The 288,358-nt window shown below is 43.1% G+C and overlaps 1 protein-coding gene across 1 annotated transcript; it reads right to left on the bottom strand.

Moving 5' to 3' along the window:
* Positions 1-14,681: 14,681 nt before the first annotated feature.
* Positions 14,682-155,286, bottom strand: LAMA4 (laminin subunit alpha 4). Its single transcript, XM_040428892.1, has 40 exons — positions 154,657-155,286; positions 113,165-113,266; positions 103,264-103,391; positions 100,119-100,199; positions 92,032-92,246; positions 89,717-89,817; positions 87,019-87,199; positions 84,287-84,379; positions 82,838-82,989; positions 82,024-82,134; positions 78,289-78,400; positions 62,601-62,768; positions 62,203-62,399; positions 59,930-60,046; positions 57,261-57,409; positions 54,904-55,045; positions 54,195-54,291; positions 53,840-53,944; positions 52,326-52,511; positions 49,177-49,316; positions 46,898-47,053; positions 44,646-44,791; positions 43,954-44,116; positions 41,977-42,110; positions 40,028-40,199; positions 39,809-39,940; positions 39,396-39,535; positions 38,413-38,548; positions 37,000-37,137; positions 32,652-32,785; positions 29,541-29,699; positions 28,853-29,006; positions 27,797-27,990; positions 26,836-27,025; positions 23,661-23,816; positions 22,438-22,597; positions 21,002-21,132; positions 20,824-20,917; positions 18,294-18,413; positions 14,682-14,861 (listed from the first exon to the last, which is right to left on the bottom strand). The coding sequence occupies exons 1-40, from the start codon at positions 154,858-154,860 to the stop codon at positions 14,716-14,718; spliced, it is 5,736 nt and encodes a 1,911-aa protein (XP_040284826.1). The 5' UTR covers positions 154,861-155,286; the 3' UTR covers positions 14,682-14,715.
* Between the last annotated feature and the right edge of the window lie 133,072 nt (positions 155,287-288,358).

Consider the following 288,358-nt stretch of genomic DNA (forward strand, 5'->3'; position numbering starts at 1 on the left):
CACCAAAATTGGACTGTTGAAGACTGGAAAAATGTTGCCTGGTCTGATGAGTCTCGATTTCTGTTGAGACATTCAAATGGTAAAATCCGAATTTGGCGTAAACAGAATGAGAACATGTATCCATCCTCTGATGGCTACTTCCAGCAGGATAATGCACCATGTCACAAAGCTCGAATCATTTCAAATTGGTTTCTTGAACATGACAATGAGTTCACTGTACTAAAATGGCCCCCACAGTCACCAGATCTCAACCCAATAGAGCATCTTTGGGATGTGGTGGAACGGGAGCTTCGTGCCCTGGATGTGCATGCCTCAAATCTCCATCAACTGCAAGATGCTATCCTATCAATATGGGCCAACATTTCTAAAGAATGCTATCAGCACCTTGTTGAATCAATGCCACGTAGAATTAAGGCAGTTCTGAAGGCAAAAGGGGGTCCAACACCGTATTAGTATGGTGTTCCTAATAATTCTTTAGGTGAGTGTATGTTCTAAAGACCTTTTTGGTATGTATTAGTGGCAAAAAATATATATATTATTTGCCGTTCAGCGGTGCAGTTATATGTTCTAAAGCCTTTTGTGGTGTGTAGAAGTGTAAAAAGTAAGGGCCTATTTGCCGTTCAGCGGTGCAGTTATATGCTCTAAAGCTCTCTTTGGCGTATATTAGTGGCACATAAAAAAGTATTTGCCGTTGTGTGGTAAAGTGAGAAAATTACAGCCCTTTTTGGCGTGTATTAGTTGCAAAAAATATATATTTGCCATTCAGCGGTGCAGTTATATGTTCTAAAGCCCTTTTTGGCGTGTATTAGTGGCACAAAAAAAATATTTGCCGTTGTGTGGTGAAGTGAGAAAATTTCTGCCCTTTTTGACGTGTATTAGTGGCAAAAAATATATATTATTTGCCGTTCTGCGGTGCAGTAATATGTTCTAAAGCCTTTTGTGGCGTGTACAAGTGGAAAAAAGTAAGAGCCTATTTGCCGTTCAGCTGTGCAGTTATATGTTCTAAAGCCTTTTGTGGCGTGTATAAGTGGAACAAAAAAAATATATTATTTGCTGTTCTGTGGTGCAGTTATATGTTCTAAAGCCTTTTGTGGCGTGTATAAGTGGAAAAAAGTAAGGGCCTATTTGCCATTCAGCGGTGCAGTTATATGTTCTAAAGCCTTCTTTGCATGTATTAGTGAAAAAAAAGGCTTATTAGCCATTGTGTGGTGAAGTGAGAAAATTACAGACTTTTTGGGGGTGTTTTAATTTCCTTTTTATTTATTTATTTAATCTAACAGTATGTCAGACAGAGAAGTGCCAGGCCCTGCACAGGGAAGTGGCAGAGGCCTAAATGTTTCTGGAGCAGGCACAGGTCACAGCAGAGTAAGGGGAGTGGCAGAAGGAGTCGCAGCGAGAGGCCTGAGATCCCGGTGTCATCTAGCGTTCGTGTCTTGACCAGCAACTCAGCGGTTCTTGAATGGTTCGGTCATCCACTTAGTCCGAAGTGACATCAGACACCCCCAGCCAAGAGTCGGTGGGTTCGTCAGACACAACCCATAGTTGGCCCGGGAGCAAGCCCTGTGTCCTCAACCTGCCTCTGTCCTTTTCTGTTCCCTCAGCCAAAGAAGTATTATATGCTGTGGGCTCAGCTCCACTATACAGCGAGGATGAGCTACTAGAGGACAGTCAGCAGCTACTGGCCAGCCAAGAAGTAAAGGAGACATCAGCCGCTTCCTTCGGTAGGCGAGCAAGTAGTGAAAGTGGAGAGTGGCGTGGGAGCTGGTGTTGCGAGCGATCAGGCTCCTGACCCAGAGACCGTTGAGGAGGACATCAGTGACGTGCAGACAGTACTCGATGATGATGATGTAGCTGATCGCACTTGGGAGCTGGGTGAATTAGGGGCTTCATCATCATCAGGAGGAGGCCACAGTCAGTGCAGAGTGTTGGGGGTAAAATCACCAATTTCCACTCTGGTCTCCTGATGCTGCTGCCACCTCCACACTATGTCACCTTGCCACTCTATGGTTTCCTGATGCTGCTGCCATCTCTACATTATGTTACCTTGCCACTCTGTGGTCTCCTGATGCTGCTACTACCTCAACACTATGTCACCTTGCCACTCTGTGGTCTCCTCAGTCTGCTTCTACCACCTCCACACTGTCATTGTGCCACCCTGATGCTGCTGCTACTTCAACACTATGTCACCTTGCTACTCTGTGGTCTCCTGCTGCTGCCATCTTTACACTGTCATTGTGCCACCCTGTGGCCTCCTTCTCTTGCTGCTGTCATTGTACCACTCTGTCATAGGGCCACTCTGTGGACTTCTCATGCTGTTCATGACTGGTCCACTATTTTGCCTTTCGGCCTGGCTGATATCATTTATTTGACCTTTCTTCTGATCTGTCAGAAGAAAGGAAAAATGAGACGCACAATGGATCCTGTCTATGTAACAGCTGTAAGGCCTGCATGACACGGTCCCTATTTTGCATCAGAATTGGCTTATGATTTGGCAGCCAAAAGCAGGAGTGGGTACAAAACACAGAAAACATGCAAATATTCCATTCACGTGTCATCTCTGGTTTGGATCCACTACTGTTTTTTGGGCTTTAGCAATATTGATGGATTACTGACCAAATGCTGACTGAGTGAAGGCCGATGCCCCACAGACAGGATCCATTTTTTGGGGGTTAATGTTCTGACAGGTCAGAGGAAGGGCAAAATAATCAGTGACGTCAACACAAACTTACTGCTGACACCCACTTCGTCTCTGTCAGGGGGCTCTTGCATATGTCATCAATACAATACTAAACCACATACTGCATCTATAACAACAGCATGGCTTCACAGAAAGTCTAGGTGCTGAACAGGCCTGCCTGCAGTCCATCCCTTTCACCAATGGAAAAAATTTTGTGCATCATAAAATGAAAAATGCAGCAAGTAAGGACAACTTTCCTCTCCCAAAACTCCAGCATATGGTCTCCTCACTTCCCAGACATTTACAGACTGTTGATGGCCCTCAAGTTCGAAATTCTAAATTCAAGTTCTAATGTTTTTCAGGAAATAGTGAAATGTCTCACCTTCTGATATGTGTTCTATGATCTATTATGAATAAAATATGGGTCTATGAGATTTGCAAATCATTGCATTCTGGTATTATTTACATTTTAGGGTACTTTCACACTAGCGGCAGGACGGATCCGACAGGCTGTTCACCCTGTCGGATCCGTCCTGCCACTATTTCGCCGTGCCACCGGACTGCCGCTCTGTCCCCATTGACTATAATGGGGACGGGGGCGGAGCTCCAGCGCAGAACAGCAGTGCGCGGTGAGAGGCCGCCGGACTAAAAAGTCGGACATTCAGTACTTTTAGTCCGGCGACCTCTTGCCGTGCACTGCCGTGCTGTGCCGGAGCTCCGGGTGAACAGCCTGTCGGATCCGTCCTGCCGCTAGTGTGAAAGTAGCCTTACACAGTGTCCCAACTTTTTTGGAATTGGGGTTGTAGGAATAATCTTAAAGAGGACTTGTCACCTCTTTTGACATGCCTATTTTAGTAATTACTGGCATTCCCCATTTAATAACAGTTCTGGAGCATCTATGCTTATGACTATATTTTGCCATTTCTTTATTATTCCTACTATAAGTTATGAATGAATTGCTAGCAGGTCTAGATTGGTGTTACCAGCTGGGGGTGTGCCACACGTTGTGACACTATCCAATCAGTGCTTCCAGTTTTAGACTTTTTCAGGGACACCCTCCAACAAGTAACACCCAGCTGGACCTGCTAATAATTTATTCATAACCTCTAGAAGGAACAATAAAGGAATGGCACCTCATAGAGTCATTTAAATAGATTCCCCAGCAAGTTGTTGCTAAAACAACATGTCATGAGAGGTTACTGGTCCTCTTTAACATGTCTAAAATTTACAGTTAATTATACCAACTTTGGAAGATGCTTGCTTTGGACAGTCTCTAGACAATAAGCAGGTAAAGTAACCCCCTTCTGAGACCCCGAGCAATTAGCTGTTATCTGTGGGAAGGCCTGGCAATAAGACTCATTTTACATGGCCAGATCGGTCTTCTCAAACTTTTTGTAACATCTTTGACCAAGAGGTGAGGATCTTCCTAAATCAGCGCAGGACTTTCTCAGACCGACCAAGGTCGTGTGAATCAGTCATTTTAAAAGACAACCTCTTCAAAATATTTTTAAAGTGATAATTTTAAAACTTTGATTCTTAAAGTAAGATTGATTATTAAATTGCAATTTCTGAGAATGTCTTGTTTCTTTAATTTTAGAATTCTAAGAAGATGCCCAGGCTGGCACTGCTTGACTGTCATTCGAGTCCCTTTTGCTCATTGTGCCATGATGAATCGACATACCCAGATGAGTGCTCCAAATCATGCATCCTAGAAGCTTAAAGTATAGATGAAGCTAGAGCAACACTAGAGGAAGCTAGATGGATGCTCGCTGCCTAATACAATAATAAATAAGTGCAGATCGTAAATTATTGTTAGTTACTTGACAGCTATCCGAGAAGGAAGTGTTTTAGCTTTTTGAATAGTAACATAGTTTATAAGGCCGAAAAGATAATTGGTTTTTCCTCTAGCCCCACAGCGGCACGATTGACAGGAGGATTATCCCGCCTCCCCCAGGAACAGGAAACAACGTGGAGATCTTTAAATAGTCCCCTCCCCTTACCTGTTCCAGTAAATAACCGAGAAACTCTGAAATGGATGCAACATATTATTTATCTCTAACGAAACAACAAATTACACTCAGAGAGACAACAAAAAATGTCTTCACAATCAACATAATGTGGGGGGAATTTCCCCGTGCCGCTGTGGGGGCTAGAGGAAAAAACAATTACCGGTAAGTAATTGAAATCTTTCCAAACCCCCCCACAGCGGCACGATTGCCAGGAGGAATACCAGAGAAATTAAAGTCTAGGGAGGGACAACCGCAGATGACACTCTGCGAGAGAAGGACAGGTCCTTATTTTTTAGCACGTCTAACTGATAATGTCTGAAGAAAGTTGAAGGCGAAGACCACGTGGCTACCTGGCAAATCTTTTCCAGAGGGACATCAGCTGACTCAGCCCATTAAGCAGCGACTGATCGCGTTGAATGAGCTTTTAACCCTTCTGGGGGAGAAATCTTTTTCAGATCATAACAAAACAGTATTATCGTTCTGATCCATCTGCTTATGGTAGTTTTGCTTGCTGCTTTTCCTCTGTTCGGCCCTGAAAACTGGACAAAGAGTCTGTCTGTCTTCCTAAACTCTTCTGTTGTCTTAAGATAGGTCAACACGATCTCCGAACGTCCAAATTGTGAAACCGCCTTTGCTCCTGACCGCCTGTTGGTGATCCAAAGGAAGGCAGAGATACTTCCTGCAAACAGTGGAATTTTGACACAACCTTTGGTAAAAAGGAGGGAGAGTGTTTTAGCACTATTCTATCGTCTCTAATCGTTAAATATGGTGGTCTGCATGAAAAGGCCTGTATCTCCCCTATCCTTCTAGCTGTAGTAATTGCAACTAAAAAGACTGTTTTTAATGTTAGCATTTTTAAAGAAATCTCTGGCAGAGGCTCAAATGGGGATTCAATTAAAGTGGATAACACTAAAGTTAAATCCCAGGGAGGGACAGTGGCTCTACCCATAGGTTCCTTTCTACGGGCCCCTTTAATAAACCTTTTAATGAGATCTATTTCTGCAAGTCTAGTATCTAAATACGCACTGAGGGCCGAGACCTGGACCTTAATGGTGCTAACTCTTAAACCTTTATCCAAACCGCTCTGTAGGAAATCTAAGATATTAGGGATCATAAAGGGAACCCCAGTGTTACCTTCTGTAAAGTTTCTGAAAGGCCCTCCAGATTCTATTATAAATTTTTGACGTGATAGTCTTTCGGCTGTGAAGTATAGTAGAGATTACTGCTTCAGAGAGTCCCTTCTTCTTCAGTAATTCCCATTCAGATTCCAGGCCGTCAGACGAAGACCTGATGACCTTGGATGTACCACTGGACCCTGATGTAGAAGGTCTGGAATATTCGGTAGAATCCAAAAATCCTCTGCCGACATCCTCAGAAGTAGCAGAAACCAAGACGTCCTTGGCCAATAAGGCGCGATTAGGAGTAGCCTGTAACTCTCCTGTAGTACTCTTTGGAATCAATGCAAACGGGGGAAAGGCATACAGATTTTCCTTTGGCCAAGGCTGGGAGAGCGCATCTACAAAAATTGGACGTTCCCTGTAGGATAGAGCACAAAATCTTTCAGTTTTTTTGTTCTGACGAGTTGCAAACAGGTCTAGGTCTGGAAAAAAACATCTTTGTGTTATCTGAAAAAAGATTTGTTGTTTTAGACTCCACTCTCCTTCTTTCAGGGTATCTCTGCTTAAGAAGTCAGCGATTTTGTTCTCTTTTCCACTTATGTGTACTGCTGTGATAGAAAGTATATTTCTCTCTGCCCATTGGAATATCTTTTCTGATACCCTTGACAGGGATGGGCTTCTTGTACCTCCCTGCTTGTTCAAGTAAGTGACTGTCGTGATGTTGTCTGATACAATTTTTATCTCTTTTCCTTCTATTTCTGGTTGAGGTGCTTTTAGGGCTTCCCAAACCGCTGACAATTCTCTCAGGTTGGAAGAGGCTAGAGTTTTTCTGCCATGTTCCCTGTATCACTGATCGGTCTGAATGAGCCCCCCAGCCGCTTCTGCTGGCGTCTGTCGTTATTGTTATCATATTTGTCTGTCGCCAAGGTACCCCTCTGCAAAGATTTTTCCTGTTTTGCCACCAATCTAGGGAATTTCTTACATACTGGGGCAATTTTACCTTCTTTTTTAAGGAGGATATGCGTTTGTCCCAATTTATTAGCATGAACGCTTGAAAAGTCAGAGAATGTGCCTGTGCCCACTTTACCGCTGGAATTGAGGAAGACATGAGACCCAATATCTTCATTATTATTCGAATGGATACTTTTTTCCTGCTGCGGAATAGGGAAATCTCCTGGATGATTTTTAACCGCTTATCTACTGTCAGGAAGGTCTTCATAAGCTCTGAATCCAATAACATTCCTAAAAATATCTTCTTTTTTTCGGGATGAAGATCCGATTTTTCAGGATTTATCATCCATCCTAATTTTTCGAGATCCTGCCGCACAATAATCAGTTGTTCCTCCAGGATCTGCTTTGACTCGGCAGCAATAAGAAAATCGTCCAAGTAGGGGGACGACCAAAATCCCTTTTTGATGTAAATCTGCTACTGCTTCTGACATTACTTTTGAAAAGACTCTTGGTGCGGAAGTTAGGCCGAACGGAAGGACCTGAAACTGAAAATTTAGTATTCCTTCTTCCCCCTGAATTGCAAATCTTAGATACTTTTGGTGAGCGCTGCAAAATGGAATGTGATAGTACGCGTCGGTTAAATCCAGGGTTGCCATGAAAGAGTCTCTGCTTAATAGATTTATGGTGGATTTAATTGTTTCCATTTTGAAACGTTTGTAATGGAGAAAACGATTTAGGCCCTTTAGGTTTATTATTGCTCTGAATGAGCCGTTTGGTTTCTGTACTAGAAATACTGGAGAATAAAATCATGTTGTCTATTCTGCTGGGGGAACTAGAACTATTTTTTTTTTATGTAGAAGAATCCTTATTTGGTCTCTGATCAAAGACTGAACTGTTTTTGGTTCCTTGGTGACCTGGAATACATCCAGAGGTAAGGAGGAAAACTCCAGTTTTAGACCTGTTGATATCACGTCTAAAACCCAGGGGGACCTGGAAATGTTTTTCCAAGCTGGAAAGAATCTATTTAGTCTTCCTCCCACGCTGCTTCTGGCATCATTGATTTGAAGACTTTTGGGAAGAATTTGTTGGGTTAACCGCCTCCGGACCGCCTAACACAGGATCGCGTTCCGGAGGCGGCAGCGCTGCGCAGAGTCACGCATATACGCGTCATCTCGCGAGACGCGAGATTTCGCGGGCCGGCAAAAGTTAAAGAACAATTTCGTCACCAGCCTGCCAGCAACGATCATTGGCTGGCAGGCTGGCGATTTAAAAAAAAACGAATCACAAGCCATATAACAGATCATATTAGTAAATATGATCTGTTATATGGCTTGTCTGCTCCTCTGCTGGTCCTTTTCGTCGGTTGGATCCAGCAGAGGAGCAGACTTCACAGTGAGTAGCACCAACACCACACTTTAGCCCCAGATCACCCCCTGCACCCCAATTAACCCTTTGATCACCCCTTTGATCGCCCCTGTCAATCACTTAGTGAAAGACAAAAAGTGATCAGTGTAAACTGTCACTTTTTTTTTTCACTAGTATTGGCTGTTAGGTTTTAGGATAGTTTAGGCCCCTTGGTTAGGTAGTTAGCGATCGGTTAGCGCCCAGCCCACCGCACCGCAGTCACTGATTCGCTGATTAGCGTATTGCTAATCAGCATTTGTACTTTTATAGTATCTGTAAGTGATCAAAACTGATCACGGTCAGATCTATAATAGTATTAGTGTCACTTTAGTTCGCCCTCCACCCAAAACGCAGTGTTTGCCCGATCAGGCCTGATCGGTCGCCCACACGTGCGTTCACCCACGCCCGCCCCACCGCAGTGACAAAAAATATATATTTTTTGATCACTGCACATTCACTTTACAAGCACTGCGGCGATAAAAAAACCAGTTTTGATATTTTTTATCAACCGCAGCGGCCTCCGGTACTTCGCTAGCCTCCCCTTTGTAAGACAGGCTTGCTTTTTTTCTTGGGTAGTCTCAGGGAATACCCCTAAATTTAGTAGTCCAAAATGTCAAACAGGGGGTATTCTTCTGAAGAGGCCTACAGGATTCTGACCCAGTCGGATGAGGAATGGGAACCCTCATCTGACGAATCTAGCGGGTCAGAATATGAACCTGTAGAAAGCAGTGGCTCTCTGACCCAAAGTTCGGACGAGGAGGTGGAGGTCCCTGATAGCACCAGGCGTACCAGGCCCCGTGTCGCTAGACCACAGGTTATGCAGGATCCGCTTCAAGAGCAGCAGAGTGGGGCTGGCGCTGCCGGATCACGTGGTGAGGCATACACCAGCAGCGCAGCCCTCCCTGGACCTAGTACCAGCACTGCCGTACAACATGGTGACGTGGCGAGCACCAGAAGGGCAGTTAAAGCTGGTATGGTGGCACGTGCAATAGTTACCCCGTCGCAGCCAAAGACAGGCCCGTAGAGCCCCTAGAATCCCTGAGGTGCTGGCAAACCCTGATTGGCAGTCACCAACTTCAGCCGCACCATTAGTTCCCCCTTTCACCGCCCAGTCTGGAGTTCGGGTTGAGACGGCTCATATCGGTTCGGCCCTGGGATTTTTTGAGCTGTTCTTGACTGCGGAGCTCTTGGACTTAGTCGTGGCAGAGACAAACCGGTATGCCACACAATTTATATCCGCCAACCCGGGAAGCTATTATGCCCAGCCTTTCCGGTGGAAACCAGTCCAAGTTTCCGAAATTAAAATTTTTCTGGGCCTTCTCCTCAACATGGGTCTAACTAAAAAGCATGAATTGCGGTCATATTGGTCCACGAACCCGATTCATCACATGCCCATGTTCTCTGCTGCTATGTCCAGGGCACGATTTGAGGCCATCCTCCGTTTCCTGCATTTTAGCGACAACACCACCTCCCGTCCCAGAGGCCACCCAGCTTTTGACCGGCTCCACAAAATTCGGCCCCTCATAGACCACTTCAACCAGAAATTTGCAGATTTGTATACCCCCGAGCAAAACATCTGCGTAGACGAGTCCCTTAATACATTTTACCGGGCGCCTTGGCTTCAAACAATACATCCCAAGCAAGCGTGCCCGGTAGGGTCAAATTGTATAAGCTCTGTGAAAGGGCCACAGGCTATACCCACAAATTTCGGATCTATGAGGGAAAAGATCAGACCCTGGAGCCGGTCGGTTGCCCTGACTACCTGGGGAGCAGTGGGAAGACAGTCTGGGACTTGGTGTCACCCTTATTTGGCAAGGGGTACCATCTTTATGTGGACAATTTCTACACAAGTGTGGCCCTCTTTAGGCATTTGTTTCTAGAACGGATTTGCGCCTGTGGCACCGTGCGAACTAGTCGCGTGGGCTTCCCCCAACGACTCGTTACCACCCGTCTTGCAAGGGGGGAGAGGGCTGCCTTGTGTAACGAAGAACTGCTCGCGGTGAAATGGAGAGACAAGCGTGACGTTTACATGCTCTCCTCCATTCACGCAGACACGACAATACAAATTGAGCAAGCAACCCGTGTCATTGAAAAGCCCCTCTCAGTCCACGACTATAATTTGCTCATGGGAGGGGTGGACTTCAATGACCAGATGTTGTCTCCGTATTTAGTTTCCCGACGCACCAGACGCTGGTATAAGAAGGTGTCTGTATATTTAATTCAATTGGCTCTGTACAATAGTTTTGTTCTCTACAGTAAGGCTGGGAGAACAGGATCCTTCCTCAAATTCCAGGAAGAGATCATTGAGAACCTCCTGTATCCAGAAGGTTCCGTGGCCCCATCCACCAGTGTAGTTAGCCGTCTACACGAGCGACATTTCCCCAGTGTCGTTCCTGGTACCTCAACCCAACCGTCACCCCGAAAAAGATGTCGTGTCTGTAGCAGGAGTGGAATAAGGCGTGACACCCGCTATTTCTGTCCTGACTGTCCTGACCACCCTGCCCTATGCTTTGGAGAGTGTTTCCGGAAGTACCACACACAGGTACACCTAGCATAGGGATTGCATCTCACAGGACAGGCACACAGGGCTATTAGGGCCCTTTTACTCACAGCTGCTGCAAACCTCTCCTTTCACCTGGGATAAAGTGCATAACGTACTTCGCCACATCTTTGGGCGATTTGCGCTTTGCACATTGTCCCATGGGGAAGGAGAGGTTTGTTCTATAAAGGTAAAAAAAACTAAACAAAAAAAAAAATACCGGTAAGTAAAAAAGTTAACGTTTAGTTAAAAAAGTTAAAAAAAAGTTTATATGTTCTGTTCAAAAGTTAATAAATTTATTGCGTTGCGGCCTGGATTTTTTATTTTTTTTTACCTTCCAGGTGGACCAACCGATCGACTAGCTGCAGCACTGATGTGCATTCTGACAGAAGCATTGCGCTGCTGTCAGATTACACGCAAGTCGGTGTATGCGGCGCTGCAAGACGAGATTTCTCCTCTGCAGTAAAAGATACGTTTGCCGAGGCATATGAGCTGAGGAGGTGGCGGTGTTCATATACTTTGGCAAACACTTTGTATATATAAAAAAAAAATCCCGGCAAGGATTTATTCATCCACATTGATTGATGTGAATGGAGAAATCTGGTTTGCCAGGGCATACGAGCTAAGTGGGTATGGATGTTGGTTGGAGCTCCTATGTCCTGGCAGACGCCTTTCCCCTCCTTTTTCTTTTTTTGGAAGAGATTTTTTCATCCACATTGATCGATGCGAATGAAGAAATCTGTGCCGTTCATTTTTTTCTTTCAGCCCAGAGGCTGAACGAAAAAAAAAAATCTCATTACCCGTATGCTCAATATAAGGAGAATAGCAGAAAATGCTGGGCATACATGTAATGATTGCGGAGACCCTCAAATGCCAGGGCAGTACAAACACCCCACAAATAACACCATTTTGGAAAGAAGACACCCCAAGGTATTCGCTGAGGGGCATATTGAGTCCATGAAAGATCTAAATTTTTGTCCCAAGTTAGCGGAAAGGGAGACTTTGTGAGAAAAAAAATAAAAAATCAATTTCCGCTAACTTGTGCCAAAAATTTTTTTTTATGAACTCGCCATGCCCCTCATTGAATACCTTGGGGTGTCTTCTTTCCAAAATGGGGTCACATGTGGGGTATTTATACTGCCCTGGCATTTTAGGGGCCCCAAAGCGTGAGAAGAAGTCTGGTATCCAAATGTCTAAAAATGCCCTCCTAAAAGGAATTTGGGCCCCTTTGCCCACCTAGGCTGCAAAAAAGTGTCACACATGTGGTATCTCCGTATTCAGGAGAAGTTGGGGAATGTGTTTTGGGGTGTCATTTTACATATACCCATGCTGGGTGAGAGAAATATCTTGGCAAAAGACAACTTTTCCCATTTTTTTTATACAAAGTTGTCTTTTGCCAAGATATTTCTCTCACCCAGCATGGGTATATGTAAAATGACACCCCAAAACACATTCCCCAACTTCTCCTGAATACGGAGATACCACATGTGTGACACTTTTTTGCAGCCTAGGTGGGCAAAGGGGCCCACATTCCAAAGAGCACCTTTCGGATTTCACCGGCCATTTTTTACAGAATTTGATTTCAAACTCCTTACCACACATTTGGGCCCCTAGAATGCCAGGGCAGTATAAATACCCCACAAGTGACCCCATTTTGGAAAGAAGACACCCCAAGGTATTCGCTGATGGGCATAGTGAGTTCATGGAAGTTTTTATTTTTTGTCACAAGTTAGTGGAATATGAGACTTTGTAAGAAAAAAAAAAAAATCATCATTTTCCACTAACTTGTGACAAAAAATAAAAAGTTCTATGAACTCACTATGCCCATCAGCGAATACCTTAGGGTGTCTACTTTCCGAAATGGGGTCATTTGTGGGGTGTTTGTACTGTCTGGCCATTGTAGAACCTCAGGAAACATGACAGGTGCTCAGAAAGTCAGAGCTGCTTCATAAAGCGGAAATTCACATTTTTGTACCATAGTTTGTAAACGCTATAACTTTTACCCAAACCATATTTTTTTACCCAAACATTTTTTTTTTTATCAAAGACATGTAGAACAATAAATTTAGAGCAAAATTTATGCCTAAGAACAGGAAGGACCGCACCGCGCGCCCTGCGACCCCGCTCTCTGCCCGAACTTCATCAGGCGCAGAAAAAAAATAACAAAAAATCCTGCTGGCAGGAGGATCTCCACGCAATCCCAGAGGGACAGGAAACAACTGGAGCAGGTAAGGGGAGGGGACTATTTAAAGATCTCCACATTGTTTCCTGTCCCTGGGGGAGGCGGGATAATCCTCCTGTCAATCGTGCCGCTGTGGGAGTGTTTGGAAAAAGACATTTGTCCATCCAGTTCGGCCTGTTGTCCTGCAAGTTGATCCAGAGAAAGGCAAATAAAAAACTGTGAGGTAGAAGCCAATTTTCCTCACTTAAGGGGAAAAAAATTCCTTCCCGACTCCAATCAGGCAATCAGGTAACTCCCTGTATCAACGACCCCTCTCTAGTAGCTATAGCCTGTAATATTATTATGCTCCAGAAATACATCCAGGCCCCTCTTGAACTCTTTTAGTGAACTCACCATCACCACCTCCTCAGGCAGAGAGTTCCATAGTCTCACTGCTCTTACCGTAAAGAATCCTCTTCTATGTTTGTGTACAAACCTTTTTTCCTCTAGACTCGGAGGATGTCCCCTTGTTACAGTCACAGTCCTAGGGATAAATAGATGATGGGAGAGATCTCTTTACTGACCCCTGATTTATTTATAAATAGTAATTAGATTTCCCCTCAGTCGTCTTTTTTCTAAAGCAAATATCCCTAATGTTGATAATCTTTCAGTGTACTGTAGTCCCCCCATTCCAGTTATTACTTTAGTTGCCCTCCTCTGTACCCTCTCCAGCTCTGCTATGTCTGCCTTGTTCACAGGAGCCCAGAGCTGTACACAGTACTCCATGTGTGGTCTGACCAGTGATTTGTAAAGTGGTAGGACTATGTTCTCATAACGGGCATCTATGCCCCTTTTGATGCAACCCATAATCTTATTGGCCTTGGCAGCAGCTGCCTGACACTGGTTTGTACAGCTTAGTTTGCTGTTCACTAAAATTCCTAAATCCTTTTCAGTGTTGCCCAGTGTTTTACCATTTAGTATGTACGGGTGACTTGCATTATTCCTTCCCATGTGCATAACCTTACATTTGTCAGTGTTAAACCTCATCTGCCACTTACAATATTATTTTACATTGTGCATTGTGACAGAGAGAAAGCTAGACAGCTCAGTGGATGGATGGATAGATAATAGATAGATGATTCAGGAGGGCACCTGTGGATGCTGGCCAGGTACATAACTACATAATGCTCCTAGCATTAATTAATGCTGAAACCATCAGACCATTAAATACCTGTCCGGTGGCTTTGAGCAGGGCTCAGGTGCCCCCGTGGGAAATTTCCTGGTAGGGTCTATGGCCAATCCACCCTTGACTGCTAAATTCCATGCCAGTAACAGAATTAATGTGATGCCTTGGTTTCCATGCTAGTAGGATTGAGGTGTTATCCTTTGCTTTACATACTATAAGAATTGAGATGTTATACTTAGGTTTCCGTACTAGTTGAATTGAGATGTTATTTTCTGGTCTCCATACTAGTAGGATTGAAGTGTTGTATTTTGGTTTCCATACTAGTAGGTTTAAAGTGTTATACTTTGCTTTCTATACTAATAGGTTCAAAGTATTTTATTTTGGTTTTCATTCTAGTAGTATTGAGGTGTTATATTTTGGTTTCTATACTAGTAGAGTTTGCTGTTGAATTTTGGTTTCCATACTAGTAGGATTTTGGTGTTATACTTTGGTGTCCATACTAGTAGGATTTTGGTGTTATACTTTGGTTTCCATAGAAATACGATTGAGGTATTATACTTTGTAGCTTTGGTGTTTTATTAGCTGTTTTGGCCCTTTTTAACAATGAGTTTTTGTAGTAAAACAAATAATCTTAAGTAAACATATACAAACTTTTATTGTACATAGTGACTTAGAATAAAGGACAAGTATTGATGCTGACTGCCCCATTGACAAAAGATGCTTTACTGAAGCTCACTAGACGCTTGTCTATCACGAAGTTGCGGATGCAGCCCGTGAATGAATTTCTTGTAGTCAAACTTGGTGCAAGCAAAGGATCTAAGAATGGGGAAAAAATAAAATATATCAGGAAATATTCAGTCAACAACATAAAGTGAGACTTAGTTAAAGTGTACCTAAACTTATAAATAATGTTTATTAAAACCTATTATAAATACCGTAAAATATTTTTTTTCCAATATACTTTTTTATTTTCCATGCAATATAGGCACCTAAAGTTCAAGTGCCTATAGAGTAGTGATGAGCAGCATAGGCAATATTCGTTTTCGCGATACTTAGCAAATTGTATGGCCTAATATTCGCCATAAATTAGCAAATTCTAGAATTCGTGATCTCCAGTCATTATTTTATTTATTGCGGCAATTGGCAATGTAATATGCGCGTGCAATACCGGCATGGCTCACTTTTGCTACATTTTTCAAGCTGCTAGAAGTTTGCAGAGTACAGTAATTCCTATCACACTACCTAACACCCTACACTGGAACCTATCAGCTACACTATATCACTATCTAATATACACTGACTATCTGTATTATCAGTGGCCGATTACAATAGGGACGTTCGGGTCGGCAGACCCGGGCCCAGCACCGCTGGGGGGCCCAACGCCGACCCGAACGCCCACATACTGCGGCGGGGCACGGAAGCGCATAGCTCCCTGTCCCTTCGCCGATCACCGCCATAGGCTTCAGGCCTAGTAGGCCTGAGGCCTATGTGGCAGTGAAATCCCGGCGCAGGCGTGCGTGATGATGTCATCGCGCGCCTGTGCCAGGACGCAGCACTGTGACGTGTGCACGCCTGCCTCATCCCGCCTTCCTCTGCGAGCAAGCACCTGACCCTGGACATAGGTGAATATTTAGCTTTTCATTTTTTTTCATTTTTTTATTTCATGTGCCTACTTTGGGGGACATGTGGGACACACACACAGGAGGACATATTAGGGAAGAGACATCGAGTACATGGGGGGGAATGTGGGGGCTGTGTGTGGGCAAATTATTATGGGAGGGACTACTATGTGGGGGCAAATTACTATATGGGGCAGTGTGGGGGCAAATTACTATGTGGGGGCTGTGTGGGGGAAACTATTGTGTGGGGGCAGTGTGGGGGAAATTGCTATGTGGGGACAGTGTGAGGTAATTGCTATGTGGGAACAGTGTGAGGTAATTTCTATGTGGGGACAGTGTGGGGAAATTGCTATGTGGGGACAAATTACTATGTGGGGCAGTGTGGGGGCAAATTACTATGTGGGGGCAAAATACTATGTGGGGGCAGTGTGGGGGAAACTATTGTGTGGGGGAAATTGCTATGTGGGGACAGTGTGGGGAAATTGCTCTATGGGGACAAATTACTATGTGGGGGCAGTGTGGGGGAAACTATTGTGTGGGAGCAGTTTGGGGGAAATTTCTATGTGGGGACAGTGTGGGGTAATTTCTATGTGGGGACAGTGTGGGGTAATTTCTATGTGGGGACAGTGTGGGGAAATTGCTATGTAGGGACAGTGTGGGGAAATTGCTATGTTGGGGCAAATACTATGTGGGGCAGTGTGGGGGAAACGATTGTGTGGGGAAAACTATTGTGTGGGGGCAGTGTGGGGAAATTGCTATGTTGGGACAGAGTGGGGAAATTGCTATGTGGGGCCAGTGTGGGGAAATTGCTATGTGGGGGCAAATTACTATGTGGGGCAGTGTGGGGGAAATTACTATGTGGGGGCAGTGTGGTGGAAATTACTATGTAGGGGCAGTGTGGGGCAAATTACTATGTAGGGGAAATTACTGTGTGGGGGCAAACTACTATATGGGGGTGTTGCTATTGGGGAGGCACTGTAGGGGCAATTCTATTATTTTTGGGGACACTATACAAGGATTATTGCCTGGAGCACAATAGAGGGTGGTATTATTACTCGGGGAACTCTAGGGGACATTATAGCTGCTGTGGACACTATAGGAACATTTGGGGTAATTTATTAAACTGATGTAAAGCAGAACTGGCTTAGTTGCCCATAGCAACCAATCAGATTCCACCTTTCATATTTGACAGATCTTTTGGAAATCCAGTTCTACTTTACACCAGTTTGATAAATGGCTCCAATTATGTCTATTAGGGTCACTATTTTTTCAGCAGTATAGTACCTGGGGCATTGGGGAGCAAAACGGGCACAGTATTGGGGGTGGCAGCAGGATGACACTGTGAGGACACCAGGATGAGGAGGTTGATGGAAAAATTGAGAAATCTAACGTGTCTGTGTTACAAACTGTAGAGATGAGATGTGGCTGAAAGAATTTGCCATGGTGGTCTGGGTCAAATGGAGGAGAAGAGGAAAGAAAAGGTCTACATGACAGGAGATGTCACTGGATGTAAGAGGTATGTGGTGCTGTATTCTCCTCCATGTCTTTTTTATTATAAGAATATGTATTTTAAATTTGGCAACCAAATTTTTCAGTTTAGGACCCAATTTGGGGTATTTTTTTTAGTCTGAAGATGTCATATGGCCTATGAAGAGACTGTGGCGCTCATGAAGCACCGCAGCCTCTTCATACAAAAAATAAACTAAACTAAAATAGAGGGAGGGAGGGGCCCAAGTTGGGTAGACAGCCTCGGGCCTATCATGCACTTAATCCGCCCCTGTGTATTATACTGTATATATATGAGCTAACTAACTAACTATCTAATGTAATTGATCTAGATGAAAGCACAGAGCACAGCAATGACACTGCTCTCTCTCTCAGAACTGCAAAAAAACTGTAGAAAATGGCTGCTGGGAAGGTTCTTATATAGTCAGGGGTAGGCAACTTTCCTATTGGTTGCTAGGGATGTTGCTAAGCTCAGAAAAGATATTGCTGCCTTCTCATTGGCCCACAAGCAAGAAGTGAGGGTACTGATGAAAAAAATATCTAGAATATTCGCAATTACGAAGATATAGCTCTATATTCTACATCTTTGCGAATTCTTGAAGTGCCGATATTTGCGATAAAAAAATCGCGATCAACACTACTATAGAGCTTTGCAATCCATACTCTCGTACATCACTGCTCCTGTGTACCTGTGCTGCTATCCTAAAGCCTGGCATAGATGTGCAATGCCAGGCTTTCACAGAGCGGGCACAGGCAGAGGAGCGAAGTGCTATGCTGAGCTCCTGCTCTATGCCTGCTTGTTCCGTTCTGCTAAAGCGTGCAGGGTCTAGCACGGCAGGGCCTCAGTATAGCCAGTAGCTCATGTATGCTTTAGGAGAGCAGTGCTGGTACAGACAGGAGCAGTGATGTGCTATGGAGCTCCTGTAGGTACAGCGCTCAGTGTGACTGCAGGGAAATCCATACTCCCATACACAGCAGTGTACGCAAGTGCTATATGCACCTGAACTTAAAAAAATACGTATATTAGAAAAATCTTTTTAAAGCATTTGCAGTAGCTTTTAATATACTTTATATATAAGTGTATGTACACTTTAAGAGAACATTATCATATAAATGTATATACCTGGCACACCACCAACAAACACAGGCTCTTTAAGGTTGACTAGCTTTCTGTTTAGAGGTCCAACAACATGGTTTATCTCAGAATCCACATCCAGTTGCACCACATTTGCATCCCTTATAACTGTAAGAATACATAAGGAGATTAGTATCTATTGTAAACAATTATATCTACAGTATATATCATTATTATTATGACATACATTATTTTACTTGCAGAAAATCAAAATGAAGACATATTAGATAATAAGTATCCATCATGTATGGGATTGAAGATGCTGCTACACATACCTTCCGCTCAAGTGTGTATATTCCATAGAGGCAGCCTTTAGGCACTTTGGCTCAGGTTGGTGCTATAAATACCCACCGTCCCTATGGACAATCTGTCCCTCTATCCACAGGAACTACAGTGTTAGCCAACGTGGCAGAAGCAAACTAGTTTTATGCTCATACTGCTGTAGGGTATAAGGGGAACAAGCACTAGATCAGGCCGTCTCATCCTATAATTTGGGTAGGTGTATGAAATAGCATCAAGAATGGGTTTTATAAAATAAATCAAGACAAATCTCAGGCTCTTCCTCTTAATATCAATCCGACACCTTTGCATAATCTCAAACAAAAATTCAAACTCGACTGGCAGAAATCAGAAATTACCTACCTGGGCATACAGGTGTCACATCCCTCCTCAAAACTGTTTGAGAATAATTACCCCAAACTAGCCTCGGACATGAGCAAAGACATGGCTGACTTCTCAAAGAATACGATTTCCTGGCTAGGCAGAATAGCAGCATACAAAATGTTGCTTCTGCCGAGGCTTCTGTACCTCTTCAGGTCGCTGCCAATTGAAATTCCTGACTCGTTTTTCGCATCACTGAATTCCAGACTGAGGTTATTTATATGGGATCACAAAAAATCTAGAGTGGCCTTTAAGACCATTATCAGACATCAGAAGAAGGGTGGACTGGGGGTTCCTCATTTAAAGTATTATTATTTCTCAGCCATATTGGACCAACTATCCCATTGGTGGTCGAATAATCCGGAGAAATTATGGGTCCAGATTGAGAAACATATCTGTGGTCTCAACACATTGAAAACCAGACTTTTGACACCCATTTTAGGTCTCCCTCCCCCCCCTTCTTATATTAATGTAGTTAAGGTCTCTGACGAAATATGGAAATCTTTCCTTAAATTGAGGAAAGGGAAACTCCATTCGCCTCTATCTGATTGCACGTTGGAATTCCTACAAGATCAAGTAGCCATGATCCCTGTCCAAGAATGGAACACATTGGGAGTCAAGTCCCTTCAGGACTTTTTTATAGATGGGAAGCTCTCTTCTTTTTCACAACTTAAAGCCAAATTTGGTCTTGGAAGAGACGACTTTTATAGATTCCTCAACATCAGAGACTTTATCAATAAACGCTTGATAAAGGAAAAGGTACAACTTCCCCACATGGTCACAATTGCTAATTTATTTAAAAAGAAGAGAGGTATCTCTACATTTTACACACAATTAACAGATCCCCTTAACTCCTCTACTAACAGTCACATACTCAAATGGGAACAAGATCTACATATTAAAATAGAGCTGTCAGATTGGCATGCTTCCTTTGCTAATATCCATATATTTTTCCATAGCACCAACCATAAAGAAGTGATTTATAAAACATATCTTAGGTGGTACCACACTCTAAGTAAACTTCATTTGATTTTTCCCGACACCACTGATAGATGCTGGAGACAGTGTGGAAATAAAGGGACGCTCCTGCATACACTATGGGAATGTGACGCTATAAAACCCTTATGGAAGGCTACGGAAACTCTCATATACACTGTATTGAAACTACATGTTACCCTAACTCCCCAGCTGGCTCTGTTGTTGTTGGGACTCGATGATCTGCCAAACAATTTCAGGTCAATAGTCGCACATATTGTTATGGCGGCAAAACTAGTCATAACGAGACATTGGAAATCGGTGGACACTCCCCATATAAAAGAAGTCTGGCAGGCTGTGAATAACACTTGTTCATGCGAACAAACTATTGCAAGGGTCCAGGACAAACTTCATACATACCACTATAGATGGGATGAGTGGTTGAACAGTACCTACTATTGCTCTCAGTCTTGAGGGCTGTTTCTGCATTGTTTTGATGTGTTATTTGTCTTTATATTATTGTTAGACTTTTCTATGTTACTATTCAACTCACTTATCATTTTTGTTAACTTCGGCGATATAAGTTTATTATGCGACTGTAATCAAGTCTGAACTCCTATATTTGATATTTTCTCTGTATCATGGAAAAGTATTTTTTGTTTTATTTGTTTTAAAAAACTTTAATAAAAAGAATTTTACAAGAATGGGTTTTATAATGATTTCTTCTATGGGATTTTTATTGTGTATGCTCCTGACCATAGTCATGATGGCATTTACGTGGATCTGCCCTAGTTCATTTAGGAGAATAGAAAGAGGTATTTTTACAGTGATTTTGACAACTTGTAGTAAAATTCCGAGTAAAGATAAGCTATTTTTTACAAACCTGCAATTCTATGCCATTGTCCATCACAGAGACTCTGCTTCGGAACGACATGTGTAGAGAACTCTTTACTGGCAAACTTCACTTTCACTACAACCTATATTAAATATTAAAATAATTAATTGGACTGTAATATAATAACAATACAAATACAACCTATTCTTACAAAAAATATCATTACCTGCCCATCCTTCATGTGCAGATTTATATATTCTTCATAAGTATTTTGAATGTGGAATAAAATGCCAGAGTTGCTCCTTGGACGAACTTCTACTACAAACTCAAATTTTACCCCGGTATCGAAGGATTCCGCTATGAAGAAAAAAACACAGCAGAGTCAGCTAAAATATATAGGTGGCAATTCATTCTGTAACCATCAACATTTTGTGTCTCAAAAAGATGCATTTATAAATGTATATGTGTAAAGAAATTTGATTTATCAAAACTGTGCAAAAGAAAAACTCTCTGTTGCCCATCGTAGCCAATCATAGTGCAGGTTTCATTTTTCAAGGACATATTAAAAAGAAATGAGAGCTGCACTGTGATCAGTGGTGGATCTGGCCCCAGGGATCAGGGGGAGACCCCCTGCTGTCCCCTGGTTGCCAGGGCACCTATTTCACCTGCATCCACATTCTTAGGACACAAATACAGTTGAATACAAGGGTGAATCAGGGGGTCGGCTCTCTGCACCCCCATTTAACCTGTGACTGGCAGGCATAATGAAGTGACGTCCTTGCACCTGCTGTCTAGTTGTCAGGCAGACCGAACCAGATCTGCAGCGAGAGATCTGTTTCATTCGTGGGAAAGTGACTAGGTACAGTAAGTATTCATTTTGGAGACACAAAAGGGGTATTGCATTATGTAAGAAGGCACCATAATGTGTTGGGGGGCATATAATGGGACATTTTTCTGTGTTCGGGGCACTATATTGAATTGTGGGGCATATAAGGAGCATCATTTTGTGTTGAAGATCATTATACTGTATTGCAAGCACATAGGGAGGCATCATACTGTGTGAGGGTCACATAAGATGGTATTGTACTAGGGCCCTCAAACTTAACTTTTCATGGGACTCCAGAAATGTCAATCCGCCCCACTATGGTAGCTACGTATGTGCCCCTCACACAGTGTTCTGTGGGAGGTGTGATAAGGTGGAGATTACCCGTGCTCCATGACGAGGCTTACTGGTGCTACAAGGCAGTGCTTAGCAGTGTGACAGAGGCCTAAGTTTGCTTGGGGCCCCAGAAATGCCAAGTATGCCTCAGTGATTAGTTGCTATGGACAACAAAGAGAGTTTTCCTTTTAATCAGTTTCATAAATGTGCCCAATGTCTTTTCCTTTGATTCTTCAAAATGTGATATATGGCATAAAGATAATCCATGTTTTTTAGGGCAGCGCTACTTCTGTTTTGTCTACACATGAACTAGTACTGTTCACTTAATGCACTACCAGTGTTCATGCTTCAATGGTCTTGGTGGTATCAGATGTTATGACAGTCAGGTATGTGCCATGCCATATTGACTCACATGTTCTTGTTAAAGAAATGCGTTTGTTTAGGCAGACCAGACAGGGCCTAACTGCTGTATAACACAGTGTCTCAATTCATTAGGTCGTTACCTAGAATGACATATCCTCCTTCTGAAGAAATATAGGTTCCGGATTCCATGGGGCCTTCAAAACAGGGTGTCACACTGAATGTCTGGGATGGAGTAGTAACAGAGCGCCCATTGAGCTGCAGGTCTCCAAGGCAGCCATTGAAACTGTACACTGAATTGATCTAAGGGAAAATGAAACGTAATTATATGAAACTTTACAAGTATTAATGCATAATTGCATACATTGCTTTAGCTTGACATCATGTTTAGCAAATATGTTCTCAAAAATCTCTTTCATTTTGTTTAAATACATATATACTTTATTTTACTTTTTAATCAGTTTTACTGTATTTTTTCCGATCATCTTAAGAAAAACTATTATCAGTTTAAAATCATGGACGCAAATTTTTGTAGGAAAAACAGAACATTCTTCCACTACCTCCTAATTATGACACTCTATAGACCCCTTTACACAGGGCGACACAGCAGGCAATCATCAGGAACGATATGTTCCTTCCTGACAATTACCTTCTCCTTATATGAGGTGAGAGCTGCAGTTAAATGCAGCAATCATATTCTCTGTATGGGGATGAGCAATCTCTAGAGTGATCACTCACACACATTTTTTTTGGGCAGCAGATTGCTGTTTGGACTGTATGATCTTCTGCCCAGAGACCATAATTAGGGTGACTGCATCAGATATGTTTTCAGTCAATGAACAAGCGCCCACTCATTCATCGGCTGATCGGCAGCACCTTTACACAGGGCAGTTATTGTGAACGAGCATTCCTAGGAATGCCTTTTCTCAAAAATTACCCTGATCATTGGCTCATGTAATGGGGCCTTTAGTGTGTGCATTATGCTATGTACTAGTATGCTAGTTATAATCAGATGATATATCGTAGGGAACATTACAGTCCTTTGACATGGGTAGATAAGTGGACAAATAAGTGTTCATAACAAGTACTCATAAGAACTCTTATTCCTGATTAGTGGCACAAGTAAACATGGCACCGATCTGCTGGCATACAAACAAATCCTGCAAAAATAATTATGAATTGCCTGCGCATCTCTACAATGTGTTTCAGACCATGTAAAAGACACTTGAAACAAGTGCCAATAAACTTGTTGTATTGTTGATCGTCTCAATCCAGGCTCAAATAGGTCCTTGTAAATGCACATCTAGTTTGATACAATCAAAATAAAGCAAGCCAGGAGAACCCAAAGGTCTCTGTTGGAGTGTACCTGTACATTCTTCATAGCTTTCTCAGGAGCTACACCGCCTATGTAAAGAGGTGCTGTAACATTCCAAACATCATCACTAGCAGGAAGTCTTTCTTCAAGCACTCGTAGACCATCGATTATTAGCTTACCCTTGTTCATATCACGGACACATATTACCTAGCAATAAACATGGCACAAGAGAGCTTATTAGTAAGATGAGTAACATACATTATGATTAGATTAAAAGATTATTCCTGTTTCATGAAACTAATGATCTGTTCTCAGGATAGGTCATCAATTTCAGATTGGTGGAGGTCATACTCTTGGCAGCCCCATCGATCAGCTGTTTGAAGGATCTGCAGTTCTAGTGCAAGAGCTGTGCACTCTTCAATATTTACCTGCACTCTTTTTACATTGTAGTGGGGGTGCAGTGTTGTTACAACAGTTTATCCCATTCAAGTGATCCAGACTCACACTGATATGATATTGATGACCTAGCCACATGTACAGGAGTTTAGCTCCTAGATGGGAAAAACCCAGGCACTCAGCATATACCAAGATATAATACAAAAAATATATATACATCTCGAAAATATATCTTTATTGAAATAGATACATAAATTGGCAAAGACACTAGCCGGATCTGTATTGTGTATATGTTGTGAATCATGGTTTTGTATCTAGGTGGGGGAGCCACATGGTTTGATTTTGTATTTATTTATACTTGTTTTTCCATCCCACCTCTACAACTACTTGTAATGTTATAACTTGATGTCCTGATGTGTTGTGTGCATTCTCCACGTGGTTGTGTTTGTCTTTGCCAATTTATGTATCTATTTGTTTTATCGACTTCAATAAAGATATATTTTCGTATATATATATATATATTTTTTGTATTATATCTTGGTATATGCTGAGTGCCTGGGTTTGTCCCATCTAGGAGCTATTCATTTTTCACACGTGTGTTTTACTTGTGCTGTATAACCGTTTTCTGGTTTTGTATTTTATTGCTCATTGGTATCCCATGCACAGGAGTTTGCGGATGTGCCACAGACAGAAATGGTTATTGCCCCATCCATAGTGGAAGTGATGTCCTGACCATAGTCCAGGCTGGAAACCTGGTAAAGGACATTTAGTGCTAGGACATCAATGCTAGATTTTCAGAAGTGGAGTGTCACATGACTAGGTTCCTGAGCATTTGATCCATGCAACTTCACAATGACCTGCACTGTGGCTAGGCCATGTGATCGATGGTCATGACGTCACTGGCTTAGGGTAAGCAGCAAGAAGGCCTTTGTGCTAACAGTAACACCAGGGTATTCTCAAACAGCTGATAGATGGGGATCCCGAGTGTCGGACCCCCATTTCGCTAACATACAACACGTTCAATAACATGGGTATAATAATGGGGTTACTGCAGTAAAATGTGTTTGCTGTAACACTGAATGGTATCTTGCAGTCATATACAACACTTTTAATAACACAGATATAATAGTGGTATTATTGCAGTAAAATGCTTTCGCTATAACAATGAATGGTATCCTACAGTAATATACAATGCGTTCAATAACACGGGTATAATGCACTGCAATCATCTGTTGAAATGCCCATTTACAAATGGTAAATTGAAACTTTTTTTAATTAAAGGGGGCAATTCCTCAGTGTTTTCAGCAAATACATACTATTAATTTTTATTTTTTATTGTTTACAAAAAACACTGGCTGGCTGGTTTTCTAATGCAGAACCTGCCAGCAAGCTGTGTGAAACTTATTCTCTATGCTAAGCTTTCCCTGATAAAACACTAAAATCTACACAATTATATCTCCCTATAGTGCCCATATAATTTTTCTAATAACTGGCTTGTGTCTACAATTGTATTTTGTCAGACACTGCCGCAACACATCCTATCACAAGCCTAGCTAGCAATAGAATGGAATTTCTTCCATCTGAGCAGAAGGACCTGCCTGCATAATGCCCTCTGATTGGTTGATCCGGCTGTGACTCAGCCTTTGAGCCATCAGTGCAAGCCCTTCCCCCCCACTTCCTCCCAGTGTCATGTGATCCTTCATTTTCTTTCCCCTCCTGTTTCACTCACCAATTCTTACAGTAAGGCTACTTTCACACTGGCGTTTCTGGGTCCGCCTGTGAGATCCGTTTCAAGGCTCTCACAAGCGGCCCAAAACGGATCAGTTTAGCCCCAATGCATTCTGAATGGATAAGGATCCGTTCAGAATGCATCAGTTTGCCTCCGTTCAGCCTCCATTCCGCTCTGGAGGCGGACACCAAAACGCTGCTTGCAGCATTTTGATGTCCGTCTGATGAAACTGAGCCAAACGGATCCGTCCTGACTTACAATGTAACTTTTACTGACACAATATGGTGCAATTGAAAACGGATCCGCCTCCCATTGACTTTCAATGTAAGTCAAAACGGATCCGTTTGCATTATCATGAACAAAAAAAAAAATGTATTTAAAAAAATATATATTTGGTTCATGGTAATGCAAACGGATCCGTTCTGAAGGGATCCAAGCGTTTGCATTATAGGTGCGGATCCGTCTGTGCAGATACCAGACTGATCCGCACCTAAACGCAGGTGTGAAAGTAGCCTCAAATGGTGGCGTGCGCCGTTTTTACTCGATTCATCTAAAATGAATCAAAATGCTTCAGATTTTTTGGCAGACAATTTTGTGTGAAATTCATAACAAATCTAATTAGTTTAGAATAGATTCCGCTCATCTGTAAAGCAATGTAATTGTCATATCTGTGATGTTCATGCACCAAGAACTAAAACCTATGTTGGCTAGGGACTAGTAGTTATAATTTTTTCTGATGTAAGTTATATTATATTTGTTGGGTTGCGGTGAACCTGACCCCTTTATTAAGTCCTGCCTACTTTTTTAAAAATAGTTGAGAGTGGCATAAAACATAAATAGTTGTAAAGGTTTTGTGCAAAATATCACTTGCACCAAATTTTGTGACTTTTTAAAGCCAATAACTTGGCATAAAGCCTTTGTAAATTACCTCTATTCATTTTCAGTTGTTTAAATTTTTGAGTTGTCTGTTTTTGCAACAGATGCAAATAAAGATGCCTGTTGTTCTAGTTCATGTTTTTCTCTTACCCTTTTAGTTTATAACTAATGTAATACTGCTGGACTAGTTAAAATCAATTGGCTTTTCAAGTGATTAGAACATACCGTGTGCCATATGCCATCGTTATACTTCTCTTGGCTCTTAATTGTCAGCTTTTGTTCACCAACATTGAACTTAAAATGTAGTTGGCCAGAAGCAAGGAAAAGAGTTATAAAGTTGTTTTCATCTTCATCTGACAAATAGAAGATCATTCCATGTGATGAATGTGTCCGAAAGCGGAAAGTTAATTCAGACCTGCCAGATATATAAATAAGCATTATCACATCAAAATTTGTAACTAGTATATAGATGTAAATCAACATAATGTGAGATTTATGGCGCGCTATGACCAGCATAAAAAAAACAAAAAACAATAAGATGATTTTGTGATATTGTGTCATGATATGTCTATCATATATAAATCTATATGCAGCCACCAACTTGTGTTGTAAATTGCAGTCTGTCAAGAATTTTGCTATTATGTTGAATTTATTTAATAGGAAATTGGAGTCCTTAAAAGGGTTCTCCAGGAGCTATTTAAAATGGAAGTTAGCAACCCATCCAAGAATATAAATAGGATGGGTTGGGTCCAGTTGTGCGCAATATGCCATCATCACCAAACAGCCTGACAGGAACAGAGATCCTGCACTCCGTTTCTGTGAGAATGCTCAGCCATGATAGCATGTCACACAAAGAATTGCATCATTATTATCTATGGTACAGCAGAGTTCCTGCTCTACAGTAAATATTAATGAAGCCAACCTGTGTGTGAGATGCCATCTGGCTGAGTAGCCTGACAGTATCACTCACCACTGTATTTCAGGCATTGGAGCGCAGTGTAATGAAGTGAGGCACTGCCCCTGCCAACACACATATTTGGAAAGCTGGACACAATCCATCTTATTCACACTCTAGGATGGGCTGTTTTACACTACTCATGGGCAGTCCCTTATCTGATGTAATCGATAAGCCAGTCTTCTTGCCTGACACAAGTGTGGTCTCCATGGTAAAAGGTCAACAACTTACTTTTCATTGAATTGTTTAGGAATGTGTTTGAATTCATGCCGGCTGTTAGCAGTTCCACCATACAAATAAGCATTTCTGACTGCTCTTGGTCTGCTTGGTGATGAACATTGAGAGACAACATCTGGTTCCTCCTCTTTCTTTATGTTCTTACTACCAATAATGCTGTGTGAAGGATCTGCTTTATGTTTTCCAATCTGGGTTCATATAAACAAAAATAGTAGAAAGTTAATATATGTGTAAAAATGAGTAACTAATTTAGAACCATTTATAACATTACTGGCATTACTCATTTATAGAACACTGGCATTTCTAAGGCTATAAAGACTAGGGGATATCCTTATCTTCTTTACAGTGGTGACTTGAAGGAGGTACACCCCCAAGCAAGTTGATCCTGGATTGCATTTTTGCAAGATCTGTATTACAAGATATCTGGGCCGATATCAAGGTCATCATGTATTGTGATACAGGCATTGTATATAAAAAGATTTTCCATCTTCAGTAGTTTTCTCCTAGTCTGGTAAGGAGTATTACTGTTGCCTAGCGTTGGACATTTCTTCTGCACCATAATGATAACTTTTACTTTGGTATAATAGTCCAAGATCAATTATATACAATAGTTTTCTTGCTTATCCTTTCCTGCTTTCCCGCTGGCCATTTATTATTTTGATGGCTCGAAAGCAAGCAAATCATGGTAATAACTGGGCCTTTAGTAAGACATGTGTTATCCTTAGTTCTCTTCTGCCTATAGATCTGTGGTCCTGCATGATGTGCATTCACAATGTGGCACTGGCCACAGAAAAATATACTATCTATCATTTCAGCTCTATATACAAAGACCTGTGAAGGACTGCAAAACTGTTGGTGCAGGAGGGTGGGGGATTTAAATGATTAGTAAATGATTGTTTGCTATTTTCCTTTCATTTTAAAACCTGCAAAACCATCTTAATCTATGAAATACCGTTATATGACATTTTTTGTTTTCTTACAAACACACTCCGTGAGGTGATTGCTATACTGTATATTGCAAATTCACGTATAGCAGTTTGTATTACTTACTCTATGCTTTTGTTTTCCTTTTGGTTTTGAAGAGTTTTTGCCACGTTTATGGGTCAGAGCAATTGGGGGTGCCTCAACAGGACACCCGTACAAAGACACTTGAACCTTTTCTGTATATTTCTGAAAATCTTCAACTTCCACATCTCTGTCAATTCTATGGCACAGCAGAGACAAATACATTTTGTGACCACATGCATGACACTACTGATTGAGTTAAATTTAATTATATAACATAGTATAACATATACACCATTCCGCCATACTGCACACAGAACTAATGGCACAATACAGTTTCTCGGTACAAATAAAGACTGCTGCCATACTGTATAAATAGATAATGCTGCTATACTGTGCACAAATATTATGCAGACATAATGATAGCACTATCAGAATACCCCCATAACTTGTGGTCTTTGATAATACATTCCTGGTTGTCTAGAGTGGCATAGAGATTATTCTAAGCAAGATTAAAATGATAAAATTCTAGTGGCTTTTACAGCCACCACTCGAGGGAGCTCACTGCATATGAATCTTTAAAGCTTCCAGGAGGAGCTGTATATATATATATATATATATATATATATATTCAGTGCCCTATAGTGATGGCTGTCAGCTATTGTCTATTGCAAATGTTGTCAGAGACATTTATGTATGAATGCTAACCATTTTTAAGCAGTAAATAACATACCTGGAGAAATATGCATTGCTAATGCATCCTGAAAAATTAGCTTGTGACACACCATTTGGAGAGCCACCGAAGTAGAACTTTCTTGCAACTGGGAGGTTTATGTCCTTTTTGTCCTGGTCCTGGGAACTGATGTCTGTCTCATCTACTAGCAGATGATAACTACAGGAACAAATACATTTTGTTAATTGGAATTGGAGATAAGTGGCAGGGGTCATATTCGGATTCGTGATATTTCGCAAATATTTTGTAGAATATTCGTCGTATATTCGCAAATTCGAATATTCGTTTTATTATACACTTTTTTTTTTCTCGATAATCGGCAAGGTAAAGATCGCATAATATGCGAATATTACGCAATCAATACAGGTGTGGGTTAAAAACGAATATATAGCACAATAGAATATAGTGCTATATATTCGTTTTTAAAGTATTCGTAATTTTTTTCCATCTGAGTTGCTTGTGGGCCAATGACTGTTCACTTCAGATGGAAAAAAATGACGAATATTCTAAAAAACGAATATATAGCACTATTGCTATATATTCGTCTTTTTAGAATATTCTTCAATGACGAATATTCTAAAAAACGAATATATAGCAATAGTGCTATATATTGTTTTTTTTTCACTATTCGTCATTTTTTTCCATCTGAAGTCATGATTCCTCCCTGATTAAATTGCTTGTGGGCCAATGACTCATTGGGCCACAAGCAAGAAGCAGGGAGGAATCATGACGAATATTCTAAAAAATAATATATAGCACTATATTCGAAATATTCACGAGTTCTCGAAGTGGCGATATTCGAGATAAAAAATTGCTTTTCAAATATTCGTGCTCAACACTAACCAACATTACAAATATCAAAATAAAATTTAACCCTAATAAATTGTAGTTACTGTATTTTTCTATCCACAGCTCACTGTAAAAATAGTGTAAAAATATTTTTTTTGCTTTGTAAGTATTAAAGTAGCAACAGTATGCAGATTTAGACCAGATAAATGATGAAAGAAACTCCAAAGCTAACTGTGGAGCATATTTAGTAAAAAACTGTAATGCAGAATCTGTTTGTGTAGGCTAGTATTACCATGCTTTAGTGATAGTCTTGGATCTGATTTCCACAGGATCCTGATGAAGGACTTATAATGGTTGAAAAGGTTCCTGCACTGTGTACCTTCTAGGTGTTAGAGTGGTACTATGTCCTTTTGATATTTCTGAAACAAAAGCCTACCTGTTTCAAAGATTGCTGTTCCTACTAACCAAGATTATTCAGTATTTTTTTACATGTCATGTCAGGAGGAGAAAAGGTGGCAGACCTGGGTTAGAAGATGTGAGGGAGAGTCAAAGGCTGTGGACACCCCTGGATCCTTTTTTTTTTAAATTATTTATTTAGATGTATTTTAGGCTAAATATTTTTCTAATAAATACCTCAGAGAGCTCATTTGACATCCCCTACTCCAGTCCCTCTGTAACCAGAAATGTCTAAGCTGAATATACTCAAATTAAAACCTTACTAAAAACCTATTGCAAAAATGTCTTTTTTTGACCAAAATATATATAAATCAAGAATAATAAAAAAAATGGTTCCGGAGGTCTACATTGCAAAAGTTTTTTCAAAGTACAGTGACATTTGAGTCACTGTCCTTGACTGCCGTAGGACATTTATGGCCCACATAAAATGATTATTTCTGACTGCAGCTGTTTCCTGTGATTGGCTGAATTAGTCATGTGCCATATGGCATATTACAGCTTCAGTCAATGGAAACACAGACTGGCAAGAGAACCATGGACTGCTGGTATTGGAGAGACAGGAGATTAAAGGGATAGGTCATCAATATCTGATGGCACCCCCACCAATCAGCTATTTGAAGAGGAAGCAGAGCTCCATGCGAGCGCTGCTTCCTGTTCATGGTTCCTTGCAAAGCTGGGGTTCGAAACTGAACAAGGACAATATCTGAATGGAGTTTATATGTTCTCCCTGTGTTTGTGTGGGTTTCCACCGGGTACTCCGGTTTCCTCCCACACTCCAAAGACTTACTGATAGGGAACTTAGATTGTGAGCCCCATAGGGGACAGCGTGATGCTAAAGTCTGTAAAGCGCTGCGGAATATGTTATCGCTATATGAGGGCATAAAATAAAGAAATAATTACACTATACCACTGCTCCAGAAGAGATGATGTGTAGTGTAATGAACAGGAAGCACAACCCCTTTAAGGGTACTTTCACACTAGCGGCAGGACGGATCCGACAAGCTGTTCACCCTGTCGGATCCGTCCTGCCGCTATTTTGCCGTGCCGCCGGACTGCCGCTCCGTCCCCACTATAATGGGGACGAGGGCAGAGCTCCGGCGCAGCACGGCAGTGCGCGGCGAGAGGCCGCCGGACTAAAAAGTCAGACATGCAGTACTTTTAGTCCGGCGGCTTCTCGCTGTGCACTGCCGTAGCTCCGCCCCCATCCCCATTATAGTGAGTGGGATGGAGCGGCAGTCCGGCGGCAAGGCGAAATAGCGGCAGGACGGATCCGACAGGGTGAACCGCCTGTCGGATCCGTCCTGCCGCTAGTGTGAAAGTAGCCTTAGCATGGCTTATTTTATATTGTGTTAAGCAGCTCAAAGGTTTTATTTTGAAAACCCCAAAAAAAATCTTTATTAGTAAAAAGGTGAATCTCGTCACAGACAACCCCTTTAATATGCAAACCTTTTTTCTAAATCATTCGAGATCTAACAAACTAATATATTGTATCTAACAAAATAGTTCTTTTGAAATTTAACAATGTTCAGAGCTACTGTTTTGCATGCAATTAGACCTCAAAGCCATTTGGTTTCTCAGATCTATGTGTTGCTGAGGGAATGGATAACAATGACAAACCAGCAGTAAAATGCATTGACAGGACTCCTCTTTGAGTCCTCTCCATTATGTGCAAGAGCGTGGGAGTCCTCTCAGTACATTTTACTGCTGGTTTGTTGGAGCACAGCATCGAAATGAAAGTGAGTATGAAGATAAAAATGTCATAACCGGATTCAGCGTCGCTTACACGGCTTACTCTAGTTTGGGGTGTTTCGGAGCGGACAGATTCCTTTTAAGAAACGCAAAATTACAGATGAGCAAGTACTGTACCTTGTCGGTGAGACTGAAGCAACAATAAAGTGATTGTGCCCATCATTATATAGTTTTTTCTTCGACTGCACCTTTATATCTTTTACATTTAAGACTACAGCACCTTTATCCATTGAAACTGAAAAAACATCAGCCTAAAAGTAAAACAGATAAAAAGCAATATGTCACCATACTCAACTAAAACATCATCAACATCGTTGGGAGATAATTTACAGGTTGGTGAAACATACAGTACAGGATGTCCTTTCAGTTACATTATAAAAAACACGAGGAAATCATCCCTGAAACGCAAAGATATTGTTATAAATGCATATATGAAAAGAGCCTTATCTAGCAGTAAATATATTTACATTATCTGGTGCCATTATTATGTACAGCATGTGGTGGCATTTTATATATGTACAGTATTTTATTTATACATGGACAGGCATACCATCTGTGCAGTTGGCCTGGAGGAAAGGGATGCCCAGCATTAAAAAGCTTCAATAATCATTTCTGATACAATTATTGCAGCCAGCAGGTGGCCGCATCACTACTTTAAAATGGTATTTGTGAGGACTCTCTAGCTGGGCCACAGGACTGTTTAGTAATGAGGAAGGTTAGTGCAGTCTGAAGGAGAGAGATGGAGGAGGAGCGGCATTATCAGGAGATACTGCTCTGCTGAGAGGTTCCCCCACAGTTCTCAGGTTGCTGCTGTGTTGTGCATTGAACCGTGGGGGTATTTATTCTAGAATGTGGATACTTCTACAGGGTGATCATGGGAATGCAGGGAATAAGTGTTCTATGCTCCCTGTCTGGCATCCTCTGTTATCTGCACTCCTATATTCCATTTGTGTCTCCACTGATCTCTTTGGTTGTGGTCCCTGTCTGCTTGCTGTGCTTCCCTCTTATTGTCTCTCTATGTTGTACTCCCCCTATATTGTCTGTGTGTTCCAGCAATGTTGCACTCCCCCCTATGTTGTCTCTGTGTTCCAGTAGTGATGAGCGGCAGGTGCCATATTCGATTTCGACAAAATTCGCGAATATTCGATAGAATATTCGTTTCATATTCGTCGAAATCGAATATTCGTCATTATTCTAGTTATCGCGATTAATATGCGACTTAAATAATCGCGTATTGCGATTTTAACTTAAGGCTACTTTCCTATTGGTTTGATATCTAGAATTAGCGAAGATGATGAATATGACAAATGTATTCGTCATATTCCTCAAAACGAAGATAACAAAGTATTCTCCATCTTCGTTTTTAGCTACCTATTCGCCAACTTCGGTAATTCTAGCAATCAAATAGGAAAGTTGACTATAGAGACAGCTGTGTTTAATTCGCTATGCGATTATATTACTTTGCTTTTTTTAAAATAATTGAATAGTTAAATACTTGATTCTATTTATAAAAAAACAAATCTAAGTAATATAATCGCATATACAAAGATATGTAACAGGGTTGATGTTCCTGGAGGGAAACGCCAAATGGAAAAGGATTTAGGAAAACTAGAAGAATGGTCAGAACTCTGGAAACTGAAATTTAATGTGGATAAGTGCAAGATAATGCACCTGGGGCGTAAAAACCCAAGGGCAGAATATAGAATATTTGACACAGTCCTGACCTCAGTATCTGAGGAAAGGGATTTAGGAGTAATTATTTCAGAAGACTTAAAGGTGGGAAGACAATGTAATAGAGCAGCACGAAATGCCAGCAGAATGCTTGGATGTATAGGGAGAGGTATAAGCAGTAGAAAGAGTGAAGTGCTTATGCCGCTGTACAGAACACTGGTGAGACCTCACTTGGAGTATTGTGCGCAGTACTGGAGGCCATATCTCCAGAAGGATATAGATACTCTAGAGAGAGTTCAGAGAAGAGCTACTAAACTAGTACATGGATTGCAGGATAAAACTTACCAGGAAAGGTTAAAGGACCTTAATATGTATAGCTTGGAAGAAAGAAGAGACAGAGGGGATATGATAGAAACTTTTAAATACATAAAGGGAATCAACTCGGTAAAGGAAGAGAGCATATTTAAAAGAAGAAAAACTACCACAAGAGGACACAGTTTTAAATTAGAGGGGCAAAGGTTTAAAAGTAATATAAGGAAGTATTACTTTACTGAGAGAGTAGTGGATGCATGGAATAGCCTTCCTGCAGAAGTGGTAGCTGCAAATACAGTGAAGGGGTTTAAGCATGCATGGGATAGGCATAAGGCCATCCTTCATATAAGATAGGGCCGGGGGCTATCCATAGTACTCAGTATATTGGGCAGACTAGATGGGCCAAATGGTTCTTATCTGCCGACACATTCTATGTTTCTATGTTTCTATAGCGAATTAAACACAGCTGTCTCTATAGTCAACTTTCCTATTTGATTACTAGAATTAGCGAAGTTGACGAATATGGATCTAAAAACGAAGATGGAGAATACTTTGTTATCTTCGTTTTGAGGAATATGACGAATACATTCGTCATATTCGCGAATTCGTCATATTCCTCAAAACGAAGATAACGAAGTATTCTCCATCTTCGTTTTTAGCTCCATATTCGTCAACTTCGCTAATTCTAGCAATCAAATAGGAAGGTTGACTATAGAGACAGCTGTGTTTAATTCGCTATGCGATTATATTACTTTGCTTTTTTTTTTTTATAAATAGAATCATTATAATAATCAAGTATTTAACGATTCAATTTAAAAAAAAAAAGCAAAGTAATATAATCGCATAGCGAATTAAACTTAGCTGTCTCTATAGTCAACTTTCCTATTTGATTGCAAGAATTAGCGAAGTTGACGAATAGGTAGCTAAAACGAAGATGGAGAATACTTAACGAATATTCGAAATATCGAATTTATAGCACTATATTCGAAATATTCGCGAATTAGCGAAGTGCCGATATTCGCAAAAACAATTCGATATTCGAATATTCTCGCTCAACACTATGTTCCAGCAATGTTGCACCCCCCCATATTGTCTCTGTGTTCCAGCAATGTTACACTCCCACCCTATATTGTCTCTGTGCTCCAGCAGTGTTGTACTCCCCCCTATATTGTGTCTGTGCTCCAGCATTATTGTACTCCCCCTATATTGTGTCTGTGCTCCAGCATTGTTGTACTCTCCCTATATTGTCTCTGTGCTCCAGCAGTGTTGCACTCCCCCCTATATTGTTTCTGTGCTCCAGCAGTGTTGCACTCCACCCTGTGTTGTCTCTCTGTGCTTCCCTTTCTGCTGTGTCTGTGCTTCTCCACTTTCTCTGTAACTGCTACAAATTCTAAAAGACGATAGGGCTGGTGAGAGTTGAAGATTTAAAAATAGCGTGTTCGACCACTAAAGTGAGGTGGACAAGAAATAAGGAAAAGAACAAACAGCAGGTGGTGCTATACAGATACATTTTATTGAATAGCTCAGAAGTTATACTAAGGGCTCATTTAAACGGCTGTATGTGTTTTGCGGTCCGCAAATTGCAAATCCACAAAACACGGATACCGGCAATTTGCGGACCACACATGGGCGTCACTTTCATAGAAAATGCCTATTCCTGTCCGCAATTGCGGGTAAGAATAGGACAAGCTCTATATTTTTTGTGGGGCAGCGGAACTGAACAATGGATGCGGACAGCACAGGGTGTGCTGTCCGCATTTTTTGCGGCCCCATTGAAATGATGCGAAACAGGTGCGGAACAAAACATACGGTCATATGAATGAGCCCTAAGGGGTCATTTACGATCAAATATACTCCACTATTTGGCGTATTTTTAGCGCAGCTTTTGTCGTAAAAGTGATTTGCGGCAAAATCTGCAACTTCTTCCCCTTCCACACCAGGTATTGGAGTTCTAAAAAAGGGGGCCTGGGATGGCGAAGAAGAGGGCGAACTGGCAGGTCTGTCTCATTTATTATTTTCTTTGCCAGGTTTTGTCGTAGAAAATACTCTAAATCTACACCAGCAAGGAAGCTGGCGTAGATTTAAAACTGTTGTACGACGGTGGTGGATGCGCCTAAGTTATGTAGAGGCCAGCACATCTATATAACTTAGGCGCATCAAGTGCCATTGCAGGGTTATTAAGACCAGCATCTAAAATGCCGGTCTTAATAAATTACCCCATAAATTTTTTATTACATACAATTACAAAAGCATTCAGATCCAGATCCTGGTTTGAAAAATGCTGAATATTTTCCATGGCACAACCCCTTTAATACATATTTAGCAGGGCTGCTACGAGTATTGTTAAAACTACAGCACGGATACACTGAACTATGAAACATTTAATAATGAGAACAATGATAACACAAAGTTTGATCTCAAGAGTCCCGTATACTGGATATGAGAAACATAATTACTATCACTATGTTACATTTCTACTCACCCCATCAGAATGATAAAGCAACAGTCCACTAGGCTGTAGTGTTTTAAAGCTAAAACCTCCTTCAAATGCATCAAATGGTGACAGTGTTTGACTAGATGCCAAAAAGCTTTGCCCACTAAAATACGCACTGCGGGATATCTAGGATTAAATGAAGGTAAAACATGATTCTACGTGCAGAAATATGGATATACATATATTTACTATAGAAGCCCCTACCCTAAGTCATTTTTAATCGCATAAATGACCTATATAATTCCAGTGGGAAGATAGGAGCGGGGAAAAACTGTGAAGAGCTGCAGTGCTAATTAAGCCCCTTCATGTTGAGGATCAGTGAAGGTCCAGGCAGGTGGACCTTCACCATACAGGAAATGACGGCAAATCTGCATGATAGGTCAGCACTTTTTATGTCGCCACTTTGCTGTTTGACTCATCCACCCTTCCTTATCGTTCCTCCATTGTTTCTTTTCTTTGTTAACATGGCCTACCATTGACTATGTATGATGGTGTCCTTATTTTCTCTCCAAAGGCAGATGTTGGGGTAAAGAAGGGTCATGTTGAATTTGAAATATGGTAATTAAACCCAAGAGGTGGCATTGCTTATGCAACATGTTTGCAAATAGCGAGTCTCACAATCTCAAGTGAACGTCCATATAAAAGTGCATGGAAGCAGTCTTTTTGTGTAGTAATTCTTCACTTTATATAAATATATTGCACTTCGAACCCAAAATAGCAGTATGAAAAAGTCCATAAGCGGTGTCCATGCCAGACTGTTAGAAATCCATGTGACGGTAACTGAGGTAGCGTGACCACACGTCCAGTGATGTTTTGGGGACACCACCACTTTCTCAAGATTGACCGCTATGTTGGTGATGAAGTGCAATCTATTTATATAAAGTAAATAACTATTAAGGAAAAAAATACTGCTTCTGTGTAGTTTTTATACTCCTATTGCATTTTAACATGACCAATTCTTTGTTCTCAATCAAGATAAGCTGCCACCAGATAAAGCTGGCCATACATATTACAGTACATTAATGTCGGCCAAAGCTGCTGATCTTGTCAGACTGGATAACTATGTTGGAATATGTATATTGGCCTCCTGAATCTCCCCCTATGGCCAGTTTTTGGCTGACAGCTATCTAAAGTGTATGGCCACTGACTGCTGATTGCTCAATGATCACAACTACCTAAATGCATTCTTCTCTGTTATCCTCTCATTTCCGCCTCAAATTCTAAGACCTAAATAGACATTTTGCCAATCCTTGCTTTAGTCATTAAACCCCAAGCTAAGATAGCCGATCTTCAGACAAGCATTTTGGGTAAAATAACTTTCACAGAACCACCTAGGCTGAAGCTATTTACATTGTACACTATAGGATATATAATACTGCAATGCATTATCTTGTAACTTACCAGTGACTCTTCAGGACACCCATAACTGATACCAATAGTGTCTTGCTCCTCTAACAGATTGAAATCTTTCTTCTGGAACTGGAAACCTTTCATGCATCCTCGGAAGGCTATGTCTGCAGCCAGGTGTGTCCGCATACTGCAGAGTAGAGAGAGGGAAATATCATAGCCACCTTATGTTTTGTCACTAATGTATATAACCAGCGAATCTTCATCCAAAACACAATATTTTCGATATGTTTGGTAAAACTCATTCTGTATCGTTATTTTTTACCTTGCCTACTAATAAAATAAGTTAATAATAAACTGGAGAACTTTGGCATCAAAGGGGTCATCCCATGTTTAATGTAAGAAATGGAAATCTGACCTAATATAGTACATAAAAAAAAAAAAAATCTCTTTCTAACAAAGCTAGAACTAGCCCTGTACCTCATGCAGAAATCTTCCCATTTATTGCTCCAATTGCTCTGGTAGATTTATATCAAGCTGGCAGCTCAAGGGGAGTGTCCTTTCTGTAGAATCTCAGGGGACATGTCCTTTCTGCTGCTGCTCTCTCCCTATCACAGCTCAAGAGTCAGTTACAGAATGAAACTGGGCATGTGTGGCCACCTCAGTGAGCCGGACAAAGAAATAAGAAAAAAACAAAACAAAAAAACAACACCAGGTGGCGCTATACAGATGCATTTTATTGAATAATTACATACAATTACAAAAGTATTCAGATCCAGTTGCTGGTTTAAAGACTGTAGAATATTTTTCATGGGACAACCCCTTTAATAAAAATCCTAAATACTATACCTACTGTAAATTGGGGCAAATGGGTTGCATTTAAAATGTATTTTGTAGCTAAATGTGTGCAGTATAAGTATATTTCTTCCAGGAGGATTTAATATTAATCTAGAGATATTTTACCTCTGTAATGTTGGTAGCTTTGATTTGCGATGGCTGTCTATGGTATTGTACTATTGAGAATGAAATGAACGTACCTCTGCAGAACGTGTGAAGGCGCTCCTCCTATAAATATGTCAGTAAACGGAATTGAGGTTTTATCATTGTCAACACTCTTTACATGTTTTCTGTCAACCACCAAGATCATCTTCTTGGAATTGTGATAAATTACAGAAATCTAGAAAACGAAATTGGTCATTTGTATTCTGGTCTATTTAACAGAATTCTCATGCTCACATTTTAGTGTAAAGCAGTTGTCCAAGATTGGAAAACAAGGCTTGCTCCCCCTTTCCCAAAAGCAGTGCCTCATTCACGTCTATAGGGCTATATTTCAGTATCAGACACTGACCGTGGACAGACGTGGCAGTTTATGGAAAAAAAAAGGCTTTGTCTTTTTTAATCCTGGGCAGCTGCTTTAGGAGCTGCTGCGCTACGACATATCATACTATACCTCATGATATCTTGCATCATTGATCTGTGCTTTTTTCATCGAGTCATCTAGAAGAACTGGACCCTTACTGAATCCAAAGTCATACAACAGCCTCAGGTAGCCATCTTGGATTTCCAGACTAAAGAACTTCGTCTAGGAGAGGATAGTAAGCAAACATTCAGTATACAGGTACAGTCTCGTGTGACATATTGAATAGTAGGAAACAAGGTGTACACTTACTCCATTAACCATCAAGAAAATAAGAGCATTATCTACAGGTGTTCGAACTTCAACATCAAAACGAGTAACTTGGGTAAAACGTCCTCTCTTTTCAATATTACGTATGACGGCATAACCAGAACCATCAAAGAAGTAACTGGCCGCACGACTTTGGGTGAAAGCCAACCTATTTCTATATAGAAAAACAAGCACATTGTTAATTATTATTATTATTATAATATTATTTTATACTCATATTATAAATATGTATAAAGATTACATGATACACAGGATAATCTGGATGTCTACATCTTGCTTTAGAGGAGTTTTCCAGGATTTTTATATTGATAATCTGTCCTCAGGATAGGTCATCAATATCTGGTTGGTGAGGGTCTGACTTCCAGCACCCCCAGCATCTACTGGTTGAAGAGACTTTAGCGCTCCAGTGAGTGCATGACCTTATACTAGGAAAGTAACATCACGTTCTTGGGTCACATGGCCTAGTTGCAGTTTAGTCCCATTCATGTCTACATGTTGTTCTTGGATTCCTATATTGATGACCTGTCCTCAGGATCGGTCTTCAATATCTGATCCGTGGGGGTCTGACTCCCAGCACCCTCAGCAGTCGGATGGTTGAAGAAGCCACGGCTCTCCAGTGAGTGCCACGGCCTTATGCTAGGACAGTAACATCACGTTCATAGGTCACATGGCCTAGTTGTAGTTCAGTCCCATTTATGTCTACATGTTGCTTTAAAGGAGTTTTCTGGGATTCCTATTTTGATCACCGGTCCTCAGAGTAGGTCATTAATATCTGATCTGTGAGGGTATGACTTCCAGCATCCCCAGCGATCTACTCTTTGAAGAGGTCACAGCGCCCCAGTGAGTGCCATGGCTTCATACTAGGAAAGTAACATCACGTTCATGGGTCACACGGCCTAGTTGCAGTTCAGTCCTATTCATGTGAATGAGCTGAGGCTCAAATACCAAGCACAGCCGCTATGCAATGTATGATGCTGTACTTGGTTATCTGTAAGGAGGCCACAGAACTTACAGGAGCACTACAGGCTCTTCATACAGCTGATTGAGAGGGGTTTGGTACTGGGTGTCTGACCCATACCGATCAGATATTGATGGGTCATCAATATAGAGGACCCAGAAAATCCCTTTACGCCTATGTAGATAATAATTTTAAGAACTAATTAAACTACCAGTCTAGTATATGTGAACCATAACGGTACGCCCACACGTGATAGATACTCTGCAGATATTCTAGTGCAAAATTGTAGGTCGAAAATCATCAGCATTTTACAGTAGCAACAAATTGGACAATATTTGAACCAATCTTATCAACGTGTTGTGTAAGAAATCTGCATAGAATCCAAAGTGAATTTATGCTGCAGATTTCTGCCACAAATTTCACATTTTGCAAAGCAAAGGGTTACAAACCAAAACAGAATCGGTGTCACAATATGCAAATAAGTCATGCCGATTTTTTGAGAATTTTTGCACCAAAATGCATCCCATGTGCACTAGCTAAGAGAAAGGTGGAGGAGAGGTCAACAGCAAACAATTACATACAGCCTCAGTTACTGAAAGAATTATTTCCTTCAAGGGATATTTCTATCTCTAATCTTATAACATATTGCTAGGATATGCCATATTAACATCATAATTGGTGAGGATCTAACCTCCCCTTTGCTGATCCTAAAAATAAATCTCTGGCCCTCTCTTTTGCACAGAAGCATCCCCTGCTACTGCTCCTTAACTACATTCAAGTGAAATCTATGTAGGGTTCACAGGGCTTAACAAACACTATTTTACCTTCAATTCTTAAGGGGTCCCAGCATTTTGACCTCAACCAGTTTGGAAGTAGTGGCATATCCAAATAAAATATTAATGCAATTGAATATTTTAATGTATGTACACAAAATAGGGGCATAGAGTAGTCCAAATGCCAAGCGTCGTCTTACCTCCTACAAGGTGGTGATGTGACTGTATTTATGTTATATTTGTCCCGGAAATTGTATAAACTGACAACGTCATCATTCACAGATGCAAGCTCCAGACAACCCACAAAACTGGGTAGGTTCAAACTGTCTGGGAGCTGAAAGAAACAGCAAGGAGATGTAATTTACATGCTAATATTAGTTACTTATAAATCTGTGCATTGGTTAAAGGTAACCTGTACAAAAATACGTAAATACCTGTGAGATACTTATTAAGAGAGCATGGGTTTTTCATTATTAACTTATAACAAATCTATTCATTTGAAATTGTTATTCAGCTTCAGATATTTTAATGACACCTATAATCAGCTCCCTACCCATAGGCTAGTTAATGAGAGATTTTCCAACAAGCTGTATGCAAAATGTCTATTGGTCCTTGGTACAGAACTGTAGAGACAATATGGTGCCACCATAGGGTCCATTCACATTACATAAATTTTTTTCTCTACTATATAGTATATTTATTATTATGTCATGACCATACCAACACAGTATATGTGTGGGGTTTGCCCGATGCCCACTGGCATAGAGATAGGTATTAAACAGAGTAGGTTCCTGTCTGGACAAAGGTCACCTTACTGTGGTGGGTGGTCACAGATATTTGTTGATCAAAATATATTAAAGAACCTCATATTTATTTATCAAACATGGTATTAGTTAACATATAGATTTTGTATTTAGTGCCTTGAGAGTGCTGTTATGTTCTGTGTATATTGATAGGATATGTCATAAATATCACAAGGATGTGGGTGTCACCCCTGGGACATGCTCCTATGGGGCCTCCATCATGAACAGAAAGCGTGCCATACATGTGCAGCACCCCCTCCTTTTGCTTCTATGGGCCTTCCAAAAAACATGCTTATTTATTTTCGGAAGTCCCATTGCAGTAAATGGAGAGCAAGTAGCGCATGTGTGGCCACCCCTCTATTCACCTCTATGGGACTCCCGAAAATAGCCAAGTCTGCACTCTACTGTTTTCAGAAGTCTCATGGCAGTGAACGGATGGGTGGTTGCCCATGCGCTTCCTGCTCTCCATTCACGGTGGGACATCGTTCCTGAAATAGGAGCACGTCCCAAAGGTGGGCCCAACAACTACTAGACACTTATGGCATATCATATTCATATGTCCAGACAAGAATACCTCTTTAATTAAAGGGGTTCTGCAGTTTTTTTTAAAAACTGATGATCTATCCTCTGGATAGATCATCAGCATCTGATCGGCAGGGGTCCGACACCCGAGACCCCTGCCGATCAGCTGTTTGAGAAGGCAGCGGTGCTGGCAGTAGCGCCTCGGCCTTCTCGCTGTTTACCGCAGGCCCAGTGACGTCACGACTAGTTTCACTGGCCTGGGCTAAGCTCTGTTCACTTGAATGGAGCTTAGCCCCGCCCAGGCCAGTGATACTAGTCGTGACGTCACTGGGCCTGCGGTAAACAGCGAGAAGGCTGTGGCACTACTGCCAGCACCGCTGCCTTCTCAAACAGCTGATCGGCAGGGGTCCTGGGTGTCAGATCCCCGCCGATCAGATGCTGATTATCTATCCAGAGTATCATCAGTTTAAACAAAGTGCAGAACCCCTTTAAGGCACACTTCTCAGAATATAACAGGTCATCCTGGCTGTTATAATCACTTTAGCATATATATTCAATAAATCTACTGTACAGGGTGTGTGTGGTTATGTGGCATATTTTATTGCAGTCCATTCACTCTTCAATGAAAAGAGTCATCTCTGCTTTAACTTTTGAAAACCATAATAGCATACAATGTATTACATGGATTCTCTGTTCAAAGTACGGTATAAAAATTTACAACAATTTTCCTAAGAAAAGCCTGAGCAATACATCGTTTTAGCAGTTATAATTATTGTCTGTTTTTGTAGAGCTGTTTTTTGGCATGATAACATCATTACTTATAGAGATTTAGTTTTCATACACAATTCATACCTTAAATCCATCCGGCACACCGCCTACGTAGAAGACTGTGTTTTGCGGTTCTAGATCAAGCAAAGAATCAGTTCCAGAAGCCTCGCCCTTCTTAATGAACTTCTCCTCTGCTGTACTGCTCTCACTGGGTATAGTTAAAAGCACTTTGCCATGTCTTCCCAGTCTATGACATGATTAGATATTAATACCATATGACAATATAAATAGTATTTTTACATTTACCTCAATGTAACTGTAAAGTAGACCTTATTACATCAAATACAATATTTATCTTCTCAATGTATTACCCCTTAAAGGAGTTGTCCAACTTTTATGTTGATGGACTATCCTCAGAATAGGCCATCAATATCTGATTGGCCAGTGTTCAACAGCCCTCATCCTGCCAATCATCTGAAGTAGGCACCAGAATTACACAGCTTTGTCCATTCCCTTTCTCTAACCACTTAGAGGCTGCAGTCATCACTGACTAAGGCATTTGAGAGGTCTAAACTACCATGATTGGAGTTAACGCTGATTCTAGCAATGAGAGCAAGGTGCCAGCTGTATAATACAGCTGGCACCTGCAAGTGATGGCACGAGCACAGCCCTTATTATTGGCTGAGAGGCTGAGGCCCAAACATTATGTACTTTTAGAACAACTGGTTTATATGTGAAACATGTGTTGTGCTAATCTGTAGGTTGATGCATGTTACCTTTCTATTTTCACAAGACTGAAGTATGATGGCCATGTATTGACAGGTTTGGAGTCCAATGGAATCTCTACATCTCCTTTTCCAAGGTTGTACACATATACAAGGCTATTACGCTTAATTGCAAGACCCATGTAGTCTGATTTGGCCTAGAAAAATGTGAATGGATCAGTAAAGGTAATACAAAGTCTTAATATTTCACATATTCATCCTTATAATTCAGTTTTTTAAGTCAATTTTTCAATATGCAATGCATTTAGAAAGTCTTCAAAACTTTTCACTTTTATTAACATTTTGTTATGTTGTGGCCTTGGGCTAAAATTTTCTGCATCATTCTTCACTCCATACTCTATAATAACAGTGAAAACAGAATATTCAAAAATGTTGCTAATTTATTGAAAAGGAAAAACAGTGATGTTTGACCTTCTGGTAGTTTCTCCCATTTCAACACAGGATCTTTGGAGCTCAGCCACAGTGACCATTGGGTTCTTGGTCACCACTCTTATCAAAGCCCTTCGCCCCCAATTACGTAGTTTGGTGGGGCAGCCAGCTCTAGAAAGAGTCCTGGTTGTTCCAAACTTCTTCCATTTACGGCCAATGTGCTCTTGGGAATTTTCAGTGTAGCAGAAAAGTTTGTACCCTTCTTTAGATGTACCTCCACACAATACTATCTCTTAGCTCTACAGGAAGCTCTTTTCCTTCCTTGACTTGGTTTTTGCATTGTCAGCTGTGAGACATTATATAGACAGATGTGTGTCTTTCCAAATCATGTCCAATCAACTGAATTTGCCATAGATTCACTTCAATCAAAGCAAATAAATATCTCAAACATGATCAATAGAAATGGGAAGTCCCCAGAGATAAGTTTCAAGTGTCATAATAAAGGGCATGACTTATGTCCATGCAAAATATTTTGAGAAATTTGCAAATATTTCTAAAATCTTGTTTTCACTTGATCAATATGGAGTATTGAGTGCAGATTTTTGTGTGAAAACTTGATATTTTTATTTTATTTTATCACAAGGATGCAACATAACAAAATGTGAAAAAAGTTAAATGGTTGTACTGTCTTATCAAAACAGACTGGGCCTTTATTATAAAACAGAATTCATTTTGTATTTAGTGGTAAATTACTGTGCTGAGTTCCTAGGGGGTTGTCTTCTCAGAGAAGATGGCCAGCATACATAGTATGTGGTGGAACTAAAAATCTGTTATAAACTGTTCTGGATAGGGGGGTAGTCTTCTTAAAGGGGTTGTGCAGCCTATCCTGAGGATAGGTCAACAATATCTGATCGGCAGGGATTCGCCACCCCCACCCCCTACCGATCAGATGTTTGAAGAGTAGACGGCGCTCCATGTGAGTGCTACTTCCTCTTTATTACACTGTCCGTTGTCTCGGGAGAGAGTATTTGTAATTACACTATGCCGCCGATGAACAGGAGACGACAGACAGTGTAGAGAAGAGAAATCAGTGCTCACATGGAGCCCCGCCTCCTCTTCAAACAGCTGATCGGCGGGGAATACTGGGTGTCGGACCCCTCCCGATCAGATATTAATGACCTATCCTGCAAATACAAAACCCCTGCTCAACCCGTTTAAATTAGACTATGCTCTTTTGGAGAGGTTTCAGTGTATGCAGTTTGGCAGACTGGCTGACAGAGGTGGCAGTGCCTGTGTCCTTATGATAATTCTGTCCTTGCTTGCTTACATGTCAGTGTTGTAATAAGGACATCTGCTGGAGCCAAATCTCCTTCCACATCAATGTCCACATCTGATGCTATACAAGATTAAGGTGCTGTCTTATGAAACAGAACTCAAACTCTATAGCTAATATGCCAGCACATGAATATATTGTTATATGTGCCATATTTTTTAGAACATGAATCTCCCCAGGTATGGTGTTGGCATAATGAGTTATATTTGTACAATTGCAGATGCTACGAAATCTCTATGAGATGACTATCCAAACTTGCAAAATAGTCAAATGGTCCTCAAGATGAGTGGTCCTCTCAAGGAAGAAAGGTAATATATACTGAAAGTATGGGAATTCAAAATCCATCATAGATAAATTTGATATAGATCAGTCATGGTCTTCTCAATGCTTACACTGTATGTTTATGCCAGCTCTTATGCTATACGGCGTGTCTGGTCACATGCCATGGCAGCATATTGATAAAGCATTTTTTTATCTGTTTTGTAACTTATTGAATGCAACCAAGAAAAAACTAATAGTTGCTTTAACAACGATTACTTACATTTTTGTTTCCTAGATACATAATAAATCTGTCTTGTTGGCGGGCCTCTGGATTAATGTACATAATGATAGAGGAATAAGCCTTCAGGTCGGCTACGTTTGTCTTCAAGTTCACATTAACTGCTGATTTGCCTTCAAACTTCATTGATACTTGAACCTTAAATGAAAAATATAGAATGCACAGGGACAATAAGGGGCTGTGACAAGATCTTGCCATACATCTTAAGTTGATCATAGATCTTAAAGCGATATTCTAGGAGTAGAATATTAAAGTCCTATCCTCAGGATTGACCATCAGTATCTGATTGGTGGATGTCAGACTCCTGGCATCTCCATCAATCAGCTGTTTTAAGAGGTCGCACCCTCCGATAAGTCCTAGGGCCTCTTCCTAGGCCAGTGATGTCACGTTCATCAGTCACATGGCATAGGCGCAGTTCAGTCCCATTCAAGTGAATGGGCATGGACTGCAATACAAAACTGAGCCGCTATATAATGTACAGTGGTGTGCTTAGCATGCTTTGATGAGGTTGACGCGCTCACTGGAGTGCCGCCGCCTCTTCAAACATCTGATCGGTGGCAGTGCTCAGAGTCGGACACCCACCGATCATATGTTGAATACCTATCCTAAAGATAGTTAAAATGTATACTGTGGGATACCAGCTCACTATATCTACGGTAGGAATGTATCCGCGTGCTCGGTGTCCTGGTTTTTCAACCTCCTTGTTCAGGTACATAGAAAATGAGTAAAATTAGACTCCAGCACTCACTTTTTTTCGAAGTATCAAGTTCTCCATTTATTCAAGTTACACACGGACAGTACAGGGCTCAAGATCTCTCTTGGTACAGGCTGTTTTTAAAAACAGCCTGTACCAAGAGAGATCTTGAGCCCTGTACTGTCCGTGTGTAACTTGAATAAATGGAGAACTTGATACTTCGAAAAAAAGTGTGTAACTTGAATAAATGGAGAACTTGATACTTCGAAAAAAAGTGAGTGCTGGAGTCTAATTTTACTCATATCCTAAAGATAGGTCATCAATATTTTATTCCCGGAAAACCCCTTTAAGTTGGTGAAGAAAACAAAGCAATGTGTAAACATTTTGCAGCCTTCCAAAATATTCATTATTAGGCCTCCTGCACACGACCGTATGGCTTTTTCAGTGTGTTGCGGTCCGTTTTTCACGGATCCGTTGTTCCGTTTTTTGTTTCCGTTGTGTTTACGTTTCTATTCCGTTTTTCCGGTCCGTTTTTCCGTATGGCATATACAGTATACAGTAATTACATAGATAAAATTGGGCTGGGCATAACATTTTCAATAGATGGTTCCGCAAAAAACGGAACGGAAACGGAAGACATACGGATGCATTTCCGTATGTGTTCCGTTTTTTTTGCGGACCCATTGACTTGAATAGAGCCACGGAACGTGATTTGCGGGCAATAATAGGACATGTTCTATGTTAGAACGGAACGGAAAAACGGAAATACGGAAACGGAATGCATACGGAGTACATTCAGTTTTTTTTGCGGAACCATTGAAATGAATGGTTCCGTATACTGACCGTATACGGAACGCAAAAAACGGCCAGTAAACGGGGAAAAAAAACTGTCGTGTGCAGGAGGCCTAAGGGACAACCCTTTTAAGTATCAAGTTAACCTTTTCTAGATCTGTATATGACGTTATTTTAGCAGCGATATTCTCAAATCACACTGTGCAGGACATAATGATACATGAAGTAGAATTTTTCTGACTAGCACAGGTGTCTGCAACCCGCGGCTCTTTTGAACCTTTGCCGCGGCTCATGTTAAGAGGGGGGTCTGGTATTACTGGCACATGATTGGGGGGGTCTGGTATTACTGGCACATGATTGGGGGGGGTCTGGTAAAGGTAAATTAAATATTTTAATTAGCTATTAATTTGCAAAAATATATTTTACATTGTTAAGTGAAAAAGTCCTTTTTTTCTTCAGATTGACAGCTGACTGCACGATCCTGTATATAGCATTAAGGTAAGAAACAATATATGCAGTGTTATATTTGTTTTAAATGTCGCAATGGTTTTGCGGCTCCCAGGTTTTTTTTTTCCTTCGGAAACGGTTCCAAGTGGCTCTTTATGTCTTAAAGGTTGCAGACCCCTGGACTAGCAGTATAATATAGCTGCTGTACATGTCACTCCAAAGACTCCAATTCCATAGAGATGAAGAGATTATGAAGTGTTTGTGACATGATCAGTTGGCGCATCAGTACCATGTTAGCAAGTATGGTAAAGGCTCATGACCATCCTACCTTACTGGCTATGCTTCTTGTCTGTGCGATCAGCTCACGGATGCGGTTAATACTAGATGAGATATTGTTTGCAGGGAATTTGTGCTCTACAGTGCGTAGCTTATTTAGGAGCAATGGCATCACTTCTGTCAAATTCTTAACTGAAATAAAATACAAAGACATTGACACAAGGTACAAAAACTCCATGTGAAAAGCAGCATATACGAAACTTTGTGTAATCTATCTACAATGGGGCTGATTTCTTTAAGGGGTTGTCTCATTTCAGCAACTGGCCTTTATCATGTAGAGAAAGTTAATACAAGACACTTACTAATGTGTTGTGATTGTCCATATTGCTTCCTTTGCTGGCGTGATCCATTTTTCCATCACATTATACACTACTCTTTTCCAGGAATTATGACCATCCTGTAATCCATCAGTGGTGGTTGTGCTTGCACACTATAGGAAAAGGTGCTAGCTTCTCTGGTGGTCGGGACTGTGGGAGTGCGCATAGGCTGGCGCTTTTTCTATGGAAATGAGCAGTGTATAATGCAATGGAAAAATTAATCTAGCCAGCAAAGGAGGCAATATGGACAATCACAATACATTAGTAAGTGCCTGGATTTGGGAAATACAACATCTCCTTATGGAGAGCACCTTAAACAGCGTGAGGAGTCTTATAGGCCTTGGAGGCTCCTCTGGAAAGAAGGTATGCAGATGAGCTCTTAATAAGCTCTGCCAATAATGCTACCAGATGTAAGTTGGGTATCTTATAAGTCAATGTTTGACCTTTTGAAAGGCCTTCAGACATGACTTGGATAATAAGCCAGCATCTCATCTGCAGACAGCTGTTTAAGGGTGATTGCCCCTCATCAGTGAAGAGCAGAGAGTACTGGCTTAAGTGGGTGAAAGGCCTATGTCAGAATTCGGGGACTACAACATCTCCTTATGAGAGCGGCTTAAACGGCGTGAGGAGACTTATAGTCCCCGCCCCCGCACAGACCAGAGGTGTGGAGAGTCGGCAGGGGGGAGGGATGATGAAGCAGGGAGCCGATGCCGGCTGTCTGCTTCATCATAATACAGGCAACTGTCTCTGCTTCCTATGGATGCATAGACAGCTGCTAGAAAGCAGGACATACCTCCTCCGTACTGGGACAATGGGATAGCCACTGAAATCCAGGACTGTCCCACCAGATCCGGGACGGTTGGGAGGTATGTCTTTAATCTCAGCATGGTAAATATACCAGGCAGGAAGATATGTCCCATTCATCACAGTTAGAGATGAGCGAATGAAATCCCATGAAGTGGAATTCGATCCGAATTTCAGAATAAATTCGATTTGCCTATAAGCCGAAATTCCTCGTGCTTCGTGTCAGTGAATCAATTTAACCTGAAATTGTCTAAGGCTACTTTCAAACTTGTGTTTTGGGCGGATCCTTCATGGATCTGCAAAAACGCTTCCGTTACAATAATACAACCGCATGCATCTGCCATGAATGGATCCGTTTGTATTATCTGTAACATACCCAAGACGGATCCGTCATGAACTCCATTGAAAGTCAATGGGAGTCGGATCTGTTTTCCATTTTGTCAGATTGTGTCAGTGAAAACGGATCTGTCCCCATTGACTTACATTGTGTGCCAGGACGGGTCAGTTTGGCTCATTTTCGTGAAGCGGACAGCGGACAGGCATTAGTCAGTGTACATTTTGATCAAAAGGCATAAGCCCACTCACCGCCTCAAGGTTGCCTCTTTGAGTGGGACCTACTCTAAACTTGGCGTAGCACTGCGAGGGGACCTCCAAATCTGGCGCGGCACTGCACGGCGACCACCAGCACCACAGCACAGCACCAGCAGACGGCGGGACACAGCAGCCAAACAGCACCCCGGCACTGGGCCCCACCTACTCACCAGTACAGCACTACATGTCCATTTGACATACGTATATATAGAATGGTATCAGCACTCCTCCCATTCTGCACAGGTGATTTTAATTAGCAGGAGTAAAATATGAGTGTGAATGGACCTGCCAGCTCTCAGTTGGAGTTCCTGATAGTTTAGGACATGTTGTGTTAGACAACTGTTCAGATGACGCAGTTCGGCGTGGTGGCCTCTTTTCACATGGTGCGGTGCTGCGTGGCGGCTATTGTTGCTGTGGTGCTGTGCTGGTGGGTAGGTGGGGTCCAGTGCCGAGGTGGCATTGCCAGGCATCAGGGGTGCTGTTTGGCTGCTGGATCCCACCGCCTGATGGTGCGGTGCTGTGTTGCTGGTGGTCGCCGCGCAGTGCTGCGCCAAGTTCAGAGTAGGTCCCACTCAAAGAGGCAACCTTGAGACGGTGAGTGGGCTTATGCCTTTTGATCAAAATGTAGACTAATGCCTCTTGTACAGCATGCAGTATAGGGGGTTGTACACTTAATATTGCGCTGAGAAGCGAGGTTAATTAGATCAAAGCATAGCACTGTGGATGTGCGATCCAGTTCTGTTTTTCTCCATTTGCTTGCGACGGGTCGCCAGCCTCCATCTTGCTTGAAGATCTCGGCCGAAATCCCGTTGCGAGCAAATGGAGGCGGTAAGTTTGATGTAATTGTTTTTACATTGTTAAAAACAGTGTGAAATTACACTCAGATGCCGCCATCATGTATGAACGCGGCATCTGAGGGGTACAATGACGGGGGTGGCGCTATCGCAGCTCCCTGTCATTGCAGCCGCTACTTACAAAAAATGGGCTTCGTGACGAAGTAATTCGTCACAAAGCAAATTATATTGTGAAATTCGGCGAATCAGCCGAATCGAATTTCTAGGAAATTCGCTCATCTCTAATCACAGTGGCTCAAGCTGTTTGTTAAATTTGGTGCATCCTGCTAGACTTGTTAGACACTTTTCCTTTTCATATGCCACTTCTTGGTTGGCTTACTGGCTATGGCAATATATTGCGGCATTAAGCTATGCCCCTTCTATGTGCTTCCGGGCCCATGTGGCCGCACCATGAAAGCTAGGACATGTCCTATCTTTGGCTGCATCTTGGGGATCCATTGAACTCAATGGCTCTGCACAGTGAGGCGGGGTGCACCTGGCTGGTGTCTGTGTTTTGTGGATCGTGTGAATGGGGCCTCAGCAAGTACATACCATTCGTCTAATGTATATAAAAAGTGCAGAGGACAATTTCTTACCTGTTTCTCCGGCTGAGTTAACAACAGAATTGTAATCGGAGGCATCAAAATTCGAATTACTTAGGTTTTCTGCCCACATGTTTACATTTTTTTCCATTGGGTCAGTCACCTCAGATACCACAGCAGTGGCGTTTAGAGCCTTGTCCACCAAGAGCTTGGACTTCTCTAGCTGTTTTCTGGTATCATCTGTTATAAGGACGTGGAAAAAATGAAATTTTTTGCTGATGCATTCATATAATAAAACATGGAGCCATGCACTTTACATAGACAATAAGTGGTAAAAGGGTGAAGAAGTCTATTGTAATGAATGTAATATTAGAGTGTTCATATAAACTATATGCATCATAAACTGTAATAGGGACAGAGGTGCAAAGGGATTTTACTCTATAGGCCCCCGGTTCCATATGGAGGTTTATCTGTCAAATTCCATATGAATATGATAAAAAAAAAAATTGTGCCATATTGCATCTGATGCTGCATGCACAGAGTTTATAGCCACATGGGACAGAAATGCTGTGAATTTGCCTGCGGTAAATCTACATCATTTAAAGGAAATGTGTCACCTAGAATTTTTTTCTGACAGTGAAAACCAGATAGTAACAAATCTCCCTTTTTTTCTAATCTGTTTTTATTTTCTGATTACAAATTGTTTTATTCTATTTCCCGAACATGACTATGGTGGCGGCCATATTGTCTGAGCTGTTCTTAACTGCATTTAGAAAACATCAGGAAAATTGCTTTACAGCAGCCACCATGGGCCATGGGCACAATGGTCAGGAGGGGACCTCATTGTCTTCTATGGGACAGTTTTCTAGGCATGCTCTGGGTCCTGTGCAGAAGTCGTTATGCAAGGAAATAATAGATAAGCTCTGACAAACACCTATTGTGAATGGAGGATCCTGCCTTATCTATACGCAGAGGTGATATCATTACAGGCAGGATTAGAATGACAGATAAGCAGATAACTGCAGTAAAGTGATCTGTACAGACCAAGAAGTGACACCAATTATTATTCTTAGTGGCCAGTGGGGAAACCGCAGGATGCTATGGGTTTTGTTTGAATATAGATATTGACATGAAAAATGTAAAATATCAAAAACTTTTTAAAAATATGTTAAACATAAAAATGTGATTTAAGCAATAGGTCATTTTCTGAGATTTTAAGAAATCCACAGTGTAAATTGACCTGCAATGTGTTGTTTTTTTTTAAAATCTGTGATGCGCCAATTTATGCTGCGGACTTCCACTGTGTATTTCGCCCCTTTGCAATAAAGAGGATGAAATCAGCAGCAAATCCACAGCAAAATCTGTGGTGGACATTCAGTTTCAGAAAATCTAGCCCATGTGGCTGTGTCTCTGTACCCTGTGGATAGGGGATAAGTTGTCTCTTAAATAAGTATAGCGGAACAAAAACGAATATAACTACTATAAACGTAAGCTCACAATTCTTAAAGTATTTTGCCGTTTTATCATAAAATTGCATTTTGTGATGGCTAGAGGAGAAAACTGCTTACCGTCCCCAGTGGCTTGAATCTGAGCAAGAACATTTTCCAGTCTATGATTCAAGGCCGCCCTTCTTAATGCAGCAGCATTGACCCGCTGTTTTGTCTCTGACAAACCTAAAACATGGAGTAAATGTAGAAAAATACAACTCATGACTATAGACTACAAGGTGCTAATTATTATATGATATCTTTATAATATCAATTAGCCAGAAAACATGGGTAGAGCTGGGAGACTTCCCAATGGGCAGAAGACACGTTCAGGTATTTCTATGTCTCATTTTTACAATGTAATATACAGTATATGGTTGTATAATCAGTCAATAATCAATATGATCCCCATTGATAGTTCGTAATCCATATTTACCTAAATCAGAGGGTTCCCGCAATTCTATAGCTTCAATCAGGAGTCGGTCTCCTTCCACTTTTTGATATTCGATCTGGTTATTAATCACATCTACAGCCTGATAAAATGTTAATCAGAAGAAGATTATGGGCAAAAAGTTCCATGTATTGTAGAGAAAAAACAACGACATTTTATTGCCTGTAAGAGCATTTCAAATACCCTTGTACTGTCATTTGTGTTAAATTGCAGCAAAATGGTAAAAACAGCAAGTGTGCACAGAGTTCGTTTTTCAGATTAAGTAAAGAATAGCTGACATATTAATTAAGGTATGACTACTGTTAAAACTATGAATAAGGATGCCAGCAATACCTCCAACAGTGGCATAACTGGAAATGACCTGGCCCCACAGCAGATTTTTTAATGGGCCCTCACCCCAGCTAATTCTTGGCAACCCCCACTCCTGTGGCTAGTCAAGATTGCTCTCTCAGATGAGGCCCGGCAGCCGTTCCATCTGTTTCCTACAGTGTCTCATTTTATAATACTGTTGAGGGAGTCCTGACAACAAAATCTTTTAGTCCTCCTCCTGGGTGGACCCCTTCTGCGTTGGGGCCCTCTAGCAGCCGCTTCCCCTATAGCTACGTCTGTGTCTCCACGGATCCACGCTCTCATGATCATGTAACAGAACAGGTGTTAACAGCAACGGGGTACGGCTATAATGTAGGCTACTTACATCTAGGACTCTTTCTGCAGTGTTCAGTGCCATAATAGACGTCTCGTTGGCATCCTCAACCAAAGATAGAATGTTCTCATAAACGTTGGAGGCATTGATTGCTTTCTGGACCAGTCCATTTGTATCAACACTTTTTAAATTGCTGCAGTTGTGGAAATGTACAGTGAAAGGATATAACAGACTGATGTACAGTATGTAATACACATTGTCATCTACATATCTATCTATCTATCTATCTATCTATCTATCTATCTATCTATCTATTATCTATCTTTCTATCTATCTATCTATCTATCTATCTATTATCTATCTATTTATCTATCTATCTATCTATCTATCTATCTATTATCATCTATCTATCTATCTATCTATCTATCTATCTATCTATCTATCTATCTATCTATTATCTATCTGTCTATATCTCTTATCTATCTATATCTATCTCAGATCTATCTATCTATCTATCTATCAGATCTACTATCTATTATCTATCTATCTATCTATCTATCTATCTATCTATCTATTATATATCTATCTATCTATCTATCTATCTATCTATCTATCTATCTATCTATCTATCTATCTATATCTCTTATCTATCTATATCTATCTCAGATCTATCTATCTATTATCTATCTATCTATCTATCTATCTATCTATCTATCTATCTATCTATCTATCTATCTATCAGATCTACTATCTATTATCTATCTATCTATCTATCTATCTATCTATCTATCTATCTATCTATCTATCTATCTATCTATCAATCTATCAGATCTACTATCTATTATCTATCTATCTATCTATCTCTCTATCTACTATCTATCTACTTAATATCTATATCTCTGAAAAATAAAACTGAATAGTGATTAAAAAGTCATATGCATCCCAAAATGGTGCCACTAAAAAACATAGCTTCCCCGCAACAAAAAAAAATCAAGGCCTCACACAGTTCTGAAGATGGAAAACTAAAACATTTCTGGATGTCAGAATATGGTGACACAAATAAATTTTTTCAAAAGTTTTGCAATTTTTTTAAGTATGAATGTGAACCTGTCACCAAGAAAACGCAAGCTACAGGCAGGATGTTATAGAGCAGGAGATACAGAGCAGATTGATATATCGTTTTGTTGGAAAAGATTCAGACGATCGTATCCATTTTTGTGGTCCTCAAATTGCGGATCCAGAAAACACAGACACTGGCGGTGTGCAATCCGCATTTTGTGGAACAGAATGGCTGGCCCTATGATAGAAAATGCCTATTCTTGTCCGCTATCAGTGACTAACAGCCTTCCCTCTATGACTGTGTATACAGAGAGAGCTGTCAATCACCGACAGGACCGCCTCCTTGATGTCAAAGCCCAGAATGAGCAGAAATATAAACTGATCTTTTACCTCATTTACTGAATCTTTTCCCATAAAACTATGTATCAATCTGCTCAACTCCACCATCTACAGGTGAAACTCGAAAAATTAGAATATCGTGCAAAGTTCATTTATTTCAGTAATGCAACTTAAAAGGTGAAACTAACATATTTGATAGACTCATTACATGCAAAGCGAGATATTTCAAGCCTTTATTTGGTACAATTTGGATGATTTTGGCTTACAGCTTATGAAACCCCAAAGTCACAATCTCAGGTACCCTTTGCTCAGGGGGTATGGATTAATTAGCTGACTAGAGGGTGACACTTTGAGCCTAGAATATTGAACCTTTTCACAAAATTCTAATTTTAAGCTGCATTAATGCAATTCCTTTTACTTTGCATTACTGAAATAAATGGACTTTTGCACGATATTCAAATTTTTCGAGTTTCACCTGTATATAACATTCTCCCTGCTTCTCAAACACCATGTTCAACGTGACAGGTTCCCTTTAAAGAAAAACTGAAAATTTGGCATTGTTGTAATTGTAATGACAGCACAATAAAGGCCATTTTTAGAGCACAATGAACACCATCAAAACATAGACCGAAATAACTATGCGGATTTCAGTTTTTTTTTTTTTTTTATTACACAACACAAATAATTATTTTCCATTTTTCAATATATGATATAGTAAATGACATAGTAACTTCAGTAAATACAACTTCTCCCACACTTTTTCGTCACATGAAAAAGTAAGAAAGTTAGGCTTGTTACACACATAAGGCCTGTTTCACACTGTCGTCAGGCTGTTCCAGCCTGCTGGATCCGGCATTGCAGTCCGGCCCCACTGACTATAATGCCTAGATATGGCCGGACAAATACCGCTGCGCGAAGCAGTTTTGGTCCAGCTGATTCCTGACATTATGCCAGAACAGCCTGACGACAGTGTGAAACAGGCCTTATGACTTTTTTGGAAGATCACTTACTTGGCCAGGTCATAAGCTTGTCTTTGGAGTTGTAGGGTGTGGTTTACAGCTCTCTGTACTTGATCTTCAGCATCACCAGTCAAGTTATCTATTCGTTCTTGAAGACCATTATGAGCGCCATCTATTTCAGCATGATGACCAGACAGATTCTATGTGGAAAAATGATATAGTGTCACCAAGTCACTAGTCTCTAGTGAGCGGCACCGTCGGTACTGCTGTAGATTAGATCAGCCTCCCATCCTCCAACTGGATTGTTGGTATTGGCTGCTTTATCGCTATTCACGAGAAGCTATACTCAGTCGCTACACCTTATATACACCGGGGGTCCTTCACAAAGGTTGTGCAACAGTTTGCAAAAATATTGTGACTTTTTGCTTTCTCTGTTTCTTTCGCCACTTTTTAAGCGGAGGGTGAGGCCACCGCGTCCTGACACATTTACTGTTATTTATACCATTAAACTGGTGTCGATTATAACTGAAATCTACCGCAATTCCTAGCTGGTGTAAATTTCAATTTCAGGAGCACAGATATCAGAGATTCAACACTTGTTTTTAAGAGGCGGTACCTCTTAATAACTTGATAATTTTCTATGCCAGAAGGCTTTTTATTAAGACTGGCATGTGAAATGCCAGTCTTTAGTAAATGAGCTCCACTGTTTCATAGGAGTCTGAAAGTCTCCCATTTCCCTTATCCCCCTTGCTTTACACTACAGCTCACTCTGTCTATTCAGGCCGACTGTTTGTGTAAGCTTCATATTATCAGACTTTCAAAGTACAGAGTGCTTATTACCATTACAACTAAAATGGAATGATTATGAACTACTACTAAACTAACAGTTAGGATATATATATATATATATATATATATATATATATTTATATATATATATATACAGTGCTGCCCATAATTATTCAAACCCCTGGCAAATTTTGACTTAAAGTTACTTTTATTCAACCAGCAAGTAATTTGACGGGAAATGACATAGGTGTCTCCCAAAAGATAATAAGACGATGTACAAGAGGCAATATTGTGGGGAAAAAAACATTTCTCAGTTTTTATTTACATTTGAGCAAAAAATACAAGATGTTCCGCACTGTGGAAAATCTCAGAGGACGTGGTCGGAAGCCAAAATTAACACCTGTGCTGGCCAGGAGGATAGTTAGAGAGGTTAGAGAATCCAAGGATCACCACCAAGGCCATCCTGGTGAATCTGGGCTCTGCTGGTGGCAATGTCTCAAGGCAGACAATCCAACGGGCACTGCACACTGCTGGGTTCCACGGATGCAGACCAAGGAGGATGCCACTTCTCCAGATAAGGTACACAAAAGCTCGCTTGGCCTTTGCAAAAGCTCATCTGGACAAAGAAGAAGACTTCTGGTCTTCTGTGTTATGGTCAGATGAAACAAAAATTGAATTGTTTGGTCACAATGATGTTTCCTTCATTTGGCGTAAAAAAGGAGAAGCCTTAAACCCAAAGAACACCATCCCCATTGTCAAACATGGTGGTGGGAACCTAATGCTTTGGCAGTGTTTTTCAGCCAATGGACCAGGGAACCTAATCACTGTAAACGGCACCCTGAAAAAAGAGCAATACATGAGTAGTGTTGAGCGAACTTGTGTTTTAAGTTCGGCATCTAAAGTTCGGGTTATCGAAGTATCCCGTTATGGATTCCGCTACCACGGACCATAACGGAATTTAGAATCCATAACGGGATACTTTGATAACCTGAACTCGAACTTTAGACGCCGAACTTAAAACACAAGTTCGCTCAACACTATACATGAGGATTCTTAACGACAACATCAGGCAGTCTGCAGAGAAACTTGGCCTTGGGCACCAGTGGACATTTCAGCATGACAATGACCCAAAACACACAGCAAAAGTGGTGAAGAAATGCTTAGCAGACAACAACATTAACGTTTTGGAGTGGCCCAGCCAGAGTCCAGACTTGAATATGTGGAGGGAGCTAAAGATCAGGGTGATGGCAAGAAGACCCTCCAACCTGAAAGATTTGGAGCTCATTGCTAAAGATGAATGGGCAAAAATACCTGTGGAGACATGCAAAAAGCTGGTCTGCAATTATAGGAAGCGTTTGATTGCTGTAATAGCCAATAAAGGCTTTTCTATTGATTTATTGAGAAGGGTATGAATAATTTTGGACTGGACACTTTTTGCTCAAATGTAAATAAAAGCTGAGAAATGTTTTTTTTTCCACAATAATGCCTCTTGTACATCGTCTTATTATCTTTTGGGAGACACCTATGTCATTTCCCGTCAAAAAATTACTTGCTGGTTGAATAAAAGTAACTTTAATTCAAAATTTGCCAGGGGTATGAATAATTATGGGCAGCGCTGTATATATATATATATATATATATATATATATATATATATAAAATGAACACAAAGGTCAGAATACCATACAATATGGAGTATTTTTGTATGAAAAATGCAAGGAAAAGCATAAAATAGATTAGTGCAGGGAAGATAATTGCAAAAAAGGGTTGGATCTCATTACAGAACTCCTGCATTTTCACACTTAATATCATGGCATTAAAATAGCATTATCATCATTTGCATTTCCCAGAACAGGTAGAGCTTTCTAGTTCTAGCACAATTACTGACATTATGCATGGCATTTTCATTTGAGTCAGTGAAATTGCTATACCTTGATCAAATCAGTAATGCCTGCGACGATCTCGTGAGTGTCATTCAATGTCTTTCTGGCCTCAGTTATTGTGTTACTGGCAGATGCTGCGGCTTTGTTCACCTTCGCTGTCTGGGACTAATAAAAAGGAAACTGTCAGTAAAAGTATAGAAGATATTATAACACCCACTGCTGCTGATTTCTTTCCAACATATGTGAAAACGGCAAGGATTGGCAGGGTCCAGCTTGTAAATGCAAAGTACGAGTGAGGCAATCAGAATCATGTCAATCCCGTTACTGAAATAATTTCAATGATTTAATAAAGAAAACATAGTCTAACATCTGAGTTCCAGTTTCTATATTAAACATATATGAAGTTGAAACCCTCCAATATAGTATGGTAAGCTTTTTTTTTTTTTTTTAAATAGGTCTCTACTCATTTATTTTATCTCTGCATGTATTTTGTTACCACCTGCTCCAACTATTCACTGTACAGTACTAAAAGTGTAACTGTCATTCTTTTTTCTTGTAATGTGTAGGGGCAGTGATACTGACCATTTATGTAATATACCTTAATTACTGAAATCGTACATTTATAGTAGAAAAATAGCACTAAAGTGGCCCATTTTGTGCCTACGCAACACTCCTCTGTCTTCTGTTTACTGAACTGTGAGGACACGCTCCACACTGACTGCTGCTGCCCTGACTGCCTTTTTCCACACACATATATATATATATATATATATATATATATATATATATATATATATATAAAAAAAATACATTATCTATCTATCTGTCTCATATCTATCTATCTATCTATCTATCTATCTATCTATCTGTCTGTCTGTCTGTCTGTCTGTCTGTCTATCTATCTATCTATCTATCTATCTATCTATCTATCTATCTATCTATCTATCTATCTATCTATCTATCGAGGGCCTCATGCACATGACGCACAGAATTCCACATGGCTCTGTACGGTGGAGTGGTGTGTATCTTCCATGTTCTGCTATATAATGTGCTGTTGATTCTTGTAGGGCAGAAAAAGTCTCTTCTTACAGCATCCAATGGAATTGGAATGAGAGAAAAACACCTAATCATTGTTTGTGGCAGCCGATCATGCCTTCTAGACAGCCCCCAGCTGCACAGAAACAATGAATCTATATAGGGATGAGCTATGGCACTAGCGAGCACTTGTCACCATACAGTGAAGGGGATCGCTGCATGAAAATGCAGCCTTCACCTCCACTGACGAGCAGATAGTTGTCAGGAAGGACTGTTTCCTTCCCAACAATCGCCTGCTTCATCAGGCCATGTAAACTAGTCTTCAAGTGGCAAGCCTTTTAAATGATTGCTCGTATTGAAATATTACCATACGGTATGCTGGCTTAGCATATTATATGGTAATGTTTGCTTTTCTTTGAAAGAAAAGGTTGTTTTTACTGCTCAGGGGTTTTGCCATAAAAATATTCTATATTTTTCAAACCAGCACAATGATCTGAATACTTTTGTAATTGCATGTAATTAATAATTTAGTATAGCCAGTGAGCTATTCAATACAATGTATTTGTTTATTTCCACCTGCTGTTTGTTCTTTTTCTTATTTCTCTGTAAACGCTGAGTTGGATGCAAATGCTCAGGTCTATACTTCATCTGCCACCAGCAGTGTGACAGTTACATGGAGAGAGCTGCAGCAGAAAGGACATGCCCCCTGAGCTTTGATAGAGAGAGAGCTGCAGCAGAAAGGACATGCCCCCTGAACTGCGATAGGGAGAGAGCTGCAGCAGAAAGGACATGCCCCCTGAGCTTTGATAGGGAGAGAGCTGCAGCAGAAAGGACATGCCCCCTGAGCTGCTATAGGGAGAGAGCTGCAGCAGAAACAAACCCCCTGGGCTGCATTTGGAGCAATGAATGGGGAGATCTCTGGATCCATGTGAGGTACAGGGCTGGTTCTAGCTTTGTTAGAAAGAGATTGTCATGTACTATATGATGTCTGATTTAAATTTTTTACATTGGTCAGGGGATAACCCCTTTAACTTCACATAATTTTTTTTTGTAGCAGATTCTGTAAAAAATGCCAGGATGCAGTCCATTTCTATATATTTTTTTGGCACAGTGATAGACACCATGAAAGAAACACAATGGACCACTTTATAGTGAATGGGTTCTGTCATGTAGCAAATCCATCACTGCCGTCAATTGTTCTGCTGATGTTATCAACTGTATTTTCATCTTTTTTTTCCACCATGATAGCAGTTTTTATTTCATAAAGGAAACAGAAGTACTCTTACATCATGCATGTGTAGTCTGCCGCTGTTTTCCTCGTTTTTATCTGCGGTGTTCATTATGTCCTTGCGAGCTTCCTTTAAGGCGTCTTGAAGGTCGGCGAGCTTCTTATTGTGTTCAGTGAGAGGCTCCAGCACATAAGGGAACAGAGATAGAGTCTTGTTTTGCGTCTGCAGCCAGTCCTCCTGGACCTCTGTTAACACTGTAACGACAAGAGTCTGTCATTCACTCACAATCTCTCATTCTTTAGAAAGCAAGGAATGTGCTGCTCTGGAAACACTAGCATGTATGGGACGTATGGCCCGGGGTAAAATGACAAGATGGATGTTTAAGCATATTGCTCTTTAAGTTCTGAATAGCAGCAGGGACTATAAATTAACATTACATCCATGAAATAACTCACAGTAATATGCATTTTGTGTCTCGTCCAGAGCTTGCTTCCTTTGTAAATCAAAGTTTAGTAGTGAAAGGTCCTTGAGCATTTGTTCGGCTTCCTTCATGGTCTTAACACGATCAGATGGACTGACCTCTCCTAGTAAGGATTCATAATGCTGGAATTTTGCTATTGTTTCTGTGGAAAAAAATGTAGCTCATTAATAATGTTAAAGTGACTGTGCGTCTCCATGGTTACAGACTACAAGCACACTTTGTGTAGTCTGATCCTGACATCAGGTAATGTTAGAGCCCCAACACTTTCATAGTATGAGGCAGTATAACGTCTGTTCTGTCTTCATACACGTTGACACAGTGTGCAGTCCGACATTCAGTATAAACCATTCCTGTCTTCCAAATAAGAGGACTGTTCTTTGTAGTCTAACTTGTTTATTGGTCAACAGGTTGTACTCTCTGCGCGGTGCGTGTGAGTGAGAGATTGTACATTTGATTTATTGTATGCGATTGGTTGGTAAAACAGATATGCCTCACAAGGATGGTGGAGTTTGAAAAGGAGACATGCATACTCTGTCTCCTGTCTCACATGCATACTCTGTCTCCTGTCTCCTGTCTCACATGCATGCTCTGTCTCCTGTCTCACATGCATACTCTGTCTCCTGTCTCACATGCATACTCTGTCTCCTGTCTCCTGTCTCACATGCATGCTCTGTCTCCTGTCTCACATGCATGCTCTGATGATGTGTCCTGGAGATTGGAAACTGGAGACTTCTCTTTCCCAGGATGCCTTGCACTCCCACAATGCAGTGCACCACCCACAATGCAGTAGTCTTTGTAACAAGCAAACAAAGTGTAATGTACAATTTAATACCGCTAAATGGTGCTATAACCACACTAAACACTTCAGAATTACCCTGACCCTGGCAGAATGAATTTGAATCATTTTCTAACCCTGCTGGGCAGAACAACATCTAATTGCACCCCTGTTTTCTTAGAGTTGTCTCTCCTACCTATTCTTTCCTTGTCTTGGCTGTGCTATAGGCCATCTTTTAACAAAAGCAAATTATGGGCCCATTTTTTGCTTCCTTTTACAGCTGACTGTCCTGGCTGGGCCGTGGCACTACTGACCTGGACTCAAGGCATCCCTGTGATGCTGTGAATTTGGGGCAGCCAAATGTACAAAAAGTAATTTGCTGTTGTGAACTTGGCCTTAGATTATACAACAGGGAGGCATTTGAAGCTCCTGGGCTCCAATGCAAAGTTTGTAATAGGTCCCAACTATTTGTCCTTTATAATGCTGGTGCCTTTGGACCTCCTTAAAGGCTATGTACACCTTTGGAGGCAAATTTTGTTTATGATTAGATTTTACGCATATTTGGCTTAAATATTTTTCAATATCAGGTCAACAAGGTCATAAACACTTATTTAAGCCACTTTCTTATCAGTAAGATAAGACCTGAACTATAATGAGTGTTTATAATTTAAGAGAACAGAGATAAGGAGCGCCTGTCAGCTCCCCAACTGACGGAAAAGACAAAAAATACTTAGGCAGCTGGTACGGCATCTCAGTGTCACGAGGGTATCAAGAGCCACGTCTGACTCCGTTATACCCGGGGTCAGGAAGTCGCAGCGGGTGGCTGCGCGCTCTATATCTAAAGATCACGTTGTTTCTTAGTGATTGTTTTCTGTGTTTGCCTTGCTATAGATTCTGCTCCTCTGTCTCAGAGAAACCTCACCCACATTGTTCATAATTTACACCTTCGGGTAGGGGACCACCATAATGAGTGTCTTTCATGTTACGTTCTGGAGGGCCTTCCCTCTCCGGTGGTATTGGGTCTTCCCTGGTTGGTAGCGCACAATCCAGTGGTGGATTGGCAGGCCAGGGAGATATTGGAGTGGAGTGAGCATTGCAGAGAGAATTGCTTAAATAACAATTGCTTAATCGCCTCCATAGCTTCCCTACCTACATTTATTTCGGACTTTGAGGACGTTTTTTCTGAAAAGGGTTGTCAGAAACTACCACCTCATCGTCCTTATGATTGCCCGGTTAACCTGATTCCCGGGGCAAAATTACCCAAGTCCAGGTTGTATAATCTTTCGGGTCCCGAGAGACAAGCCATGAAAGATTATATCTCCGAGAGTCTGGCTAAGGGACACATCAGACCCTCTTCTTCACCCATGGCTGCAGGGTTTTTCTTTGTTAAAAAGAAAGATGGGGGCCTGCGTCCTTGCTTAGATTTCCGTGAGTTAAACCAGATAACCATCCGTGACCCATACCCTCTTCCTCTCATTCCTGACCTTTTTAATCAGATTGCGGGTGCTAAGTGGTTCTCCAAACTTGACCTTAGGGGGGCCTACAATCTGATTCGTATCAAGGAAGGGGATGAGTGGAAGACAGCTTTTAACACCCCTGAGGGGCATTATGAAAATCTTGTTATGCCTTTCGGTCTGACCAATGCCCCTGCTGTCTTCCAACATTTCGTTAATGATATTTTTAGTCATCTCATCGGCAGGTTTGTAGTCATATACCTAGATGATATCTTAATTTATTCGGCTGATCTGAAAACACATGAGGTGCATGTCAGGCAAGTACTGCAGGTCCTACGGACGAATAAATTATATGCGAAAATTGAAAAATGTGTCTTCGCCGTTCAGGAATTACAGTTCCTGGGATATCTATTATCTGCTTCAGGTTTCCGCATGGATCCTGGGAAGGTCCAGGCAATTTTAGATTGGGATCTTCCTGAGAACCTTAAAGCCCTACAACGGTTTTTGGGTTTCGCTAATTTCTATAGAAAGTTCATTAAAAATTATTCAGTGATCGTTAAACCCCTTACCGACATGACTAGGAAGGGGACGGATTTTTCCAAATGGTCTGACGCCGCTAAAGATGCATTTTCCTCTCTAAAGGAGAGGTTTACCTCGGCACCTGTTCTAATTCAACCTGATGTCTCCCAGCCTTTTATTGTCGAGGTAGATGCGTCAGAGGTGGGAGTGGGAGCTGTATTGTCTCAGGGTCCGTCTCCTGGCAAATGGCGTCCTTGCGCTTTCTTTTCCAAAAAATTATCTTCTGCGGAGAAGAATTATGATATTGGAAATAGGGAACTGTTGGCGATTAAACTGGCGCTTGAAGAGTGGCGTCACTTCTTAGAGGGAGCAATCCACCCCGTCACGGTGATTACGGATCACAAGAACCTTCTGTACCTAGAATCGGCTAAGCGTCTCACCCCTAGACAAGCTAGGTGGTCGCTATTCTTTACCAGATTTAACTTTGTAATCACCTATCGTCCTGGGGCAAAAAATACCACCAAGGCAGACGCATTATCTCGTAGTTTCCCTGGAGGGGGTAATGTTTGTGATCCGGTACCTATTTTACAAAGAGGAGTGGTTGTCTCTGCTGTACACTCTGTTCTAGAGGGAAAGGTGTTAGAGGCTCAGGGGGACGCCCCGGCCTCTTGCCCCTCAGAGAAATTGTTTGTACCGTTAAACCTGCGTCTTGAATTATTAAAAGAACATCATAATTCGGCACTTGCTGGACACCCGGGTAGTAAAGCAACCTTGGAGCTTTTATCTCGTCGTTTTTGGTGGCCAAGGTTGCGTCAGGATGTAATGGATTTCGTGTCTACTTGTTCTACTTGTGCACGCGCGAAAGTCTCTCATACACGTCCAGCAGGGTCTTTATTGCCACTTTTCATCCCCAATAGGCCATGGACACATCTGTCAATGGATTTCATCACTGACTTACCGTTGTCGGCGGGTAAAACAGTTATCTTGGTAGTAGTAGACAGCTTTAGCAAAATGGTACACTTTATTGCGCTACCCGCACTTCCTAATGCTAAAACTCTCGCTCAGGTGTTTATCAGTGAAATCGTGAAGCTTCACGGGGTCCCTTCCGATGTGGTTTCGGATCGGGGAACCCAGTTTATTTCTAAGTTTTGGAAAGCTTTTTGTTCCCGTTTGGGGGTTCACTTGTCCTTTTCCTCAGCTTTCCATCCTCAGTCGAATGGACAGACTGAGCGTACCAACCAAAACCTAGAAACATATTTAAGGTGTTTTGTGTCTGAAAACCAAGAGTTGTGGTCATCATATTTACCGTTAGCTGAGTTTGCCATAAATAATCGTTATCAGGAGTCCACTGGCAAGTCACCATTCCTTGGTGCATACGGTTTTCATCCCCAATTTTGTACTTTCAAAGAGGGGGGGTCTTCTGGGGTTCCCGAAGAGGAAAGGTTTTCTTCATCTCTTTCATCGGTATGGCAGAAGGTGCAAGTTAACTTGAAAAAGATGAGTGGTAAATATAAATGCATGGCCGATAAGAAACGGTCGCCAGGTCCGGACCTAGGAGTGAATGACTATGTGTGGTTGTCTACTAGGAATATTAAGTTGAAGGTTCCTTCTTGGAAACTGGGTCCTAGGTTCATTGGTCCCTATAAAATAGTAGCCGTCATTAACCCTGTGGCTTTTCGCCTGGAGCTACCTCAGACTTTTAAGATCCATAACGTCTTCCATAAATCGTTACTCAAGAAGTATGTTCCACCTCTAGAACTATCGCCGCTGCCACCTCCTCCTGTCATTGTGGCTGGTAATCTGGAGTTTCAAATAGCCAGAATTGTTGATTCTCATCGGGTCCGCCGCTCTCTTCAGTATCTGGTGCATTGGAGGGGTTACGGTCCCGAGGAAAGAATGTGGGTTCCAGCGTCAGAGGTAAACGCCAACAGGTTAATTCAGACTTTCCATGCCTCTCATCCGGAGAGACCTGGTCCTGAGTGTCCGGAGGCCCCTCGTGAAAGGGGGGGTACTGTCACGAGGGTATCAAGAGCCACGTCTGACTCCGTTATACCCGGGGTCAGGAAGTCGCAGCGGGTGGCTGCGCGCTCTATATCTAAAGATCACGTTGTTTCTTAGTGATTGTTTTCTGTGTTTGCCTTGCTATTCTTTTTGTCTCACTCAGGGATCCGTAGCTTCTCCTCCTCAGCTGTTTCTTGTCTGCCACTCCCTACCTCCTTATATTCTCCCCTCACACTTCTCTAGTTGCCAGTTATAGAGCTTCCTGCCTGGACATCTATACTGACCCACTGGAGTTGTGAATCCTGGTTGTCGTTCCAGAGTGCTACCCTCCGGATCCCTGTTGGGCTTATTGTTGTCTCCTGTTGTCGCCCACCTGGGATTATATGTTGAGTCTGTGTTGTCTGTCCTCCCCTTGGTGTTTTCCCTTAGAGCTAGTGGTGCGGACTAGTGTTCCCATCTCCCTGTTCCCTATCTAGGGCTCAGCTCAGGGAAAGCCAGGGCTTTAGGCACGTGATCGGCGTACGGGTGAGGAACCCGTCTAGGGACGTCAGGGCAGCCAGGTGCCAGCCGCCAGGTGAGTCAGGGGTCACCATCTTCCCTCTCACTTGGGCAGGGCCTTCCTCGTTCCCACCCTCTGTGTCACGTATGTGATAGCCACGCCGACCGTGATACTCAGCTATGCACAGAAAAAAGATTCCAGATTTTTTATAAAGACCAATTGAAAAAATTATTTTTAGCTCAAAATAAGTACAATGCAATAATAAAAAAATGCCCCCAAGGGTGTTCATAGCCTTTAAGCACCAGGGCCTAGGTACAACAGCTACCTCTGCACCCTCTATTGCTGTGCTAGATATGGTAAATTATGTGATTTATTTACAAAGTTACTTGAAGACTATGGGAGAGATTTATCAAAACTGACGTAAAGTAGAACTGGCTTAGTTGTCCATAGCAACCAATCAGATTCCACCTTTCATTTTTCAGAGCTCTTTCGGAAAGCCAGTTTTTACATACACCACTTTTTATAAATCTCCCTCTATGTCTATATAACCATTTACAGGTGAACTTAGGTTTTAAAAACTTATGTGTGATTTTCTGCTTAGAAGCACAGAGATTTGCATCATGTACATTAGTATGCAACACGTCTACTGAGTTCCTCAGAAGGCACTTCTGACAGCAGTTAAGACATACAAAGAAGCTTTCAACCTTAATCACCAAATCAACAGCTGGTCTCTATAAATTTGCAGCACTGGATAATGAACAGCGAAGCGGAAAGTGTTTGACTATTGTGCCAGTGACGTTATCTACATTATTTATCGGCAGGACCGTAAAAATGCATGAATGTGATTATCGCTTTTTTCTTTTTTAAATGGAAAATCAGCGTTTCCTGATCAGATTAAATGCAGTATAAATGACATCCTGGTGGAGATAACAGACGCTGTCATTTATGGGACACATTGTGACTCAGAGGACAGCGGAGTTAAGAATCAACGGCATGGACACGACCAATTCCAAGTCCATTTCCTATTAAGGCATATGGGACATTTAGTGGGCCTTGCCTTAGGTTTTAAAGGGGTCGTTCAGCCAGTTAAAATTATTTGAAAACTTCTTAGAACCTGGGAAGCATTGGCACGGGATATGCGATGATAAGGATTTGTGGTTATTGTCCCTTGAAACGTCAATTTCCATTATTTTGTATTGAGTACTTTCATAAATGTATATGATGTTTTGCCAATGGCCTTTTCATTTAAAGGGGTGTACCATTTTCATCAAAAAGATGGTACTTTTATATAATGAAAACTTTCCTAAATTTTCCATTATATAATCTGTATCAATTTTCAAGATGTACAGGTACAGTACAGTTATCAGAGATTTTTATGTAACAAGTAGTGATGATCGAGCTTGCTTGGCCGAACACTAGTTCGGCTCCAGCATCTCGATGCTCGTCACATGGCGGTATTCGGCCAAATATTGCATGTGCTCGAGCACAATGCTTGAGTCTCCGCCCCCAACATTTCTTGGCTGCTATGCAGCCAATAAACGTGCAGGTAAGTACTGCCCTCATTGTAATGCCGTAGCCTTGTTGGCTGCTGGCATTAAAGTGATTGGCTGGCCGGAACACGTCATCGGGTGCTATATAGCACCTGATGACACATGTTTGGCTCCTTAGTCAGGGAGAGCTGTGCTGAGGAAGGGACAGACTGTGTAGAGAGTGAGTTAAGAATATTTTTACCAACAAAACTTTTCACAGACCCAAAAGTCCTTTTAAAGGCTATTGTGTGTGGCAGCAGCAATCTATATTTTTAGTGCAACCTGCGCTAAATTGCTAAAACTTTACAGACCCAAAAGTCCTTTTAAGGACTATTGTGTGTGGTAGCAATATCTATTTTTAGCGCATCCCGCGCTAAATAGCGTACAATAGTTAGGTCGCTGCAGACAGTGACATTAGCTGCGCCACATCTCCTTTGTAAAGTGTGCGCATCCAAAAAATATCTGTGACATACAGTGTACTTTTTCAATAGATAGTGTCTGCTTCTGAAAGTGACATAACCAGTGCCCCATCTGCAGTGTAACATGTGCGCTGAAAAATTTATCTGTGACATACAGTGTCCTTTTTCCGTAGACGGTGTCCGCTGCGGACAGTGACATTAGCTGCGCCACATCTGCAGTGTAAAGTGTGCGCATCCAAAAAATATCTGTGACATAAAGTGTACTTTGTCAATAGACGGTGTCCGCTTTTGACAGTGACATAACCAGTGCCACATCTGCAGTGTATCGTGTGCACTGAAAAAATTTACAGCGTACTTTTGTGCGTACATGCTGCGGACAGAGACATTACCGGTGGTACCTCTCCTGTATAACGTTTCCTCATCCCAAATACCTGTGACATTCCCTGTAATTTTTCATTAGCCGCTGGTGATAGCATTGACATTACCTGCTGGATATCTCCTGTGTGATGTTTCCACATCCCAAATACATTTTTACATTTTTTACGCATACACTTCCAAATCCTACACTACTGTACGTGTGACAGACTTTCAATCATATATAACATTTAATATGAAGAAGGCGAGCAGTAAGGGACGTGGCAGTGGCCGTGATGTTGATTGATGGTGCACGCAGAGGCCATGTCCCTGGGCGTTGTGAAACTGTGTCTGCTGCCAGAGCACAAGAAAAAAAATAATCTACGATACCTAGCTTCATGTCCCAGTTTGCAGGACGGCGCAGGACACCACTCTTGAAGTCAGACCAGTGCAACCAGGTGGTCGGTTTATTGCAGCAGATAATGCTTCCAGTCAGTTAAGCACCACCCTGTCTTCCACCAAGTCCAGTCTCAGTAGCCAAGAGTCTGCTCAACAAAATCCTCACCCTGATCCTCTTTCCTCCCACCATGAAGAGTCTGGGCAAACAAGTAATCCCACACTCGGATATTCCGAAGAGCTCTTTTCTGCGCCATTCCTTGTTTTGGCCCTCTCGCCAAGCATGCTTGAAGAGGGACAGATCTTGTGCCCTGATTCTCAAACTCTTGAGCATTCACAATCACAAGAAGATGACGGGGGGAACGGCAATTACTGTTTATTGAGGTGGATTATGATGAGACACAGTTGCCAATAACTCAACGGCAATTACTGTCTCAAGAGATTGATGAAGAGGATGAGACACAGTTGTCAATCACTGAGGTAGTGGTTAGGTCAACAAGTCAGGAGGATGAGCAGAGTGAGGACGTGGAAAAGGAGATGGTGGACGATGAAGTCACTGACCCAACCTGGGAAGGTGGAAAGCCGAGCGAGGACAGCAGTACAGAGGGGGAGGGATCTGCTACACGGCAACAGGCCAGAAGAGGCAGTGGGGTGGCAAAAGGGAGAAGGCAGGCCACACCAAACAGGACCACAACTGTTCCATGGAGCACCCCCTTGCGGAAATCTCCCTTGCCAAGGGGTAGGAGTTCCGCAGTATGGCGCTTTTTTGAGGAAAGTGCGGACGACAAAAGAATAGTAGTTTGCAACCTGTGCCATACGAAAATAAACCGGGGCGTGAACACTAGCAACCTCACCACCACCAGCATAATCCGCCACATGGCATCCAAGCACCGTAATAAGTGGGACGAACACCTGGGTCCACAATCTGTGTCTGTGGGTCACACCACTGCCTCCTCTTCCCCTGTGTTACGTGCTTTCCCTGTCGAAGGCGGCAGGCCCGGATGCCTCCCTCCCTGCACCTGCGACCACATCCTCTTCCGTGTCCTAGCGCAGCGTCCAAATGTCCTTACCCCAGGCATTTGAACACAAGCGCAAATACCCAGCCACCCACCCACAGGCCATAGCACTAAATGCACACTGAGGCCTTCCACAGACTGATGTCGGCGGCCTTCCCGCGTTACGGAGTCCCCAGCCGCCACTATTTTTAAAGGTGTGCCGTGCCCGCCTTACACCAACATGTGTCCCGTAACATCACATGTGCCCTGACCAACGCAGTTACTGGGAAGGTCCACTTAACCACGGACACATGGACAAGTGCATTCAGCCAGGGACGCTAGATTTCTCTGACAGCACACTGGGTGAATGTTGTGGAGGCCGGGAGTGAGTCATACCCTGGGATGGCACAGGTACTACCGACGCCAAAGATTGCGGGCCCTAATTCCATCAGGGTTTCCGCCAGTACCTACGTTAGTGGCTCCAACCCTTGCTTATCCTCTTCCGCCTCCTCCTCCAGTTCCACCTCCGAATTATCTGTGTGCAGCACCAGTCAGTCATAAGTCGGTAGCTGGAAGCAGTGTAGCACTGCAGTGGGGAAGCGGCAACAGGTAGTGCTGAAGCTGATATGCTTAGGGGACAAACAGCACACCGCTGCAGAGCTGTGGCAGGGGATAAGAGACCAGACTGAGCTGTGGCTCTCGCAACTCAGCCTACGACCTGTGCAGAGTAGTTGCAGCTCGAAAAAAGTCTTGAAGACAGCAGTGAGAGGTGCGAATTATGGAGGTTATTAATCTTAGGTCGGAGAGCACGAGTAGAGTGGTAGATGGAGATGAGGGAGGAGATATATATAAAGGTGCAGCACTGTGGAGAGCTTTGTGGGTGAGGGTGAGAAGTTTGAACTGTATTCTGTGGTGGATGGTCAACCAGTGAAGTGACTGACACAGACTAGTAGCATCAGTGTAGTGGTTGGATGGATAGATGAGCCTGGCTGCAGCATTTAGAACAGACTGAAGGGGGGAGAGTTTAGTGAGAGGGAGACCAATTAGTAATGCGTTGCAGTAGTCAAGACGAGAATGAATCAAGGCAACAACAAGAGTTTTTGCAGTTTCCATGTAAGAAAAGTGCAGATTCTGGCGATACTCTTGATGTGCAGAAGACAAGAGCGTGTAAGTGATTGAATATGGGGAGCAAAGGAAAGATCAGAGTCAAATGTGGCCCCAAGACAGCGGGCATGTTGCACAGGAGTTATGATAGTGCTGCAGACCGAAATTAAAATATTAAGTTTAGGTGGGTTAGTAGATGGGGGAAAGACAAGAAGTTCAGTTTTTGAGAGGTTCAGTTTTAGATACAGAGAGGACATGATGTTAGAGACAGCTGCCAGACAATTACAGTACTTGTGTTTTGGAATAAAGCAGGGGTGATGTCAGGGGATGAAGTGTATAGTTGGGTGTTGTCAGCATAGAGATGGTATAGAAAGCCAAATTTACTGATAGTCTGTCCGATGGGGGCTGTATAGAGGGAGAAGAGTAGAGGACCTAGTATAGAGCCCTGAGGAACGCCAACATTAAGAGGAAGAGGAGAAGAAGAAGTTCCAGCGAATGATACACTAAAGGAGCGGCCAGAGAGATAGGAAGAGAACCAAGAGAGATCAGTGTCCTTAAGGCCAATTGAGTGAAGCATGGTGAGGAGGAGTTTATGGTCTATGGCAGGCATGCTCAACCTGCGGCCCTCCAGCTGTTACAAAACTACAACTCCCAGCATGCCTGAACAGCCTACAGCTGTCAGCCTTTAGCAGGGTGTAGACGGTGTCCGCTGCGGACAGTGACATTAGCTGCGCCACATCTGCAGTGTAAAGTGTGCGCATCCAAAAAATATCTGTGACATAAAGTGTACTTTGTCAATAGACGGTGTCCGCTTTTGACAGTGACATAACCAGTGCCACATCTGCAGTGTAGCGTGTGCACTGAAAAAATTTACAGCGTACTTTTGTGCGTACATGCTGCGGACAGAGACATTACCGGTGGTACCTCTCCTGTATAACGTTTCCTCATCCCAAATACCTGTGACATTCCCTGTAATTTTTCATTAGCCGCTGGTGATAGCATTGACATTACCTGCTGGATATCTCCTGTGTGATGTTTCCACATCCCAAATACATTTTTACATTTTTTACGCATACACTTCCAAATCCTACACTACTGTAGGTGTGACAGACTTTCAATCATATATAACATTTAATATGAAGAAGGCGAGCAGTAAGGGACGTGGCAGTGGCCGTGATGTTGATTGATGGTGCACGCAGAGGCCATGTCCCTGGGCGTTGTGAAACTGTGTCTGCTGCCAGAGCACAAGAAAAAAAATCATCTACGATACCTAGCTTCATGTCCCAGTTTGCAGGACGGCGCAGGACACCACTCTTGAAGTCAGACCAGTGCAACCAGGTGGTCGGTTTATTGCAGCAGATAATGCTTCCAGTCAGTTAAGCACCACCCTGTCTTCCACCAAGTCCAGTCTCAGTAGCCAAGAGTCTGCTCAACAAAATCCTCACCCTGATCCTCTTTCCTCCCACCATGAAGAGTCTGGGCAAACAAGTAATCCCACACTCGGATATTCCGAAGAGCTCTTTTCTGCGCCATTCCTTGTTTTGGCCCTCTCGCCAAGCATGCTTGAAGAGGGACAGATCTTGTGCCCTGATTCTCAAACTCTTGAGCATTCACAATCACAAGAAGATGACGGGGGGAACGGCAATTACTGTTTATTGAGGTGGATTATGATGAGACACAGTTGCCAATAACTCAACGGCAATTACTGTCTCAAGAGATTGATGAAGAGGATGAGACACAGTTGTCAATCACTGAGGTAGTGGTTAGGTCAACAAGTCAGGAGGATGAGCAGAGTGAGGACGTGGAAAAGGAGATGGTGGACGATGAAGTCACTGACCCAACCTGGGAAGGTGGAAAGCCGAGCGAGGACAGCAGTACAGAGGGGGAGGGATCTGCTACACGGCAACAGGCCAGAAGAGGCAGTGGGGTGGCAAAAGGGAGAAGGCAGGCCACACCAAACAGGACCACAACTGTTCCATGGAGCACCCCCTTGCGGAAATCTCCCTTGCCAAGGGGTAGGAGTTCCGCAGTATGGCGCTTTTTTGAGGAAAGTGCGGACGACAAAAGAATAGTAGTTTGCAACCTGTGCCATATGAAAATAAACCGGGGCGTGAACACTAGCAACCTCACCACCACCAGCATAATCCGCCACATGGCATCCAAGCACCGTAATAAGTGGGACGAACACCTGGGTCCACAATCTGTGTCTGTGGGTCACACCACTGCCTCCTCTTCCCCTGTGTTACGTGCTTTCCCTGTCGAAGGCGGCAGGCCCGGATGCCTCCCTCCCTGCACCTGCGACCACATCCTCTTCCGTGTCCTAGCGCAGCGTCCAAATGTCCTTACCCCAGGCATTTGAACACAAGCGCAAATACCCAGCCACCCACCCACAGGCCATAGCACTAAATGCACACTGAGGCCTTCCACAGACTGATGTCGGCGGCCTTCCCGCGTTACGGAGTCCCCAGCCGCCACTATTTTTAAAGGTGTGCCGTGCCCGCCTTACACCAACATGTGTCCCGTAACATCACATGTGCCCTGACCAACGCAGTTACTGGGAAGGTCCACTTAACCACGGACACATGGACAAGTGCATTCAGCCAGGGACGCTAGATTTCTCTGACAGCACACTGGGTGAATGTTGTGGAGGCCGGGAGTGAGTCATACCCTGGGATGGCACAGGTACTACCGACGCCAAAGATTGCGGGCCCTAATTCCATCAGGGTTTCCGCCAGTACCTACGTTAGTGGCTCCAACCCTTGCTTATCCTCTTCCGCCTCCTCCTCCAGTTCCACCTCCGAATTATCTGTGTGCAGCACCAGTCAGTCATAAGTCGGTAGCTGGAAGCAGTGTAGCACTGCAGTGGGGAAGCGGCAACAGGTAGTGCTGAAGCTGATATGCTTAGGGGACAAACAGCACACCGCTGCAGAGCTGTGGCAGGGGATAAGAGACCAGACTGAGCTGTGGCTCTCGCAACTCAGCCTACGACCTGTGCAGAGTAGTTGCAGCTCGAAAAAAGTCTTGAAGACAGCAGTGAGAGGTGCGAATTATGGAGGTTATTAATCTTAGGTCGGAGAGCACGAGTAGAGTGGTAGATGGAGATGAGGGAGGAGATATATATAAAGGTGCAGCACTGTGGAGAGCTTTGTGGGTGAGGGTGAGAAGTTTGAACTGTATTCTGTGGTGGATGGTCAACCAGTGAAGTGACTGACACAGACTAGTAGCATCAGTGTAGTGGTTGGATGGATAGATGAGCCTGGCTGCAGCATTTAGAACAGACTGAAGGGGGGAGAGTTTAGTGAGAGGGAGACCAATTAGTAATGCGTTGCAGTAGTCAAGACGAGAATGAATCAAGGCAACAACAAGAGTTTTTGCAGTTTCCATGTAAGAAAAGTGCAGATTCTGGCGATACTCTTGATGTGCAGAAGACAAGAGTGTGTAAGTGATTGAATATGGGGAGCAAAGGAAAGATCAGAGTCAAATGTGGCCCCAAGACAGCGGGCATGTTGCACAGGAGTTATGATAGTGCTGCAGACCGAAATTAAAATATTACGTTTAGGTGGGTTAGTAGATGGGGGAAAGACAAGAAGTTCAGTTTTTGAGAGGTTCAGTTTTAGATACAGAGAGGACATGATGTTAGAGACAGCTGCCAGACAATTACAGTACTTGTGTTTTGGAATAAAGCAGGGGTGATGTCAGGGGATGAAGTGTATAGTTGGGTGTTGTCAGCATAGAGATGGTATAGAAAGCCAAATTTACTGATAGTCTGTCCGATGGGGGCTGTATAGAGGGAGAAGAGTAGAGGACCTAGTATAGAGCCCTGAGGAACGCCAACATTAAGAGGAAGAGGAGAAGAAGAAGTTCCAGCGAATGATACACTAAAGGAGCGGCCAGAGAGATAGGAAGAGAACCAAGAGAGATCAGTGTCCTTAAGGCCAATTGAGTGAAGCATGGTGAGGAGGAGTTTATGGTCTATGGCAGGCATGCTCAACCTGCGGCCCTCCAGCTGTTACAAAACTACAACTCCCAGCATGCCTGAACAGCCTACAGCTGTCAGCCTTTAGCAGGGCATGGTGGGAGTTGTAGTTTTACAACAGCTGGTGGGCCGCAGGTTGAGCATCCCTGGTCTATGGTATCAAACGATGCAGAGAGATCCAGCAGAATCAGTAGAGAATAGTCACCATTTCTTTTTGCTGTTAGGAGATCATTAGACACCTTATTAAGGGCAGTTTCTGTAGAGTGAAGAGGGCGAAAGGCAGATTGTAATGGGTCAAGAAGCGAGTTTGCAGAGAGATAGATTATTAAGCGAGAGTAGACAAGACATCCAAGGAGTTTAGAGATGAAGGGGAGGCTAGAAACATGTAGGTAGTTAGCAGCACAGGTCGGGTCAAGAGATGGTTTCTTTAGTAGTGGGGTTATAATAGAGTGTTTGAAAGAGGAGGGAAAGATACTAGAAGAGAGAGAGAGAGGTTAAAAATTGTTGTTAGGTGAGTGATGACAGCCGTGGATAGGGACTGGAGGAGGTGTGATGGAATAGGATCCCTGCTATAGGTCGTGGGTCGAGAAGAAGAGAGAAGCCTGGAGACTTCTTCCTCTGTTATAGGGTCAAAAGAGGAGAGAGAGCATGTGGAGGAATTGGAGGGATGAGGATTAAAATTATTTGGGGACTGGGAGATTATTTCCTGCAGGATAATGCCAATCTTGTCTCTGAAGTAAGTGGCCATGCCATCAGCGCAGAGGTCAGTGACAGATTCTGGAACTTTAGGGCTTAGAAGGGAGTCGTTTTGGGTTATTTGAGAGTGAGGAGATGAGAGAGGTGAAGTACTTTTGTTTGGCAATGTTGAGAGCCGAATTGTATGTTTTGAGCATAAATTTATAATGGAGGAAGTCTGCTGATAGTTGCGAATTTCTCCATAAGCGTTCTGCACATCTGGAGCAGCGCTGGAGAAAACATGTTTCAGGTGTGTGCCAGGGTTGCCGTGTTCTGTGTCGAGAGGGTCGGACTGATATTAGAGCAACTTCATCTAGGGTGGTTTTGAGGGTCTGGTTGTAATAGTTGGCAGCCAAGTCTGGACAGGGAAGTGATTGGGGTAAGAGCTAGTTGTAGGATGTTAATAAGTTGATAGCAGTTAATGGTGTGTAGGTTTCTGTGAGTGTGAAAAGTAGCATTGCCATGAGAAAAGTGAGAGGTCTTTATGGTAAATGAAAGAAGATTGTGGTCAGAAAGTGGGAAGGATAAGTTGCTAAAGTTTGAGACTGAGCAGTGACGGAAGAAGACTAGATCAAGTATATTGCCCTGTTCATGCGTGGCAGAGGAAGTAAGTTGTGATAGGCCAAGAGAGGAGGTTAAAGAAAGAAAGTGAACGGCTGATGGGGAGATAGGATCATCAATGGAGATATTGAAATCACCCATAATAAGAGTTGGTGTATCTTAGAAACCTGTTTTCTCATTGACTTCTACTGGAGAATGAAATGCTGCAATTCCTAACTGCATCATGACTGCATCACAACCGCGCAATGTGGCCGTACCCTAAAAGTTTTATTATACAAGTAAGATTTTCTAAAAAGAAATATAAAAGGAAAAACTGTAACTGATCAAAAATCATTTGTACTTTACCTTGGACGCCATCTTCTATATCACTGACATGCTCTGCAGTCTTCTTTGCACGGTCCAGTGTTTCCATGGTTTTCTTGTGTATCCCCTGGCCTTTTATCTCGGCTAGATTTGCCTACAAAATCGCCAATGTAAATAAAGGCTCACACTGTTATATTAAGTATGGATGTAAACTACTTCACATTCTGTTTTCTGTACAGCACATTCCACGTACAGCTGTGTGCATACTGCTCATACATGATATCAAGGAAAGCGGTTAAAATACGTATATTCAATCCAAAACAGCAGAAAAATCTGTTTATATGATTATATTTCATGAATGCTAATGATGGTAACGGGACTCTGGTCAGATAACAACAATGACAAAGATTTGTAATAGACTTTTCTCACAGGGACTCAATGCTCGGGGATAGTTGTGTGTTTTGGGCAGCTCCCTGGGCAAGTCAATGTATGTCATATAGGCGCTCGATCCCAACACACACTAGGGTCAATGTTGTAGGAAGCCAATTTCCCTATTTTTGGAGTGTGGGAGGTAACTGGAGTACCCAGAGGAAACCCACGCAGATGTTGTCCCCTTTCAGATTTGAACCCAGGGTCCCAGCACACCAGTTATAACCACTGAGCTACCGTGCTACAAGATACAGTGCCTTGAAAGAGTATTCACCCCCATTGACTTTTTTTGTATTTTGGTACATTACAGTCTTAAGTTCAATGTTTTGTTAATCTGAATTATATGTGATGGATCAGAACACAATAGTCTAAGTTGGTGAAGTGAAATAAGAAAAATATATAAATAAAACTATTGTTTAGAAATAGAAAACAGAAAATTGGCATGTGCGTATGTATTCACCCCCTTTATTAGGAAGCCCATAAAAAGCTCTGGTGCAACCAATTACCTTCAGAAGTCACATAATTAGTGAAATGATGTCCACCTGTGTGCAATCTAAGTGTCACATGATTTGTCATTACATATACACACCTTTTTTTAAAGGCCCCAGAGGTTGCAACACCTAAGCAAGAGGCATCATTAACCAAACACTGCCATGAACACCAAGGAACTCTCCAAACAAGTAAGGGACAATGTTGTTGAGAAGTACAGGTCATGGTTAGGTTATAAAAAAATATCCAAATCTTTGATGATCCCCAGGAGCACCATCAAATCTATCATAATCAAATGGAAAGAACATGGCACAACAGCAAACCTGCCAAGAGACAGCCGCCCACCATAACTCACGGAACGGGCAAGGGGGGCATTAATCCGAGAGGCAGCACAAAGACCTAAGGTAACCCTGGAGGATCTGCAGAGTTCCACAGCAGAGACTGGAGTATCTGTACATAGGACGACAATAAGCCGTACGCTCCATAGAGTTGGGCTCTATGGCAGAGTGAACAGAAGAAAGCCATTACTTTCAGCTAAAAACAAAGGCACGTTGTGAGTTTGCAAAAAGGCATGTGGGAGACTCCCAAAATGTATGGAGGAAGGTGTTCTGGTCGGATGAGAATAAAATTGAACTTTTCAGCCATCAAAGAAAACACTATGGCGCAAACCCAACACATCACATCACCCAAAGAACACCATCCCCACAGTGAAACACGGTGGTGGCAGCATCATGCTGTGGGGATGTTTTTTTAGCAGCTGGGACTGGGAAATTGGTCATAGTTGAGGGAAAAATGGATAGTGCTAAATACAGGGATATTCTTGAGCAAAATCTGTACCACTCTGTGTGTGATTTGGGGCTAGGACAGAGGTTTACCTTCCAGCAGGACAATGACCACAAACACACTGCTAAAGCTACACTTGACTGGTTTAAGTGGAAACATGTAATTGTGTTTGAATGGCCTAGTCAAAGCCCAGATCTCAACCCAATAGAAAATCTGTGGTCAGACTTAAAGATTGATATTCACAAGTTCAAACCATCCAACTTAAAGGAGCTGGAGAAGTTTTGCAAGGAGTAATGGGCAAAAATCCCAGTGGTAAGATGTGGCAAGCTCATAGAGACTTATACAAAGCGACTTGGAGCTGTGATTGCCGCAAAAGGTGGCTCTACAAAGTATTGACTCTAGGGGGGTGAATAGTTATGCACATTAAATTTTGCAAATCCTCAAACAATCCATGTTAATTCCAGGTTGCGAGGCATCAAAATGCGAAAAAAGTCAAGGGGGGTGTATACTTTTGCAAGGCACTGTATATGGAAACCAGACAGGAAAGATAATCCATCAACAACAAGCCTAAAAAGTTGTATGTTCAAACTAGCTTTGTTCTAGCCAGATTAAGGATATGTTCACACGCAGAACTATCACATGGATTTCAGTGTGAATTCTTTGGGAGATCCGTGTGAAATCCATGTGAAGTTTGTGCCCCATTGGAAATCTGCATTGCCATACAAACGCCTGCAAAAATGTTTCCATGTGGATTTGAAATCCACATGAAGTGACCATAAAAAATGCAATGGACTGGCTGAACGCAGATATCCCCCACTTAGTGGAGGTAATCTGCGTGCACAATCCACAGCAGGCGTCTAAGGTTCTGGCTCAGATTTCTGCTGTAGATGATTGATGGAGAAATTTGCCATGTGTAGATACTCTAAGTGCTGAATTGGCTGTTGCGCATATGATGTTATAGGCATATGATTACTAACAATTCGGCAAAATAAAATTTATCACAAGTGATTTTCTGTTGTAGTATAAGATGTAACTGGCCATGAAAGTTTATTGCTGTCCATACTCATTTAGACCCTGATACAATGAACAAATAAGATGAGTCCAGTATGGTCAAAAGGATATTAATCCAGGAAAGTCATACAGGAATCAGCAAATCTTCAATCAACCTAAAGATCAAGTTGTACTTTCACCAGGTTGCAAGTTACTATAGGTAACATCACAGATATGAGAACCACAGCCTCCAAAAACCTAACAGTTCTGAAGTTAAAAGGCATCTCAAAATGTAAACGTCAGTGAGACATGAAGAGTCCTGGTTAGCATGGCCAGACTTGAGTGATGTTTCCCATAGGAGCCTTCAACCTGGTGGAAGTTCAACTTGATCTTTAGGTTGATTGAAGATTTGCTGATCCTCATAGTATTTACCTGGGTTAACATCCTGTTGCACAAGACTGTGCTCATTTGTTACTTTGTTGGGGAGTTCTATGGTGGTGATGCATTAGCGCAAATATCTTTACCTGATCCTCAGGTGGTTTTCTGATGTTTGATAATTGAACATTTGCAATGGCAAGCTACATGGTAGCTTATCTATTTGATCTCCAACCAGATTATGACTTTTTTAAAGAGTTGTCCCATTACAACAACATATCCCATATCCACAGGTTAGGGGATATATCTGACCATTGGGTCGAACACTTAGCCCCTAATCTATTAATAGGGAATAAGTTGTTGTAATGGGGCAACCTCATTATGATATCATAACACCCTTATGGAGCTAATGCTCCAACTTTACTTCCATGTCCAACAATGACACTGTAAGTGAGGGTGTCGATATTGGCTGGAAAGGAAAATCTGTACTTACAGAAAAATTGCCCCATTTCGGCTTACAGCATGTGTGCCATATACCAATCACCACTTCTAGCTCAGATGAGAAAGAATATGATAGAAAGTGTCTATGGCATAAAAACATCCTTTTCAATCAGCTGCCCTAGCCTAACATCATAATAAATGTTCTCACAATACTAAAATTTCATCCACTACAAACACACAAACAATAAACCTATGTGAACTTTCACTAACCTTCTCTGCAAGCTTTTTGACTTCTCCCTGAAGAATGTCTCCTTCGGTTTCAACATTATCAATCTGAAGATCTTCATACAATGAATGATTTTTCTTCTCTATTAGTTTTTCCTTTACATAATAAAACAACATAATAACTATAATAACAGTTTAAGAACCCCACAATATCACACTGTAGTTATGGGGTTGTCATTTTGGACAATCTCTTTTAGTTAGAAAGGTCCCCCCCAACAATAAACTGATTACAGGATGTCCTGCTGCTGGGTCCCACAGTGATCATCATGGAATCTGGAGGAGAACCTGGCAACAAGTGTGAAAATGAATGCATAGTACAGTGAGCTATAATTTCCATAACTTGTGCAGAAGCAGCTTAGGTTCATGTGCTATGCTGTTCCCATCACCCATTCACTTGTAGAGGAGCTACAGAAGCATACCACAGCCTGTGCAGCTGTTTCCCTAGTTCCAACCAGCTCTGACAGTGGCACCCAAGCAGGCCAGGGTCAGTGGTATGGGAGTGTTATAGACATAGGTACTGGTCCTAGAGGTGGGACCTGCTTCTACTATTTATGGAGTATCCTGTTTGAGATGCAAATTCTCCTTTAAATTGCTTCACTGTAGTGATGTGGGTGGAACATTCACATATCCTGACATTTGTTCCTGGTTAGATGTCCCTTTCCTTGTTTGAGAAGTTCTAAGAAATATCCAGTTGGCCCCCACTGCATTCACAAATAATAACTTAAAACACAATTTAATATGGAGCTTTGACCTGTTATACTAGTAGATTTTTGATTTAACAAGAAAAAAAAATCTATACCTTGTAAAGAAGGACAGAAGAATTAAGGTTGTCAAGAAGTCTATTAACTGCCACTCCAGTAGATATACTCAGTATAGTTGACCTAGTCTCATTAACAAGCAAGGAGCTGAGCCGGAGGTCATCAATCAGGTCCCAGATACATTTATCACAATCTAGAAAAGCAGGAGAATGGTTTCCAATATATAATGCATCTGGCAACATTATAACATTTCACATTTTCCACTTTCATGCAAATGTCATATTTCTTTCTGTCTGCTTCTTGTACATTTTGCTTGTTTGAAAAGACTGTCCCAACTGGACAACCTCGGATCTCTTTTGGCATAAGGACTTCAAAGAGGGAGTTCTCCCTTTGAGGACTCCCCTCTGTTGGCCAAAGCAGAGAACTGCTGCAAGGACAGTCTCACTATTTGGCAGGCTATGTAACCGTGTATTAGATTTGAGTATATATTGTAACATGTGTGTATTAAATGAGATAAAGCCGTTGTCATCGGGAAGACCTTTTTTGTGGACTAGTAAAACTTCTCGCAACTGAAAATGGCTACTTACAAGGAACAGTAGATTCAACTGAGAAAATGGAGATAAGACATTATCTGTTTAGCATGTAATTTAAGTAACACAGGATGATGTAATGAGGGCAAACTATGGTCGTCTCGGCAAACATTGGATAAACAAGCTTTTGATCAGCCGCATGTTTACAACGGCTCGTGTAAAAGGGTCCTAAATCTGTATCCCTTTAAATTAGGGAATCAAGAGAACACTGATCCTAAGAATTATTATACCTCATATGTCTATATATCTATATATTATATATATATATATATATATATATATATATAGCGCCACCTGCTGTTTATTCTTTTCCTTATCTCTTGTCCACCTCAGTGATCGCACAAGCTGAGTTGAAACCTTCAACTGCCACCAGCCATATCTTGTTTTAGAAAGGGAAAGAACTGTAGCAGAAAGGGCATGTCCCCTGAAAAAAGACAGCCCCCTCCCTCCGAGCTGCCAGTCTGCAATAAATTTAGCAGAATAATTGGAGCAGAGAATGTGGAGTTCTCTGGATCCATGTGAGGTACAGGTCTGGTTCTAGCTTTGTTAGAGATTGTTATGTACTATATGATGTCTGATTTTCATATTTTTTTTACATCAATCATGGCATAGTCCCTTTAACTTGCTTTTATTCAGTATGCTCCATATCAGCAATACATGAAGGCTTGGAATTTGGCTTTTACAGTTTCCATTGGGAGGTATATAACTGCATTCTTGTGCCTTCTTCATAGATAAATCAGACTGTTGACCGCTCTTCTCATTATGTGGTCTAAATAATTATGCCCATGGGTAAAACCAATTCTTTAGCTCTGTCACAGTGCTGATGCCTCATTTATTTATTTATTTTTGCTAAAAGGATAAAAAAGACTACTTCTTATTGGTATTCTGTTTAAAACTTACTGAATGAACAATCAGATCCACTTGGGGAATCAGGGTCTTCTAACAGACACTCGCCGGTTCTGTTGTCGCACGGACCACCGCCGCAGTTGCATTCTATGACCAGGAAAAAAGTGTTAGCTGTACACATAATAAGCGAGTGATTATTTTACAGGACAGAGTACACATGTTGTGCATTATGTATAATCCTAAGCATGTGTGTAGGACAGAAACATTTCACAAGCTGAAGTAGTAAGCGGTAAATCAGCAACAGATATTGGCTGTCACAAGAAAATAAAAGCACATTTCCCCCCTAAACATTATTATAAAAGTTGATGTTTTTTTTCAAAATTCGTGACTCAAACTTTTTCCACAAAACTTTTTTTTTTAACATATGGAAGCATCTTACGTAAGTCCGGTAATTTATCCAGACTTAAATAGATGATTTTCTTTTGTGCTACTTATACAGGGTGGGCCATTTATATGGATACACCTTAATAAAATGGGAATGGTTGGTGATATTAACTTCCTGTTTGTGGCACATTAGTATATGTGAGGGGGGAAACTTTTCAAGATGGGTGGTGACCATGGCGGCCATTTTGAAGTCACCATTTTGAATCCAACTTTTGTTTTTTCAATAGGAAGAGGGTCATGTCACACATCAAACTTATTGGGAATTTCACACGAAAAACAATGGTGCTTGGTTTTAACGTAACTTTATTCTTTCATGAGTTATTTAAAAGTTTCTCTTTGTTTACAGCCATTGACATGTCGCCGAGGTTAACACGTGAGGAGCGGATAGAAATTGTGTTGATGTCTGGTGAATGCAGTAACCGGGTCATTGCAGCAGATTTCAATGCAAGACACCCTACGAGACCACCCATCTCCCATGCTACAGTTAGCAAACTGCTTGCTAAGTTTTCGTGAAACTGGTTCAGTGTTGGATTTGCCAAAATGTGGACGCATGAAATCTGTCTCTAATGAAGAAACATCAGTGGCTGTCCTAGCTTCATTCAGCAAGAGCCCACAGCGTAGCACTCGCCGCATGTCACTGGAGAGTGGCATTAGTCGAACATCCCTTCGGCGGATATTAGCTACTCACAAATGGCACCCTTACAAACTCCAGCTACTGCAGCATCTCAACGAGGATGACCCAGATCGGCGCACTGAATTTGCAGAATGGGCAAAACAAAAATTGGAACAGGACCTTCAGTTTATGCAGAAGATTTTGTTCAGTGATGAGGCAAACTTTTATGTGAATGGTGAAGTTAACAAACAAAACCACCGCTATTGGTCTGACACTAATCCACATTGGATAGATCCCTCCAAGACTGTTGGAAAAAAAAAAATGATGGTATGGTTTTGTATATGGGGTACAAAGATAGTGGGGCCATTCTTCATCAATGGAAACCTCAAGGCCACTGGATATGCGAAATTGCTACATGATGATGTGTTTCCCTCTTTATGCACTGAAGCTGGCACGTTCCCTGAGTTTTTCCAGCAAGATGGTGCACCACCACATTATGGGTGTCAGGTCCGAGCATTCCTAGATGAACAGTTTCCTGGAAAGTGGATTGGTCATCGTGGGCCAGTTGAATGGCCCCCAAGGTCTCCCGATCTGACCCCCTTGGACTTTTATCTTTGGGGTCATCTGAAGGCAATTGTCTATGCTGTGAAGATACGAGATGTGCAGCACCTGAAACTACGGATACTGGAAGCCTGTGCTAGCATTTCTCCTGCGGTGTTGCTATCAGTGTGTGAAGAGTGGGAGAAGAGGGTTGCATTGACAATCCAACACAATGGGCAGCACATTGAACACATTTTATAAGTGGTCAGAAACTTGTAACTCATGAAAGAATAAAGTTCCATTAAAACCAAGCACACCATTGTTTTTCTTGTGAAATTCCCAATAAGTTTGATGTGTCATATGACCCTCTTCCTATTAAAAAAACAAAAGTTGGATTCAAAATGGCCAACTTCAAAATGGCCGCCATGGTCACCACCCATCTTGAAAAGTTTCCCCCCTCACATACACTAATGTGCCACAAACAGGAAGTTAATATCACCAACCATTCCCATTTTATTAAGGTGTATCCATATAAATGGCCCACCCTGTAGAATAACTTAACATTATTGTCATTATTGTTTGGACAACCCCAAGAGGTGTAATCTGATACTCCAGCAAAATCTGTAAGGGGGTCTCCCATCATATCCCATTTATATTACTACTCAGGAAACTAGGGCCCAAATGTGACTGCACCCACAACACCCCTATACTTCCACTCCTGAAAGCTCCTTCTTAAATTGTGGGTCTGCAAGCTTTCTGCAAAAAATTCCAGGGTTCCACTGTTTGTGGTGGCTGATTGGCAGGGGCCCTCACTGATCAACAGAACAGAGGCGTTTGCAGGGCGTAGCTACCAAGGAAGCAGGGTAGGCAGCTGCTAAGGGGCCCACACTCAGAAAGTGGTCCAGGAGGAGAACAAATGGATTTATTTTCAGGGCCCAGGGAGTGATGAGTATGGTGCTTGTAGTTCTAGCACTGGTATTACTCCCTGGTCTTCTTCTCCGGGTACCTGTACTGCACTAAGGACGGAACATAGTGGGCATAGGAGCAGTACGATGTCAGGACACATTGTAATGCGTGCCTAGTGTATGGATACCATTCCTTTAATATTTGGTGTTGATTTATAATAACATTTCTCATTTCTGTTAGACAGGACAGGACTATATTCACACAGTATTCTTAAATCACTTACTCTGACAGCCAGATGGCCTGTAATTCCAATATCCAGCCTTGCATCTATCACATTTCGGACCTCCTGTGCCAGGTCTACATCTGCACTGTTGAGTTATGGGGTCACAGTTGTTATCCAAGGAGGCGGCACTGCACTCACACTTCTGACAGCCCAAACAACTGTCATAGCCATAGTACCCAATCTATGGAATAACAGAACAGAGAAACACGAGTAGATGCTATGACCCCGTTTCACACAGTGCAGATTAAGTGTATAAAACAGCTGCTAAGATGCATGCCATTATTCTTATGAAACGAAGTACATAGTAAAAATTCACCAAGAACAAGTGAAACATTATTTTAAAGGGCTATTGTGGTTTCTGCAAATGTTATTCTTTGCATAATTGTATCCGTATGCAATCAAATGATGGATCCTACCGAGTGGTGCTGTTGTCAGGGAAGGAAACTCATATTCTTACAGGGAGTGCAGAATTATTAGGCAAGTTGTATTTTTGAGGATTAATTTTATTATTGAACAACAACCATGTTCTCAATGAACCCAAAAAACTCATTAATATCAAAGCTGAATATTTTTGGAAGTAGTTTTTAGTTTGTTTTTAGTTTTAGCTATTTTAGGGGGATATCTGTGTGTGCAGGTGACTATTACTGTGCATAATTATTAGGCAACGTAACAAAAAACAAATATATACCCATTTCAATTATTTATTTTTACCAGTGAAACCAATATAACATCTCAACATTCACAAATATACATTTCTGACATTCAAAAACAAAACAAAAACAAATCAGTGACCAATATAGCCACCTTTCTTTGCAAGGACACTCAAAAGCCTGCCATCCATGGATTCTGTCAGTGTTTTGATCTGTTCACCATCAACATTGCGTGCAGCAGCAACCACAGCCTCCCAGACACTGTTCAGAGAGGTGTACTGTTTTCCCTCCTTGTAAATCTCACATTTGATGATGCACCACAGGTTCTCAATGGGGTTCAGATCAGGTGAACAAGGAGGCCATGTCATTAAATTTTCTTCTTTTATACCCTTTCTTGCCAGCCACGCTGTGGAGTACTTGGACGCGTGTGATGGAGCATTGTCCTGCATGAAAATCATGTTTTTCTTGAAGGATGCAGACTTCTTCCTGTACCACTGCTTGAAGAAGGTGTCTTCCAGAAACTGACAGTAGGACTGGGAGTTGAGCTTGACTCCATCCTCAACCCGAAAAGGCCCCACAAGCTCATCTTTGATGATACCAGCCCAAACCAGTACTCCACCTCCACCTTGCTGGCGTCTGAGTCGGACTGGAGCTCTCTGCCCTTTACCAATCCAGCCACGGGCCCATCCATCTGGCCCATCAAGACTCACTCTCATTTCATCAGTGCATAAAACCTTAGAAAAATCAGTCTTGAGATATTTCTTGGCCCAGTCTTGACGTTTCAGCTTGTGTGTCTTGTTCAGTGGTGGTCGTCTTTCAGCCTTTCTTACCTTGGCCATGTCTCTGAGTATGGCACACCTTGTGCTTTTGGGCACTCCAGTGATGTTGCAGCTCTGAAATATGGCCAAACTGGTGGCAAGTGGCATCTTGGCAGCTGCACGCTTGACTTTTCTCAGTTCATGGACAGTTATTTTGCGCCTTGGTTTTTCCACACGCTTCTTGCGACCCTGTTGACTATTTTGAATGAAACGCTTGATTGTTCGATGATCACGCTTCAGAAGCTTTGCAATTTTAAGAGTGCTGCATCCCTCTGCAAGATATCTCACTATTTTTGACTTTTCTGAGCCTGTCAAGTCCTTCTTTTGACCCATTTTGCCAAAGGAAAGGAAGTTGCCTAATAATTATGCACACCTAATATAGGGTGTTGATGTCATTAGACCACACCCCTTCTCATTACAGAGATGCACATCACCTAATATGCTTAATTGGTAGTAGGCTTTCGAGCCTATACAGCTTGGAGTAAGACAACATGCATAAAGAGGATGATGTGGTCAAAATACTCATTTGCCTAATAATTCTGCACGCAGTGTAGAGCATAGATGTATTTATTGGTTGCTAAAAACTCTGGGGGAGATTTATCAAACTGGTGTAAAGGAAAACTGGTTTAGTTGCCCATAGCAACCAATTTAGTCTTCCACCTTTCATTTTCCAAAGGAGCTCTGAAAAAAGAAAGGTGGAATCTGGTTGCTGTGGGCAACTAAGCCAGTTCTACTTTATATCAGTTTTGATAAATCTAGCCCTATGTGTTTCTGATCTCTTCCTCAGTTCTGAATATCCTTGTGACATCCATTAAGTTGATCTCACCTGAGGAAGGTGATCCAGAAACGCATAGTTTTCATCAATCAACATATCTATGCTCTAAGGGGGGCTGATGAGAGGCATGGGGGCTGATGATAAGAGGCATGGGGGATGATCTGAGGTCTGAGGACAAAAGTCACCTCAGCCACCTGATGCATCTCTAATAAGCCGGGTACTTTCCTAAATAATCTACCAAGTTTTTTTCTTATTTATTTTGGAGTTCTTATCTGAGGTCTGATTAGGGGTCATTCACATTGAGCTGAGGTCTGATCTGAGGTCTTTTTAACATTGGGGGTCTGATTGGTGGTCTGACCTGAGGTCTAATGAAAAATATTAGAATATAGAATATATCTAAATATAAATAAATGTTATATTTTCTCATTCCAGGGAAGATGTAAATTGCTACTCACTTGACAATGATCGCAGGCAGTCCCAGTGACACCTGGTTTGCAGTGACATTTCCCAGTGATGTCATTGCAGAATTCGGTACCACACTTAGAACACTTGCATTCTGAAATGGGAACATGGTTTTAAGAACATATCAGTACAGCACAATCATATACACAAAGGTGAACCCAGGCTACATGTATTACTATTATAAAGGGACCAATTATTTATGTCCAGTGTCAGACTGGGGTGCCTAGGACCTACCAGGAAAATGTATTTTAGGTGACTGTACCTGCTCACACAGCAGCAATAGGCTACAAGATGATTCATTATGGGGGTCCCTGCTGTGACTTCGAGAAGGTGGGTCGCTGAGAAAAGAAGATACTGGCTGTAGCTAAAAGTCACCTCAGCCACCTGATGCATCTCTAATAAGCCGGGTACTTTCCTAAATAATCTACCAAGTTTTTTTTACATGAACATAGACTGATTGAGATGCAGGGGCTGGAAGACTAGGGGTCCACATTGCTCAGGGCTCACTGGGGATTCACATGTATGTCTGTGAGCCAGCCTGAACTACCTTTATCAATCTTCTGCCATGCCATTGTCCCTTGATTTTAATAATCAGAATCAGAATTCTTGTGTAAATCTGGTAGAGGTTTTACAACTGTCCAACTTTACAAAGTCCCATGCAATAGAAAATAAATGTATCTAATATTAAGTGATTCATATTCTTAGACATAGTGTGCAACTATTAGTAAATGTGCTCCAATGTTCTCGGTAGACATATCTCCAGTATGTTACATACTGAGACATGGCAGCAGGGGCATAGCTATACGGGTTGCAGAGGTAGCAGTCGCTACTGGTCCCAGGAGCCTGAGGGGCCTAAAGACCCTTGTGCCGTATAAGAAGACACCAGTATTATAGAAAGGGAGGGCTCTGTCATAGATTTTGCAATGAGGTTCAGAATCTTCAAGTTACACCTCTGGCTGGAGGGAAGGGGTAGGTCAAGAATTTGGCATGGGGGGAGGGGGGGGGGGCTGCCGGTTCAATTTTTGCCTCAGGCGGCATGAAGGCTATGCCCCTTGCCACAAAGCACTGAGGGATGGGGGCCAAGCTGAACTCTTGCACCAGGGCTCATGCACCTTTAGCTACGCCCCTGCATGGCAACATATATTTTAGTGAAGTCATAGAAAGCTTTCCAGTTGAGGCCTCATTTATGTAGCCTTCCTTTCAAAATCAAAGCCTCAGGCCCTATTGCCATGACTCTCAATGATTTATTTGACTTATACTGACCTACAAAATTATTACTATGGAGAAAACATCTGTTAACATTTTCTTGCAAACAACAAATATTAAAGTGGTTGTCAGAGTTATTTAAAAACTCTAATAACCCCTGTAAACTGCCTAAATTAACAAATGTAGACTTATCAAATGTGGACGTTTTCTCCTCTGCTACTTTCTGTGCTGCACTCCAGTTCTCACTGCTGCTCTTTGTTTTTCTGGCTGCAGCGGTGATTTTATGTGCACACAGGTAACCGCTGCAACCAGTCACTGGCCTTAGAAGAGATGTCCCGTGCCATTGCAGAGGCCAGCGATTGGCTGCAGAGGGAAACTGTGCACGAGATGTCACCTCTGCAGCCAAGAAGATGATGTCAGCATCGGGAAGACCAGAGCACAGCGCTCAAAAACAGGGAAGAAACCAGGGAAAAATATTCATTCATTTGTTATTTTAAAGGCTATGTACTTGTTTGTGATTGTATTTTACTCATATTTGGCTAAAAATCATATTTTAATTGGTCTTTATTAAAAATATTGAGGCGTTCTGTCACAAAGGGTTCTGTGTTTGTCTAGATGTGTGACTGGTACTTTCACTTTCACTTTGTGCCGTTCATCTAATAACCCTTATCTCTAAACTACTAAGAGGTCATGCACACTTATTTAAGCCAATTCTTTCCAGTAAAATAAGAACTGAGCTATAATGGGGGTTTATAATTTCAGAGAGCGAGAGAAGGAGCCCGTCAGCTCCCCAACTGTCGGAAAAGAGAAAATCCAGAAGCTGCTACTAGAGCATCTCAGCTCTGTACAGAAAAAAGGACTACATATTTTTAATAAAGTCCAATTGAAAAAATGATTTTTAGCTTAAAATGAGTATAATGCAATAATAAAAAAAAAAGCCCTCAAAGGTTACATAGCCTTTAAGCCATTTACAATGGTTGCCTGAGATTTTATATACTGTAACAAAGTCAACACCTTTAACATAATGATGTGCCAACCCATAGCCCTTAATAAGTATTCTTAAAATGGTAAAGGGAAAGACCCCGCAGCGTCTAATCAATACCTGTGCAGTTCTTGGCTACTTTGGCATCTCCATAATAGCTTGGTGCACAACGCTCACAATGAAATCCAGTGGAGTTGTGAAAACAACTGTTGCATTGTCCTGTTACTTCATTACAGTCTTCAAAAATCAAGTTCGGATCAGAATTTCCACTGCAGTCACATTTTTTACATGTGCCGCCTCTCAGCAGTGGGTTGCCATAATAGCCTGGAGCACACCTTAAATAAAAATCAAGTAACCATAACAAGCTGTACTCTTCAGATGAAGGCACCTTGTAAATCACATTGTAAAATGGAACGCAGGGAATGATTTCACATTTCAGTGAGACATTTCAAAAGGTCTTGTTAACAGAGCTTAAAATAGACTGTTCAGTTACTTGCTACTTTTAGGTTAACACCATTTAAAAAAAAAAGAAAGAAAAATTTTGTAAATCAATGGCCCTTCTTTTATGGTGATTTCACACCCAGCCCTTTTTCTGCAAGAAGAAGTACAAGTGCTTCCTTTTCTATATATCTCATTCCTTTTCAATACACTTTGGTCTCAACTTAAAGAAAATGCATAAAAACTGCCCAAAAAATGCTGGAAGAAAGACTGTATGTGAAACCACCCTTACTGTCACAAATAAAAATGGTCATTCATATCAGCAAAAGTGTCTAGAGGTCTTCATACATATAGCAATGGAAACAAACAACAAATTAATACAATTATGTTATTGCATTAGACATTTCTCCCAAAATATGCTGCTTATTAAAGGGCTTATCCAATATCATAAACCGCCCCCCATGTGCCGGGCCGCTCACAGGGAATATATTTACCTGGGTCCCCGCCCCGTGCGCCGCTCCTGATCCCCGCACTGCCGCTGCTGCTTCTCCCTGTGCGCTGATGAAAACATCTGGTGTCGGGGGGAGCAGCCAATGGCAGGCGGGGACAGGGACGAGCCTCCCTAGTGTCACCCGTGATGCTAGAGAGGCTTGTCCCGGTCCCCGTCTGCCATTGGCTGCTTTCCCCCCGAAACCGGATGTTTTCATCAGCGCACGGGGAGAAGCAGCGGCGGTGCGGGGACCAAGAGAGGCACAGGGAGTGGGAACCCAAGTAAGTATATTCCCTGTGAGGGGCCTGGCATATGGGGGGGGGGGGGGGGCAGTTTATGATATTGGATAACCCCTTTAAGTCTAATGCATTGGAGATATCATACATTTCTAGTTTTTGACAGCAGTGGAAAAGAGAAAAGCTTTAGAAATCTCTGTACTGCCTGATCTCTGTTTTTAAAGCCAAAACCAGGATTGAATTAATAAAAAATAAAAAAAATAGGAGAATTGTATCTGTCTTAAACATTTTCTTTTATGACACCTGAACATATGGTTGTACACTCAGAAACTTCATACTGGTATAGAATTGCCTGAACGAAGGGCCGACATGATCGTTTTCTGCTTAGGATTGTTCTTGTGGTTGTTCCTTTGCATTATTATTAGCAGCACATCCTGCCATGTAAACATTCATATGATTCACAGTTCGTGTGAATCTGAGAAACAATCCAAAGGTCAGGGCTGGTGGCACAGGATCAGGACAGTGAACAGGGACTGGTCAGGTAAGGAGGCAGAGGATCAGCATACAGACAGCAGTTGGTACTCTGGCAGACAAATGGATTATACTGTAGATCTTTACAAGTTCTAGCAAGCTGGAGAGATCTAGCAAGATCTGTAGAGACCAACTTTCCTAGGCTAGGAAGTGAGATCAGCAGCACACAAAGGTAGCAGGTGCCCATAGGCACAGGACAGCAGTGGCAATGAATTGCCATTGTAACACTACAAATGTTCATTCCGCAGAGCATTGGTCTGTAAAACAGGGGTGTCACTAGGCCAAAACATTTGGGCCTAAAGCCTTGGTGTTTTGCCCAGGACCCTGAACATAGTGACCACCAGAACTGTCAATTGTATAGTCATCCTTGGGGTGGCGATAAAGTTAAATATTGTGGCAGGGCACAAGAGCCAATGCTCCCTTCCACACCTTGAATCACTCATATATGCCACAGAACATTAGGCCTGAAGCCTATTAAAGGATCCATCATTGGCACAGGCTGCACAATGATATCATCGTGATTGCCTACTGTGGGATGTAGGCAAATCAGACTGCAGGTCAGAAAAGAACTGTGGCCTTCATCGCAGACAATGGCGGGGAGCGGTAGTGAGATGACTATTTGATTTTTTTTATTTATTTGTCACATAACGATGAGAACTATAGGGAACTCTGGCATTACAACTGTTGGGGCACTATTGGGAGGATAGGCATTATAAGTACTGGGGCACATCTGGGGGCATGGGCATTGTAACTACTGGGGCACTAATGGAGGCACTGGCATCATAACTACTGAGGCAAGGTCATTACAGTACTTGTGATCAGGGGTACCCAAACTTTTGCATACTACTTTTGAGACCCTAGCAACTCCTCTGAATGTAAAAATCCCTCTAAAAATATTATTTTTGTCACTATTTATTATTGTTACATAGAATTGTATAACTGTATGTATATATATATACAGGGAGTGCAGAATTATTAGGCAAGTTGTATTTTTGAGGATTAATTTTATTATTGAACAACAACCATGTTCTCAATGAACCCAAAAAACTCATTAATATCAAAGCTGAATATTTTTGGAAGTAGTTTTTAGTTTGTTTTTAGTTTTAGCTATTTTAGGGGGGTATCTGTGTGTGCAGGTGACTATTACTGTGCATAATTATTAGGCAACTTAACAAAAAACAAATATATACCCATTTCAATTATTTATTTTTACCAGTGAAACCAATATAACATCTCAACATTCACAAATATACATTTCTGACATTCAAAAACAAAACAAAAACAAATCACTGACCAATATAGCCACCTTTCTTTGCAAGGACACTCAAAAGCCTGCCATCCATGGATTCTGTCAGTGTTTTGATCTGTTCACCATCAACATTGCGTGCAGCAGCAACCACAGCCTCCCAGACACTGTTCAGAGAGGTGTACTGTTTTCCCTCCTTGTAAATCTCACATTTGATGATGGACCACAGGTTCTCAATAGGGTTCAGATCAGGTGAACAAGGAGGCCATGTCATTAGATTTTCTTCTTTTATACCCTTTCTTGCCAGCCACGCTGTGGAGTACTTGGACGCGTGTGATGGAGCATTGTCCTGCATGAAAATCATGTTTTTCTTGAAGGATGCAGACTTCTTCCTGTACCATTGCTTGAAGAAGGTGTCTTCCAGAAACTGACAGTAGGACTGAGAGTTGAGCTTGACTCCATCCTCAACCCGAAAAGGCCCCACAAGCTCATCTTTGATGATACCAGCCCAAACCAGTACTCCACCTCCACCTTGCTGGCGTCTGAGTCGGACTGGAGCTCTCTGCCCTTTACCAATCCAGCCACGGGCCCATCCATCTGGCCCATCAAGACTCACTCTCATTTCATCAGTCCATAAAACCTTAGAAAATTCAGTCTTGAGATATTTCTTGGCCCAGTCTTGACGTTTCAGCTTGTGTGTCTTGTTCAGTGATGGTCGTCTTTCAGTCTTTCTTACCTTGGCCATGTCTCTGAGTATTGCACACCTTGTACTTTTGGGCACTCCAGTGATGTTGCAGCTCTGAAATATGGCCAAACTGGTGGCAAGTGGCATCTTGGCAGCTGCACGCTTGACTTTTCTCAGTTCATGGGCAGTTATTTTGCGCCTTGGTTTTTCCACACGCTTCTTGCGACCCCGTTGACTATTTTGAATGAAACGCTTGATTGTTCGATGATCACGCTTCAGAAGCTTTGCAATTTTAAGAGTGCTGCATCCCTCTGCAAGATATCTCACTATTTTTGACTTTTATGAGCCTGTCAAGTCCTTCTTTTGACCCATTTTGCCAAAGGAAAGGAAGTTGCCTAATAATTATGCACACCTAATATAGGGTGTTGATGTCATTAGACCACACCCCTTCTCATTACAGAGATGCACATCACCTAATATGCTTAATTGGTAGTAGGCTTTCGAGCCTATACAGCTTGGAGTAAGACAACATGCATAAAGAGGATGATGTGGTCAAAATACTCATTTGCCTAATAATTCTGCACGCAGTGTATATATATATATATATATATATATATATAAAAAAAGAAAAAAGATGGCAGCACCGTCACAGAAAAAAAGGGAATGAAGGGTGCAAAAAAGCCCAATGTGGATACAAGCCAATCCAATGATGCAGACGTAGAAAAAGGGCAGCACTCCAATAGATAAAATATCAAAAAACTTTATTTACCCATAAGGCTGTAGCGACGTTTCAGCTCTAACACAGGAGCCTTCCTCAAGCCAAGGGCTTGAGGAAGGCTCCTGTGTTAGAGCCGAAACGTCGCTACAGCCTTATGGGTAAATAAAGTTTTTTGATATTTTATCTATTGGAGTGCTGCCCTTTTTCTACGTCTGCATCATTGGATTGGCTTGTATCCACATTGGGCTTTTTTGCACCCTTCATTCCCTTTTTTTCTGTGACGGTGCTGCCATCTTTTTTCTTTTTTTTTATATATATATATATATATATTTCCATTCAAAGCTATATAAAAATGCAATCGCTATGATTTTTGCTGTGGTCAAAATGGAAGATTAATATGTATTATAGAAAAATAATAGAAATTTACCAAATTAAATAACTAGTTACTTGCCTGGTCAAGTGAAGCTGGCCATACACAAAAAGGGAACCCTGTAGATAATTGCTAATGAGCGTTCATTAAAATGCTCGTTGGTCATTATGTGGCGGTGTAAATGTACCACCGATTACCGGGTAAATGGCCGTTCATCGGGTAATAGATCATTTGAGCGGTAAAAAAAATGATGTTTTGCCTGCGGCAGATTGTACTGTGTAAACAGCATCTGCTGCCAGCAAACAACCAGTCAGTATGGGGCCGAGTGATGGTATTAGCGATCGTTCCTCCCCATAGTGTGGAGGAGATCGCTGCATGTAAATGCAGAGGTCTCCTCCACTAGCAAACAGGCGATTGTCGTGAAGGAGCACTTCCTTCCCGACAATCTGCTGCCGTATTGTCCCTTGTACAGGGACCAGCAGGGAGGGCTGTATGGGAGGTCTAGGGAGGACTAGGAATGTTACCTGTCTACTGAATGAGTGTGGGACCAACAGTTATCTCATGTGCATGGTTAGCTTTAGGGAAACAGGTTAAAATCTAAACTGTCTGACATTTCTTTCCCCCAGTTCGAGATTATAATTGATAAATTGCAGCTATGAGTGCACCTATGAATCAGAGGCTTTCATAAAGTGGCATGACAATCCCTTTCAAAGAAAGCTAGAACCAGCCCTGTACCTCACATGGATCCAGAGATCTCCCCATTCATTGCTCCAATTGTTCTGCTACATTTATTTCAAACTGGCAGCTCAAGGGGTGTGTCCTTTCTCGGAGTGGGTGTATCTTTTCTGCTGCAGCTCTCTCCCTGCAACTGTCAGTAGATATGGCTGGTGGCAGTGGAAGGATGCAACTGAACATGTGCATCTACCTCAGCAAGATGGACAGAGAAATAAGGAAAAGAACAACCAGCAGGTGGCACTATACAGATACGTATTATTGAATAACTCAGTGGCTATACTAATTACATGCAGTTGTAAAAGTATTCGGATCCTGGTGCTGCTTTTAGAAATGTAGAATATTTTTTGTGGGACAGCCCCTTTAGGGATAAAGAGAAATTGTGTTGCATTAATAATAGGCTGAGATGGAAATATGTTAGGAGGGAGACGTGGCTCAGGTTACACTTCTTGGCTTAGGAGTACAGTCTTGCGCATTACGCGCTTGTAATTAAAGGATCACACCAATGTTTCAGCTTTATCTTCAATACTTTTAGAGAAGTGAAATGGACCATATGCTGTGTCTTAATAAAGTGGGATCAGTATGTGAATGGGCAGATAGAGGCCTGTGCTTCACATGACACCATACAGCTGTCCCTCTACAGATACAAATAACAATACATGTGTGATACATCTGTCTAGCATAGTGTTCTTCTTAATAGGACGTATCATACTTGGTCCTTGTCATTACTTCCATCTCAGTTATTTTAGCATAATGGGCATATCCTAATGGCTAATAAGCCAAAAACAGCTCTGATGTATAATACGGTTCTGAATGCTGAGTTGGCCATAGGGCCATAAAAAGAATGGTTTACATTGCAGTTCCTACATGGCTTTGGGTCAAGGACCTTGTGAGTTGTGGTACTCAAGAAGAATCCTATAGCCACTTTTCCATTCATGAAACTATATTCGAAAAAAAAAGTGGGAAGTCAAATGGCCTTAGGGACCTATATTGGTGAGATATATGACTGTCTGAAGTCTTTTCAAACTTTTGCTATGATGCTTTGTCATTTCTAGTTACTACCTTCAGCTTTACCAGGTGTTCAGCTAATACCCATGGGCCCAGCAGCAATGGTCTTTGGTGTTTAGCCCTATCTTTCTAGACTCTAGGGCTGTGTCAAGGGACATACTGGCTTAGTTGTTCTTAACAACTAACTCGATTCCATCTTTCATTTTTCAGAGATCCTTTGGAAAATAAAAGGTGGAATCTGATTGGCTGCTATGGCAACTAAGCCAGTATTCCTTTACACCAGTTTTGTAGTTTCTCCCCAATAAACTACATTAGTAAAGACTAGTCATTCTCTGATTCCTAGATTTTTTTCATTCCCAATCTGGAAGCAGGAATATAATTGTCAGGCATTAAGCCACTCCAGCTTCATCTACTCAGAAAGATATATTTTTGCAATATGATTGTTTGAAATACCCTTAACATGCAATGTTTTCCGCCATGGAAACAGCTTGAAAGTAGTCTCGATGGAATTTCCATCAACCCTCGATTTATGTGTGATTACAGACATCTGGATTCTAGCATTTTCATTGAGTTTCATAAAGTAAGGGACTTTCCGTTAATTTGGTCCAAGTCAAACAGATTTTTGTTCAGTTGAATTACATTATTATTTTTCTGTCACTCTCCCCAATGTGATTAACAGTATGTAAGTTCTATATATATATTTGCTTCGTACAGCTGGTGCTAGATCTTCTAGGCAAATATCTCACCCAACTGTGGTTAAACTGCAGAAGGAATTTATGAATTCAAGATCCGAACCCTATGGAAGTGCAACATAGTCAATTAGCTTTACTAGTTCATGAAAGATAAATTTAAAGTGATTCTCCGTCTTTCATCATTACCGGTATATGTTTTTAAATCCAAATATTGTTCTGAATACTGTATTTTCCCCATATAAATTTAGAGTAGACGGAGCTTTTTTTTTCTAATACACATCTCTAAATCTGCTTCATATATCTAGATTTGAAAGATGCCATTGAGACTGTCTGCACCTATCATTAAAGAAGCATACTATCTACTGTCTTATTAATGACATGAATGTCAGATATGTGCGGTTCCCACCTCTGAGACCCGCTCATATTTACAGACCGGGGTCCCCGTGATGTGCTCTCTATTCACTGCTATGGGAGTTCCAAAAATAGCTGAGCAAATGTGCTTGGCTATTTTCAGAAGTCCTATAGCAGTGAATGGAGAGCACATCACACATGCACGGCCAACTCTCCATTCATTGCTATGGGACTGCTGAAAATAGCTGAACCAGTGCTTGACTATTTTAGGAACTCCCGTAGCGGTGTATGGAGGGTGGCCACGTTTATGCGGTGCGCGCTCCTTTGAGGAATGGCATAACACAGTGTTACAACAAATGATGGTCTAGAATTTTTATTTTGGGCTGGGGGGACGACAATATAATTATTTACATGTCCGGAACAGTGACAGGTTTTCTTTAAAATTCTGCAGAAACGGAATTTGAAGGTTTGTTTGAATTAATATATTAACTCTATGTAAAAAGAACATTTATTCCAGTATTCTGCATCTTTATGAGGACAGGAGCGTGTGTTACCCTGATGAACCAATTCAAAAGACTGTACTAAGTGATCCTTTCTTTCAGTTATTTTCTTACTATAGATATAGAACACCAGACTTTCCTGTATTTCCAGATCTCAATGACAATTTTAGCTTACAGAGACCATCATGTATAAAATATATTAGTACTTGCCTTTCACATTTGGGTCCAGCAAAATTCTCCTTACAAATGCAACGTACTGAACCTCTCTTCAATGAACAAGTAAGAGCAAAGCTGTATAGCGACATAGGAAGAAAGCACAATTAAAGTGTTACATTGTAGTTTAGATGCTTTTTATTCTGTATCTCTAAATAATTGTGATAAAACAGGATAAAGTAGACATTTATGATGTCGCATACTGAATCATTTATGAACTAGGAAGGATCCCACACAATTTAATATAACCTGGATATCCTCCTATTTTCTTCTTTTTATTGTTGCACTGTTTATATTTCCTGCCATTTTAATATCTACACCTAAGACAATTCTTCCTTTTGCTGCATTGTGAGCTCATTTGTCTGACACAAGGGAATTATCCTCATGCGAAGATGAGTAAGAGCTGGGGCTACTTTAAATGTTCACTGTTTTACTCTACTCATCTACTTTGATAAATGTTTCAGAGTTGAACCGTGCAGAGATGGGACATCTGGTGTAATGAATGGAGATTGTTACATCTGTTTCATCCTAGTACAAGCTGAGAAGAATCCAGTTCATGGGAACTATACAGGAAAGTTACTGTTCCCATCAGAGCTATTATGAGATCATGCATTTTGTCACTCCGCTTCTGCCCCTAGAGGAAAAAGAACCACTCAAGTCCCTGACGGTGGAAACATCTGAACATTTTTTGAGCATGCTCGATAATTATAATGGAAATGTTATAATGGAAAGACTAACAAAGATTTCATTAAAGATAAATCACAAAGTACCGGTATGTTCACATTGTTAGTTTTCCTGTGAGGACAGGATATTTGTTCTGAAGGTATTTTTTTTATTTTTTTTTGGAGTGACTGCAACCTACTAGAGAGAGCATTGGACCTTATGGAAATGTACCAAGGCATCAAATATAAAGATAAGATACACAGCATGCTGCATTCTTTGCTAAGATACCATTGGTGCAGGAAGAAAAATTGATATGTAAAAGCACAGCAGTCCAACCTCAGAATGCCTGCAAGTACATGCCTCTAGTTAAGAGCAGTAATACAAATATAATAAATGGAGTGAATATACAGCAGAACATCATAAAATTCACCTTTGACCATGATGTGTGTGCACATCTGTCCTAAAGTGGACACAAGTAATTGATGGTGGATCTATTCCTGACTTCAAGAAATAAATAAACCCATTAAAACACTACATACATATTCATATATGATGGCTGTATGCTTGTACAACTGTTAGGCCGTATTCCTCGTCAACATCTAAAAGAACATGTTCCTACCAGCAAGTATAATATGGCCATAACTGTGGCTCATGGTACCAAAATCTGTCTAAAAAAGTTGTGCAATTTTGCGCATCTAGGGTTTGTATACTTTTTTCCGGTTTGCTTGAAATAGGCTTAGTGGAAGAGGGTTAGCTTTGTGGGAAAGGGGCAGGCTTAAGATGTACCATTTTGCATAGCTCTGGTGTAAAAATCGGTGTCAAATAAGTCAAACAATAGTTCGTATAGACTCATAAAACAGGAACAAAAAAATAATAATTTAGATGCCCTGGCGGTCTAAATGAGGGGGTAAAAAGCATGTTGCTTTGGTAAAATTAATTTAAATAAACTTAGAATAAAAAATAATAAAAAAGATTTCCAGCATGAAGGAGATAAAATCTTGCATGTTCTTTATTGAATATTCCAAACGTACACACGGTGCAGTGAAAGAGGTCCCTCCATGTCCCTGGTCAGACCGCCATGTTCCGATCCAGTCGGCTCTTAGTCATGATTAATGTTGCTTTGGTAGTCTAGCGCAGTAAATAATTTTCCTATTTATTGGTGTCTTGTGACTAATGCATAATTCACTGGTGGACTAGAGCTGGGGAGAGGTTAAAATCTGCTTCTTGGTGGTCTAGAGTAGTGTTGGGTTTAATGGCAACTGCCCTGGTTGTCTAAGTTAGTAGAGGGATTAATGCATGCTCTCCTGATGGTCTAGCTTAGTGAAGCGGTTATCATACACTCACCCAGGGATCTAGGGTGGAGAAGAGGTTAATATCTGGTATCCAGTGGTATACCCGAATCCGCAGGCTCTAGCAATGTCTCCAGTCTGACATAAAGCTGAACATGATCACACGCAAGCTCTCCTTCCTGTTCTGCACTGATCATTCAAATCAGCGTCAGGCTGTACAGAGATAGCTGTGCCTTTGTTACTAGTCAGCCAATATGTCAGAACAATTTTCTGCCATATGGTGCAAATTTAATTTAGATCACTCTGTTTACACAAATAAATCTAGATTGAGGTTGGGTTGCTTGGATAGAAATTGGACAGAAATATGTAAATCTGTACATGTAGATTAACCCTGAGAAAGAGGTCAGAAAAGTGTGGTCGGGTGTGGGGGGTCTGGAGACTCTCGAGGAACTTGACTAGAAGATGCACACAATTTTTATGAAGATTTGTAACTTACTAAAGGGTACTTTCACACTAGCGGCAGGACGGATCCGACAGCCTGTTCACCCTGTCGGATCTGTCCTGCCACTATTTTGCCGTGCCGCCGGACCGCCGCTCTGTCCCCATTGACTATAATGGGGACAGGGGTGGAGCTCCGGCGCAGCAAGGTTACTAGATTAACTTTTAGTCTGGTGGCCTCTCGCAATGCACTGGGGATGGAGCGGCGGTCCGGCGGCACGGCGAAATAGCGACAGGATGGATCCGTCCTGTCGCTAGTGTGAAAGTAGCCTTAACAGTGCATTTTTACAGTTTAAAAATATGGTATTTAATTATGGTATCCATGTCTCAGCTGTGATAAGTATTAGTTCAGTAGAGGTTTCTAAATGTAGACAAAAATAGCCCTGCTCTCTGAAAGCAAAGATATTGAGAATGGAGGGGAAATGAAGCATAAAGTATGTAAGAAAGTTGCTGAACTTTCCATGATACCATAATTGAGCTTCATTGACAAAAAGCAGGGAAACTTTTATGAGGCTTACAGAGATCTGTTGAGTTAAGTTGAGGTGGACATTGATCTGTTAAGTTGAGGTGGACATTTCTTGGCAATTTTTTATCCTGAATTTTTTTAGTACAGAGAGACACGGTTTACTGTAAATGTAATAAATTATGGCATTTTGATATTTTTTGAAAATTCAATTAAGGAAGTCACCTACTTGTTGGAGCTAAAATGCAGTGGACAGGGGCACTGAAGACAAGACCTTAAAACGCCTTCAACCACATCAGCCATGTATCCCATTGGGCATCTTTCACAATGCTTCCCGGTTGTATTTCGTTGACAGTCCTGTATAAAAATATATAAAGCAACAATGTAAGGATCAACAGCAAGAGCTTCTCCTCGCAGGAAGTCTTCATTTTGAGGTATGCTAATCGGTTACTAGATTAATACAAGTTACATCTATAGAAATCTGCATATGTTTAAAGTTTGTATGGCTTATATTTTCTGTTCCTGATTGTCATTCATTCCATTTCCAAAGGTCACATCCACAGTAGGATGGTTAAATTAATTGAACTCATGTGAACAGACAGATGTATTGGATACAAATGAAACCCCATTTTGATAAATTAAGCCTACCATTAGAAGCTTTTGCCTAATGCAACATGGAAAAAATTTCAATGTTGTGGTTTGTGTCCCATGATATTTTTTTCATATCTAAATAAAGAAGCTATGGCTTCTAGTATGATCATCTTTGCAACTTTTTTCTAAATGGTCCACTGCATCTACAATAAAGAAATGAAGCACAAAACTGAAAATATCTTAAACTGCCACTATACTTTGAGTAAACTTTTCATATGGTATAGCGACATATCAAAAATTTAGATGGTTGGGGGTCTGAGCGCTGAGACCCCAACGATCTATCTCTAAATGAGGGGAGAGAAGCGCATGCTAAGGCTACTTTCCGTTCCGTTTTGTCCTCATTGACAATGAATGGGGACAAAATGGAAGCGTTTTTTTCCAGTATTGAGACCCTATGATGGATCTCAATATCGGAAAATATTAACGCTAGTGTGAAAGTAGCCTTAGTGTATTCTCTCTCCATAAGGCAGGACATGAAGTGAGACAAACTGAATAGAAAGTCTATGGGCCGTCCCCTGCAGTAAGGAGAGAGAGAGAGCGCACTAAGCACATACTTCTCTTACCCCGTTCTAGGGATCGGTGGGGGTCTCAGCATTCATATCTAAACTTTTGATGTCCCTACAACATATCAAAAGTTTAATGAAAGTACAGTGCCAGTTTACTGTTTTGTGTCTACAGCTCTACGCAGATCTTTGCGATTCCATAGTAGCAGACTCCAAACAAACCTGGTGCGTAGTCTGATCCTGTAGTCTTGTATACATTTGACCGTATGTACCTTCTCACTAATAATGGTAGACATGTATATTATGGTGTAGGACTGTATGTGTGAAAGTTCATTAAAGAGGTTTTCCAGGCTCCTGATATTGATGACCTATTCTCAGGATAAGTCATTAATATTCGATCAGTGAGAGTCCGACACCCCACACCCCCACCGATCAGCTGTTTACTGCAGCCTCTGGCACTGTAATGGAACAGGAAGCACAAAATGTAGTGGCCGCACAGGGTTGCTGCAGCTTAGCTGTCATTCAGTGGAGGTCCTATCGGATATGAATGACCTATCTTGAGGATAGGTCATCAATATCAGGAGCCTGGATTTAAAGAAGAATTGGAAATTATGTTTTGGGATCTCGCTTTTTTATAAATTCTACTGTTACCATTTACAGTGTGTCTCATTTCATGGTCCTTCAGGTAACACAAAAACACCAAAACAAAAAACAAAGTATTTTCTAATGTGGCTTGAAAACTATGTGTATAACCGCAGAAAGTCAACAGAGTCGCATATACTTAGGCCATTGTGTTGAAAGTTATTTTTCTAGGTCAAGGAAACCTACATAGGGGTCTGACGTTCACAGCAGTAACTACTTTTATACAATATATACAATAACAAAGACCATCTGCAATTTACAAACCATAACAGGATTTGTGTTGGCTTTAGTCCAGCGGCCATTATATAGTGAATATGCACAGAACTGATAATGGAAACCGCTACATGAGCCCATTTTCTGCAGCAATTTAATGCTTTTCAACTGCTGGTTTGAAAGTGATAATTGAACAGGGAAGTTCCAGTTTATATAACACAAATGTAACACACAGATTATTTTCTCACATGGGCCATACAAGGGGTTGTTTCAGCATAGGAATTACTGGCATATTTAATTGGTTAAAGGGCTTGTGCAGTGCCTATCCTGAGAACAGGTCATCAATACGAAATTGACTGGGGCCCGACACCCAGCACCCTTGCGGATCAGCTGTTTGAAGAGGTAGAGGCGCCTGTCTGAGCGCTGCTTCTGCTTCTAAATCATCTGCATGCATCTTAATTGCAAGGGCTGCACAGTGTAATTACAACTGCTCGTCCCACTCACTTGAATGGGACGAGCAGTTGTAGTTACATTGTGCCGTGTCTACAGAGGAGACAACGTGCAGGTAATTTTGAAGTGGAAGCAGTGCTTGGCATAAGCGCCGCTACCCTTTCCAGTTTATTGGGGTGGGGTGGGGGGGTGCCAGGAGTTGGACCCTCATCGATCTGATATTGATGACCTATCTGAAGGTAGCCCTCAATATCTTTGCCCTGCACGACTCATTTAAGGACTGTCTGCTTGAGGTTTAGTCAAGGTCTCTGAAGTCTATGCCATAGTATATTTGTGGTGTGGGTAAATCATAAATATATGCCCATGTGGGTAAATATGCCCAAATGTTGGGTGACTCACTGCTGGGAACCCTGGAGAGAAGACAGGATCAGTACAATTTCTGTCTTCTCTGTTCTCATCTACACAATGGAGTGCAACAGAATTTGCCAGAAAAGTGGCGTATATCTGGTCATAAATGAACCCCTATATCTTTCTTTTATAAAAGTATCTGAAGATTTATTAGTTTACATCTTTTTAATTATTTTTAAATAAAAAAACTTAGAGTTTATTTTTTAATTTCTGGTTTTGCTTTTTGAAATCAGACTTTTCTGGTGACATATCAAAGATTATCCTTTTTATCGACTCTTTTTCTGCACAGAACAGTTTTTTTTTGACTTTCTGCCAAAAATGATTTAATAGAGAATACATGGCAAGTTAATATTGAGAGGAAGTACAGTCATGGTAAACACTTGTCTTAACTATTCCACATGTGATAGAGGTCCATGGCGAGTCTGAGAGCGGAAAATCCAGACAAAAAAGACATGGTGACAACGTGATCTCATTTATGAGGCAAAAAAGTGTTTAAAGCTATACCTCTTAAACATGTACTAAAGAAAGCCAGTAAACAGGGCCCTTTATGTCTACTGGACAGGGCAAGAAGTTAAAGGGGTTGTCTCACTTCTGTATATGGTATTTATTATGTAGAGAAAGTTAATACAAGGCACTTACTAATGTGATTGTCCATATTGCCTCCTGCTGGCTTGATTTAGTTTTCCATCACATTATACACTGCTTGTCCACAGGTCCCCACTTTTTATGCATTGCTTAAGGTCCATAAGGGCTTCCCACCTCTTAGAGGTCGACCTATAGTATCAGGTATTGACTCCGGCCGTTTGTTGTCTCCCTTCCGTCATACCTTAGAGACACTACTGATCTGATGTTGAAAATTGATAATATCTCGATCGACGACAATGTGTATTTGGCCTCCATTGATGTGGAAGCTCTATATACAATCATACCACATGACAGTGGTCTCTGTGCGATTGCACATTTCCTGAAGTCAAGAGGCAATCAGTTTCAGGCACACAACTCATTTGTTGTGGAAGCCCTACAATTTATATTGTGGATGTCTGATTAATAACAAACATACATATCTAAATGGCGGGGGGGGGGGGGGGGGGGGGGGGGCGCACTTGGGCAGCTCAGCCTCTGTTGGTGGTGTACCTTGTCCCAGGCTTGGTTCCACCACATGTCGGCGATTCCCTGGTGCGCTCCTATGGCGCCAGAGTGACGTGTTTCCGCCCAGACCGGCCTGTATCATTAAGCATATGTGATTAGAACCACCAGCAGCATCGATTTCCATATGAATCTAAGTATGTATGATTTTTTATAGTGAATTATAATTATACTATAGATCATTGTGTTTTTCTGTCTGATCACATGACCGGAAGTGACGTCAGAGGCGCGGCTTTTAAAGAGATATTCTCATACACTGGTGCGGTCCTTTTCATCTTTGTGCCCTTATCACACGTGTCTGATTTGCAGCTACTTTGTATCAACAATACGCTGTCCCCTGATGAACCATTTGGATATCTCCACTTGGGGAAACGCGTCGAGAAGACTTTTTATTCAGCAGGGATATCCAGGGCGTCTGAGGGTTTAGCCACCGAGAAGTGGGGTCGCCCCTTTTGGGGCGGGTGCTCTGCTTTTAGGCAGGGATAGCCGGCAGGGACAACTTAGGGAAAGAAGATCTTCCCCACCCCATGTTCCTGGCTGCAGACCCACAGACCACCTGGTGATGTGTAACCATGAGTCTCCAAAAATCATGAAATCATCTTTATGCAAGTAACCGTGAGACTGCTGGTTATTTTGTATATACCTATAGGGTTTATCAGATATGCAGATGTAAGGCTGGTTACCCTTTCCCTTGCTCTGATTGTATTATTTTACTGTACTGATACTGTATCCTCAGTACAGACATCAGATATAGGTCATCATACCTACCTTTATTAGATATAAGCTTGGGGTTCATTATTTTTATCTGCATATTAATAAAAGTAATATTTTAGTTTTTTTTTTGTTCAGTGATAGCAGCCAGCAAATGAAGCAATATGGACAATCACAATACATTAGTAAATGCCTTGTAGTAACTTTCTCTACATGATAAATGCCATTTACTGAAGTGAGACAGCTCCTTTTAATCTGTATATACAGAAATTTTAAGTGATGATTCCCATGTGGTTCACATATGTTTTCTTTCATGTACACATATGAATCATATGGTAAAATGTGATGTTTTCCAAGAGAAGGTTATTAAATTTCAAACAAATGAACGTGGGAAATGCATATTCGCAGATTAGCTTGCGGATAATTTTCTTTAATATACAGAAATTGTGCAATTTAAAACTGTTAGCTTCAAGTATGAAACCCATAATGACCAGGATAAAATATAGTATCGATTTAGAAATGACTGAACGTCTTTTCTGTAGAATAATGGTGGTCAAGGTTAGTCAAATTTAAAGCTCAAAAACCTCAATATTATTGTATTAAAAGGGTCTTCCAGGACTAGAATATTGATATCCTATCCTCAGGATAGGTCATCAATATCTGATCAGCAAGGGTCCGACTTGAGACATCCCCATCGATAAGCTTCAGGAAGATGGCCTAGGTACAGCTTGGTCCCATGCAAGTGAATGAGCCTTGGCTACAATATGAAGTACAACCACTCTATAAGGCTACTTTCACACTAGCGTTCGGGGCTCCGCTTGTGAGTTCCGTTTGAAGGCTCTCACAAGCGGCCCCGAACGGATCCGTACTGCCCCAATGCATTCTGAGTGGATGCGGATCCGCTCAGAATGCATCAGTTTGGCACCGTTTGGCCTCCGCTCAGCAGGCGGACACCCGAACGCAGCTTGCAGCGTTTTCGTGTCCGCCTGGCCGTGCAGAGCCAAACGGATCCGTCCAGACTTACAATGCAAGTCAATGGGGACTGATCCGTTTGACGTTGACACAATATGGTGCAATTTCAAACGGATCCGTCCCCCATTGACTTTCAATGTAAAGTCAGGAGTCCCTATTAATATACCATCAGATCGGAGTTTTCTCCAATCCGATGGTATATTTTAACTTGAAGCGTCCCCATCACCATGGGAACGCCTCTATGTTAGAATATACCATCGGATTTGAGTTACATCGTGAAACTCAGATCCGACAGTATATTCTAAACACAGAAGCGTTCCCATGGTGATGGGGACGCTTCAAGTTAGAATATACTGAGAACTGTGTACATGACTGCCCCCTGCTGCCTGGCAAATGCTGCCAGGCAGCAGGGGGCAGACCCCTCCCCCTCCTGTATTTAACTTATTGGTGGCCAGTGCGGGCCCCCCCTCCCTCCCCAGTATTAATTGTAACCAGTGCGGCCCCCCTCCCTCTATATTCATCGGTGGCCAGTGCGGATTCCCAGTATTAAATATGACCAGTGCGGCCTCCCCCTCCCTCCCTCCCCAGTATTAAATATGACCAGTGCGGCCTCCCCCTCCCTCCCTCCACAGTATTAAATATGACCAGTGCGGCCTCCCCCTCCCTCTATATTCATTGGTGGCCCGGCCAGTGCGGATTCCAAGTATTGTGACCAGTGCGGCCTCCCCTCTCCCCCCCCCTAATTAAAATGACCCCCCCCCCATCATTGATGGCAGCGGAGAGTACCGATCGGAGTCCCAGTTTAAATCGCTGGGGCTCCGATCGGTTACCATGGCAGCCAAGACGCTATTGCAGTCTTGGCTGCCATGGTTACTTAGCAACAAATAGAAGCATTATACTTACCTGAAGAGCTGCGATGTCTGTGTCCGGCCGGGAGCTCCTCCTACTGGTAAGTGAAAGGTCGCAATGCGCCGCACAGACCTTTCACTTACCAGTAGGAGGAGCTCCCGGCCGGACACAGACATCGCAGCTCTTCAGGTAAGTACGTATAATGCTTCTATTTGTTGCTAAGTAACCATGGCAGCCAAGACTGCAAAAGCGTCTTGGCTGCCATGGTAACCGATCGGAGCCCCAGCGATTTAAACTGGGACTCCGATCGGTACTCTCCGCTGCCACCAATGATGAGGGGGGGGGGGGGGTGATTTTAATTAGGGGGGGGGAAGAGGGGAGGCCGCACTGGTCACAATACTTGGAATCCGCACTGGCCGGGCCACCAATGAATATAGAGGGAGGGGGAGGCCGCACTGGTCATATTTAATACTGGGGAGGGGGAGGCCGCACTGGTCATATTTAATACTGGGGAGGGAGGGAGGGGGAGGCCGCACTGGTCATATTTAATACTCGGAATCCGCACTGGCCACCGATGAATATAGAGGGAGGGGGGCCGCACTGGTTACAATTAATACTGGGGAGGGAGGGGGTGCCCGCACTGGCCACCAATAAGTTAAATACAGGAGGGGGAGGGGTCTGCCCCCTGCTGCCTGGCAGCATCTGCCAGGCAGCAGGGGGCAGTCATGTACACAGTTCTCAGTATATTCTAACTTGAAGCGTCCCCATCACCATGGGAACGCTTCTGTGTTTAGAATATACTGTCGGATCTGAGTTTCACGATGTAACTCAAATCCGATGGTATATTCTAACATAGAGGCGTTCCCATGGTGATGGGGGCTCTTCAAGTTAAAATATATCATCGGATTGGAGAAAACTCCGATCTGATGGTATATTAATAGGGACTCCTGACTTTTCCGAAGTGAAAAATCAGATTTGAAATAAACAGTTATGCAAACGGATCCGTTCTGAACGGATGCAAGCGTTTGCTTTATAGGAGCGGATCCGTCTGTGCAGACACCAGACGGATCCGCTCCTAACGCAAGTGTGAAAGTAGCCTAATAAAGATGAAAAATTACTTGTATCTGCATGTATCAAAGACCTTTATTATCTGTGATAAATACTATCAAATCACAAAATCTTTTCTATTATATCTTCTTGTAATGACACTGTCATACTTCACATACAGTATATATGAGATACCCATAAGGCATTTAAAGAGCAGGTGAGCAGAACACTCACTGTACAGTCTCCTTAACTAGAGCTGTACTCCTTCTGAAAAGGACATGGATGAGGCTTTTCAATTGTATAAACTATGTGAACGGAGTATGCTGCCATATAGAGCGGCGCCCGGGGATCTCACTGCACTTACTATTATCCCCGGGCGCCGCTCCATTCTCCCGTTATAGGCTCCGGTACCTTTGCTCCTTAAGTTATAGTAGGCGGGTCTTCCCTTGTCCTGTGGGCGTCTCCTTCTCCTAGGCTGCAACGCTGGCCAATCGCAGCGCACAGCTCACATCTTGGGAGGTTTTTTTCTCCCAGCCTGTGAGCTGTGCGCTGCGATTGGCCAGCGCTGCAGCCTAGGAGAAGGAGACGCCCACAGAACAAGGGAAGACACTGCCTACTATAACTTACAGAGCACCGGAGGGCATAACGGGAGAACGGAGCGGCGCCCGGGGATAATAGTAAGTGCAGTGAGATCCCCGGGCGCCGCTCTATATGGCAGCATACTCCGTTCACATAGTTTATACAAGTGAAAGGTCCTCTTTAAAAGCTACATACACCTTTGGTGCCATTTTTTTAAATTATTGCATTGTACTCATTTAGAGCTAAAAATAATTTCTTCAATTGATCTTTATTAAAAATATTGAGCCATTTTCCCAGCACAGCTTTGAGTTTATCTAGTAACTGGTTCTGTATTTTCTTCTCCCTCAGACAGTGAGCTGATGGGCTCCTTATCTCTGATCTCTGACTCATTATAGCTTAACTGTTATCTTACTGATAAGAATGTGGCTTAAATAAGTGTTTATGACCTTTTAGTAATTTAGAGATAGTTTATTAAATGGTCAGCACAAAATGAAAGTACCATTCACACAGCTAGAAAAACAGTTAACCCTTTGTGATAGAACGTCTCAATATTTTTAATAAAGACCAATTGAAAAAATGATTTTCAGCCCAAAATAAGTAAAATGCAATCACAAAAAAAAATTATACCCAAAGGTGTACATAGCCTTTCAAGAGAACCAGTCACCTCTTCTTATAACTCTATATTGTTTGTTTACTCTGTTATTCCTCCTACAATGTATGAATAAATTGTCAACTGGGTGTTACCATTCTCCTTGCCAAAGGGGTGTGTATCTAACTAGTTTTAAACTTTTATCAGTGATCGGACAGGAACCCCTAACTCTAAACTTGAAATGTATCCATTCATTTCTTGTAGGAATAACACAGAAACTATGCAATATAGAGTTCTAAGAAAGGAGGGTCCAGAATTTTCCAGAATACTAGTATTTCCTAACATTGTAATGACTGGAGAGCTGAAAGGGAAGCCATGTCATTCATCAACTATCCTTCCATTGATGTTGCTGCAAGAGAACTCTGCAACAATGGTGTGAAGAGAGAAGTGTATTGTGCATGAGGCCAAAGACCGTACCAATTGTAAGAATAATCTCAATATTGTTTGACCATGTAGTGTCCTATCACTTAATAGACAATTAATCACAGACAGGCCACTTAATATGAGAATGGATTCAGTTATCAGCATTTTGTCTCCAAAGACTATTTTGCCAGGAAAAATGTGGCCAGCTATATATTTGCTTGAAGTGCCTGCTTCAGGGTGGCATGTAGTATTACATAATGGCTGTTTAGATGAATGGCCTTTCATGTAAAATAAATTCTTATTAGTGGTTCTCAACTCTGGGTCATAGATGTATCATAGATTGAGGGTTCCAAGGAATGGTTTAAAATAGCTGCCAGCAACCTGTCCTAAAATGTGAGCAGGACTGCTTACCTCCACTTGCAGAGCTGTCTAAGCGGGGTGAGGGGGCAGGGTCTCACTACACACAATGCTCCAGCACTTGCATATACTACATATTGATCAGTGTTCCTGTCAGGCCGCTCAGCCATGATGGCAGATTATAGGCTGGATCGCATCATTACTATTATGTAGAGTAGTGTGACGAGCCCCTCCCCAGGCAGCTCTGTAAGTGGTGGCAACCAGTCCTCCTCATATTCTTGGACAAAAAAGAACCCCTTTAAGCCATAAAATAATATATATATATATATACACACACACACACACACACACACACACACACAGAGGTCGTCCTTGTCCATGTTTGGTTTACCAATAATTAAGTAGGTTTTATATAAAGATTGTGAGAAAACCAACCAAGGAAGGGGAACATGAGAGAATTCTACATAATGGAAAGTCTGGTCACCATATGTATAGACATCCGATGCCTAGTGGGCAGCATGCACTGTGAATTTCAATCTTTAAATTCATAAACACAGATGTTTACTACACTCTACTGAAAATGATCTTACCAAACAAGATCCCGAGCCGTCCAGGCATTTATCTGAATTTCCATTGCATGTACATGGCAAACATTCTCCGGACACTGAGTAGTAAAATCCTAGTTGACATCTCTATAAAAAGCAAGAAATAATATATTAATTAATGTATGTCTTGATTAAAGTAGATAGGAAGATTGTAATAATGAAATTAAAAAAAATTGTAAAATTCTTCAACTCTTTTTATTGACTGGTGTACAATACAACATTTAGAAGAGAGATGTAAAATGGAATATAACAAATGAGATGGACACAACTGATGACATATTTGTACATTTTGTGCACCGGTCTGGTGTCATCACTAGAATGAATGCTACATGCTAATTTATTTTGTCTGGTATTAAAGACAAGTAGACATCAGCATTAAAACTGATGTGCCAGATGCCTAAAATGGTCAGTTAGAATAGTGTTCCTCAACTTCAGTTCTCAGGGCCCACCTGCCAGTCATGTTTTCAGGATTTTCTAAGTATTGAGCAGGTGATATAATTAGTGTCAGTGCATCAGGACTTACTGGCTGGTAGGTGGGCCCTGAGGACTGGACTGTGATAGAAAACTCTGGCCTTTCCATAACATATCAGAGGGAAGCTACTCCAGATGTCTGGATATATGGGAACCCAGCCTTACAGATACATGGTAAGGTGCTCAGTCAGCCTTGCGTTAACTACTGCACATGTGTGGTGTGGAGGTAATGACGGTGGAAGGAAATGTGGATTATGTATTAAAAATAGATACTAAGGATTGATGGGGAAGAGGGGGCAATAGGTGTTTGCTCCCATCAGATTTTTCCGCATTAAATGGAGTGGAAGACATGATAGGACTGTACAACAGCACTGCAACCATGTCCCTGGGACTTTCCTCTGATCTCCATTTATTCGGAAAATCATGTTTAATCCTGGCGTTTCAGACCAGTTAGCGCTGACATCAGAGAAGGGCAATGAAGGTGACACACTTACAGAGCTGGCTTCATAACTCTGCAAGGATCCTCCACCACAAATATTACTCCACATATTGCCTTTGCATGCACCACATTGTTAACCCAGCGGCCTGTGCCAGAGCCGCTGGCCCTATCAGCAGGCACGGGCGCCGGGCTCCCTCTTTTCCCTCCTGCCGCCCAGCTGACAAACACGGGCAGCAACTAACTTAACTCTGCTACATATGTTCCATGCCAGAGTTTCCTTCCTGCTGGAGACTTGCATTAGTGTTGAAGCTTGCATGGGTGTGTCTCTCTTCACCTAAGAGGCAACACACACATGCCCCCTGTCTCAGCAGCCTATGCCTGGATTGCAGCAGGTATTTAAAGGCACTTCCTACTACAGGAAGTTGCCTGAGCAACCTCAGTGTCTACCCTGTCTAGTCCCTGTGCAATGGTGTTTATTTTGTCTGCCTTCCTGTGTACCGAATCCTGCTATTGTACTCCTGGACTTTGCTTTCTGCCACCTGCCTCTGATCTCGGACTTCGTTCATAGACTTTGCCTGTTTGCCGCCTGCCCCTGACCTCAGATCTTGTTTGCTGACTTTGCTTGATTGCCGCCTGTCCTGACCCGTACCTCCAGGCCTCGTACGTCCCCTCGGTGCTTGCACCGAGCACTTTGACCCCCTGGTCAGCTGCCACTGACTTGGGGACTACTCTGGAGTGGCACCTGGCAGCTACCCTATGGCCCAAGCCTATCCCCACCATCAGGGGCTCTAGTGAATACCAGGTAGCTGCTAAGTTACGCCCCTCTGGAGTATACCCAGTAAGTGGCACAGTGGGTCCACACCCGCTTACATAACACACATGCTGGGATTAATCTTATCTTTCTGAACAGAGGAAAGTTGCACTGCTGTTAAACAGCCCTATGTTTCCATCCATTCTGTTAAATACCCAAAAAATATCTAATTATTCATTGTCCAAACAACAGCTATCATGCTGAACTAAAGGGTTCAAAGATGTGGGAGATATTCTGAAACGCCTGCCTTGGCCACAAAGAGCTTTTCTAGGTCAACATCAAATAATAACACATTACAGTTAAATTGGGCTAAGAGAGAATAAAGACATATTCATGCAGTAATCTTCAGTCAACTATAAGATGGGTTTAGATACTGGTAGATAACATCATTTCTTTTGTCAGTTAGGTGCAGCTTTTGGACCTGATGTCTTCTAGTTTCCTGAAGGCTCTTCCGGGCAAGCTATTAGTAGTTTTAGATTTACAAAAAGACTAAAAATACACACAAGTGGTTTTCCATGTGCCCAGACAGGAGAAATGACATACCAAATATTACAGTATGCTTTTCTGTAAATTAGACCTATATTAGTCCTTTATTAATACATTTTACAGAAACTATACATGTCTATGCACTAGATTTTTAATCTTGCCTAATGTATTTGTTGGCAAGAGTTAATAAACTATGACATAGTCAACAGTTTAGGTATGGCTGGTTTTCTAAAACCATTAAAATATGTACACCACAAAAATTCTTATATTTGCAAATACTGTTGTTGGAGATTGATTGGCTGAGATATCCCTTTAAAGGAAATCTGTCACCTAGAAAATGCATATTAAACCGCCAGCAGTATCTTATTGAAGCCAGTAGCATGATTATAAAAGTGTCTGTGTCTTTTCTGTACAATGCGCCAAAAGTCGGAAAAATACTTTTATTGAACTGGGTGCGCTATGTAAACGATCGTCTTGAAGTCAAGGGGGCAGCAGCTTTCTCGCCTGAAGTAAAGCGCGCCCCGCCTCACTTGCCCGCCCCTTAGTATTTGATCGATAGGATATACAGTACAATTGTCACGGCCATGGCTATGACCGTGACTCCTGAACCGCATGCGGTGGTCAGCGGTTTTCTTTGGTGTTCAATCACAGGTGAGGGCTGTGGTATTTGCCTCACCTGTGGTTGCCGCTGGCAACAGTGTGTATGTGGCAGCGTAGCAGGCTGAGCTGTGCCATTGCAGCTCGCTACGTTGTGCATGCGGTTTTGAGTTGTGTGTATGTGTGCACTTCCTTTTTATGTTATTGTGTGCACGTCTCCTTTAAGTGGTGTTTTCCCTTCCCTGGTGTTGGAAGGGTTAATCTCCTTCCTAGTGTGTGTGTGCACTGGGTGTGTCCGACTGTGGGGTGTGGCTTCTTGGCCTATAAAGCCTCACTGCTTTTGCAGGCCTGCAGGTTGCTTCAGCCATGCTTAGCTGAGAGCAGCCTCATGTCTTTATTACCTGCCAGTAAGAGCCACCCCTGTGGTCATAACCATAATGTCGCTTTAAGTTATTTCTAGTTATGTGTGATGTCCGTGTGATGTTTTATATGTGATTTTGTGCAGCTATGGATCTGGGTCCCTGTGTGGGGATGCGTTTGTGATCTGCACCCTGCTAACACAGGGATCCAGTCAGCAAGGCTGTGGCAGGTAGGTGGAACTCTTTGTTCACCTGCCATATCCATAGAGCTGTTTATGTCTCCCCTTTTCCTGCAGCTTGGCCGTTGAGACTCCTGCTCCTCCGTGTCTAGGAGGAGTGGGCTTGTCTTACTCAGCTCCTAGGTGAGGGTCATCTTGAGGGCTAGCAGGGACTTTTAGGTTCCGGAGCATGGGCCCTCCTACCATCAAGGTTGGCTCATGTAGCTAGGAGCCAGGGTCAGGTTAGGGATGCGTTTAGGAGGTGACCTGCTCCCTAATCCTGTCTTCATGGCCAAGCAGCCGTAACATCACCGGGCTCCACACGGCTGAGGATTTCCCCCATCCTCAGCCGTGACAACAATTCCTTCACTGCCGGGCACTTAATCTTAGTCTCACGCATGCGCAGGCTCTCATGTGTGAGTGCCTGATCATAGAGCGGAGTAGAACAGTGTGCAGGTGCCGACACTGCAGGGACACAGCACACAGACACCTTTATAATCATGCTACAGGCTGCAATAAGGTACGGCTGGTGGTTTAATATACATTTACTAGGTGACAGGTTCCCTTTAAGAAGCATTGCTAAAGGGGTTTTCCAAGTATTGATGGTCTATCCTCATCCTATCCAATATATGATTGGTGGGGCTCTGACTCCCAGCACTCCCACCAGTCACCTGTTTGAAGAGAGCACTGTGCCCGCCCTCCCCCACAATATGCTACTTGCGTAGGACGTGTGCTATCCTGGAATTAGGCCTTCAGTATTAAACTCTCAAAAAACCTCTTTAAATTTGTTACAATAAAATTATTTATTAATAGAAACATAGAAACATAAAATGTGTCGGCAGATAAAACCCATTTGGCCCATCTAGTCTGCCCAATATATCTGAATCCTATGAATAGCCCCTGGCCCTATCTTATATGAAGGATGGCCTTATGCCTATCCCATGCATGCTTAAACTTCTTCACTGTATTTGCAGCTACCACTTCTGCAGGAAGGCTATTCCATGCATCCACTACTCTCTCAGTAAAGTAATACTTCCTGATATTACTTTTAAACCTTTGCCCCTCTAATTTAAAATGATGTCCTCTTGTAGTAGTTTTTCTTCTTTTAAATATTCTCTCCTCTTTTACCTTGTTGATTCCCTTTATGTATTTAAAAGTTTCTATCATATCCCCTCTGTCTCGTCTTTCTTCCAAGCTATACATGTTAAGGTCCTTTAATCTTTCCTGGTAAGTTTTATCCTGCAATCCATGTACTAGTTTAGTAGCTCTTCTCTGAACTCTCTCCAAAGTATCAATATCCTTCTGGAGATATGGTCTCCAGTACTGCGCACAATACTCCAAATGAGGTCTCACTAGTGCTCTGTAGAGCGGCATGATCACCTCCCTCTTTCTACTGGTAATGCCTCTCCCTATACACCCAAGCATTCTTCTAGCATTTCCTGCTGCTCTATGACATTGTCTGCCTACCTTTAAGTCTTCTGAAATAATGACTCCTAAATCCCTTTTCTCAGATACTGAGGTTAGGACTGTATCACTGATTTTATATTCTGCTCATGGGTTTTTACGCCCCAGGTGCATTATCTTGCACTTATCAGCATTAAATTTGAGTTGCCAGATTTTTGACCATTCCTCTAGTTTTCCTAAATCCTTTTCCATTTGGTGTATCCCTCCAGGAACATCAACCCTGTTACAAATATTTGTGTCATCAGCAAAAAGACACACCTCACCATCGAGGCCTTCTGCAATTTCACTGATAATGATATTAAACAATATGGGTCCCATAACAGATCCCTGAGGTACCCCACTGGTAACAAGACCATGGTCTGAATATACTCCATTGACTACAACCCTCTGTTGTCTGTCCCTCAGCCACTGCCTAATCCATTCAACAATATGGGAGTCCAAGCCCAAAGACTGCAATTTATTGATAAGCCTTCTATGTGGGACAGTATCAAAAGCCTCACTAAAGTCTAAATAAGCGATGTCTATTGCACCTCCGACATCTATTATTTTAGTCACCCAATCAAAAAAATCTATAAGATTAGTTTGACATGATCTCCCTGAAGTAAACCCATGCTGTTTTTCATCTTTCAATCCATGGGATTGATCTTTTAGTGATTACAGGTTACCAGTTGCCCAGCATCCACCAACATTTATACTGTGATAAAATCAATATCTATACTGTCTGCACTTATCAGAAACAATGTAAAACACAGCACATACAGTGGGGACAACAATATTATAAAGTTAATCAATGCATTAGCTAAGCAAAGACCACAATCTTTGTAATCCACTGTTGCTGTTTATACATACTTAGAAGAGGCTGGGAAGGAGAACTTCTTCTATCCAAAAATGTTGTTGTAAGAGATCACGTGGGTGAGTTCAAAGACAGTTGCAAAACATCTTTGGAACTGGACACTAAAAGGATTTTAAGAGGATGTTGGCATTTCATGCTATTCAAGCCAGTGAGACGGAAAATACTGTGAATGACTACAGTAAGTTTGTTCAATGTAAAACTATTGTATGGAACTCTACATAATGTATACTTGGTATATACATCCTGGCTACAACTCATCATTTTCTTAAGCATATTTTTTAACATTTAAAAACTTATTGTAGAACAGAACTATGTCAACTATTTTTTTAACTGGTGTATGGAAAAAGCACAGTATGTGCTTGTACACTTCTCAAAAAGTTAGGGATATTTGGCATGTTGGTGAAATTTCAGGATGAACCTAAAACGCACTCTAACCTTTACAGATGAACTTAATGTGACCATCTCTAAACGTTTGAATGCACATGTCCAACTGTTCAGTGTTTCAGTAGTTTTTGCACAACTTGCTGTTCTCTAACAAGAAACTGCAAAATTCACAACAGGTGTTTGATCCATCAATCGCCCAATAAATTTCCCAGTTTAATTAGAATTAGTATTTAAACAGTCTTCCTCATCATGCTGTTCACATTTTGATTTCATGAGACCAAGACAACACCTAACAATTGACCAACTTTACCTCGCCATTGCGAGGCTTCAAGCAGGATGTTCTCAGACGGAAGTGGCGACTGAGCTTAGAGTGTCACAGATTGTCATCAACAGGTTGCAACAGAGATACAGAGAGACTGGAAGAGTCACATATAGGCATAGAAGTGGATGTCCTTTGGTCACATCCCACACTGATCACCGCTTCACTGTGAACAATGCCCTGCAGAAGTGGATGATGAATTTCACGCACATTTAAGGGGGGGTAAGAGGCTCCCAAGTGTCACATAAGACCATTTGAAACCATTTACATTAGCATGGTTTGCTTGCTAGACAACCTGCAAGGGTACCTGACCACACCACCAGGCACAAACATCCTCGTCTTGCATGGGCCAGGGAACATCTACGCTAGACGAGGGACCAGTGGGCCTCAGTGCTGTTCACTGATGAAAGTCGATTCAGGCTGAGCAGAAATTATGCTGGAGACGTCAAGTAGAGTGCTATGCATCAGCCACTGTTGTCACCAGACGAGTTTTTGGTGGTGGTGTTACAGTGTGGGCAGGTGTGTCTAGTCAATACAGAACTGTGCTACACTTTGTGAATGGTACAGTGACAAGCCCATACTACTTGAATAACATCATTAATCCAGTCATTGTGCCTCTGGATAAAAACACAGCCCTAATTTCACCTTCATGGACAACAATGCGCCAGCTCATTGACTTTGCATCCTTAGGGAACGGCTGCGATAGGCTGGGGTACCTCAAATGGAGTGGCCCGCACTTTCTCCAGATCTGAAATCCCCTTGAGAACCTATGGGATCAGTGTGTGTCGCCATGTAGAGGTTCGTAACCCAGAACCTTAATGACCCGAGGGCCGCCCTTCAAGAAGAATGGGATGCAATGCCTCAGCAGACAATAAGTCGACTTGTAAACAACATTAAATGTCGTTCTCAAGCTATAATTGATGCTCAGGGCCACATGACAAGTTATTGAGACAATGACATTTTTTGTGGGGGTATAGCCACCACTGTTGTTGGCTTTTTTCAATAAATTGTTTGAGATGAAGAAATAATAATGGAGTGATAGGCTGAGCAGGTGTATTTGTAAGGGGGTCAAACATTACAGAAATGATCTCTGTGGCCTATAGCGGGAATTAATGGCTCCCCACTCTGTCACATGAAACAGTAAGACATGTAACTTCGTCTCCCATACGGCACCAAGCTTAGTGGTTAAATTCTTACCAGAGGTAGTAGGCTTGGCAAATTGGCAGAGTCTCTCAATGAGGGTACAGCCAGTTGCAACAAGCCAATATGACAGTCTCTTTAAGGTGCAACAACTCACTCTCCCTCTGGCTTGAGTTTTCCCAAGACTCAGGTCTCTACAGAATTGAAGCAATAGAGATGGCTAGAATGCAGTTTTATCACCAAGGTTTCCATTACACACAATCTGCACTGAATCAGGTCACGTATCGGGTCTGTATCGGGTCACGTTATTCCTCTTCCTTGTGACTCACACAACCTGCACACAACCGACTTGCTTTCCTGCACACAACCGGATAGCCTGGGAGCTATAGATTGTGAGCTCAGACCTTGGCCAAGGCTGCTTACAGGATGCAGAGGTAGGTGGCTCCTTTCGGCCCCTCAAATCTTTTGTGGTGCTACACTAGTTTGGCTTTATATAGACCATGAGCGGGTGCACACTTGTACACAGCTAATGATGCTCTCCTCTACATCTTGCTAGCCACATGCAGGAACAAGGCATCTGTCAGCTTCAGCTCTGTGCATTGCTGCGAACTTCATTATCTATGAGACTGCAGTCAGTGTGCATGCTGAACCTACAGCTTCATTCATACTGGTTAATGGGATGCTAATTTAGTTTGTAAGGCTCAAAAAAGATATACTGTATGTCCATTTAGCCCATTACCCTACAAAGTTGATCCAGAAGAAGGCAAAAAACCCTACTGAGGTAGAAGCCAATTTTCCTCCCGACTCCAAATCTAGCAATCAGACTAACCCCTTGGATTAACGACTTGTCTCAAGAAATCTAATACCGTAGGTATAAATGTTGATATTGTTATATCTCAGAAATGTATCCAGTCCCCTTTTGAACTCTGGCAGAGAGTTCCATAGTCTTACTGATTGAACCGTTAGGAGTTATCTTCTATGTTAGAAGTAGAGGAGTTCCCTTCGTTATTGTTACAGTCCTGAGTAAATATTATAGATCAAGAGAAAAATCTCTATATTGACCTTTGAAAAATGTATACAATATTAGATCACCCCTCAGCTATATTTCTTCTAAAAAAACAACAACTAATTTTCATAATCATTCTGGGCACTGTAGTCTACTCACTCCATTTATTAGTTTAGTTTCCCCCCCTTGAAACAACTCAAGATCTACTATGCCTTTCTTGTGTACTGTGGCCAGAATTGTACACAATACTCCATGTGTAGTCTTAGTCATTTGTAAAGTGGTAGAACTATGTTCTCATCACGTGCATCTATGCCCCTTTTGATGCACCCCATAACCCTGTTAGCCTTGGCAGCAGCTGCCTGACTCTGGTTGCTACAGTTAGGCTTATTTTTAAGTCCTTTTCCATGTCAGTTTTACCAAGTGTTTTCCTATTTAATATGCACTGGCATGGACGTAACTACCATAGCGGCAGACCAAGCAACTGGTATGGGGCCCAGGGCAAGAGGGGGCCCAGTCTTAGTTGGGATCATCTCCTCTTCTACTGGGGGAGGAAACTTGGTCAGGACTCCACCCTCTAAAGGAACAACTTTTAGCAAATGAGGCAGTGGAAAAATGGCCCAAGGGTTACTGAAAGAGGTTTAGGCGGAAACCCTTCTGTCCTGTGTGGGGGGCCTGGTTAGATCCTTGCTATGGGGCCCTTACTTCTCTATATACACACTGTTCACTGGTATCTTGAATTTCCCACTCCTGTGTTCATTATAACCTTATGTTTATCAGTCTTAAACTTTGCTATTTCTCTGTCAACCTATCCAGACTGTCCCCTTTTGAAGGGGTATACTGGTGCAATAATTTTAAATAAAAATGAGGTAGGAGGGAGAAAAAATAACAGTTATTTCTGCTCTGTCCAAGTCTACCACAGGCTGAACTTACCTCCTCATAGAAAGTAATCAGGTTAGTTTGACAGGACCAATCCTCTTATAAACCAATACTGATACAGCATTATACACTTATTTTCATTGATATTCTCCAGGATAGTATCTTTTACAAAACCTTCAAACAATTTACTCAAAGTAGACGTTAAACTGTAAGGCATTGCTTCAGTTCTTCCTGGGTCACATTTAATGTGAAGTTTACACTGTTGCTCTGCATTTCCCTTGATATTTAATTTTCCTGAGAACAGTGGAGAAATAAATGTTTCTATATTTCTCCTCGTCACTCTCTACTACACCCCCTTATCACTTTTAAAGGACCAACACTTTCAGTTTGTTTTGCCATTTATATAATTGAATAACAGTTTATGGTTAGGGTTACTCTCTTTTGGCAATGGGCCGTTTTGTCTACAGCTTTGCTAATTTTATCTGTTTTTAAAATAATTTACATACCAGTAGTTTCTATCTTGCCACAGCCCAGACAACAAGAACTTTTTGTGCCATGTGCAGCACTTTTGTTTTTTTATCTAGCTAAGTGGGAATGATTATGGGGCTACCAAGTTTTTTTTTTTACTGATTACTAACCTTCAACATTTTTTTTTAATTAAAAAAGCTGCATGCTGCTAATGTACTGTAAGTTAAAAATTTCTTGTAACCAAAATCACTATTCTATTTCCAATTTAAGATGCAACACATTTATTAAATACTAAACAACATTAGGTAAAACTTTTCTCATTGCCCAGGATAACCAGTCACATTGCAGTTGTAATTTTTTTCAGGCCATTTTGAGTTTTTGCAGCATGGCCCCAGACAAATGAAAAACAGTGAAGGGTACACATTGCTAAAATCCGCACTGTAACCCCTTCATTCTCAGAATTGGTGGAGATCTGAGGTTGAACCCTCACCGGTTATAAAGCGATGTCATAACCTGGTGATGATCCAATACTCCTTTGAAAAATGATATCATTATATAGCACCAAACTTATACCAATCAGACGATCATTTGTCCTATGTTTGGCTATTTAAAGGGAACCTGTCCTCTTGATTTTGGGTATAGAGCTGAGGACATGGGTTGCTAGATGGCCGCTAGCACATCCGCAATACCCGGTCCCCATAGCTCTGTGTGCTTTTATTGTGTAAAAAAAACCGATTTGATACATATGCAAATTAACCTGAGATGAGTCAGAGCTTGAAGATATGACTCTTTTATGTTAATTTGCATATGTATCAAATCGTTTTTTTTGCACAATAAAAGCACACAGAGCTATGGGGACTGGGTATTGCGGATGTGCTAGCGGCCATCTAGCAACCCATGTCCTCAGCTCTATACACAAAATCCCGGTGACAGGTTCCCTTTAAGTTTATTGGTATGTACTATGCTGGTATATAAATAGGGAGTACTTCATAATGTGTATGCTTAGCTTGGAGAACAAGTGCAATGTAAGCCTTACTTTAGTAGCTATTTTTTTATCTTGAGCTGCAAAGTTAAGACATGTACAGGGCCAGGGCTTTATCATATTGAGAATAATGGTTTTCTATACTTAGAAAGCTAATACATATTACTGGTTTCTTTATAGTCATATATTGTGCCTGTGAAGAAACCAGCAATATGTTTTAGCTTTCTAAATATAAAAAACCTCTTCACAGATAATGTTTTTGAGTTTACTTTAAATCTTTACTTTTGGTAAACAGTATATCATCACCATAAAATTATTCATACATAAACCATTGCACTGATTTATCACACTCTCTGAAACATCAAGAAAAATTAAAATGTCTTGCCATACTAATTAATTAATGCAAATTTTGCCCAACATTTCTATACACCTGACAGCAATGGGACTTATTTATCTGTTGTAAAACATCTGTTACAAGCAACCTAAAATAATTGCTTGCAAAATATCCTGTACTGATTAACAATATGTAGTTACAGCAGGTAAGTTTGAAACATAAGGTAGAAGTGAAGACTGGTGATTCTGATAACTTAAAGTATACTCAGTTTGTTTAGTAAAGATATACAATAAAATCTCATGACAATGCTACCTAGTCTGCATTTCTTATCAGTTCAGTAATTTCTGTAAAGCAATTGGTAGAAGAGTAGGTGCTTAAATGATACCTTTAGCTTGGAGAAAGAAGGACTAAAATCTTGGCATATTCTGATAACTCTTGATAAAGCATGATCATTCTAGTACTGAAGGGCAATTTGCTATAAAAGTTTCATTAAAGGGGTTGTCCCACAAAAAGAATTCTACATTTTTCAAAGCAGCACCTGGATCTAAATACTTTTCTAATTGCACGTATTTAAAAACTTAGTCAATGATTTATTCAATAAACTGTATCTGTATAGCGCCACCTGCTGTTTTTTTTCTCTTATTTATCTGTCCATCTCAGTAACATCGTTGAGGTGGATACACTTGCTCTGTTCCATCCTACAACTGCGACCAGCTGTTCTACTGTCAAAGTTATAGTAGAAAGTACATGCCCCCTGAGAAAGGACACACCTCCTGAGCTGCCAGCTTGAAATAAGTCAAGCAGAGCAATTGTAGCAATGAATGGGGAGATGTCTAGATCAATATGAGGCACAGTACTGATTCTAGTTTTGTTAGAAAGAAATTCTCATGTACTGTACTGTTACAGCGGTGGCCATCGCTGCTCTGCCCCTGTCTTTCCATTCTTGGCTTGGCGACCCACCTCATGCTCTCCTCTTTCTCCCATAGGGTCTGGCTGCTGGGGTAGCTCTGTCACTCCAAGCAGGGTGTGGTCTGCTTGCTAAAAAGGCCTCCCCTCCTCTGCCCAAAGGGCACAAATTGCCCGCCTCTGGCTCCATTTATCTAGGTCACCAAGTATCTGCTTAATTAAAGGGGGTAATTTTGGGAGTGTATAGAGTCCGAAGTTCTGCATATCTGTATGCCCAAATATCAAACTGAGGAGGTAGTTATTGTGACCAACAAGCTAACATCCTTCCAAATACCATGAGAGAGCCGAGGGAAGAGATCCAAATACTCACATTTGTGTTAGTTAACCCGAAAATCAGAGAAAGAGCCAAAATGAGAGTGTATGAAAAACACATAAGATAAATCTCTGTGTGGGCGCGCCCAAAAAACCCCAAAACTAAAAAAAAATTATAAATCTGCTAACGTCACTTGATTAATCTCCACTGTACAAATCATATTACCGCTTATGTTTTTGTAAATGATATAGCCTTTGAAAGGAGTTCCAGTCCTAAATTAAAAAGTAACATAGAGAGTATATAAATTTGTCTCATGCCTTTCTGTAACAAGAAGGCTGGTAATAAAAAGACAGAGGTATACACTGGGCTGCGAAGCCGAGAAAAGATTTGAAAGGTAAGTTCTAAATGCTCCATTAAATCCCATATAATCCAGTACCATGTTCAGCTAGTTCCATTTTACATTATCAAAAGCTTTCTCTGTATCTATAGTCAGGATAGCTGGGTGTACATGCATACACCTTTCGGATGTTGTAAACGGCTGTACTTCCTTGAACAAAACCCACCTGATGCGAAGATATTAGACCCGCTAACCTATCTGCTAGTATTTTAGAGATTAATTTAAGATTGACATTAATCAATGAGATGGGGCTAGATGAGGCTGGCGATTTAACATCCTTTCCAGGTTTGGGTAAAACTTTAATATTTGCTGTATTGGATTGTGCTGGCAGATTTCGCCCCTGCATGTATTGTTGGTACAACTTCTCCAACACGGGAGAAACTTGCTCATTAAGGATTTGATAAAACTCACCCGTATACCCTCTGGGACAGGTGACTTCCCCAATGGCAAATTTTTAATGGAGTTCTGTATATCTCTCATAGCCATAGGGGCATTTAGAGCATTAATGTCTTCTGTGGTATGTTAGGGTAGAGGCAATAGAGGCAATAAATTCAAGCTGCAGGATCAGTGTCAGGAAACATGGCTGGATGATAGCTATGACTGGGCAGTTAATGTACAAGGTTACAGTCTGTTTAGAAAGGATCGTCAAAACCGGAGAGGGGGGGTATGCCTTTATGTAAAATCCTGTCTAAAGCCCACACTCCGGGAATATATAAGTGAGGGACATGAACATGTGGAGACACTGTGGGTAGATATACATGGAGCTAAAAACAATAATAAATTACTAAGAGATTACTATAATATATCAGAGTCCACAGAAAATCTACTACTAAACGAGATAGACGAGGCGGCAAATCATAATGAGGTGGTTATTATGGGGGACTTCAACTACCCAGATATAGACTGGGAAACTGAAACCTGTACATCTCATAAAGGAAACAGGTTCTTGGCAATAACCAAAGACAATTACCTCTCCCAAATGGTTCAGGACCCGACTAGAGGGACGGCCATACTGGACTTAGTATTAACCAATAGGCCTGACAGAACAACAGATGTGCAGGTTGGGGGACACCTGGGAAATAGTGACCATAAAGTAATAACCTTCCAATTATCATTCAAAAGAGCGTTTCTACAGAAAGGAACAAAAATACCTAACTTCAAAAAAGCTAAATTTAGCCAACTAAGAGAGGCCATAGGCCTAACTAACTGGGACAAAGTCCTCAAAAATAAAAATACAGCCACAAAATGGATTATCTTTAAAAGCATCCTAAAATCTCATTGTGAGAGGTACATACCATATGGGAATAAAAGGTTAAGGAACAAAAAGAAACCAATGTGGATAAATGCAGGGAGTGCAGAATTATTAGGCAAGTTGTATTTTTGAGGATTAATTTTATTATTGAACAACAACCATGTTCTCAATGAACCCATATAACTCATTAATATCAAAGCTGAATATTTTTGGAAGTAGTTTTTAGTTTATTTTTATTTTTAGCTATTTTAGGGGGATATCTGTGTGTGCAGGTGACTATTACTGTGCATAATTATTAGGCAACTTAACAAAAAACAAATATATACCCATTTCAATTATTTATTTTTACCAGTGAAACCAATATAACATCTCAACATTCACAAATATACATTTCTGACATTCAAAAACAAAACAAAAACAAATCAGTGACCAATATAGCCACCTTTCTTTGCAAGGACACTCAAAAGCCTGCCATCCATGGATTCTGTCAGTGTTTTGATCTGTTCACCATCAACATTGCGTGCAGCAGCAACCACAGCCTCCCAGACACTGTTCAGAGAGGTGTACTGTTTTCCCTCCTTGTAAATCTCACATTTGATGATGGACCACAGGTTCTCAATGGGGTTCAGATCAGGTGAACAAGGAGGCCATGTCATTAGATTTTCTTCTTTTTTACCCTTTCTTGCCAGCCACGCTGTGGAGTACTTGGACGCGTGTGATGGAGCATTGTCCTGCATGAAAATCATGTTTTTCTTGAAGGATGCAGACTTCTTCCTGTACCACTGCTTGAAGAAGGTATCTTCCAGAAACTGGCAGTAGGACTGGGAGTTGAGCTTGACTCCATCCTCAACCCGAAAAGGCCCCACAAGCTCATCTTTGATGATACCAGCCCAAACCAGTACTGCACCTCCACCTTGCTGGCGTCTGAGTCGGACTGGAGCTCTCTGCCCTTTACCAATCCAGCCACGGGCCCATCCATCTGGCCCATCAAGACTCACTCTCATTTCATCAGTCCATAAAACCTTAGAAAAATCAGTCTTGAGATATTTCTTGGCCCAGTCTTGACGTTTCAGCTTGTGTGTCTTGTTCAGTGGTGGTCGTCTTTCAGCCTTTCTTACCTTGGCCATGTCTCTGAGTATTGCACACCTTGTGCTTTTGGGCACTCCAGTGATGTTGCAGCTCTGAAATATGGCCAAACTGGTGGCAAGTGGCATCTTGGCAGCTGCACGCTTGACTTTTCTCAGTTCATGGGCAGTTATTTTGCACCTTGGTTTTTCCACACGCTTCTTGCGACCCTGTTGACTATTTTGAATGAAACGCTTGATTGTTCGATGATCACGCTTCAGAAGCTTTGCAATTTGAAGAGTGCTGCATCCCTCTGCAAGATATCTCACTATTTTTGACTTTTCTGAGCCTGTCAAGTCCTTCTTTTGACCCATTTTGCCAAAGGAAAGGAAGTTGCCTAATAATTATGCACACCTAATATAGGGTGTTGATGTTATTAGACCACACCCCTTCTCATTACAGAGATGCACATCACCTAATATGCTTAATTGGTAGTAGGCTTTCGAGCCTATACAGCTTGGAGTAAGACAACATGCATAAAGAGGATGATGTGGTCAAAATACTCATTTGCCTAATAATTCTGCACGCAGTGTAGAAAGCAATAAATGACAAAAAGAAAGCATATAAATCAATAAAACAGGAGGGTAGCACGGAAGCACTGAAAAACAATAAGGAGAAAAATAGAACATGTAAAAAACAAATAAAAGTGTCCAAACTAGAGACCGAGAGATTAATTGCCAAAGAGAGTAAAACTAACCCTAAAATGTTCTTCAATTATATAAATGTTAAAAAGTATAAATCTGAAGGTGTCGGCCCTTTAAAGAGTAACAAGGGGGGAGTTGCAGAGAGCGATGAGGGGAAAGCAAAGCTGTTAAATATTTTTTTCTCCAATGTATTCACTGAGGATGAAATGCTGAATGTATAAATAAATGTATAAATAAATAAATGTATAAATAAATTCCCCATTAAAAGTGCCCTGTCTGACCCAGGAAGAAGTACAACAGCGACTTAAAAAGATTAAAATAGACAAATCGCCAGGACCGGATGGCATACACCCCCGTATCCTAAGGGAATTAAGTAATGTCATAGCCAGACCCTTATTTCTGATATTTACGGACTCTATACTGACAGGGAATGTCCCACAGAATTGGCGCATAGTAAATGTGGTGCCAATATTCAAAAAGGGTCCAAAAACAGAGCCTGGAAACTATAGGCTGGTAAGTTTAACATCTGTTGTGGGTAAACTGTTTGAAGGTTTTCTAAGAGATGTTATCTTAGAGCATCTCAACGGAAATAAGCAAATAACGCCATATCAGCATGGCTTCATGAGGGATCGGTCATGCCAAACTAATTTATTCAGTTTCTATGAGGAGTTAAGTTCTAGACTTGACAGCGGCGAATCAATGGATGTCGTGTATCTGGACTTCTCCAAAGCATTTGACACTGTACCACATAAAAGATTAGTATATAAAATGAGAATGCTCGGACTGGGAGAAAATGTCTGTATGTGGGTAAGTAACTGGCTGAGTGATAGAAAACAGAGGGTGGTTATTAACGGTACACACTCATATTGGGTCACTGTCACTAGTGGGGTACCTCAGGGGTCAGTATTGGGCTCTATTCTCTTCAATATATTTATTAATGATCTTGTAGAAGGCTTGCATAGTAAAATATAAAAAAAAAAGTCACCTATAGGAAAGAATGCCATCGGACCTCACTTTTTTCCATCATGGATAGCAAGTCCGTGGGGAGTATACTAGCCCCCTTGCTCGGATAAAGTATCCAAAAGAATAATATACATGAGCAAAAAGGTAAAAATAAAAAAAAGCTAATATCAACTATAACCAGCTGACTGAAAAGCCATTTCTGCGGAATGACCACTAAATAGACACATTAATAACCATATCTCATGCAAGAGCTATAGGGTTCCCTCTCCCATCCTCAGAGAGGTTTGCCAATGGGTACATGGGTTAAGGGTCCGAAGGAACTGTGTCAGGAAAAAGTCTGTTGAATAAGAGCAAACTACAAAGAGCCACTCAGTTCTGTAACTGGGCAATATCCCAGATCATAGAACAACATTACCAAAAGAAAGTAATCAGAAATCTTGCCCATTCAAGTGACCGAGTTAAATCTTGTTCAGTAGTGTCTCTAGTGGGATTACACATAACCTTGTTTATCTACACCTTACCCACTACTACAGATTTCTACAATGCCCCAGTTCCCTCTGGATAAGCAACAATGTGGTTCATCATGTTACCTCATCCACCTTTAGTTTCTTGCACTGCTCGTTTGGGGCCGCTGGCAGGAGGGGTTCAGGATTCTCTGGGACATTCACATCCCAATCTTTAGATTTGCCCTGAAGTGGAAATGGGTGATCCCCCGCCTGTGGCACATTAAGATCCAATTCCTTGGCTACCTCTTCTGGTGTATGATACAGTGATACTAAACCATCTTCACAGAAGACTTTCAATAAAGTAGAATAAAGCAGAGCAAGCTTAGGGGGTCATTTATTAAGACCGGCGTTTTAGACGCTAGTGTTAAAAACCTCAGTGCTGGTGGTGGATCCGCCAAAGTTATGTAGAGGCACCGGCCTCTACATAACTTTGGCGCATCCACTGCCAGTCTAAATCTACACAATTTTCTTGCTGGCGTAGATTTAGAACATTTTCTATCCCTAAAACAGGCGTAGAAAATGATAAATGAGACGGTCCTAGAGCAGGTGGTCACCAACTCCAAAAGGTGAGTATTAGTTTCAAAGGAATCTAAATGTTGAGCATGTTGGTTGACTTCTGCATGTAATTGGGAGAAAGATTGGGCCACAGTTGATGACAGTGATTCCTGTAGGTCAAGTAGGATCCTCATGGCCACCTCCATCGCCAGGCATAAAAAATCGTGCCATGTATGATAAGGGCACTCACGGACCCTTGGTGGTGGGGACAGCCATACTACGATAGTGAGGAAAGAAGTTACTAAAGTGGTTAGACAGAGAGCTCACATCACATGCTGCCAGCTAAGATAGCGCTGGAACTGGAAGTCTGGTTTTGCAACTTTTTAATGCCAAATCCATGGCATAGAGTAATGATAAATCTCACCCAATATGTAAATCACGTTTTAGATAGATATATAAACCAAACGTCCACTGCTTCTTGCTTGATGAGGGACATTGCTTAGTGCAAAAGGGCTTGGTTTAACTGGACGACAGTTAAGATGAGACAACATGCATCCGCAAATTTTGCAAAATAAGCCAACCAATAGTTGGTGTAAAAGTAGACAAAAGTTTTTTTGCCTGCTCAACATTTATCACCAAGCCTGAGCCACTGCAATAGATTGTCTAGTCTAAGGGTGCTTTCACACTAGAGGCATTGACCTCCGGCAGGCTGTTCTGGTGGGTGAACAGCCTGTCGGATCCGTCCTGCCGCTAGTGCACTCATGCCCCCGGACTACCGCTCTGGCCCCATTGACTATAATAGGGGCGGGCGGAGTTCCAGTGGCAGCACGGCAGCGCACGCCGAGAGGCTGCCGGAATAAAAGTACGACATGTAGTACTTAGTGTGAAGCTACTCTAAATTAGCATTGTCTAAATATTCGACAAGATTAGTAAATCTGCCACAAAACTTCATTCCTCATTGAGGTTTGGATTGGGATTAAGCCATTTCTGTCTGCCAAACATAACAACATCAGTTTTAAAGGCTAAATTCCATGGCTAGTTCTATTTTTAAAGAACATACCCACAAAATTAACCAGTAAATATAAGTTATTGAGTTGGTCTTCAGTTGTTATTTTCTCTTAGGTATTCAAGTATTCAGTTCAACCATTTTCTTTTTTTCTTTTTTTTCATCCCTTACAACTAAATCCCCTCTAAGATTTTTTAAATGACAGCAGGAAATGGCAGTCATTTTATTTCCTACTAGACATCAAGCCCGTTACAATAACGGGCGCTAGAACAGGAGTGCATAAACCACATTGGCTGAGACTGCTGGCACTGACTGGTGGCTGGTGGCTGTGGCTGGTGGCTGTGGCTGAGACTGCTGGAACTGAGTGCTGGCTGTGGCTGAGACTGCTGACTGCGGATGGTGGCTGAGACTGCTGGCACTGACTGGTGGCTGGTGGCCGAGACTGGTGGCTGTGGCTGAGACTGCTGGCACTGACTGCTGGCTGAGAGTGCTGGCTGCGGCTGGTGGCTGCTTTTACAGACCCTTGAGACTCTATTAACACTACTATCAACATAAGGTCATCAGCAGGTTTTTAAAATTCTTTTTTTTCCTTTAGGTATTAGAGCAATCAAATGAAAGTTATGTTTCAACATAAGGGTCAGAAACAGGGTTTTGTTTAGCCTCTTGGCCATTAGTTTTTCACATTCATCAACATCCACATTAAGCTTACAGAAGCAGATAGAAGCCTGCAGGGCACGCTGGGACTTCTGATGTGACATCACCTGGGCTCATGGTCTTTGCTCAGCAGAGGCTCCGTTCCCACCATCAGAGCCGCCTTTAAAATTGATTGGACCCTGGGCAAGAATTTACTTGGGCCCCCTGGATCCCGCCTTCCCACACCCTAGCATGCAATCACGCTCTCCACCACAACACACACACAAAAAAAAATCCACACACCTCGTAGAGTAGTAAACGTAATAATGATGAGTGGCCACTAGAGGTGTTCCTTGGCAGTAATGTAAATACTGCTTTTTTTCTGAAAAGGCAGTGTTTACATTAAAAGCTTGCAGAGACATGCTATAGACACCAGAACTACTACGTTTAGCTGTTGTGGTTCTGGTGACCATAGTGTCTATTAATATAGAGAAAAAAATGAATCAGCAAAAAAGTATCAAATAAAATGTCTGTATCATTATTTTAAAAATTAAAAAAAGCACAACTTCTGACACAAATATATAGTATTTTGCAGATCACTTTTTTTTTTTTTTTTACAATGTGCAGATAGTACTGTACTACTAACCCCTCCATCCACCCCTACATACAGGGTAATACAGCACCACATACCTCTTACATCCAGTGACGTCTCTTTAATATAGATGTTCTCTTTCCTCATCTTCTACTTTTAGACCTTCAGACCAGATCACAATTTTTCAGTCATTTCTCGTCTCTGCAGTTTGACAAACAAAATCTTAGTTTACTACTTTTCCATCATCCTCCTATCTTCTGGACAAATCATCCTACCACCCCCAATACTGTGCCGCTGTGCTCCCCAATACTATACTGCAGAAACAGATAAACCCCCTGATAATAGTAGTACCATGCACATAGTGCCCTTCAATAATTATTGGCACACAGTGCCCTAAAATAACTGCGCCCAGCAAATAGTGCCCCTAACACTAATAGTGTAAACATAACGTCCCTCAAACATAATTGTGGTAAACTGATTCTGTGCCAAGGTGCCCCCACAGTAATAGTGCTCCCAAAAGTCCCACCAATAGGAATAATTCTCTGCTAGAGCACACATGGTAGTAATAGTGCTCCTACAGTGCCCCCAACATGTCCCCACTGTGCCCCAGAAGTAATAATGCTCCCATAGTGCCCATGCTAGTAATCATGTTCCCCATAGACCCACAGTAGTAATAAAGCCCATCATAAGGCCCCCCAGTAGTAATAATTCTCCTTATAATGTGCCAGTGCAGAAAAATACTCCCTTTTAATGCCTCCAGTTGAGCTAATGTCCCCATAGTGCCCCATAATGTGCCAGTATAAAATACCCCTATATAGTGCCCAAGTAAATGCCCCCTTCTTCCTAGTGCCCTTCAGAATGTACCAGTATAAAATGCCCCATATATAGTGCCCCAGTAGATGCCATCAGTGTTCCCCATAATTTGCAAGTATAAAATACCCCTTCTTAGTGCCCCCCATAGATGAGCCCATAGTACTCCTCTCTCCCCTTCCCCATAGTACCCACTATAATGTGCCACAGTATAAAATACCCCTATACAGAGCCCTCCATAAAATTCCCCTTCTTTGTGACCTCAGTAGAAGCCCCCATAGTGTTCCTCTCCCCCCTTCCCCCATATAAAATACCCCTTCTTTGTAGCCTCAGTAGATGCCCCCATAGTGCCCCAGTAAGAAGTGCCCCCATAGATGCCCCCACAGTGCCCCTCAATAATGTGCCAGTAAGATGTGCCCCCAAAGATGCCCCCCAATGATGTGCCAGTAACAAGTGCCCCCATAGATTCTCACAATAATGTGCTAGTAACAAATGACCCGATAGATGCCCCCAATCATGTGCCAGTAACAAGTGCCCCCATAGATGCCCCCCAATCATGTTCCAGTAACAAGTGCCCCCATAGATGCCCCCCAATCATGTGACAATAACAAGTAGTGCCCCCATAGATGCCCCCCAATCAAATTCCAGTAATAAGTGCCCCCATAGATGCATGCCCCCAATCATGTGCCAGCCACTAGTGCCCCCATAGAGGCCTCCCAATCCTGTGCCAGTAACAAGTGCCCCCATAGATTCCCCTACAATCATGTGCCAGTAACAGGTGCCCACATAGATGCCCCCCAATCATGTACCAGTAGCAGGTGCCCCAATAAATGCCCCCTAATCATGTGCCAGTAACAAGTGCCCCAGAGATGCCCCCCAATCGTGGGCAAGTAGTAGTACCATATAAAAAAAAATAAACACATATACTTACCTCCATCAGGCTGGCAGCGGTGTGATGCAGGCCTCTTCCAGCCTGTGTCCCGCGCTGTACGGCTCAGGCGGCGTGATGACGTCATTGAGCCGCCTGCATCGGCCTCTGATAGGCTGCAGGCCTCTCCCCTGCCCCGCCGCAGCACTTCCATCTGACTATGGAGATGAGCGTTTCCACAATGGAATCGCTCATCTCCCTGTGCCCTGCCGCCGCCCCCATTGTACCAGTGGCAAGCGGGGCTCAAGAGGCAGCTGCCTTGGGCCCCCCAGGAGCAACTGGGCCCGGGGCAGCTGCCCCTTTTGCCCTGCATTAAAGATGGCCCTGCCCACCATGCTGTCCCTGGTACTTCATCCACAGCTGGCAATGGCACAGGGTGGCGTGCGCTTCCCGTTTTCATAATAAGGACGCTGCTGCTGCTGTGTTCAGCGCGCGGGAGAAGGAGGGTGTGAGAGGATCACGCTGATACTTGGCAAATCAGCAGCCTTCTTCCTAATAACAAAGCTCTTTACTGTACGGAGCTCTGTTATTGGAGCTTTCAGAAACCAGTGGTATTCCCTGTGCCGTTCACAGCGCTCAGTGGGCTTATGAATGGCAGTGAAATTATTGTGTGTAATTAAACACAATAGACATTTTTTGGAGAGTAAAACTGCCTGTACAGGCGTTATTGCAATCTCTGTGCGGGGTCATGTGACTGCGGAGTCTGTGGGGGCTGAGAGCGAGGGGGTGACTTGAGGCAAAGTCAACAGAGGAGGTGTGGGCGGCGTAGTTGCGTGTGGGGCGGCTGTGATTGGACGGCGCACTGGTGTGGGCGGTGCGGGTGGCGCGCGGAGCGCCGTGTTTTGATTGGCAAGCGCGCCGAGCATGCGCACTTCAATTATCGGCACACGGACACAGCGCACACACACATGGCTTTTATTATGTAGGCTGTGTGGTTGGGGGGGGGGGGGGCAAAGTACATTCCCTGCGCAGGGGCCTTCTGCTGGGACCGGATTACTGTACGTTTTTCATGAACCTACAGGATCTGATTTTCTATGTCAAGTCCGCAAAGATGAAGCAGAGCTGCATTCGTTTTGTGGGGTAAGTTTACCTGCAGTTCTATGTAACTCGAGAACACATGGTGCCTTCAGAACAGACTACAAACTCCGCTCTGCTGAATGACAGGGTCGGTGCTCCCTGGTGTTGTCTGGCCCGGGCTGTGTGACACTACCTACCGTGTGTAGCCAAGCCTCGCAGCTAAAGGCTTATTCAGCAGCCTGACCTGCGATCGATGATCCAGGCTGCACACTAGAGGCAGACGCTGAGCACCGGGGACCGGGACTGAGTCATCACCGAGGGGAGAAGACCTGATCCCGGCGGCAGAGTCGGGCACACTTCCAGGCCTGGCCAGAGGTAAGCTGGCTCCTCACTGGCCTTCTGTACTCAGACAGGCAGAGGATGGCTGGGTGCTGCCGATGGCCAGAGCCCAGAGTGTGCGCGGCGCTGATTATGTATGGGTGGGGCAAGCGGCGGTACCCATCCCTCATCACAGACAAAAGGAGGATGAGAGAGCTGCTGCTCTGCCTCACCAGTCCTGCTCCCCTTTGGCTTGGAGGAATCAGCACACGGTGCGGCAGGCTGCGTTACCGCAGTGTTCTGCTCCAGACTCGGTGCTGAATGGAAATCTGTGCCTTGGAGAAGATCATGTGCTTAATAAGGAAACTGAGAGCAGATCGGTGCGGGAGGAGTGTGGCGCGCTGTGTGCCGATTGGTCTGCATGCCACGCATGCGCCCTTAAATAAACGTCACACACGCACGGACACAGCGCAGGCACACAGGGCTTTTATTAGGTAGGATAGGGGTAATCAAGACTCTTGTATAAGTGAGTCTGGAAAGTTTGTATGGCTATCTTTAGTTCCATGCAAGCCCAATTTTCAGAACACCCCCAGTCATTAAAAACTTCAAGTATATTACATAGTACATTTGAGACAGGGAGGGAGGAGGGGGATGCAGCTGAAAATCTTTAATGTTTTAGTGAAACTGCTTGAAGGGAGAAAGGAGGTGGCTTGACATTAGGGAGGCATGTTATTTGCACAGATAACACAACACAGCTCTTATATCACACAAGGAACAGTTTGTCCACCCTACAAGCATGGAGAGAGAAAAGTATATTTACAGAGACAAGCAGAGGGAAGAAAAATACCCCAAAATATGTGATTTAGAGACAACATTTCTGGCAGCACTACATCTGATATACATCTACAACTGCCAATGAACTGATCGTGATTTTTTTTTAAGGATACACATATGTTTTAACTAGTTCTTGGCCCAGCTACAAAAAGAAGATGAGGTCAATCATAAGAACAGTTGGACAATGTTAGACATCAAGTAAGTACAACTTTGACATTTGTATCCACTGTATGATTGTGAAACAAACAGGATACAGTTGGTTACAAATGTTATTGGAAATTAGGAACAAATGTAATGAGGCCCCTTCTCTCTGGCCGTAAACTCTAAGCCTGCTGTCTTTCCTTTAATTGGGTCCATGATAATGACTTGTACTCTGACAGCTGATTTTCATTAATATCTCCGTGAGAAACCGATACACTTCAATGAGAAACATGTGTGCGTGAATCTCTCCCTAAATTTAATGGTGTCATTTCCACCAAAGAAAATAGCATGACTAATCAGACGGGCTCACATACCCAGCATAGGAAATAAAACATGCTTGCCCTTGTGACCCTGGTATTATACTGGCTAGCATATGGTAAACCAGATCATTTTGACTGAGAAAATGAAGAAAAGTAGCTTAGCAACACCCTTATACCTAAGATATTTATATTCGGGATTCTTGATTGGTTTTATAAACTATGGGAAAAATATTTGGTAAGTTTAAACCTCGGAAAAGCAAGAAATCTGTGTTGGGGTATGGCCATGTTTTCCTGAAGCCAAAACCAAAAGTGAACTATTATCTTTTATGGTCTACTTCTGAGTTTGGCTTCCAAAACTGCATCAGTGTGTCCACCTGAACATGTGGTCACACTCTTAGGCCGGGTTTACACGAACGTGTGTGACCCGTGCCTGTGAAGCGGCCCGCAAATAGCGGGCCGCAATGCTTGTTCGTCGGCCGTAGGTCAGCCGCATCGGATCGCGGACCCATTCACTTTAATGGGTCCGCGATCCGGCCGTTCCGCGAAAAGATAGGACTTGTTCTATCTTTTAGCGGAACGGAACAACGGGACGTAACCCCAGGAGGCACTCCGTAGTGCTTCCGAGGGGTCCCGTCCCGTGCGGCCGTTCCGCGATTCCGGATTAGCGGACCCATTGAAGTGAATGGGCCCGCATCCGTGATGCGGAATTCACACGGAACTGTGGCCGTGTATTGCGGCCCGCGATTTGCGGGCCGCAATACGGCCACGGGTCACGCACGTTCGTGTGAACTTAGCCTTAGGCCTCATGCACACAACCGTTTTTCGGGTCCACATCCGAGCCACTGTTTTTGCGGCTCGGGTTCGGAACCAATTCACTTCAATGGGGCCGCAAAAGATGCGGACAGCACTGCTCGCATCCGTTGCACCGTTCCGTGGCCCCGAGAAAAAAATATAGCATGTCCTATTCTTGTCCGTTTTGCAGACAAGAATAGGCATTTCTACAATGGGCCGCCCATTCTGTAAATTGCGGAAGGCACACGGGCGGCTTCCGTTTTTTGCGGATCCGCGGTTTGCATTGCATCCGCACTTGCTTCTGGATGAAATGAATGGGTCAGGATTCAGGATTCAGTGCGGATGCTATGTGTTCACGTCACGCATTGTTCCCGCGCTGAAAACTCGCTCATGTGAAAGGGGCCTTAGGGTTTAGAAGTTATGGACCCCCACCCAGTACTCTTAAAACTCATGGCCACTCCAGTCCTGGTGGTCAAATGCTGGTATATTTTTGCATTCTGGGGCTGATGACATGGTATGTGAACACCATAGCCAATCACTGGCCTCAGCAAACACATGCTGTACTCCCTGGAATCATTGCAGAGATCAGTTATTGGCTGCAGAACATCATCACTTCCAGGATGTCAGTAAATACTGGAAATGGACCACTGGAGCATCTGCACTTGGTAGGCGGGGGAACAGGTTAGTACTACATTTTTATACTCACAGATTGTACATTCTGACCACTGCAGCCACATCATATTTCTATAAATTTCTGGGCTGCACTGGTACTGGCAACTTAAACCACAGCAAGTACAGGTGCAGCCAATCAATTAGTGGTAACCCAGATGCAGTTAACTGAGCTGGACAACAGCCAGTACAGACACCTTAATACTGTTGTCACCTGTAAGGGAGCAATCCAAAAAATGACTTGCATCTCATTGACTTGAATGAAAAGCCGCATACAGATTTGCCCCCTACTGGTAGTAAAACACAGATTTTTTTTGTGATTCTTCTTTTTTTTTTTTGACTGGAGATTTGTGTTAAAGAACAGGGTGATAGTGATTAGGAACTTTCTAAATGATTAATTTTATGTAAAAGTGTTGCTATACTAACTCCCGCCACACACACACTTCTTCTCACATCCCTTCCTCCTGTGCAAACCCCACTCATATAGCTATTTTGAGCGCTATTTTAGCGTGACTTCATTGTTTTTTAACATTTACAGCTACTGAGAGAGTTTATATTTAACTTAACCCCTTTAAACCTGCTCTGCAATTATAGTAGACATGTCTGGTTTACCGCAACATATAACAAAATAATAGCAAAGACAGGTGCACTCTGCGGTCTTACTAAACCCTCAAACTGATTTTAAAATTGAGAGATTAGTCAACATGTCCTACGGTGTAGGACATGTCTAAGCCCGGCCACAAGTGCAGGATTTGCTCCCCTATATATATGCACGACTGCATGTGGGTTTGAGCACCTCCTGCTAATACCACGCTAGTCTTTTCAGTTTGTATATATAGAGATTCCTGGAGGTGTATAAACTCCAATTTAAATGTGCCTGTTTTCCATCTACAGGTCACATTTGGGTGCACCTGTGAGGCCTGGGCCATATCAGCCAGTCTTGAGTGGGACTCGCAGACTCCTCCCTCCTCCCACTGCAAGCATGGTTACATGCTGGAGGTAACTAGTTAGTTGTTTGTGAGTCGGCCTTATGCTCCTGTAATTTGCCCACTGGCTCCTGGTATTGCCCATACGGCTCAGTTAGGAGAGTGTTAGGTCCCGGGCTACTTGAGAAACCTTGGCGTGGTGCCCGGGTTTAGACATGTCCTACACCGTAGGACATGTTGACTAATCTCTCAATTTTAAAATCAGTTTGAGGGTTTAGTAAGACTGCAGCGTGCACCTGTCTTTGCTATTATTTTGTTATATTGTTATATTGATTATGACATCCACACAATTGCTACCTTGTGTAGGATGTCTATTGTGGTACTTGTGGTTCGCTGCGGGCATCCTCCACCGTATGCATTTTTGCTGGGGATTGCCATTAGCAAAGGGCCACAAGTGCAGGATTTGCTCCCCTATATATATGCACGACTGCATGTGGGTTTGAGCACCTCCTGCTAATACCACGCTAGTCTTTTCAGTTTGTATATTTACCGCAACATAACCACAAGTATTTTAGCCTCTGTTCCTTTCATACTGCAGCCACAGGTGCTTTATACCATTCTGTAATGGACACTCTCATACACGCAATCACCACATACATGGATGCACTCATACACACAGTCACCAAATACACAGACGCACTCATACACACAGTCACCACATACATGGACGCAGTCATGCACACAGTCACCACATACATGGACGCACTCATACACACAGTCACCACATACATGGACGCACTCATACACACAGTCACCACATACATGGACGCAGTCATGCACACAGTCACCACATACATGGACGCACTCATACACACATTCACCAAATACACAGACGCACTCATACACACAGTCACCAAATACACAGACGCAGTCATACACACAGTCACCACATACATGGACGCACTCATATACACAGTCACCACATACACTGCGTGCAGAATTATTAGGCAAATGAGTATTTTGACCACATCATCCTCTTTATGCATGTTGTCTTACTCCAAGCTGTATAGGCTCGAAAGCCTACTACCAATTAAGCATATTAGGTGATGTGCATCTCTGTAATGAGAAGGGGTGTGGTCTAATGACATCAACACCCTATATTAGGTGTGCATAATTATTAGGCAACTTCCTTTTCTTTGGCACAATGGGTCAAAAGAAGGACTTGACAGGCTCAGAAAAGTCAAAAATAGTGAGATATCTTGCAGAGGGATGCAGCACTCTTAAAATTGCAAAGCTTCTGAAGCGTGATCATCGAACAATCAAGCGTTTCATTCAAAATAGTCAACAGGGTCGCAAGAAGCGTGTGGAAAAACCAAGGCGCAAAATAACTGCCCATGAACTGAGAAAAGTCAAGCGTGCAGCTGCCAAGATGCCACTTGCCACCAGTTTGGCCATATTTCAGAGCTGCAACATCACTGGAGTGCCCAAAAGCACAAGGTGTGCAATACTCAGAGACATGGCCAAGGTAAGAAAGGCTGAAAGACGACCACCACTGAACAAGACACACAAGCTGAAACGTCAAGACTGGGCCAAGAAATATCTCAAGACTGATTTTTCTAAGGTTTTATGGACTGATGAAATGAGAGTGAGTCTTGATGGGCCAGATGGATGGGCCCGTGGCTGGATTGGTAAAGGCAGAGAGCTCCAGTCCGACTCAGACGCCAGCAAGGTGGAGGTGGAGTACTGGTTTGGGCTGGTATCTTCAAAGATGAGCTTGTGGGGCCTTTTCGGGTTGAGGATGGAGTCAAGCTCAACTCCCAGTCCTACTGCCAGTTTCTGGAAGCCACCTTCTTCAAGCAGTGGTACAGGAAGAAGTCTGCATCCTTCAAGAAAAACATGATTTTCATGCAGGACAATGCTCCATCACACGCGTCCAAGTACTCCACAGCGTGTCTGGCAAGAAAGGGTATAAAAGAAGAAAATCTAATGACATGGCCTCCTTGTTCACCTGATCTGAACCCCATTGAGAACCTGTGGTCCATCATCAAATGTGAGATTAACAAGGAGGGAAAACAGTACACCTCTCTGAACAGTGTCTGGGAGGCTGTGGTTGCTGCTGCACGCAATGTTGATGGTGAACAGATCAAAACACGGAATCCATGGATGGCAGGCTTTTGAGTGTCCTTGCAAAGAAAGGTGGCTATATTGGTCACTGATTTGTTTTTGTTTTGTTTTTGAATGTCAGAAATGTATATTTGTGAATGTTGAGATGTTATATTGGTTTCACTGGTAAAAATAAATAATTGAAATGGGTATATATTTGTTTTTTGTTAAGTTGCCTAATAATTATGCACAGTAATAGTCACCTGCACACACAGATATCCCCCTAAAATAGCTAAAACTAAAAACAAACTAAAAACTACTTCCAAAAATATTCAGCTTTGATATTAATGAGTTTTTTGGGTTCATTGAGAACATGGTTGTTGTTCAATAATAAAATTAATCCTCAAAAATACAACTTGCCTAATAATTCTGCACTCCCTGTACATGGACGCACTCATACACACAGTCACCACATACATGGACGCACTCGTACACACAGTCACCACATACATAGACGCACTCATACACACAGTCACCACATACATGGATGCACTCATACACACAGTCACCACATACATGGATGCACTCATACACACAGTCACCACATACATGGACGCACTCGTACACACAGTCACCACATACATAGACGCACTCATACACACAGTCAACACATACATGGATGCACTCATACACACAGTCACCACATACACAGACGCAGTCATACACACAGTCACCACATACATGGACGCACTCATATACACAGTCACCACATACATGGACGCACTCATACACCAAGTCACCACATACATGGATGCACTCGTACACACAGTCACCACATACATAGACGCACTCATACACACAGTCACCACATACATGGATGCACTCATACACACAGTCACCACATACATGGACGCACTTATACACGGAATCACCACATACATGGATGCACTCATACACACAGTCACCACATACATGGATGCACTCATACACACAGTCACCACATACATAGACGCACGCACTCATACACACAGTCACCACATACATGGATGCACTCATACACACAGTCACCACATACATAGACGCACTCATACACACAGTCACCACATACATGGATGCACTCATACACACAGTCACCACATACATGGACGCACTCATACACACAGTCACCACATACATGGATGCACTTATACACACAGTCACCACATACATGGATGCACTCATACACACAGTCACCACATACATGGATGCACTCATACACACAGTCACCACATACATGGATGCACTCATACACACAGTCACCACATACATGGACGCACTCATACACACAGTCACCACATACATGGATGCACTCATACACACAGTCACCACATACATGTACTCATACACACAGTCACCACATACATGGATGCACTTTTACACGCAATCACCACATACACGGATGCACTCATACACACAGTCACCACATACATGGATGCACTTTTACACGCAATCACCACATACATGGGCGCACTCATACACACAGTCACCACATACATGGATGCACTCATTCACACAGTCACCGCATACATGGACGCACTCATACACACAGTCACCACATACATGGATGCAATTATTCACACAGTCACCACATACATGGATGCACTCATACACACAGTCACCACATACATGTACTCATACACCCATTCACCACATACATGGACGCACTCATACACACATTCACCACATACATGGACTCATACACACATTCACCACATACATGCATTCATACACACAGTCACCACATACATGTCTTACATGACAAATGAGTGACCCCCCCTCCACTGCCCATACTCTAATGCAGAGGAGCCACATGCGGCCCCTGATATCATCCTGTGTAGCCCCCAAACATATGGTAACAGACCTATATGTCTATGTCTTGTGGCTGCTCACATTTTTCCAGTTTTTTATCATTAGATGGGAGTCCTGGAAGTGTAACCAGACATTTATGGTATATACTGTATGTTTACTATGTCATTAATACAGTATTTCAGTTGATACTACCCCTTTAAGTTTTATTTTCGGCCCTTGGGATTTGTTCAGTCTAACAATGAGGCCCTCAACCAGAAAAGGTTGTGCACCCCTGCTCTAATGCAGAATAGCAGGGAAGCTGGATGACATTACATGATGTAATATCACCTAGCTTTACTACTGTACTGCATGTCACGTGTGCAGAGACACGAGAACAGTCTGGGAAAGCTGAATATATCCCCAATTCTCATTCCACTCACATCACTGGCGGGGTTGTGGCAATCCAAATGATGTGCAGCATGCTGGGCATCGAGGGTTCACGCTGCAGGAATTGCGGGTAGATAAAGGGGTGGAGCTATGTTAGATCTGCCCACATCGGACTCTCCTGATGCTGGTCATTGTCCATCATCAGAACTAAGGATGGGGAGAGGTGGAGCAATGTCACTGATGTCAGTGTCAGTTTAGTGCAGTGCAAGATTAGGACTCGGGTCCTGACTATAGGTGCAGGAAAGAGAAGCTGCTCTGACAGGGGCCCGGGGTGATGAAGTACAGTCACTGCTCCTGGGCCCCTTCTGAGCTCGGGCCCTAAACCAGCTGCTTCTTCTGCTTCCCTGATAACTACGCCACTGAATGGCATGAATGCTAGTTCCCAATAATTGCCTGTGTAAAAGTGCTAAAGATCACCTTATGAACGAAAAAAACGTTTGTTCACTGGGTGGAATCATTAATGCGGACACCTCAATCAGCATTTCTGGGCAGCAGATCTTGCTGTGTAAACCGCGATCTGCTGCACAGAAACAATGAATCTGTATGTGGATGAGCAACAGCAGTGGCCATCGCTCATCCCCATTACTTGTTTTGACCCAGTCACTTTCTCAAAATCCCCATGGACCAGCTCCAGGGCGAGCCTAGCTGACTGGAGCCCAGGAGTCCTGATATTCATAAGCTCCTGGCTGTCGCCACCACATGCTGCTGACTAACAGCTTTCTGCCTATACAGAGTACAGGAAGACAGCTGTCAATCATATGTGGGAGGGGCAACTGGAGCTCATGAATGTTAGGACTCCAGCACTTGCCTCGCTCTGGAAGTTTTCATCAGGGATTTAACAAAGAGGACTTGCCAAAAAATGGAAATGCCCCACAGTGTCATTAGCAGTGATGGTCAGTTCCGAGAGCTGCCTGCTCCCCGTGACCGCATTTGATTTCAGACCGGCTCCCGGCACAGGCACGGGTAAGGGCTTACCTGTGCATCGCCGGACGGGTGAGTCAAGATGGCGGCCCGCATATGTTCGCTGGCGAACACTGCGAACTGACCATCACTGGTCATTAGGACTGGGTTAACATCACGTTTTTCCCATCCGTTTAACATATACAAAAAACATATACGTTAAAAGGATACCACGGATCCGTTCACCATAGAGTTTCATTGCAAAAAAAAAAGTATGGGGCACATTTATTAAGACTGCTGTAATAAATCTGGTGCAAGTCTAAACAACCTGTAGTAATAGTAAATCTGGGCTTTTGTGTTCTTTTCTTCATCATTTTCAACAATTCTTTTTGTTGTCAGTGGCACAAAAAGGGTAACGTAGTGAAGAAGAGTGACAGAAGAATTTGGTTAAAGGGGTTTTCCGAGACTCTAAGGTCATCAGACCTATTTTCTGAATAGGTCATCACTATCTGGTCGGTGGTGGTCTGACAACCAGGACCCCAGCCTTCTCTCAGCTTTTCTAGGCCAGTGACGACACGTTCATCGCAGTGGCGTTGCAAGGGGGGTGCGGGCCGCACCGGGTGACACCAGTGATGGGGGTGACACCAGCAGGGTCGGCATTTACGAATCATAGTCATTTGTATTGCCGACCTCAGGAGAGATGTGTCTGGGATTCGAACCCACGACCTCTTCCTGTGTCCCGCCCTGTGTGTCCATATATGGAGTCAGTGCTTCGGTTCACTTGCTTCTTCTAATTTAGCCTGTATTTCAGAAAAGTTTCTGCTGGGATTCAAACCCACGACCTTCTGTATCAGAGGCAAAGCACCTAACCACACGGCCATAAGAGATGCATTGACACTGATTGAAAAATTATGAGACTTCTACTGTTATAGCTGGCTAAGTGTACATCTATACACATGACTGTTGCCCTAACGCACCCAGCACTGCTATATCTCTATATGACAGCTGCCCCAGCACACCCAGCTCTGCTACATCTAATACACATGACAGCTGCACCAGCACACTCAGCTCTACTATATCTCTATATATGACAGCTGTCCCAGCAAAGCCCGCTCTGTTTCATATATAGAGATATAGCAGAGCTGAGTGTGCTGGGGAAGCTGTCATATAGAGATATAGCAGTGCTGGGTGTGCTGGGACAGCTGTCATATAGAGATATAGCAGTGCTGGGTGTGTTTGGGCAGCTGTCATGTGTATAGATGTAGCAGAGCTGGGTTTGCTGGGGCAGCTGTCATATATAGAGATATAGTAGAGCTGAGTATGCTGGTGCAGCTGTCATGTGTATTAGATGTAGCAGAGCTGAGTGCGCTGGGGCAGCTGTCATGTGTATAGATGTAGCAGAGCTGGGTGTGTTTGGGCAGCTGTCATGTGTATAGATGTAGCAGAGCTGGGTTTGCTGGGGGGGCTGTCATATATAGAGATATAGTAGAGCTGAGTGTGCAGCTGTCATGTGTATTAGATGTAGCAGAGCTGGGTGTGCTGGGGCAGCTATCATATACAGAGATATAGCAGAGCTGAGTGTGCTGGGACAGCTGTCATATAGAGATATAGCAGTGCTGGGTGTTTTAGGGCAGCAGTCATGTGTATAGATGTACACTTAGCTGTCCCAGCAAGGCCAGCTCTGTTTCATATATAGAGATATAGCAGAGCTGAGTGTGCTGGGGCAGCTGTCATATAGAGATATAGCAGTGCTGGGTGTGTTTGGGCAGCTGTCATGTGTATAGATGTAGCAGAGCTGGGTTTGCTGGGGAAGCTGTCATATATATAGATATAGTAGAGCTGAGTGTGCAGCTGTCATGTGTATTAGATGTATCAGAGCTGGGTGTGCTGGGGAAGCTATCATATATAGAGATATAGCAGAGCTGAGTGTGCTGGGACAGCTGTCATATAGAGATATAGCAGTGATGGGTGTGTTTGGGCAGCTGTCATGTGTATAGATGTAGCAGAGCTGGGTTTGCTGGGGCAGCTGTCATATATAGAGATATAGTAGAGCTGAGTATGCTGGTGCAGCTGTCATGTGTATTAGATGTAGCAGAGCTGGGTGTGCTGGGGCAGCTATCATATATAGAGATATAGCAGAGCTGAGTGCGCTGGGGCAGCTGTCATGTGTATAGATGTAGCAGAGCTGGGTGTGTTTGGGCAGCTGTCATGTGTATAGATGTAGCAGAGCTGGGTTTGTTGGGGGGGCTGTCATATATAGATATATAGTAGAGCTGAGTGTGCAGCTGTCATGTGTATTATATGTAGCAGAGCTGGGTGTGCTGGGGCAGCTATCATATACAGAGATATAGCAGAGCTGAGTGTGCTGGGACAGCTGTCATATAGAGATATAGCAGTGCTGGGTGTTTTAGGGCAGCAGTCATGTGTATAGATGTACACTTATCCAGCTATAACAGTAGAAGTCTCATATTTTTTCAATCAGTGTCAATGCATCTCTTATGGCCGTGTGGTTAGGTGCTATTCCTCTGATACAGAAAGTCGTGGGTTCGAATCCCAGCAGAAACTTTTTCTGAAATACAAGCACTGACTCCATATATGGACATACAGGGCGGGACACAGGAAGAGGCTGCATCGCATCGCTGACATGGAGGTAAGTATAAGTGTTTTTTTTGTTTTTTTTAATACCCGACTGTTACTGCCATGGGGGGAGCGGGAGGCACTTGATACTGGCACATGGGGGGAGGGGGGTTGGCACCTGATACTGGCACATGGGGGGGAGGGGGTTAGCACCTGATACTGGCACATGGGGGGGGAGGAGAGAGGCACCTGATACTGGCACATGGGGGGGGAGGAGAGAGGCACCTGATACTGGCACATGGGGGGGAGGGGGGTTGGCACCTGATACTGGCAGATGGGGGGGTTGGCACTATGATACTGGCACATGTGGGGGAGAGAGGCACCTGATACTGGCACATGGGGGGAGGGGGGTTGGCACCTGATACTGGCAGATGGGGGGTTTGGCACTATGATACTGGCACATGGGGGGAAAGGAGAGAGGCACTTGATACTGACACTTTTTTTTGGGGGGGGGGTGGCACTATGATACTGGGACATGGGGGGGAGGAGAGAGGCACTTGATACTGGCATGTGGGGGGGGGGGGTTTGGCACTATGATACTGACAAATGGGGGTGGGAAGGAGAGAGGCACTTGATACTGGCACATTGGGGGGTGGCACTATGATACTGGGACATGTGGGGGGGAGGAGAGAGGCACTTGATACTGGCACATTGGGGGGGGTGGCACTATGGTACTGGGACATGTGGGGGGGAGGAGAGAGGCACTTGATACTGGCACATTGGGGGGGGGGGGTGGCACTATGATACTGGGACATGTAGGGGGGAGGAGAGAGGCACTTGTTACTGGCACATTATGGGGGGGCATCTATGGGGACACTTACTGGCACATTATTGGGGGGCATTATGGGGGACACTAGGCCAGCAGCCTATCAGAGGCCGGACACTGAGGGCATCTACTGGGGCACTATATATGGGGCATTTTATACTGGTACATTATGGGGGGCACTAGCAGGAAGGGGGGAGAGGAGCACTATGGGGGAATTTACTGGGGGCACTATATAGGGGTATTTTATACTGGGACATTATGGAGGCACTATGGGGACATTAGCTCAACTGGGGGCATTACAAGGGGGTATTTTTTGCATTGTCACATTATAAGGAGAATTATTTCTACTAGGGGGGGGGGGCATTATGGTGGGCTTTATTACTCCCCCATGGTATGACCCCCTAGTAGCAGCACCAGCCTCTCCCTGCTCTGCTATCCCTCTGCCCCTTCTCCAAATCCTTATTATGAAATCTTTCTCATTAGGATAAAACACATCAGCTCCACCGAGCCCCCGACCAAAGTGTTGAAGTGGCGTCCGAGATCCCCAAGGGCCAAGCCAAGTAATTGTAAGTTTTCATGTGGAATATGTTTATACCATATACCTCTACACTGTGCCCCACAATATACAGTATACCTCTATACTGTGCCACACAATGTACAGTATACCTCTACACTGTGCCACACAATATACAGTATACCTATACACTGTGCCACACAATATACAGTATACCTCTACACTGTGCCCCACAATATACAGTATACCTCTACACTGTGCCCCACAATATACAGTATACCTCTACACTGTGCCACACAATGTACAGTATACCGCTACACTGTGCCACACAATATACAGTATACCGCTACACTGTGCCACACAATATACAGTATACCTCTACACTGTGCCACACAATATACAGTATACCTCTACACTGTACCACACAATATACAGTATACCTCTATACTGTGCCACACAATGTACAGTATACCTCTACACTGTGCCACACAATATACAGTACACCTCTACACTGTGCCCCACAATATACAGTATACCAATACACTGTGCCGCACAATATACAGTATACCGCTACACTGTGCCGCACAATATACAGTATACTGCTACACTGTGCCACACAATATACAGTATACCTCTACACTGTGCCACACAATATACAGTATACCTCTACACTGTACCACACAATATACAGTATACCTCTATACTGTGCCACACAATGTACAGTATACCTCTACACTGTGCCACACAATATACAGTACACCTCTACACTGTGCCCCACAATATACAGTATACCTATACACTGTGCCGCACAATATACAGTATACCGCTACACTGTGCCGCACAATATACAGTATACCGCTACACTGTGCCACACAATATACAGTATACTTCTACACTGTGCCACACAATATACAGTATATCTCTACACTGTGCCCCACAATGTACAGTATACCGCTACACTGTGCCACACAATATACAGTATATCTCTACACTGTGCCACACAATATACAGTATACTGCTACACTGTGCCACACAATATACAGTATACCGCTACACTGTGCCACACAATATACAGTATACCGCTACACTGTGCCACACAATATACAGTATACCGCTACACTGTGCCACACAATATACAGTATACCGCTACACTGTGTAGTCTGTTCTATAAGCACCATTGTTTTGTGGCGGCAGACAGAAAATAATCTGGAAGTGCCCCTCCCGAGACCAGGCTCTGACTGCTAGGGGGGGTCTGCTGAGCTAACGGATGCCCCCTATGGCAGTAGCACCACCATAGCCCCCATATATGGCTAAAAAATTATTGCTTTGGGGGGGAAGGGGGGTGACACCATTTTGTACCGCACCCGTGACACCAGCCCTAGCAACGCCACTGGTTCATCGGTCACATGGTCTCGGAGCAGCTCAGCCGCATAGAAGTGAATGGGGCTGATCATGATATAGCACAGCCGCTATACTATGTACGGTGCTGAGCTCGGTGGGCTGCGAGAAGGCTGCAGTGCTCCAGGTGTGCTAGTACCTTCTTAAACAGCCGATTGCCGGGGGTCCTGAGAAAAGGTCATCAGTTATAAAGTCTTGAAAAACCCTTTTAAGTTGCTGATATCTTTTTTGCTGAACAGGTTAACAGGAAAAGTAAAATTTCATGGAGGTAACAGGCTTAGAACAACATTTTTATGGAGCCAATAGACTTAGAACAACCCCTCAAGCAATCAGTGGGAAATAATACAGTGTGCGTTAATGATTGAAACCATGGCCAAGTAGCCACAGATCTGTTTTCACACTGCCACCTCAAATGGTGCATTGATAGTAGGCACCTTCAGATGTACAGTGCTATTTCACACTCTCCAAACCAGACAGGGATAACATTTACCTTCACCCTGAGAAGTATGTGCATGTCTTATTACAGCATGTCAAATGGCTGCATCTGTTCTAGGTTCTAGAAATATCTCAATCTTCCACCTACATTTTATCTACATTTTATTTATATTTGTATTGTCTCGCTAGGTCTGTGGTGGCATCTAGACAAAAGCAGAATAATAAGGTCTCTTTCACACGAGAGTGACGGATTGGCTCCGGATGCGTTCAGTGAAACTAGCACCATTTTGCAAGCAAGTTCAGTCAGTTTTGTCTGCGATTGAGTTCAGTTTAGTTTTTTCCATGCGGGTGCAATGCGTTTTGATGCGTTTTTCACGCTTATGATAAAAAACTGAAGGTTTACAAACAACATCTCTTAGCAACCATTAGTGAAAAACGCATCGCATCTGCACTTGCTTCCGGATGCAATGCGTTTTTCACTGAAGCCCCATTCACTTCTATGGGGTCAGGGCTGAGTGAAAAACGCTGAATATAGAACATACTGCGTTTTTCACGCAACACAGAACTGATGCGTGAAAAAAAACGCACATATACATTGAAATGAATGGGTCAGGATTCAGTGCGGATGCTATGCGTTCACGTCACGCATTGCACCCGCGCGGAAAACTCGCTTGTGTGAAAGGGGCCTAAGGCGCATTTTCCCGCAACGCACCCGCATCTTGTCCGGCCCTCCCACGAGATGCCCGTGTGAAAGAGGCCTTACTCTTTTTTGCTATGTTTATAGTACATGATTATAGAATGTAGTCTAATCTTGGAATTTTCTTTCTTTTTTAGCATATTCTGTTGAAGTCTGACAAGTGTGGTTTGCTTTTACTCCAGACAACAATTTCATGAGCAAGAATCATAAGTAGATTATGGCCAGAAGAAACTGGTTGTGGTTTGGGTACTGAGACTCCTATGGATCACCAGAATAAAGGGACTGTGGAGTATTTTCAGAGTGTTGTGGCACTTTGGCTCCCATCTAGGCTTGAGCTCCATGTAACAGTATTAATTCACACACTTGAAGGGCTTTTCCAGGTTCACAATTTTGATGGCCCATCTTTGGGGTAGGCCATCAATATCAGATCTGTGAATATGATATAACTGCAGTACCCCACACAACCACTACTAAGTAGATGGCATGTAGTGTATACAACGAAGACACCACAGCACTAACCTGAACACAATGAACCCTTTTTCAAACAGCTGATTGGCAACAGATGTGCCCCCCACTGATCTGATATTGATGGCCAATCGTAAAGATAGGACATCAATTTTGTCAACCCTGAAAAACGCTTTAAAGTTTTTCTCCAGATCTAAAAAATTGATGGTTTACCCTTGTCTTTACCATATGTTGCTGTAATCTAAGTATTGACTCTAGTTTTGAAGCTCAACTTCAGCTACTTTGAATGGGGCCAAGCTTCAATAGCACACATAGGGGCACATGTATTGATACCAGCGTTTTAGACGCCAGTCTTAATAAGCCCTATACCTGGCGGTAGTTCCACTGGAGTTATGAAGAGGCCTCTACATAACTTCGCTGATCCACCGCTGCTTCTAAATGTGAGACAACGTCCTAGCTGCCTTACATTTAGACCAAGACAGCCGTAGAAAACGTAAAACAGGCGTAGAAAATGGTAAATGAGATGCCCACTTTTTTTTAGATCTGGAGTGAGTGGAGAGAAGTCACAAATTGTGGCTCAAATGACCTTTGCACCACAATCTGCACCAGAAATACGCCTAATCTAGGCGTACTTCTGTTTAATAAATGACCCCCATTGTGCATAGATTAGAGAAGCTCTGTGTGTGGTAAAATTGTGCTTGGCACTGGTTCACCATCAAGTAGACTTTTTAGCAATATCATGAAACCTGAATACCTAATACTAATCAGCTTTTTAGTTACAGTGTTGTATGTCACATGCAGTGATAGGACAGAATGGTTGAATATTCACAGCAATGATGCAACTTTAAATTGTCTGGGCCAGATGAAGGTCTAGTCTATGCATGTGTGAAGTCCCCCTTCTGATTTTTTATAAGGGTGGAAATAACAATACTGCTGAAATATTACTACTCTAAATTAATGACATAATTAATACCAAACAATGAACATAACACAGCTAAAAAATAACTATTATAATAGGAAACTTGCAATGAGTGCCAGAGAGAAGTTCAGAGTGGGGAATGCATGGGGGAATGTGTGATATGGACAATGTGGTGGAGGCCCATAAATGGTAGAGGAGGTCCTAATACAGCACTGAAAACCAGTCATGATTACCTTTACTAAACTAGAAAAATGGCACATAGGTTATGATTGGCTACTACTATAGGTTGCCATTTGTACTTTTCTCTAGTTTTCATACATATTGTTAGTATAGTTAAAAAGGACATGTCCGTCAAGTTCATTAGGTCCAGAAGAACAACTGGTTAATCAACAGTGTTACTAAAAATTAATGACTGTAGAGCTCGCTATTTCCATTGTTATTTTCCTTTACTCAGGATATTGCAGTAATATAACACATTCTGGTATATATGTTATTTTAGTGTTAACTCTATAAGTTAATCAATAACCCCTAAAACTCATTTAACCTGACAATGTTTTTCTGTTGACCTGTGCCATTTTGGAGAATGTGCAGACAGTTTAAGGCCATGTGAACCTTTCAAAGCTGTTTTCCAGGCTCTTGGTATTGATGACCTATCCTTAGGATAGGTCGTTACTATCCAATCGGTGAGGGTCCAACACCCTGCACCTCAACCGATCAGTTGTTCCCTGCAGCCTACAGCCCTGAACTAGCACTTTGAATGGAACAGGAAGCACAGCTCTATTCAAAATGCAATGGCCATGTTGGGTTACTGCAGCTCAGCTCCCACTAAAGTGACCATCTCGAACGCTAAATCACTAAAAAGTATCTGGTCATTAAGGCCTTTTGAGGTCTGGTCATTAAAGGGTTAAACAACAGTTCCATAGTATTTGTCGTTTTGGAAACTTTAATAACAAGAGGAAGCACTATAATGCAGCATGGCATCCTGGTGAATTAAAATTCCTTGTGGATAACCTTCCCAACCAACACCCTGTGTCTGATAATCTGATTAATCTCAGTCTTCTCACGGCACATTCTCAAGTCAGTGAATATGCACCCCTGGTTGCCAAATGAAGTCTGTATGATAACTCTATATTAGGAAAGTACCATTTAAAGAGACATATCAAAAGTTTAGGTCTGAGCACTGAGACCCCCCACGATCTCTAGAATAAGGGTAGAGAAGAGTGAGCATATTGCACTCTCTCTCCTTGGTGCAGGAGATAGGTTTCATAGAAGTCTATGGGCCCATCTTGATTCCATCCTCAGCAGCGGGAGAGAGGAGGTAGTGTATGTCTCTATGACATGTCATACGTTTTTTGAAAAGTTAGTGATCCACATTCCATATATTCACATAGGTTCGCTGAAAACAAATCTGTTCCTCTACCTACTTATTCTGCTGTAAAGAAATGACGGGATATGGTTTTAGAAGATTATGAATTTCAATGATATACAGATAGAGATGACGGTTTCTGTCTGGTTAAACTTAAACTCAGTCTAAAAAAACAACACGGGCACATGAAGAATATAAAGAAGTGTTACCTGTGATAATGGGATCAGCCTGGCAGGAATGTAAGATTGCTGGATGTCTATAATATTGGGGTCTTGCCTGCTGTTGATGGCAGAAGTGCTACCTTCAGCCTCCAAGTGAAAGGCGCTGCCTTCAAATGATGCATTGCAAGGGTACAGGTATCCCAAGAAAGAAAGCAGCACACAAGCATGCCACATTTGGAAAATGCACGCCATTCTCTTCTTGAATTCAGAAAATATTTCTCTTTCTACAGCATCCAAGTCCAGTTTAGATACACACCCTCTTCACTTCTGCACAGCTTCCAACATTTAGACTTGTGCTGTGACTTTGCTTTCCAGATGTGCTGCATAGAAGGATCTCCACTGGCTATTCTCCCCTTACACACCAGGAAACCTTCTCATTCTTCGCTTTTACCAGCCGAACTACAATCCCCTGGAGACTAGAGTGGAATAATCTATATGAGGACGGGGAGCAATGAGCGTAGTGTTCCACAAGCTCTTGAGACACCTTATCTTCTGGGTGTCAGGGTGCGGGATACACTCTGAACAGTTGTGTTTCACTCTCTGGCTTCCTTCACTGCAGAGAAGTTTACCTTCAATGTTAGACCCTCCCTCCAGAAGCTCTGCCTGGCTGCCCACAACTAGGTTTCTCTGGAACAGAAATGAAGTCATGTTCTTCTAGCCATATCCCTGACTGCAGCTCAGCCTTATGACAGATAACAAAGTGAAAGATATGGTAGCCTGTCAAACTGTCATTGACACTTACACACTATGAATGGTGGATCACAGCCATGTAAGGCTGGGTATCCACGGTCAGATTCTTAGGCTGGCATCCAGATAATAAGTAAGTGGGACGCTGGTCTGAGCTCTGCATTTACATGCAATGATATGTTATTAGGATGGGAACTGGAATATTTAGGGTAGGTCCACATGGAATGGATATACTGCAAATCTGCTGTGATGTATTACAGTACCCTCAAAATGGATGAGATTTTAGCAAATTTTAGGGCTCATGCACACAAACGTGTTTTATTTCCGTGTTTCGTTGTTCTTGGTTTTTTTACGGACCATATGGGGGAACCATTCATTTCAATGGGTCTGCAAAAAAAAAAAAGGCAGTTACTTTGTGTGCATTACGTTTCCGTATCTATGTATGTCCATTCCTCAAAAAAATAGAATACGTCCTATTATGGTACGTATTACAGACCAGGATAGGACTGTTCTATTAAGGGCCAAGTGTTCCGTCCCGCAAAATATGGAATGCACACGGACGTCATACATATTTTTTGCGGATCCATTTTTGCGGACCACAAACTACATACGGTTGTGTGCATGAGCCCTTATCCATATGTTTCTGAAAAAATTTGCAGCATAAATTGATCTGCGGTGTGGATTTTAAATCCTCTGCACGTCACTTTAAGCTACATATTTCCATTGCAGACTTTACCCTCTGCAATGCAGAGGGGGAAATTTACAGCAAATCCACAGCAAAATCTGTGACAAATCTCCATGAAACTCCTTTGCTGATGCTGATTTTTCTACTGATTTGTCATGGATTTTTCTGCTGAAACTTAAGTTATGCTATTGAATACAGTGACACCCAGATTCCCACCACTGTTTGTGACGCATATACATTTTCCCCATGTGCAACAGAATCTCACTTTTCTTCACGGGAAATTGGCTGCGTACTACACCAGGTACCACCTAGTACTGCAGAGTATTTGCAACCCCTCCCGTTATGTTTCTATCTATCTATCTATCTATCTATCTATCTATCTATCTATCTATCTATCTTATATGAAGGGCAGCCCTAATACAGGTGTGAACATGTGCAAGGTTCCTCTCCTTCTAGCACACATCAGACATGGAAAGGGATGAAGCTTAGAGCAGGTTGCACTGATCAAAGCACATACATGTGGTAACTGATATGATTATCATTCATTCACTCAGTTTAGGTGCCATATTGTATTTAACACTGTATGCTGCCTTAGTAGTTGTTTTACAGCCTTAAAGGTGTTGTCTGAGTTATTTTTTTGTTCTTTCTATGTTTCTAACTAGGAAAATGTAAGGACTTTACAATTCACTTACTTTATCTCCAGTTGCTCCTTTCACAGATTTCATTGAGGGTCACATGACCTGTGATGTCAGCCTCTCTCCCTGCTCTGATGATGTTTCATGCACAAGTCTGAGAGAGCAGATATGAGCCTGTACACGTGAGCTCACTGTGCTGGCCACGCCCCCTGCACTGCCGGCTGCTGCTGCATTTTGCTCTCTCCCTGGATTCTTGAGGGAAAACATTAACCCCTTCAGCTGCACAGACTCAGGGCTGAAGGCTTTACTGAGTAGCTGCAGGCAGTGAGGAGACAAATGTTGGGCACAGGAGCTGACAGAGTTCTGCAGAGCATTGCATAAGAACAGGTAGGAGGAAGATCCTGTGTGTATCAGCAAAGTCATTGTACAGCTGGGACTTGTAGTCCTACAAATACAACATGCTGCTGAGTCTCCCAGCAGGCAGACATGTAACTTAGGGCAGTACTTGTATTCACTCCCTTTCCGAGCAGGGGGAGGGGCAGAGATTGTTGTTATTGCAGGTAAACAAAAGGCCAGAAGAGAACCAGGGAAATGAGGAAATAAATATGTTTTAGTTATATATTGCTGCCAATCAGAATTACAGTGCTATATTTTTTTTTTAACTCGGACAACCCCTTTAATGTAACAGATCAGCCTTGCCAAGCCTGTGCTTTTTGGCATGTACTATCCTGTAAACTAGCCAATGCTTAAATGTTACCTCATCATTTCAGAAATGTGAACCTCTATTTACAAAGAGCGTTCTGTTTTCTCCTTAAAGAAATGCTTTGTGAGACATGGGGAACAAGGCTGGTAGTGTATGAAGCCAGACTACATTGCCCAAGACTGACCACTGAGTCCTACTGTAGGCTCATACAGTACATAGAATGTAACCTTTACATCCTCTTTTTCCATGGAATAGTATATTTCCACAGTCTTTTTTAAAAAGGCAAATGTTCACTTAGGCATAGGGAGCCACCCAGTTTTACAGAATACGTATGAGCTGTGGTTTATGATAAAAAAGAAAATACATACATAGCATGTCATGCGACATCCGTCAAATCACATATCACTTCATGGTCCAGTAGTAATATTGATGATTACAGTAAAATACAGCCACAAATGCATTGTATTGTTAACCTCCTGCACTGCCCAAAAGGAAATGGGGTATATCATGGGGATGAAGAACATTTCCTATGATTGTCTCATGACTGCAGCACAAACTGATTTACAGACAGAATAAAACAGTTTAAGCAGTTTCTATACCACATTTGCTTTTAGGTGTGTAATATACACAAGGTATCACTGTATATGGTGCTTTTTTAGGTAGTTATATTCTTTCGCTTGTCATGTGATTTTGTGAAAGGAGCAGTGTGTGTCCTGGACTTATTCTTTTTGTACAGTCCTGTATAATTCAGTATGTTTATAATTCTTTCTATCATAAGTATGATTAGATGGCTGTATTCCCGTGATTTTGTGCCCATTGTGTAGGGACAATACTTGTACTTGGTCCAGAAATCCTCTTTAATGTAGCAGAATTTTTGTAAGGGGAGAGGGGTCAATCCTTACCCAGGATCGTTTTAGCAAGTGAGTGGTGTGCATGGCACCCCCACTGATGTGTGGCAGAAGGAATCAGGTAGACATAGTTGTAACTTAGAACAACGTTTTTATTGAACTGATATGGGAGAATAAGCTTGGTGGTTACACAAGCCTTACAGGGTGCAACTGGGTTATAAAAGGCAACAGGCTTAAAGAAGTATTCCAGATTTTTGATCCTCATGATAGGACATAAGTCATTAGATCCGTGAGGATAGAACACTGTTGGCTCTTGAAAATAAACAGTGGCTGGTGCTGGAAACAGAAGGTCTGTCCATTGTGTAGTGGCCATGCCGGCGTACTGCAGCTCAGCTCCCATTTACTACACTGAGGACAGCTACAAGAGTCTTTTTAAAGGGAATAGGCTTGGCGGTCTCAAGGTCTCTATAGATTGGCAACAGACTTGATTTCTTCTGTGGCGAAGAACTCTAGTTTTGGCATAGCACCCAACTCAATGGCCAACGGCAACTCAGCCGAGAGTCTTCCTTTCAGTGGCAATGACAAAAATGGCTCAGTGTTGCTTGGTATAGGTCATGGACACTCTCCATTTGGTGCTTAATATCCACAGTTGGGACCACAGGCTGTGGCTGCTCTCTACGCGGTACACACACACTCACAGTCCTTGGGTGTGTCTCACTATTAGGGTCCATTCACACATCCGTGTCTGTTTTGCGGATCCACGGATCCGCAAAACACGGACACCGGCAATGTGCGGACCACACATCGCCGGCACTTAATAGAAAATGCCTAATCTTGTCTGCAATTGTGGACAAGAATAGGACATGTTCAATTTTTTTCAGGAACGGAATTGCGGACCCTGAAGTGCGCATCCGCAATTCTGTTCTGCAAAATGCGGAACAGAATTGCGGACGTGTGAATGGGGCCTTAGTCACAGCTATCTACAGCCTCTACTTAGCACAGTCCATCATGCCACTCTCTAAACAGGTGTTTGTCTCAGTAGAAATCTTCCTGGTCTGTTTGTTTCGACCTGGATCATCAAGGGACATCTCAACAGTTGCCATGGCTAGGTAGCAATAAGGGTGGCTGCTCCTGCCCAATACTTCGTTCTGCTGTGTCGGATGTCACTACTTCAGCCCCTATCTAGGTCGCTAGCATAGTGTGCCACTTAGTGAGCATCACTCTCCCTTACTTGTTAGTTAAGTGCCACTCAGTGCCATCTCCTGATGAAGCTCGCCTTAATGTGCTTCAATGGTTATTGGCTTCCTGTACCTAGGATCCCCCAATGTCAAAGGGCAGGTAGTCTGGTTTGGAGAACGGGATACATGGGTTCAACCTATGCTTATTGTAGCCTATGGTAGTATCGTATATAACTATTATGTTGTTAGCCACAGTCAGTATTTACTGGACAAGCTATCTTGAGATAATTAGGTTTATATTCGACATTAGTTTCGGCAGCACATCATCAGCCTTTGTTACTTATTTATGGTGATATGTATCCCATAGCCCTACTCCATGCAGACTGTGTCTGTGACATTGTTATTACATTCTTTTGGGGTAAGTCCACAGGGAGGTGTCATCATTTCATCCTTAATTTTGGTGATATTTCCCTTTTTACCGTTTTTTTTGTATGTTTTTGTAACTTAATTAAGATGCATCTGATGTTTTATATTTGGGTCTTGTTTTTTCCTTTTTCTGGAGGGAAATTGTGCTGTAGGTTATGCAGTGCCACCAGTCTGACCACAAGGTCCTCGTGGGCATCTCCATTTATAAACTCCAGGACCATGCTATACAGTGTGGGGATGTTATAAGTGTGCCCCACTATAATGACCCCTGACTGTAACCCTGAGCCTAACTTTGTTATGTGCTTTACCTCCTCGAGGGACATAAGAACAATTGAGAGTGCAGAATGTGGTTTACATCAATTACAGTGTGGTTTCATGCATACATTTTTATAGCATTCATATATATTCTGTCTGAGCGTATATGAGTTACGCAGGTATTATCTCAATTTCATAATTGGTCTTGGCATAGACATTTAGGGCATTTAATTCAGTGTGGTCATCAATATCTGATCGGTGGGGGTCCGACACCCAGGACCCCCGCTGATCAGCTGTTTGAGAAGGCAGCACTACACCTGTGAGTTCCGCGACCTTCTCTCTGCTTTTCCTATGCCATCGCTCGTCCCCAAACTGTCTAGTGGTTTGCTGCGGCAAATCACTGTTGGACAGCACGATCTGCCACTGGCAAGCGTTGATTTTTAAGCATGCCTGATGAACAACCGTTAGCAAGATGATCGCGAACGCTCATTATTATTTGCAAGTTTGCATATGTAGATAGCTGTTAGTCACTGATAAGACCTCATACATGGCTATTGAGCTCAGGAAGAGCAGTGATTATTATATTTCACATTTTACTGGATCTTTTCCCACAAAACTATATATCAATCTATATATGAATCTCTTTAACGGCAAATAATAAATCTAAATGGAAGTCTAAGTGCAAGATCATGGAAACACTAGGACATACCAGGAGGCAGAGTAGATATGGGCTTTCAGTGATCAGCGCTGACAGTCAGTATATCAATGGAGGGGCTATGGTGGTGTCTTTGTGGGTGAAAACAGCAGAGAGTGAGGAGGGTGCAGATACAGAGGATGAGGAGGGTGCAGAAGTGGAAGGCTGAGTGAGCCACTCAACCAAATCTGGTGCGTCCATTGACATAATCGCACGCACCTTCTCCTTCTCCAACTTCCCACTTAGTCTCTGGCCTGGTGCACCTGCCCGACCCCTACCACCCCTGCGGAATGGCCTGCCTCTTCCGCTGCCTGTCATTTTCAAAATGACCCTGTGACAAAGTCCCTATAGAAGAGCAGAATTTGTGGAAGCAGGTATGTTGAACCCCTTAATGAGTATTTTCTGTAAGCAGGTATATCAAACCCCTTAATCAGTTTATTTTGGGACAACAAGAGGTATATCACACCAGTTGCAATTAGTTGTTCCAATAGCATTTGTCCCTCTATATAGCTGCGGTATCTCAGCAGAACCACACACAAATTCTGCACAATACAAATGCACTATTTAGAAATTATATTATAGGTGTTTCACACCCCTGCCTCAATCAGTTTTTTGGGGGGGCAACTAGTTTATCACAACAGTTGCAATTAACTGTTCCAATAGCATTTGTCCCTCTGTATAGCTGCGGTATCTCAGCAGAACCGCACACAAATGCTGCACATGCACTATATATAAATTATATTATGGGTATATCACACCCCTGCCTCAATCAGTTTTTTTGGGGGGCAACTGGTATATCACAACAGTTACCAATTAGTTGTTCCAATAGCATTTGTCCCTCTGTATAGCTGCGGTATCTTAGCAGAACCGCACACAAATGCTGCACAATGCAAATGCACTATTTAGAAATTATATTATAGGTGTTTCACACCCCTGCCTCAATCAGTTTTTTGGGGGGGCAACTAGTTTATCACAACAGTTGCAATTAACTGTTCCAATAGCATTTGTCCCTCTGTATAGCTGCGGTATCTCAGCAGAACCGCACACAAATGCTGCACATGCACTATATATAAATTATATTATGGGTATATCACACCCCTGCCTCAATCAGTTTTTTTGGGGGGCAACTGGTATATCACAACAGTTACCAATTAGTTGTTCCAATAGCATTTGTCCCTCTGTATAGCTGCGGTATCTCAGCAGAACCGCACACAAATACTACACAATGCAAATGCACTATATATAAATTATATTATAGGTATATCACACCCCTGCCTCAATCAGTTTTTTTGTGGGGCAACTGGTATATCACACCAATTGAAATTAGTTGTTCCATTAGTGTTTGTCCCAATGTATAGCTACGGTATCTCAGCAGAACCACACACAAATGCTGCACATGCACTATATATAAATTATATTATAAAAAATAAATACTCCGCAGCACTTCCAATAGGTGAAAATAGTGGGATCCTTTTATTCACCCATGCATGCCATGCAACATTTCGGTCCACTTGCTGGGACCATTTTCAAGCCTGGGTTGAAAATGGTCCCAGCAAGTGGACCGAAACGTTGCATGGCACGCATGGGTGAATAAAAGGATCCCACTATTTTCACCTATTGGAAGTGCTGCGGTGTATTTATTTTTTATCGATTTATCACCTTGGTTAGGCGCAATACCGCTGGCACCCCTTGTTACTGACTATTTCATCAGGTGTGCTGCCCTGAAATGTTGTATCTCTCTAAATGATATTATAGTTATATCACACCAGTTGAAATTAGTTGTTCCAATAGCATTTGTCCCTCTGTATAGCTGCGGTATCTTAGCAGAACCGCACACAAATGCTGCACATGCACTATATATAAATTATATTATAAGTATATCACACCCCTGCCTCAATCAGTTTTTTTAGCAACTAGTTTATCACAACAGTTGCAATTAATTGTTCCAATAGCATTTGTCCCTCTGTATAGCTGCGGTATCTCAGCAGTACCACACACAAATGCTGCACAATACAAATGCACTATATATAATTTATATTATAAGTGTATCACACCCCTGCCTCAATCAGTTTTTTTGGGGGGCAACTGGTATATCACACCAATTGAAATTAGTTGTTCCAGTAGCGTTTGTCCCTCTGTATAGCTGCGGTATCTCAGCAGAACCGCACACAAATGCTGCACATACACTACAGGGAGTGCAGAATTATTAGGCAAGTTGTATTTTTGAGGATTAATTTTATTATTGAACAACAACTATGTTCTCAATGAACCCAAAAAACTCATTAATATCAAAGCTGAATATTTTTGGAAGTAGTTTTTAGTTTTAGCTATTTTAGGGGGATATGTGTGTGTGCAGGTGACTATTACTGTGCATAATTATTAGGCAACTTAACAAAAAACAAATATATACCCATTTCAATTATTTATTTTTAACAGTGAAACCAATATAACATCTCAACATTCACAAATATACATTTCTGACATTCAAAAACAAAACAAAAACAAATCAGTGACCAATATAGCCACCTTTCTTTGCAAGGACACTCAAAAGCCTGCCATCCATGGATTCTGTCAGTGTTTTGATCTGTTCACCATCAACATTGCGTGCAGCAGCAACCACAGCCTCCCAGACACTGTTCAGAGAGGTGTACTGTTTCCCCTCCTTGTAAATCTCACATTTGATGATGGACCACAGGTTCTCAATGGGGTTCAGATCAGGTGAACAAGGAGGCCATGTCATTAGATTTTCTTCTTTTATACCCTTTCTTGCCAGCCACGCTGTGGAGTACTTGGACGCGTGTGATGGAGCATTGTCCTGCATGAAAATCATGTTTTTCTTGAAGGATGCAGACTTCTTCCTGTACCACTGCTTGAAGAAGGTGTCTTCCAGAAACTGGCAGTAGGACTGGGAGTTGAACTTGACTCCATCCTCAACCCGAAAAGGCCCCACAAGCTCATCTTTGATGATACCAGCCCAAACCAGTACTCCACCTCCACCTTGCTGGCGTCTGAGTCGGACTGGAGCTCTCTGCCCTTTACCAATCCAGCCACGGGCCCATCCATCTGGCCCATCAAGACTCACTCTCATTTCATCAGTCCATAAAACATCAGTCTTGAGATATTTCTTGGCCCAGTCTTGATGTTTCAGCTTGTGTGTCTTGTTCAGTGGTGGTCGTCTTTCAGCCTTTCTTACCTTGGCCATGTCTCTGAGTATTGCACACCTTGTGCTTTTGGGCACTCCAGTGATGTTGCAGCTCTGAAATATGGCCAAACTGGTGGCAAGTGGCATCTTGGCAGCTGCACGCTTGACTTTTCTCAGTTCATGGGCAGTTATTTTGCGCCTTGGTTTTTCCACACGCTTCTTGCGACCCTGTTGACTATTTTGAATGAAATGCTTGATTGTTCGATGATCACGCTTCAGAAGCTTTGCAATTTTAAGAGTGCTGCATCCCTCTGCAAGATATCTCACTATTTTTGACTTTTCTGAGCCTGTCAAGTCCTTCTTTTGACCCATTTTGCCAAAGGAAAGGAAGTTGCCTAATAATTATGCACACCTAATATAGGTGTTGATGTCATTAGACCACACCCCTTCTCATTACAGAGATGCACATCACCTAATATGCTTAATTGGTAGTAGGCTTTCGAGCCTATACAGCTTGGAGTAAGACAACATGCATAAAGAGGATGATGTGGTCAAAATACTCATTTGCCTAATAATTCTGCACGCAGTGTATATATAAATTATATTATAGGTATATCACACCCCTGCCTCAATCTGTTTTTTTGGGGGGCAACTGGTATATCACACGAGTTGCAATTAGTTGTTCCAATAGCGTTTGTCCCTCTGTATAGCTGCAGTATCTCAGCAGAACCGCACACAAATGCTGCACAATAAAAATGCACTATATAGAAATTATATTATAGGCATATCACACCCCTGCCTTTATAAGTTTTTTTGGGGGCAACTGGTATATTACACCAGTTGAAATTAGTTGTTCCAGTAGCGTTTGTCCCTCTGTATAGCTGTGGTATCTCAGCAGAACTGCACACAAATGCTGCACAATATAAATGCACTATATTTAAATTATATTATAGGTATATCACAGCGCTGCCTCAATCAGTTTTTTTGGGGGGTAACTGGTATATCACAACAGTTGCAATTAGTTGTTCCAATTGCATTTGTCACTCTGTATAGCTGTGGTATCTCTGCAGAACCGCACACAAATGCTGCACATACACTATATATAAATTAAATTATAGGTATATCACACCCCTTTCTCAATAAAAAAAAATTGGGGGCAACTGGTATATCACACTAGTTGAAATTAGTTGTTCCAATAGCGTTCGTCCCTCTGTATAGCTGCGGTATCTCAGCAGAACCGCACACAAATGCTGCACAATACAAATGCACTATATAGAAATTATATTCTAAACGCTATTGCAGTAGCGTTTGTCCCTCTGTTGTCATGCCTTGCCCTGTGAATGTGCAGAGGTCTGTCAGACTGGCTGCACATGTCTGACTTCTCTGTTTGTTTTGATTTGGGTTTAGGCTGGATCCACATTCCCTCAGGTGTACTGGGTTTCATTGTTAGTAAGGCTATTTATCCCTCCTTCCCCCAGTGACCTGTGCGGGTTATGGTTCTTTCCTGGGAGCTCTTGATGTGTGGTGGATTGTCTGCCTCAGCTCTGATCAAGATAAGTCCTCTCCGTTATTTCCCTTTGTGTGTTTTATCTAGGCCTCAAGGGAGATGCTTGCTTTCTCCTGGTTGAAGAAGCAGGTTGCCTCTTCCCTTTTCCCTGCTGCTTAGGGTTTGCCCAGGGTGTTTATGTTTAGGCACGAGGGCATGTGCATATCCACCATAAGGGTATGCACATGGGCATAGCAGTCTAGGGAAAGCTTTTAGGGATCGCTAGGAGGTGACCCTTTTTCTCCCTAGCTTTTGGGCCTAGTCATTGTTCTGTTTGTTTTCCTGTGTTTGGTTATTTCCCCGCTTACCTACCTATCGTGACATTATAACTCGCCCAAAAAAAGCTGTCATATCCCTGCTGTTTGCGAAATGGAGGCTATGGATGCCTTGGTTGATTGCATGCAGGGATTATCGCTGGAGGTTGCTGATCTCCGAAGTTCTGTTGCATGGTGTCAGAATGCTCTGGCTTCTGGTGCCGTTACAGGAAATCAGGTCTGCTTAGAGCCTAAAGTCACTCTCCCTTATAGGTTCTCAGGCGGTGGTGATGACTTTATTCGGTTCAGGGAATCCTGCAGGTTGTATTTTCGTCTGCGGCCGATGTCTTCATGGTGACGAGAATCAAAAGAGTGGGGATCATTTTATCTCTGCTCAAAGGGGAAGCGCAGTCCTGGGCTTTTTCTCTGCCGACCAGTTCACCATCCCTCCGCGTCGGTGATTGAATTTTTTAGAGCCTTGGGCTTGATTTATGATGACCCAGACCGGGTCTCTATTGCTGAATCTAAGCTGCACAGTTTTTTACAGGGAGAATGTACTGCGGAGTCGTATTGTGCAGAATTTAGAAGATGGGCAACTCGGGGTGGAATGATCCTGCGCTCCAGAGTCAGTTTTGTCAGGGGCTATCTGAGAGGTTGAAAGATGCCCTTGCTTTTCATGAGTATCCCGATTCATTGGTGATGGCCATGTCTTTGGCAGTGCGGTTTGATAGACGTCTTAGAGAGAGGTATAAGATTCCTCTCGAGCAGGGGGTCCCGTCTGTAAGTGGATCCGTCCCACCTCCCGGGCTAATATGACTTTTGAATCAGGGGCAGGAGAGGAGCCTATTCAGTTGGGCCAGGTTTCCTTTCGCTCAGGTGATAGGGATTTTAGGAAGCTGAATAAGCTATGTTACTTCTGTGGAAAAGAAGGTCATTTTGTTTGTGCGTGTTATTTTGTTAAACCTCAAAGCGGTAATGAAAAACTACAGAGGTATTCACATAAACACTCTTCCTGACTCTTGGTAGTGTGAATGGAGAGTCTGAGCAAGCAAATATGCATTCTCCCTGCAATACCCGTTTCCTCCTGCCTGCCATGGTGGCGCTAGACTCTGGAAATTTTGATTTTGAGGTATTTGTTGACAGTGGTGCGGGGGTAAACCTTATTGATTTTCAGTTCCTCCAAAATCTTGGTTTTAGAACTAGCACTTTAGATAAAGAGACACCAGTGTTTGCTTTTGATTCCTCCCCTCTCTCACAAAAGAATCTGACTCATATCGTTCATGACATTCAGTTAGGGGGGGGGGGGGGGGTGATTCACATGTTGAGTCCATTTCTTCTTTTGTTATGAAGGGCTTGCCTGCTCCGATGGTTCTGGGTTTACCGTGGTTGATAAAGCATAACCCTACTATTGACTGGCAAACAAGACAAATCAGTAGCTGGAGTAAATTTTGTTCGGACAGCTGTCTTTGTGCTTCTATCTCAGGGGTGTAAACTACGGTCCTACCTCAGTTTCTCTCTGATTTTGCGGACAAATTTTTGGAGGGTGGAGCTCAGGAGCTGCCCCCCCCATCGAGAATATGATTGTCCGGTCAATCTCATCCCTGGAGCTAAACTGCCAAAATCTCGACTATGCAACCTTTCCCATCCCGAAAGAGAAGCTATGCGGAAGTACCGTATATTGCAGAGAGTTTGGCAAAGGGACTTATTAGGCCATTTAAGTCCCCAGTGACTGCCGGCTTCTTCGTAAAAAAGAAAGACGGATCACTTAGACCGTGTTTAGATTTCTGGGAATTGAATGTGATTATGGTCCGTGATCCGTATCCCCTTCCTTTGATTTCTGATCTACAGGTTCTTCTCAAAAAATTATCATATTGTGATAAAGTTCATTATTTTCTGTAATGTACTGATAAACATTAGACTTTCATATATTTTAGATTCATTACACACAACTGAAGTAGTTCAAGCCTTTTCTTGTTTTAATATTGATGATTTTGGCATACAGCTCATGAAAACCCCAAATTCCTATCTCAAAAAATTAGCATATCATGAAAAGGTTCTCTAAACGAGCTATTAACCTAATCATCTGAATCAACTAATTAACTCTAAACACCTGCAAAAGATTCCTGAGGCTTTTAAAAATTCCCAGCCTGGTTCATTACTCAAAACCGCAATCATGGGTAAGACTGCCGACCTGACTGCTGTCCAGAAGACCATCATTGACACCCTCAAGCAAGAGGGTAAGACACAGAAAGAAATTTCTGAACGAATAGGCTGTTCCCAGAGTGCTGTATCAAGGCACCTCAGTGGGAAGTCTGTGGGAAGGAAAAAATGTGGCAGAAAACGCTGCACAACGAGAAGAGGTGACCGGACCCTGAGGAATATTGTGGAGAAGGACCGATTCCAGACCTTGGGGGACCTGCGGAAGCAGTGGACTGAGTCTGGAGTAGAAACATCCAGAGCCACCGTGTACAGGCGTGTGCAGGAAATGGGCTACAGGTGCCGCATTCCCCAGGTCAAGCCACTTTTGAACCAGAAACAGCGGCAGAAGCGCCTGACCTGGGCTACAGAGAAGCAGCACTGGACTGTTGCTCAGTGGTCCAAAGTACTTTTTTCGGATGAAAGCAAATTTTGCATGTCATTCGGAAATCAAGGTGCCAGAGTCTGAAGGAAGACTGGGGAGAGGGTAATGCCAAAATGCCTGAAGTCCAGTGCCAAGTACCCACAGTCAGTGATGGTCTGGGGTGCCATGTCAGCTGCTGGTGTTGGTCCACTGTGTTTTATCAAGGGCAGGGTCAATGCAGCTAGCTATCAGGAGATTTTGGAGCACTTCATGCTTCTATCTGCTGAAAAGCTTTATGGAGATGAAGATTTCATTTTTCAGCACGACCTGGCACCTGCTCACAGTGCCAAAACCACTGGTAAATGGTTTACTGACCATGGTATTACTGTGCTCAATTGGCCTGCCAACTCTCCTGAACTGAACCCCATAGAGAATCTGTGGGATATTGGGAAGAGAAAGTTGAGAGACGCAAGACCCAACACTCTGGATGAGCTTAAGGCCGCTATCGAAGCATCCTGGGCCTCCATAACACCTCAGCAGTGCCACAGGCTGATTGCCTTTATGCCACGCCGCATTGAAGCAGTCATTTCTGCAAAAGGATTCCCGACCAAGTATTGAGTGCATAACTGAACTTAATTATTTGAAGGTTCACTTTTTTTGTATTAAAAACACTTTTCTTTTATTGGTCGGATGAAATATGCTAATTTTTTGAGATAGGAATTTTGGGTTTTCATGAGCTGTATGCCAAAATCATCAATATTAAAACAAGAAAAGGCTTGAACTACTTCAGTTGTGTGTAATGAATCTAAAATACACTGCTCAAAAAAATAAAGGGAACACTTAAACAACACAATGTAACTCCAAGTCAATCACACTTCTGTGAAATCAAACTGTCCACTTAGGAAGCAACACTGAGTGACAATCAATTTCACATGCTGTTGTGCAAATGGGATAGACAACAGGTGGAAATTATAGGCAATTAGCAAGACACCCCCAATAAAGGAGTGGTTTTGCAGGGGGTGACCACAGACCGCTTCTCAGTTCCTATGCTTCCTGGCTGATGTTTTGGTCACTTTTGAATGCTGGCGGTGCTTTCACTCTAGTGGTAGCATGAGACGGAGTCTACAACCCACACAAGTGGCTCAGGTAATGCAGCTTATCCAGGATGGCACATCAATGCGAGCTGTGGCAAGAAGGTTTGCTGTGTCTGTCAGCGTAGTGTCCAGAGCATGGAGGCGCTACCAGGAGACAGGTCAGTACATCAGGAGACGTGGAGGAGGCCGTAGGAGGGCAACAACCCAGCAGCAGGACCGCTACCTCCGCCTTTGTGCAAGGAGGAACAGGAGGAGCACTGCCAGAGCCCTGAAAAATGACCTTCAGCAGGCCACAAATGTGCATGTGTCTGCTCAAACGGTAAGAAACAGACTCCATGAGGGTGATATGAGGGCCCGACGTCCACAGGTGGGGGTTGTGCTTACAGCCCAACACCGTGCAGGACATTTGGCATTTGCCAGAGAACACCAAGATTGGCAACTTCGCAACTGGCGCCCTGTGCTCTTCACAGATAAAAGCAGGTTCACACTGAGCACATGTGACAGACGTGACAGAGTCTTGAGACGCCGTGGAGAACGTTCTGCTGCCTGCAACATCCTCCAGCATGACCAGTTTGGCATTGGGTCAGTAATGGTGTGGGGTGGCATTTCTTTGGAGGGCCGCACAGCCCTCCATGTGCTCGCCAGAGGTAGCCTGACTACCATTAGGTACCGAGATGAGATCCTCAGACCCCTTGTGAGACCATATGCTGGTGCGGTTGGCCCTGGGTTCCTCCTAATGCAAGACAATGCTAGACCTCATGTGGCTGGAGTGTGTCAGCAGTTCCTGCAAGACGAAGGCATTGATGCTATGGACTGGCCCGCCCGTTCCCTAGACCTGAATCCAATTGAGCACATCTGGTACATCATGTCTCGCTCTATCCACCAACGTCACGTTGCACCACATACTGTCCAGGAGTTGGCAGAGGCTTTAGTCCAGGCCTGGGAGGAGATCCCTCAGGAGATCGTCCGCCACCTCATCAGGAGCATGCACAGGCGTTGTAGGGAGGTCATACAGGCACGTGGAGGCCACACACACTACTGAGCCTCATTTTGACTTGTTTTAAGGACATTACATCAAAGTTGGATCAGCCTGTAGTGTGTTTTTCCACTTTTATTTTGAGTGTGACTCCAAATCCAGACCTCCATGGGTTGAAAAATTTGATTTCCATTTTTTTATTTTTGTGTGATTTTGTTGTCAGCACATTCAACTATGTAAAGAACAAAGTATTTCAGAAGAATATTTAATTAATTCAGATCTAGGATGTGTTATTTTTGTGTTCCCTTTATTTTTTTGAGCAGTGTATATGAAAGTCTAATGTTTATCAGTACATTACAGAAAATAATGAACTTTATCACAATATGCTAATTTTTTGAGAAGAACCTGTATTTAATCAAATTGTCAGAGCCAAGGAGTTCTCCAAGTTGGATTTAAAAGGAATTTATAATCTGATCACAATTAAGGAAGGAGATGAGTGGAAAATGGCCTTCAATACACCCGAAGGTCATTTCGAGAATGTTGTCATGCCCTTTGGTTTAACTAATGCACCAGCGGTCTTTCAGCGATTTGTCAATGATATTTTCCATCATTTAGTAGGAAGGTTTGTTGTTATTTATCTTGATGACATACTAATTTACTCACCCAATTTGGAGACCCATCAGGATCATATGAGACAGGTGTTGTCGATCCTTCGGGAGAATAAATTGTATGCAAAACTGGAAAAATGTGTATTTGCTGTCCAGGAGCTACCGTTTTTAGGATACCTGCTTTCTGACTCTGGTTTTCGTAAGGACCCCGAAAAGGTCCAGGCGGTACTGGAATGGGACCGGCCTGAGAATCAGAAAGCTCTGATGCAGTTTTTGGGTTTTACCAATTACTACAGAAAATTCATCTTGAATTATTCCACCATTGTAAAACCTTTGACAGATATGACTAAAAAAGACGCCGACTTTTCTGTCTGGTCAGATGAGGCATTACAGGCCTTTTCGACTATTAAGAAATGTTTTGCGTCTGCTCCCATTCTGATGCAACCTGATGTGTCTCAACCGTTCATCGTGGAGGTTGATGCATCAGAAGTGGGGGTCGGAGCAGTTCTGCCCTTGAGGAATGGTGTCATTGGTTGGAGGCGGCTACTCATTCTATTACGGTATATACTGACCACAAGAATTTGGCTTACCTGCAGTCTGCTAAGCGCCTGAATCCTAGACAGGCTAGATGGTCACTGTTTTTTACTAGGTTCAATTTTGTGGTCACCTTTAGCCCTGGGGTTAAAAACAGCAAGGCAAATGCATTGTCACGTAGTTTTCCTGGGGGAGTGATTCGGAGGATCCCGCTCCGATTTTGGCTGATGGGGTGGTGGTTTCTGCTCTGTACCCCGAGTTGGAGATGGAGGTGTTGGGGGCCCAGGAGAAGCCTCCTGATTCTTGTCCTCCAGACAAGTTGTTTGTTCCTGCTGAACTGCGATACAAGGTGTTCAAGGAACATCATGATATGGTCCTTGCGGGACATCCTGGAGGCAAATCCACCATAGATCTTATTTCCCGGAGATTCTGGTGGCCAGGGTTGCACAAGGGTGTGGAGGGTTATGTGACAGCTTGTGAGACCTGTGCACGCGCGAAGGTGGCTCACACTCGGCCTTCAGGATCCCTTCTTCCTTTATATATCCTGTCTCATCCTTGGACGCATTTTTCCATGGACTTTATTACCGATTTACCAAGCTCCTCTGGGAAAACTGTGAATTTGGTGGTAGTGGACCGCTTCAGTAAGATGTCCCACTTTGTACCGTTACCTAGCTTGCCCAATGCCAAAACTCTTGCTCAGGTTTTTATCGATAACATTGTGAAACTACATAGCATTCCCTCTGATGTGGTGTCTGATAGGGGGACACAATTTGTTTTCAGGTTTTTTAGGGCGTTCTGCTCTCGTTTGAGAATTCAACTGTCTTTTTCTTCGGCTTTTCATCCCCAGTCGAATGGTCAGACAGAGCGCACTAAGCAAAACTTGGAGACCTATTTGAGGTGTTTCGTTGCCGAGAACCAGGATGACTGGTCCTCGTTCTTGTCTCTAGCCGAATTTGCCTTGAATAACTGTAGACAGGAGTCCACTAATAAGTCGCCATTTTTTGGCGCATATGGTTTTCACCCACAGTTTGGTACTTTTTCTGGGACTGGATATTCTGGGATGCCAGAAGAGGAGAGACTTTCTTCCGCCTTGTCATCTATCTGGCGGAAGATCCAAGTTAATTTGGAAAAGATGGGTGAAAGATATGAACGGATGGCTGACAAGAGACGTATTACTGGACCGGACCTGTGTGTGGGTGATTCGGTGTGGTTGTCCACTAAAAACATTAAGCTGAAGGTACCATCTTGGAAATTGGGTCCAAGATTTATTGGCCCTTACAAAATCTCTGCAATTGTCAACCCAGTGGTGTTTCGTCTGGATCTTCCGCAGACCTGGAAGATCCATAATGTGTTTCACAGGTCTTTATTAAAGAAATATGTGGAACCATCTCCATTGCCACCTCCCCCGGTCCTGGTGGATGGCAATTTGGAGTTTGAGATCTCTAAGATTCTCGACTCACGTGTTCTTCGGGTTTCCCTCCAGTACCTGGTGCACTGGAAGGGATACGGTCCCGAGGAAAGAACGTGGGTTCCGGCTACTGATGTCAGTGCTAGCCGCCTTGTGAGGGCCTTTCACAGGGCACACCCGGACAAAGTTGGTCCGGGGTGTCCGGAGGTCACCCGTAGAAGGGGGGGTACTGTCACGCCTCGCCCTGTGAATGTGCGGAGGTCTGTCAGACTGGCTACACATGTCTGACTTCTATGTTTGTTTTGATTTGGGTTTGAGCTGGATCCACCTTCCCTCAGATGTACTGGGTTTCATATATTTTTTTTTTATAGTGTTTATTTATAGAAAGCATTTTAAATTGCAAACTTCTCCAAATCCCAAAGGGATACAGAAAACAAAGACAACCGGACAACAAGTCCGTACTCCAGTACTTATACAAAGATCCCAGAACGGGAAATACATCAGAATAACACAGTGGTAAAATGTTACAAACAAGAAGGCAGTCCCGTGATACATCGTGGCATATTCACTAGTACCGGACCAGACAACCATTCACCCACACATTCATACATCCTGGAGTCCCAGATCCCTGCACATAAAATTCAGATAGTGCCCTGCGCACTTTACCATAAGCCCCAAATCTGATCAAATCTATCAGGGGTTCCCCTCGCTGCATAAGTGAGTTTGTACATCTGCAGGTCAGCATTTATCAGTTGTATAAATGAACCAAGGGTAGGGTTCTTTGGTGGTTTCCAATTCAAAAGGATAATTTTCCTCCCATAGAACATAGTAAACGGAGCAACTTTCTTCCATATTTGGTAGGAACTATTTCTGCCACCAAACCCAACAGACAGACTATAGGAGAAAGTATCCCCGGAAGGCCCAACTTCGAGGAGATAAAATCACAAATCTCACTCCAGTACCCCCGCAAAACCGGACAAGTCCATACCATGTGATATAAAGATCCTTTCGGCTCACCACACCTGGAACAAGAAGGGTCTGGGAGCTTACGCATATGATGCAGGCGCACCGGAGTGAGATAAACCCTATGCACCCACTTAAGTTGAATGAGCTGGTCACGAGCACTTATTACCGTGTTCTTCCAGACAGAGCTCAGTTCCTCCAGGTGAGACGCCTCCAGCTCTGGGATATCAACCTTCCAAGGCTCAAAGGAGCGACGGAGCGGTGAGTCTTGCATTTTCATAATCTCAACATAGAATGATGAGATAGGTTTATAAGGTTGTTTCAACCGAGCAACAGATTCAATGGGGCCACAACTCAAAGACAAGGATAAGGATTTGAATTGGGCCTCACAGGCGTGCCTCAGCTGGAGGTACCAATAGAAACATGTATGGGGAAGATTGTATTCCCTGCGAAGGCTCTCAAATGAACAGAAGACCCCATCCACATACAATTGAGTAAGGTACTTCACACCCTTTTGGGGCCAAAATTCATAGTCAGATAAGTGAAACAGTTCTTGCAACTACCTGTTGCGCCACAATGGTATATACAGGGACCAGGTAGCACTCCCCTCACCCTCAATGTGCGTCACCACAAACTGCTTCCAAGCCATCACCACTGCAGCCATCGCTTCAGTGTAGTGCAAGGCTGGGGTCCCTCCCTCCCGATACACCAGGTTGGCCAATACCTCATAGGAACCCATCAGAGCCGCCTCCAATACCACTGCAGGATTATTGGCACCCGCCCTAATCCACCAAGAGGCATGCACTAATTGGGCAGCGATGTAGTACAAGTACATATTTGGTAATCTCAGACCCCCTTGATTATATAAGGCATTCAAGAATTTCCTAGCAATGCGAGGGGACTGGTGTTTCCACAGAAATGGGGAAAAAAATCTTATCTAGGGAAGCAAAGTGGAGATGTGGGATCTTTGTGGGAGCTGTTCTGTAAAGATATAAAAGTTTCGGTAATAAGGCCATTTTTATCATATCTGCTCTACCTATTAATGTCAGTGGCAAATTTTCCCAAGCCTCCAGTTTACGCGTAATATACTCCATGGTGGGCACTATATTAAGCCGATAAAACTGCTCTCTTTGTATCCTGATCCCCAAATAGACAAAGCATTCAACTACTCTTAAACGTGACAAGGGCGTTATATCTTTGGGGTCCATTTTGTCTATTAGGCAGAGACTAGATTTACTCCAGTTAACCCTGAGGCCCGAGTATTTCCCAAAGCCATCTATGATATCCAATAGTGCTTCCAAGGAAGGACCAGCATCAGCTAGATATACCAGCAGGTCATCGGCGTAAAGCGAGATCTTTTCCTGTATTCCCGCTATAGACCATCCCTCAATCAGACCCGATCCATTAACTAATTGGGTAAGTGGTTCCATAACCAGGGCGAATAACATAGGTGATAAGGAACACCCCTGTCTAGTACCTCTATGAAGGCCAAAGGGGCGTGACAGATACCCATTAACTCTAACCCTTGCCATAGGGGCCTGGTATAGTAATTGTACCCACCTTATGAAGGACTGGGGGAAGCCTAGACAGCGCAATATCTCCCACATAAAATTCCACTCAACCGAGTCGAATGCCTTTTCATTATCGAGAGAGGCAATCGCCTGGGAACCGGCGTTATCATGTGAGACCTGTAAATTGGTAAACAATCTTCTAAGATTAATATCAGTGGTCTTACCCAGCATAAAACCAGATTGATCCGGTTCAATCACTGACAAAATTACACCACTGAGATGTCTAGCGAGAAGTTTAGCTAGGATTTTCGCATCTACATTCAAAAGGGAGATTGGTCTATAGGAGCTGCATTGGTCCGGAGGCTTCCCAGGTTTCTGGATTACCACAATAGTCGCCTCCATGAATGATAGGGGCAATCTGTTGCACTCAAAGGCGTAGTTAAAGAGTTTCAACAACCGCGCACTTTGTTTGTCTATATCTGTCTTGTACCATTCTACCGGGAAACCTGGTCCGGATAGGAGACTTCCTCACCATCATGCTTTCTATCGCTGTCCTGACTTCCCCCACCTCAATGGGAGCGTCTAGAAAAGATCTGTCTGCGCGGGAAAGAGGCGTAAGCTGGATTTTCTTCAGAAACTCCTGAATGTCACTAATTATGTAAGGCGACCTAGATGTACAGTCAGGTCCATAAATATTGGGACATCGACACAATTTTAACATTTTTGGCTCTATACACCACCACAATGGATTTGAAATGAAACGAACAAGATGTGCTTTAACTGCAGACTGGCATCTTTAATTTGAGGGTATTTATATCCAAATCAGGTGAACGGTGTAGGAATTACAACAGTTTGCATATGTGCCTCCCACTTGTTAAGGAACCAAAAGTAATGGGAAAATTGGCTTCTCAGCTGTTCCATGGCAGGTGTGTGTTATTCCGTCATTATCCCAATTACAATGAGCAGATAAAAGGTCCAGAGTTCATTTCAAGTGTGCTATTTGCATTTGGAATCTGTTGCTGTCAACTCTCAAGATTAGATCCAAAGAGCTGTCACTATCAGTCAAGCAACCATCATTAGGCTGAAAAACAAAACAAGCCCATCAGAGAGAAAGCAAAAACATTAGGCGTGGCCAAAACAACTGTTTGGAACATTCTTAAAAAGAAGGAACGCAACTGTGAGCTCAGCAACACCAAAAGACCTGGAAGACCACGGAAAACAACTGTGGTGGATGACCGAAGAATTCTTTCCCTGGTGAAGAAAACACCCTTCATAACAGTTGGCCAGATCAAGAACACTCTCCAGGAGGTAGGTGCATGTGTGTCAAAGTCAACAATCAAGAGAAGATTTCACTAGAGGGAATACAGAGGGTTCACCACAAGATGTAAACCATTGGTGAGCCTCAAAAACAGGAAGGCCAGATTAGAGTTTGCCAAACGACATCTAGAAAAGCCTTCACAGTTCTGGAACAACATCTTATGGACAGATGAGACCGAGATCAACTTGTACCAGAGTGATGGGAAGAGAAGAGTATGGAGAAGGAAAGGAACTGCTCATGATCCTAAGCATACCACCTCATCAGTGAAACATGATGGTGGTAGTGTCATGGCGTGGGCATGTATGACTGCCAATGGAACTGGTTCTCTTGTATTTATTGATGATGTGACTGCTGACAAAAGTAGCAGGATGAATTCTGAAGTGTTTCGGGCAATATTTTCTGCTCATATTCAGCCAAATGCTTCAGAACTCATTGGATGGCGCTTCACAGTGCAGATGGACAATGACCCAAAGCATACTGCAAAAGCAACCAAAGAGTTTTTTAAGGGAAATAAGTGGAATGTTATGCAATGGCCAAGTCAATCACCTGACCTGAATCCGATTGAGCATGCATTTCACTTGCTGAAGACAAAACTGAAGGGAAAATGCCCCAAGAACAAGCAGGAACTAAAGACAGTTGCAGTAGAGGCCTGGCAGAGCATCACCAGGGATGAAACCCAGCATCTGGTGATGTCTATGCGTTCCAGACTTCAGGCTGTAATAGACTGCAAAGGATTTGCAACCAAGTATTAAAAAGTGAAAGTTTGATTTATGATTATTATTCTGTCCCATTACTTTTGATCCCTTAAGTGGGAGGTACATATGCAAACTGTTGTAATTCCTACACCGTTCACCTGATTTGGATGTAAATACCCTGAGGATTTTCTGTTTTCGCTAAATAAGCCAAAGCTCTCCCATTTTTATCCCCTTCCGAGAACACTACTTGTTTCTGATACAATAGCTTTTTCTGAGTATAATCTAGTAGATGAAGATGATATCTCCTCTGGGCCTCTTCCCGATTTCTTCTGGTCTCAGGGCAAGGATTCTGAGTATAATCGTTTTCTTTGTTAGCTATTTCTTCCTCTAATTTGGTCCTAGTACTTACTAATTCTTTCCTATGCGAGGCAATAGCATGTATAAGTGTGCCGCGCTGCACCGCTTTAAAGGCCTCCCATTCAACAGTAGGATTAGCTGACCCCTCATTGGAAGCCCAATAATCAGTTGCTCCCTCAAGAGCTGCACAGGTCACCGGTAACACCTCCAACCATTTAGCATTTAGACGCCACTGCCTATCTGGGGGTGCCAGCGGCATAGACAAAATCACGAGTAATGGGGCATGGTCAGAGATACCCCACGGGAGGTATTCCACCTTAGAGAGCCATGGCAAAAGCTCCCTGCTAACAAACACCAGATCTATACGGGACAGGGTATCAAAAGAAGCCGAGTGACAGGAATATTGACGGTAATTCGGGTGAAGAAATCTCCATCCTTCCGTCAGAGCATGGGCATCGGCCCAATTGACAAGTGCCCTATTGTGCGAGGCCTGGGGACGGAGTCTATCTGCGCTCGGGTCTAAAATCACATTGTAATCACCCAGCATAATTAGAGGATCAGTCGGCGAAATTGACACTCTTCCCATAATATCATCCAGTATTCCTCTCTGAAAGGAGGGGGCGGGGGGGGGGGGGGGGATATATAGGCCCTCCACTATGTAGTCTTTTACCCGCATAGCTGCATGTACAATAACATACCGCCCCGACAAGTCAGTCTGCGCCGAATGTAGTTTAAAAGGGATTAATTTAGATACTAGGACAGAGACTCCCCTAGCGTAATTACTATATACCGTGTGGAATGATGAACCAACCCATGGATGCTTTAACGCCAACAGTTTTTGGCCTCTTAAGTGAGTCTCCTGCAGCAATACCATATCTGGGGAAAATTTCTTCAAATAATTAAAAACTAGAGACCTTTTCACTATATCATTAAGACCCCTGAGATTCCAGGAGATAAAGTTACAGCACGCCATCTTGTAATAGGGCCGACCACATATATCACAAGAATCTCAGGACATCCAGGCCAATCACACGTCCACGCGCACCACAAGACAAAAGACAAACATACATAACACTTAGTAACCCTTAAGCAATGTTAAGCATATCCCCCCACCCTGCCCAGACCACCCCAACCTATCTGAGCCTATCATCCCAAACTTAAGGCTAGCAATCCCTGCTAATTCGAAGAGACCCAAAAAACATATACTAAACAGTCCCCAATTTAAAACCTGAGAACATATAAATCTACAGTAAGTGAAGACGTTCAGACCATCTTCAGCTCCCGCAGATAATTTGGACATCCGTACTGTGCACCATGACATTGAGGCTTAGGGGGCCCTGGAAGCTCAGCCTCTCCCGTCAAGCCAGTCCGAGGCCTCCTCTGGAGTAGTAAAGAATTTATCAAAGTCACCATCCTGGATCCTTAAGTGAGCTGGATACAGCATAACATAACGGAGGCGCTTTTCCCTCAGGTGAGCCCTCACCGCAGAGAACTGGCGTCGCATTTTTTGGACCTCCAATGAAAAGTGCGGATAGAACGAGATCCTGGAGTTTTCAAATCTAATATCTTGTATCTGACGGGCCGCCGCCAGGATAGTATCGCGGTCCTGATAATTTAGAACTTTTAATATGAAGGGGCGCCTCGGAGCACCCGGCGGCAAGGGTTTGGTAGGTATTCTGTGCGCTCTCTCAACGACAAATGTGGTGGAAAGATCTATGGGATCCAGACATTTTTTAATAAGTTGCTCTGCAAAAATCTCAGGCGACTGACCCTCAGCCCTCTCGGGTAGGCCCATAATACGTATGTTATTTCGCCGATTACGGTTTTTGGCATCATCCACTTTTGCTAGCATGGTCTTCACCTGTTGCTGCAGGGCTCTGACGTGATTTTCTCCCAAGTGGGCCACGTCCTCCACCTCACCCAATATCCTCTCCACCTCAGTGGTTCTGTCACAGATTTTATCAATGTCATGCCTAAGACTGAGGTCAGACTGTAACTGGTCTATTTTAACTCTGAGGGTGGACTGACACTGCGTGATAGCTGACATTATTTTACTCAAGTCAATCGCCTCTTGGTCAGGCGGAGTATCAAGACCCTTGTCTTCGGTTTGACTCATGACGTCCACCATTAATTTAGGAGGAAGGGGCCCACCAGAAATGCCTGTCTTGCAGCCCATGTATATACTTCTTAAAATGGGGTGCCAGAAGAGGGCTCTCACCCCTCAGACCCCCGTGTAGCAGGCAATCTCTAGGTCAGTCAGTCCAAGCTCCATTAAAATCAAGGCGCAGTGTAAAAGGGACCCAGTCACTCCTAAGGGCCTCAGTAGTAGGAAATAGTACAGTCAATGTGGAGTAGAATCCCAGCAGCCTTCCCCCAGTACCTGTTGAAGATATGCTGGCAGCTGAATCTTCAGCTATTGGTGACACCAGACAAGTAAGCGAAGGCTTCAATTAGGTAGATTCAGGTAGGGACCCAAACTAATGATGCTAGGGCCACTGGTCAGCCCCACCGGTCCACAACCCCTTTCACAGTCCAGGATCTAGCAGCGCTGCGTCCTCCACTCACCGCGACAGCTCAGGCAGCTCTTGGCATGCACGCCCGATCTGTGTCCTGTACCCGCATGGCCGCGATCTTCAGCAAGCTGCAGCTCAGAGTTTCAGGGGCACCACGAGGAGGTTGCTGGGGGAATCGACCTACCCGCTCACCAGCAGTCACAGTTCCGCTAGCCTGGAGAGGAGACAAGCGCCGCCAGCCAGAGTCACACGGATCCAAGATGGTGCCGGAAGCTGCAGAGTGAAGGCCAGTGGCAGGCTCTACCAGGTAACGAGACCCAGGCGACTAACAATATAGCCCCCAGACAGCTCAGTTTTGCTGAAATAACGGCAGACCAGTACTTTAGTGCAGAAAATAGCACGGATGACCAGGATAAGCACAGGATGATGGAGGAGCCGATGCCAGAAGCGTCCTCACTCCATGCTAGTTAGGCCACGCCCACTGGGTTTCATTGTTAGTGAGGCTGTGCGGGTTATAGTTCTTTCCTGGGAGCTCTTGTTGTGTGGTGGATTGTCTGCTCCAGCTCTGCTCAAGATAAGTCCTCTAAGTTATTTCCCTTTGTGTGTTTTATTTAGGCCTCTAGGGAGATGCTTGCTTCCTCCTGGTTTGAAGAAGCAGGTTGCCTCTTCCCTTTTCCCTGCTGCTTAGGGTTTGCTTAGGGTGTTTAGGTTTAGGCACGAGGGCATGTGCATATCCACCATAAGGGTATGCACATGGGCATAGAAGTCTAGGGAAAGCTTTTAGGGATCGCTAGGAGGTGACCCTTTTTCTCCCTAGCTTTTGGGCCTAGTCGTTGTTCTGTTTGTTTTCCTGTGTTTGGTTATTTCCCCACTTACCTACCAATCGTGACATCTGTATAGCTGCGGTATCTCAGCAGAATCGCACACAGATGCTTCACATGCACTATATATAAATTATATTATAGGTATATCACACCCCTGCCTCAATCAGTTTTTTTTAGCTGCGGTAATTAGCAGAACTGCACACAAATGCTGCAAATGCACTATATATAAATTAAATTATAGGTATATCACACCCCTGCCTCAATCAGTTCTTGGGGGGGCAACTGGTATATCACACCAGTTGCAATTAGTTGTACCAATAGCGTTTGTCCCTCTGTATAGCTGCGGTATCTCAGCAGAACTGCACACAAATGCTGCACAATACAAATGCACTATATAGAAATTATATTATAGGCATATCACACCCCTGCCTCAATCAGTTTTTTTTTTTGGGGGGGGGGGAGGGGCAACTGATATATCACACCAGTTGAAATTTGTTGTTCCAGTATTGTTTGTCCCTCTGTATAGCTGCAGTATCTTAGCAGAACTGAACACAAATTCTGCATATGCACTATATATAAATTATATTATAGGTATATCACACCCCTGCCTCAATAAAAAAAATTGGGGGGCAACTGGTATATCACACCAGTTGCAATTAGTTGTACCAATAGCATTTGTCCCTCTGTATAGCTGCGGGATCTCAGCAGAACCGCACACAAATGCTGCACAATACAAATGCACAATATATAAATGATATTATAGGTATATCACACCCTTGCCTCAATCAATTTTTTTGGGGGGCAACTGGTATATCACACCAGTTGAAAATAGTTGTTCCAGTAGCGTTTGTCCCTTTGTGTAGCTGCAGTATCTCAGCAGAACCGCACACAAATGCTGCACATGCACTATATAAAAATTATATTATAGGTATATCACACCCCTGCCTCAAACTGTTTTTTGGGGGGGGCAACTGGTATATCTCACCAGTTGAAATTGGTTGTTCCAGTAGCGTTTGTCCCTCTGCATAGCTGCGGTATCTCAGCAGAACCGCACTCAAATGCTGCACATGCACTATATATAAATTATATTATAGTTATATTACACCCCTGCCTCAATCAGTTTTTTTGGGGACAACTGGTTTATTACACCAGTTGCAATTAGTTGTTCCAATAGTGTTTGTCCCTCTGTATAGCTGCGGTATCGCAGCAGAACCGCACACAACTGCTGCACAATACAAATGCACTATAATATACTTTCTATGTTAGAAAGTATATATTCTAAGTATATCACACCCCTCAGTATGCCACACCTATCGATAGCACACCTATACCAGTCTTTAAAAGAACTTTTGTGGCCCTATTAGCTAGCATTTGGTATCTCTAACAGTCTGTCCCTGCTCCACACAGCAACCTCTCCCTACACTGGCAAAAGACTGAATGTAAAATAGCGGCCAGATCGGGTTTATTTATAGGGTAGGGGTGTGTCCATGTGCTGAAACGTCTCAATTGGCTTTCCTGTCCCACCTGATGGATGTGTCATGGGTGAACATTCGTCAAAATGCAAAAGAATATGGCGCCAGTTAAGGGGCAGGTAGGGTGGCCATTCAGGTTAGGCCATGCCCCCTCCCACTCCACAGCCGACTGGTATTGAAAAAATGAAGGTAAAAATAAACTTCTGTCAGCTGCATGGGTGGGAGGAAGGGTGACTTTCTCCCTTCAGCTCATGCTCAGACAGCACTGTGCTGCTGTCTGAGAGTGAGCTGTTCAAAAGGATATCCCTGTGTCTGCCCAGGCCCTGCATCGGACGGAGGACAGGGAGTCTGAAAACTGGATTGTCCGGCCTAAAACCAGACCTTTTAAATGTGTAAAATATGAGAAAGTGAAACTGGATCGCACATCCTCAATACTATGCTTTAATCTTATAACTGCTTCTCAGCATAATTAACATTGCTTCTCAGCGCAATTTATCGCATACCTACCCCTACATTGCATGCTGTACATGAGGCATTAGTATACAATTTGCTTAAAAAGCATAGGCCCACTCACCATGACAAGGTTTCTTCCTTGAGTGGGAACCTACTAAAACCAGACCTCTGTCTACCCTAGGGGCAGGCTGCTGTGGAGGTCACAGTTAAGGGGACGGTCCGCTATGGAGGTCAGTGTTAAGGGGCAGATTGCTGTAGAAGTCACTATTAAGGGGGCGGGGTGCTGTAGAGGTCACTGTTAAAGGGGTGGGGTGTTGTGGAAGTTACATTTTAAGGGAACTGAGCTCTGTTGAGGTCACTGTTAAAGGGGCGGGGTACAGTGGAGGTCACTGTTAAGGGAGCAGGGTACTGTGGCAGTCACTGTTAAAGGGGCTGTCGCTGTGGAGGTCTATGTTAAGGGGGCCATGAATGGTGGAGGTCAGTTAAGGGGACTGTGACCTATGGTCAGTGTTTAGTGGCGGGTGCTGTAGAGGTCACTGTTAAGGGAGCGGGCCCCTGTGGAGGTCACTGTCAAGGCGGTGGGGTGATGTGAAACTCACTGTTAAAGGGGCAGGCTGCTGTAAAGGTCAAAGTTTAGGGGGTTGGCTGCTGTGGAGGTCCCATTTTAAGGAGAGGGGGCACTGTGGGGGGGTCAGTGTTAAGGGGTCTGACAATATTTTTTTATGACACACACAAACATTAAATGAAATAGATTAAATATACCCGGGTCCTTCAGCTAGTATTCGGTTTTGCTCCCATTTTGCGTGAGCTGAACTCAAAGATCTGAAACATTTTCTACATACACACCCATTACTCTCAAATATTGTTCACAAATCTGTCTAATGGTACATTCACACGAATGTGTGTAATCCTGTAACTAACGGAACCGAGTGTCCGCATTAACGGAACCGCATGTCCGCATTTTGCGGACGAATGACTTCCATTTGTGTTCCGTATGTCTTCCATTTTTTACGGTCTGCAAAAAACGGAAGGAAAAAAAAAGAGAGAAAAAAAAATAAAATAATTATTAAGGCCTTCAATAATAAGGAAACGGATCCGCCAAAAACGGATGACATACGGATATACCATTCCGTATGTCATCCGAAATTTGCGGATCCATTGACTTGAATGGGGCTGCGGACTGATCTGTGCGGACAATAGTAGTACAAGCTTCAAACATGGATGCGGACAACAAACTAAACGTTGTCCGCACATTTTATTCACCCATAGAAATGAATGGATCCGCATCTATTCTGCAAAATGTGGAACGGATGCGGATCGGAGGCGGATAAAATTATACGGTCGTGTGAATGTACCCTTAATCTGTGTAAGTGAGCACGTCTCCTTTGTCGAGATAATCAATCCCACCTCATAGGTGTGGCATATCAAGGTGCTGATTTGACAGAATGAATATTGCACAGTTGTGCCTTAGACTTCCCACAATAAAAGGTGCAGTTTTGCCTTATCGGGGGGGGGGGGGGGGGGGGGGTGTCAGAAAACCAGTCAGTATGGCCACCATTTACCTCACGCAGTGCAACACATCTTCGTCGCATAGAGTTGATCAGGTTGTTGATTGTGGCCTGTGGAATGTTGGTCCACTCCTCTTCAATAGCTGTGCAAAGTTACAGAATATTGGCAGGAACTGGAACAAGCTGTCGTATACGCCGATCCAGAGCATCCCAAACATGCTCAATGGGTGACATGTCCATTGAGTATGCTGGCCATGCAAGAACTGGGATGTTTTCAGCTTCCAGGAATTTTGTACAGATCCTTGCAATATGGGGCCGTGCATTATCATGCTGCAACATGAGGTGATGGTCGTGGATGAATGGCACAACAATGGGCCTCAGGATCTCGTCACAGTATCTCTGTGCATTCAAAATGCCATCAATAAAATGCACCTGTGTTCATTGTCCTTAACATACGCCTGGCCATACCATAACCCCACCGCCACCATCGGCCACTCGATCCACAACGTTGATTTCAGCAAACCGCTCACCCACACGACGCCACACACGCTGTCTGCTATCTGCCCTGAACAGTGAAAACCGGCACTCATCCGTGAAAAGAACGCCTCTACAACGTGGCAGACACCTTCAAATGTGAGCATTTGCCCACTCAAGTCGGTTACGACGACAAACTGCAGTCAGATCCAGACCCCGATAAGGATGACGAGCATGCAGATGAGCTTCCCTGAGACGGTTTCTGACAGTTTGTGCAGAAATTCTTTGGTTATGCAAGCCAATTGATGCTGCAGCTGTCCGGGTGGCTTGTCTCAGACGATCATGGAGGTGAACCTGCTGGATGTGGAGGTCCTGGGCTGGTGTGGTTACATGTGGTCTGCAGTTGTGAGGCCGGTTGGATGTACTGCCAAATTCTCTGAAACGCCTTTGGAGACGGCTTATGGTAGATAAATGAACATTCATTGCACGGGAAACAGCTCTGGTAGACATTCCTGCAGTCAGCATGCGAATTGCACGCTCCCTCAAACATTGCGACATCTGTGGCATTGTGCTGTGTGATCAAACTGCACATTTCAGAGTGGTCTTTTATTGTGGGAAGTCTTAGGCACACCTATGCAATATTCATGCTGTCTAATCAGCACCTTGATATGCCACACCTGTGAGGTGGGATGGATTATTTCAGCAAAGGAGAAGTGCTCACTAAACACAGATGTAGACAGATTTGTGAACAATATTTGAGAGTAATAAGTCTTTTGTGTATGTAGAAAATGTTTCAGATCTTTGAGTTCAGCTCATGCAAAATGGGAGCAAAACCGAAAGTGTTGCGTTTATTTTTTTGTTCAGTGTATATATATATATATATATATATATATATACATACAGTAAAGACCAAAAGTTTGGACACACCTTCTCATTCAAAGAGTTTTCTTTATTTTCATGACTATGAAAATTGTAGATTCACACTGAAGGCATCAAAACTATGAATTAACACATGTGGAATTATATACATAACAAACAAGTGTGAAACAACTGAAAATATGTCATATTCTAGGTTCTTCAAAGTAGCCACCTTTTGCTTTGATTACTGCTTTGCACACTCTTGGCATTCTCTTGATGAGCTTCAAGAGGTAGTCCCCTGAAATGGTTTTCACTTCACAGGTGTGCCCTGTCAGGTTTAATAAGTGGGATTTCTTGCGTTATAAATGGGGTTGGGACCATCAGTGGCATTGAGGAGAAGTCAGGTGGATACACAGCTGATAGTCCTACTGAATAGACTGTTGGAATTTGTATTATGGCAAGAAAAAAGCAGCTAAGTAAAGAAAAACTAGTGGCCATCATTACTTTAAGAAATGAAGGTCAGTCAGTCAGCCCGAAAAATTGGGAAAACTTTGAAAGTAAGGGCTATTTGACCATGAAGGAGAGTGATGGGGTGCTGCGCCAGATGACCTGGCCTCCACAGTCACCGGGCCTGAACCCAATCGAGATGGTTTGGGGTGAGCTGGACTGCAGAGTGAAGGCAAAAGGGCCAACAAGTGCTAAGCATCTCTGGGAACTCCTTCAAGACTGTTGGAAGACCATTTCAGGGGACTACCTCTTGAAGCTCATCAAGAGAATGCCAAGAGTGTGCAAAGCAGTAATCAAAGCAAAAGGTGGCTACTTTGAAGAACCTAGAATATGACATATTTTCAGTTGTTTCACACTTTTTTGTTATGTATATAATTCCACATGTGTTAATTCATAGTTTTGATGCCTTCATAGTCATGAAAATAAAGAAAACTCTTTGAATGAGAAGGTGTGTCCAAACTTTTGGTCTGTACTGTATATATATAGTGATTGATGGCAGGTATTTTCCCCCACAATCCTGTCATATGCAACTTAAAGGGATTCTGTCACCACATTTTACCCCCTACAGTAAAACATAGCTACTTGTAGGTCTCCCTGAGCTGTATTAAATGATGCCCTTATTAACTAATAGTCTTGATTTATTTCTTTATAAAATCGATTTTAGTGATATGCTAATGACTTACATAAGGTGCCCAAGGGGATGTCCTTTCCTAACTTAGTGCCTAGCCGCACCCCTTGGTCCGGTGCCCAGCGCCGCCTTCCTGAGTCCAGCGCTGCCTCTAATATAATATATTTAAGAGCCGGAGCGCTGACGTAATCCCTGAGCCTGTTTGAAATCCTGCGCGTGCGCACTACACACTGTAGTCTGCGCCTGTGCGGACTACGGGTAATGGCATAGTCGAGCGAAGTGCGCATGCATCGGCTCTTGAATATATTATATTAGAGGCGGCGCTGGGCACCGGACCGAGGGTGGGACTGGGCACCAAGTTATGAAAGGACATCCCCTTGGGCACCTTATGTAAGTCATTAGCATATCACTAAAATCGATTTTATAAAGAAATAAATCAAGACTATTAGTTAATAAGGGCATCATTTAATACAGCTCAGGGAGACCTACAAGTAGCTATGTTTTACTGTTGGGGGTAAAATGTTGTGACAGAACACTTTAAGCTCCAGGGAATGCCCAGTATGTAGTGGAAAGCCCAAGCTTTCCTGAGGTGGCTTTGTAGAGAAGCCGGTATAGGGCCTGAAGTTTGGATTGGGGAAGAGTTGGGCGGGTTCTCCAATCCGCAGTCCACTTCTGGTAAGTGTGCTAGCCTGCTTTCTCTGATTAGCTGCACCTGCAGCACTTGCATAAATTGAACCCGGGCAGAGAGTCTGGGCCTGAGAGCTGGATTATATTGGAACAGATATGCTGGCGCATGTGAGTAGCTTGCTGTGGTGAACTTCAGTCCTGACAGTACTGTATTTAGAAGAGTTAGGCCTCTTTCAGACGGGCGTTGCGGGAAAATGTGCGGGTGCGTTACGGGAACACCCGCGATTTTTCAGTGCGAGTGCAAAACTTTGTAATGCGTTTTGCACTCGCGTGAGAAAAATCGCGCATGTTTGGTACCCAAACCCAAACTTCTTCACAGAAGTCCGGGCTTGGGATTGGTGTTCTGTAGATTGTATTATTTCCCCTTATAACACAGTTATAAGGGAAAATAATAGCATTCTGAATACAGAATGCATAGTAAAATAGCTCTGGAGGGGTTAAAAAAAAATAATAATAATTTAACTTACCTTAGTCCACTTGATCGCGCAGCCCGGCATCTCCTTCTGTCTCCTTTGCTGAACAGGACCTGTGGTGAGCATTCATTACAGGTAAAGGACCTGTGGTGATGTCACTCCGGTCATCACATGATCCATCACCATGGTAAAAGATCATGTGATGGATCATGTGATGACCCAAGTGACGTCACCACAGGTCCTTTACCTGTAATGAATTCTCACCACAGGTCCTGTTCAGCAAAGGAGACAGAAGGAGATGCCGGCATCGCGATCAAGTGGACTAAGGTGAGTTAAATTATTATTATTATTTTTTAACCCCTCCAGCCCTATTTTACTATGCATTTTGTATTCAGAATGCTATTATTTTCCCTTATAATCATGTTATAAGGGAAAATAATAAAGATCGGGTCTCCATCCCGATTGTCTCCTAGCAACCGTGCGTGAAAATCGCAACGCATCCGCACTTGCTTGCGGATGCTTGCGATTTTCACGCAACCCCATTCACTTCTATGGGGCCTGCGTTGCGTGAAAAACGTAGAATATAGAGCATGCTGAGATTTTCACGCAACGCACAAGTGATGCGTGAAAATCACCGCTCATGTGAACAGCCCCATAGAAATGAATGGGTCGGTATTCAGTGCGGGTGAAATGCGTTCAACTCACGCATCGCATCCGTGCGGAATACTCGCCCGTGTGAAAGGGGCCTTAGTAAAACACTGTCTAGGTAGTGCTCAGACAAGCAGGATTTGTTTTGTGTTTTTGCCTGAATTATAAAGGACTTTTGTTTTGCCATTGAAACCACAATAAAGTGGAACTTTGTTTGGACTTACCGTGTGTCACTGTCTCTGACTGTCCGTCAGCCAGCCAATCTTGCCTCTATCAGAGCTAATTCCCATTATATATATATATAAATATATATAGAAGAAAAAATAGCCAGCAGCACTCCAGGAGATAAAGGCAAACGGTGGTTTATTGACCCAAAGTCAGACAAGCGACGTTTCGACAGTCATTCATCTATGGCAGCCACCACTTCAGACGAGTTCTGGGGTGGTGGCGCTATATTGATGACATCTTCTTGGTGTGGACGGGCGACACGTTGGACCTCGTCGCGTTCCACGCATTTCTTAATCAGATTGACCCCACTGTGAAATTCACCATGGTCCAGTCCAATGATAAATTGCAGTTCCTTGATACGGAGGTCCGGATCATGGGACGAGGTTTAAGCACAGATTTATTTGTGAAACCTACCGATAGGAATACTATACTACGGTATGACAGCCATCATCCCCGTTCCATGATCCGGTCTCTACCATTCAGCCAATTCCTGCGAGTACAACGGATAGTGAAGGACAAGCAGGTGAGACACACCAGATTTGAGGAAATGGGCAATAAATTTGCCATACGTGGATACCCTAAGAAACTGATTAGGGACAGCATTAAAAAAGTTGAAACTCAATCTACCCTCAATAAACCCCAGAGTGAGCCTCCAACTCCTCGCATCCCTTTCATTTCCAGCTTTTCAACTGACAGCTCACAAATAGCGGGCGTCATTCGGAGACACTGGAAATTGATTGGGAATAGTTTTCCCTCTGTCGCTGAATTTCAGACTCCCCCTTTATTCTCCTACAGGAGAGGGAAGAATTTGAAGGATAGGTTGGTGAAGGCTGATGTGGGTAGCACCAGGGCCAGTGTGAGGACAATGTGTGGCTCCACTCGAACTGGTTGCTACCCTTGTTACCATTGCATAAATTGTAAATTGATGCTTAAGGGCGATACATTTTTTAATCCGGCTTCTAACAGGATGATGAAAATCACGCAATTTTTGACCTGTGATTCATCCTACGTGGTCTACCAGCTTGCCTGCCCCTGTGGTAAGTGGTATGTTGGTGAGACCACGTGGGATGTAAAAACACGGCTAAACCAACACCGTTATTCCATTAGGAAAGAAAAATTAGATCTACCCGTGTCCAAACATTTTAAGGAAGCGGGACATACCCAGAATGATTTGAGGTTCCGCATTTTGGAGCAAATTGAATTAGGGAGACGGGGGGGAGACCGACAGGCCCTTCTTAAAAAACGAGAATTATATCGGATTTATACGTTAAATACGTTGAGACCGAATGGGCTTAATGTGGACTTTAAGGTGTGACAGTTTTTTCACTGTTCACAATTAATGTCTCCGTCTTGAGATTGCTGTAATCCTTTTTCCTACTGTGGGTCTAATGCACATGTATATATTTATACATATGTTTAATCAAGTTTTTCTTTATGAGATATATATTAAAATATTCTCTTTTGTTTTTAGGTTCATTTCAACTACACTGCCGTGATTGGGGTTCTGTATGACACGTCATGTATCGTCAGTGCAATGGATCATCCCTGTTCCGCCTATTTTTTGTTATATATAATGTAATCTATTCTCTATACAGCACCTAGACATATTGTTTTACATTGAGTATTGGAAGTCTATCTACCCAGTTAATACATTTATATCTTTCACTTTAGTGATATTCATCATATATTTTTTGTTGAGAGATCATAGTGCCCCTTGAGGAGGGTTAGATGATAGTCCGTGGGTATCACCCAGTGATGTTCATCTCTCTCCCCTATACTGATGGCCCCCATCATGATCCATCATTATTTGAGGACACATTCTCTCTATCTTTTGCGATCGCATTATGGGTCGGCATCTGCCCAGTGATCACACTGACTTCATTTGGTGGACCTCTGGGCAGTATCGCCGATTCCTTTCTCTGTTCGCTTTATCCCCTGTTAGCGTTTATTATTCATTTGCTATTTATCTTTATGAGATTGCTGGGCGGTACCCAGCATTTACCAAAAGTAATGGGATAATTGGCTTCTCAGCTGTTCCATGGCCAGGTGTGTGTTATTCCCTCATTATCCCAATTATAATGAGCAGATAAAAGGTCCAGAGTTCATTTCAAGTGTGCTATTTGCATTTGGAATCTGTTGCTGTCAACTCTCAAGATGAGATCCAAAGAGCTGTCACTATCAGTGAAGCAAGCCATCATTAGGCTGAAAAAACAAAGCAAACCCATCAGAGAGATAGCAAAAACATTAGGCGTGGCCAAAACAACAGTTTGGAACATTCTTAAAAAGAAGGAACGCACTGGTGAGCTCAGCAACACCAAAAGACCCGGAAGACGACGGAAAACAAATGTGGTGCATGACCAAAGAATTATTTCACTGGTGAAGAAAACACCCTTCACAACAGTTGGCCAGATCAAGAGCACTCTCCAGGAGGTAGGTGTATGTGTGTAAAAGTCAACAATCAAGAGAAGACTTCACCAGAGTGAATACAGAGGGTTCACCACAAGATGTAAACCACTGGTGAGCCGCAAAAACAGGAAGGCCAGATTAGAGTTTGCCAAACAACATCTAAAAAAGCATTCACAGTTCTGGAACAACATCCTATGGACAAATGACACCAAGATCAACTTGTACCAGAGTGATGGGAAGAGAAGAGTATGGAGAAGGAAAAGAACTGATCATGATCCTAAGCATACCACCTCATCAGTGAAGCATGGTGGTGGTAGTGTCATGGCGTGGGCATGTATGGCTGCCAATGGAACTGGTTCTCTTGTATTTATTGATGATGTGACTGCTGACAAAAGCAGCAGCATGAATTCTGAAGTGTTTCGGGCAATATTTTCTGCTCATATTCAGCCAAATGCTTCAGAACTCATTGGACGGCGCTTCACAGTGCAGACGGACAATGACCCAAAGCATACTGCAAAAGCAACCAAAAAGTTTTTTAAGGGAAAGAAGTAGAATTTTATGCAATGGCCAAGTCAGTCACCTGACCTGAATCCGATTGAGCATGCATTTCACTTACTGAAGGGAAAATGCCCCAAGAAAAATCAAGAACTGAAGACAGTTGCATTAGAGGCCTGGCAGAGCATCACCAGGGATGAACCCAGCGTCTAGTGATGTCTATGCGTTCCAGACTTCAGGCTGTAATTGACTGCGAAAGATTTGCAACCAAGTATTAAAAAGTGAAAGTTTGTTTTATGATTATTATTCTGTCTCATTACTTTTGGTCCCTTAACAAGTGGGAGGCACATATGCAAACGGTTGTAATTCCTACACCGTTCACCTGATTTGGATGTAAATACCCTCAAATTAAAGCTGACAGTCTGTAGCTAAAGCACATCTTGTTCGTTTCATTTCAAATCCATTGTGGTGGTGTATAGAGCCCAAAATGTTAGAATTGTGTCGATGTCCCAATATTTATGGACCTGACTGTATATATATATATGCCATGCCGTAACCATAGCTTGCCATGTCATAACCATAGCTTGCCATGTTGTCTTAACTACACAGTTTAGCCATGGTCTCAATAATTACAGGGCATCTCCCCCACAGTAGTGCACATATATTTACCATTTCTTCACAGTGACTTAAAGGAAAAGTACATGAAAATCACAACACAAACTTAAGTGCTGGAAGATATGATAATATACATAACTATAACAAAATACTAATGCTGGCATGTTCTAGCAACAGTCATATTACAGTTCCACAAGGTGGTTTTGCCACCGCAACAGGGTCAAACATTAACCCATAACAACTACTGTAAAGGATATGGTTTTTCTTTTAAGAAGGGTGTGAGGGATACCACCCCTCGTGCCCACTTGACGTCAACTACGTCGAGCTCACAAGACGCGCTATGGTCACTGGTTACCAAGACATGACGTTACGCCCTCCAAGAGGAGCATGTAAGATCAGCTTGGTACAGTTTACACTGACTCCTCCTGTCCACAGGGGCACAGAGAGGCAACAAGCTGAGGGAGCCTGGTCACTGACCGAGTGAAACAGTACTTCCTCAGCACAGGAAATCTGCCACCAGCTTCTCGTTTGATATAAGCCCGGTCCGCTAACGGGATTATATAGGGTGAGAAACCAACCCGCAGTAGCTTATAACTAAGCCGAAACACGGACGTGGGGATTCGTTATCGAGATACAAGACAGCACAAGATTAAATTATATATTTAATCACCTTAAGGGCACACTAGATAACACACTATACACAAGGAATATATACAGTGGTCTGAGGTTAAGAATACAGGTAGTATGGTACAAACAGGATTACACAGAGCACAAGTCAGTTACTGGGTAAATGAATGTTCTTTTGGGTTATGATGGTGTAATAGTCCTTGGCTGAGGTCACGTGGGGGCAGTGATGTCAGCAGTTTCCAGGTCTCTCCAAACAAGTTGCACGATGTGACCCCCTTTCAGAGAAAGATGCCGTCCGCACGGGTTTCTGTGGGGAGATATGTGTATCTCCCTTCCGTGGCCTCCCACCACCACACTAAGACCACGGGCCTGTTCATCGTGGACACAGGTACACAAATATGTATCCAAATTGTGCCTGTGATGGCCGGGTGATTCATAATTCCTTATAAATCACCGGTTCCATGCTGTCTGCTAGATATGATTGAACTGGGGAATGGACTAGACCTCATGCTGAGAGATTCTTCCGATCACATCATCTTGGTTCCTTGCTGACCGAGTAAGGTGTGAATTCGTATGCATGTGGCCTCCTTGAAGCCAGAACCCCTGTGGAGTTCACTACCTCCGCTATCTGACAAGCAGAGGGTTGAAGTGAGAACTTATTTTGCATGTACACTGACAAAGGTGAATCAGATGAAAATCATGGCTGCCAGTAAATAATGATCCATATTCCTCACAAAGGGCAAAGCTGATTTTCAAACCTCTTACATGCATTTTTACATAGAATAACATAGAATATAGAAGTAGGACATATATTCTTCTGCCTGGAATTATTTGCTTCAGGCTGCTGAAGTTGTGATGCATTTGAGTTACTGAAGAAATATTTGACCTTGATAACATTCTTTCTTCTCGTCCTCTTTCTTCACGTTCTCTCTGGCTCCCACATTGATGTTTATTATTAATCTGGGGTTTACATTTCACTTTGAGTGTGGAATTCTAGATGAGAACATTCAGATTCATGAAAGCTGTAGGACAGTTGCTAACAAATATTATTTTCATAATGTGGGGGATTCAGTCAGCACAACCCATTATTTTCATAATGTTTATATATATATTCTAGTTCCAGTCCTGTTCCACTTATAAGAAATGTAACAGGCAGATGCATCCTTGGCAGATATTGGTACACACACACACACACACACACACACGCACACACACACGCACACACACACACACACACACACACTAATACTACAGATGTTGTGGTTGCACCTGGGCCCTGATGTCTAAGAGGGCCCAAGAGCTCCTCTTATCCATAAGGCTTCTTTCACATGGTCAGTGTTTTGCATCAGTGATTGTTAGCCAACACAAGGAATGGAGCCATTACAGTATAAGGTATAATAGAAAGATTTGAACCTGTTATCTGTTTTTGGCACACACCTGGTTTTGTCTCAAAGTCATTGATGGAAATCACTGACCAAACACTGACCATGAGAATAACGTCTAAGAGGACACCATTATACTGTCACTGATATGTTATAGTTTACATTACATGTTTTACACCTGATACCTGGCAGTGGCTGGGTTTGGGGTGGCTCCAACGCGATGCTGGGTACCCTGGGCACCGCTGAGGTGTCACCACGTGTTGCTACTCTCCAGAAGGGATGGTAAGGTGTGGTGCACCCCAATGGAAAATAAGTCCAGAATGTCAGGGTCTGCAGTTACCAGTGTGCTTCTTTACTGGAGGAATTCAGGTGCAAAACAATACAGGCAAGGCATAGGGCTGGCTTCTCCAGTTTCCTCCCTGGCAGAAGAAGGGTTTGATGCTGAGGAAAGGCATGAGATAGCTGTCCCTCTCTCTCTGAGAAAGCTGGTACCCTAGTCAAAGGCTGGAGGCCCACAGTCTGTAGCTTAGTAATCCATGTGGCTCTTTGGTCACAGGGCAGGTGACCCATGATCTGTGGCACAGAGTCCCCATGTCAGCATCTTCTTCTGATCATTCATGCAGACTTCAGACACTGGTCCTTAACTGCAGCACATTAAGGGCTCTGACTGCTCTCCATATACCGTATACCATTTCTAGCTAGACTGGAACCTTCTAGTGGGAGGGGTGGAGTGGAGAAACTCAGTAAAAACAATTACAAGTTACAATTCCCATCTGTCAAAGACTTACAATAGAGCTTCAATGATAGTGGCAATGACAGTAGTTTTTCCAGACAAAAACAAATTTCCAGACATAAAAAACACAGCTAAAACAGACATTCAAAAGGTCAGTCTGTCTGGTTTTGGTGGCAAATAAGTCTGGCTTTTTCCCTCCAAAACATGCTCTTCTTTAAACCCTATAGTAGCTGTGGAAAATTACCAGCTTTGTATTCAAAGTCCCAAAAGTCTTTTTAGTCATTAACCCTTTCCACAGATCCTTGTAAATGCAGTGCAAATAAACAGGATATATATCACAACATACATAGAAAATATAGTAACACAGTAATAAACTGTATATGTTAATGCAAGTTAACCCTTTCAAGTGAAAAAAAGTTTATAACTGGGAAATAGGCAAATGTCCACAAATGTCCAGACTTCAAAGTATCCCTGCTCCAGGGCACTACATCTCTAGGTACATTTTGAGGAAAAATTCATATTTTGAACCTATATTGTAAAAAAAAAACACATTACAAGCATTCAGAAGCCATACCCTTAATATATACTTTTAGTAGTCTAACCGGAGCTAAACATTTAGCTGAAATAACTAACATTTTATGGCTACAGGTGCAACAAACTGCATTGTGGGTGCATTTAATCTCTTTCATAGCTAAAGAAGCTTACACTCCATAATTACTCCTTCAAGTATCAGATTTATTTAATACAGTGTGAATTAGTCTTTGTAAACAGGTATGAATTACCTCAATTTCTTTACTGATTACTAATAAAATGTGGTCTGATTGTTATCTAAAACACAATTATAGACAAACATAATCTAACTAAACTAATAACAAACAAAACGTTGTATCATTCATGTCTTTTTTTTTTTTAGAACATTGACTAAACATTCCCAGTGCAGAGAGAAAAAGTAAATGAACCCTTGAATTTAACAACCTGTTGTCCGTCTTTAGCAGCATTCCCTGTACTAAACATTTCCTGTAGCTGCAAGTGAGATTTATACAACATCGAGGAGGAATTCTGGACCATTCCTCACATGAGCGATATGGATTGTGTCAGGATCTGTTCAGGGAAAAACAGTTGGTTTTGATGCAAGTTTTCTCTGTCATTGTGTTAAGTGCGTACCGTTTTTCTGTCTGGGTTGTATCCAAATTGCATGCGTTTTCACACGTGTGAAGAAAAACTGAAGAATAACAATCTACATCTCCTAGCAACCATCAGTGAAAAACACATTGCACCCAGATGCCTTCCATTTTTCACGCAAGCCCCATTCACTTCTATGGAGCCAGAGCTGAATGAAAAATGCACAATATAAAACATGCTGAGATTTTTTCCTGAATACAAAGATGATGGGTGAAAAACGATGCTTATGTACACAAATCCATTGTAAAGAATGGGTCAGGATTCAGTCCAGATGCGATGCGTGAATGGATGGAAAACTCGCTTGTGTGAAAGAGTCCTTATAAGTAGGGTCTTAGAACACATTGATATGGATTTCAGTGCCAATACAGATATTTAACCAATCCAGTTGTATCCCAAAGGATAGTTTAAAGGGAATCTGTCCCCTCGTTTTTACTTATTACACTTAATTTCTGGTAGTGTTCTGCTGTAGACAAGACAGCATTTTAAACATACCATTATTAGCATATGTGTGATTTGCTTGCAGCATAAAATGTTGTTTACTAGTTTTGCAAATTAGGCCCCAGTGCTCCTCTCCTCTTTCATCTCTTGCTCTTCCCCTCTCTTTGTCACGTCATTCATCCCCATAGTTGAAATGCTGTCCAGCACCTGCACATTACAAACACTGCTGTGGGCATCAGCTTCACAGCTTGTAATGCGCATGCACTGTCAAGCAGAGTGCCACAGACCCAATGGGGAAGAGGAGTAATAGTGTAGACATTGGTTTCACAGCGGCTCTACATCTTGCATCAGGCCTGCAGTGTGCTGCTTGACAGTGCATGCGCATTACAAGCTGTGAAAGCGATGACCACAGCCACAGTGGTGTTTTTAATTAATAGTGTTGGGCGCGATTATTCGAATAGCGAATATTAATCGCGAATATCAGCACTTCGAGAATTTGCAAATATTTAGAATTTTTTGCTATATATTCGTAATTTCGAATATTCTAGATTTTTTATTCATCAGTAACCTCACTTCTTGCTTGTGGGCCAATGAGAAGGCTGCAATGTCTTTGTCTGAGCTTAGCAACATCCCTGGCAACCAATAGCAAAGTTGCCTAGCCCTTACTATATAAGAACCTCCAAAGCAGCCCTTGTATGCAGTATTTTACAGATCTGAGAGAGACAGCAGTGTTATTGCTGTGCTCTCTGCTTTCCTATGTCATTACATTAGATAGTTAGTTAGCTTATGTATATAATACAGATAGTGGGAGATAGTCAGTGTAGGTTAGATAGTGATATAGTGTAGCTGTCCATACATACATGCTACATACATAGTGATGTATGTATGCATGTATGCTACAAACATACAGTACATAGTGCAGAGTTCACAACAATACTTAGTGCACCAATCACTAATAAGTAGTAAGACCTGTTAAAATGTGAAGTTGCACGTATTGCGCCAAAATATTTGCATCATTAGTGCCTATTTCGCAATCGCAAATATATTGGAGCACTCTATCTGCATATAAAGCTATTATAATGTTCTGCCGTGCCACACATTTCCTCCAGTCTCAGGAAACTTCTAGCAGCTTGAAAAGTGTAGCTATAGTGACCCACGCCTGTATTTTGCGCGCATTACGTGAATATTACATTGCCGATTTTTCACGATCAAGAAAATAATCTCGATTTCGCAACGAATATGATATAAAATATTCACGAAATATCGCGAATTTGAACATTGCCCCTGCTGCTCATCACTAGTAATTACTGATGAGTGGCATAAGCAATATTCGAATCCGTGATATTTCGCACATTTTTGGGAACATATTCGCCATAATTTCACAAATTTGAGAATTCGTGATTGCGAAAATCAGTAATGCAATATGCACATATTGCACACGCAATTTCATTACCTAAAACATATAATAGACAATCACACAAAGGCTGTATGCCAAACGCCAGGTATGTGCTAGCCAATCACCTATCCATAAGACAGGTACAGTCAGCACACCTTACAATGGCAGCCTTGTGCACTATGAGACATTCAAATCCAGCTCTCATCTGAGAGCCTGTAAGCTCTCATCTGAGAGCCAGTAAGCCTCAAAGTTGCTTGATTTAAGTTGGATGGCTTGGGGGGACCTGTGCACCTAGATCATTATCATTAGGGTGACAAAAATGTTAAATTATTTTTTTGGATGCTAGCTAGCTCTTCTCTCACTGCTTAGGAGTAGTGATGGGCAAACATCAGCTGGGACAATTCGCAAACGCGTGTTCGTGATCAAATGTTCGCAACCACACGTTCGTGGCGGGCCCCATTCACTTTAATGGCAGGCGAACCTGAAAAACCTTTAGGTCATATTTGCAGCCAGCAAACACTTACTAGAAGTACACAAATAGCCCCACAACATGGACAGTCATATACCAGAGGGGGATCATTGGCAAAAATTCCCACAAAAAATATGTATTTTAATCAGGGGCCATTTTTATGCGTCTTAAAGGGAAACTCTCAAAAATGTGCCCTGCTGCAGCCTAGAAAATTTTTATTTCCTATTAGTTTGATGTATACAAATGTGCAGCACTCAACGTTTTTGTATCCTGCAGAGTCCATTAAAAAAATGCATACGATAACGTAAATTTTGTTTGGTCTGGAGGTACATTAGGCGGTCACAGGATAAAAATTTAACTGTCGGCCAGTACAGGCCCCAGAAATTAAGCAATAGGCATTCATCTGACAGCAAAGAACTTTGGATTCTGTGGCCTACATACTGCGGCCTTTTAGGCCACTGTATATACATAAGGCAAGGACCATTCTTTGTTCTGGGTGGTGGTGGATATGTGTGGGCTGGCATGAGGAAATTCAATTACACATGGTCATCCCAGGTTTTAAATTCCTCCGAGATCCATGCCTCATTAATTTTTTATGTGAGGTAGTCCACACTATCGTGAGCTAGGCGAGTGCACTTATTGGTCACGATCCCCCCTACTGCGCTGAACGTCTTTTCGGACAGGACACTCGACGAGGGGCAAGCCAAGATTTCCATGGAAAATTGTACCAGCTCTGGCCACAGGTCAAGCCTGCACACCCAGTAGTGAAGGGGTTCCTCGCTTCTCAGAGCGTCTACATCGGCCGTTAACCCGATGTAGTCGGACACCTGTCGGTCTAGGCGTTCCCTGAGGCTGGATCCGGAGGGCGGCTGTCGATGGGTTGGTTGCAAGAATGATCTCATATACGAAGTGACCAACACATCTTCAAACCGCACTCTTTTTGGAGGCGCTGTAGGATTGGTACTGGCACCTATTTCGCTGTGGGTGGAAATTTCTCTGCCAATGCCTGCAACAGCAGAATGCAGCATCTCTCGCAGCAAGGACTGGAAATGCTGCATTCTGATGGCCCTCTGTGATGCTGGTAACATGTCTGCCATTTTGTGCTTGTACCGGGGGTTTAAGTACGTTGCCACCCAGTATAGGTCCTTGACCTTTATGCTTTTTATATGGGGGTCCCTCTTCAAACACTGGAGCATGAAGGCCCCCATTTGCACTAAATTGGAAGCAGTGGAGCGCCCTGGCTCCTGCTCATCGCCCAGGAGAATGTTGTCCTCGGTCTCCTCCCCCCCAGCCACGGACAACACCAGGGATCCCCGAAAAGTTTAAAGCCTGCTCTTCTTGCTCCTCCTCCTCCCTTCAGCCACCATCCTCCTCTGACTCCTCTTCAGACTCCTGCTGACTTGTCTCATATGGAGTAGACCCTCTGGGAATTCATTCAGCATTGTGACTTCCTCATCTTCCAGCTCCTGCTCCTCGACGGCTTGATCAATGACACAACGCAATGCACACTCCAGAAAGAAGGCGTAAGGTACGATGTCACTGATGGTGCCCTGGCTGCGACTGACCAGTTTAGCGATCTCATCAAATGGCCGCAGAAGTCTGCATGCGTCGCGCATGAGCAGCCACTGAAGCGGTGAAAAGAAACCAAGCTCCCCAGAACCTGTCCTGCCACAGAGTTCGTACAGGTAGTTGTTAATGGCACGTTTCTGCTGGAGCAGCCTATCAAGCATATACAAGGTGGAGTTCCAGCGCGTCGGGCAGTCACAAATCAGACGTCTGACGGGCAAGTGATGTTGCCGCTGAACATCAGCAAGGCGAGCCATGGCCGTGTAAGATCTTCTAAAATGGCCAGAGATTTTCCTGGCCTGCTGCAAGACGTCCTGGATCCCGGGGTATTTGGCAACGAATTGCTACACGACTAAGTTCAGGACGTGTTCCATACAAGACACGTGTGTCATTTTGCCCTTTTTCAGCACGCTCAGTAGATTGGCAACATTGTCACACACCACCTTACCAAATGTCAAATTGAGCGGGATTAGCCACTGATCGGCCTGTGACCGCAGAGCTGAAAGCAGTGCAGGACCGGTGTGGCTCTTGTCTTCCAGGCACAACAGCCGCAGCACAACATGGCAACGTCTCACCTGGCACGTCGAATAGGTTCTGGGGAGCTTGAGGGGTGCAGCGGAAGAGGCGGTAGCAGTGGAAAAGGAGGAGTCAGCTGAGGAGAGGACGAAGGATGGAGTAGGAGGAGAACAAGAAGAGGCCAGCCTGCATGCAATCCGTGGTGGTAACACCAAATACACACGGGTGCCACAGGTTACATGCTTGATGGCCATCAGAAGGTTCACCCAGTGGGCAGTAAAAGTTATGTACCTTCCCTGCCCGTGTTTGCTAGACCACGTGTCTGTGGTCAGATGTATCTTCGCACCGACACTGTGTGCCAGATATATATTAACTTGCTGCTGAATGTGGCCATATAGTTTAGGGATGCCCTTCTGGGAGAAATATTTCCTTCCGGGGACCTTCCATTGCAGTGTGCCAATGGCCAAAAATTTTCTAAAGGCCTCCGAGTCCACCAATTTATATGGCAGTAGTTGGCGGGCTAGCAGTTCCGACAAGCCAGCGGTCAGCCGTTGGGCAAGAGGATTATCCGGCGTCATTATTTTTTTAAGCTCAAACATTTGGGCCACGGAAGCCTGCCTTGTGCCAGATGAACACGACGATGGCATGGTGGAAGGTGGAGTGGAGGACAAATTGGGGGAGAGAGATGAGAAGGAGAAGAGGCAGGACGTGGAGCGCCGGGAGTGTGGCTTTGTAGGTTCTGACGGCATTGCTCCCACTGGGCTCGGTGATGGGAGGCCAGGTGCCTTCTTAAGGCGGTCGGCCCTAGGTGAGTGTTGGGCTTACCGCGACTTATGCGTTGACAGCACAGGCTGCAGATGGCAACACTATTGTCAGCAGCTGACACGTTAAAAAAAGCCCACACTGTGGAGCCATGTGCTGGCATCCTGGGAGCTCAAAATGTGACCGCGGATGGTGGATGGCTTGCTCCAGATACATTTGCAGTCTGCTTTTTGCCTCCTGTGCAGTGCGAGTTCTGCTTGCTTCTCCTCCTTCTCCTGTCTATCTGCTGCTCTGTCTCTCCCTCTGAACTCCCCTCCTCTTCCTCTGTTATGGGAACCCACGTGACGTGCATCAACACGTCATCATCGTCACCTTCAGCACCACTGACATCTCGGAGTAGGCAGCAACAGCGGGGACCACCCTCCTTGGGCTGATCTGGGTAATGTTGTCAGACTGCTGGGTGGCGGCCGTTGTTACCTCCTCTTCCTCATCCGATGCCAAGAATGGCTATGCATTGGTAAGGTCTGGGAATGGATGGGAAAATAATTCCTCTGACTCGAGTGGAGGGGCTATGGTGGTGGTGGTGTCTTTGCGGGTGCACACAGCAGAGAGTGAGGAAGGTGCAGATACAGAGGATGAGGAGCGTGCAGAAGCGGAAGGCTGAGTGAGCCACTCAACCAACTCTAGTGAGTCCTTTGACATAATCGCACGCACCTTCTCCAACTTCCCACTTAGGCTCCGGCCTGGTGCATCTGCTCGATCCCTACCACCCCTGCGGAACGGCCTGCCTCTTCCTCTGTCTGTCATTTTCAAAATGACCCTGTGCCAAATTCCCTAGAGAAGAGCAGTATTTGTGGAAGCTGATATATGGCAGGCCTCAATCAGTTGTTAGTAGAAGCTGGTATATCACCCTCTAGCGTAATTTTGTGGACGCAGGTATATGGAAAACCTCTATCAATATTTTGTGGAAGCTGATATATGGCAGGCCTCAATCAGTTGCTATTTGAAGCTGGTATATCACCCTCAAGCAGTAATTTTGTGGACGCAGGTATATGGAAAATCTCTATCACTATTTTGTGGAAGCTGATAAATGACAGGCCTCAATCAGTTGTTAGTTGAAGCTGGTATATCACCCTCAAGCAGTCATTTTGTGGACGCAGGTATATGGAAAACCTCTATCGCTATTTTGTGGAAGCTGACATATGGTAGGCCTCAATCAGTTGTTAGTTAAAGCTGGTATATCACCATCAAGCAGTAATTTTGAGGACGCATGTATATGGAAAACCTCTATCACTATTTTGTGGAAGCTGATATATGGCAGGCCTCAATCAGTTTTTAGTTGAAGCAGGTATATCAAAACCCGCAATCTGTATTTTGTGGACGCAGGTATATGGAAAACCTCTATCACTATTTTGTGGAAGCTGATATATGGAAGGCCTCAATCAGTTGTTAGTTAAAGCTGCTATATCACCCTCAAGCAGTAATTTTGTGGACGCATGTATATGGAAAACCTCTATCACTATTTTATGGAATCTGATATATGGCAGGCCTCAATCAGTTGTTAGTTGAAGCTGGTATATCACCCTCTAGCAGTAATTTTGTGGACGCAGGTATATGGAAAACCTCTATTACTATTTTGTGGAAGCTGATATATGGCAGGCCTCAATCAGTTTTTAGTTGAAGCAGGTATATCAAAACCCGCAATCTGTATTTTGTGGACGCAGGTATATGGAAAACCTCTATCACTATTTTGTGGAAGCTGATATATGGAAGGCCTCAATCAGTTGTTAGTTAAAGCTGCTATATCACCCTCAAGCAGTAATTTTGTGGACGCATGTATATGGAAAACCTCTATCACTATTTTATGGAATCTGATATATGGCAGGCCTCAATCAGTTGTTAGTTGAAGCTGGTATATCACCCTCTAGCAGTAATTTTGTGGACGCAGGTATATGGAAAACCTCTATTACTATTTTGTGGAAGTGGATATATGGCAGGCCTCAATCAGTTGTTAGTTGAAGCTGGTACATCACCCTCAAGCAGTAATTTTGTGGGCGCAGGTATATGGAAAACCTCTATCACTATTTTGTGGAAGCTGATATATGGCAATCCTCAATAAGTTGTTAGTTGAAGCTGGTATATCATCCTCAAGCAGTAATTTTGTGGACGCAGGTATTTGGAAAACCTCTATCACTATTTTGTGGAAGCTGATATATGGCAGGCCTCAATCAGTTGTTAGTTGAAGCTGGTATATCACCCTCAAATAGTAATTTTGTGGACGCAGGTATATGGAAAACTTCAATCACTATTTTGTGGAAGCTGATAGATCACAGCGCTCAATCAGTATTTTCTGAAAGCATACAAATGCACTATAATATACTTTCTATGTTAGAAAGTGGTGTCCTCAAGTTCCTAACAGCCTGTCCCTGCTCCAAAATGCAACCTCTCCTTACACTAGGAAAACACATAATGTAAAATGGCTGCCAGATCGGGTTCCGTTATAGGGTTGGGGGTGTGTCCATGTGCTGAAATGTCTCAATTGGCCATCCTGTCCCACCTGATGGATGTGTCATGGGTCAAAGGTCGGCGCAATGAAAAAGAATATGGCACGTGGACATCGCCATATGTTCGCATGTTTGGTGGATCATGAACGTGCAAAGTTTGCTGCGAACTGACCGTCGGGTGAACCGCGAGGCCATCACTACTTAGGAGGGTTGCATAAAAATTTTCAGTTTTCTAATTGTCCTAATATTATATTCAATAACCTTTCTATACTGTTTGTCATGTAAACTCATTTGCATAAACTTGAATATGGGAAAGACATGCAAATTAGCAGAATCTGCTTTGTTTTTCCGCTGAAACACTATTTGCATGTCTTTCCCATATTCAAGTTTATGCAAATGAGTTAAACATTTTTGTCACCCTAAAGATAATGATCTAAGTGCGCAGGTCCCCCCAAGCCATCCAACTTAAAACAAGCAACTTTGAGGCTTACTGGCCCTTAACTAGATGGATGCTGGTCCTGGCAATATCATAGCCCATGAGGTTTATCCGAGGTGTGATTATTTGCTAGTTGTCTCATAGTGCACAAGGCTATCATTGTAAGGTATGCTGACTGTACCTTCCTCATGGATAGGTTGTTGGCTTGCACATACCTGGCTTTTGGCATACAGCCTTTGTGTGATTTTCTGTTATATGTTGTGTATTGTATATTATACACTCACCTAAAGAATTATTAGGAACACCATACTAATACGGTTTTGGACCCCCTTTTGCCTTCAGAACTGCCTTAACCACCTCAGCCCCCAGTGCTTAAACACCCTGAAAGACCAGGCCACTTTTTACACTTCTGACCTACACTACTTTCACCGTTTATTGCTCGGTCATGCAACTTACCACCCAAATGAATTTTACCTCCTTTTCTTCTCACTAATAGAGCTTTCATTTGGTGGTATTTCATTGCTGCTGACATTTTTACTTTTTTTGTTATTAATCGAAATTTAACGATTTTTTTGCAAAAAAATGACATTTTTCACTTTCAGTTGTAAAATTTTGCAAAAAAAACGACATCCATATATAAATTTTGCTCTAAATTTATTGTTCTACATGTCTTTGATAAAAAAAAAATGTTTGGGTAAAAAAAAAATGGTTTGGGTAAAAGTTATAGCGTTTACAAACTATGGTACAAAAATGTGAATTTCCGCTTTTTGAAGCAGATCTGACTTTCTGAGCACCTGTCATGTTTCCTGAGGTTCTACAATGCCCAGACAGTACAAACACCCCACAAATGACCCCATTTCGGAAAGTACACACCCTAAGGTATTCGCTGATGGGCATAGTGAGTTCATGGAACTTTTTATTTTTTGTCACAAGTTAGTGGAAAATGATGATTTTTTATTTTTTTTTCCTTTTCTTACAAAGTCTCATATTCCACTAACTTGTGACAAAAAATAAAAACTTCTATGAACTCACTATGCCCATCACGAAATACCTTGGGGTCTCTTCTTTCCAAAATGGGGTCACTTGTGGGGTGGTTATACTGCCCTGGCATTCTAGGGGCCCAAATGTGTGGTAAGGAGTTTGAAATCAAATTCTGTAAAAAATGACCTGTGAAATCCGAAAGGTGCTCTTTGGAATATGGGCCCCTTTGCCCACCTAGGCTGCAAAAAAGTGTCACACATCTGGTATCTCCGTACTCAGGAGAAGGTGGGGAATGTGTTTTGGGGTGTCATTTTATATATACCCATGCTGGGTGAGAGAAATATCTTGGTCAAATGCCAACTTTGTATAAAAAAATTGGAAAAGTTGTCTTTTGCCAAGATATTTCTCTCACCCAGCATGGGTATATGTAAAATGACACCCCAAAACACATTCCCCAACTTCTCCTGAGTACGGAGATACCAGATGTGTGACACTTTTTTGCAGCCTAGGTGGGCAAAGGGGCCCATATTCCAAAGAGCACCTTTCGGATTTCACAGGTCATTTTTTACAGAATTTGATTTCAAACTCCTTACCACACATTTGGGCCCCTAGAATGCCAGGGCAGTATAACTACCCCACAAGTGACCCCATTTTGGAAAGAAGACACCCCAAGGTATTCCGTGAGGGGCATGGCAAGTTCCTAGAATTTTTTATTTTTTGTCACAAGTTAGTGGAAAATGATGATTTTTTTTTTTTTTTTTTTTTTCATACAAAGTCTCATATTCCACTAACTTGTGACAAAAAATAAAAACTTCCATGAACTCACTATGCCCATCAGCGAATACCTTGGGGTCTCTTCTTTCCAAAATGGGGTCACTTGTGGGGTAGTTATACTGCCCTGGCATTCTAGGGGCCCAAATGTGTGGTAAGGAGTTTGAAATCAAATTCTGTAAAAAATGACCTGTGAAATCCGAAAGGTGCTCTTTGGAATATGGGCCCCTTTGCCCACCTAGGCTGCAAAAAAGTGTCACACATCTGGTATCTCCGTACTCAGGAGAAGTTGAGGAATGTGTTTTGGGGTGTCTTTTTACATATACCCATGCTGGGTGAGATAAATATCTTGGTCAAATGCCAACTTTGTATAAAAAAATGGGAAAAGTTGTCTTTTGCCAAGATATTTCTCTCACCCAGCATGGGTATATGTAAAATGACACCCCAAAACACATTCCCCAACTTCTCCTGAGTACGGAGATACCAGATGTGTGACACTTTTTTGCAGCCTAGGTGGGCAAAGGGGCCCATATTCCAAAGAGCACCTTTCGGATTTCACAGGTCATTTTTTACAGAATTTGATTTCAAACTCCTTACCACACATTTGGGCCCCTAGAATGCCAGGGCAGTATAACTACCCCACAAGTGACCCCATTTTGGAAAGAAGAGACCCCAAGGTATTCGCTGATGGGCATAGTGAGTTTATGGAAGTTTTTATTTTTTGTCACAAGTTAGTGGAATATGAGACTTTGTATGAAAAAAAAAAAAAATCAGCATTTTCCACTAACTTGTGACAAAAAATAAAAAATTCTAGGAACTCGCCATGCCCCTCACGGAATACCTTGGGGTGTCTTCTTTCCAAAATGGGGTCACTTGTGGGGTAGTTATACTGCCCTGGCATTTTCCAGGGGCCCTAATGTGTGGTAAGTAGGTAAATGACCTGTGAAATCCTAAAGGTGCTCTTTGGAATATGGGCCCCTTTGCCCACCTAGGCTGCAAAAAAGTGTCACACATGTGGTATCGCCGTATTCAGGAGAAGTTGGGGAATGTGTTTTGGGGTGTCATTTTACATATACCCTTGCTGGGTGAGAGAAATATCTTGACAAAAGACAACTTTTCCCATTTTTTTATACAAAGTTGGCATTTGACCAAGATATTTCTCTCACCCAGCATGGGTATATGTAAAATGACACCCCAAAACACATTCCCCAACTTCTCCTGAGTACGGCGATACCAGATGTGTGACACTTTTTTGCAGCCTAGATGCGCAATGGTGCCCAAATTCCTTTTAGGAGGGCATTTTTAGACATTTGGATACCAGACTTCTTCTCACGCTTTGGGGCCCCTAGAATGCCAGGGCAGTATAAATACCCCACATGTGACCCCATTTTGGAAAGAAGACACCCCAAGGTATTCAATGAGGGGCATGGCGAGTTCATAGAATTTTTTTTTTTTTGGCACAAGTTAGCGGAAATTGATATTTTTAATTTTTTTCTCACAAAGTCTCCCGTTCCGCTAACTTGGGACAAAAATTTCAATCTTTCATGGACTCAATATGCCCCTCACGGAATACCTGGGGGTGTCTTCTTTCCGAAATGGGGTCACATGTGGGGTATTTATACTGCCCTGGCATTCTAGGGGCCCTAAAGCGTGAGAAGAAGTCTGGAATATAAATGTCTAAAAAATTTTACGCATTTGGATTCCGTGAGGGGCATGGTGAGTTCATGTGAGATTTTATTTTTTGACACAAGTTAGTGGAATATGAGACTTTGTAAGAAAAAAAAATAATAATTCCGCTAACTTGGGCCAAAAAAATGTCTGAATGGAGCCTTACAGAGGGGTGATAAATGACAGGGGGGGTGATCAATGACAGGGGGGGTGATCAATGACAGGGGGGTGATCAATGACAGGGGGGTGATCAATGACAGGGGGGTGATCAGGGAGTCTATATGGGGTGATAACCACAGTCATTGATCACGCCCGTGTAAGGCTTCATTCAGACGTCCGGATGCGTTTTGCGGATCCGATCCATCTATCAGTGGATCCGTAAAAATCATGCGGACATCTGAATGGAGCTCTACAGGGGGGTAATCAATGACAGGGGGGTGATCAGGGAGTCTATATGGGGTGATCACCACAGTCATTGATCATGCCCCTGTAAGGCTTCATTCAGACGTCCGGATGCGTTTTGCGGATCCGATCCATCTATCAGTGGATCCGTAAAAATCATGCGGACGTCTGAATGGAGCTTTACAGGGGGGTAATCAATGACAGGGGGGTGATCAGGGAGTCTATATGGGGTGATCACCACAGTCATTGATCACGCCCCTGTAAGGCTTCATTCAGACGTCCGGATGCGTTTTGCGGATCCGATCCATCTATCAGTGCATCCGTAAAAATCATGCGGACATCTGAATGGAGCTTTACAGGGGGTTGATCAATGACAGGGGGGTGATCAGGGAGTCTATATGGGGTGATCACCACAGTCAGTGATCACGCCCCTGTAAGGCTTCATTCAGACGTCCGGATGCGTTTTGCGGATCCGATCCATCTATCAGTGCATCCGTAAAAATCATGCGGACATCTGAATGGAGCTTTACAGGGGGTTGATCAATGACAGGGGTGTAATCAATGACAGGGGGGTGATCAGGGAGTCTATATGGGGTGATAACCACAGTCATTGATCATGCCCCTGTAAGGCTTCATTCAGACGTCCGTATGCGTTTTGCGGATCCGATCCATCTATCAGTGCATCCGTAAAAATCATGCGGACATCTGAATGGAGCTTTACAGGGGGGTGATCAATGACAGGGGTGTAATCAATGACAGGGGGGTGATCAGGGAGTCTATATGGGGTGATAACCACAGTCATTGATCATGCCCCTGTAAGGCTTCATTCAGACGTCCGTATGCGTTTTGCGGATCCGATCCATCTATCAGTGCATCCGTAAAAATCATGCGGACATCTGAATGGAGCTTTACAGGGGGGTGATCAATGACAGGGGTGTAATCAATGACAGGGGGGTGATCAGGGAGTCTATATGGGGTGATCACCACAGTCATTGATCATGCCCCTGTAAGGCTTCATTCAGACGTCCGGATGCGTTTTGCGGATCCGATCCATCTATCAGTGCATCCGTAAAAATCATGCGGACATCTGAATGGAGCTTTACAGGGGGGTGATCAATGACAGGGGTGTAATCAATGACAGGGGGGTGATCAGGGAGTCTATATGGGGTGATCACCACAGTCATTGATCATGCCCCTGTAAGGCTTCATTCAGACGTCCGGATGCGTTTTGCGGATCCGATCCATCTATCAGTGCATCCGTAAAAATCATGCGGACATCTGAATGGAGCTTTACAGGGGGGTGATCAATGACAGGGGTGTAATCAATGACAGGGGGGTGATCAGGGAGTCTATATGGGGTGATCACCACAGTCATTGATCATGCCCCTGTAAGGCTTTATTCAGACGTCCGGATGCGTTTTGCGGATCCGATCCATCTATCAGTGCATCCGTAAAAATCATGCGGACATCTGAATGGAGCTTTACAGGGGGGTGATCAATGACAGGGGTGTAATCAATGACAGGGGGGTGATCAGGGAGTCTATATGGGGTGATCACCACAGTCATTGATCATGCCCCTGTAAGGCTTCATTCAGACGTCCGGATGCGTTTTGCGGATCCGATCCATCTATCAGTGCATCCGTAAAAATCATGCGGACATCTGAATGGAGCTTTACAGGGGGGTGATCAGGGAGTCTATATGGGGTGATCACCACAGTCATTGATCATGCCCCTGTAAGGCTTCATTCAGACGTCCGGATGCGTTTTGCGGATCCGATCCATCTATCAGTGGATCCGTAAAAATCATACGGACGTCTGAATGGAGCTTTACAGGGGGGTGATCAATGACAGGGGGGTAATCAATGACAGGGGGGTGATCAGGGAGTCTATATGGGGTGATCACCACAGTCATTGATCACGCCCCTGTAAGGCTTCATTCAGACGTCCGGATGCGTTTTGCGGATCCGATCCATCTATCAGTGGATCCGTAAAAATCATGCGGACGTCTGAATGGAGCTTTACAGGGGGGTGATCAATGACAGGGGGGTAATCAATGACAGGGGGGTGATCAGGGAGTCTATATGGGGTGATCAGGGGTAATCAGGGGCTAATAAGGGGTTAAAAAGGGGGGGGGGGGGGGGGTGTAGTGTAGTGTAATGGTGCTTGGTGCTACTTTACTGAGCTACCTGTGTCCTCTGGTGGTCGATCCAAACAAAGGGGACCACCAGAGGACCAGGTAGCAGGTATATTAGACGCTGTTATCAAAACAGCGTCTAATATACCTGTTAGGGGTTAAAAAAAACACATCTCCAGCCTGCCAGCGAACGATCGCCGCTGGCAGGCTGGAGATCAACTCTCTTACCTTCCGTTCCTGTGAGCGCGCGCGCCTGTGTGCGCGCGTTCACAGGAAATCTCGCGTCTCGCGAGAGGACGCGCCGGCGCGTCCAGGAGGAATAAATCAACCACCTCCAGGACGCGTCTGTGCGTACAGCGGTCCGGAGGTGGTTAATTCTGCGTGGCATTGATTCAACAAGGTGCTGATAGCATTCTTTAGAAATGTTGGACCATATTGATAGGATAGCATCTTGCAGTTGATAGAGATTTGAGAGATGCACATCCAGGGCACGAAGCTCCCGTTCTACCACATCCCAAAGATACTCTATTGGGTTGAGATTTGGTGACTGTTGGGGCCATTTTAGTAAAGTGAACTCATTGTCATGTTCAAAAAACCAATTTGAAATGATTCGAGCTTTGTGACATTGTGCATTATCCTGCTGGAAGTAGCCATCAGAGGATGGGTACATGGTGTTCATGAAGGGATGGACATGGTAAAAAAACAATGCTCAGGTAGCCCGTGGCATTTAAAAGATGCCCAATTGGCACTAAGGGGACTAAAGTATGCCCAGAAAACATCCTCCACACCATTACACCACCACCACCAGCCTGCACAGTGGTAACAAGGCATGATGGATACATGTTCTCATTCTGTTTACGCCAAATTCGGACTCTACCATTTGAATGTCTCAACAGAAATCGAGACTCATCAGACCAGGCAACATTTTTCCAGTCTTCAACAGTCCAATTTTGGGGAGTTCGTGCAAATTGTAGCCTCTTTTTCCTATTTGTAGTGGAGATGAGTGGTACCCAGTGGGGTCTTCTGCTGTTGTAGCCCATCCGCCTCAAGGTTGCGCGTGTTGTGGCTTCACAAATGCACAGGACTGCCGCATACTGGATGTTTTTCCCTTTTCACACCATTCTTTGTAAACCCTAGAAATGGTTGTGCGTGAAAAAATCCCAGTAACTGAGCAGATTGTGAAATACTCAGACCGGCCCGTCTGGCACCAACAACCATGCCACACTCAAAATTGCTTAAATAACCTTTCTTTCCCATTCTGACATTCAGTTTGAAGTTCAGGAGATTGTCTTGACCAGGACCACCCCCCTAAATGTATTGAAGCAACTGCCATGTGATTGGTTGACTAGATAATTGCATTAATGAGAAATAGAACAGGTGTTCCTAATAATTCTTTAGGTGAGTGTATGTAATGATTTAATAATATAACATCTATAAAAATAAATTATTAATGATAGGTAAAAAAAAACACTTCTAATAAAAATGTATTAATGATACAGATGTAGCAGGGTTAACACTCAAATTCAACTCAAATTTCTTAACTCATCGTGTTATCTTGAAACAAAAGTCATTGAAAAGCAATTGAAGGTGTTTGCATAACGCATTTAGTTTAGATAACACGTCTCATAAAGCATGAGTGTTAAAGGGAACCTGTCACCGGGATTTTGGGTATAGAGCTGAGGACATGAGTTGCTAGATGACCGCTAGCACATCCTCAATACCCAGTCCCCATAGCTCTGTGTGCTTTTATTGTGTATAAAAACCGATTTGATACAGTATCTTGCCGCATGGTGGTCCAGGCAGTTACTACTGCTCCTGTGTTTGGTGTTGTTACTGAGTCCAGATTTGCGTGTTTGGGCTTCAGTGCTTTTCGCAGGATCCAGTTGTTGTGGTGCGGACGACTCGTTCCTTTTTTTTAAATCAAATATTTTTATTTGTTTTTCCAATAAAATATTAGGACAGCAATAAACCCTCCCAACAAAAGAAACCCCCCCTCCCCCCTACCCCGCTTCTTATCCCCCTCTCTCCCTTCCCATATTCTTGTGACCATCAGAGTCCACAGTCCATGAATCCATCAACGAGTCTGGCAGTAGATCTCATGAACAATCTTACACACAGTGCTCCCTATATCCCGAGGCACATCTCTCATACCAGTCTCACCAAACGCACATTCAGGTAGTACATGACATCCAGCTGTTTTGCAGTCATACCTCCCTAGTGCGACAGCTATAATGACACTAGATTAACACATTGTGACTAGCCTAGAGATGATATATATCCCTGTAATGCTGCATCCAAGAAAACCAGATTGTCTAAAAAGTTTTTATGGAGCCTCTCTTGTGGTAAACTTCTCCATTTGGACTAAATTATGTACTCTAGCCACCAGTTCATGTATCATCAGTGGTGCTCTGTCTATCCAGTGGAATGCAATACCTTTCCTAGCTTGATAGAGGATCCGCATAATAGCCTGCTTCCTTTTCGCCATGCCCGGCAAAATCTCAAAATACCCTAGTACACATGATAATGGTGTAACATCGAAGCTGACATCAAAAACATTGTTTATTAGATCAATGACCTCCGTCCAGTACCGTCTCAGTCTCGGACAGTTCCACATGAGATGAATTAGGTCCGCACTGGACATGTCGCATTGTGGGCAGAGGTCATTCTTCCTATATCCCATTTTTTTTAGGACTACCGGCGTTCTGTAGACCCTATACAATAGATATATTTTGGAAATCCTATGTGCTTCACTTACAGCTAACAGCGGGCAATCTCCCAACACTCCTTCCCACTGTTCCTCACTTAGGGCTGATATATCTGTTTTCCACTTGGCATACAGTTGTAGAGGTGTTTTCTTGAGTTGCATATCAATAAGTACACTATAGTGAAGTGATATTACCCGATTAGTAGTACCACTTGTTGCCGTAAGATCTACAATACTATGTTTTGGTGCTGGGGCAATCTTTTCAGATTTACCTGTGCCTTTATAGCATGCCTAAGCTGCAAATATAAGTAAAATAATTTTTTAGGGATATTACATTCTTGTTGTAGCTGCGTGAATTCTTTCAATGTACCTTCCGAGTATAATTGAACCATCCTATCAAGGTTGTAAGAGTTCCACACGTGTAGTTCTGCAATTTTGTCCAACTCCTTGTACATGAAATTGGGCCATATTCGGGGTATACATCGTGTAATCAGAGATTTTTGTTATGCTTCTAGCCTTCCACCACACCTTATGAATGGTACGCAGAACACCATGATTCTCCTTGGTGTGAAAGGTGCCATCCTCCAGCGCAGACAACAAGCAGGGCCGCCCAAAAGATAGCCCACTATCCTTCCTGCAGTATTTATCTTCTCTACATCCCCCCATCCCCTAATATGTTGTAGCTAACTCGCTAAATAATATAGCCACAGGTCCTGTAAAGCCAGGCCCCCATTCGTTTTAGGTCTTTGCAAAGTGGTAAGTTGAATACGAGGGATACCCTTCTTCCAAATTAAATCCCTAAACAGGGCATTTACTTTATTTTAAAAAACGAAGCGGGATCCAGCAAGGTGCATTATGGAGAAGGTACAGTAATTGGGGCATCAGTATCATTTTTATGAGATTAGTCCTCCCGACCATGGATAACGGCAATTTGACCCATGTATTCACCTTATTTTTGAATCTATGTAGCAGTGGAGTTAAGTTCAAGCTTTCATATCATATTCCCTTGTATCAGGAGATATTTGAACGCCTAAATACTTAAACAAAGTTACTATTTTAAGACCTATGTTGTCTTCCGAGGCCGGTGCACCTCCATTAGTTAATGGCATAACTATCGACTTCGTCCAGTTAATGCGAAGACCAGAAAGGGAACCATATTCATTGATGATCAACACGGCCCCCTTAAGGAAGTTCATCCAGTCATCCAAGAACAACAGCAGATCATCTGCATAGAGCACAACCTTTTCAGTCAGCTCACCATATTGAAAGCCTCGCACCGAGGTTGCTCTTCTCAAAGCTTCCGCCAAGGGCTCCACCGCCACCGCAAACAAAAGCGGCGACAGGGGACACCCGTGTCACGTCCCCCTATGCAACTTAAAGGAGTTAGACAAAATAACAATAATCCGCAATATTGCACTCGGGGAAGCATACAGAAGTTGTACCCACTCTATGTAATATCGTCCAAAGCCCATCCTTTCTAGCACTAGCCATAAGTATCACCATTCCACACTGTCAAATGCCTTGGCCGCATCCAAAGATGCAACTGCCGCATTCGAGGTGTGGACCTGGCTCGCCTGAATATTCAGAAATAGTCTTCTGACATTCACAGCAGTGGAGGTATTCGGCATGAAGCCACCCTGGTCTGTGTGAATAAGTTGTGTAATGACCTCCTCTAGCTCTTTAAGAGTTACCGGGGCGTCTAACATATCTCTATGCTCCGCCGAAAGGGTACGCAGCGGCAGCCGCTGTAAAAAATGCTTTATCTCCTCCTCTGAAGCTGTCGTCTTGGACTTATATAGCGAGTAATAGAAGGACTGCATAATGTGAACTATCTCATCAGGATCATTCCTTGTTACTCCCTCTGAATCCCTAAGCGCCGCTATATATGTTGTTTGTTGCTGAGCTCTGGAGATCAAGGCCAGCAGTCTCCCCGCTTTTTCCCCCTAATCATAATAGGCCTGCTTTTGGAAGAAGCGTTTATTCTTTGCATTTTGCCATAATTTGTCATTCAGTTTTTGCTGTGCATCCTTCCACCTTGCCTCAGTGTCCGCAGTTGGAGCAGCCACATGTGTTGCCTCCAAGAGCCCCACTTTAGTAGTCAGTCTTTGTACCGTTAACTTGGTTTCAGTTTTTTTTGCATTAATATCCCCTATTAACAGCACCCTTAAATAGGCCTTCATGGCGTCCCATACCACCAGTTTAGACGCCGATGGGAGATTAATGTCAAAAAATTCCCCCCAGTTTGTCTCCTATGCCCCCAAGATCCAGTAGCACATGTAACCAGTGCGGATTAAACGCCCAGACCATATTCCTCCGTATTCTGGTCGGTTGAAAGTCAACTATCGCCAGAACCGGCAAATGGTCTGAGAGTCTACGTGCTAAGCATTGCACATCTCGGAGAAAGCCCCCATATTAGCATTCCCTAATATTAAGTCAATCCTTGATAAAGAGTCATAGGTAGAGGAGACACACGAATATTGTTTCGTCAACGGATTTCTCAACCGCCAGAAATCTAACAGAAAAGATTCCCATAGGAGTCTTCCAAATGGGGTGAGGTCGCACCCGAGAGAGTGAGAGCTCCCTCCCATCTTGTCTAACACAGGGTCAATAATACTGTTAAAGTCTCCCATAGCTATGACTGGAACATCCGGCACTTCCGCTAAATAAGCCAGAATAGACCTGAGTACCTGTGGGGAATATCGCGGTGGGATGTAAACCCCTATTATCACACATGGGGTATTATACAGCGTACAGTGCAGGCAGATATATCTCCCTTCTCTATTTATTTTGTATGAGACACAAGTAAAAGCTATGGATTTATGCACTAAATTGCTTACGCCTCGTAGAGTACGTAGCATGGTAACACTATCCATTGTGGACTGAGCAGCTTTGTCTGATCCTCCAGTAAATGCTTTTCTTGGATGCAGCATATCACCGGATGGTATTGTTTGACACTGTCTAGAATAGCCCGCCTTTTGTTACTGTCCTTTAATCCTCTAGTGTTCCAGCTGAGAAAGTGAACTATTCCTGCCATGGCAATATTTTAATCATCAGGACATTGAGATGGATGAGGCCCAGGGCGTCTACTGCTAAAGGGCGCAACATATTCCCCATGTCATGTACCGGGACTCTGACTACTGAATATCGAGGAAACATGGTCACAGTTTACCCACACTAACTAGCAGAAAGGTAAAGGGAAAAAAAAGACTCTCCCCTTTCTTTAAACTTCCTAAACGAATAGAACCAAGATGACGCTATAGTCTCAACAGCGGAGCCCCACCAAATACACCCGGGTTACCAAACCTGTGGGATCACAATAGCACCCGCCGTCAAGTCCAAGCACCAGTGGTTAACTTATCTACCCTAAACGCAGGGCACTGTTAGCAGTAATTATAACTGTATGAAAAACAGATGACGATTTTTATCTCAATTAGAGAATAAACGATGTATGCGACATACGCCTTCACCTCCTGCACCTCAAGAACGAAAAGTATTAAACCCTATGCGAAATGATCCTTCCATTGATATGTTGGCAGAGCCACTCTATTTAACACATTTTAAACCACTTATAAGCTCACCAGCCATACTGTCACACAAGTCAACTGACACACCACATGCTCTCAATGTCGATTGTGTGGATTATCACCGCGTCTTCTGGCCATCAGTTTCCATCTGCCTCCAACTGTCGCTCATGACGGTCCAGCCACTTCCTCGCCTCCTCTGGGTTGTCATGGACAGATGTATTCCCCAAGGCCACTATCCTCAACTTGACAGGGTATATCATGGAGTATGCTACGCAAATATATATATATGTAATCATTTGAAAAGCACCATGTTTATACACACGAATATTTTCAAAGATTTGTCATGGTATAGAAAAGATACATTGATGACATTTTTTTGCGTATGGGCATGGCCACTCGAGCCCCTCCTCTTACTGCTGGAACATCTAAACAATGTCTGGGAAGAGTTAAAATTCACTATGACGTATGATTGCCATACTGTTAGCTTCTTGGATGTACAAATATCCAAACAGGCGGATGGGTGTTTGGCCACAGACTTGTATCGCAAAGAAACAGACAGAAATAGCGTACTACATTACCAGAATGCACATCCACTTCCCTTGAAAAAGGCTATCCCCAAGTCCCAATTTTTAAGGGTTAAAAGGATAGTGTCAACTCCTGAAACACAAACCTTGAGAATGGAAGAAATGTCGTCCAGGTTCTGGGACAGGGGCTACCCGGAGGGGATTCTCAGGGAAGCTAGGAGTGCCAGCGAAGGTATAATTACAACAACAAACAGGAATGCAGGTGTACGCATACCATTTGTTCACAAATATCACCCATATAACCACTTTTTTGATAATATTGTGCGCAAACAATGGCACATCCTAGGTAAATCCTACCCTATGGTGGAGGAGTTCAAAAATCCACCTCTCATATGCAATAAACGTAGTCCTAACCTAAGAGACCACTTAGTCCACTCAGATATAGGAACCAGTATCAAAACACGGATTCAGAGAACTTTGGTCAGCCAAAAGGGAGGTACATTTCCTTGTCTCCACTGCATGCAGTGCAGTAATGTACAGAAGGGATAATATTTCTATCACCCACGCACTGGGAAGGCCTATAAGATTAGAGGCTACTGTACTTGTGACACAAAAAATGTCATGTATCTTATTAAGTGCCCATGCGGCTTGCTGTATGTGGGGGAGACAATCCAAATGGTGAAACACCGTATATGCAAACATAAATCCACAATACGAAAACAAAATTTGCTGTTTCCTATTTCTACTCATTTCCACAATCATAATCATTCAATTGCACAACTGAAATATCAAGTCATAGAGCAGGTATGTCAACCAAGGAGGGGGGGGTGATTTGAAGAGGTTGTTATTGCGCAGGGAGGCCTTTTTGATCCATACTTTGGATACGCTATACCCCAAAGGGCTTAACAGAGATTATGAGGTCATGTGTTTTTAATTTGAGTTTTTCATATTTATTTATTTATTTGCAGACTGCAGTGCCACGAAGTTAGTCTGGATGGACATGAATCAGGATATGAGGTCTTTTTGCCATTAAATAGTGATGTCAGTTCCTGTGTTACTAATTGATTGATGATGTCATGACCATGTGATTGTGATCTGTGCCTATAAAATGTGAGAAAGTGTCAGTTCACATTGTGCAGTTGAGGAAGGCTGGACAAGCCAAAACGCGTTCTGTGAACCGTTAATAAAGCATACCATTAAGAGCAAGTACGTCTGCTGGGATTATCTTCTATGTATTGTATGGGGATTGCTCCTTTCCCGTGCAGACATTGATACTAAGGTCGTGAGCTGTCTGATTTGGAATTTTACTATCCTCAACTTGGCAGGGTATATCATGGAGTATGCTACATTCAAGGACCGTAGACGCTTCTTTATATCCAGAAATTTTGCTCTCCTTTTTTGTACTTCCTGAGAGAAGTCCGGGTATAGTGAAACCTTATGTCCATCAATAGTGAGATCTGACAACTCCCTGGCTTTTGTCAAAATAATGTCCCGATCTCTATAGTGCAGTAATTTCACCAGTACGGGTCTCGGAGGCGCCCCCGGTGGAAGTGGTCGGGTGGGGACTCTGTGAGCCCGCTCCACAGCAAAAAACTGCGTCAACACCTCCGCGCCAAATTTGTTTTTAAGCCATGTTTCAAAAAATTCAGTCGGATGACTTCCTTCAGCCCTCTCAGGTATACCAACCATTCTAATGTTATTTTGGCGGGCCCGGTTTTCCAGGTCATCCTGTTTGGCGGCAATGACATCCACCCGTCTGGCGTACTCTCTCATATCTCTTTTCAGGGGGGGTAAGGTATCTTCAACTGCACCCATTCAATCTTCTAAGGCCGTGGTGCACTCTGCCAGTTTCCTCAGATCATGGCGTACAATAGTGATATCTTCTTTGATTTGCTCCTACTTGTATAGTAAGATTAGTAAGCGACTTGCCACAGTTATTTAAGGCCAGCATGACATCTTTCAGGGTAGGCTCATCTGAATCAGATTCTATATCCCCGGTATCATGATCTGCTCCATCATCAGGGCACAGTGATGAGAATCTATTGGATTGGACTGCCGATCCCCCAAACGGCTCCTCTATTTCAGGATCAGAGTCCAGGTGCCTCTCCCCCTTATCAGTTACCTGCCTCTTTTGGGAGCCTTTGCCCCCCGCCGTTGACTAGGTCCTAGCGAATTTCTGCAGCCTTGCAGCCTCAGCACGCTGCGTCTCTGCTGCCCGGCACTGGCGGCCTGGAGTTGCCGCGCCGGTGCCATCTTGGATTTCCCTCTCCGCCGCTTTATCGTCTTTTTTTCAGCTTCATGGCCGCAGGGAGTCCACATTGGCGATGTCTAGGGGCCAGGCAGTTGGTTATGGAATCGACCGAGGGAAGTTACTGCTGGTATACTGTGGGTTTCAGGATGTTTTCCCCGTATGGTGCAGAGGAGCTCGGCCGGTGCGCTGCCACTCACATGCTCTGCTTAGCTCCGCCCCACGACTTGTTCCTTTTAGTTGTTGTGGGAAGGTAAGTGAAGTTGTGGTCCTGTGGACTGTTGTCATTCTGCCACAGGACACTTACCTGTCGAGTTTGTCCTCTGCTTACTGTCTGCTCCTCTCTTTGCTGTTAGGCCTGCAGAGACTCCTGCTCTTCCGTGGCTTAGAAGAACAGGTCATCTATGGCCCTGACCTTACTACCAGGGATAATCAGGGCGAATTAGGGTCCAAGCTTCTGGGTATGAGCCCTCCCACCATCAGGGTTGGCTCATACAGTCAGGAGGTCAGGGATTGTAGTTAGGGATGCTTAGGAGGTGACCTGCTCCCTTATCCTGGCTTCCAGCCTAGTGGCATGGCCTATATAGACATTGTGTGGTGGGGTTTTTTCCCCACTCCCCATTGTGACAATTTCAGAATCATACAATTTTACTAGCCACATTACAGCATAAGTAAGGTCACAAATGAGAAAAATATGCCAAAAAGTTAAGCAACTAATAAAATAATGTGTCAATATCAACATATGCTTGAATTTTATGTAGACGTGAACTATGTAGAAATGAGTGATTCAATTCAGGAGAGTTTTGGAAGAGGGAGAGAAATTTGATGTTTTTCTGTAGAGACACCACTGATTACACTATTTAGAGTAGTTTCCAATGAGTGAAAATGCATCCATATAAAATGGATATAGTCAGATGGAAACCTGGGTAAAAATCAGTGCCAAGGAGACTGTGTAGTTGAAGGGAAAATCCATAAGTTAACGCAGGAAAGCAAACAAAAACCAGGAGGCAAACCTAGCCAAGAGATAGAGATGGAAAAAACTCTGGATACCACATAATGGACAAAGAAACAACAGTACATTGTTATATAGTTCCTATATCCAACAAATCCAAATCAAATTCTACCTATAGTCCTAGCAGGTTGATCCAGAGGGAGGCATAAAATTATGAATATTGCAAATTTTCCTATATTGAGGTTCAAAAATTTCTTCTGAATAAATACCTAGATGACAGCCCCATCTCAGAAATCTAGTACCCATAATCTGCAATACTGTATTTCTAGAGGCCAGAACAGAAGAGACCAAAGACATGAAGGAAAGAAAAGACCAGTGATTGTATGCTTGAAGTAAAGCATCACATTCCCATAGCAGAAATATTGAAGAGTTTCCTTCAAAACCAGGGCTTTCCTTTAATGCAGAGCTATGGTTCCTATGTAGTAATGTTCCTATGTAGCAACCAGTGGTGCTTAACTGAGTTGTAGTTCCCCCTCCGGGGAACCCAGGGACCCCCTTCCGGAGGTACAGGCAAACAGGGGAAATGTCAAACAACCATGCTAGACTACAAACACCAAATAGACCAGACATGGAACATCAAATGACATACAACAAACACCCTGTACATCACACACCATACTCAAAACATCAAGTGAGGATAGGTAAAAGAATAAAAACAAAGGGAAGACAAGGCGATGACATTGCAGATGACATCGATGTCAAACTAGGATGGCCCTCAGATAGCATCCAAGAAAGGAGCAAGCTCCTTCACATACAGAGGCAGATATAACAATGATCTCAGTCTCACAGAAACAGTATATGAAGAGACCTAAGACCACACCCAGCTCCACCTTGCTTACACCTTAACCCCATGCACACCAGAAAGGAAGGGCAACAGCCTTAAAGGGAAAGCACACATACATGCAATACAACAACACATTGCCACCGACAACCAGCATGCACAGAGAAAGTGTCACGGCACACTACCTCCAAGCCGTGACAGAAATGCATTGTATATTGCAGTAAGTCTTTAAAGCTCTCCATGAAGCTCTGCCTCCCAGAATGTGTTGGCAGCTCCCTGGAAATCCTGGGTATTTGCACACTGCTTCTATTTTCTGGTTCAAGTGTTTGATGTTCAGTATTCACTCAATCACTTGCCAGAATATGTATTGCTGATGCCCGGATTACCCAGGCTCCCATTTTTGGAGAGTCATGATGATGTCATCACTTCCATGTGCTAGATCAGTTTTTTATTCTTTGCTTTTGGTTTGCAGGTTCCTCTACAACTTCTGTTCTCAAATGTTCAATGCAAGGAACCTCAGTTTCACTTTGGTTAAAGTCTTTTTCTTCTTGTAATACTTAAACCTAAAAAAAAGATAAAATTTAAAATATATTTTCTTTTCAGAAAATGCACTTATGATCACCCATGAGAGGACATCTATGTGAACCTTTTGCCCCTCGAGATATAAATTCTCACTGCACAAAACCAAGCCTTGTTTTTCAGTGAATAGTTTCATTGGTACTTTCCAACAGAAGAATTCTCACCCAGCCTATACTGCTATAAATTTCTTTAATGTTGAACTTCACTTTTTGTCTATCTTTGTTTTATTCCAATATATCACACAGTGCTGTGCTAAGAAATTACATTAATATAGGTATTAAAACAGAGCAGTTTTTTTAGGCAAAGTATTAAAGAGCTTGTCAAATCTTTGACATTGGTGCATATTGTTAGGATATGCCACCAATATCAGATATGTGCAGTTCCCACCTCTGGGACCTGTATCTATCTCCAGAATGAGACCCCCGAAGTAAGTGGAGAGCAGCCGTGAATGCTTGGCCGCCCTCCATTAATTTCTATGGAACTGCCGAAATAATATCTCCAGCAGTCCCATAGAAGTGAATTAAGCCGTGGCCGCTAACTCGGCTATTTTCAGGAACTCCAATAGGAATAAATGGAGAGCATGCTGCACATGCGTAGTGCGCTCTCCTTCACTTTCGGTGACATGTTCTGGAGGAAGGCGCGGTTGTCGGAGGTGGGACCTGCACCTATCTGACTTTGATAGCATATCCTAGTGATATGCCATCAAAGTTTGTGATGACAGAAACCTTTTAAGTTTTTGAACTGGTTCACTGTATCTTTATACTAAATAAAACAATACCGTACATAAACACCAAAAGAATGTATAAACGTCATGTAAAATCCTAGAAGGCAAGCATACATCGTATTTTAATCTGTTTTCATATCTATTATACTTCTATCTATCACTCAGTCGGGCTCCAAGCATTCTGTTGAGACCACTTCATTTGAAGGAATATCTACAGTAGCTGACATAAATATGAATGACAAAAGTATTTACAATAACTTACAGCGATAGTAACATATGTAGTTTGTAAGGCTAAAAAAGATCTCTCTCCATCCAGTTCAGCCTGTTATCCTGCAAGTTGATCCTGAGGAGTTATGCCATGATTAATTAAAAAAAATGAAAATCAAACATCATACAGACAATCTCTTTTTAGCAAAGTTAGAACCAGGCCTGTACCTCACATGGATCCAAAGATCTCCCCATTCATTACTCCAATTGCTCTGCTAGATGTATATGAAGCTGGCAGCTCTGTGGGAATGTACTTTCTCAGGCGGTGTGTCCTTTCTGCTGCAGCTCTCTTCCTGTTACTATCATATCTTCTAATAGAAGAAGGCTGGTGGCAGTTAAAGAATGGATCTGAGCATGTGTGTCCACCACAGCGAGGAGGAAATGGAAATGCAGATACATTTTTATTGAATTCCTTAGTGGCTAATTTTTTTTAAATTATATCCATTTACCAATGTATTCAGATTCAGGTGCTGAAATAAAAAACACTGAATATTTTTCATTGCAGAATCGCTTTAAAAACATTCTTCAGTAAATGAGGTCATAGACATTTTATTTGTGAGGTATCTCTAGATATCTCTAAATGTCACAGTGTCTAATAGGAATGCTTTAAAGTGCTTTAAGTTTGTAGGAAATTCTCAGGTAGCTTCAGCTTCCATCAGTATGTGTAAGACTAAATTTAATCCCAGAAAACATGGGTAGGAAGAGGGAATTTCTCTCAATTACTAACATGCATGATAAGTTATGCTGTAGATATGCAGCAAATGTGAGTTCAGGAACATGATGTGAAATAGGAAATAATTTGTGATAGGTCAAGGTCATACTGTAACTGCATCTGAAAACCATCTGCTGCAAGGGAAGTCAAGACTGTGCTTGTTTGATAAAAATGGCCTTATCATTTCAAGTCCATATTCATGTCCATAGCATTGAGTATTATAGCAGTTATATATTTCACACTTCTACACGTTTACTGGCGCTAATGCCCCTAAACCAATATGTGCTGCAGTATCGCAGCAGTACCGCAATACCTGATGCCACCAAAAATCAACCAGAATCTCTACACACTGAATACAGCGCACTACCTTCACCACAATCACCCCTGTTAAGCACTACTGGGAAGAAAGAGTCCACATACTTATATCAACGTTATCTAACAAGTTATCTCACAAGATTACCTTGCCATTGACTTCTCTTCTGAGGTCCCTCTGCAGGCTTGATTACAGGGTGTATGTCGGGTCCGGTATCTTGTTTGTAGCTGGAGTACGCCCTGGCCGGTGGCGTTGCTCTTTGCTATTAAGTTAAAAGCTCACGCTCTCGTGGAGCGATACTAATGACGTCATAGTTTGAGCTACGGATTACTGCAAGTACCAAACTTCCGACGCGTTTCGGACAAAGCATTGTCCTTCGTCAGGGAATCAATCTGGCACTATTCTATACCGTCCTTTTATACCTACCCTGTTAACCCTTGATGTCCTGCACTCTCTTTTTTCTCATCATACCTATACTTTAGCAGTTAGTCATAATATGAGACCACAGCCTTATTAGACCACGGAGGTATGATGTGATCATACAGTAAACCAGTTTACTTTTTCCGCTTAGACCTCAAGTCAAACCCCCAATGTTAATCAGACCTCAGTGAAGGCCAAAAAAATAAAATAAAAATATCAACATCCCCCTCTTGTTCCGGAGGCTGCCGCTCCTGAAGCCAGCGCTCTTTTTGCCGCTCAGTGCTGTGACCCAACGTCGCGCACCGGGAAATCATTTAGTGCGCTTACATACTCATACTGTGCACTGATCACAGCACAGTGGGCAGCACCAGCAGAAGACCAGGGAGCAGTCAGTACAGAGCCAGCACAAGGAGTGCTGTATTCACAGCTCCCCCAGTCCTACTGTACTAATGAGGGCTTCTATAATGGAAGCTCTCATTAGTATTTGCCCTATAAGACGAACTGACAATTTCCACATACTTTTGGGGAAGTCTTATGGGGTGAAAAATCCAGTAATTTAAAAACATCCTGTTATAGGCAGTGAATGTGGACCCACTGTGCCAACTGTGGGCTAGTCCTGAGGATGTTATCCTGGCGGTCCTCTAGATTTTACCCTTTACTACCTATGCAAAGATCTGGCCTTCACTGCAGGGGAGCCACTAGGCTGATACCTCCTGAAATCATGCTGGTGTGGGTGGCTGCTGACCCAATGGACTCAGAGACATTGGTGCAAAGCGATCGGGCAATACACAAAGTCAGTAACCAGGCAGAGGTCAGGGCGGTCAGAGTATGTGTGAATCCTTGAATCAGTCCAGAGGTCATGCAGGTGGCTCAGGGTCAGTATGGTGAACAGACAGGGATCAGGGCAAGCAGCAGAGTGTCAGGATCCAGAAATCAGGCAGAAGTCAGTACACAGACAGACAAGTGAAATCAAATGGATTCTAAAGGATTGATTAGACAAGGGGTGGAACAAACAGCCCAGCAAATAGAGGAGAGCTGACGAGCTCATTAGGAAAACAGCTGAACACAGAGCAAAAAGGGGAATTGAAACAGCCAGAGGTTCAATGAATAGAAGAAAAAAGAAAATAGCAGCTGGACTGCAATGAATGATGAGGCACCCATGCCCGCACTGGATAGTGGGATGGTGACGGCCACGGAGCTTCACCATGAGACATCTTCACAGGCACATAAATAGTCTACAATAGAAAGAATATACTACATGACCATTGCTTTGTATGTTTAGTATTTCCTGCATAATAACAATAGACATTTTGATATTAGTCACAAAGCATGTGGACAGCACAACATGATACTAAGAAAATGCGTTTACAAATGTTTAATAAAAAGTTTTAATTTCGATATAAATATAGAGTGGTATCGCTTTAGATTTTTTTTATTTTTTATTGTGAATGTGCTTCCTGAATGGCTGATGTATTGTATAATTTATGTCACTAACCTTTTCAACCATTTCAAAAGAACCTTGCTACTTTGCCAAGAACTTGCTTTCAACTGTGGTGACCGGTACCAATACCCGATCACCAGGGTTACCTTCCCTGAAGTTTGCTGCCCTAATATAAATTCGGCTCTGGGTCTCTTGTGCCCTTTCCATGTGTTCTTTGACAATTGGTATAACAGTAGCTATTCTGTCCTTCATTTGGGCCATATGTTCCATTACACTTTTATGTGGTGTAGTTTCACTTTCCCAAGTTTCTTTAGAAACATCCAGCAATCCCCTGGGTGTCTCCTATAAAGTAACTCAAACAGAGAAAACCCAATGGAGGACTGAGGAACTTCTTCCAAATAACAGGTAGGGTAACAGACAGTCCCATCCCCGACTATCTTTTTCCACCACTTTTTTTTAACATCTTGTTAAACCTTTCTACAAGACCATCTGTTTGGAGATGATAGACTGAGGTTCTCATTTGATTGATCTTCAACAGTTTACACAACTCTTTCAGGACTTTAGACATAAAATGCATGCCTTGGTCAGTAAGTATTTCTTTAGGTAGGCCTGTTTTAGAAAAAATAATCCAGTACTACCAGAATGTACTGATGATCACGGGCAGATCTAACCACTTGGCCTACTAAATTCATAGCTATACGTTCAACTGGAACCTCGATTATGGGTAGGGGAACTAAAGGGCTAGAAAATGAGAGATTAAAACTGTTAATTGGCAGGCAGGACATAACTTCCAATAATTTTCAATTTCTTTATAGCATACTGGCCAATACAACCTCTGTAATATCTGACCACCTAACACATCCTGAGTCATATCCAGAAGCATTCGTCTGTAAGGTGCTGGTACAAGCAATTGCTCAACTATTTCATCCTGTACCTTAGTGACACAATACAGTAAATCCTTAGTTAAACATACAGTGTACTGGCATACATATAGATGTATGTGTAGATACCAGTACATTATGCATGGGAAGATTACTAGTTAGAGAAAATCCTTCCATTGCCTATGGATTAACTGGTAAGGTTTCTGCCTCCCATACAGCAGGTCCTGGCTTCAAGACTCGGCAGCAATCTGGAAACAAATAGTAATAAAAGTTAAGCATACAGGGTATCTTGAAGGCTCATGCCCTTTCATTTAACGGTGCTGGGACTCCATAGAAAAGAGCATTGACTCCTTGGAGCAGGGTGGGAAAGAAGGATGGGCTGAGTCTGGACCCCATGGTAAAGAGCAGGGACTCCTTACAGTGCCCAAACTGGGCCCCACAGCAACTGTATATTCTGCCCCCATTGATGGTAACCTATTGATTCATAGTTAAGGTGGATTTAGATGGGCTAACTGAGCGGCCGATTGTCGGGAAGGAAGTGTTCGGCTGCTCATTCAATGAAGGAGACCGCACATTTACATGCAGGGATCTCCTTCACTGTGTGAGGATGGGGGATTGCTATAGCGATCCCTTATCCTCATACAGAATCATGGATTCTGGACAGCAGATCACTGCTCATAAACTATGGTCGGTGGTGCCTGCACGAACAACAAGACCACAGGATGAACAAGCGAAGCACTCATTTATTGGGGGATTGGCGGCACATTTAGATGGCCAGATGATCGGGATGGCCCGATAATTTGGACCATTATTGGTGCATCTTAATGCTCCTTTACTGACGTACTGTTATATGAACTATATATAATGTGATCTGCATAGATCTTTGCTTGGCCTCCACTTGTATGTGTACTGTACTGAACACTTCTTTGAAATAATGTTCCTTTATGTACTCTTTTGAGTAATCTTGTCTACTATATAACAGCATTACCAGTACTATGCTACAGTATTAAATAAGCATAGTACACTACACAGATTTCAGAAGACATCTTTAATAAACAAAAAAACTGGAACAGGGCTTTATAAATATGGTGCTCATACTGAACACCATATATGTATACCAGATAACAGAAACAGAAAGAAAAAACAGTGCCTCTAGTGTGTTACTGCTAGGTTTTCAGATTATTTAGGTGTGCTGTAGGATATGGTCACCTGGTTATGTTGTGAGGAAGTCACAATGACTTATAGAGCCTGTGGGTGGCAGACTCCAGGAGCCAAACAATCTCCCCACTGCTTTGCTGCTATATCTTCACCTGGATTGCACATACCATGGCATATATGTACTGTACAAGAAGAAAGAAGAGGTAACTTCAAAACTCTGTTTTTCTTTATTGAACATTAAGACAATGCGTTTCGGAAGTTAAAAATCTTTGAAGTTACCCTGGCAATCTCTTGCCTCCGTCAGGTGCCAGCAGAGAAATCCTTCTTCTTGTACATACACCAGATAACAGGCATGAATATTTTGATCCATTTCTTGCTTCCCTTCACACAGGATATTATAAAATTCTCTGCCTTCAGCCAACACTGGGGGATGGGCCAGTACCTAGGAATTTATACAGTTACTATTTATATCAATGTAAGCTATAAGTAATCTTTTTGCACTGAGCTCCCCCCTAGTGGTGGCTGCTGAAAAATGCAATGAATCGTTGTGTGGAACAGGAGATACAGTTCAGCACTAGGCTCCCAGACCCCATAGCAGTTGCATTGCCTGCCTTTATGGTAGGTATGCCACTGTTCATTAGTGAATATAGTGTACTAGGAGTATTTTACAAGTCTTGCAAGTAGCATATCCATGGGACATTTGTTTTGTGTCTTCTATGCTGTAGCCTGAATTTCATCTCAGCTTGAGACTGGACTGTATTTTATCCAGCCCTACAAAAACAAAGTGGCTGTATCTTCCGTACTCTATTATGACTGTGCTTATTTTTGTAAATGTTTTTTTATTTTCTGGGTCACATCCAAATCATTCAGATAAATCTTCTGTGTGTTTCTCTGTTCAAGTCCAAAAATGGGAAACTCATAGTGACTGTAAAGAGTAAGGATACAGCTTTACCAAGTACAAAATGTAAATGAATGCGATACATACACAGGAAAGAATTGCTGTAATTAAAGAAAGTCCAAATCCAGAGTTAGATATTACATCTCCTCTTAATAAAGACAGAAAGTTTCTTGAAGCTACTGCTTGTGCTGGTCAACATGTAGTTCTGCGTTCGTCTGTGACTTCTGGTGTCTCATATATGTTATCACTGGCATGATGAGCTCATCCTGAAACATTTGGGGGTTTACAGGGAATATTTTAATACTAATGGCACCTTAATTGTTAAAGGTCTCTTGTGGGAGAGACCTCAGTGGCTGAGGACACGGCTGTTTGTTTATGTAATCATGACCATGCATGCATTACACAGGTGGAGCTACATCTACTCATCTACAGTATGTGGATGCAGCTATCTAAACAAAAAGTTGTATCCTCAGCTGTGGTTCACTCTTGGCAGTATGACACACTTTGAATATTTTAAAGTGGTTTCCTACAATAAACATTTATCACCTAACCACAAGATGGGTTGCTTACGTTCCCACTGCTAGGACCACCACTGATTACTAAAACAGGGGCCCTAAGTCTCTTGTTCCTCCTCACCAGTACAACTATAGTAGTTTATATTAAAGGTCATCTGTCAGCAGATTTGTACCTATGAAACCGGCTGAGCTGTTACATGTGCGCTTGGCAGCTGAAGGCATCTGTGTTGGTCCCATGTTTATATGGGCCTGTATTGCTGAGAAAAATGAGGTTTTAATATATGCAAATGAGCCTTTAGGAGCAATGGAGCCTCCCACTCTGATTGACAGGGCCAGGCATTATGATGTTATTAGTGCCTTCCACTGTCATTTGAAGTGGATAGGCATGGCAGTTGCAGACAGAGCTGAGCCTCTAGGTGTTATGGAAACACCCCTATTGCTCCCGGAGGCTCATTTGCATATAATAAAACATCATTTTTCTCAGCAATGCAAGCACATATGAACATGGGACCAACACAGATCCCTTTAGCTGACAAGTGCACATGTAACAGGTCAGTCAGTTTCATAGGTACAAATCTGCTGATGTCCTTTAACCTCATAAGGACACAGGGCGTACAGGTACACCCTGATGTCCTGGTACTTAAGGACACAGGGCGTACCAGTACGTCCTGTGTATTTCTGATAACCGCCGCGCGGTGATCGGAACAAGGTGCCTGCTCAAATCATTGAGCAGGCACATTGGATCAATGCGCGGGGGGTCCCGTGTTTTCCCCCCGTGTCGGCGATCGCCGCAAACCGCAGGTCAATTCAGACCTGCGGTTTGCGGCTTTTACATGTTGCGATGTCCGGCGGGCGGCGGTGCCATCAGGTCCCCATGCGGCTGTAGGGCGGACTCGATGGCATGGAAGGCAGCGCGATTCCTTCCTTAGGCATTGGCGCTGCCTTCCGGTGACGAGCCTGTGAGATCCAGCCCCCTGGATCTCACAGGCAGGAAGCTGTATGAGTAATACACACTGTATTACTCATACAGCCAATGCATTCCAATACAAAAGTATAGGAATGCATTGTAAAGGGGATTAGACCCCCAAAAGTTGAAGTCCCAAAGTGGGACAAAAAATGAAGTGAAAACAAGTTGAAAAAATTAAGTTTTCCCCCCCAAAAATTAAAAGTTTCAAGTAAAAATAAACAAATACGTAATTTTTCCCAAATAAAGTAAAAAAAAATTGGTAAAAATTAGAAAAATAAAAAGTAGACATATTAGGTATCTCCGCGTCCGTATCGACCAGTTTATAAACATATCACATGACCTAACCCCTCAGATAAACACAGTGAAAAATAAAAACTGTGCTAAATACACAATTTTTTTGTCACCTTACATCACAAAAAGTACAACAGCAAGAATTCAAAAAGGCGTGTTCCCACCAAAATAGTACCAATCTAACCGTCACCTCATCCCGCAAAAAATGAGCCCCTACCCATAAATAAAGAAAAAAGTATACATATTAGGTATCACTGCGTCCGTAATAACTTTCTCTATAAAAATATCACATGACCTAACCCCTCAGGTGAACATCGTAAAAAATAAATAAATCACAAACTGTGTAAAAAAAGCAATTTTTTGTCACCTTACATCACAAAAAGTGTAATAGCAAGCGATCAAAAAGTCATACGCACCCCAAAATAGTGCCAATCAAACCATCATCTCATCCCGCAAAAATCATACCCTACCCAAGACAAGATAATCGCCCCAAAAACTAAAAAAAACTATGGCTCTCAGAATATGGAGACACTAAAACATGATTTTTTTTTTTCAAAAATAAAATCATTGTGCAAAACTTACATAAATAAAAAAATAGTATACATATTAGGTATCGCCGTGTCCGTGACAACGTGGTCTATAAAAATACCACATGATCTAACCTGTCAGATGAATGTTGTAAATAACAAAAATTAAAAACGGAGCCAAAACAGCTATTTTTTGTTACCTTGCCTCACAAAAAGTGTAATATAGAGCAACCAAAAATAATATGTACCCTAAACTAGTACCAACAAAACTGCCACCCTATCCCATAGTTTCTAAAATGGGGTCACTTTTTTGGAGTTTCTACTCTAGGGGTGCATCAGGGGGGCTTCAAATGGGACATGGTGTCAAAAAACCAGTCCAGCAAAATCTGCCTTCCAAAAACCATATGGCATTCCTTTCCGTCTGCATCCTGCCGTGTGCCCGTACAGCAGTTTACGACCACATATGGGGTGTTTCTGTAAACTACAGAATCAGAGCCATAAATATTGAGTTTTGTTTGGCTGTTAACCCTTGCTTTGTATCTGGAAAAAAATTAAAATGGAAAATCTGACAAAAAAGTGAAATTTTGAAATTGTATCTCTATTTTCCATAAATTCTTGTGGAACACCTAAAGGGTTAACAAAGTTTGTAAAATCAGTTTTGAATAACTTGAGGGGTGTAGTTTATAGAATGGGGTCATTTTTGGGTGGTTTCTATTATGTAAGCCTGACAAAGTGACTTCAGACGTGAACTGGTCCTTAAAAAGTTGGTTTTTGAAAATTTCTGAGAAATTTCAATATTTGCTTCTAAACTTCTAAGCCTTGTAACGTCCCCCAAAAATAAAATGTCATTCCCAAAATGTTTCTAACATGAAGTAGACATATGGGGAATGTAAAGTAATAACTATTTTTGTAGGTATTACTATCTATTATAGAAGTAGAGAAATTGAAACTTGGAAATTTGCAAATTTTTCAAACTTTTTGGCAAATTTGGTATTTTTTTATAAATAAAAATGATTTTATTTTACTCCATTTTACCAGTGTCATGAAGTACCATATGTGACAAAAAAACTATCTCAGAATGGCCTGGATAAGTCAAAGCGTTTTAAAGTTATCACCACATAAAGTGACACTGGTCAGATTTGCAAAAAATGGCCTGGTACTTAAGGTGAAAATGAGCCCGGTCCTTAAGGAGTTAAGAGACGATCAAGCTGCTTGATAAAAGTGGTTTGGGAGCTAGAGATATAGTAGTGTGAGAATGCTCAGCTTCTTCTGTAAATCTCATAGAGTTTGTATGCAGTGGCAATGTGCATGCTTGACTGCTGGTCCTTACAAACTGCTGGTCCACGCAGGTTATGATCGGGATCCTGTAGGTAGCTGATAAATGTTTAGGTGTTTAAAGGGTTTCTGTCATCAGAAAAATCGTTATGTAGCTGGCTGACATTAGCGATGTGCTAATGTCAGCAGAACATAACTGTATGACTTATATCTTCCTGCCGCTGTTCGTGCTAAATAATGACTTTTATAATATGAAAATGAGCCTCTAGGTGCTAGTGGGGCGTTGCTGCAGCATCTAGAGGCTCCGTCCTCTCACCATTTGGCATGCTCTTGTAAATGTCTTCTCTTTGCCCCGCAAATCCTGCGCTGTCCATTTTAGTATTAGGCGCAGTGAGTGAAGGAAGGCAGCAGGCGAGCGTCCTTCACTCACTGCGCCAGCTGCTAATACTAAAATAGACGGCGCAAGCACAGGATTTGCGGGACACGGAGAAGACCGAGGATGTCAATCAGGGGCGTGCCAAATGGTGAGAGGACAGAGCCTCTAGATGCTGCAGCAACGCCCCACTAGCACCTAGAGCAGGGGTGCACAACCTGCGGCCCGGGGGCCACATGCGGCCCTTGATACCATTCTGTGCGGCCCCCAACCATCTGGTAACAGACATGTATGCCTTTGTCTTGTGGCTGCTCACATGTATTTTTCATGTATTTCTCCCATTAGATGGAGTCCTGGAAGTGTAACTAGACATTAATGGTATATAATGTGTGTTCAATATGCCATAAGTACAATATTTCAGTTGTTAATACACCTTTAAATTTTTATTTTGGCCCTCGTCATTGGTTCAGTCTGACAATGTGGCCCCCAATCAGGAAACGTTGTGCACCCCTGACCTAGAGGCTCATTTTCATATTATAAAAGTCATTATTTAGCACGAACAGCGGCAGGAAGATATAAGTCATACAGTTATGTTCTGCTGACATTAGCACATCGCTAATGTCAGCCAGCTACATAACGATTTTTCTGATAACAGAAACCCTTTATATGCTTAGTCTATGGAACTTTAAAGGGATTGTCACAACAAGAAAACCCCTTTTTAAAAGTAATCAAAGGGCCTTTTTATATGGGGTGTCGGCAGCACATCTCCCTGTGTAAACAAGAATAGTCTTCTGACAAACAATGAGTCTGTACGGGGATGAATGATGACAGTAGCGTGGGGAGAGAGATTGCTACATGTAAATGATCAATGTTCAGGAATGAGCAGTTTTTTTACCGATAATTGCCATGTGATTTTCCCATCTAAATGAGCCCTTAGTGATCAGCTGGTCTCTATAGATCTGGCTTCTGAAAACCCTAGTAATCAGCTACCAAGTTGTGGACCAACAGCGGTCACTATTGGGGAAATGGAGTATTACACAGAGCTATTCAAATGAAACAATGAATTGTATAAATGGAGTTACAGTAGAGTGAGTTAGACGTGCACTAAAATGTTTGTAGGTGTTTGATACAGGAAATGTTGCATTCTTACAGGATTCTGAAACCACAATGGAAGCCATCTGGAGACGTCAAATAATAATATTAGTGCTATAATAAACCTCTACAGAACAGAACTTGTCTGCTTTTCTAAACTTAATCTGATGTCGTGCACCACATTTATGAGCAGTGTATAACATGTCTGCCTCTGAAAGTAGAAAAAAAGCATTTAGAACATTCCTCAACTTCCTAGGAAAAACTTCCCATGTCATTCATAGTTGGGGCACTCTTCACAGCTGGAACATGTCCACTATGAAATCTAGTACTAATAGGATGTGTGTTCTGAGCCATGCTGTAGGAGTGTAGCTATGTGTAGTGTAGTGTTGCCGCCAGAGACTGGAATGTAGTGTGAAGAAAAGGTTTAAGGATATTTAGTAATGCCTCAACTACATCTGCTGTTTTAATTGAACTGTAAATACTTTTCAACTGACATAATGTCCGGAGATTGAAGGACAATGATGCCTCTCTTCACAAATTGGCTGGGAATTACCCCTAGCCACATACTCCAGATCAGTTAGGCCTCATGCACATGACAGTATTTTAGAACGTGTCCTCTTCTTGCCCATTTTTGTGGACAAAAATAGGCAGTTCTGTTACGATCCGCGGTTTGCGAACCCTACAATTCATACGGTTGTGTGCATGGGGCCTTAGACATATACAGCACAGGAATTCTTGAAGATCTGGAATCTTACTAAAAGCCTACAGCAGGGTTGCCAACCAGAATGTTTCTTTTTTTCTGGACAATTTATCCCAAAATCACAGACAGACATAATTTTTACGGACAAATTGGAAAACCATAATGAATGATAAAGATTATAAGTAATCCATGTCTATAGCTCAATATACGGATAACACCTCATTACCAGCATTTACTGTGAGCTGTAAAATGATGATAATTACCAGCAAAATAGTTTAGTCAAGGATCACCAGCCTCAATAAAATCATGGATGCATCAATTTTTTATCATGGACATAGGAAAAAAGTCGTCTATTGCAGCGTCCCACTCAGGACATGTGGGAACTGCAAAATAACTGTAAACTGCATTACCGTGTTGCATGTCATTCTGCATTACATCACCTGTTGTATCCCTGTTCATAGGCTGGTTAGGTGTGTTTTATACATCCCACCACTAGAGGGGGAAAGCACTCAGTCTATATAAATACCTTAGTTAGGCCTAGTGTGGTTTGTTGTTAGTGGGAGTGATTCAATTCAGTTAAAGGGAACCTGTCATGTGGATATTTGATTATAATATAACTAATTATATACAATCATTAACTACTAAAAAGTACTTTAGATGTATTCACTTACTGGTGTGACAGATGGTTACCTTATAATATACACACAAAGATGCCGCATGCCGCATGCTAATGAGCTGATTTGAGTCCAGCGTGATGTCATTGAGTCCAGCGTATATTTAATTAACAGCTATAGCCACTCCCCTGCCCACCTGCTGCTGATTCATAGGGAAAATAACTGTCACTCAGCAGCAGGTAGGCAGGGAGAGTCAGGAGCTCATGAATATTCATAACTCATCATTATCAGCTGGAGCTTTTCAATACAAGATGTTGGCAGATTGACTGGGTCAATTAAAGAAAGTGACCCAGCATTTTTCTAAGAGAATCAGTCACTTATTTATGTTGCCCTTAGTTAAAACTGGTGACAGGTTCCCTTTAAGACTACACATCACAGAGTAGTGAGTGGAGTCAGAAGCGACGATGTGGTAGTGCTAAGGTATGAGGAGCAGGAGAGCGTTTTCCTCCTGTGTTCCTCTTAGTTCCTTTCATCCTACAACCAGAGGATAGAGTTTCGTCCCTGGAAGAAATCCAAGCAGAGAGACATCGGTGATAACAGCCACTATCTAAGGCTTAACGGGCACCTTTGCACATGGTGGAGGACAATCTAGCTACAGGCAGCCACACCATAAAGTATAGAAGACAGATTAGCTACCTGTTCAAGGGCTTGGAAGATACAGAAATTACAGGACTAAGCATACCTGAAAAGAGTACTACTGAACCACAGCCTGAGTCAGGACCTAGCCAAAACCTATTAACAGTGGATCAACAGAATTCCTCTATATACCCAGAGACTGTATTCTGTCTGGATGTTTATGCTGCAACTTAAACCAGCTACAGTAAAAGTTGTGAGTTGTATCCTACCACTGTCTACCTCATTCTTCAATACTACCACTACAACTGGTTGTAAAACCATAAACGGTACTGGCGCCACGACAAATACCACCAAGGGACCCAGCCTCCACAAGCACCCTAAACACCGCCGTCATCAAGGGCACCTCAACCTCCATCTAGGCTGGTGCTCCCCTACCACAGAGTGTGCCTCGGAAGGTTTTGTGCTGTCTTCCTCATCACTGTGCTGCCGGCCCAGGGAGGCTTTCTGCTAACCGTGAGTAAACCGATGAACTGTATTACTACTCCCCCTCATCGGCCCACCGTGCACCTCACGTGTCGCCCCTGCGGTTCTGGCACGTCACACTATTTTTAGGTGACGGTGGCAACCCTGGCCTATAGTCAGACACTTTACTGTGTTTGTCTAATTGCTTGACACCAAAATGGAGATTTTGCCAGTGATATTTTGCTTTGTTCTTATGTTGTTTGATGGATTTTTAGCTCATATTTAAAATTGCTGTAGCCATTCTACAACTATTTCTTAAGATTCTTAGTAAAATATTTTAGTAGTAAGTAGAAATGTGCGAACTTTTTCATGATTTGATTAAGCTGCTTCGCCGAATAATTTTTTTATTTTCATTTGTGGCTAATTACTTTGTCACGAAGTGTATTTTTTTATAAGTAGCAGGTGCAATGGCGATAGCACTGCACCCCATCATTGTACCCCTCCGTTTGCTCGCGACGGGCAGGCCCCCTCCATCTTGCTTGAAGATTTTGCGCAAAATCTTACGTGGCCCAAGAAGACGTCATACATCACTACACACTGGATTTTTTAATAGATTGTCATTCAAGATGGCGGTGGCCGGCCAATCACAAGCAAATGGAGGAGGTAAGTATGATTTTTTTTTTTTACACTATTTCAGGTTAAATCGATTTGCTACCACGAAGCACGAGGAGATTCGGCTTTGCAACGAATTTATCCTGAAATTCGGATCAAATTCCACTTCATTGGAATCGATTCGCTCATCTCTGGTAGTAAGCAAGCAGTTAACTGCAATATTCTAATTCGCGATATTATGCAAATATTTGTCATATACTCACGAATTTCAGAACTCGTAAACTCCAGTCATTATTTTCTTGATTGTGAAAATCAGCAATTGGAAAATGTGCGATAAAAATTAGCAATACGAAAATTCGTGATCAACACCACTCCGAAAGTCAAAGATCTTGCAGCCTCTTCATTGGCCCACAAGCAAGAAGCAGTGAGGAATCGTGGGTACTAATGAAAAAAAAATTGAATATTCGCGATTACGAAGATATAGCCCTATGTTCTAGATATTTGCGAATTCTCGAAGTGCCAATATTCGCGATAAAAATTTGCGATTAGAATATTCGCGATCAACACTAAGCAAGTAGCGCTCCTTTGGGACACAGGGTTGTCCTCGAGTACTGGTAAAATGACAGATGTTTTTTAGTGTTTCCCTATAGGGAGAAAAAACATTTGCAGGAATTCCTACATACCGTGGTGGGAATTCTTATAATCATTGCAAATATAGGAAAACCTTGATGTCACTTACGAGTCACGCTGATGTTGTGATTTTAGCATTACTTATAGGCAAACCTGTGTTACCATGGAGCCTTAGACTGTAAATTTAGCCACACAATTTGATCTTAATATCCTGTAAGGATCAGGAGAGGTTTCTTGTTTATTGATTCTTGATTCTCATTTTTTTACGCATGGAATGGAAGGGAACAAGTCAATTGGCTTTCTGTCATTGCATGCCTGAAATGTCTCCAAATGTTTTGTATCATATTGTATGAAGTGTCAGTTGCAATAATTTCTGTTTGTTTTATACATGATTGTTTTATACATGATTAGTGTTGAGCGAACTTGCGATTTGCAAGTTCGGCGTTCCGGTTATCTAAGAATTCCGTAATGGATTCCGTTACCATGGACTATAACGGAATTCTATGACGACATGCACAACAGAAGCTTATAAGAGGCATTCCGTATTGCATCCATAATAAAAGTCTATGGCCACAATAGAAGTACTCTGACCATTCATCTCACATTTGGAACTTTAAAGAATAATTTATTTTCCAAAAAAGGTACTGAACATAGTTTATTCATTTATCTTGCAGTTAAAGGACAACAAGGTCATACAGTACATTGCATGTCGGGAAAAAAAAAGTATTATGCACAATATTCATTTAAAATTATGTCTGATCAGTTGTCCTATGCAAATACTTTTCTGTTGACTAATAAAAGGCAGAAATGTGTTCAGTCTCTAGGTTTTAAGAGTTTGTGAGAATACCTTTTAACTTGGTGTCTGTTACACATACAGAAGTAGTTGTATCGATTGTATCTTTGTATGAAAGTATTAGACACACAGATCATAACAATACACATAACCGCCTATTTTACATCTCTCCTCTTATTCAGTGTGGAAATATATTGAAATGCAGTGCTCTCTAGTGGTTCATTTTCTCTAGACGACTTTGGTTTAGACCGGAAAGGTATGCATGGAAGCTCTTGTGTGATAGATCTCAATTTATGTCAGGCAGCTGACGTACAGTATACAATATAGTCAAATGTTAACAAAGAAAAACGCCTATTATTTATGAATATGGTAGGTGATAGAAGTTGTTAAAGAAAACCTGTTCCCACAAAAGGCAGTGCAATGTGCCAGTAGCATGTTATAGAGCAATGGTGGTAAACCATTTAGAAACCGAGTGCCCAAATTGCAACCCAAAACCCACTTATTTATTGCAAAATACCAACACAGCGATTTACCCTGAATACCAATATAGTATATCTTCCATGTACTTTATCATTTCGTTATAATAGCCTGCCTACATTCAATGCACTGCCTGTGCTGTTCATAGTGTGCCCTGCGCTGATGGATGGCAGGAAAAATCTAAGGCATATTAGAAATCCTTAGACTTTTTCCAGGGGGCGAGTGCCCACAGAGAGGGCTCTGAGTGCCTCCTTCGACACCTATGCCAAAGGTTCGCCACTACTGTTATAGAGCATAAGTAGCTGAACAGATGGATATATAGTTTTGTGGGAAAAGATTCAGTAAGACTTGTAATTTAGGCTACTTTCACACTCGCATTTGGTGCGGATCCGTCATAGATCTGCACAGACGGATCCGCACCGATTAATACAACCGAATGCATCCGTTCAGAACGGATCGGTTTGTATTATCTATAACATTGCCAAAACGGATCCATCTTGAACACCATTGAAAGTCAATGGGGGACGGATACGTTTTCTATTGTTCCATATTGTGTCAGTGAAAGCTTTCTGGTGTCCACCCCCAGAGCGGAATGGAGGTGGAACGGAGGCAAACTGATGCATTCTGAACGGATCCTTATCCATTCAGAATGCATAAGGGCAAAAGTGATCCGTTTTAGACCACTTGTGAGATCCCTGAAACGGATCTCACAAACAGAAACCAAAACACCTGTGTGAAAGTAGCCTTACACATTTGTTTCTACTATTTCTGATTTCATTATTCACGGGGGACGTTTTATCAGTGATTGATAGTATTCTCTGTGTAAGTATGTACACATAGATAGCTGTCAGTCACTGATAGTTGTACACAGGGGAGGTGTTATCAGTGATTGATAGCATTCTCTGTGTAAGTGTGTACATAGAGTCTAAATTTGCTTATCAAAATTGATCTTTCCTTGAGTCCAAAGGCAGCACACACAAAGGGTTAATGTCTTGCTCCTCACGTCTAGGACAGAAGATAAATCATTAGTAACTCAGACTAATTAACCCCCCTATAAAGGAATGCACACCCACTAGGCAGATGTGTTTTTTCCAAGCAATATAATTCTCAGAGAGGGATATATGTGCTGCCTTTGGACTCAAGGAAAGAAATTTCGGTAAGAAACTTTTGACTTTCCTTATTGTCCTTCAGGCAGCACACACAAAGGGATATGAAAAGCATTATCAAACAAGAGTGTGTGTGTCAAAATTGCAGCCCTAATAAATCACTTGTCTGTTAAAGGCTGAATCGCAAGCACCAAATACATCCAACTTATATTGTTTTGTAGAGATGCATGGAGAAGACCATGTAGCAGCCCTGCATATTTGATCCAATGCCTTTCCCCCCCCCTTCTTTTCTCTGCCGAAGCGACTAAGTGGACCGAGTTGAGTGTGCTGTAACTCCACCTGGTAACTGGAGTACTTGAAATTTAGAAGAATACTTTAATAGTATTCTTAATCCAAGCTGAAGGGAATTATTTTAGCCATCTTTTGTTTTGTCCTAATCTTGTACTACTGATTGTTGGTTTCTATTCCTAGCTATAGAGTTAAGTTTCTTTTTTCCTTATGTGTGCTGATTTCTCAAATTTGACGTATGCATATATATATATCACTGATCATGTTTTCTGTATCATACTCGACTGTCCAGTCAGTCTGTTAGGCCGAAACTTGTTTTTCAAATTGCGTTTGAAGGTATTTGCATAACAAAAGGGCCTCCATGTATGCTCAGATATGATACCGATCTCCACACCCTCACGTTGTATGTTAACACTTACAGATATGCCTAAAGCATTCCAACAATTAGACACATGCCTCTGGTCTAAGGATGATTACGACACAGGTTTAATCGATTGCACACCCTATAGAGCCATCCTAAAACAAGGAGCGACTGCTGTTTATCAGAAGCAATATCCCTTGTCAAAGGAAAAGAGTTTTTAAGAAAAGGGGTAGTGGAAGAAACAGTATCCCCATACTGCACCCCCATTAACCCTGTCACCAAAACAGATGGCTTGGTAAGGTTTGTCCAAGCACATTTAAAAAAAATTGCATTCCAAGAGCTAGAACTTTTTTGTTTTTTCATAAATGTACTTGTAGGAGGTCTTATTTTTTGCAGGACAAGTTATAGTTTTTAATACACCATTTTAAGTACATGTAATGATTGATTAAAGCCAGCCGTTTAGCTAAAACCCCCTTTGTTTACGTCAGTAAAAACACGTATGGGTGGTCACTAAGGGGTTAATAATCTCATTGTGCCCATTGCACCCATCGTCCCTGACATTTCTCAGTTGCTCTCGGCCATTCCAACAGATGCTGTGCGTTTCAGTGTGATAGACTTGAAAAATGCTTTCTTCTCTATCCCAGTTGACAAGCAGACCAGACTCCTTTTTGCTTTTTCCTTCGATGGGTGTCAGCTAACCCAGTGCAGGATGCCCCAGGGATATGCTTATTCACCAGTTGTGTACAGCATTGTCCTTTAAGCCACTTTGAAACCATGGTACCCCCCACCCCAGGGTTCAGTCCCCTTGCAATACGTGGATGATCTCTCACTGTGTAGCTTGTCAGCGGAGGCCAATGAAAATGATGGTATATCTTTGTTAAAATGGTTGTCAGATTGTGGTCATAAAGTGTCACTAAAGAAGATACAGTGGTGTCAAGAGACAGTTGAGTATCTGGTGTAACGGGGTTCCGAAGGTGCACTCGGTCCCCCATTACCCGCAGACCTGTTGCTTAGCTTTGGGAATGAGGATCTGTGTTTGACCTCATTCCCAGGGCGGCTTTACTGCTGGGTGGCTCCCTGCTCCTAAGTCTGCCTTGAGCGCCGAGCTGATCACTCGGTGCTCAACTGGTTGGTCTGTCGGTCATGTGACGCTGGCCACGTCACATGACCCTCACTCCCCACTATAAATACAGGCAGCCTGCTAGTCACAGGTTGCCTGTTAATTTTTAGGTTCCTGGCTATTTGTTGGACTACTGAATACTCACCTGATTCCGTTCCCTGACGATCCTTTGCCTGCTCCTCCTGTACTGCGCATCCGTCCTGGTATTGTGACCTCGGCTCCCACCTGACTACTCTCTTAGGACTCCTCTTGTACTTCTCTGCTCTCCTGGTATTTGACCCCGGCTTCTCCTGACCATTCTTTTCTTAACCCTTTGTACTGCGTAGCTCTCTTGGTTCTGACCCGGTTCGTTCATGTTCCGTATTTTGTCTTGTCTGTCTTCCCTGCACGTATCCTAAGTTAGGGACTGTCGTCCAGTTGTCCCCTGTCATCAGGACTCGTGAGGCAAGTAGGCAGGGCCAGGGGTGAGGGTGGAGCGCAGTGGTCATTATCCCTCCCCCTGTGTGTGTGTGGACGTGACCGTTACATCTGGGCTTTGTTCTCAAACAGGAGGAAAGGAGAATCAGCCCACAAAGGGTCCAGTCTGTTGCGGGCCTAGTCACCCCGCAAACCAAGAAGGAACTGCTGTCCTTTCTTGGTATGATAAACTACTGCAGACAATGGATCCCCGATTGCTTGTTTTTCTCGAAGGTAATGCCAGTCACTGTTCGGGGGATGCCGGCATGTCTCAGGTCTCTTGCAGCATGTGGTATGGTCGTGGAAATGATATCCACTCTTACACTTGGACACCACACCATCCTACACACAACCCATGATGTAATAGGGCTCCTAAGAGGCATCCACACACAACACATGTCAGCCCAAAGTCTCTCAGGGTTTGAGATCTTACTCTTAAGCAATCCATCACTTGAAGTACAAGTACTGCAGGACCCGCACCCATACTCAACTCTTTATTAGGTCTCAAGAATGATGAAGATTCACTCCCAGAACCACATGATTGCATTCACCCCATCCACTATGAGACTTTACCTAGATCAGACCTCTCATCCATGCCAATACCCGGTGCTCCAGAAGTGTTTGTAGACGGGCCCTGTAGCAGACCCAATGACAATACATTCCATGCAGGTTATGCAATAGTCATGTTACCCGACGTAGTCCTCGAAGCACAACCCATCCCCTATCAGTCAGCACAAGCTGCGGAGCTGATTGGGCTCACACGCGCCTGCCAGTTACATACTGACAAACCATTCACCATTTACACTGACAGCAGGTACGCACATGGGGTAGTGTGGGACCACGGGGTTATATGGCAAAGAAGAGGTTTTGTGGCGGCAGATGGCAAGCGCATTCCACACTCCCAATTAGTCACTGAACTTCTGCGAGCTGTTCTCCCCCCTCTGATCTAGCTATTGTACACTGCAGAGCCCACACAGGAGGTAAGGATCACATTTCAAAAGGGAATGCATTTGCAGATATGGAGGCCAAGCAGGCAGCATTACAGACACCCGTCACATTACAACTATCCATCCTCACCTCACCCTCACTAGAAGAGGCACAGATGATAGTGGATCTCCAAATCTCTGCTATACAGTCGGAAATGGAAGACTGGTGTTTTCCAGTATTGCAGAAAAATCCAAGAACTGGATTAATCTGCAAAGAGGGGAGACCATGCATCCCTAGGTGCAGTGCACCTTTGTTCATTGCTCATTTTCATGGGGTCACAACAGCATACAAACCACATGCACTTTACTAAAGCAAAACTTATATATCATGAACATGGAAAAAATAGTCAAGGACTACATCAGAAGGTGCGATACATGCCTAAGGAACAACCCCAATAACAACATAAAGGTACCGCACCAACACCTGGATTACCCCACCTCGCCTTTTACATACTTACAAATAGACTTTATACATATCCCCAGGACAAAAGGAAAACAAGAGTATGCACTAGTGATAGTGGACATGTTTAGCAGATGGCCAGAAGTTTACCCCACCAGAGCAGAAGAATTAAAGACAGTTTCAAAAATACTTACACATGAGATCATACCAAGGTGGGGATGTCCAATAAGAATAGAGTCTGACCAGGGGCCAGCTTTTACATCTAAGGTAAACAGGGAACTAGTAAACATGCTCAAGATAGAGTGGAAATTTCATATCCCGTACCCCCCACAAAGTTCTGGTATTGTGGAAAGAATGAACAGAACAATAAAGGACAAATTAAGGAAGGCTACTTCAGGTACCTTTGGGAAATGGAAACAGGTGATACCAATTGTCCTGGCAGATATCAGAGTGACACCCAATAAGAAACTAGGGATGTCACCTTTCGAGATTCTCATGGGAAGACCTTTTCCCACACTATGGGCAAAAGGACCCTTGGTGACGCAAACAGGGGATATGGACCTCATTAGAGAGGAATATGTGAGGCAGCTGATCAACAGATTGAAAATAATAGAGGAAAAAGTTGCTTGTAAGTCTCCTTCTCTCCCACAGGATGCTACACATCCCTTTAAGCCAGGGGACAAAGTATTGGTCAAGACCCTCCGAAAACGGAAGGCTCCAGGAGATTTCACCTTCGGACCTCCTACCACCGTGACAGCCGCCACCAGAACTGCAATCCTTACTGAAGAAAGCCCAACCTGGATCCATGCCACAAGAGTGAAACTCTACAAGAGTGCCCCGCCCAAGCAGTCAGAGGTAATAACGGGGATGGACAGCCCTGACCTCGAAGAAACTCCCCAGGATAAGGATAAGGTGATAACGGGCAGACAGCCCTAACCTTGAAGATGCATTACTTGAGTTTTGGGCCACTGTGGACAGCACTAGTCCTATTTATCGCTAATAGATGGACTAGGGCGGAAGTGGATATAACTCAGATAGGTGGTACGCCAGTATTCCTGCAAAATGATCAAGGTGCCAACTACTTTGCCTTTATGAAAGGGGCAAATACTACTTTCTGGTATAATTTATCCAACACAGAAGCAGTCACCTTCAGGTTCAATCATACCCATATGCTCAACTATATACATATGTGTCTCGGATAAATACTATGGGCAGGATTGTGGGAGTTGGAATGCAGCGGGGTGGAATACTGGGGAGGACTGGGGGTTCAAACCACAAAGCGCCCCCTAAACAAAAAGGATAAGAAGGGGAGATCACTCACACTTAATATAGAAGGGGAGATCACTCACACTTAATATAGAAAACCCATGCCCGGAGGATAGGGGTAGATATATATTTGGGGTACTATATCCTGGAGGAGGTTGGATCCACTGTCCCTTCTATCTGGATGATATGTATAAGAATAAAGACTACAAGCCCCCAGCCCCAAAATCTACCCCCGTCTGCTCCAAACTTCTTCCAAAGCCTAATGTTTTAACCTTCTACAATATGCTTGCTATTGCCAATCCAGACCTCCAAGATACCCTAGCTGCAGAATCAGGGTATACAGATATTAACCTATGGATGGAATGGATGAAGTTTAGTGTTGCTTCTGTAAACAAATCAAATTGCTATGTATGTGGTTCGGCTAGACCCCACCTTGGAACTGTCCCTCTTAATCTCCCAACTAATGTCGAGGAATGTTTTCTACAACTCTACACCAACACCTCCTCAAATGATACCACCTGTGAAGGATGGAAGAAAAAGTACCCTCTACTAACGAAAACACCCCACCCGAGCGAAAGCATCACCATATATCCAGGGAATTGCACTTGTTACAAGGGAGGTAAGGTTGGTAGGAAGTAGGGCAACTTCGTTCAGGGGTATTGTTCTTCCTACAGTCATCCGCCCCCAAATGTGACACAAAATCAGGTTTATTCCATTGGGGACGTGTTCTGGATCTGTGGGGATAACAAAATAAGGTCCAGACTAGAAGGAAAATGGCAGGGAGAGTGTGCGCTGGCCAAAGCCCTTATGAACATCCATATATTTAGTGATCCAACAGACTCATACACACAGTTTTCACCCAGACACTCAATATCCCGAAGAAACGCACTTCCCCAGGGTAGTTTTGACCCTCATGTGTACATTGATGCTATAGGTGTCCCAAGGGGGGTACCTGATGAGTTTAAAGCTAGGGATCAAGTGAGGGCAGGATTTGAGTCTATTATCCCTATGATTACAATAAACAAAAATGTGGATTGGATAAACTATATATATTACAACCAACAGTGCTTTGTTAACTATACCAGGGACGCCCTGCAAGGGATGGCTGAGCAGTTACAAGCGGACTCCATAATGACGTTCCAAAATAGGATGGTATTAGACATGATCCTGGCCGAGAAAGGTGGCGTTTGTAAAATGATCAGTGATCCCACTTCTTGCTGCACATACATCCCCAACAATACAGGTCCTAATGGTAAGGTCACCATCGCCATACAGAAGCTCAAAGATCTATCAATAGAGTTAAAAAGAAACTGTAACGGTTACGTACACACACACACACACACACACACACACAGGGGGGAGGATAGTGACCACTGCGCTCCACCCTCACCCCTGGCCCTGCCTACTTGTCTCACGAGTCCTGATGACAGGGGACAACTGGACAGCAGTCCCTAACTTAGTATACGTGCGGGAAGGACAGACAAGACAAATAACGGATAGTGAACGGACTGGGTCAAAACCAAGAGGACAACGCAGTACAGAGGGATAAGCAAAGAAAGGTCAGGAGAAGCCAGGGTCATAAATACTAGGATAGTCGAGAAGTACCAAAGGAGTCCGCAAAGAATAGTCAGGTGGAAGCCGAGGTCAATATACCAGGAAGGATGCGCAGTACAGGAGGAGCAGGCAAAGGATCGTCAGGGAACAGGATCAGGTAAGTACACAGGTATTTAACAACTTCCAGGAACCTAAATTAACAGGCAACCTGTGGCCAGCAGGCTGCCTGTATTTATAGTGGGGAGTGAGGGTCATGTGACGTGGCCAGCGTCACTTGACCGACAGACCGACCAGTCGAGCACCGAGTGATCAGCTCGGCACTCAAGGCAGACCTAGGAGCAGGGAGCCTCCCGGCTAGCAAAGCCGCCCTGGGAACGAGGTCAAACACAGATCCTCGCTCCCGAAGCTAAGCAGCAGGTCTGCGGCTGATGGGAGACTGAGTGTGCCTTCGGCACCCCGTTACTTAACCCCCCCTTTTTACGAGGGGCCACCGGACTCAAGACTTCAGGCGATGGCTTTTCAGGGTGTTCTAAATTAAATTTTCAAACAAGTCTAGGAGCATGAACCTCCCTGGCAGGTACCCAAGATCTCTCTTCAGGTCCATACCCCTTCCAGTGAATCAGGTACTGCAAGGAATTACGCACCTTCCTGACATCCACTATTTTAGACACCACATACTCGATAGCATCATTAACAAGAACCGGCAGAGGCGAGGCTTTCAATAGTACTACCGGTTCAAAATATTTTTTAAGTAGAGATTTATGGAACACATTATGAATGTGGAATGACTCGGGCAGCTCCAACCTAAATTATACTGGGTTAATCCCCTCCGTGATCTTATATGGTCCAATAAAACGAGGAGCAAACTTTTTAGAATCTACCTTAAGAGAGAGATTCTTGGAGGACAACCATACCTTATCCCCAACCTGAAAATTCACCCCCCTTGAACGTCTCCTATCGGCCTTGAGTTTCTGAGAACTTTGAGCCTTTTCAGTTCAAGTTCGATTGAACCCGGGCCCAAACTGTGCACAGTTCAGAGGAGAGCCTATCCGCTTCAGGGTTAGAGGAGGAGACGGATGACCCAGAATGAAAACGGGGATGGAAACCATGGTTACAAAAGAAAGGTGAAGCCCCAGCAGAAGAATTGACATGGTTATTCAAAGCAAATTCAGCCAATGTAAGAAATTTCACCCATAATTGCTGGTCATCAGCAACATACAACCTCAAGAATTGTTCCACAGACTGATTAAGGCGTTCAGTCTGCCCATTACTCTCAGGGTGGTAGGCAGAGGAAAAAGACAATTAAATTTGACATTTTGGACAGAAGGCCCTCCAGAATTTGGACACAAACTGCACACCCCTGTCAGAAACAATATTTTCCGGGATACCATGCAATCGAACAATTTCTTTCACAAAAATAGACGCCAGGGTTTTGGCATTCGGGAGTTTAGACAGGGGAATGAAATGGACCATCTTGCTAAACCTATTGACCACTACCCAAACTACAGTCTTACCCTCCGCCAGCGGTAGGTCAGTTATAAAATCCATCGAGATATGGGACCAGGGTCTACTGGGAATGGGTAGGGGTCGTAGGTTACCAGCAGGGCGAGTCCTAGGTGTCTTGGACCTGGCACAAACCTCACAGGCTGACACGTAGGACTTGACATCCCTAGTTAGAGTGGGCCACCAATAAGATCTAGAAACCAGATCCTTAGAGCCCTCAACACCCAGATGTCCACAAAAGGCAGAATTGTGACACTCACCCAACAGCTGGAAACGAAATTGTACAGGAACAAACAACTTATCTGTTGGGGTGGATACCGGTGCCAGATGTTGTTCAGACCTAATGCGAGCTGCTATGAAGATTTTTGCTGGTAGGATAGATTCAGGTGGTACCTCAGTAGGTTGAAAAGCATGGAAGCTCCGAGATAATGCGTCCGCCTTCACATTTTTACTTCCTGGCCTGAACGTAATGGAAAAATCTAAAAGAGTTAAAAACGGAGCCCATCTGGCTTGACGGGGATTCAACCTCTTAGCAGACTCGAGAAACATAAGGTTTTTATGGTTAGTGACAACAGTTACACAATGCCTTGCTCCCTCCAGAAAATGCCTCCACTCCTCAAATGCCCATTTAATGACCAGCAGCTCCCTATTCCCTATGTCGTAGTTTCTCTCAGTGGGAGAGAATTTCCTGGAGAAGAAGGCACGTGGTCTCAGGTTAGTGAGGCTAGCAGGACCTTGTGAAAGGTCTGCTCCTGCGCCGTCCTTGGACGCATCCACCTCCACAATAAAAGGTCTCTCCTGATCAGGCTGGATCAGAATGGGAGCGCTACTGAATGCCTTTTTTAATTTTTCAAATGAAGAAATGGCCTCAGTAGACCAATTCTCCAAATCCGCCCCTTTCTTAGTAAGGTCGGTCAACGGTTTAGCAATTACGGAAAAATTCATAATAAATTTACGATAGAAATTGGCAAAACCTAAGAACCGTTGTAAGGCCTTTAAGGATGAAGGTCTTACCCATTCCTTAATTGCTAGTACCTTACCAGGATCCATCTTGAAGGCGTGAGGAGTCAGAACATGCCCTAGAAACAGAATCTCCTGTACACCAAAGACAAATTTCTCTAGCTTAGCGGATAGCTGATTCTCCCTCAACACCTCTAATACTTGTTTAACATGAGACACATGTGATTCGAAGTCAGGAGAGAATATCAAAATGTCGTCAAGATAGACAATAACAAATTTACCCAAGAACTCCCTAAGAATGTCATTCATGACGTTTTGGAACACAGCTGGGGCATTGCTGAGTCCAAAAGGCATCACCTGATATTCAAAGTGTCCTACCGGAGTATTGAACGCCGTCTTCCATTCGTCTCCCTCCTTGATTCGGATTAGATTGAATGCCCCTTTCAGGTCAATCTTGGAAAACTAGGTTGCCCCCAGAACCTGGTTAAATAAATCCGGAGTCAATGGGAGGGAGTATCTATTCTGGACAGTGATTTTATTTAATCTCCGGTAATCGATACATGGCCTAAGACCACCATCTTTTTTCTTAACAAAGAAAAACCCCTCCCCCATAGGAGAGCCTGAAGGTCTAATATGCCCTTTACCAAGGCTCTCCTTAATATAATCTTTCATGGCCTTGCGTTCTAGCTTAGAAAGATTATAAATTCGCCCCTTAGGAAACTTGGCCCCCTCTACTAGCTCTATAGTACAATCATAAGGTCTATGGGGGGGTAGAACCTCCGGGGTTGGTGATGAGAATACATCAGAATATTCCCTAACAACAGTGGGTAAAGTATCAGACTTTACTGAGACCCCAGCCTGTACCACGGACAAGCACGAGTCACACTTAGGCCCCCATCTCACTAACTCCCCCTTGGACCAATCTATAGTGGGGTTATGTAGTCGGAGCCAAGGCAACCCTAGTACCACCTCAGCCGGTAGGTTCTCCAGGACTAAAAGGGAACATCTCTCTGAGTGGCACACACCCACGGCTAGAGAAATCTCTGAGGTACATGAGCTCACCATACCACCAATAAGAAGAATAGCATCAATAGCCATAATATGGATAGGAGTTGGTAAAGAAAACATTGGAATACCCAATCTTACAGCGTACTCAGAGTCAATAAAGCTGGCCGCTGAGCCAGAATCAATAAAGGCCTTACCCGGCCATTTATCTACCCCCAGAGAAATCGTAATGGGTACCAAAAGCTTACATTTAGAAAAATCAGGTTGTACCTGGTCTTTAGGTTGCCTTGCCTTAGAAGACTTGACAGAGAGGACCCTCTTAGGACACTTGTTGATCCAATGGTCAGGATCTCCACAGTAAAAGCATTCTCCACGTCTGCGGCGAAGATTCCCTCGGGCCATGCCAACCTGCATGGGTTCCTCGGTGGAGACCACAGCATTGTCTCTGGGATAGGCCTCTGGCTGGATCACCATCTGGGAAGAGAACTGTCGTTCCTGTCGTCTCTCTCTAACCCGTCGGTCAAGTCGGACAACAAGGGTCATCATCTCCTCTAAGGTCTCTGGAAGTTGATAACTGACCAGAAGATCCTTTAAATTATGAGACAGACCTGACCTGAACTGACTCTTTAGGGCTGGTTCGTTCCATCCTGAGGGTACACACCACCTTCTGAATTTGGTGCAATAAACCTCCGCAGGTAGATTGCCCTGAACCAGTGCCTTTAGAGCCGTCTCGGCTACTAGAGCCCTGTCTGGTTCATCATAGAGGGTACCCAGGGCCTGAAAGAACCTCTCCACAGAAGTTAAACAACTGGCGCCAGCAGGTCCTGGGGATCACCCTGTAGTCGGGAAATGATAATGCACAAGCGTTGACTCTCGGGGCCAGAGGACACAGGGCGCAAACGGAAGTAACGGAAGTAAAGTCTGCAACTCTCCTTAAAAGAGAGAAACTTCTTCCGGTCTCCAGAAAAGGGTTCTGGGAGCCTAATCTGGGGCTCAAAATGCGGACTGGAGGTCTGAAGAGTGGAAGAACCTTGCCCTAACTCAAAAGAACAGAGTTTTTCCCCTAGCTCCTGCACCATCTGCGTCAGATTAGAGACATGGTCAGTCAGGGTCACCAGAGGATTCATTATACAGTGGTTATTGGGCCTGTTAATCTGTAACGGTCACGTACACACACACACGCAGGGGGGAGGATAGTGACCACTGCGCTCTACCCTCACCCCTGGCCCTGCCTACTTGCCTCACGAGTCCTGATGACAGGGGACAACTGGACGGCAGTCCCTAACTTAGTATACGTGTGGGAAGGACAGACAAGACAAATAACGGATAGTGAATGGACCGGGTCAAAACCAAGAGGACAACGCAGTACAGAGGGATAAGCAAAGAAAGGTCAGGAGAAGCCAGGGTCATAAATACCAGGAGAGTCGAGAAGTACCAAAGTAGTCCGCAAAGAATAGTCAGGTGGAAGCCGAGGTCAATATACCAGGAAGGATGCGCAGTACAGGAGGAGCAGGCAAAGGATTGTCAGGGAACAGGATCAGGTAGGTACACAGGTATCCAACAACTGACAGGAACCTAAATTAACAGGCAACCTATGGCCAGCAGGCTGCCTGTATTTATAGTGGGGAGTGAGGGTCATGTGACGTGGCCAGCGTCACATGACCGACAGACCGACCAGTCGAGCACCGAGTGATCAGCTCGGCACTCAAGGCAGACCTAGGAGCAGGGAGCCTCCCGGCTAGCAAAGCCGCCCTGGGAACGAGGTCAAACACAGATCCTCACTCCTGAAGCTAAGCAGCAGGTCTGTGGCTGATGGGAGACCGAGTGTGCCTTCGACACCCAGTTACAGAAACTCTGGTATCTCCAACCCGTGGGATCAGTATTTTGGATGGTACAACTTGGTGTGGTAATACTGATCATACTAATTGTTATAGGTATAATTGTAATATGTGTCATCCCATGTTTTCGGAAACTACTGTCAAAGGGGGTAGAGAATATGACACTTTATGAAAGTCTACCCCTTAACAATGAAACTCCTGGGTTAGGATCCCCTGACCACTCCCCTTAAGGGTATAAGAAGTACCTTCTAAGATACAAAGAGGGGAAGAAAAAAGGGGGTAAGAACCAGATTATATAATTCTATGGCTCTAAGAGGGGGTTGAAGGGAAATTTTTTAGCCATCTTTTGTTTTGTCCTAATCTTGTACTACTGATTGTTGGTTTCTATTCCTAGCTGTAGAGTTAAGTTTTGTTTCTCCTTATGTGTGCTGATTTCTCAGGTTTGACGTATGCATATATTTAACCATTCCCTTCATTATGAGTGGTCCGCGCTGCTTAGGCTACATACACCTATAAAAGAACATGATATGCTTACAATAAATTAGAGTATTTCTTGGCTACCTTCAGTGTGCATGTGTCTTTCTTGCCACCAAGAAATATCTCTCCTGGATCCAGTAGGCTTCAAACCAAGGTGGTCTTAGAAGAAGGGAACCAATCCTTTCACAATCAGTGTAGGATTTCTGCCTTTTATAGTTCTCTATAAACAGCTGGTCAGCCGACCTGAAGGACCCTGGCTCTCCAATGACCAATTAATACAGAAATAGCTTACACAAGAAATGGCGTGAAGCCGTAGTAAAGGCCCCTCACAAGAGCTTAACTCAGAAACTAATAGAAAACCTACAAAAGAACACTGAGAACTGATAAGCTATAAGAATATTGTTTTATTGAATATATAATTAAAAGCATACAGAGAGATGACAGACAAATGCACAAAAGTGCAGCACAATCCTGGGAGAGTTGATAGAGTACAAAAAATATATAAAAACAGAAATGACCCAAATACATCCAAATAGAGCAAAGCTACCATAAAATATATATTGAAAGAATACCCACTTATTGGTAGGAGTACAAGTAATATCATCAGATATAAAGTGCAAGTGCAAGCTTATGTATATAAGCAAAGGAGAGGAGAGGTAAACCTCCAATGTGGGTCTTTGAATATATACAGTCATGTGAAAAAATTAGGACACCCTTTGAAAGCATGTGGTTTTTTGTAACATTTTTAATAAATGGTTATTTCATCTCCGTTTCAACAATACAGAGAGATTAAAGTAATCCAACTAAACAAAGAAAACTGAAGAAAAGTCTTTTCAAGATCTTCTGTAAATGTCATTCTACAAAAATGCCTATTCTAACTGAGGAAAAAGATAGGACACCCTCACATGTATTCCCTCTTAAATTGGCTCAGATCTCACACAGGTATATAACACCAGGTGCACATAATTAGTAGATCGTTACTCTGCATGTTGAATGAGGCTTGCCCTATTTAAACCTCAGACATTTAGTTTGGTGTGCTCCTGACTGTTGAAGTGAGAGTGAGCACCATGGTGAGAGCAAAAGAGCTGTCAGAGGACTTCAGAAAAAAGATTGTAGCAGCCTATGAGTCTGGGAAGGGATTTAAAAAGATCTCAAAAGATTTTGAAATCAGCCTTTCCACTGTCCGGAAGATAGTCTACAAGTGGAGGGCTTTCAAAACAACTGCCAACATGCCCAGGACTGGTCGCCCCAGCAAGTTCACCCCAAGAGCAGACCGCAAGATGCTAAAAGAGGTATCCAAAAACCCTAAAGTGTCATCTCGAGAACTACAGCAGGCTCTGGCTACTGTTGATGTAGAAGTACATGCCTCTACAATCAGAAAGAGACTGTACAAGTTTAACTTGCATGGGAGGTGTGCAAGGAGGAAACCTTTGCTTTCCAAGAGAAACATCGAGGCCAGACTGACATTTGCCAGCGATAAAGTTGACAAAGACCAGGACTTCTGGAATAATGTTCTTTGGACAGATGAGTCCAAAATTGAATTATTTGGACACAACAGCAGAGGACATGTTTGGCGTAAACCAAACACAGCATTCCAAGAAAAGAACCTCATACCAACTGTGAAGCATGGAGGTGGATGTGTCATGGTTTGGGGCTGCTTTGCTGCAGCAGGACCTGGTCAGCTCACCATCATAGAATCCACGATGAATTCTACTGTGTATCAGAAGGTGCTTGAAGAACATGTGAGACCATCAGTTAGAAAATTAAAGCTGAAGCGGAACTGGACCATGCAACATGACAATGACCCAAAACATACTAGTAAATCAACCAAAGATTGGCTGAAAAAGAAGAAATGGAGAGTCCTGGAATGGCCAAGTCAAAGTCCAGATTTGAATCCCATTGAGATGCTGTGGGGTGACTTGAAAAGGGCTGTACGTGCAAGAAACCCCTCAAACATCTCACAGCTGAAAAAGTTCTGCATTGAGGAGTGGGGTAAAATTTCCTCAGACCGATGTCGAAGACTGGTAGATGGCTACAAGAACCGTCTCACTGCAGTTATTTCAGCCAAAGGAGGTAACACTCGCTATTAGGGGCAAGGGTGTCCTATCTTTTTCCTCAGTTAGAATAGGCATTTTTGTAGAATGACATTTACAGAAGATCTTGAAAAGACTTTTCTTCAGTTTTCTTTGTTTAGTCGGATTACTTTAATCTCTCTGTATTGTTGAAACGGAGATGAAATAACCATTTATTAAAAATGTTACAAAAAACCACATGCTTTCAAAGGGTGTCCTAATTTTTTCACATGACTGTATATCTATACCTATTCAATTAGTCTAGGCGGATAATAAAGTGCATGTGCAAGTGACACAATAGTTGCAAGAAAAAACACATGGTAAGTGTTTGATCAAAAAGCAAAGAAAAACCGCAAAAGGTATAACAGGTAAGCAGGTAAATAGAGTTAGGTCACATACCGTGTATGAAGTAATAGTAAGACCACAGGAAGACTGCACACCCCGACGCGCGTTTCGATTTGAAACCTTCCTCTGGGGCTCCTCTCCTTTGCTTATATACATAAGCTTGCACTTGCACTTTATATCTGATGATATTACTTGTACTCCTACCAATAAGTGGGTATTCTTTCAATATATATTTTATGGTAGCTTTGCTCTATTTGGATGTATTTGGGTCATTTCTGTTTTTATATATTTTTTGTACTCTATCAACTCTCCCAGGATTGTGCTGCACTTTTGTGCATTTGTCTGTCATCTCTCTGTATGCTTTTAATTATATATTCAATAAAACAATATTCTTATAGCTTATCAGTTCTCAGTGTTCTTTTGTAGGTTTTCTCCAATGACCAGTAGATGAAGCTTGTCTTGTTCAGCTGATTGAGGATTCTGTAAGAGTGGTGCTTCTGTAAGAGGCTGAAATAAAGATTCAACCAGCGTCTTGAGGAGATCAACCCGATCCCAAGCTGGAATAGGAGGCTTAACCGATTAATTTAAATTTAATAAAGAACATAAAAAAAATGCATGAATGCATGAAGGCTCCATCTATGCGTGCACTGGCAGCTGTGAAATGCACTCTTACAGTGTTAGGTTTTAACACAAACTGGAAACCTTCCTGTAAAAAAAATTTAAGACTTTAGACAGATCAGGATTTCCACCACCACTTTTTACCTGCCCTTCTTCAGTCCTGAACCGTAACATTTCAGGCTGTAAGCTGAAACATCTCCGGTGTCGATGCTGTAGGCCTCCTTGAATCAGAAGATCTGGCTGGACTGTATCTCCAATAATATCCTCTGGAAAGTTGTATCCAGTGAGAGAACATGGCCTCCTGGCTAGATGAGCACAATGGCTATGGCTGAGACTTTAATCTCATTTTCCTGAGCTCTCAGGATATGAGGGGAAATGGAGGAAAATTTGGATGACAAATTCCTTCCCAACTAAAAGACAGGCCATCTATTCTTTCTGGTGCATCCACTGGATTCAGGGATCAGAACTTCTTGAGCTTTGTATTTGAGGTTGTCCACATTTGATCTAAATGGGGGTACACCATCTCCATACAATCTGTTAAAAATGCAGTCGCTGAAACTTCAACTGTGACCTACTTAACAGATCCGCCTGAACATTCAGAATACCTTGAATGTGGATGACTGTTTACGGTTTGACATTCCACTACCCAAGTCATAATTTGACTGTATTGACTGTTCCGTGGATCAGAGCAAGTCCTGTGCCAATTGTTGAAATAGCACATGGTGGAGATATTATCTTTTTGCTCCACCACTGACTGATTCTTAAGCCTTCCCTAAATAAAGAGCTAGATGTATTGCTCCCAGTTCTCTGATATTGGATCACAGATACATCTCTTGAGGAGACAATCTTGCACAGAAGTTGCTGGGGATGGGGGGGGGGAGCCCTGTTCAAATATTTGCTGTGGGGCCCAGTTATTTCTAGTTACTCCACTGGGTCCTGACTGGCACTTGGTGACGGGACCTTACATCTCACATCCACCTTGATTTCTGGATCTGCTCCTGTGATAGCTTTAGTCTAACTGGAAGCTAAGGGGGGAGTTAGTGCCACAACTAACTTAGTAAAAACATCAGGCGATGAAAATAAACCAAAAGCCAGTGAAATAAGGATGAAAAACCCTGGTGAGTGATGGCCATAAAATCATCCTGCTGGTGAATGTTGATAACAAAACAAAAACTCACATCATGAATTTCTTCCGAGAAAGTATTTGTTTAGACACGTCAGATCTACCCTCCATCTTACCTGTGGCTTTGGCACTGCATACACTCTTGAAAAGACCCCAGAAATTTCCTTGGAAAGAGGTCAAGATTTTCCTGTGAAGTCCTGAAACAACCACGATATGAGGCTTTGTGAAGGGTTGACTTATTTGCCTTTGGGGGGTAATTTCTTTAACCTGAGGGAGTTACCTGGGTACAATATTCTATCCAGGTGTCTGACGTAATTTTTTCACAATTTGAGAAAAGGTTTTGTAATTTTGCTCCCACCGGAAGCCTGGTGTGCTAAATTTGATGTTTTCTTGCTCCAAATCTCTACTTTCTAGTGCTTGGAGAGCCTCAACACTTAGAACATACTCTTCACTATCTATACCTTCTGAGCCCCTCTTAGGTGATCTTTGGAATTAAAATGACAAGAATGAAACTAGACCTAGAGGTATATTGTGGAAAGGAGACCCCTTTGTAACAGTGATTGATTCCAAATAGAATTAAATTGGTGAGAAACAAAATGGTGCTAACAGAATGTCCCTCTGAACAGAATGTCTATGGGGATCACATGAACTCAGAGGCACATTCAGGGCCCATTCACACAAAAGTATTTTTTCTTGCCGACACGTCCTGCAATTTGCAGATATTATGTGGACCCATTATTATAATGGGACTGAGAGACACGGACAGCATACAGTGTGCCGTTCGCATCCGCACATCTATTCCACAGCCCTGAAAAGAGATCGAAAATGTCCCACCCCTGTCTGTATTGCGGAAAAGAATGGGCATTACCATCCTAGGGCAGGATGTTCTGAACTGCAAATGCAGAATGCACATGGTGGCATCCGCGTCCAATGGATCCGCAACTTGTGGTCCACAGAATCGGATATGGTTCCGTGAATGGATCCCCAATCTTAGTGACTGTGCGAGACTTTATGGGGAAGCAATCCCTATGTCACTATGAAATTGAAGCCAAAGACGCTTTCCACTTTACTATGTTTCAACAGGGAAAGTTCCCACTAGAAGTTCCCTGACAGGGAATAACCGACTGCCAGAAAAAAATTATTATTCCTAGCCAGACTGGCCCCTATTACCTTAGGGAAGGGGGATTCCCCGCTGAGCTGAGACTGCAGGATCTGTAACACCCTGCTGTAATCTAGCTCCCATATAATGTTACCTGTCTGGCTGGGACCACACTCCTGCCATACATCCCTATATATACTACAGGGAGTGCAGAATTATTAGGCAAGTTGTATTTTTGAGGATTAATTTTATTATTGAACAACAACCATGTTCTCAATGAACCCAAAAAACTCATTAATATCAAAGCTGAATATTTTTGGAAGTAGTTTTTAGTTTGTTTTTAGTTTTAGCTATTTTAGGGGGATATCTGTGTGTGCAGGTGACTATTACAGCGCATAATTATTAGGCAACTTAACAAAAAACAAATATATACCCATTTCAATTATTTATTTTTACCAGTGAAACCAATATAACATCTCAACATTCACAAATATACATTTCTGACATTCAAAAACAAAACAAAAATAAATCAGTGACCAATATAGCCACCTTTCTTTGCAAGGACACTCAAAAGCCTGCCATCCATGGATTCTGTCAGTGTTTTGATCTGTTCACCATCAACATTGCGTGCAGCAGCAACCACAGCCTTCCAGACACTGTTCAGAGAGGTGTACTGTTTTCCCTCCTTGTAAATCTCACATTTGATGATGGACCACAGGTTCTCAATGGGGTTCAGATCAGGTGAACAAGGAGGCCATGTCATTAGATTTTCTTCTTTTATACCCTTTCTTGCCAGCCACGCTGTGGAGTACTTGGACGCGTGTGATGGAGCATTGTCCTGCATGAAAATCATGTTTTTCTTGAAGGATGCAGACTTCTTCCTGTACCACTGCTTGAAGAAGGTGTCTTCCAGAAACTGGCAGTAGGACTGGGAGTTGAGCTTGACTCCATCCTCAACCCGAAAAGGCCCCACAAGGTCATCTTTGATGATACCAGCCCAAACCAGTACTCCACCTCCACCTTGCTGGCGTCTGAGTCGGACTGGAGCTCTCTGCCCTTTACCAATCCAGCCACGGGCCCATCCATCTGGCCCATCAAGACTCACTCTCATTTCATCAGTCCATAAAACCTTAAAAAAATCAGTCTTGAGATATTTCTTGGCCCAGTCTTGACGTTTCAGCTTGTGTGTCTTGTTCAGTGGTGGTCGTCTTTCAGCCTTTCTTACCTTGGCCATGTCTCTGAGTATTGCACACCTTGTGCTTTTTGGCACTCCAGTGATGTTGCAGCTCTGAAATATGGCCAAACTGGTGGCAAGTGGCATCTTGGCAGCTGCACGCTTGACTTTTCTCAGTTCATGGGCAGTTATTTTGCGCCTTGGTTTTTCCACACGCTTCTTGCGACCCTGTTGACTATTTTGAATGAAACTCTTGATTGTTCGATGATCACGCTTCAGAAGCTTTGCAATTTTAAGAGTGCTGCATCCCTCTGCAAGATATCTCACTATTTTTGACTTTTCTGAGCCTGTCAAGTCCTTCTTTTGACCCATTTTGCCAAAGGAAAGGAAGTTGCCTAATAATTATGCACACCTAATATAGGGTGTTGATGTCATTAGACCACACCCCTTCTCATTACAGAGATGCACATCACCTAATATGCTTAATTGGTAGTAGGCTTTCGAGCCTATACAGCTTGGAGTAAGACAACATGCATAAAGAGGATGATGTGGTCAAAATACTAATTTGCCTAATAATTCTGCACGCAGTGTATATATATATATATATATATATATATATATATATAAGATCAGGAAATACCATAGAGTTAGATTTTTTTTCTTCACCCATTTTGGGCTTATACCCTCCAGGTGCAACCATTTCAAGGTGAGTTAGCACAGCTTTTAATAAAGAAGGTAAATGAATGTACACCATCATGAAACAAAGATCTTCAGAAACCTCCTGATCACAGAGACAGTCCACATCCAGATGAGACGAGGCAGGAAATACTGTAAGGTAAAAGGAGTTGTAGGCAGGGGTATAACTACCATAGCGGCAGACCATTCAGCTGCTATGGGGCCCAGCGCAAGAGGGGGCCCAGTCTTAGTTGGGATCATCTCCTCTTCTACCGGAGGTGAAAACTTGGTCAGGACTCTACCCTCTAAAGGAACAACTTTTAGCAAATGAAGCAGTGGAAAAATGGCCCAAGGGTCATTGAAAAGGTTTTAGGCAGAAAACCTTCTGTCCTGTGTGGGGGGCCTGGTTTGGTCCTTGTTATGGGGCCTTTACTTCTCTATGTACACCAGTGGTTGTAGATAAGCGAGGACTTATAGATATATGCAGACATCCCAACCTGCAAAAAACATTTCAGGGAGGTGTACTTCTCATTTCAGGGAGGTTTTCTTTTTTTTTCTTTCACAAACTTTTTATTACATTTTCCAAACATATGCTGTATCTGCACACTTTGCTCTATGGTGTGGAGGACTGCTGGCATCGGCTTCTTCTTGCACTGTGCGCACGCGCCGAGAAGGGGACACTGCTACAGGTTGCCGGAAAGGTTTACTGCATGAAGCAGGGAGGAATCATGTGTTCAGATGGAAAAAATTATGAATATTCGTAAAAACAAATATATAGCACTATATTCTATAGTGTATAGTCTATTTTTGACCTACGCCTATATTGAGCACGCAATATTAGCATATTACACTATCATTACCTTGCTGATTTTCGCATAAAAAAAGAATGTAGAAAATAACGAATATACGAATTCGTGAATATATGACGAATATTCTACAAGATATTCTCAAAATATCACAAATTCAAATATGACCCCTGCCGCTCATCACTACTGTACACAGGGGAAGTGTTATCAGTTATTGATAGCAATCTCTGTGTAAGTGTGTATACAGAGATAGCTATCAGACACTGATAGTTGTAAACAGGGGAAGTGTTATCAGTGATTGATAGCATTCTCTATGTAAGTGTGTAAACAGAGATAGCTATCAGACACTGATAGTTGTAAACAGGGGAAGTGTTATCAAGGATTGATAGCAATCTCTGTGTAAGTGTGCATACAGATGGCTGTCAGTCACTGATAGTTGTATACGGGGGAGGTATACAACTACAGTATGGATTGATAGTAATCTCTTTGTATGTGTGTATAAATAGATAGCTGTCAGTCACTGATAGTTGTACCCGGGGAAGATTTTATCAGTGATTGATAGCATTCTCTGTGTAAGTGTGTGTACATACATTGCTATCAGTCACTGATAGTTATACACGGGGAAGGTGTTACCAGTGATGGATAGCATTCTCTGTGTAAGTGTGATGTAGGGGTTCGCTCTAGTAGACAGGGTGTGAGGACGCAGAACAGAGGCAAATTGCCAGTTCTTAACCACTTCAGATCTGCCCGTTGACTATAAACGTCCGGGTAGTGGTTGTTTATCTCTGAATGGACGTTCTGAAACGTCCATTCAGAGATCGCAGCTGCACGCTAATCGTGCAACTGCTGTGTCAGGGGCCCACTGTCAGTGACAGCAGGGCACCCCAGGGAGAAGGCAGGGAAAGTTCCCAAGTGTCCCTGCCTTCTAGATCGCTGCATACACAGAGCTCAACGAGCGCTGTGCATACAGATCAGGAAGCGCTATGCGCTTCCTGTCCCGTCCCGGTGGTCATGTGACCGCCGGGGCCGGGAGAGTGCAGGAGCTGTCGGATCTTTCACAGACCTCAATCAGCCCTGCACTGAGGCTGTACAGTGCAGTATTCTGCTGTACAGCCTCTCTAGGGGCTGTATTTCCCCTGTAACTGGGGCTACTATGTCAGCCCCAGTTACAGGAGAAATAAATAGTGGGGGAAAAAAAAGTGACGTTAAATGTCCCCCAGAGGTCTTGTATGAACTTATGGGGAACGCAAAGTGTAAAATAAAAAAATAAAAAATAAAGTGTTTTATAAAAAAAATAAAAAATTCCCCAATTAAGTAATAAAAAAAATGTTAAAAATAGAAAAAATTTATAAAATAGACACATTTTGTATTGCCGCGTCAGTGACGGCCGGCTCCATAAATATATCACATGATCCACCCTGTCTGATATACACCATAAAATAAATAAAATAAAAACTGTGTCAAAAAAAGCCATTTTTGTCACCTTTAATCACAAAAAGTGCAACACCAAGTGATCAAAAAGGCGTATGTCCCACAAAATTGTACCAATAAAACCATCACCTCATCCCGCAAAAAATTAGCCCCTACATAAGGAAATCGATTAAAAAATAAAAAAAACTATAGCTTTTAGAACATAGAGACATTAAAACATAATTTTTTTTGTTTCAAAAATGCTATTATTGTGTTAAAGTGAAATAAATAAAAAAAAGTATACATATTAGGTATTGCCGCGTCTGTAGCAACCAGATCTATAAAAATATCCCATGACCTAACCACTCAGGTGAACACTGTAAAAAAATAAAAATAAAAACAGTCCCAAAAAAAAACATTGTTTGTCACCTTACATCACAAAAATTGCAACACCAAGCGATAAAAGAGGCGTATGCCCCCCCAAAATAGTACCAATCAAACCGTCACCTTATCTCTCAAAAAAATGAGATCCTACCTAAGACAATCAGTAAAAAAAATTAAAAAACTATGACTCTCAGACAATGGAGACACTGAAATATGATTTTTTTTGCTTCAAAACTGCTATTATTGTGTTAAAGTGAAATAAATAAAAAAGTAGACATATTGCAGGTATTGCTGCATCCGTATGACCTAACCCCTCAGGTGAAAAACTGTGCCAAAAAAGGCATTTTTTGTCACCTAACATCACATAAAGTGCAACACCAAGCGATCAAAAAGGTGTATGCCACCCAAACTGTCACCTCATCCCACAAAAAATTATACCCTAACTAAGACAATCGGTCAAAAAATAAAAAAGCTATGGCTCTCAGACTCTGGAGACACTAAAACATAATTTTTTTTGTAAAAAAAATTCTATTATTGTGTAAAATTTAAATAAATGAAAAAAATTTAACATATTAGGTATTTCCACGTCCTTAACGTTCTGCTCTATAAAAATGTCATATGACCTAACCCTCAGGTGAAATCTATAAAAATAAATAAATACAAACTGTGCTAAAACAACCAATTTTGTGCCCCATAAAGTGTTATAGAGAATGATCAAAAAACCCAAAAATGGTACCAATAAAAATGTCAACTCTTCCTGAAAAAAAGAAGCCCGACGATCGGCAGAAAATTAAAAAAAATATGGCGTTCAGAAAATGGAGACACAAAATATATATATTTTTTCAAAAATGCTTTATTATGTAAAACTGAAACAAACAAAGTAGACATATTTGATATCATTGCGTCCGTAACAACATGCTCTATAAAAATAGCACTTGATCTAAAAAAATGTAATATAGAGCAATTAAAAATCATATGTACCCCAAAATAGTACCAATAAAACTGCCACCTTATCCCCTAGTTTTCCAAAATGGGGTCACTTTTTGGGGGAGTTTCTACTGTCGGGGTGCATCAGGGGGCTTCAAATGGGACATGGCATCCAAAGACCAGTTCAGCAAAATCTGCCTTCCAAAAACCATATGGTGCTCCTTTTCTTCTGCGCCCTGCCGTGTGCCCTTACATCAGTTTACGACTACATGTGGGATGTTTATGTAAACCGCAGAACCAGGGTAATAAATAGAGATGTCCCGAACTATTCGCCGGCGAACAGTTCCTGTCGAACATCGCTTGTTCCCGTTCGCCGCGGCGGGCGAACATATGCAATGTTCGGTCCGCCACCTATATGTCATCATTGAGCAAACTTTGACCCTGTACCTCACAGTCAACAGACACATTCCAGCCAATCAGCATACCCTCCCTCCCAGACCCTCCCACCTCCTATCAAAAAGCAAGGACAGCATCCATCTTAGATTCATTCTGAAGCTGCAGTGTTAGTGAGAGCAGGGAGAGTGCTGCTGCTGCTGAATTAATAGGGAAATCGTTAGCTAGGCCAGTGTTCTGTGGCCACTCCAGTCCTCAAAGACTCATCTGATCTGCTGTAAGGACAGCGTCCTGACAGCACCCAAAAAAGCCCTTTTTAGGGCTAGTACATCAGTCTGCTTTTTTATATATATATATATATATATATATATATTGCAGTTGCCTGCCAGTGTGTGTCAGGCCCACAGAGTGTACTGTGCCCACTGCCAGTGCCCACCACTCATATCTGGTGGCACAGTAGCTTGCAGATAAAAAAGTAATACAATTTTTTATCTGTAATATAATTGCAGTTGCCTGCCAGTGTGTGTCAGGCCCACAGAGTGTACTGTGCCCACTGCCAGTGCCCACCACTCATATCTGGTGGCACAGTAGCTTGCAGATAAAAAAGTAATACCATTTTTTCTCTGTAATATAATTGCAGTTGCCTGCCAGTGTGTGTCAGGCCCACAGAGTGTACTGTGCCCACTGCCAGTGCCCACCACTCATATCTGGTGGCACAGTAGCTTGCAGATAAAAAAGTAATACAATTTTTTATCTGTAATATAATTGCAGTTGCCTGCCAGTGTGTGTCAGGCCCACAGAGTGTACTGTGCCCACTGCCAGTGCCCACCACTCATATCTGGTGGCACAGTAGCTTGCAGATAAAAAAGTAATACATTTTTTTCTCTGTAATATAATTGCAGTTGCCTGCCAGTGTGTGTCAGGCCCACAGAGTGTACTGTGCCCACTGCCAGTGCCCACCACTCATATCTGGTGGCACAGTAGCTTGCAGATAAAAAAGTAATACATTTTTTTATCTGTAATATAATTGCAGTTGCCTGCCAGTGTGTGTCAAGCCCACAGAGTGTACTGTGCCCACTGCCAGTGCCCACCACTCATATCTGGTAGCACAGTAGCTTGCAGATAAAAAAGTAATACATTTTTTTCTCTGTAATATAACTGCAGTTGCCTGCCAGTGTGTGTCAGGCCCACAGAGTGTACTGTGCCCACTGCCAGTGCCCACCACTCATATCTGGTGGCACAGTAGCTTCCAGATAAAAAAGTAATACCATTTTTTCTCTGTTATATAATTGCAGTTGCCTGCCAGTGTGTGTCAGGCCCACAGAGTGTACTGTGCCCACTGCCAGTGCCCACCACTCATATCTGGTGGCACAGTAGCTTGCAGATAAAAAAGTAATACAATTTTTTCTCTGTAATATAATTGCAGTTGCCTGCCAGTGTGTGTCAGGCCCACAGACAGTACTGTGCCCACTGCCAGTGCCCACCACTCATATCTGGTGGCACAGTAGCTTGCAGATAAAAAAGTAATACAATTTTTTCTCTGTTATATAATTGCAGTTGCCTGCTAGTGTGTGTCAGGCCCACAGAGTGTACTGTGCCCACTGCCAGTGCCCACCACTCATATCTGGTGGCACAGTAGCTTGCAGATAAAAAAGTAATACAATTTTTTCTCTGTAATATAATTGCAGTTGCCTGCCAGTGTGTGTCAGGCCCACAGACTGTACTGTGCCCACTGCCCACCACTCATATTGGGTGGCACAGTACCTTGCACGCATAGTACCACTAATCAAAAAAAAATGACAGGCAAAGGCAGGCCACCCCGCAGGGGCCGTCGTGGTCGTGGTGCTGTGATTCCATTTGGCCCTAGAATAATGCACAGTGTTCAGAGGCCAAGTACCCTGAACTCGAAAAGTTCTGAGGACATAGTTGACTGGCTAACACAGGACACCCAATCTTCTACAGCTTCCGCTCCATCCTCCTCCAGCTCAGCTTCGGGCACCTCTCAAGTTACCACTCGCCCGCCTGCCGCCACCACCAACACTAGCACCACAGCCGCTTCACTTGATCTGTCAGAGGAGTTATATACACATCAGTTGGAAGAAATGAGTGATGCACAACCATTATTGCCAGAGGATGTAGATAACAGGGATATGTCTCAGTCAGGCAGCATTACACACATGGACGTACGGTATGATGATGATGATGTTGTACCCGCTGCTGCTTCCTTTGCTGAGTTGTCAGATACAAGTGAAGCGGTTGATGATGACGATGTGTCGGTGGATGTCACGTGGGTGCCCGCTCGAAGAGAAGAAGAACATGGGGAAAGTTCAGATGGGGAGACAGAGAGGAGGAGGAGACGAGTTGGAAGCAGGGGGAGGTCGTCGCAAGGAGGTAGTGGCACAGTCAGACAGCATGTATCGGCACCCGGGGTCAGCCAGACAGCATGCCAATCAACGCAGGCTGTTGCCACCACCAGAATGCCGTCATTGCAAAGCTCAGCAGTGTGGCATTTTTTGTGTGTGTCTGCCTCTGATAACAGTGATGCCATTTGCAACCTGTGCCAAAAGAAACTGAGTCGTGGGAAGTCCAACACCCACCTAGGTACAACTGCTTTGCGAAGGCACATGATCTCACATCACAAACGCCTATGGGATCAACACATGATGAGTACAAGCAGCACACAAACTCAAAGCCACCATCCTCCTGCTGGTCCAGCATCTTCAGCCATGTCAACCACTGCTGTCCTCCTTGCCCCCTTTCAACCACCCGCCACTCCGCCTCTCACCTTCAGCAGTTCCTGCTCATCTGCCCACAGTCAGGTGTCTGTCAAGGAAATGTTTGAGTGTAAGAAGCCAATGCCACAGAGTCACCCCCTTGCCCGGCGTCTGACAGCTGGCTTGTCGGAACTCTTAGCCCGCCAGCTTTTACCATACAAGCTGGTGGAGTCTGAAGCCTTCAAAAAATTTGTAACTATTGGGACACCGCAGTGGAAGGTACCCGGCTGAATTTTTTTTTCACAAAAGGCAATCCCCAACCTGTACTCTATTGTGGAAAAGGAAGTCATGGCATGTCTGGCACACAGTGTTGGGGCAAGGGTCCATCTGACCACTGATACCTGGTCTGCAAAGCACGTTCAGGGCAGGTATATCACGTACAGTGCGCATTGGGTAAACCTGCTGACGGCTGCCAAGCATGGAATGCGTGGCTCTGCAGAGGAGTTGGTGACACCGCCACGACTTGCAGGCAGGCCTGCTGCCACTTCCTCTACTCCTCCTACTCCATCCTCTTCTCTAACCTCCTCGGCTGAGTCCTCTTCTGCTGCTGCGTCTTGCTCCACATCAACTTCACCCCCCCAGCTCCCCAGGGACTATTCCACATCCCTGGTACGACAGTGTCACGCCGTCTTGGGGTTGACTTGCCTGAAAGCAGAGAGTCACACCGGACCAGCACTCCTGTCTGCCCCCTGAACGCACAGGTGGATCAGTGGCTGACCCCGCACCAACTGGAGATCGGCAAAGTGGTGTGTGACAACGGAAGCAATTTGTTGGCGGCATTGAATTTGGGCAAGTTGACACATGTGCCGTGCATGGCACATGTGTTGAATCTGATCGTACAACGCTTTGTGCATAAGTACCCAGGCTTACAGGACGTCCTGAAGCAGGCCAGGAAGGTGTGTGGCCATTTCAGGCGTTCCTACACGGCCATGGCGCACTGTTCCGATATTCAGAGGCGAAACAACATGCCAGTGAGGCGCTTGATTTGCGACAGCCCGACACGTTGGAATTAAACACTCCTAATGTTCGACCGCCTGCTTCAACAAGAAAAAGCCATCAACGAGTATTTGTATGACCGGGGTGCTAGGACAGCCTCTGCGGAGCTGGGTATTTTTTGGCCACGTTACTGAACGCTCATGCACAATGCCTGTAGGCTCATGCGTCCTTTTGCGGAGGTGACAAACCTGGTCAGTCAAACCCAAGCCAACATCATCAACCTCATCCCATATAGGCGTTTTTTCTGGAGCGTGCCCTGCGAAGTGTGCTGGATCAGGCCATAGATGAGCATGAAGTGGAAGAGTTGTGGTCACCATCACCACCAGAAGCAGCCTTGTCGTCGTCAATTGCTGTACCTGCGGCAACGCAGAGAGAGGAGTCTGAAGAAGAGGAGTCAGATGAGGAAGGTGGCTTTGAGGAGGTTGAAGACCAACCACAGCAGGCGTCCCAGGGGGCTTGTTGTTACCTTTCGGGGACCCTTGGTGTTGTACGTGGCTGGGTGGAGGAAGAGACCTTCAATGACGTCAGTGAGGACAAGGAACGGGACATGGCTAGCTTGGTATCCAACCTTGTGCAAATGGGGAGTTTGCGGTTGTGCAAATGGACTGTTTGCGGTTCTTTGCGGTGCGTTAAACGGGGAGTTTGGTCTGTCAGAGTTTGGTCTGTCACTGTGAAGCGAGCGTATCCCTTACACTACCTGATCGATACAGCATCATACCTGATGTTTTAAAGCACGTTATTCCAAACAATTTAGGAATGTTAGGTGATTTATGCCCTTTATGGATTAAAACCCGACTCTGCGTCAACTACGTAATTTTCCATGGGAGTTTTGCCATGGATCCCCCTCTGACATGCCACAGTCAAGGTGTTAGTCCCCTTGAAACAACTTTTCCATCACTATTGTGGCCAGAAAGAGTCTCTGTGGGTTTTAAAATTCGCCTGCCTATTGAAGTCTATGGCGGTTTGCCCGTTCGCGAACACTTGCGGAAATTTGCGTTCGCCGTTCGCGAACGGAAAATTTTATGTTCGCGACATCTCTAGTAATAAATATTACGTTTTGTTTGGCTGTGAACCCTCGATGTGTTAAAGAAAAAAATGGATTAAAATGGAAAATCTGCCAAAAAAGTGAAATTTAGAAATGTAATCTCCATTTTCCTTTAATTCTTGTGGAACACCTAAAGGGTTAACAAAGTTTATAAAATCAGTTTTGAGTAACTTGAGAGGTGTAGTTTCTACTATGGGGTCATTTATGGGGGGTTTCTACTATGTAAGCCCCCACAAAGTGACTTCAGACCTGAACTGGTCCTTAAAAAGAGGGTTTTGGAAATTTTCTTAAAATATTTAAGAATTGCTTCTAACGCCCTAGAGCCCTTGTAACGCCCTAAAATAATAAAATTACATTTACAAAATGATGCCAACATAAAGTAGACATATGGGGAATGTTAAGTAATAAATATTTTATGAGGTATCACTTTCTGTTTTAAAAGCAGTGAAATAGAAATTTTGAAAATTGTGAATTTTTCTAAATTTTTGGTAATTTGGGGATTTTTCATAAATAAAGGTGAAATATATTGACTCAAATTTATGACTATCATGAAGTACAATGTGTCACGAGAAAACAATCTCTGAATAGCTTGGATAAGTAAAAGCGTTCCAAAGTTATTACCACATAAAGTGACACTTTGCAGTCTTGGTATTAGTTCACACACAATGGAAAGTCCACATAACAAAAATCACCTTGTTGGTAGTTCTGCCTCTAGCAGTCCATAGCAGGCTTTTAGGGGACCCGTTTCCCTTACAGACGGGTCTTAGCCCTGCAGCACGACACAAGCCTCAGATCACAGCACACACACCTCCTGAGCTTCACTGTCAGACTGGCAAAACCCAGCCTGGAACATGAGGAGTAGTCACCCACCCAGCACTTTGACTACTCCCAGTAAGAGCCGTCCTGGATCAGCTATATAGCCATACTAAGTATTAAGGTGTCAAACGGCAACTGCTGCTGACACATAAAAAATGCCTCTTACTCCACCGAAGCCAGGAACCTCGGTGACACGTACCTATCATCCATGATGATTCCTTGTACCTTCTTACATACCTCCCCCCTTTGTTCAACCCTGAGGGGGTGAACACATGCCATACAGTATACTCGGAACAGGGCATCCGCATTTCCCTGCAACCGGCCTGCCCTGTGTTCTACGGAGAACTTAAAGTTTTGTAAGGACAATAACCACCTGGTCACTCGGGCATTTCTCTCTTTGGCCTGGCTCATCCACTTGAGAGGGGAGTGGTCAGTCACCAGGCGGAATGTTCTCCCCAACAAATAAAAGCGGAGAGACTTGAGTGCCCACTTGATAGCCAGGCACTCTCTCTCCACTATACTGTACCTGGTCTTGGCTGGGGTGAGCTTGTCGCAGTGGCACCGCCTCCGGGTACCGAGTGGCGTAATCTAGGACAACCAGGATGTGTTGGTGTCCTCTAGCGGACTTCGGTACTGGGCCTACGAGGTCATCGCGACTCGCTCAAACGGTACCTCGATGATTGGGAGAGGTACAAAGGGACTGCAGAAAAGGTGCTGGGGGCTAGTTGCTTGGCAGGTCGGGCAAGACTTACTGAATTCGTCCACCTCTCTAAACACACTGGGCCAGTAAACCGTTGTAGTATCCGGTCCTGTGTTTTCTGCATTCCCAGATGCCCCCCGAGAACATGTTGGTGGGCTAACTCTAAAACAAGTTTGCGATAAACCTGGGGCACAACTAACTGTTCTATATGTTCACCTCGCAGTTGGTTTATCCAATACAACATATCCTGATGAACCACAAAACGGGAAAACACCGACTCTGTCCCTGGTTGCTGTGGTTCACCATCTACTATTAATACATTTCCCCAAGCTCGGGATACGGTTGGGTCTCGGTGTTGTACAGTACCAAAATTATCCCCAGAGACATTAAGGTCGGCCAGCTCAGGCCCCGGTGCAAGTCCTCTACTTCACCCACCATTACATTCAGTGGGGTTGTCCCCCTCTCTTCCACCGAAGTTGCAGTTTCCCCTACCGCTGTCCCTTCAGCCTCGGGTTCCCAGGGTTCTGGTCTCCCCCTGGAGCCAGGCCACTCTGATGGGATTACCCCTGTCTCATAGGTATCAGTCACTCTCGTAGCAGGCCACAGTGCTGGGAAGCCCGGGAAGTCTCTCACAATTATAAGTTCGTAGTGTAAATTTGTGGCAACTGCCACTTTGTGAGTCCACCTACCGGCCCCTGTGGTTAGAGACACCTGGGTGATGGGATAGTTTTTTAAGTCTCCATGGATGCACATGACCCCGACTTTCCGGCCAGTATACTCCGTGGACCGTACCAGGGGAGCCCTTACTAGGGACACCAGACTCCCTGAGTCCAGCAGAGCCTCTGCTGGAGTGTCTCCCACTTCCACCCGGCACAAGTGGTTTAGAGTTTCTGGGGTACCTGCTGCACACAGCTTCCTGGCATATAACGACTGACAGTAGCCATAGTTAATATCCATGGGTTCCACCTGATGTGGACAGTCAGCTCTTACATGGCCAGGCTCCTGACACCACCAGCAGACTATCGGAGCCAGGCTCGTAGGGGGTACATCCCGGGAGGGTTTGGTTGGTACAAGTCACCGGGATGGAGATTTACAGGGTTTGACTTAGTAGCCTCGTAGCTCTCCACCAGGTCCACCATTTTCAGGGCATTGCCAGGAGACACCTGGCCAATCTAGTGTTGTAGAGGGGGTGACAGAGCCCTCCAGAACATATCAGCCAATAGTCTATCCAGCATAACCATGGGACCCAGCACATCAGGCTGTAGCCACTGTAGCCAGAGGTGGAATAAGTCATAAGTCTCTGTGTAAATGTGTGTACAGCGCTAGATGTCAGTTACTGACAGCTGTACAGATGAGTCCAGATCGTCCTTTTCTATTTTCATACTGTCTCCTGTTTCTCAGCTGTCAGCACTCAAAGCTGCACTGAAATATGCAGTCTGGACTGCTGTGTTAAAATAACAGAAGAGACTTATGTGTGCATTCACAGCAGTCCTAACAGTGTTTTTCATTGCCACTTTAAACACTGACAGTTTGGGACGCAGTAGGAAAATAAAAAGTATTGATCTGGACCCATTATCTGCAGTACTACTCATATATTATAGTAGATAATAGTCCAAGACAGCAGTGTGGCAGCAATGTGAGATCTGGAGCCAAACGTGCCCCGGGTAGACCGCCTGCTACTCAGGAGCCTAACTGTCCGGAAACAACTAGCGGTGCACAGCTTCATAGATGCAGCAGCAGGCAGTCAGCATGAAGTGGTGGGGTTAAAATTCCATACTCGCTGGTGTGGGAATTATTCATCAAGTTGCTTGAGGACGTCAGCGTGGCCATATGTAGAATCTGTGGGCAGAAAGTGAAGCGCAGTCAGGGTGCCAATGTTGGTACCACGGCCTCGCGTCAACACATGGATTGTCACTATAAAGTGGCCTGGGAAAACCGTGGCACTAATGTAGTGGTACAGCCTGACGCATCTCCCAGCGGCCCATACCCTTTTTCCAGCACTCAACTAGATGTCAGTTACTGACAGCTGTACAGATGAGTCCAGATCGTTCTTTTCTATTTTCATACTGTCTCCTGTTTCTCAGCTGTCAGCACTCAAAGCTGCACTGAAATATGCAGTCTGGACTGCTGTGTTAAAATAACAGAAGAGACTTATGTGTGCATTCACAGCAGTCCTAACAGTGTTTTTCATTGCCACTTTAAACACTGACAGTTTGGGACGCAGTAGGAAAATAAAAAGTATTGATCTGGACCCATTATCTGCAGTACTACTCATATATTATAGTAGATAATAGTCCAAGACAGCAGTGTGGCAGCAATGTGAGATCTGGAGCCAAACGTGCCCCGGGTAGACCGCCTGCTACTCAGGAGCCTAACTGTCCGGAAACAACTAGCGGTGCACAGCTTCATAGATGCAGCAGCAGGCAGTCAGCATGAAGTGGTGGGGTTAAAATTCCATACTCGCTGGTGTGGGAATTATTCATCAAGTTGCTTGAGGACGTCAGCGTGGCCATATGTAGAATCTGTGGGCAGAAAGTGAAGCGCAGTCAGGGTGCCAATGTTGGTACCACGGCCTCGCGTCAACACATGGATTGTCACCATAAAGTGGCCTGGGAAAACCGTGGCACTAATGTAGTGGTACAGCCTGATGCATCTCCCAGCGGCCCATACCCTTTTTCCAGCAGTCAAGGCTCCACCACCTCAGCTGAAGGGAGCTGTGTATCCTTCCCATCATCTAATGCTCCTCCTCCTACTTCTCATCACGCGTTTCGTCAGCAATTGATCACAGAGGCTATTGCAGAGAAACAACAAATTGCATGCACTGATCCAATGGCACAGAAGGTGAGCACATTTCACATAACTGATGGCTTGTGGCGACCCAAGATGGAGAGTCCCAAGCTGTCACTACTTCTCTAAAAAAAGCTGTACCATCTCTGAATACATACATACAGCACAAGGTGGGCCTGTCGGTGACTGGTACAGTTCATGGCAGAGCCGACATGTGGAGCTGTACCTATGGTCAAGGACAATATGTCCTTAACGGCCCACTAGGAAAATGTGGTTCCTGTCCAGCCACACCAGCAACTTGGCCAGGTGATGGCAATGCCGCCTCCGAGTTCTCATGTTGTGATTTCGGCACCAATGTTCTCCTCTGCCTCCTCATCCTCCAACTTGTCCTCAGCCTCCACGCTAGGCACAGTTATGAGTGGTCCTCCTGCATGCCACCTATGCAGAGCACGGCAGTGTCACGCTGTTCTGCACTTAGCCAGCATGGGCCAATGGAGTCATACAGGCCAGGAACTGCTCTACATCTTTCAACAAGAGATCGAATCCTGGCTGTCTCCTCGCCAACTGAAGATCAGAACCATGGTCACCGATAAGGGGAAGAACATTATGTCGGCACTGCATCAAGGAGGGCTGATTCATACACCCTGCATGGCACAAAATGTAATCTGGTTGTAGCCCTGTTCATGAAGTCTTCCACCCAACTGGAAGATGTCTTGAAAATGGGCAGGAAACTGTGCTTGCACTTTTGCCACTCTTACCATGCAAAACATGCCCTCTTTAAGCTGCAAAGGCAGAATGGCATTCCCCAACATCGCCTAATATGCAATGTGGAGGGTGGAACTCCACCCTCAACATGTTGGAAAGACGATATGAGCAGAGGAAGGCTGCGAACGATTTATTGATGATGCAGGCAGACAGGATTACTTCAATATGTAAGTTCGACATTAGCCAGTGGCAGCTCACACGTGACACCTAACGTTTGCTCAGGCTGTTTGAGGAGGCAACTTTATTTGTCAGTCGCCAGGACTACAGGATGAATTATGTCATTCCACTCCTTCTAGTCCTGGAGCAGATGCTGATAAATGTGGCTGACCAGGGGACAGAAGATGTGGTGCCTACATATCACGGACACTTGAGCCCTGTGGGGGCTGAACTGGCGGAGAACGAGGATGAGCATGAGGAAGAGGACATTAACGCACAGGAATTGTATACAGAAATAGGTGGTTTATCTGCCCAAGCGACAGGAGAGGAGCAGGAGGAGCTGGAGGGCTCTCGATGATGTTAGACCATCGCTACAGGGCCAAAATGGGGGCCTGTTTTCCACCTTCTGAGAGGGATGATAAACTCAACTACTATCAAGACATCCTATGTTTTGTTGGTCGCTGCCTATGTGCGCCATCACTCATCCTCATGAAGGTCTGATTGGGGCACCCTTTGTGTTCACGCTCAACCTTCACGACTGCCTGAGGAGGGGTGAGGGTGGTGGCCAGGGGCAGCACAAGGTTCAAGCAACTTGAGTCTCAACCTGTGCAGGCTGGTTGCTTGGGGAAGCGTGCTGGCTGCGGTGTAGTGTGTGAACTATGCCTGTGAATGTATGTACTCCCCGTTTCTGCATCTCAGTGCAGTTCTTGTCACAGTTTCTCTGCAGGCTGACTGCAGGTTCTTTTGAGTACTGGCTGCAGGCTTTCTTCTGTGTATGCTGGTTGCTTGGGAATGTGTGCTGGCTGCGGCCTTTAGTGTGTGAATGGTGCCTAAATAGGTGGATGCTATTTTACTTGTTGGTGTCTGGTTCTGGTGGGGTTAACATTCCCTGATCTGGGCCTGGGTGTGGCTTATCAGGTGCCCTCGTTATTGCAGCTATTTCTTTCTGTGAGCTGTGGGACTTGAGGTCAATTCTGTCTTGTACTTTGCTGGGTGTAGCCCCTTGCTGCTGACCCAGGGGATTTTGCCATCTGCCCTTCTATGTGGTGTCGCCTGATAAAGTGTTGCTGTATCCTTGTCCATGTCTTGCCTGATCTTCTGTACCTGTTCTGTGTCTTGATCCTGTCTGCTCCATTTATAGCCTGGCAGTGCTCGACTGCTTCTGATCCAGTCTGTTTAATGTATAGCCTGACAGTGCTCCACTGCTTCTGATCTTGTCTGTTTCATGTATAGCCTGGCAGTGCTCCACTGCTTCTGATCCTGTCTGTTTCATGTATACCCTGGCTGTGCTTTCTGCTTCTGGTCCTGTCCTGTGTGAGTCCTGCCTTTGTGAGAGGACTCCTGGGTCTGTGTGCAGACTCTGTCTGTGGCCGCCATGCTTTCATTCCGCATGTTTTTTTGTTGTTGTCTGGTCTGCTGGTGTTGTCTGGTCTGCTGCTGCTTGCACCAGCATGGTTCTTTGCAGGTAGCGGCCAAGTGAACTGGGACCAGGGCCGGCCTTAGGTTTTCAGGCGCCCTGTGCGAGCTAACCTTGTGGGCCCCCCCCCCCTCCTTACCCCTGTTTTTTTGGGACCCATAATGCTGCTACACGATACGGTATCTGAATCTATGGGACTCCTGTGGATATACCATAAAAGTTTTATCTGCAGTCCTATGTAACACCACAAATAACACCACATAGCTCTCTGAATACAAATAACACAGTGATGGCTCTCTGATTTCCGTAAATGTAGTAGTGTTACCTCTGGTCCTATGTAAAACCACAGATAACACTAGTGCTGCTAATGTGGTAGTGTTACCTGCAGTCCTATGTAAAACCACAGATAACACTAGTGTAGATCATGTGGAAGTGTTACCTTCGTCCTTAGTGTGCCTCCCTGTGTCTATCGCACGGACTCCATGCTGGCGCGGCCTCCTCTTCCATCTTCTTCTTGCCCCGCACAGAACATTCTGAACTTCTGATGCAGCTGCGTCAAGACATAGGAACACTGTGGGCATGGTGATACACACAGGGACAGCCACACACACACAGGGACGGACAGCCACACACACACAGGGACGGACACACACACACACAGGGACGGACAGTCACACACACAGGGACGGACACACACACACATACATACAATAAATATGATCACATCACAGTTCCTGCCTGTCTGCTTTGGTAAAGCAGGGCATAGCTGGGCTATGCCAGGCTTTAGCAGAGTGGTCACAGGACAGTGGACACAGGGCACGATATGTATGCGAGCACAGCTGAGCGAGTGCAGGGCAAGGCACTTGTTAGTATTGCACCTAAAATATGCCCCCATAAAGAAATGCCACAGGTAACCAGTGACATGTTTTGTGGGGGGCATCTTATATGTGCAATAATACATATCGTCCAATACAGACATCCAAATTTCATGTTAGTGCAAAATCCATTTTATTGATAGTTGTCGTCCAATCAATTAATATTTTTTATTAAAGGGTTTCTGTCATCAGAAAAAACGTTATGTTATGTAGCTGACTGACATTAGCGATGGGCTGATGTCAGCAGTACATAACTCCCTGCCTGCCGCTGCCGCCGTTCTCTTAAAATAAAGACTTATAATATGCTAATGAGCATCTAGGTGCTATGAGGGCGTTCCTGCAGCACCTAGAGGCTCCGTCTATTCACCCTTTGGCAGTGGCACGCCCATGTCCAGTTGATTGACGTCCGAGTTCTCCTCTTCATCTCATAAATCCCGCGCCTGCGCCGAATACTAAACGGGACGGAGCAGGCGTGGGATTTACGAGACGAAGAGGAGAACTCGAGACGTCAATCAACTGGACATGGGCGTGCCACTGCCAAAGGCTGAATAGACGGAGCCTCTAGGTGCTGCAGGAACGCCCTCATAGCACCTAGAGGCTCATTAGCATATTATAAGTCTTTATTTTAAGAGAACGGCGGCAGCGGCAGGCAGGGAGTTATAAAACACACTGTTATGTACTGCTGACATCAGCCCATCGCTCATGTCAGTCAGCTACATAACGTTTTTTCTGATGATTGACAGATTTCAGAATCCTATTTAAACACTGTTACATTACACTTCAAATGTTTTATATTTATACCTTTTTAGAAGTAAGTGAGTGACTATCCAGGACAACAGGTGTCAGGACTCTCAGAGTTCAGTTCAGGACTCAGGACTGTCTTAGTTGGTCAGGTTGAAAAACCACTGCTGCTGCACTGCAGCCTGCAGGCAGGGCACAATAGTAGGCACTGGGCTAGGCACAGGGCACTACTTGGGCAGGCTGCCTGGCTGCTGCTGGAGGAGCTGGACTGGAGAGAAGTGAAGAATTCTCCCACGGTGAAGGAGCTCCCTGCCTCTCTCTCTGATGTCATTTCCTGACTGTGGACCGTCACCTGACTTCCTTATCAGAGAGAAGGAGGCAGGGTCACTGGGAGGCAGCCGCAGGCAGGGGAGGAGCGAGGAGGAGGGAGACTGACGTATTGAACAGTGAGTGAGCCGCAGCCGCTGCGCTGCCTGGCTGGGGGCACGGCACACATCACTGTAGTGTAGATAAAGGAGGGAGGGAGCAGGGAGAGGAGGGACTAGGCTCGGGGAGGCTCAGGACTGGAGCGCTGCGCTCAGCTGATCACCCGGCTGCCGGCGCTGCAGTGAGTGACAGCAGGGCACAGGATTAGAATCCCGGACGGGTGGCAACCCTAAGCTCAGAGCGGCCGCGGACCCCGCCCCCTCCTCACTATTTCCAATAGTCTGTGCGCTTTCAGCTCTGTTAGTTAGCCGGCGGCCGCAACAAAATAGTAATAAGTATACTTAGTTTGCGGAGGACTGTCGGCCACCCGGCGCCCCTGTTGCTATGGCGCCCTGTGCGGCCGCACAGTCCGCACACCCCAAAGGCCGGCCCTGAGTCTGGGACCATCCTGGAGGTGCGACCAGTGAGCTCTCTGCAAAGTTCATCCACACCACCAGCGGCTCTGTGAAGAATGGGTTTCGATAGCTTTGCCCTCTGGGGTTTGCCTCTAGTCTACCGGTGCACTTGGCTCGCTGGTAGTGCTACCACTATTACCTATCCTGCTTGTCCTGTACTACTGTCACTGTTGGTTTCTGGTATGTTATCTGCCTGTGTCCTGTTTGCAGGATGTTCCTGAGGTCTTCCTGGTCTTCCAGAACATGATACCCTGTAGGTGAAGCTTAGACTCTCAGCAGATACAATATTATGTGACTTTGCTACATTCCTCAGCACCTTGCCTACACCTGAATTCACACTAATACAGGGTAGTTAGCCCAAATAGAAGTAGTGCAAAAGGATTAACACTGCAGCTGAGATCTCAAGGAGGTATATAGAGAGGAGATCGGCCTTGGTGGTGTTCATCACTGAAAAGGCAGTTACATCTGCTGACCAGCTGTGGACTACTTCCAGCATCTTGATGCAGTACCAGACTGCTGTATTACTTGGATCTTCTGGGAAGAGTGCTCCTTGACTGGAAAATAACCTGTGTATAATGAAAGTGGTTTCAAATCACTTCCAGACTGGCCAGATGTCCAGTTTTAGCCTGGACAGTTCGGCTTCCTGGATCCCTGTCCTCCATCCGGTGCAAGGCCTTTTCTGTGGCTTTTGCACTCAGTCAATCACTAGAGGCCTGGGCTGACAGGAAATCCAACTCTGTGACTAGAGTGATGCAAGCTATTTACTTGCTGCTGAGCCCGTCCAGTGGGGAGCGAATAGTCTGTGTCATCACACTCAGACAGTCACAGAGAAGCAGCCTTACTCACTAATTGTATGGGAAGGGCTCAGCAAGTCAGGAGGGCAGTTGGTCTATTTATAATCCCTCTCCACGTTCAGGAGCCTGAAGAGTCCCATTTCCATTTTATCCAAGAGACAGGAAACAAAAGCAGCAAGAGAGTGGTAGTCTCTCTGCCCCCTCCTTTCTCTTTCTGGCACTGTTATGTTAGGGTGTAGGGATTAGCTGCTTTTGTGGGCATGGTTTAACTGGGAAAGGCGTGGCCTTCGTCTAGGATGGCCTTCTTTTTAGGGTCATGAAAGTGGCCACCCTACTTCCTGTAACTGTGACCATAGACCGGGAGAGTGTCAATCCCATGGTAGCCCTGGGTTTAATATATACAATGAGTTGCTTTGTTTGTCCTTTAGAGATTGTAACCAATAAGCTATTTCCCCAATAGAGACTAGAACTACCAAGTTATTTGCCCATAGAAGAAGCTATGCACTCATCTGAGACTGTAATCGTCAAGCTGTGTGCCATTATTTGTAAGTGTAGGCCGAAAAGTTAAACTTTGGTCTCATCTGACCAGAGGACCTTCTTCCACACGTTTGCTTTGTCCCCTACATAGCTTGTGGCAAACTGCATGCCGCTTGCTTTCAAATATGTCTTTCTTCTTGCCACTCTTCCATAAAAAACTGATTTGTGGAGTACATGACTCTTTCATAAAGGCCAGATTTGTGGAGTACATGACTATGAGTTGTCCTGTGGGCAGATTCTCCCACCTGATCTGTGGATCTGTGCAGCTTCTCCAGAGTGACCATGGGCTTATTGGCTGCTTCTTTAATTAGTGCTCTCGTTGCCTGGGCTTTCAGTTTAGGTGGGCAGCCATGTCTTGGTAGGTTTGCAATTGTCCCATACTCCTTCCATTTTCGGATGATGGAGTGAACAGTGCTCAGTGAGATGTTCAGAGCTTGTGATATTTTTTATAACCTAACCATGCTTTACACTTGTCCTCAACCTTATTCCTGACCCGTCTAGTGTGTTTGTTGGTTTTCATGGTGCTGTTTGATCACTAATGTTCTCTAACAATCCTCTGAGACATTCACAGAACAGCTGTAGTTATACTGAGAACAAGTTACACACAGGTGAACTCTATTTACCAATTAGGTGACTTCTGAAGGAAACTGGTCACACTGGATTTTATTTAGAGGTATCAGAGTACAGGGGGCTGAATACAATTGCACGCCAACCAATCCAGATCGTTATTTATTAAACATTTTGAAAATCATGTAACATTTTCTTTTCACTTCACACATACTTGGTACTTTGTGCTGGTCTATCCCATAAAATCCCAATAAAATACATTTAAGTTTGTGGGTGTCATGTGAAAAATTTGGAAAAGTTCAAGGGGTTTGAATACTTTTTCAAGGAACTTTATTTCATGGAAAAAACAAAGGACCAAGCTTTATGTGTTAAACTTCCCTCTTAGCTAAGTTTGCCAACAATCCATTAAGAAGTGGAGCCAGGAGTCTTGGGTCCAGCAAATTTTGTTTGCTCAGCAAGTGGTGGATTCACAACAGCAGATTTCAAAATCTAACATAAGTATAATCTCTAGCAGCTGGAAGACAATATTTCAACATTCCCTGTAACCCACATGAAAGAAATAGATATAAAGTATGTCTTACACAAGGACAACTCATAAGATAACCATGTAGCGTGTGTCTGGATAGTTCACTTATATAGTTTTACAATTCTGTTACCAATGTGTATACCATTGTACAGTAAATGTTTGCTAAACTGTTAGCTAGGCAGTTACTAGATGATCAGTTTTTCAGATTTTATAGATTGTGAGATGAATGATAAAAATAAAATTTCAAAAATGGAAAACACCTTTGGGCTGGTCTAAAGTTTTTTCCATGGTGATCTTCAGAATCACATAACCACAATGCTAGAATCACAGTTATGTGACCCTGAAGCTCAATGCTGCATAGATCCCACTGCATGTGTAAGTTGTACAAAGCTCACCTGCAGGGAGTACCTTTATACTGTGTTTGTACGGCTGGCAGTGTACCACCACTCAAGAGCTGAGGTGCTGCAGAGCGTTTGTGTGAACCCAGATTTGTTCTATATTGCAGGGTTCAGAGGTTCTGGAGTGTTGATTCTACAGAATACAGATGAGCAAAATTTGTTTTGCGTCTGATTCAGTGAATTAAAAAAAATAAAAATTTGCTTTGTGTCAATTCTACACAAATCAAATATGATCCAATTGGCCTGAAATTTGGCATCTTACACTCTAAGGTCTCCTAGGACTCATTTCATTATGTCTTTTTTTATTTTTATTTTTTAACAAATTTTGATTTTTCTTCACCCCTCCTTTTAAGCCCTTAAACACAATGATATGTGTATATATATATATATATATATATATATATATATACATACACTCACCTAAAGAATTATTAGGAACACCTGTTCTATTTCTCATTAATGCAATTATCTAGTCAACCAATCACATGGCAGTTGCTTCAATGCATTTAGGGGTGTGGTCCTGGTCAAGACAATCTCCTGAACTCCAAACTGAATGTCAGAATGGGAAAGAAAGGTGATTTAAGCAATTTTGAGCGTGGCATGGTTGTTGGTGCCAGACGGGCCGGTCTGAGTATTTCACAATCTGCTCAGTTACTGGGATTTTCACGCACAACCATTTGTAGCGTTTACAAAGAATGGTGTGAAAAGGGAAAAACATCCAGTATGCGGCAGTCCTGTGGGCAAAAATGCCTTGTGGATGTTAGAGGTCAGAGGAGAATGGGCCGACTGATTTAAGCTGATAGAAGAGCAACGTTGACTGAAATAACCACTCGTTACAACCGAGGTATGCAACAAAGCATTTGTGAAGCCACAACACGCACAACCTTGAGGCGGATGGGCTACAACAGCAGAAGACCCCATCGGGTACCACTCATCTCCACTACAAATAGGAAAAAGAGGCTACAATTTGCACGAGCTCACCAAAATTGGACTGTTGAAGACTGGAAAAATGTTGCCTGGTTTGATGAGTCTCGATTTCTGTTGAGACATTCAAATGGTAGAGTCCGAATTTGGCGTAAACAGAATGAGAACATGTATCCATCCTCTGATGGCTACTGCCAGCAGGATAATGCACCATGTCACAAAGCTCGAATCATTTCAAATTGGTTTCTTGAACATGACAATGAGTTCACTGTACTAAAATGGCCCCCACAGTCACCAGATCTCAACCCAATAGAGCATCTTTGGGATGTGGTGGAAGGGAGCTTCGTGCCCTGGATGTGCATCCCTCAAATCTCCATCAACTGCAAGATGCTATCCTATCAATATGGGCCAACATTTCTAAAGAATGCTATTAGCACCTTGTTGAATCAATGCCACATAGAATTAAGGCAGTTCTGAAGGCAAAAGGGGGTCCAACACCGTATTAGTATGGTGTTCCTAATAATTCTTTAGGTAAGTGTATATAGATCCAGAAAATAAGCGGCACTCCAGTAAATTAAGAACAAGTGATTCCTTTATTCACCCATACGGTGCAACGTTTCGGCTCCAAAAATGATGCTTGAAGTGCCGCTCATTTTCTGGATCCATTGGTTGGGGTAAGAAGTCCATTCCCCTGGAACGTGCACCCAAATTTTTCCTCCTAAGCCAGTGCCGCCATTTTTCTTTGATATATATTTATATGAGAAAGGCTAATATGTGAGCCGAAACGTCGCTTGTGCCACCTATGGGTGAATAAATCCTTTTTTTCACTGAAGATTCAACTGGAGTGCAGTCCCAAATGCATACAAAAGAAAAAAGGCAGCACTCCAGATTAGTGAAGAAAAGTGGATGGTTTATTCACCCATCTAGCAGCAACATTTCAGCTCTCTCATTGGAGCCTTTGTCTAGCTGAATAACATGGCATAGTGGCATACATAAATAGTGCAAGCAATTTACAGAATCACAAATCCATAATTAAGTAATAAAGTGCAAGTGCATCAAAATGTAACAACATTAAAAATATAATTCATCTATAACCATGATCATACCTAAATTGATTGTGGGCATCATCATATAAAGTGCATAACGTGATCGACACAGTGATAATATCAGTGTAAATACATGATTGCCAATCAACATATAAAGTGTACACAATGCATAACAATCACAAATTGATTAAAACCTTAAAAAACTTCGGATCAGTCACGTTGAATCGTGGAGACATAGTGGAGTCTGCTGTCGTCCGGAAGGGCGGTCTGCGCATGCGCCGCTCCACGTGCTCTCGCGAGACACGTGACAATGTAAAAAAATGTGGGAACCACAATAAAGATGGCCGCTATCTATCTTTCATAGAGGGCGCATGCTCATGCCCATACAGGCCGGCAAGTTCCCTATACAGAATTGCAAAGACACACTCATGGTGTTCAAAGCTCCACAGTTTCAGCAGACAAAAGCTGATCCGCAGACGGAAGATCAGCGAGCAACAACCAGTCTCCGTACCGGAATGTCTTTATCAGGGGGGCATCACGGAGTGTCAAACCGCATACACCTCCCTGTCCAGATCTGTCAGCATATCTGCTCCATGTCAAGATCCCACAACACTAGGGATAGGCTTCAGGGTGTCACAATAATGCGATCCCGGATCCCTCCCTAAGCGGGGGAAGTCATGGATGGACTGCATCGGAGCAATACATAATGGAATATAATATTTAAAGGGCTTCTGTCACCCCACTAAAGTCTTTTTTTTTTTTTGGGCTAGTTAAATTACTTATACTGCGATATATGAAAATATAATGCTCTTACTTACTTTGATTCAGCAGTTTCTTCTAAAAACGAACTTTTATAATATGTAAATTAGGTCTCTACCAGCAAGTAGGGCGGCTACTTGCTGGTAGCAGCTGCAGAAAACCGCCCCCTCGTCGTGTTGATTGACAGGGCCAGCCGGGATCTCCTCCTCCGGCCAGCCCTGTCGGCATTTCAAAAATCGCGCGCCTGTGTTCATTCGGCGCAGGCGCTCTGAGATGAGGAGGCTCGCCTCCTCAGCACTCCCTTAGTGCGCCTGCTCCGATGACGTCTTCTATTTCTGTGATGTCATCGGCGCAGGCGCACTGAGGGAGTTCTGAGGAGGCAAGCCTCCTCATCTCAGAGCGCCTGCGCCGAATGAACACAGGCGCGCGATTTTTGAAATGCCGACAGGGCTGGCCGGAGGAGGAGATCCCGGCTGGCCCTGTCAATCAACACGACGAGGGGGCGGTTTTCTGCAGCTGCTACCAGCAAGTAGCCGCCCTACTTGCTGGTAGAGACCTAATTTACATATTATAAAAGTTCGTTTTTAGAAGAAACTGCTGAATCAAAGTAAGTAAGAGCATTATATTTTCATATATCGCAGTATAAGTAATTTAACTAGCCCAAAAAAAAAAAAAGACTTTAGTCTCAGAGCGCCTGCGCCGAATGAACACAGGCGCGCGATTTTTGAAATGCCGACAGGGCTGGCCGGAGGAGGAGATCCCGGCTGGCCCTGTCAATCAACACGACGAGGGGGCGGTTTTCTGCAGCTGCTACCAGCAAGTAGCCGCCCTACTTGCTGGTATAGACCTAATTTACATATTATAAAAGTTCGTTTTTAGAAGAAACTGCTGAATCAAAGTAAGTAAGAGCATTATATTTTCATATATCGCAGTATAAGTAATTTAACTAGCCCAAAAAAAAAAAAAAGACTTTAGTGGGGTGACAGAAGCCCTTTAACTAACGGACAAACCAACCCGTCACGAGTCAGTGTCACTCAAGTCCCATTAGGGGCAAGAGAGGCACCGAATCAAAGACAGGGGTGTCACTATTCATAAATTCCAATAAAGTGGTATCCCAACCCAAAAAATATACTGCATAGTGATGGATCGCCTGCATAGTTCCTCCAGTCTTCACCAAACGTGACCATTCTCGACAATAGAACAGTAGAATCAATAATTGTCCTACAAAAAAGGAAACACAGTTAGACATATAGCACATGTTGATTTCCATACGAAGGACACAAGTAAAGAGCACATACATAACTGGTGACTAAATTACCCTAAATTCTACATTCAGACCCTGTGGCCTCAGAGTCCCTAAAGTGTAAATCCCAAAAAGTTCTCTTCTCTTCAATAATTTGGTCCTGTATATATATATATATTTATATATATATATATATATATATATATATATATATAGTTGACAGTGTTAAACAGACTATTTAAAACACAGTGCAGTTGTTATGTTTTTTAGAAGCGCCTTCCAAAAATTGTCCCTTATTGGGGACAGATGGTGTTTCAACACACATGGTGTTATCAGAAAAAAACAGTAGCTTGCTAGGACCAAATGTCCAAACATTATGCCTTAACAGGGGTAGATCCCTGCTCCTGTTTATACACATACACATATTAATGACATAAGAAACAACGGCTTGTTCTGCACAAGCGTCCAAAAATTATAGGTCACATTTACCTGCGTTTTAGATTTTTTGGAAATTTATAATAAATCTGATTGGTTTAGAATTGATTCGCTCATTTCTACTGCAGAGCATGTCATATCACTTGTGATATTTAAGAGCAGCTGGGGGTAAGAGTCACGTCTACTACCAGAGGCAACCAGGCAAAGAGCTGCAGGCAGGCAGCTTTGAATAGCTGCCTGAGAAAAAGAAACTCTAGCTGAGTTCTTATACTTGCAGAGCAACGTGAGAGACTGTATTCAGCTGGATAGGGCCTGGTTACCATATTGTAAGTTGTTGGGCATGGTGGAACCTGCCTTTAGATACCTGAGCCAAACAGCCCCATGTCTGCTTCAAGAACGCTGTGACTTAATCATTTTACATATACATCTATGCTACTTCTATGAAGAATCACTGCTAGGATTATAAATCCTACTCTCTGCATATGGGCAGCAGCAAATGTGCTGCTTACTTTACGTCATATCCATTAAGTGCTGTGGATTCTGTAAAAGCTGAGTGAGTCATGGAGGATCTACGGTATGACTGTCACTATTATAAGGAATCTATGGCTGTCACTGTTATAGATGACCTATGGCTGTACATTATGAGGATCTATGGCTTCCACTGTTATGAAAGGTCTATCACTTTCACTGTATGCTGGGAATCTAGTTCTGTCACTTTTATGGGGGATCTGTGACAGTTACTGTTATGGAATCACCAATCAGAGGCTTGAAATGACTATGGAAGTGAGGCTCAGCTGTAAATTCAGCAGTTGTCAGGAGAAGCCATCATAGCAGGCTGGGCCAGATGGAAAAGAAAAAAAGAAAGAGAACATTCACAATTGTCACCCGTGAGTCACTGGATTTAACTATATTATCACCTTACATTGTGCAGGGCACCTTTGTATAACTGTTATCGACCACAATATGGTCACTGTAGTATGGTATTGTGTAATACCATAGCACAGCCTCTGTTTGTACAACCACACCCTTAATTTTCATGAGCACACTAACAGATACAATGCTAATCAGATAGTTCCAGCTCTGCTCCACCACAGCTAAAATTGTTGCCTCTTTTGTGAGCTATGCCTCTGCTACCTCAGACCCTAGAGCCCTGGCACTCCTTTTGAGACATTCCCCTGGCAAAGCAAGGATTTAAATCACAAATCACAAATCACAAGGTTTATAATAAACATATGAGAAATTGCTTCATAAGCAATTCCTTAATACTCAGTCATGACATTTCCTCTATAAGTTTCCTCTACAAGTAAGCATTGTTAAAATGTTGTTGATGTTCTGTATAGGGAAGCTATATGAATTACACTGCGTGCAGAATTATTAGGCAAATGAGTATTTTGACCACATCATCCTCTTTATGCATGTTGTCTTACTCCAAGCTGTATAGGCTCGAAAGCCTACTACCAATTAAGCATATTAGGTGATGTGCATCTCTGTAATGAGAAGGGGTGTGGTCTAATGACATCAACACCCTATATTAGGTGTGCATAATTATTAGGCAACTTCCTTTCCTTTGGCAAAATGGGTCAAAAGAAGGACTTGACAGGCTCAGAAAAGTCAAAAATAGTGAGATATCTTGCAGAGGGATGCAGCACTCTTAAAATTGCAAAGCTTCTGAAGCGTGATCATCGAACAATCAAGAGTTTCATTCAAAATAGTCAACAGGGTCGCAAGAAGCGTGTGGAAAAACCAAGGCGCAAAATAACTGCCCATGAACTGAGAAAAGTCAAGCGTGCAGCTGCCAAGATGCCACTTGCCACCAGTTTGGCCATATTTCAGAGCTGCAACATCACTGGAGTGCCAAAAAGCACAAGGTGTGCAATACTCAGAGACATGGCCAAGGTAAGAAAGGCTGAAAGACGACCACCACTGAACAAGACACACAAGCTGAAACGTCAAGACTGGGCCAAGAAATATCTCAAGACTGATTTTTTTAAGGTTTTATGGACTGATGAAATGAGAGTGAGTCTTGATGGGCCAGATGGATGGGCCCGTGGCTGGATTGGTAAAGGGCAGAGAGCTCCAGTCCGACTCAGACGCCAGCAAGGTGGAGGTGGAGTACTGGTTTGGGCTGGTATCATCAAAGATGACCTTGTGGGGCCTTTTCGGGTTGAGGATGGAGTCAAGCTCAACTCCCAGTCCTACTGCCAGTTTCTGGAAGACACCTTCTTCAAGCAGTGGTACAGGAAGAAGTCTGCATCCTTCAAGAAAAACATGATTTTCATGCAGGACAATGCTCCATCACACGCGTCCAAGTACTCCACAGCGTGGCTGGCAAGAAAGGGTATAAAAGAAGAAAATCTAATGACATGGCCTCCTTGTTCACCTGATCTGAACCCCATTGAGAACCTGTGGTCCATCATCAAATGTGAGATTTACAAGGAGGGAAAACAGTACACCTCTCTGAACAGTGTCTGGAAGGCTGTGGTTGCTGCTGCACGCAATGTTGATGGTGAACAGATCAAAACACTGACAGAATCCATGGATGGCAGGCTTTTGAGTGTCCTTGCAAAGAAAGGTGGCTATATTGGTCACTGATTTATTTTTGTTTTGTTTTTGAATGTCAGAAATGTATATTTGTGAATGTTGAGATGTTATATTGGTTTCACTGGTAAAAATAAATAATTGAAATGGGTATATATTTGTTTTTTGTTAAGTTGCCTAATAATTATGCACTGTAATAGTCACCTGCACACACAGATATCCCCCTAAAATAGCTAAAACTAAAAACAAACTAAAAACTACTTCCAAAAATATTCAGCTTTGATATTAATGAGTTTTTTGGGTTCATTGAGAACATGGTTGTTGTTCAATAATAAAATTAATCCTCAAAAATACAACTTGCCTAATAATTCTGCACTCCCTGTAGTTGTCCCTGATGCTGTTTTTCTGGACCTCAAGTATGGAAGATGAACCTCTTCACTGTCCAAGACCCTTGAAAATTTTGAGAGCAATAACTCTCTCTTTTCAACCACCAGGACACCATTGTTATAGAAAATATTATTTTTGCATATGTTAGCGGTCTTGACTTTGTAACCTGTTACTACTTTCAGATTTTCCTCACTTGGCTATGTTTTTCACAGTAATACAATCTGGATTTGAGATCTGTGTGTACAGTATGTTACCACCTTCAGTTGCTTTCATGCAGTGGCACAACTTTATTCCTGAACTGCTTTCTCCTTTTACAGCCCATTAGGAATATTTTTCCCTTAGTAGTGTGCATATCCCCCAAAACCTCCCATCACTCCCTGTAGAGTCCTCCCTGGGTGCCTGGCTTTCTATTTACATTTGAAAACAGTCTATGTGATCTCTCCCTCCTCTACATACATACTGCACCATATGCTTTTCTTCCTATTTGCAACACGTGTGGCCTGCCCTGCCTGATCACTTGGATGCTTCCTTACTTCCACTCCTAGCTCCATTATAACTAGAGATGAGCAAACTTTTGGAAAATTCGATTTGGCTGCTTCGGCCAATTAAAAAAATTAAATAATCACTTTGTGACGAATTACTTCATCACGAAGAGCATTTTTTTTGTACGTAGCGGGTACAATGACAGGAAGCTGCAGTAGTGCCGCTCCCCGTCATTGTACCTCTTTGATGCCGCATTCATACATGATGGCGGCATCTGAGAATAATTAACAGACCCTCCGCAATCAAAAATGTATTCCTTAGTCCGTGAATAGAAAATATGTGCTATTAGAAACACAACCTCTTTAAATAGTAATGTATTCTTTAGTATCAACATATAATCAGTGCGGAATACCTCAAGTGGATAGTCCTCTCAAATTTCCTTTCTTCTATGGCATACAGTAATCTTTTTGAAACGTCATGAACCTAATACTTTGCCATGTCTTTTAAATTGTAATACAGTCTGCCTGCCCTTCTAAGCACGGGAACACTTTGTGAAATTATCAATCATTTTCTGAGGCTCTGTGATAAGCTAACTCCCTCCCCCTAAAAAACAAAAACATAAAAAAAAAAAAAAATCATATACTCCTGAGCACATTGCTGGTCTATTAGGTCGAAATGATTAATGGACTGCTATTATATGAAATCTAATGCATGGCCAGTATGCCCTGTAGAGAGTTCAATAAAATGTGGATATAATATATCACAAATGTAAATGTGTAAAAACATAAAACAAGGTTTATACAGAAGAATGGAATATATATGGAACTGATT

This window comes from Bufo bufo, chromosome 4 (assembly GCF_905171765.1).
Source record: "Bufo bufo chromosome 4, aBufBuf1.1, whole genome shotgun sequence".
In the NCBI taxonomy this organism is placed as follows: domain Eukaryota; kingdom Metazoa; phylum Chordata; class Amphibia; order Anura; family Bufonidae; genus Bufo; species Bufo bufo.

What these genes read in the sequence shown, in the direction of transcription:
- LAMA4 (XM_040428892.1), bottom strand. Translation starts at nt 154,860, where the DNA reads ATGGCGTGCATTTTCCAAATGTGGCATGCTTGTGTGCTGCTTTCTTTC. An exon ending in CTTCTGTCCTTCTTTACAAG is followed by an intron (nt 82,135 to 82,837) that starts GTATAGATTTTT and finishes TATTATGTAAAG; the next exon opens with GAAAAACTAATAGAGAAGAA. An exon ending in AAGCTATGAAGAATGTACAG is followed by an intron (nt 22,598 to 23,660) that starts GTACACTCCAAC and finishes ATTTTCCCTTAG; the next exon opens with ATCAATTCAGTGTACAGTTT.